Source organism: Pelophylax lessonae, assembly GCF_965119305.1.
Source record: "Pelophylax lessonae genome assembly, chromosome: 2".
Classification (NCBI taxonomy): Eukaryota; Metazoa; Chordata; class Amphibia; order Anura; family Ranidae; genus Pelophylax; species Pelophylax lessonae.
The window spans coordinates 212,012,471-212,291,049 of NC_138769.1; the positions used below are offsets into that span (position 1 = coordinate 212,012,471).

Genomic DNA, 278,579 nt, shown 5'->3' on the forward strand with positions numbered 1-278,579 from the left:
TTTTTTACACTTATTTATTCCACTGTTTTGCACTTTATAGATCAAGCAGCGGCAATACCCCAATTTTTATGCAGTGCTGTATCTTGGCCTAGGCCGACAAGGCCCAGGCCTAGGGCGGCACCTTGCAGGGGGGCAGCAAAAAAGCTGCACCCCGAATGAAAAAAAAAAAAGCCTTCTCCCGGCTCCCGCATTTAAAGGGTCCCCATTGGCTTGTGCTACACTTTTAGTATAGTGCCAGTCTTATGGGGTGAATTGGGTTGGAGGGCAGGGTCCAGGAGGAGAATCAGTCTGGCAGCCCTATAAAGCGGTCACACTGCTACCTGCCGGTATGATAATACCGGCCGGTGAGGACATTCAAACAGACCGCAGGCCGCCGACCACACCCAATACAACTGGTCTGACTGCCGCCAATGCTAATAAGTGTAGCACTGCAGCCTAATGCTCCACCTACCCTCCTCCGCCCCCAGGCATGGCAGGCATCATGTCAATAATATCATTTAATTTCTTTAAACATCCTTATCTTTGAGCGAGCATACTGAATTGCATCATATACAATTAAGACGTTTAATTGTATATGAAGGCAATAATATTTTGGACCTGCTCACCTCCATATGTGCTATCGCAATATGTCACTGGGTTAGTAAGATTACTCCTTTTTTTGTGGGATATTTGGACTTGTGTTTGCTACCACTGATTATTTCATGTATTTGTATGACTCTCGACTTCCTAGTCATTATACAAATAAGTAAAATAATCCTATGATTACAATCAGTGGCAGCAAACACAAGTCCAAATATCCTAAAAGAAAGGAGTAATCTTACTAATCCCCTGAAAGGATGCTGTACTAATGGGCACTGATAAGGCTGCACTGATGGCCACTGATGAGATGGCACTGATAAGCTGCACTGATGGGGCTGCACTAATAAGGCATCACTGATATGTTGCACTGATCGGCACTGATGTGCTGCACTAATGGGCGCTAATAGCTGCACTGATTTCACTGATATGCTGCACTAATGGGCGCTGATAGGCTGCACTGATGGGCATGAATACGCTGCACTGATAAGGCAGCACTGATGGGAATGAGGCGGCACTGATATGCTGCCCTGATGGGCACTGATAGGCTACACTGGTAGCCACTAATGGGGCTGTACTGATGGCCACTGATGAGGCCACACTGATATGCTGCCCTGATGGGCAGTAATGAGGCTGCACTGATGAGCACTAATGAGGCTGCACTGATGAGGCTGAACTTATGGGAACTGATGAGGCTGCACTGATGGGCACTGATATACTGTGGTTGTGACCTGTGGTTTGCAGATGACAGGGCGGGCCATAAACAGGAAAGGGTGTGTCCTTTACAGGAAGGCGTGGCTCATATTTAAATTAGGGGGTCCCCAAGTTTAGTCAGGCCTAGGGCAGCACAAAACCTAAATACACCACTGTGTAAACGTATGCATGTCCATTAAACCCCAAGAATGAATGTACATAGATGTCACAAAAGAAGGGGATCTGTTCACAGATTCTCTGCTGATCAGAACAGACGTGGTCGCCGCAGTGTATGGGTTATAAAAATAAACAAGTACATTTTTGAACATGTGCTATACATAAAAACACACAGTCACTAATGCTGAATTGTCACTTTTTATTTTGAAATTATAATTTGTTCATGTCTCAGATTTATACACAAGCTTTTCCAACAGCTGCTTTTTTAACAATCAATGTTATAACACTGCCACAGAGGCACTTAAACACACAATCTATTTAAGGCACAAATTACTGTAATACTATAATATGTCAAGTAGTAATCAAATACAAAGGGTACTTTCATTTAGACAAACATAACATGAATTTAACACCAAATGTGTTTTGCATCGAATGTGGTTACTTTGGATAATCTATATAAACTGCTCATTTGATATAGGCCTGACACATGCAGAGTACATAAAAAAATCAATTAGGTATGGGCTCAAATAAATGTTTAGAGGTTTACATTAAGACATTTATATAACCATTCTCCTGAGAATATTCAGTCAATGAGACCCTAGGCTTGTTTAACAAAGAAATACAAAGACAAATGATGTGCTATCATACATAAAAAGTGTATCTAAGCCCAAGAAAGTAAATGTAATATATTAGCTTACCAATTCTTAAATGTGGTGGCTGTATCCGTTATATTTTTTCTGGGATTTTCCCTTTCTTTTTACCTGGTAACTCTGTCAATATCATATTTTAGTGTCTATGTATACATTTTTTCACACAAGATTCATACAACTTTCACCCAGGATTAATATATTTCCTAGTTGAATCCAATTAGAAAAATGTATGAATCTTTGGTGAAAGTTGTATGAATTTAGAAGTAGACCCCTTCGTGTTCTACAGTGAAAGAATCATTGTACTGTACTTTTTGGAGGAGCAGTGTAATAACCCTAAAGCTGCTCATAGATGGATCAAAACTCAGCTGCTTTAGGAAGGACTGGCCAAATTTCAATCCATCTAAGGCCATTCCTGATTGACAGAAGTAAATCTAAAGATCAATTTCTGTCAAATGGGACTGTTAGAAATGTTTTCTTGATTAGCAAGCTGCAGCAAATGATCAGGGTATTCTGACTTCGGAGGAGTCCTGCTGTCAGATTACAATGGCATGGGGGGATTCCTCCATCAACCTTGCATGTGTGCCCTTTGGTTGATTGAAAAAGAACAAGTCATCTATGGCCAGCCTAGTACACAATATCAGGTTTTGTTTTTTGCTCAACCCAGTGGGTTGAGGGAAAGAAAACCGACAGCTCAGGTCAGAGTCACTGTACTAACTATCGCACGTTAGTACAGTGATCTCCCCTGCTGAGCTATTGTGTTCTGACAGAGGGATTTCCCTGTGTTGATGGGGGAACCCATGGTCGCAGGAAAGAAATTTCCACCTGCCTTATTCTTTGTACTTATCTAGCATATATAATACAACACTTTCAATGGTATATTTACAAGACCAAAGGGAAGTCAATAAGAGACGCTCATTGTTATCTCCCTTATCCTCTTGATTGCATTGGGATACTGCCCACCGCTGTGTTTTGCACTATAATTAAATAAAGGTCATGTTATCCTTTCCTGAAAAACGAATTATACCTTATTTTAGTACATTTGTTTCCTTTTATATTGTATTATAAAGGCTACAGTAAACGTTAAAGCTGTAAAAAATGACCACTGTTTACCAATGATTTACTTGTACAGGCTAGGCAAAAGGATACACCTGACGTTTGCTTTACATCAAGTTAAGCAAGGGAATAATCAAATGTGAAAAAGACAAAGAAATTGCTCAGAGCTTTTCTTTTTCAACATTGCTTACTGTTTAACCACTTAAGCCCCGGAGGATTTGGCTGCTAAACGACCAGGGGGTATTTTGCGATTCGGCACTGCGTGACTTTAACGGACAATTGCGCGGTCATGCGACGCTGTACCTAAACGAATTTGGCGTCCTTTTTTTCCCACAAACAGAGCTTTCTTTTGGTGGTATTTGATCACCTGTGCGATTTTTTGATCACGCGCTATAAACAAAAAAAGAGCGTCAATTTTGCAAAAATAACAATATTTTTCACATTTTTTTATATGAAATTCCCCCCAAAAAAAATGTAAAAATCAAAATTTTTTAACATTTTCGGCCAATTTGTTTTATGCTATCTATGTTTGGTAAAAAAAAAAACACAAAAAGCGTATTTTTATTGGTTTGCGCAAAAGTTATCGCGTTTACTAACAAAGGGAAAGATTTTTGTCATTTTTGTTGTTTTTTTTTTTAGCACGTAATGGCGGCGATCTGCGATTTTTTTTGCGGTACTGCGACATTGGGGCGGACAGATCGGACCCTTGACTGACATTTTTGACACTTTTGGGGTTACCAGTGACATTTCTACAGTAATCAGTGCTATACATATGCACTGTTACTGTAAAAATACACTGGTAGTGAAGGGGTTAACTTTATTTGGGAGGGAGGGGCTGTGTGTGTCCCTAGGGGCGTGCTTTCTACTGTGATTGGCTGTGGCTTGAGCTGTAAGGACACTGATCAACGGATCTACATACTAGATCCGTGTGATCAGGGTCTTTACACTGAGGAGAATGACAGGCAGCTTGTTTACACAAGCTGCCTGACTTTCTCCCTCTCCCCCGCCGATCGCAGAGTGGCCGGCGGACATCGGGTCCGCCGGTCACACGCGCGGGGGGGTCCTTGACCGCGCGGGAGCGGGAGCGCGCCGGCGGCGGCGCGCGCTCGCTCCCCAGACCCTCCCAGGCTAGTGACGTACCGCTACGTCACTCTGCCTGTGAGGGGCTGACCGCCGCAGTATATAGTCGTGCGGCGGTCGGCAAGCGGTTAAGGGTCATTCCCTTAATCACACAATATCAGGCTACGTGATATACATTTTTACACCTGTGTTTATCTGTTAAATATGAAGCAGGCAGCAGGTGCACCCAGCAGGACTTCCAAATATATTTATGACTTTAACCACTTTACCACGGGAGGATTTTGCTGTCTTACGTCCAGGCCACTTTTTGCGATTCGGCACTGTGCGATTTTAACTGAGAATTGCGTGGTTGTGCGGCGCTGTACCCAAACGAAATTTACATCCTTTTCTTCCCACAAACAGAATTTTCTTTTGGTGGTATTTGATCACCTGTGCGATTTTAATTTTTTGCGATATTAATAAAAAAATGCGACAATTTTGAAAAAATAACAATATTTTTCTACTTTGACAGTTAAAAAATATCCAATATATTATACAATATATAGGCCAAAATGTATTTAGCTACATGTCTTTGACAAAAAAAATCTCAATGAGTGTATTTTTAACCGCTTTAAGACCGGAAGATTTTACCCCTTTCCTGACCAGGCCATATTTTGCGATTCGGCACTGCGTGACTTTAACGGACAATTGCGCGGTCGTACAACGCTGTACCCAAATGCAATTGACGTCATTTTTTTCCCCACAAACAGAGCTTTCTTTTCTATTTGATCACCTGTGTGATTTTTTGATCATGCGCTATAAACAAAAAAAGAGCGACAATTTTGCAAAAATAACAATATTTTTCAAATTTTTTCACATGAAATTCCCCCCCCAAAAAAATGTAAAAATAATTTTTTTTTAACATTTTAGGCCAATTTGTTTTCTGCTACATATGTTTGGTAAAAAAGAAATCGCAAAAAGCGTTTTTTGATTTGTTTGCGCAAAAGTTATTGCGTTTACTAACTAAGGGAAAGATTTTTTTCATTTTTATTTTTATTTTTTTTAACGAGTAATGGCGGCGATCTGCGATTATTTTTTGCGGGACTGCGACATTGCGGCGGACAGATCGGACCCTTGACTGACATTTTTGACACTTTTGGGGGTACCAGTGACATTACTAAAGTAATCAGTGCTATACATATGCACTGTTACTGTAAAAATGACACTGGCAGGGAAGGGGTTAACTTTATTGGAGAAGGAGGGGTTAAGTGTGTCCCTAGGGGCGTGCTTCTAACTGTGCAGGGATGTGGCTGCTTGTGTAACTACAGAGATATACGATCCTGCATAGCAGGACCGTATGATCTCTGCACTTACACAGGGGAGAATGACAGGTGGCTTTGTTTACATTAGCCGCCTGCCTTTCTCCCGCTGTAACCGACGATCGCGAGTGACCGGCGGACATCGGGTCCGCCAGTCACATGCGCGGGGATTCCAGTGAGCGAGCGGTGGCGGGAGCGCGCCTCCGGCGGCACGCGCTCGCTCCATATTGGCTCGCAGGCGAGTAACGTACCCATACGTCACTTTGCCTGCACGGGGCTGACCGCCGCAGTATATGTACTTGCAGCGGTCAGCAAGCGGTTAAGCAAATATTTGATGCTGACTTGGTATCATGAAAGCATGAAAAGCATGACGATATCAGCAAAATAGTATGCATGTCCAACATTTTTTTTTGTTTGGATAGAGTAAGGAAGGGTTAAAACCAATCAGTTTTTTTTTTTTTTCCTGTCTGGGGGGGGGAGGGAGGGATTTCTCTCCATTACCTACTCTGGAGAAGCAGCAGGAAGTAAACAAAATCTTGATTAAGTTGGGGGAACTCTTTTTTTAGTTGTCACTGGCGCAGGTATCCTCATAGAAAGATTTAGCCTCATCTCTTCTTCTGGTGACAACTCTAAAATTCTAAATTTCCAGTCACTTTTTGTCTCAGTGACACTGGTCACCAAGACAGGAGAAGGTACTTCTACCTAGCGTGAACACAACTGATGGGTTCTAATCCTTCCCTACACTATTCAAAACTAAAAAAAGGTTTTGGCTAAACATACACTTTAAGCTCTTTTTTAAACATCTAATGCCCCATACACACGTGCAGATTATCTGCAGACTTTTGTCTGCAGACTTACCTTTTCTATGTAGTGCAAGGGCCTGCCGGATTGCATACAAATTTAAAGTGTTTAGGTTTGACCTCATATTATATGGTTTTGGTAAGTCTGCAGACAAAAGTCTGCAGATAATCTGCATGTGTGTACGGGGCATAACATTAAAAGAGATGTATGCAAATGTAGATGTAGCCCCCTACAAGGTAGGTGCTAGGCAAAAGTATAGTGGGCCTTGGCTGCCTAACAGCAGGACCCTGATTTTCAGCTGGGCTGTCATGCCTCCCAGATGTTGCCATTGAGAGGGGAGTCTCCCCACTGGCTCCATGAGAGGGTTCTCATTGGGCAGTGGAGGAAACCCAATCAGGGGCACATTCAGGCTTGTATCTACCCCAGAAAGGCAGATTCTGCCGCACAGCATTCTGGGAGTGGGTATAAGTTTGGGGGGAGCACATGACGCAGTGTCTTTGGCAGGAAGCAGAGTCCCAGGAGGGAGAGTATGGCTGTCTCTCCTCCTGTCAGAAGGATCGAGCGTCTTGGGCGGCTTGCCTGAGGGTACAGAGAGAGCTGAGCTGAGCTGCAGAGAGGATGCAGTGTGCCGAGGACCAGCGGAGTTGAGGGGGCCCAGTTTCAGGAAAGCATTCCCCGTTCGTGAGTACTGTAATTGCCCCTGGGAGTCTGCCTAGCTCAGAGGGGACCGCTCCGGTAAAGGTCCAAGGGATCCAGGAGCTAGCTAGCGGTAAAGGGGGTGCCTAGTGAGAGGACCCTGAAGTGTCAGAGGGGGTGCCTAGTGAGAGGACCCTGAAGTGTCAGAGGGGGTGCCTAGTGAGAGGACCCTGAAAGGGTAAGGGGGGCGCCAGTGGTTGGGCCCTGAAGAGTTAATGTGTACAGCGTGCAGTGTGCAGTGTACAGTGTTGAGAGTTGCAGCAGCACAAGCAGTTACAAGGAGCTACCTAAGTCAGTGAAGGACTGGAGGGAGCTGTTCACAGGACTTTTGAGCTTAACAGAGTGTCAAGAGTCAAGTCTCACTACAGTCCAGGATCTTTTGAGTTAACCAGAGGGTTGCAAGTCAAGTTCTAGCACATTTCAGTAATAAAGCATTTTTCAAGCGTCAGTAAGCATTGGTCGGCATCCAGCTGGCATCAAGACAGTGCTAACCGAAATTTTTCTGCAAAGTGTCCCAGTTGTACCTAGTTGAGCAAGAGGAGTATCCAACTCATTCCCATCTCCCATCCCCATTTTCAGATAAACAAAACAAACCAAAGATGCCGGAATGGTCATTGTCTCAAGTCTCACACTTGGGTATTCAGCTTAAATGGGCTGAAGGTGTCACTGGTAATAATGGCAGACCCGTATCAGGCCCAATGCCTGGAAAACTTGCTACATACAGTATATATTATATATTAATTATTAATTATAAATTTTTTTTAGACCGCGGTCTAAACACGTTTTTTTCCTCTTTCAGGATCTTCTCTCCTGCACACATAGATTGTGCAATCTCGTGCACCAGACAAAGTTCATCAAACATATGCACTTCCTTGCAGGGATCTCGGCTTCTGCCCACTGCATACCTCCACCATATGTAAGGGATTAGCTCGGTGGTAGGCGTAGATGACCCCTTGGGGGGTGCGTTTTCCCAGAGAGATAGCCGACAAGTGCTTGCAAACAACAGTGTGGTTTATTAATGGTGTTTTCTTCACCAGACTGTATGCAGCAAAAACATCCAAAATAAAATAAAACAGAAAATAAATCCTTGCCTCTGTGGGCGGCTACCTTCTCACAGCTGGAACCTGCCTAAGAGTCTGTCTCCAACCTACTGTTGGGCAGACTTTCTTGTCCTACAGCGGACACTCTATAGTCCATTTATAATACCTTCACAGGGCAACACAGTCCTTTATTTCTTTCACACAAACAGTTCATCTTCTCACCTTTGAGACGTCTTAACACTTGGTTACCCTCCCGGGCACACATCACTCCGGGGGTCTTCTCCCAGGCCCACACATCCTGTCGGGAGGCACACGCTTGACTGTCCTCCTTCTCCCAGCCCACATGGCTTCAGGAGACAGCTTCCGGAGGCAGCAATCCTCAGACTTCCTTTGGACAATTATAGAAGCCTTAACTCCCTCATTCTGAACAGCTGAACTCTGTTCAGCGTCTTCAGACATTTCTTCTGGCTTCTGCAGCCGACACCCTATAATAATTGGTGAATTGTATCTCCGATCTGTGACAACACTCACAGATTTAGCTGACTTCCTGTTACACTGTGCACAAATAGTCCCAGCACATGGACAATGTCATAACAGAAGTATTGCAATTGAAAAAGTTGCCCTAAATTTTTTTTTTTTTTTTACAGCAAAAAATACATATATTTGTTTCATAAATCAGCCAGAACTGACAGCAGCCAGTAAATACATTGTCTAATACATATAGGGTCCATTCGCACATCTGTAAAATGGGTCCGCATCCCTTCCACAATTTGGGGGAACCTTTACAGATCCATTGTTTTTAATTTCCAGTCTGAAAAAGAATGTAGTATTCTGTGGCTGAAGGTACATTAGGCATTCACAGGATACAGAAGTAAGTGTTGGCCTGTATAGGCCCCAAAAATTAGCCCACATGGGTTTACCTAACAGCTAAGTACGTAGTATTCTGCGGCTGAAGGTACATTAGGCATTCACACAGTATACAGAAGTAAGTGTCGGCCTGTATAGGCTGCAAAAATTAGCTCACATGGTTTGAACTGACAGCAAAAAACTTAGTTTTTGATGTCTAGAGGTATGGTAGGTGTTCACAGTACACAGAACTGTAAGTGACGGCCTGTATAGGCTCCAAAAATTAGCTCACATGGTTTGAACTGACAGCAAAAAACTTAGTTTTTGATGGCTAGAGGTACGGTAGGCATTCACAGTACACAGAACCGTAAGTGTCGGCCTGTATAGGCTCCAAAAATTAGCTCACATGGTTTGAACTGACAGCAAAAAATTTCATTTTTAATGGCTAGAGGTACGGTAGGCGTTCACAGTACACAGAACCGTAAGTGTCGGCCTGTATAGGCTCCAAAAATTTGCTCACATGGTTTGAACTGACAGCAAAAAATGTAGTTTTTGATGGCTAGAGGTATGGTAAGCGTTCACAGTACACAGAACCGTAAGCGTCAGCCTGTATAGGCTCCAAAAATTAGCTCACATGGTTTGAAATAACAGCAAAAAAATTTGTTTTTGATGGCTAGAGGTATGGTAGGCGTTCACAGTACACAGAACCGTAAGTATCGGCCTGTATAGGCTCCAAAAATTAGCTCACATGGTTTGAACTGACAGCAAAAAAAGTAGTATTTGGTGGCTGGAGGTACATTAGGCATTCACAGACAAAAATAATTGTCAGCCCTGAAAGGCCCCAAAAATTTGCCATTCAATGGACATGATTATGCCGCTGTATGTAGCGAAGCCAAGGACCAGGAATTGTTGTGGGTGGAGGAATTTCGATGAAACCTGGTCTACTGGTCACATGTGTTGAATTCCTCAGAGATCCATGCCTCATTCATTTTTATAAATGTGAGGTTGTCTACACTGTCATGAGCTAGGCAAGTGCGTTTATCGGTCACGATCCCCCCTGCTGCGCTGAACGTCCTTTCGGACAGGACACTGGATGGGGGGCAAGCCAACATTTCCATTGCAAATTGTGCAAGCTCTGGCCAGAGGTCAAGCCTGCCCACCCAGTAGTCCAGGGGTTCATCACTCCTCAGAGCATCCACATCAGCCGTTAACCCGATGTAGTCGGACACCTGCCGGTCTAGGCATTCCCTCATGCTGGATACGGAGTACAGCTGTCGATGGTTCTGCTGAAAGAAGGATCTCATATCTGAAGTGACCAAGACATCTTCTAACCGCCCTCTTCTTGCAGGCGCTGTTGAAATGCTACCCACAACTGTCTCTCTGTGACTGGAAATTCCTCTGCCAGCGCACGGAAAAGCAGAATGCAGCATTTCCCACAGCAAGGCCTGGAAGTGCTGCATTCTGACTGCCCTCTGTGATTGTGATAACATTTCCACCATTTTGTGTTTGTACCGGGGGTCTAAGTACGTTGCCACTACTGGTCCTTGGCCTTTATGCGTTTTATACGGGAGTCCCCCTTAAAACACTGCAGCATGTAGGCCCCCATTCCCACTAAACTGGAAGTGGTATTGTGGCCTGCTTCCAGCTCATCATCCAGGATAATGTTGTCCTCGTTCTCCTCCCCCCATCCACGGATAACACAAGGGATCCCAGAAAGGTTTAAAGCATGCTCTTCTTGCTCCTCCTCATCCCCCCCAGCACCATCCTCCTCCTCTGACTCCTCTTCAGACTCCTGCTGTTGATTTGTCTCAGATGGAGTAGCACCCCCTGGGAATTCATTCAACATTGCGACTTCCTGATCTTCCTGCTCCTGCTCCTCGACGGCTTGATCAATGACACAACGCAATGCACGCTCCAGAAAGAAGGCGTAAGGTATGATGTCACTTATGGCGCCCTGGCCTTGACTGACCAGTTTGGTGATCTCATCGAATGGCTGCAGAAGTCTGTATGCATCCCGCATGAGCAGCCACTGGTGAGGTGAAAAAAAACCCAAGCTCCCCAGAACCTGTCCTGCTTCTGAGTTCGAACAGGTAGTCATTACCTGCACGTTTCTGCTGGAGCAGCCTATCGAGCATATGCAACGTTGAGTTCTATTGTGTCGGGCAGTCACAAATAAGACGCCTGAGGGGCAGGTTGTGTTGCCGCTGAATCTCAGTAAGATCTTAAGAAATGGCCCAAGATTTTCCTGGCCTGCCGCAAGACGTCCTGGACCCCCGGGTATTTGGCAAAGAATCGCTGCACCACCAAGTTCAGGACGTGTGCCATGCATGGCACCTGTGTTATTTTGCCCTGTTTCAGCAGATTGGCACCGTTGTCGCACACCACTTTACCAACGGACAAATTCAGCGGTGTCAGCCACTGATCTGCCTGTGAACGCAAAGCTGAAAGGAGTGCAGGACCAGTGTGGCTCTTGGCTTCCAGGCACAACAGACACAGCACAGCATGGCAAGCAACGTCTCACCTGGCATGTGGAATAGGTTCTGGGGATCTTGGGCGGTGCAGGAGAAGAGACGGTAGCAGTGGAAGAGGATGAGTCAGCCGAGGAGGAGAGGGAGGATGGAGGAGGAGGAGAAGAAGTGGCAGGCCTGCTTGCAATCAGTGGCGGTACAACTAAATCTACACGGGTGCCACGGGTTGCATGCTTAACGGCCATCAGAAGGTTCACCCAGTGGGCAGTAAAAGTGATATACCTTCCCTGCCCGTGTTTGCTAGACCATGTGTCTGTGTAGATAACACCCCGCTTCAATCTGCGGTATTGGGGGGCCACAGGTTTATCACACCAGTTCTACAAATAATTGGCCAGTATCTGTTGTCAATTTGTGTAGCACAGTTAACACAGCAAAAGAGGCCACATTTTTGCAGGACTAAAATACAATCTTAGAAAAGTATACTGTTAAATAACACCTCGCTTCAATATGTGCTATTAGGGGGCCACTGGTCTATCACACCAGTTGTTCAAAAAATTAGCCAGTGAGTTTGGCACTGTGTGTATCAGCCTTCACTCAGCAAAAGAGGCAATATTTTGCAGGACACAAATACACTTGTAAAAGTATACTCAGATAGGCTCCAAAAATTAGCTCACATGGTTTGAACTGACAGCAAAAAACTTAGTTTTTGATGGCTATAGGTACAGTAGGCGTTCACAGTATACACAAGTTGGTTGTGGGCTGTTTAGTCCGCAAACATGAGCTCACATGGGTTGAACTGACAATAAAGAACGTAGTATATGATTGCTAGAGGTACAGTAGGCGTTCACAGTATACACAAGTTGGTGGCGGGCTGTTTAGGCTGCAAACATGAGCTCACATGGGTTAAACTGACAGTAAAGAAGATAGTATATGATGGCTAGAGGTACAGTAGGCGTTCACAGTATACACAAGTTGGTGGCGGGCTATTTAGGCCGCAAACATGAGCTCACATGGGTTAAACTGACAGTAAAGAACATAGTATATGATTGCTATAGGTACAGTAGGCGTTCACAGTATACACAAGTAGGTGGCGGGCTGTTTAGGCCGCAAACATGAGCTCACATGGGTTGAACTGACAGCAAAGAACGTAGTATATGATTGCTAGACGTACAGTAGGCGTTCACTCACAGTATACACAAGTTGGTGGCGGGCTGTTTAGGCCGCAAACATGACCTCACATGGGTTGAACTGACTGCAAAGAATGTAGTATATGATTGCTAGAGGTACAGTAGGCATTCACAGTATACACAAGTTGGTGGCAGGCTGTTTAGGCCGCAAACATGAGCTCACATTGGTTAAACTGACAGTAAAGAACATAGTATATGATGGCTAGAGGTACAGTAGGCGTTCACAGTATACACAAGTCGTGGCAGGCTGTTTAGGCCGCAAACATGAGCTCACATGGGTTAAACTGACAGTAAAGAACGTAGTATATGATTGCTATACTGTAGGTACAGTAGGCATTCACAGTATACACAAGTAGGTGGCGGGCTGTTTAGGCCGAAAACATGAGCTCACATGGGTTGAACTGACAGTAAAGAACGTAGTATATGATTGCTAGAGGTACAGTAGGCGTTCACAGCATACACAAGTTGGTGGCGGGCTGTTTAGGCTGCAAACATGAGCTCACATGGGTTAAACTGACAGTAAAGAAGATAGTATATGATGGCTAGAGGTACAGTAGGCGTTCACAGTATACACAAGTTGTTGCGGACTATTTAGGCCGCAAACATGAGCTCACGTGGGTTAAACTGACAGTAAAGAACAAAGTATATGATTGCTATAGGTACAGTAGGCGTTCACAGTATACACAAGTAGGTGGCGGGCTGTTTAGGCCGCAAACATGAGCTCACATGGGTTGAATTGACAGCAAAGAACGTAGTATATGATTGCTAGAGGTACAGTAGGTGTTCACTCACAGTATACACAAGTTGGTGGCGGCCTGTTTAGGCCGCAAACATGACCTCACATGGGTTGAACTGACTGCAAAGAATGTAGTATATGATTGCTAGAGGTACAGTAGGCGTTCACAGTATACACAAGTTGGTGGCGGGCTGTTTAGGCCGCAAACATGAGCTCACATTGGTTAAACTGACAGTAAAGAACATAGTATATGATGGCTAGAGGTACAGTAGGCGTTCACAGTATACACAAGTTGGTGGCGGGCTGTTTAGGCCGCAAACATGAGCTCACGTGGGTTAAACTGACAGTAAAGAACGTAGTATATGATTGCTAGAGGTACAGTAGGCATTCACAGTATACACAAGTTGGTGGCGGGCTGTTTAGGCCGCAAACATGAACTCACATGGGTTGAACTGACACCTTTTTTTACGCTCCAGCATTTGAGCCACAGAAGCCTGCCTTTTTCCAGAAAAACGTGACAACGGCATCATGGAAGGTGGAGTGTTGGATAACTGTGAGGAGACAGGAGAAGGAGAAGGGGGAGGAGAAGGAGAAGAGGCTGGACGGTGAAAGCATGGAGTGTGGCTTTGTGGGTTCTGACAGTTTTGCTCCAACTGGGCTTGGTGATGGGATTTCAGGTGCCTTCTTAAGGCGGTTGTCCCTAGGTGAGTGTTGGGCTTACCGCCACTTATGAGTTGACTGTAAAGGCTGCAGATGGCAACACTGGTGTCAGCAAAGGACACATTAATAAAAGCCCACACTGCAGAGCCATGTGCCGGCATCCTGGGAGCGCCAGATGTGACTGTACATGGTTGATGGCTCGCTCCTGATACATTCGCAGTCTGCTTTCTACCTCTTCTGCAATGCAAGTTCTGCCTGCCTCTCCTCCCTACCTGCCGGTCCGTCAGTCCGCCAGTTCTACAAATAATTGGACAGTAACTGTTGTCACTGTGTGTAGCAGAGTTAAAACAGCAAAAGAGGTCAAATGTTTGCAGGACCAAAATACACTTTTAGAAATGTATACTGTTAAATAACACCCCACTTCAATATGTGGCATTGGGGGGAGCATTGGTATAGCACACCAGTTCAAAAAATTGGCCGGTGAGTTTGGCGCAGTGTGTACCAGACTTCACTCAGCAAACTAGGCAATATTGTTGCATGGCACAAATACACTTGAAAAAGCTTATACAGAGAACACCCCACTGCAATATGTGGCATTGGGGGGCGCACAGGTTTATTACACCAGTTCTACAAATAATTGGCCAGAGTAAACACAGCAAAAGAGGCCAAATGTTTGCAGGACTAAAATACACTCTTAGAAAATGATACTGTTAAATAACACCCCACTTCAATATGTGGCATTGGGGGGGGGGGGGGGGCAATTGGTCTATCACACCAGTTATAATACATTATAAGTGCTTTTGTCATTGTGTGTAGTGTTGCTGCAGAAACACTCAGTCTCAGCACCACACCTGTCACAATGCTGCACAGTACACAATAATAGTACTAATCCACTATAATATGCTTTCTACAAACTCTCCTTGGAACATCCTTTTATATGGACTTTTTATGGACTATTTAAGGATGTGCTTGTCATATGGATTTTAATGTTTTAACATTTTAACAGGTTATTTATGTTATTTGTTATGCTTTTTAATAGTGATTATTAAGGATATATCCTGTGATCCTATTTTTCACACTGCTGTTATCTATCAGGGTATCAGTATTGTGTGTTTGCAGAGTGGCAGGAGGGTGCCACCACTATTGCGCTACTGGATTTTTTGCTTTTTTTTTTGGCAGAGGATCCCCCCTTTCTTATAGATAGAAGCTATCAGCCACAAATCTTTAAAGTAAGCTTATAGAAATGCCCTGGACAACCCACATGAATTGCTACTCTTGCAAATGAAACAGCAACATCGGAACAAATGAACATATGCCCTATTACAAAATGTAACAATTAACATACCCAACTTAAACATATTTCGGGCACTGATTGGCAACTATTAAGAAATGATCCTAGACTTAAACTGTTTGTGGACTCAGAGCCATGTATTACTTTTAGACGTAACCAGTTGTTCAAAGACCTCCTGGTTTCTAGAAATTTTTCAAAAGAGGGCGAAAGAGATCCGTGTGCTTCACTACCTTGATGTACCTACAGATGTGATCTGTGCACCTTTTATAAATATGTAAAACAAGGCAGATCAGTGACACTCCCCACAAGAGAAATTCTTGAAGTAAACCCCTTTGTTAACCGTAAAACCTTAGTCTACCTACTCACATGCGGATGTGGGAGATTTTATGCAGGAAGAAAGAAATGTAATTTTTGGAAGAGAATCAGGGACCATGTGCATATTTATTTTATCAGATGTATTTTTTGGACCATCATCAGATGAGTTGTAAACCATTGGTTAAAGTCTGCCATGTCCGTGTCTTCCTGCTGACCGGCGAGTCTGGCAGAAGCTCCACTATGCCACACTCTGGACACAGATAGAGCCTGTGTTACTGACTCTTCCTGCTCCCGGTCTATGCGTTCCATGCATGGAACGCATTACTCAGCCCATGGCAACATCATATCCAGGAGGTAATCCCTCATCCTTCGACATCTAAAGCCTTCAAATGTGACGTCACATCACTTCCAGAGACCTCTGGCCTAACCCCCGTCACACAGGTGTTCTGCTGAATGCTCCAACTTGCTGAGAACTCCAACCAAGTTACTTACCGTGACAATACACCAGGAAAAATTAGAGATGTTGACCACTTGGTGTTTTCACAGAACACCGGATGCATTTTCACTCCGGCACATGCTATAATGAGTGGACATTGTTAGTCCGCCCAGTAGTTGTCGCCGCATTAGAGGCAGTCATTTTGTTGGTGGGCTAAAAATGAACACTCATTATAGCGTGTACAGGAGTGTATATGCTGCCACCACCAAGTGGTCCAAATCTCCAGTAATTCATGATGTACAGTCACCGGAAGTAACGTTATTGGAGTTCTTGGCAAGTTGGAGTTTTCGGCAGAACATCCGCTGCGACTGGACCACAGGGCCTGCTGGATCGGAAAAGCATGCCCCTGCATGCACTCTCGTATAAACAGAGGGGCCACAGCAGAAAGAGGAGCCCTTCCCCATCCCCTGGGCCTCAGAGGCCATTTTTGGCATTTGGCCCAGGGGCTGTGGATAATCTCAGGATACACACCCATCCTCCCTCCAATTAGTCCCATCTGTTAACCATATACATACTGTATGTATACCCACCTGGATGGGGTGGTAAACTGATGCCTATTACCACGTGTTAGTAGAGTTTAGGAAGTAGACCTCCACGAGAAAGGTAAATAATCCACTAAGGAGCCTCCTTTTTCTGGGAATATATTCTCTGTAAAGATTCTATATTCGGGATACCTGCATTTTCCTTGAAACTTTTTGTTTTAGAATTTTAGCCTACTATCCTCTTAGGTAACCAGAGACATATTTATCCAGCCCCTACAATACACTACCTACCTGACCCAGAATTATAGATCACAGATGGATTGAAAACATGACAGTGAAGACTAACCTACTCCTTGCATTGTTAGTTTGGCTGAGATTTCTCCCGCTCCCATGTATTCACTTGTCACCCCTCTTCCCATCCCCTTACTCTCCACTCCCTTTTTTCTCTGTTCCCTTCCCCTTAGTCCCCCCCCCCCTCTGTTTTCCTCCTTCCTTCCCCCTCCTTCTTTCCTTTCATCTTCCCCCACCCGTTTTCTGTGGTCCCCCCTTCCGTTTTGATCCTTCCACCTCTTCCCTTCTCCTTTTCCCCTTTTCCCATCCTCCCTTTCTTTCCCTCCCCTCCTTCCCCCCTTTTTCTTTTATTTTTTCTCCCCTTCTCCTTTTCCTACTCTTTCTCTCCTTCTTCCCCCTCCTTCCTTTCCTCCTCTGTTTCCTTTCCCTCCCTCTCCCCCACCTTTTGCTTTTCCTTATTTCCTCGCCCTTCCCTTTCCTCCTTCCCCCCCCCTCCTTCCTTCCCCTAGCCTCCCCTTTCCTCTTTGCCCCCTCCCCCCCTACTTTATCCCCTGACTCTCCCCTTCTGTTTTCTTTTCTCCCCTTTGCATTTCTGCTATCCTTTATTTTCTGGCACACCAACCCCCCCTCCCCCTACCTTCCCCCACCTTCCCATTCCTTTTCCTCTACCTTTCCTCTTATGCGCTAGGCCTACGCGCCTTCTTTGTTTCCTATACTTACATGCAGATTTATACATCTGACAATATCTGCAAACACTGATGGACTCTGGAGGATTAAGTTGTGTCTCCCATGGACCTGGCAGATTAGGAGATACCAGTGTTGCACATATTGATCATAGAGGTAACTATATTATTTACAAATATATAGATTATTATAATACAGTTTTGTGATCCATTCCTCTTTTTATGATGCCCTTGGTGGATATAACATCTGTACATGTTAATTCTATAAACGAAAGTAAAATATTATAGGACCAAATTAGAATAATACTGTAACATGTTTCTCTAATCACAAGGTAGCACTGTGATAATGGCATGTTTAAATTACCTAGTTAGGGATGAGCTTCAAGTTTGAGTCAAACATTGCCTGTTCGCTTGTTCATCGAATGAGGAACAAATGTGCTTCTTTGTGGGAAATTCGAGCGCCGCATCCATAATGCACTACACACCCTCAACGCATGCAGTGCATTATGTGATTGGTCAAAGCATGCACCCTGACTTCCTTGCTTTGGCCAATCAAATCATCTCTGCCAGCATGCTGCCTTTAGCCAATCATGGCTCAGGGGCAAAGTACATGCCCCGCACTAAATAAAGGCTGCTAGCACAGCCGCAGCATGTAGTGTGACTGTGTGGGCGAGATAGCAAGTGATTGAGACAGGGAGAGGAACGGGATTGAGGCAGGGAGAGGACAGTCATTTGCAGTTTATTAGACAGTGCAGTGTAGTCTAATTCCAGACATTGCTAGCAGTGAGTTAGACAGGGAGAGAATCGTGTTTTTCAGGCAGGGAGAGGAAAGTGATTTGCAGTTTAATAGACAGTGCAGTGTAGTCTAATTAGAGACATTGCTAGCAGTGAGTTAGGCAGGGAGAGAGATTTGTGCTTTTTACAAGTTAAGAGATCAGATAGTGAAGTATATTCAGTAGTGTAACATATACTATTGACCATATACCAGCCCTCAAATTATCCACTCGCCTGCTTGCATTTTACGAGTGGAAAATTATTGCGGAAGAGGAAAGGCGGCCGGATAATCAGAGCGGGGATCGCTGCACTGTAACATCTTTCATTTGAATTGCCGGGCGCTAAGCTTCACACGTAGTCCCGCCTCCTGGCTCGGCTCCTTTGATAGACAGAACACCGCCGGTACGTGTGACGTCTATCATAGGTGCCGAGCCAGGAGGCAGGACTACGTGTGAAGGTGAGCGCCTGTCAATTCAAATGAAAGATGTTACAGTGCAGCGATCCCCACTCTGTTTATCCGACCACCTTTCCTCTTCCTCTCTCTTCTCCTGCACTGGTGAGGCTGCAATCCATATTTATGGTCACATGGTTGGGGGGGGGGGGTCTAATATAGGATTACAAGACTCAGCATGTCTTATTTATGGTCATATGGTTGGGGAAGGGGCTTCTCCTATAGGACTACAAGGCTCAGCATTCCATATTTCTATTCACATGCCTAAGGGGGGTCTCATATGGGACTAAAAGGCGCAGCATGTCTTATTTATGGTCACATGATGGGGAGGGGCGTCTCCTATAGGATTACAAGGCTCAGCATTCCATATTTCTAGTCACATGGCTAAGGGGGGTCTCATATAGGACTACAAGGCACAGCATGTCCTATGGTCACATGATGGGGGGGGGTCTCATATAGGACTACAAGGCACAGTATGCCTTATTTATGGTCACATGATGGGGGGGGTCTCATATAGGACTGCAAGGTACAGCATGTCTTATTTATGGTCACATGATGGGGGGGGGGGTCTCATATAGGACTAAAAGGCACAGCATGTCTTATTTATGGTCACATGATGGGGGGGGCGTATCCTATAGGTGGGGCAACTGGTGGCGAGTAACCCTTAAGGCCTGGCTAGTAGCTGAGGACTTGAAATTTTGAGCCCTGCCATATACCATATATTGATCTCTATCTATCTATATATAGGACAATTGATTAGATAGCAGGCCATTCAATATCTATCGGTCAGTTCAGTATACCCTATATTGATCTGTATCTATATATAGGACAATTAATTAGATATCAGGCCATTAAGTGTCTATCGGTCAGTTCAGGATACCCTATATTGATCTCCATCTATATATAGGACAATTGATTAGGTATCAGGCCATTGAGTATCTATCAGTCAGTTCAGTATACCCTATATTGATCTCTATCTAAATATAGGACAATTGATTAGATATCAGGCCATTCAGTATTTATCGGCCAGTTCAGTATACCCTATATTGATCTCCATCTATATATAGGACAATTGAATAGATAGCAGGCCATACAGTATCTATCGGTCAATCAGTTCAGTACATTTTTAGCAGTGCAGTATATATATATATTATATATTGATCAACCAGTAATAAACCCCCCCCCCCCCCCAAAATCCACATCATGTCCGAAAGGCCGACAAGGAGAGGCAGTTGCTCACAGGCCACCAAAACAGTGGCAAGCAGCCTATGTCTCCACAGTGAAAAGTGGTGGTCACAGTTGACATGGTGCATCCTCTGCAGGCGGGGCATGCCCATCCTTTTTTTCCGGTGCTGGCCGTGTTATTCAGCCACAACATGTAGAAGAGTTGGTGGAGTGGATAAATAAGCCGTCCTCATCCTCCTCGTCCTCTGACACCCACGCTCACACTAGTATGCCTTCCACCGCATCTGCCAAAGCGGCTTGTTTCATAGGCTCCTTCTCCACAGCTACTACTTCTGTCACCCCACCATCATGCACAGAGTCCCCTGAACTATTCCATCATAGGGTCAGGATGCGTAGCAATTTGAAAGCTGTGATGTTGGTTCGCAGGTTGGTGAAGGGAATAACATTAGCCTAGAAAGAGGAGGTGACAATGACGGACAAGAACCTAGCATGTCATGTTCCCACAGCTGTAGCATACTGCCAAGCATGCTCCAGTGACGAGGATGATGGGGTCACTGACTGTACTTGGGTTCCTGACAGGATAGAGGAGGAAAGTGAGGGGGAGGAGGAGGAGGAGGCACAACTCCAATGAGGCAGAATGGGCTCTATAGGAGTAGCCAACCTATTGCATCACAGCACAGAGCTCTACAGGTGCAGGGTGCTGCAAACCCCCCTCAGACTTCCAAAAGTTCATTAGTGTGGGCTTTTCTCAGCACATGTGCAGGAGACCACAGTGTTGCTGTTTGCAACATCTGTCTGAAGAGGATGAAGAGTGGCCAGAACACCAGCCGATTGGGCATACCTTATGCCTTCTCAAATACCAGCATTGAGAGGGATGATGGTATAGCAATGAGTGGCACAGAGACTTGCACCCAATCTGCAAATATTACACCACCACTTGATTTGAGCAGCAGGCAAATTTTACTACCCCAGTTGCTGAACCGTAGAAAGAAATACTGTCCCGGCCATCCACATTCTCAGCGTCTTAATGCTAGCTTGGCCAAATTGCTAGCATTAAAATTGCTGCCTTTTCATCTGGTAAACTCGGCTCCCTTTCACAAATTTGTGGAATGTGCTGCACCACAGTGGCAGGTACCAAAAAGGCATTTCTTTTCATGTAAGGCCATTCCAGCTCTCTATCGTAATGTGGAAGGTAGTGTTTTGGCCCCGTTGGACAGTACAGTCAGCAGGAAGGCGCACATTACTGCTGACTATTGGTCCAGCAGGCATGGACAGGGACGTTACATTTCCTTCACGGCACAAGGGGTAACTCTGCTGGCAGCTGGGAAGGATGCGGACAGGGTTCAGTGTTGCAGCTTGTTTTGCCCCCATGCCTCCAAAAAGCTGGTGCTGATTCTGCCACATCTAGCTACTCCACCACCTCCTCCTCCTCCTCTTCTTTTTCCTCCATGTCCTCTTCTGCTCAATTGTCCTTTGAAGCAGCAGTGCTCCCTAAGCGTTCAAGGGGCTATGCAAGCAGTCAGGCTAAAAGATGCCATGCCGTGCTTCAGCTGGTCTGTCTAGGGGATAGGAGTCACACCAGGGCAGAGATTCTGTCAGCTTTGCAGGGGCAGGCTCAGATGATTGATGCCACAACAGCTTGAGCCAGGAATGGTTGAATGCGTCAATGGCACCAACCTTCTCTCCGCCCTCTGACAGGCACACTTGACACATGTCCTGAATCTGGTGGTGCAGCATTTCTTGACCAGATACCCGGGCTTCCAAGATCTCCTGAGGCAGGGTAGAAAAGTCTGGGGCCATTTCCGGCCATTCATACAATGCCAGTGCTCACTTATCTGACATTCAAGTGGAATTCAACCTTCCCACCAACCGCCTCATTTGTGACATGCCCACCAGGTGGAACTCAAGGTTGGCAATGCTGCAGCGGCTGTACATGCAGCAGAGGGCCATCAAAGAGTACCTGTGTGAGTATGGCACAAGGACAGGGTCAGGGGAGCTTGACTTTTTTTGCCACGCCAGTGGTTTTTGATAAAGGATGCATGCGCCGTCCTATCACCGTTTGAGGAGGCCACAAGGATGGCGAGCCGGGACGATGCATGCATCAGTGACACTATCCCTCTAGTCTACCTTCTGGAACACATGCTTCGTGGAATCATGGACAGGGCACTTGAGGCAGAACAGTAGGAGGAAGAGTAGGACTTCCTTTCCTCACAATGCCCCCTTTATGCAGATATCATTCCTGAAGGGCCACAAAACACACAGGAGGAGGAGGAGGAAGATTGCAGCAGCATGGATGTAGAGGATAGCATACAGCAGTCTTCAATTAATTCCCCAGAAACCCCAGGAGTTGTACGTGGTTGGAGAGAGGTTGCTCCTGACAATGTCATTCTTAGTGACCCAGAGGACTCAGAAGCTCATGCCTTCTCCAACTTACATTGCATGGGCTCCCTAATTCTGCAAAGCCTGCAAAAGGACCTGAGGATTCGTGCTATCAAGGAGAGGGATAATTACTGGTTGGCAACCCTTCTTGATCAATGTTACAAGGGTAAATTTGCAGAGCTCATCCTGCCTTCACAGAGGGAGCAGAGGATGAAACATCTTGAGGAGGCCTTGAAAATAAATTTGTGTACCACCTTTCCAGACACTGGAAGGTTAACATTCTCTGGACGTGTTTCTGAGGCATTGTTCAGCCAAAGGAGGAGCGGTGGAGAAGGCGGCCGACTGACTAATGCCTTTAAACAGTTCTTTAGTCCTCAGCAGCACCCAGGGCTGTTAATTTTAAGCAACCATCGGCAGTCTCTCCATCATATGGTGCATTATTATCTAGTCTCAAGAGCAGACTTGGAGACTTTTCAAGCTGAGCATCCACTGGGTTACTGGGTCTTGAGAATGGACCACTGGCCAAAACTTGCTCAATATGCAATGGAGCTACTGGCCTGTCCTGCTTACAGCGTGCTTTCTGAATGGACATTCAGTGCTGCTGGAGGTTATGTGATGGACAAAAGAGTGCGTCTGTCCACAGACTCTGTTGACCAGCTGACTTTTATCAAAATGAATCAGTCCTGGATCAACAAGAGCTATCAAGCCCCTGATGCTGATGTAACTGATTGAATTTGCTAGTTGTCTGCCATCCCTTGAAGACTGCATATGCTGCCTATCCTATTCCTCAACCTTGACCCTGCTAGCTTCCAACAATGTTTTTGGTTTAGGTCATCACCAAGCCCCAATGCCTAATTTGTCTGCACTTGTATGACAGGTGCATACAATTTAAATGTTGTATATAATTTTTAACAGCAGGCCCTGTCTCTGTGCCCTGCACCAAGCAAGAGTAACTGTGGGGGGTTATGGTGCTCAGGCACCACCAACACCAAAGGCCCAATTTTTTGCATCTGTATGACAAGTACATGCAATTTCAAATTTGTATGGAATTCTTACCAGCAGGTCCTGTTCCTGCACCCAGCAAGAGTAACTGTGAGGGGTTATGGTGTTCAGGCACCACCAACAACCAAGGCCCAAATTTTCTGCACCTGTATGACAAGTACATGTGATTTCAAAATTTGTATGGAATTTTTAGCAGCAGGGCCTGTCCTTGTGCCCAGCAAAGGTAACTGTGAGGGGTTGCGGTGTTTAGGCACCAACAACAACCAAGGCCCAATTTTTCTGCACCTGTATGACAAGTTCATGCGATTTCAATTTCGTATCTAATTTCTAATGGCAGGGCCTGTCCCTGTCCCCAACAAGAGTAACTGTGAGGGGTTGCAGTGTTCAGGCACCACCAACAACCAAGGCGCAATTTTTGTGCACCTGTATGACAAGTACATGCGATTTGAAATTTATGTGTATATTTGTATATGACATTTTTTCCTTTAGAAATGTCAGCATTGCTGCAGCAGGCTACATACATCATTGAGATGCGCTACTTTACAGGCACATTAAGGGGACCCCCCAGGCATGATATTTGAAGGAATTTTTATGCTTTCACTTTAAGCCTCATTAAAATCAGTTAATCACTGCTCCTTTAACAACAATCCTTTTTTTTTTAAATTTTGCATTGATACATGTTCCCCAGGTCAGTACCCAGACCCCCATACACTTTTTTTGGGCAATAACTTGCATTTAAGCCTTCAAAATGAGGCTGTTTGATTTTTGACGTTTGAGTCCCATAAACTTCAATGGAGTTTTTTTATTCAAATTAACTTTTCCCCTTTTCGCGGTGTTCTGGTGCGAACCGAACAGGGGGATGTTCGACTCATCTTTTAGAGGATTCAAGGCCCTGATGGGTAGCCCACGAAACGTGTCGGAAAACACAATGCATTCTAAAGCTTAAATATATACTACCATAATCATCATATTTGTTGATAATATATGTTTTTAACATATATGTTTTAATTAATTTTTGATTTGAAATAAACATTTATGTAATTTTATATTTGATGAGTTGGTGATTAATATACCCTGGAAGGCACACACAAGTCCCATTCAATCCTATGGTTTTTGCTATGTTTTTACGGAGCTTATAGAATTCCATGCCCAAAGAAAAAAGACTTGGGTTTTCCTCAACGTCTGACAGAATATAGACTCCTATATACTCCTATATAGAATCCTATTCCAGTATGTAGGGACATCAACTAGAAATGGACTCTGTTACAGTCTGCTATGGGCAAAAGGATATTTATAGTGATTGATTTAGGAGGTTAATACAATGTATAACCACTAGCAATGAGAATTTTTACAGCATGTGAAAGTGTAATAACTAACTACTGATTGCAAAGGACTCTGATTGTTTGAATAATTGAGTGAACCTTAGACAGCTATTATTATAGTTACTTAGTAAAATGTATTTACCATACTTTAAGTAGTACTTAAGGTGACCATGACAAAAATTCTTCTCTTCATCTTGATTACAATGTTCAGTAAATTCATGGGTGAAAGTAGGAGGAAAAGGAGAGATTTCAAATGCATATATAGGTCTAATCCCTGGTTCACACTAAATGTGGCTTTGAAATTGTGCGACTTCACTTGAAATCACACGATTTCAAAGCTGCATGTCAGTGCGACTTCAAGTACAACTTGGCTGACATCTGTGTGACTCCATGCACAGATGTCTATGCAAGTTGCACCTGAAGTCACCAAAAATAGTGTAGAAACTACTTTTTCATATCAGTGTGGCACAGCAAAGACAGCGTTGCACCGATTTGAACGTTGCCCACAATAGGGTGCCACTTCCCATGCAACTTGGGCCTGTCAAATTAGATGATAAATCGCACTGGTGTGAACAGGGGCTTAATGAAGAGCTTAACACTAGTTGTCAATCCTTTAAGGCTCCATTCAAATCCATGCATAATACTTTTGAGCGTTTCTGCAGTGCCTTTTGCTGTGCTTTCCACAGTTTTTTACCACTATTTTGCCGCAATTTCACCACAATTTTCGTTTTGCGTTTTTTATGCTTTTTTTTTGGGGGGGGGGGGGATTTGTTGTTGGGCAGATTTATAAACGCAAATCGCAGAAGAAAATTGCGGTAAAAACGGGGTAAAAACACACTACATGCTTTTCTGCAACTTCTCCATTAAAGTCAATTGAACACAAAAAGCAAAAAAAAAAAAAAGCACAGTTTTTCATTTAAAAAAGGCCCTGACCCTTTCCAAAAACGAAGAGGCACAAAAATACAGTGCGTACGGAAAGTATTCAGACCCCCTTAAATTTTTCACTCTTTGTTATATTGCAGCCATTTGCTAAAATCATTTAAGTTCATTCTTCTTCCTCATGAATGTACACATAGCACCCCATACTGACAGAAAAACACAGAATTGTTGACATTGTTGCAGATTTATTAAAAAAGAAAAACTGAAATATCACATGGTCCTAAGTATTCAGACCCTTTGCTCAGTATTTAGTAGAAGCCCCCTTTTGATCTAATACAGCCAGGAGTCTTTTTGGGAAAGATGCAACAAGTCTTTCACACCTGGATTTGGGGATCCTCTGCCATTCCTCCTTGCAGATCCTCTCCAGTTCTGTCAGGTTGGATGGTAAACGTTGGTGGACAGCCATTTTTAGGTCTCTCCAGAGATGCTCAATTGGGTTTAAGTCAGGGCTCTGGCTGGGCCATTCAAGAACAGTCACAGAGTTGTTGTGAAGCCACTCCTTTGTTATTTTAGCTGTGTGCTTAGGGTCATTGTCTTGTTGGAAGGTAAACCTTCGGCCCAGTCTGAGGTCCAGAGCACTCTGGAGAAGGTTTTTGTCCAGGATATCCCTGTACTTGGCCGCATTCATCTTTCCCTCGATTGCAAACAGTCGTCCTGTCCCTGCAGCTGAAAAACACCCCCACAGCATGATGCTGCCACCACCATGCTCCACTGTTGGGACTGTATTGGACAGGTGATGAGCAGTGCCTGGTTTTCTCCACACATACCGCTTAGAATTAAGGCCAAAAAGTTCTATTTTGGTCTCATCAGACCAGAGAATCTTATTTCTCACCATCTTGGAGTCCTTCAGGTGTTTTTTTAGCAAACTCCATGCGGGCTTTCATGTGTCTTACACTGAGGAGAGGCTTCCGTCGGGCCACTCTGCCATAAAGCCCCGACTGGTGGAGGGCTGCAGTGATGGTTGACTTTCTACAGCTTTCTCCCATCTCCTGACTGCATCTCTGGAGCTTAGCCACAGTGATCTTTGGGTTCTTCTTTACCTCTCTCACCAAGGCTCTTCTCCCCCGATAGCTCAGTTTGGCCAGACGGCCAGCTCTAGGAAGGGTTCTGGTCGTCCCAAACGTCTTCCATTTGAGGATTATGGAGGTCACTGTGCTCTTAGGAACCTTAAGTGCAGCAGAAATCTTTTTGTAACCTTGGCCAGATCTGTGCCTTGCCACAATTCTGTCACTGAGCTCTTCAGGCAGTTCCTTTGACCTCATGATTCTCATTTGCTCTGACATGCATTGTGATCTGGAAGGTCTTATATAGACAGGTGTGTGGCTTTCCTAATCAAGTCCAATCAGTATAATCAAACACAGCTGGACTCAAATGAAGGTGTAGAACCATCTCAAGGATGATCAGAAGAAATGGAAAGCACCTGAGTTAAATATATGAGTGTCACAGCAAAGGGTCTGAATACTTAGGACCATGTGATATTTCAGTTTTTCTTTTTTAATAAATCTGCAACAATGTCAACAATTATGTGTTTTTCTGTCAGAATGGGGTGCTATGTGTACATTCATGAGGAAGAAGAATGAACTTAAATGATTTTAGCAAATGGCTGCAATATAACAAAGAGTGAAAAATTTAAGGGGGTCTGAATACTTTCCGTACCCACTGTACATTAATGAGAACGTGTTCCATAGGAACCCATGTTTTAAAAAAAAAAAAAAACCTGAATTCCTGCAAAAAACATGAAAAACGCATTGATGTAAATGGAGCCCAATGCCAAAAGCTCCATTCACATCTATGCATGTTGCTTTTGAGCGTTTCAGCAGTGCTTTTTGCTGTGCTTTCTGCATTTTCAGACACGCATTTTTGATGTGTTTTGAGTTTTTTATTCTTTTTTTCTTTTTATTTGGCCAATTTTTGGTTGGGCAGATTGAATAATGCAAAACATAAAAAAGCATAAGAAATAACAAGGTGTGATTATATAAATCCCGTGACTGCGCCTAGGAAATTGGTGCTAATTTGTTGTGGGTATACAAGTGAAAATAAATAAACAAATTATATTGTTAGTGGGCTGCTAGTCCTAAAACAACACGTGTTTAATGTTGGTAAAAATGAAGAAAAAGGAGGGGGACAGCGCTCACAAATTAAATAATCCAAATCTCATAAATGTGCAAATAAATATGTTTAAAAGAATGCACTGTGCAAAGATATACGAGATGAATTCATTACTTCAATGCTATGTATCACATTCCAATAAAGTGACCGTGCATTGTGCTAAATATCACATGAATAATTCAAACCTCCTGGGGTGTATATATATATAAATACCTCAAAAGTACTGTGCAAAGAGCAAAAAATGAATTCAATACATCAATGTATCACATTCCAATAAAGTGACCGTGCATTCTGCTAAATATCATATAAACAAAGTGACATCGCATAAATCCTGGAATAAATATGCAAAAAAAAAAATATATAGTCTTTATGTGCAAAAAAGCAAGTGCAGGTAAAAGTGCATAAGGGTGCTCAAAAAAGTCCTATTAGGAGTGCTTCCTTAGATCGTGATGAAACAGGGGAAAGAAGGGAAATCCACCACCGGATGAATAACTCACTTACCAGATGGCCCCTTGGGGTCTAGCATTGGTAAGTGGTATGCTGAATCTCAGTAAAGATGGAATACCGGCTTCAACTTGCATATGGATCTCTCCACTTAATTCGATAGATGGATATCCTCCAAACCTCTAAAAACACACTACATGCTTTTCTGCTGCTTCTCCACTGAAGTCTATAAAAAAAAAAAGCAGCGTTCTGCGTTTAAAAGTCCCTGACCCTTTTCAAAGACACAGAGGGCCTAATTCACTATAAGTTTGGAGTAGAGCTTCTCACTTCTCCAAAACTAACTCCAGCCTAAACTCATTAGCATCCTAATTAGGTGAAGTTGCTGGAGTTAAACCTTCAACTAGTTGCTATAGTGAATTCGGGTTTGGAGTTAACCAAATAGTGAATTTGGGTTTGGAGTTAATGAAATTCCATTTGTGTTTTTCATAAAAGGAAATTTGTTTATTCTGAATCACTATTACACAGAAATGTCATCTATTATGGTTTATTTTATTTTTAAGGTATAGTTATGTATCTTATGTGTTTTAACCTTTAGATTTACTAATAACAGACTACACAGCTGTCTAATTATCAATCTTCATTCTTTATTCGTCTGAAACTTTCAGGCATGTCTGATTGTATTCAGCACTTTGGTGTAGTGGTCTATGCTCATAGACAAAGATTGCTAGGTTATGAGTTCAAGGCCCAACCATGATAACACCCTGTGTGCTCACAGTTATGTGTCATTATTTTTTTTGCCACATAGTAATACATTGGCTACATCACCTAAAATTGCATGTCAATGGCCATGTATATTCAAGAAACAGACATGCATATGTGCAGGGTGCAATTATGCATTTGCCAAGTTTCAGTATTTATTTACAGCTGTCTAAAATTTAAGGAGGTGACGGCATACTTGGGATTTGAACTCATGCTCTCAGTATTTATAGATAGGAGCACTAACCACTAAACCATTGAGCTGAGCATGATTACCCATGGAATATTTAGTCCCATGTTTCAATAGTTAACCACTTCCTTACAGGGCAGTTACACCCCCTTCCTGCCCAGGCCAATTTTCAGCTTTTTATGCTGTTGCATTTTGAAGCACAATTGTGCGGTCATGCAACCCTGTCTCTAACACAAATTTATGACATTATTTTCACACAAATAGTGCTTTCTTTTGGTGGTATTTGATCACTGCAAGGTTTTTTTTAATTGGCAAAAAGAAGACTTAAATGTTTGACCCCTAAAAAAATATGTTTTTGTTTATGTAATAAAATTTGGTAAATCAATATGTTTTTTGTTGCACTGACGAGCATTGATGAGGCTGCACTGGCAGGCACTGATGAGACACTAATATGCAGCACTGATGTACACTGATAGGCGGCACTGACATGCAGCATTGATGGGCATTGATAGGTGGCACTGATGGGCAATGATTGGCACTGGTGGGTAGCACTGATAGATGGTAATGATGGGCAGCACTGATGAGGAGGGCACTAACAGGCTCCCTGAGCACTGATTGGCATCAATGGTGGCATGGGTGGGCATCCCTGGTGGCCATGGGTCAGCAATCCCTGGTGGCTTTAATGGCATCCCCCAAGGGTCTGCACTGGTAATCAATGCTCTGATTACAAGCACAGACCCCCCCCCCCACACACACACACACACACACACACACACACACACACACACTCACACACTTATTTTGCAAATGAATGCCATTTCTTCATGGCTGAAAGTGGCCCTCACCATGATTAGCCAGTTGATTGTGAGTGACCACTTTCTGGAATGTGTGCAACCCAATTTGGTGTCATTTCTGATCCAAGGTGAACGTCTATGTGCCATTTGCAATTTATTTTAAAGGGATTTTGCTTTATTTTAAAAATGGTGCACACAGACAACAAAAATGTATTGGAAATGTTTTACCTAGGCCAGTGATGGTAATCCTTAACCCCCCCTTAATATATGCAAAAACCAATATATTGTTACTTTCTATATCTAACCAACCCAAAAATATATTAATTTCACACATATACAATGTTTTATCTTTGGGGAGGAGCCATAGATATATATATATATATATATATATATATATATATATATATATATATATATATATATAATAGGCAAAACAATAAAAAAAACATATACTGTGTATATATATATATATATATATATATATATATATAATTATTTGTTTTGCCATCTATATATATTTATATATACATATACATATATATATATATATATATATATACATAAATAGAAATGTGCATTTCTCTCATTAGCGCCTGAATGACGCCTTTTGACCGCGGTATTTGCGGCAGTATTTGTCGCAATTCATTATACCTCCCACTAATATTTTCTAAATAGTTTTTTTTAGCCTACTTTTTGGTATGGAGCATGCGCACATGGGCTATCTGCCAGAAATAGACTCCGGAGCTATTTTTGCGTTTTACACTTTTATTAAAATCTTTTTTTCTACTTAACTTTTTCACACAGTTTAAAAGCAGTTTATCTCAAGATCATATAACACATCTTTCCCAAGCATTTTTTATTTTTTCCTGCCATATATTGTGATTTTGAACAAAACAGTCCAGCTTTTAGCTGGACTATTTTTACCTCCAGCCCTGACGTTATTTGATCTTAGTAAATTTGACATTGCTTCTGATGGAGGTATAGTGAATTGTAGTTGCACCTTAAAATAGTCAAAATGGAGGTAAAAAGTAGAACAAAATCAGTGTTGGAGGTATAGTAAATTAGACCCAGAGGCACAAAAATGCATTGATGTGAACTTGTTCCATAGGAACCAATGTTAAAAAATGTCCTGCGTTTCTGCAAAAAGCATGAAAAAACGCATTTGTGTAAACCGAGCCTTAATCTGTCCATACTCAGCTGATTTTTGGGTACTTCTGATGACCACACCAGTTGTCTCTTGTGGTAACTAATCTGCTTGTTTGGTAATGCAAGATGCATAAAAGCAAATCACAAAATTCTCCAGCACGCTGGAAAGTTTTTGATGGGTGCGCCAGACATGTGAAGCTTGTGCGGGGTTGTTGCCATACTAAAGCAGTGTGCTTGATTGTCATAAGTGCTGTCTTAAAGTTGGATGACACATGGTTGCACAGCTTTGCAAGTTCCAGTGCAAAAAACAATAGGGGCCAGTTCACACTGGTGTAATACTAGACATTGCATGTGATTCGCACTGCATTGCTGTGCAGATCACATGCGAAGTGTGTGCGATGCAAATTCAGCCATACAAACTGTGAATTTGCATCACATTCGGACCAAACTTGCGCAGGACCCTTTTTTTTTTTGTCCACACCAGATTCGGATCTCATGGCTGTTCACACCCATGCGATCCGATTAATGTCCGAATTCACAGTTTGCACTGCCATATGCGAACCAATCTGGGGAGTCTCATTAACTTTGTATTGACAACCTCAGCGGTTCGCAGAAGGCAGTGTGAACTGCCGGCAATTCAGGTGCGATGCGGGAACCCGTGCTGGATTTGCAGGGTTTCCCCCATCGCACCAGTGTGAACTGGCCCTAAATGCACATTTTTCGAATTTTGCAATATGAGTGCATTTATTTAATTGGTTAACAGAAGGTGTGGTGTTATTTGTCCTCTGGTGTAAAATCCTTCTCATACTATCAGAGCAATATTCCATCAATTATACTGTATATAAAGTATCTCACAAAAGTGAGTACACCCCTCACATTTTTGTAAATATTTTATTATATCTTTTCATGTGACAACACCGAAGAAATTATACTTTGCTACAAGGTAGAGTAGTGAGTGTACAGCTTGTATAACAGTGTAAATTTGCTGTCCCCTCAAAATAAGTCAACACACAGCTATTAATTTCTAAACCGCTGGCAACAAAAGTGAGTACACCCCTACATGAAAATGTCCGAATTGGGCCCAATTAGCCATTTTCCCTCCCCGGTGTCACGTGGCTTGTTAGTGTTACAAGGTCTCAGGTATGAATGGGAAGCAGGTGTGTTAAATTTGGTGTGCACGTGCTCAGTGTCAAATCCAGAGGTTGTCTTTGGGAAATAGACGTATGAGTGCTGCCAGCATTGCTGCAGAGGTTGAAGGGGTGGGGGGTCAGCCTGTCAGTGCTCAGACCATACGCTGTACACTGCACCAAATTGGTCTGCATGGCTGTTGTCCCAGAAGGAAGCCTCTTCTAAAGAGGATGCACAAGAAAGTCTGCAAACAGTTTGCTGAAAACAAGATAAACGTATTTGCTTCAGATGGTGTCAAGCGTGTGGGGCGGCAACCAGGTGAGGAGTACAAAAACAAGTGTGTCTTGCCTACAGCAAAGCATGGTGATGGGAGTGTCATGGTTTTGGGCTGCATGAGTGCTGCCGTCACTGGGGAGCTACAGTTCATTGAGGGAACCATGAATGTCAACATGTACTGTGACATACGGAAGCAGAGCATGATCCCCTCCCTTCAGAGACTGGACCGCAGGGCAGTATTCCAACATGATAATGACCCCAAAAACACCTCTTCTATACCACAGGGTAAAGGTGATGGACTGGCCAACCATGTCTCCAGACCTAAACCCTTTTGAGCATCTGGGGGCATCCTCATACGTAAGGTAGAGGAGCGCAAGGTCTCTAACATCCACCAGCTCTGTGATGTCCTCATGGAGGAGTGGAAGAGGACTCCAGTGGCAACCTGTAAAGCTCTGGTGAACTCCATGTCCAAGAGGGTTAAGGCAGTGCTAGAACATAATGCTGGCCACACAAAATATTGACACTTTGGGCCCAATTTGGATATTTTCACTTAGGGTTGTACTCACTTTTGTTGCTAGCAATTTAGACATTACAGTGATTGTAAAGTCTCATTTAACAAACATGTTATACTTACCTGTGCAGCTGGTTTTGCACAGGGCAGCCCAGATCCTCCTCTCCTTGGGTCCCTTGTTCCTGCTCCTGGCCCTTCCCTCCTATCGATTGCCCCTACAGCAAGCAGTTTGCTATGGAGGGCACCTGAGCCGAGCTGCAGCTCCGTGTGTCCATTCAGACATTGATTGACAGTCACGGGAGCCAATACAGCCGATCTTGGCTATATCTCAGCCAATCAGGAGGGAGAGTCCCAGGATGGCCAAGGGACTGGTGGAAATCGCTAGACAGAGAGTGGGAACAGGTAAGCATTAGGAGGTACTGGGGAGGCTGCTACACACAGAAGGCTTTTTATATAAATGCATAGAATGTTGAGCTTTCTGCTTTAACCCATGAATAAGATTTTTTTTTATTGTATTTTACCAGTCTAGTTATTTCTAATTTCTAAATTGTACAGTATCCACATTTTAGGGTCAAACAAACCAATTTAAAGTTGAATTCACATTATTTTATGAGAATAAAGTCCAACATTAATCTGTTGTGCAATCCAAAAAAATAAAAAAGTAGAAAAGATAAAACGTTAATAATTTACAAGAATTTCCAGGAGGGCTCATTGGGTAAAATGTTATTTAATATATAACCGGTTTCAGCAAACTAAGCATTTCCAAAAGAAATGAAATGTTGCACTGGAGGAGATAAAATATACTCCACACTGTTTATATAGGCCAGCTTCCAATTCCAGGCTCTCTCATTACACCCACTCCACCAGCAGCCAATCCCATAGCACTCAGTTCCTTCTGTTGTAAGCAACTGCAGGCTGTGCGAGAACAATAACGGGGACATCGCTCACCTCTGACAGTCTCAGCCTGGACAGGACACTCTTGCATACTAACCAGGAGTCCTGGGAAGAGAAAAGCAGAACAATGAGGGACACTTATGATGTGATTGTCATTGGTGGAGGCATTTCAGGTCTGTTATTGCAGAATGTGTGCTTTGTAAGAGACAGTGTGGAATGGTAAGGTATTCAGTGAAAATGACAAAATGAGTATAATGACATGCATAAATAGAAGCACCTCTATGAATATGCGAATGTTAGAATGTTTAGATGAAGGATGGTGTTGGTTTTATTGAGTTTTTTTGGGAAAGGTGGGTGTGTCTGGTACTGAAGAATACAACAAAGAACATTTCCATTTATGTACATTTAAGCATTGTATTTGTACTAGGAATAGAAAGAGTGTACAGCATTTTTTTCTATGCATTGATGGCTATCACCGTATATCTGAAGTTTAACTATTGCCTACGCAAATTGGGTGAAAGCGCCAGAGGTCAGGATGCCTAATCTGGCTCGTTAGCTCCCTATCAACTCAAGACATTCTTTACAGGATAAAGCAGGATTTTTTTTCCCTTTCTATTAATTTTCTGCTATATTATCAGCTATTTGAAACTCTTACAGGTTTTATAGGATATACAAGGGTGAGATTTTTTTACATTATATTTTTACATTTAGATATTTTACAATTTATTGTTAACAAAAATATTAGGGATGCACCATTTAAAAAAAAAAAAAAAAACGAGTATAGATACTTTTTCTCAAGTACTTGCCCATACCGATTAGTGATACTTATTTTTTGACAGTGGGATTTCAGCCACCTCGGGTGCGACTTTGTTCAGAGGTTCAGGTGCGATTTGTCGGTGTATAACAATGGAAATTGCACCTAAACCATGCTCAATTTATGTTAACTTTAGATACCTTAGAACTTTAGATATATTTAATGATATATCTATAGATCTTAACCAGGGTTTCCACCTCATCCATTTAAAACCAAACACATATGAATTTCACAGGTTCTGTGGCTGATTAAGGTGGTAATTAACCTCCCTGGTGGTCTGATTAGGTCAGAATTTTTGATCTCAAAGCAGTACATTGTTTTTCATGGAAATCTGTTGTTTTATAATTTTAGGCCTGTAATTCTTAGAATTATCTCACTTAAATCTGTCCAAACAAGAGTCTAGTAGACATCCCGGGTACGATAAAGTTTGAAACACAAAATCATAAATTATAATATTGTAGCGCCCTCCTAGGTAGGTGCTAGGAAAAGTATATGTGTGGCCCTGCCTGCTTATCAGGGGAGCCTGATCAATTAGTTAGGCTGTCATGTGTTTCCAGGTGTAGTCTGTTGAGTCTGGGGAGTCTCCCCACTGTATCCAATGAGGGCTCTTGTTGGACGGTGGAGGAAACCTGGCCAATAGCGCACCAGGGTTTATAGCTGTCCCAGTGGGTGGAGTTCACCCCAATGCACCATGGGATTGGGTATAAACCTGGTGGGAGCATGTGACAGAGCGTATTTGGCGAGAAGCAGAGTCCCAGGAGGAGGCTGACGGTTGTCTCTCCTCCAGTCAGAGCGAGGGAAGGTGTCCTGGGCAGTCGGCCTGAAGGACCGGACGTTGAGCTGGGCTGCAGAAAGGGATCCAGAGTGTTGCTAACCAAGTGGAGCTGCTGGGCAGCAGTGTCCAGGAAAAACAGTGTTGTGAGTACTCAAAATCTGCCCAGGGGTCTGCCTAAGAGAGGGGGCCACTCCAGAAGGTCAAAGGGATCCAGGAGCCAGCTAACCGGTAGTTGTGGCATAGAAAGGGGGTGCCAAGTATTAAACCCTGAAGATAAGGGAGTGAAAAAGGGCATCGGTGTGGGCCCTGAAGCATTCAGCAGTGCAGTAAAAGTGTACAAGTAGCTACCTCAGGAAGGAGTACCTAAGGTAGCTAAGAGAGGATTTCTTTAGTTGAAGCTCAGTTACAAGAATAGTTCAGCGTTTACCGGCATCCAGCCAGCGTTAACCATCGTCAAGTCAGCCTTGGCGGGCATTCAGCCAGCGTCAAACAGTACTTCTTAAGTGTCTCCGCCAAATTGTGCATAGTTGAGTTAAAGGAGTATCCCACTCATCCCTTCTTCCATCCAAGTTCCTAAATAAAACTAAAAACCCAAAGATACTGGATTGGTTCTTGTCTCAGTGCTCACACTTAGAGAAACATGCTCAAGGGTACTTTTTTTGCACCCGGTGACCCAGGGGGACCCATAGCCTGCACCTATGCTGGGAAATCTGCTACAATATAATAATAATACATTTTATTCAAATGTCATCTTTGGTCACTGGTTCCCACTTTCTGCATCTTGAAAGCTTCTGATGCGTAGACAATTGTTGCCCTTTGTACCGGTTGGTCTCCTTAACTATTTTTTCAATAACCTCATGGGTCAGAAATAATTGTTGGTAAGCCAAGGGATTGTCATGGTCAACATCAACTTTCATACCAGGTGCTCCAGTACTGTAAATGGGAATCTTGGGGCGCTGCCTGATCCATCCCGCAGTCAATAGAGCACCAAGTTCTCAAATCGCTGAGCTCAGTCGCAGAATCGTCGCTGTCGTCATTCAGTACCTGATTACAAATTTTCCCACGAATCACTATGGCTCAGTTCTTCAAATAATTCCGATTCATTGTCGCTGTTTTCCAGTTCATCTAAAAGCGCTTTTGAGCTTAAAGAACACTTTTTGGACGCCATGGACGTTCTCAATTTTCCAGGCACAAAGAACCACAAAAGTACAGGCAGGGCACTGGAAAAGTCACTAGGTGAAAAGCCGAGGTAAAATGGCTTGATACAAAGTTGTAATCCTAACAGATTACACTGTATCATGTAATTTTTTAAATGTATTTTTTGAATTTCCCACCGGTTCTACCCCACTGCGTCGCGGTGCTCGTAGAGAAGGGAACCGAAAGGAGGACAGCGAGAGGATGGCTGGTGGACGGTGATGGAGGACAGCGGAGGATTGTAGCGGAAGGTAAGTGTGATTGTGGGGTAATCCAAGGAGGACAGCGAGAGGATGGCTGGTGGACGGTGATGGAGGACAGCGGAGGATCGTAGCGGAAGGTAAGTGTGATTGGGGGGTAATCCCGTGTGTGGCTCGGGGTTACCACTTTTGGCACTGTATGTTAACCCTGAGCCACACTCGGGAATACCGCCAGGGAGGTTAAACTCACTTGGTGCCTTACCTACAAAAAATTAGCCTCAGAAAGCCTGTGTAATTCATATGTGTTTGGGTTTAAAAAGATGAGGCGGCAACCCTAGGTAAGATCTATATGTATATATTGTGACAGGAAGTCAGCTAAATCTGGGAATGTAGTCACAGGAAGGAGATACATTTCCACCTGATTTAGAAAGTCCATTAATTAATTTAGGGTGTTGGCTACAGAGCTAGCCAGCAGGAAGTTGAAAGGCCTTCACCTGTTCAGAATGAGGGAGTTAAGGCTCTATAATTTGTTCAGAGAAAGTCCTATTGTTTGCTGCCTCCTGTCGCTGTGTGAGCTGGGAAGAGGAGGACAGACATACGTGTACCTCCCGACGCCGTGTGGGCATGGGAGAAGGACTGCTGCCGCCTGTCGCCGTGTGGGCTGGGAGAGGGGGACAGTCGGATGTGTGCCTCCCGACAAGCTGGTGAGCATGGGAGAAGACCCCCTAAAGCGATGTGAAGCTAAGGAGGGTAACCAAGTGTGAAGACGTCTCAAAGGTGAGGACATGGACTGTTTTGCTACGTGGAAAGAAAACAAAGGGACATGTTCCATGTGAAGAGTGTGAAAAGTAAAGGGATCTGTTAAATGAACTGTGTTCAATGTGAAGAGTCTGAAGAGTAAAGGGACCTGTTATAGGTAAAACATGGACTGTTGAGTATCCGCTGTAGGATAAGAAAGTTTGCTCCAACAGTAGGTTGGAGACAGACTCTTAGGTAGGTTCCAGTTGTGAGAAGGTAGCCGCCCACAGAGGCAAGGATTTATTTTGTCTTTTATTTTATTTTGGCTGTTTTGACGCTTGCAATTGTGTGAAGTAAATTGCATGAATAAATCAGTCTTGTTTTCAACCTCTGCTCGGCTATCTCTCTGTGAAAACGCACCCCCAAAGGGGTCATCCACGCCTACCACCGAGCTAATCCCTTACAATATCAATAAATATATCTAAGGTTCTTCTAAGCCCCACTGTATATTTTTAGTTTGTTGATTATATTGTTTTGTTTTTTTTTTGTATTTTTTTTTCTATTTTCCTTATTTTTTGTAAATTTCTACAAATTTTTATGATGACAATTTTAACCACTTAAGCCCCGGAGGATTTGGCTGTTCAAAGACCAGGCCCTATTTTGCGATTCGGCACTGCGTGACTTTAAGGCTCCATGTACACGGGACATTGTAAATGGCCGTTTAGGAGCAGTTGGGCGTTTTTTTTAGAAGCCTCTGAACCCATCTACATTTTATCTTATCTGTCCATGTACACAGGGTCATGTACAGTCATTTGCAGGCAGTTGAGTTCAGGGACGTTTTTTGGAACGCAATTATTTGCGTTCAAACGTGTGTTTCCCGGCGTTTCAAACGCAGAAATGCGGCCAAACGTGACCGAACATACGTTCAGCCACGTTATACGTTTTTTTTCTTCCATTCAAAATCAATGGTTCCCTATGGGAGCCTATTGATTTGAATGAAAGTTGCACCACAAGTCGGATCAAGATGATCCGACTTGTGGCGCGACTTGCACTGTGAGAATCTTGAGGGGGAACTCCACACCAAAAATGGAAAAAAAACGGTGTGGGGGTCTCCCCCAGGTTCCAAACCAGGCCCTTCGGATCCGGTATGGAATTTGAGGGTAGCCCCATGCCGAAAAAATGGAGTGGGGTCCCCCCAAAATCCATACCAGATGCTTATCCGAGCATGCAGCCCAGTAGGGCAGGAAGGGGGAGGGGATGTGCAAGCGGCCCCACCCCCCCCCCACCATACCAGGCCACCTGCCCTCAACATGGGGGGGTGTTGGTGCTTTGGGGCAGGGGGAGCTCTGCACCCCCCACCTCAAAGCACCTTGCCCCCCTGTTGATGGGGACAAGAGCCTCATCCCCACAACCCTGGCCGGTGGTTGTGGGGGTCTGCGGGTAGGGGGCTCATCGGAATCTGGAAGCCCCCTTTAACAAGGGGGCCCCCCAGATCCCAGACCCCCTCCCTATGTGAATGGGTATGGGGCAGTGGTGTACCAATAGGGGGGGCGGGGGGGCGGTCCACCCCGGGTGCCACACATTAGGGGGGGTGTCAGGGGAGACCAGGGTGACACCCGGGGCCGGCCGCCAGACTGCTTCCGCCGCGGAGGTAGAGGAACTGTTTAAAGCAGAGGATGTGAGAGAGACTCACTGTCACTCCCGAGCCCTGAATACACAGCGGTCGGCGCCGGAGTTAACTGTGCTAGTTAATGAGAAGGTGATTGGTTGCTAGGACCGCCTATCAACCAATCACCTGCTCATTAACTAGCACAGTTAACTTCTGCAGTTCCCGCCGACCGCTGTGCATTCAGGGCTCGGGAGTGACAGTGAGTCTCTCTCACATCCTCTGCTTTAAACAGTTCCTCCTCCTCTGCTCTCCTCCTAAAAAGGTAGGGGGGGTTGTATTGTAAAAGGGTTATTTGGAGGGGGGGCTTTGTATTGTAAAGGGGTTATTTGGAGGGGAGGGGGCTTTGTATTGTAAAGGGGTTATTTGGAAGGGGGGCTTTGTATTGTAAAGGGGTTATTTGGAGGGTGGGCTTTGTATTGTAAAGGGTTTCTTTGGGGGGGTGGCTTTGTATTGTAAAGGGGTTCTATGGGGGGGGGGTTGTATTGTACAGGGGTTCTATGGGGGGGATTTATTGTAGAGGGGTTCTATTGGTGGGGGCTTTGTATTGTAAAGGGGTTATATTGGGGGGGCTGTGTAATGTAAAGGGGTTCTATTGGGGGGGGGGGCTGTATAATGTAAAGGGTTCTATGGGGGATGGGGGCTGTGTAATGTAAAGGGTTCTATTGGGGGGCTGTGTAATGTAAAGGGTTCCATGGGGGGGTGGGAGCTGTGTAATGTAAAGGGTTCCATGGGGGGATGGGGGCTGTGTAATGTAAAGGGTTCCAATGGGGGGGCTGTGTAATGTAAAGGGGTCCAGAGGTAAGGGGCTGTGTAATGAAAAGGCGTCCAGGGGTACGGGGGCTGTGTAATATAAAGGGGTCCAGGGGTACGGGGGCTTTGTAATGTAAAAGGGGGTCTCCATACATTTTACACGTGACATGTCAATGGACAGTTCGTCGCCTGGGGGGGCGGGTGCCAGATATAGGATCCGCCCCGAGTGCCAAATGCTCTAGGTACGCCCCTAATATGGGGTACACTGTACTCCTACCCATTCACCCCATAAAAGGCAGTGTATGTAAATAACAACAGGAGACGTTTTGGAAAGTTTATTAAAAATCTTCATCTGTTCTTCTCTGCTTTTCTCCTCTCTTCTGGTCTTCTCCCTCTCCTGGTCTTCTGCTCTTTTGCTGTCCGCTCTTCTGCTCTTTTGCTGTCCGCTCTTCTCTTCTTCTTCTTCCTCCGGTCCTCCTCCGACGATGTCTCCGGTGATTATGCCGGTCTCCGGTCTCACCTTTGAAGGACGTATATGCACATGTCACTTTGATTTACGGTTTACCACACATATTTTTTATATACAATATTTATATATCATATTTATTATTGTCAACCAAACATTTATTCACTTGGCACTCTATCATTCATCTAAGTCAGCAAACAGCGCCACCCCCTACACTTTACCTCATTACATTATATATAGTCTTCTGACTATATTATAGGGAGGCTGCAGTCTATATTGCCAAATATATCCATAACTCCATAAGAGCGGAGCTTACCCCCTCTTACACATTTAAGATGGTTCCTAAGAGTAATTGGCCAGCGTTTGCAGAAGGTGTATACTATCCTTAACATAGAAAGGAAGGTTTTGCGCTAATGGCTGTAAAAAATAGTCGATACAAATGGAGAAGTAACTAGTTACAATTTCCATTGCAGCCACAATAGGTCTGCTTGGTGGATTGGCCTAGTCTTTATGCACTTTCAGTAAGTGGTAAAAATATGTTGTATGATAAGTCACATTTTAGAAAGGGAGTTTACATTTTGTTGATGATTCCTTCCGATGAGGCTCTATCTATAATTGAATGCGCTTCTGTGATAAATTGTGGTAATGGGTCCTTGATCAGTTTTGTATATGTGTTGATGTCTGATAATAGGCGAAGAGATTCCTGAAGGTAATCAGATTTATTTTGAACGACAATGCCACCGCCCTTGTCAGCGGACATGATAATAGGGTTGCTATTTTTAGTAAGCTCTTGCAGAGCTATGTGTTCTTGACTCGAGAGATTGGATTGGAAAAGCTGAGTGCTAGAGTTTTGCTGACACAGATGACGAATGTCAGCATAAACTACCTGATAAAAGGTCTGTATGTAGGAACCTTTAGACGAAGTGGGATTGAAGATAAATGGGGACGGAATGATGATAAATGGGGACGGAATGATGTATGTGATACTGGTGGAGAGGTGGGCATATGTTGACCAAGAAGATTAAGATAAAGATCTTCATCATCCCTGAATAATTTCTCTAGGTGAATTAGGGCTTTAAGATCTGAAGGGGTGGAGTCTAAATCATCATCTGTGACACAATCTGTATCAGGGGTATCCTCTATTATATCAGATTGGCGAGCCTTCATGTTTAAAAAAAACGTCCGACTGAGAGATTCCTAATGAAATGGTTTATATCTACAAACAGCTGGAAAGGATTCGGATTTGCTGTGGGGGCAAAGGTGAGGCCCCTGCTTAGTAGCGATTAATTCTGAGGATGGTAGGGAATGATTGGACAGATTGAATATTTTGATGGTCATTGTGTTTTTCTTTTTTTGGCTTTTACGCCCCCCCCCCCCCCCCCTTGTTTACCTCTGCGGTGTGTTTTCTTTTTGGAGGTGGCCGGGGGGGTCAGGACTGAAAAATAATCTGAGTCTAGATTCACAGGAACAGTTGGATTTGAGGGCAATGGGGTGTCACAGCCTTCAATAGGGATGGAATCAGATGTGGATAAGGACTGAACTGCAGTCGGAGACCTGACCTGACCTGAATGCCTGCTTCCGCCTCCCAGCTTTTAGAACCCTTAAAGGGCCGGGAGGCGGTCGGCGGGAGGGGGTTAAAGAGGAGCTCCAGCTCCCCCCTTCCTCCACAAATATTGTAGCTTCTGACTTTTAATATTAGGACAATTACCTGTCTAGGGATCCCGCAATGTCGGCACCACAGGATTTTTTTAATGGGTCTTGGGTGCTGCCGCCATCATTCCTTGTAAGGTAAACTGGCAACAGTGAATCCTTGCGGCTTCATAGCTGGTTCCCTATTGTGCATGTGTGAAACTCAGCAGGGGAGGAGGGAGGAGGGGGTCGAACTTCCGGGGGACCTAGTCGCGGCGAGTTTACCCAGAAGTGGGAACGAGTACCTGTCAAAAACAGGTACCCACTCCTCCACAAAAGGTGAAAATGTGGCACCAGAGCGGGGAAAGAAGTAAACAAGTGGAGCTTCCCCTTTTGGGTGGAGCTCCACTTTAAAGTACAAATGGAGCTCCAGTTTGTAAATGTTGAACACAGATCCTAATAGGAGTGTGGATTGTCACTTCAAACAAGCTGCTAGCAGGCTTCAAAACTTCTTGAATCTTGTTGAAAGCTTGCTAAAGCCTGCTAGCAGCTTGTTTAAAGTGCCATTTTACAGTACATTCCCATTAGGATCTGTGATTAAAATTTACGAACTGGAATTCAATTTCACTTTAAGGCTCGGTTCACACCTATGCATGTTACTTTTGAGCATTTCTGTAGTGCTTTTTGCTGTGCTTGCCACGTTTTTACAGCAATTTTGAAGCGATTTTTCAACATTTTTTTTTTTTGGGGGGGGAGGGATTTGTTGTTGGGCAAATTTAAAAATGCAAAATCGCTGTAAAAATGCACAACATGCTTTCCTACAGCTTCTCCATTAAAGTCTATTGAACCAAAAAAGCAAAAAAGGTACCGTTTTGCATTTAAAAAAAAAAAAAGTCCCTGGCCCTTTCCAAAAATGCAGAGGCACAAAAAATGCATTGATGTGAACGTGTTCTATAGGAACCCATGTTAAAAGAAAATGTCCTGCATTTCTGCAAAAACCATGAAAAAAACTCATTGGTGTGAATGGAGCCTAAAAGCTTCAACAAAACTTGCTGAAAGCTCTGCAAATGCTTTACCAAAGCTTGCTGTTCACACTGCTCTTATACAAGCTGAAGCCCGTGTGAAACAGGCCTAATGCTTTTTTACAAAAACAGTTGCATGGCATTTCCCTGGTGGGTTTTTCCTGAAGATGGCAACAGTGGAACATATCTGCTAAGGCCTGGGTTCACATACTGTATGAGCAGCTGCGGTTTGCAGTCCGGGGTCCGTTAAATTTCTGTTCCCTGGCTCAGGTGCAATTCAGAGGCAAATTTTTGCTTGAATTCACATCTGAGCTGGACCCAAAAACACAAAGGACTCTTTTTGAAACTGCACATGACATGACATGCGAATTGGAGGCGGTGTAAAACGCATATATGTGAACCCGGCCTAAATGTGTGTTGAAACAGCCACATGCAGTCTCCAACAGAAACCTGTGTGATAGGATGGCAACACTGGAACACAACTGGGAGATGGGCAGAGTAAAACAAGAATGGTGCCTGGGGACACACCTTCCTCTCAGGGTCACCAGGTATTGCTTAATGACAGATGCCGATTTAAAAATATTGAAAGGGAGTTCAGACAAAACCTAAAATCTAACTCTAAACCTAAAAACAATAATACAATTTCTGCACTGTGTGTTAGAATTAGACAGCTAACACTAAAGTGGCGTACCCAACCAACAAAAAGTAATACATGAATAAAAACAGTGTAGCGCACTAGATAAGTACAAATAAATGCTCATACAAAAGTCCAAGCAATCATTTGTCCAAAGGGAAGATCATAAATGTGATAATTATCACTTCAAGGTGCAGTAATATATGCGACCATAATCACTTCAAGGAGCAGTAATATATATCATTCGTGGGTCACCACCCTCACCAGATAAGTTGGACACTCACCAGATGGTATGGCTACCATTACAGTAGCTGGAATGCCTTAAATGTACATGACCCAGATATCAGATGGAAGAGAGACCTCCGCTGAATCACGACACAAGTATCCAACTGGGAAATGAAGTTGCTCAGCCAGAGCCAGAAGGTACAATCATAGTGTAGTACACGTATTAAAAACAACCATAAAACCACTACAAAAGCAAGTCACATATCCCTGTGACCATGTCCATTGGGATGAAATGCGTCAGAGTGACTATTTGGCACTGATGTCCCCGATGCTGTGCGATCCGGGTCGCCAGCAGAAATTCATGTGAGTGTTTTGTGACTTGCTTTTGTTTTGTACTGGTTTTATGGTAAACGGATGTAATTGGATGATCGTCCATTTAGGGTCCTTTCACACAGGCTTTCCGTCTGGCGGACTCCATTTTACTCAGCAGGGATCAATCCGTCGATCCCCACTGAGCAGGTGGATGACAGGTCCGTCTCCAATTATTGTGCTGAGACAGACCTGTCAGACCCCCGCTCTCCTCTATGGGGAGATTAGATGAAAACGGACCGCCAGTCCATTTTCATCCAATCCTATCCCATCCTCCAGAGGGATGGAAAATAGGGTTTCCATCCGTCTGGATTTCACGGATCGGATCGGATAGCGGCGGGTGTCAGCGGATATGTCACCATTGGGCTGCATGGAGCATCTGATTAGGTCCAAATATAAAAAGTTGTGCTAAAAATTACGTAATACATTATACAAATATATTCACATGTGAACGTGACTAAAAGAGTGTATAAATCCAATACAAAAATTGAAATATATGAAATGCTAATTAATACAAAAAACCCTTTGCATAAATAAATGACCATACAAAATTAACAAATTATATTAGTGCAAAAAGTGCATGAGAATAAATAAATGAATAGTTCAGTGCAGGTGGTAAGGAATTCAAAGTGACAATGGTGACAATTGTCCCAAAAATTGTGATGTGATCACAGAAATATCAAGTGATGAATAAATACATCCACCGCTGGTGTGACAATCCCCCACCGCATGCTTACCAAAAAGCAGGGTTATTAGAGCCAAACGCCAAGCAGCAGGGCTTCCGACCAGCAATATGGAGATATTCTGAGGGTGAGGGGGAGTCCAGCGCCAGGGAGGAAAGGCAGCAACTGGCTAATGATCCTATCACACTTTCAATCAACCGGAGTTACCATGGGACCGCCATGTAAGAAACAGTAAAGGCTCCATCGTGTTAAACAATATAAGGAATAAAACACTGTATAGAGCATCACTGGCCCATTCTCAGAAATGATAGGGTCCTTAATAAGATTTTACCCGATAGGCCTCGGGTTATCTTTAGGGGAACCTCGACTTTTCGTGATAGCCTTGCTCCTAACATTTTGGAGCCTCCTGTTGCTAGACAGAGTTTTTTTCATGAATATAAATGGTTATTATAAATGTAATAGATGCCAGGTATGCTCACTTAACAACATTAGACAGAAACATTCTAAAAGTTTAATTTCTACTAGTAAGGGCATATCGCATGCGATTAAGCCCTTTATATCCTGCTCTAGCACAGGTGTCGTATATCTTATACAGTGCTCCTGTGGGTACCAATATATCGGTAGGACTAAGCGCCCCTTTTAGGGGTGCTTAAATGAGCACATAGCTAACATCAGAAAGGGTTTTAAACAACATTCGGTTTCAAAGCAATATCTTCTGGCTCACAATAGGGATCCTAAAAATACCTTGTTCCTAGCCATAGATAAATTCAGCCCCCATTGGCGAGGTGAACCTTTGGTGAGGGGATTATCTAGGCTGGAAATGGCCTGGATTCAACGAGTTAAGAGTTATACACCTTTTGGCCTGAATATTGACCTGGATGTCAATGCCTTTATTGACAATTCATGATAAGAATTGATTTCCACAAAGTGTTTTTATCATTTATTTTTCATAATTTATTCTCATGGCTGGATGTGAACTCATTCTGAGCGACAGAACTCCTGTTTAAATTCAGGCTACAAGAGTTTTTTTTGGCATTTCTTCATTTTTTGTTTAATTATTAATGAATCAATTAATTAATTAGTTTATGATCAATATTATTTATTTTTATATTTTTTATATATAATTTTTTGTCATACTTTTTATATTTTTTTGTTTCATCACAAATACATATATTAATATTTTTTATTTAATTAATTTTCCATTTACTTTTTCTTAACATTTTTGCCGGTCATTATTCAGATATTGGTTGCTGGCTATATTTGTTTTTATATATATTTTAAATGTCTTTCTTTTTATTTATTTTTTATCTTGCATCGCTGTGCAATTTTGACTGTCCATTGATTCTGATTCAGTTAGGTTTATAGGACTGGCATCTTTCCCTTTTCTAATATGGCAGTTTGGAAAGTTTCTGCGGCTCAGGATGGGGCGGAGTTTTTGTATTATGTCTGTATTTATACGGTGGAGTCAACACCCTGCCCGCACCCCAGATAGATGCCATATATGATGAAATGTGTCGGGTCACGGTGTGCCGACGTCACCTAGTGGAACCTGGAAGGACGGGCGGAACGTGGAGCCGGCCGGCTTGCTTGTTATTACGCTTACTGTGTCTGCGATTTTGTAAGTTTTACTCTTTATTTTAATAAATGGTCAAGATTGTTTTACACTATGGAGTTTTTACTGTTTCTTACATGGCAGTCCCATGGTAACTCCGGTTGATTGAAAGTGTGATACGATCACTGGCCAGTTGCTGCCTTTCCTCCCTCGTGGTGGACCCCCCCCCCTCAGAATATCTCCATATTGCTGGTCGGAAGCCCTGCTGCTTGGTGTTTGGCTCTAATACCCCTTTTTGGTAAGCAGACCTGCATGCGGTGGGGGATTGTCACACCAGCGATGGATGTATTCAACACTTGATATTTCTGTGATCACCTCACAATTTTTGGAAAAATTGTCACCATTGTCACTTTTAATTCCTTACTAGTGTTGAGCGAACACGGACTGTATTAGTCGTGTTCATACCGAATAATTGGATTTTTGTTACCCGAACACGGACCCGAAAACTTTACTGTATGTTCGGGTTTAAAATCCGTGTTCAGTCATTTTACTTCCTGTTTTGTATGTAATGGCGTGCTTTTAATGGCGGGCTTTCAACAGCCAATCAACAAGCGTTTAACTGGTGTGCCTTAAGCCATCCCAGCCATGCCTATTAATGTATTAGTAGCCATGATTGGCCATCTGAAGCATGTGACCATGTCTTTATAAGTTCGAGACCCACCGCGCTGCGTCATTCTGCTGTAGTATTAGGGAGAGAGCACACCTCATACGTGCTGGCTGCTGATTAGGGACAGACAGTGAAAAATTGTATTGTGTCCACAAAGAATTCAGGGTCAGGTCGGAGTGCAGACAGGGCGAGTTATTAGGGCATCTTAGGGCGAGACTGGAGAATAGGGAGGGTCAGTGTTCTACATCGATTTTGCTGTGTGGGGGGTTGGTTGTGCAGTGCCAGTGAATGATCTTATCGAGATTGAATATTAGGGCGAGGCTGGAGAATAGGCAGGGTCAGTGTTCTACATCGATTTTGCTGTGTGGGGGTTGGTGCAGTGAACACAATCGTTTTGCCCTCAGTTAAGCCCGCTGAGGAGGAGGAGGAGGAGGGAGAAATTTTTTTTTATCAGTCAGTTGTGTGCAGCGTTTTTGCTTCAGTGCTGTCTGTGATAAGACACTGCTGTGTTTACATGTGCTATTGAGTGATTTTCAATTTTATACACTTTTTTCTATTCCGCTATTTAATAAACACCCTTTTGGGGTAAAAAAAATTAAATTGCGGCATAGTATGCATATTTGACTGTGAGATACACCCCTGCGATACTGTTGTTGTTTTGTTCCGCTATTCAATAAACACCTTTCTAGGGCAAGATCATAAATTACAGAAATATGAGGAGACCGTCAAATAGGGGCCATGGCCTGGGTCGTGGTGCTGCTGGTAGAGCTCCTGTTACAAGGAGAGGACGTGGTCGATCTGTGCCAGCTACACGCACAAGTGAAACACCTTCCTCAAGTGTGAGTAGGCGATAGAACCTGCAGCAGCATTTGGTAGGGCATCATGCGCCTCTAGAAGTGATGAGGCCAGAAGAAGTACAGGCGATAGTAGATTGGGTTGCTGACAGTGCCTCCAGTTCCTTCACATTGTCTCCCACCCAGTCTATTGGAGTTGGCACCTGCAGCCAATGTCCAACCGTCTTTCACTTCACCCCCTTGCAAATCAGGCAAGCAGTCTGAGCCCCAAGTCATGCAGCAGTCTCTTCTTATTTTTGATGACTGTCAGCAGGGTTTCCCAGGGCCATCCACCTAGCCCTGCCCCAGAAGTGGAAGAGATTGAGTGCAGCGATGCCCAACCACTTATTTCTCAAGATGAGTACATGGAAGGACCATCGCAGCACGTCTCCGATGATGACGAAACGCAGGTGCCAACTGCTGCGGCGTTCAGAATTGTGGAGACCGACAAGGAGGGCAGGGGTGAAGACTGGGTGGAAGATGATGTGGAGGACGATGAGGTCCTCGACCCCACATGGAATGAAGGTCATGCAGGTGACCTGAGTAGTTTGGAGGAAGAGGCGGTGGTCGCACAGAGCCACCAGCACAGCAGAAGAGGGAGCAGGGTGCAGAAGCGGAGCGGCCATGCCCTAGACACTACGCCTGCTACTGCCCAACGCAGCAAGGGACCGAGCGCACCAAAGCCAGCTCAAAGGAGTTCTCTAGCGTGGAAGTTCTTCAGAAAATGTGCTGATGACAGGACACGAGTGGTTTGCACCCTGTGCAATCAGAGCCTGAAGCGAGGCATAAACCTTCTCAACCTGAGCACAACCTGCATGATCAGGCATCTAAGTGCAAAGCATGAGCCGCAGTGGAGTAGACACCTTCAAAACCAAGAAAGGTCTCTGGCTCCTCCTGCTTCCTCTTCTGCTGCAGTCTCGGCCTCTCCATCCACCTCTGTAGTGATACCGGCACCTGCCACCCCGCAAACAGACGATCTGTCAGCAACACCACCACCTGGGTCACCAACCATCTCCACAATGTCCTGTGGAAGCGTTCAGCTTTCCATCTCCCAAACACTTCAGAGGAAGAGGAAGTACCCCCCTACCCACCCGCGATCCCTGGCCCTGAATGCCAGCATTTCAAAATTCTTGGCCTTTGAAATGCTGTCATTCTGTCTGGTGTAGACGCACACTTTTAAAAGCCTTATGTCGGTGGCTGTCCCACAGTACGTCGTGCCCAGCCGCCACTACTTTTCCAGGCAAGCCATCCCTTCCCTGCACAACCAAGTGGGGGAAAAAATCAGGTGTGCACTGCGAAACGACATCTGTGCCAAGGTCCACCTAACTACCGATACGTGGACCAGTAAGCACGGTCAGGGGCATTATATCTCCCTAACGGCACACTGGGTAAATGCAGTGGCGGATGGGCCTGAGGCGGATAGCAATTTGGCGCATGTCCTTCCACCACCGAGGATTGCAGGGCGCTTCAGTTTGCCTCCTGTTCCTAACTCCTCCTACTCCGCTTCCTCATCCTCTACCGCCTCCTCATCCGGTCAGCGTAACACCTTCACCACCAATTTCAGCACGGCCAGGGGTAAACGACAGCAGGCAGTTTTAAAAAGTGCCTGTTTGGGGGAAATCCACACACCGCGCAGGAGTTATGGAGGAGCATGGAACAGCAGACAAATGAGTGGTTGCTGCCAGCGAGCCTCAAGCCCGGCCTGGTGGTGTGCGATAATGGGCGAAATCTCATAGCAGCTCTGGGTCTAGCCGGTTTGACGCACATCCCTTGCCTGGCGCATGTGCTGAATTTGGTGGTGCAGAGCTTCCTTAAAAATTACCCCGATATGTCAGAGCTGCTGCAGAAAGTGTGGGCCGTCTGTGCGCACTTTCAGCGTTCTCGCCCTTCTGCTGCTCGCCTGTCAGCGCTTCAGCGTAACTTCGGCCTTCCCGCTCACCGCCTCATATGTGACGTGCCCACAAGGTGGAACGCCACCTTGCACATGCTGGAAAGACTGTGCGAGCAGCAGCAGGCCATAGTGGAGTTTCAGCTGCAGCACGCACGCGTGAGTCGCTCTGCGGAACAGCACCACTTCACCACCAATAACTGGGCCTCCATGCGAGACCTGTGTGCCTTGTTGCGCTGTTTTGAGTACTCCACCAACATGGCCAGTGCCGATGACGCCGTTGTCAGCTTAACTATCCCACTTCTATGCCTCCTTCAAAAAACGATTCGGGCGATGATGGAAGAGGATGTGGCACAGGATGAGGAGGAGGAGGAGGAGAAGGAAGAGGTAACATTTCCAAGGCTTTCAGGGCAGTCATTCGCAAGTGGCTCCGAGGGTGGGTTCCTGCACCCACAAACGCCAGGGACACAATTGTCCAGCAGGGGCACAGTTCTGGAGGATGAGGAGGATGAGGAGGAGGAGATGGAGGAGGAGATGGAACCATGTTCACAGCAGGGTGGCACCCAGGCCAGCTCATGGCCATCACTGGTGCGTGGCTGCGGGGATACAGAGGACACAGACGATACACCTCCCACAGAGGACAGCCTTTGGTTGCCTCTGGGCAGCCTGGCACACATGAGCGATTACATGCTGCAGTGTCTCCACAACGACCGCCGAGTTGCCCACATTCTAACTGGTGCTGATTACTGGGTGGCCACGCTACTGGATCCCTGTTACAAGGACAACGTACTGTCCTTAATTCACTCACTGGAGCGCGATCGCAAGATGCGCGAGTACAAGCGCATGCTGGTAGACGCGATGCTGCTGGCATTCCCACCTGACAGCGGGGCCACAGTGGAAGCACAAGGCCAAGGCAGAGGAGGAGGAGGAAGAGGTCGCCAATGCAACCAGGGCACCGCCAGCACCTCAGAAGGCAGGGTTAGCATGGCCGAAATGTGGAAAAGCTTTGTCAGCACGCCACAACAAACAGCAGCACCAGCAGCTCATATGGAACGTCTTAGCAGAAGGCAGCATTTCACCAACATGGTGGAGCAGTATGTGTGCACACGCCTACATGTAGTGAATGACGGGTCTGCCCCCTTCAACTTCTGGGTCTCCAAATTGGTCACATGGCCTGAGCTTGCCCTTTACGCCTTGGAATAGAGATGGATACCGACCTTACCCAGCCATTGTTCTACTTTTGATCTTTCTCACTCTTTTGGGGTGTACCCTCAATTAAAATGACTGAAAAAAAGCAGTGTTGGCTACCTCGTCCTCCTCCACCGCCGCTTCCACCTACACCGCCACATCAACCACCACCTCAACCTCCTTCCTACTCCATATGGGCCTCGTCCTTCACAGATGAAGAAAATTGTTTTATTTTTCTGTTTTTTTTTTGTTGTTTTAAGTTATTTCCCTATCCACATTTGTTTGCAGAGCACTTGCCATGCTCTTAACTACGTTTTGTTGCCATTTGCAGCACTCTAGCCCTTTCCATTGGTGTTTTAGAGCCATTTTAGTGCCTGAAAGTTCGGGTCCCCATTGACTTCAATGGGGTTTGGTGTCCGGGTCAAGTTCGGAAAAAGTCCGGGACACGGACCCGGACTTTTTTTTCAAGTTCGGCCGAACCCGCCGAACACGGACATCCAGGTGTCTGCTCAACTCTATTCCTTACCACCTGCACTGGACTATTCATTTATTTATTCTCATGCACTTTTTGCACTTAGATTATTTGTTAGATTTTGCATGGTCATTTATTTATGCAAAAAGTTTTTTTGTATTAATTAGCATTTCATATATTTAAATTTTTGTATAGGATTTATGCATTCTTTTAGTCACTTTCACAAATGAATATATTTGTATAATTGATTACGTCATTTTTAGCACAATTTATTTAAATTTATACTGTTTGTCTCACTGGAAGTTGCTGCTTTAACATTCCACTAGCGCGGTTATTAAATTTTTGTATCTGATAAGGTCCACCTTAAAAACTGACAGGCAAACCTGATCGGAAAGCCCGTTTGAAAAGGATTTTAAAAAACTGATGAAAAACTGATGAATACTTCATCCATTTTGACGTGACTGAAGATGAAATGAACGGTCCGCATGTGTAAAAGGGGCATGAATGAGAAAACTCCAACATGCTGTCCGTTTTTTTGGAAGACTGGAACTGAACTCACTGGTGTGAACTAGGGTCATTGGAACACAGGACATTAACTTTACATGCTTCTGTGTGTGTTTTAAAATGAACTGGAAAGCATCTAGTGTGAACCAGTCATTTAAAACATTTTATTTTAACAGGAAAAAAGTTATTTTAGCAATAAAATGTCCGTGCCTCTGTGTGCTATCCTGCTCCCTACCCTACATAATGATGCATCCAGCTGTACTTTTATAGCAATATTCATTTGTGAAACAGTACATGAATTTAGTCCAATTAAATCACAGTGGATCTAAAGAAAACAAGCTTGCTAATCCCTAAAGGTTTAAAAGCATTTTTGGTAACCGACTAAAGGCAACCATACATGGATCAAAATTTGTCTGGTTCAACAAGGACTGGATTAATTTTGATCCATGTATGGGCAGGGTGGTTGTACACAGGTCAGTCTATTGATTGACTTCTGTACAACCAGCCTGTTGGGTTTTTCCCGATCAATCAGTGCCACCAGCTATAGCCGGCAACAGTAATCACTCCCTTCTGTCAAAATACAAAGGTTTAGCGGGAAGCATTCCTTTCCCCCATCCACATTGAGTGTGTGAATAGGGGATTTGGCTCTTTTTTTTTTTGTTTTTTGTTTTTTTTGTTCAGCCAAAATGAATAATGTATGGTCAGCCTAACAGACAACAGTGACCAATTATAAGAATGAGCACATTTTTCACATAGCTCCCATGAGGCTCTAAATTGTGGTGGTTTCCAGACCTTCGTCTACTGTGTCCAGAGCTATGCTAAAACCTCTGGCGTGTTGGTTAGGCTGATGCACTGGGAGTTACCTCACTCTTTTGAAGTTTTGCACCTTTTTAAAATGTTCACACCACTGCTGGTTTCAGGCTGTGGTGAGGGCTAAGACCAGAGGGCTTGAGCACTTACATCATCACTTTGGAGGAGTGCTGTGCACAAATGCACTGCTCTCTTGCCATTCAGCCTAGAGGAAGCACCATCCCACTGCTGCTCCAGCTTCTGAAGCACCATTTGGACTAGGCTCATTCTACTGCCAGCCTTCAGTGGCTTGGTCACCTCTGGCTACCTTTGACCCTCATCAGCTCCAGTTGCTTGGGTTTGTTAGTACATGAGGCCTTGCTTTACTTTGGACATAGTTGTTTTTTACTATGTAATGCAACATGTCTTCTCAAAGATAGAGGGCAGTCCCACAGATCATACTCCCTTACTGGTTTGAGGGGTTGTCACAACTTGTCAGTATTCCCAGAAAGAAAAAAACTCCTGTAATTAAGATCGAGAGATTAAGGGTTATCTTTATCTGAGTCTTTTTCAGCTCCATCAGGTGAGACTAAGGCTCCTCCATGTCCACTGTGGATTTTTTTGTCTGTTTGTTCAAAATAACTGGATTAATCTGTTTGAAGAGGCTCTAACTTTGCTCTGCCACAATCCTTGGGAGAGTGTGATTCTGACTTTCCTGGACCTCTAAAGTGTGCCTGAGACCCCTTATTATCATATCTGATTTATATTCACAGTACTCACAGTCTACTCTTGAAGAGGCTGTTTTTTTAAGAAACTACATATGACCCAGGTTTGCAAGAGGCTGTTTCTAACATGGTTGATGCAATACACACAACTCTGCATTTAGAGGATCAGCCTGCTGTTCTAGGCCTCGGGTCTTTTAAAGCTTCTACAGCTGTAAAAGAGAGTGCCCCCTGTTCTGTGTTGGCATTGACCTTGATTTGTCACAACCGTGTCACAATGAGATCAATCCATTAAAGATGATCTCACCATCTGAAGGACCAGCCCTTGTGTTACGGAATGTTTGAATCTAATGTCTGGAGCTCTGTGTTTTAGCTGTGATGCCCCTTGCAAGCATCTAAGCATATGTCTTATGTGGGAATTATATCCATTCACAGGAGTAGGGTACTTCGGCTACATGCCCTGATTGCTGATGGTACATCCAAGAAGAATATCTTCTTTTTGGACCTGCTCTTGACATTGTCATTAGTGATACTGCAGGTCTGGAAGCCATAGGTCTCCTATACCCTCTGCCCAGCCTTTTGCATGAAGGTGCGCCACACTTCTGCAATTTGGGGGGCTGTTTATTTATCCTGCTGAGTCTTTTGGTAGTTTGCCTCCTCAGCATTTGGGTTCTCAGGTCTTCTACATTGGGACAAGGTGCTTTGGGTGGGGTGGCAGAGACCCCTTGCCCCAAAGCACCCACCCCCCCATGTGGCCTGGTATGGTTCACAAGGGGGTGGTGCTTGCTTGTCCCCCCTTTCCTGGCCTGCCGGGCTGCACCGGGACAATTTTGGTGTGGGGTTCCCCTTAAAATCCATACCAGACCCAAAGGGTTTATTTTTTTGTATTGCCGGCAATCATTTTTAAAATTCTTTTAACTGTCAGCAGGGAAGCGTGCTGATAGCTGAAGACTCAGTTGTTAAGGATGTGGCAGCCAGCTTCCTGGCCCCGCTCCTTAACAACATATTGACTGTGGGCTCGGCAGGAAAACATCCCGCTGAATGCACAGGAAATTCGGGTGTTCGTCGAACACCCGAACGGGAGGTATATGCTGTTTGGGCTCTCACATCTATACCTGCCTTTTCAAGAGATAGTTTGTTTAATCAGGTTTCCATATTATGGACCTCCATGCCCCAGTAGCAAGCTTCTTGCTATGGGGGGAACTCGGCTGGAGGGAGGGGCCAGGAACTCCAGCAAGGGGACCAGAGAAGAGGAGAATTGGGGCTGTTCTGTGCAAAACTATTGCACAAAGCAGGTAAGTATGACATGTTTTTTATTTAAAAAAATAAAAAAGCTGCCTTAAATATCATTTTAAGCTTTGGAGGAAAAAAAATGGAAGCCAGAGCTGCACCAGATTTTGCTCTCCCCAGCTTTAGTAAATCAACCAAATTACATCTGTCTGAACTTTGCTAGCCTTTAGATACTGTTCTGCAGAATCATGTCATCTGTAGGGATGATCGAACGGTTCGGGTCCACCATTCAGGAAATGGGCTTTAAAAGCCCGTGATTGGACCAGAACCATTAGCAAAAGCAAATTGAGGGGGCAGGAGAATGCTAGGAATGTGATTGGAGTGACTAGGGGGTCCCTAGACCAATCATTAGTGAATACGCCCCCCAGTATATAAGATCGCCCCCGCCATATTCCTAGCATTGTTATACTGGACATAGAAGAGAATGGAAGCAGTTCTGTTCATTTTACTTTAAAAGTGTCATTTAGCATTTATTAGTGTCAGGAAAGGGATATCTAGTGTAGTTAGAGTGCTCCTTTACACTTTAGTTAGCTTCAAAAATTTAGTTTCTGTAGGGAAAGTGTTAAGTGTCAGGGGACCGTAGTGTAGTGTAGGGTTAACTGGCAGTGACTGCTATGGCAGGGTGACAAAACCCTTCCATAGCAGGGTGACCGCTATAGAGAAATGATCATTTCTCTGAATTGCTTCGGCACACCCATATGGCTTCTCACCAGCCAAGCATTTTTTATGCTGCAGGGGCTGCCACTGCCAGTGCTTTTTTGAGGACATGTTTGATGTCAGACATGACATCTGAACATGTGTATAGGGGGTATATATACACATATATGTCTGTATATATATATATATATATATACCCCTAGACATATATAGGTGTGATAGTAGCAGAAATATATGCTTGCGCTAATGAAATCATTTACAGTAATATATTTCTGCTACTATCACACCTATATATGGCTAGGTGTCTATACACATATAATTATGTGTGTATATATACCACTATACACAAGTCCAGATGTTTTGCCTGCCTCAAAAGAACCCAAAAAAATGCCAAAAAAACGCTAGCGTCAAAAAAAAAATGCCCAGGTGTGTTTTTGCTGGCATTTTTTGGGGGGTTTTGGAGGCAGGCAAAATATCTGAACTTGTGCACAGTACCACTATACACAAGTTCAGATGTTTTTCCTGACTGCAAAGAACCCAAAAAAATGCCTTCTTTTAAACCGGCAAGGTGTTACAGCAGCGAAGCCAACCTCCTGTGCTGAAAGTTTTCTAATACAAACAATCCTTTTTTTTCTGGTTCTGAACATGCTACAGAGCTGAAACTTCACATGTACACCTTTTAGACCCCCCAGATACTAAATCCAAAGTAAAAATCAAAAAATCTCTTTTTTATTTTTTTTTTATTTTTTCAATAATTGGCTTTTTTATCAAAAATGACAATTTTTAAGAACTTTTTTTGTGTGATTTTGTGTCTGGGGGGTCTAAAAGGTGTACCTGTGAAGTTACAGCTCTGTAGCATGTCCAGAACCAGAAAAAAAAAGGATTGTATGTATTAGAAAACTTTCAGCTCAGGGGGTTAGCTTCCCTCCTCGGTTTTCACACCTTGCCGGTTTCAAAGCAGGCATTTTTTTGGGTTCTTTGCAGTCAGGAAAAACATCTGAACTTGTGTATAGTGGTACTGTGCACACGTTTCAGATGTTTTGCCTGCCTCCAAAACCCCCCAAAAAATGCCAGCAAAAACACACCTGGGCATTTTTTTTTGACGCTAGCGTTTTTTTTGGCATTTTTTGGGGTTCTTTTGAGGCAGGCAAAACATCTGAACTTGTGTATAGTGGTGTATGTACACACATCCATATATTTATATACACACCTAGACATATATAGGTGTGATAGTAGCAGAAATATATTACTGTAAATGATTTCATTAGCGCAAGCATATATTTCTGCTACTATCACACCTATATATGTCTAGGTGTGTATATAAATATATGGATGTGTGTATATACACCACTATACACAAGTTCAGATGTTTTGCCTGCCTCAAAAGAACCCCAAAAAATGCCAAAAAAAACGCTAGCGTCAAAAAAAAAAATGCCCAGGTGTGTTTTTGCTGGTATTTTTTGGGGGTTTTTGGAGGCAGGCAAAACATCAGAACTTGTGCACAGTACCACTATACACAAGTTCAGATGTTTTTCCTGACTGCAAAGAACCCAAAAAAATGCCTTCTATTAAACCGGCAAGGTGTTACAGCAGCGAAGCCAACCTCCTGTGCTGAAAGTTTTCTAATACAAACGATCTTTTTTTTCTGGTTCTGGACATGCTACAGAGCTGAAACTTCACATGTACACTTTTTAGACCCCCCAGATACTAAATCAAAAAATCTTTTTTTTTTTTTTTTAATTTTTCAATAATTGGCTTTTTTATAAAAAATGACAATTTTTAAGAACTTTTTTTGTGTGATTTTGTGTCTGGGGGGTCTAAAAGGTGTACCTGTGAAGTTTCAGCTCTGTAGCATGTCCAGAACCAGAAAAAAAGATCATATAGGTGTTAAAGGAGGGTCCCACATCCCTGTTCTATTGAAAAATTATCTTTTTTTTTTCATGGTTCTGGACATGCTACAGAGCTGAAACTTCACATGCACACCGTTTAGACCCCCCAGATACTAAATCCAAAGTCAAAATAAAAAAAATCTCTTTTTTTTTTTTTTTTATAATTTTTTCAATAATTGGCTTTTTTATCAAAAATGACAATTTTTAAGAACTTTTTTTTGTGTGATTAATAGTTAATGGGGCATGACCCAGAACCCTAGGCACTTTTTAGGGGCATTTATTGGGTTTTAGGGCTTAAAAATTGTGTTTTTTGATTACCGAAGTTCAGGTCCCATTGATTTCAATGGGGTTCTGAAATCCGGGCCGAAGTCGGGAAGTTCGGATGTTCTGGCCGAACCGAACTTTTCAAAAGTTCGATCATCCTTAGTCATCTGTAGGAAGATTTAGTGACTCTTACACACTCCTCAGTTGGACTTCTTTTGAATGTCCTGACAGTTTAAGAACTCCTGAATATCTGTGTCTCTCAACTGATGATACAGAAAATAAGATTTTGTGCTTACTGTAAATCTTCTTTTTGAAGTTAACACATATTCTTCCCCTATTTGTTATCGGCCTGTTGTGCCCCTTGCTCACAAAACTGAGTCATGATGGCTGGAGGCCTTACTATAGGGGGTTTTGGTTATCACCAGATACTAGAAAACAGAAGAGGCAGAAGATCACTTCTTCATGTCGGTTGGTAGACCTCAGTGCTATATCCTGTATGTATTAAAAAAAAAGTCCTCAACTGTGAAATACGATGTTTTGTTTCTATATGAACTATGAAAGGACAGCATAGTTCAAAGAGAGGCATGCTTGCATTTTTTTCATGCCCTGAAAAAACTGTGTTAACATCATTCCCACGCATGTGAAACATGACAGGGGGGTTGCCCATACCGCTGCTGCCATGGCGTCCTCTTTTTAAACCCAACACCTCCCTGTATACTTTACCCCCCAATGCAGTAAATAAACACCACACCTTTGTTTGGGTTTAAATGGCCATAGCAGCCTTTTATTAAACAACAACCATAATTATCAATAACATTTTCAGTTTTTCATAACATAATTTTCACATAATATTCACTTAACAGAACCTAACAGCCTGATGTAACTATCTGCCTTCCACCAGCTCTTAAGATTTTGAAGGCACCCCTTGAATGACTAACTGGCTGTATCTGGCACCCACTCACATTTCCATGGCCCCCAGCCGCAACTACATCGGCTCGGGGACAATTGTTAATAAATACTCCAGCCGATACAGCCAACCAATCCAAAACACATCACTTGTGACACTTAACAGGGCAGGTACACCCATACCGAAGATGGACCCAACCCATCGTTCTCCAAAGAACGTAACCATTCCCTGCCTTCAAAACCCATCGACCTCTGCCACCTACGCCCAGCGTGACACCTTATGCTTGGGCGGCCCTCCACACTCTCAAAGCTCGTTGAATGCCTTCCTGTAAACTTAGGTACCAAAGGTCAATCCCCACAGCATTGAGGTGGACCCCATCCCCCCTTAGAAACAGCCAACAGTCCTTCTCTAACTCCAAATGGCGGATCGCCAACCCTCCATTCAGAACAAAAAAACCGGGCCACCTCCTTGTTCACCTTAATTCTAGACTTGTTGACCCTCTCCACAGATCGAGCCATGCGCCAAGACATCCTAGCCACCATATCCGACCAGACTATCAACATCTCAGGAAAAAACAATCTCAGGCGTAAAAAATCAAACTTAATGTACCTTATGAGATTGCGCATGGAATGGAGACCCTGGTCATTGCCCCCCCCCCCTATGTAGTAGCAGAATGTCAGGAGGTCAATCTAGTCTAGCATAGTGATGTATCTCCGGTAAAACCCTTGACCACAACATACCCAGGACCCCTATCCACCTAACCCTGACCTCCCCCCTGGGAAACCCCAACTGCTTGTCCTCCAGTCTATCGCCCAACCAATTCTGTACTGCCTGCACAGGACACGTAACAGAGTTGGGGACACCACCCAGCTCCACCCTAGCCCCTTTTCCCCATTGATCCGCTTTGGACCTACGAATGAATAACACCACACCGTCGCCCCTAATTCAACATCCTCAAAATCCAACCCCCCTCCCCCATTTCTGGACTGACACACCAAATCACTCACCCTCAACGCACAAAAAAAGGCCAACACAAAGACTGTCTTAAAGAGCGCAAGGAACAAACAGCCCCCAAGCATCCCAAAAGAGTACCCAGCATCCCAAAGGAGACTGGACGGCATAAATCCACATTGACCCCACCCTGCCTGAAACCCCTTAAGTGGGGTACACACTAGTAGAAAATCTGCCAAAAATTCCTGTGCGAGGTAAAATCGTTCGACTTTCAGCAGCCGATGCCAACATTTTCAACGAAAAAACAGAGGGACAAACACCAAAATTTTTATTGTCCGTCCCCAGACGACCAATTTTCGTTTAATGTATACACATTAAATGAAAATTGGTCGTTTAGTATGTCCGTGAAAAATCGGATACGAAAGACCGCGCATGATCTGAAGTTGCTGACAACCCGGAAGTTTGGGAACAAATGTCCCAAAAAAAAAAAAAATCGGACGAGTAATTTTGTGAACATTTATGCACTGCCAACTAAAAACGGTAATGAATGCTGAGCAAGAGATAGAAAAATCAGAGGATATTTCGTCCGATTTCCATCAAGTGTGTACGGGCCTTTAGGGCCTTACGAGCCACAAACTCTTTGGTGACATCTTTGAAACCGGAAAGCTGAAACAAAAAAGCCAAACCCGCCATCTTTCAATTTAGCAGGGAAATCGATACTCTGTCCTCCACGTTCCTGCCAATGACGTACAACAATGCACACAGCTGATCCTCATTCCCGAAACGACCACTCACCTCGCTTACCAGTACATGCCATTCCCTCCAAACCTTCTCATAGGCAGCCCAGGCGGACAGACAGAGACTTACGAACAAGGCCGACTACCGTTCGAAGGCGACCTCCAACAGGTAATCCGAACATGGGATTCGACGTTGCTCCACAGCCAGTGCCAACAGACTGAAAGCAAGACAGCGCATCAGCCACCACGTTATGCACCCCCGGCACATGTACAGCAAAGATGTAACAATTCAAACAGAGACATCGCAAAACGAAATGCCTAAGGAAACTAACCACTGGCGGAGAGGAAGCTGAACTATTATTAATGGCCTGCAATACCCCCATTTTGTCGTAATGAAACAAACCCTCTTGTTTCGGAATTACGCTTCCAACAATTCCACCGCCAAAACAATGAGAAACAATTCCAACAACACCAAATTACCCAGTAACATCCCAGCCCCCCAAGAATCCGGCCATCGCCCAGCGATCCATCATCCCTGAAAAAATGTTGCGTACCCCCCGACCCCACCACACCAGTAAACAACTCCAAGTCGTAATCCAACACAGTCGCATCCATCCACAAGGACCGTCCATTGTAGGCCTGAAGAAACAAATGCCAAACCTTCAGATCCTCCCTATGCTCCTTGTGTAACCGGACATAATGATGTGGCGCTCTGATCCCAGACGCCAGTCTCCTGGAAAAGATCCTCCGCATGGGCATGGTCCGGCATGCAAAATTTAGTTTGCCCAAAAGCGACTGGAGCGAACACAATGTAATCTTTTTGTTACCCAGGGCAAGGCCTTCCTAAGATCATGAACATTTCCAACTTGCAGACAGCATTCCATCTTTACTGTATCCAGAATAATACCCAGAAATTGTAACTCCGTGGTGGGACCTTCCTTTTTGTCTGCGGCCAAGGGCACGCTGAATAACTCGAAAACATGCTGCAGCATGGCCAACAACGTATAGCACACTCCAGAACCAGAAGGGCCCTTTACCAGAAAGTCGTCCAGGTAATGAATAATGGAATGCAAGCCCGACACATCCTTCACCACCCATTCCAGGAAGGAACTGAACGTTTAGAACAATGAACATGAAATGGAATACCCCATGGGCAAGCAAAAATCCACAAAATATTGACCCTCCCAAGTACATCCCAGAAGACGCTTCGTGGAAGAAACGGCAACAATCTGAACGCCAACTCAATGTCAGCCTTAGCCAACAATGCCCCTGTACCAAACTTGCGATCCCAATCCACAGCCCTATCAAATGAAGTGAGGGCACGGCACAAAGCTCCCTGTCTATGGCAACATTAACCAAGTCACCCTTGGGGTACGAGAGAGGGTGGATGAGGCAAAATTTGTTGGTCTCCTTCTTAGGAGCGACTCCCAAAGGAGAGACCACCAAATCTCACACCGGCGGAGAAAAGAAAGGTCCCACCATCCTGCCCAAGGAAACCTCTTTGTCCAGTTTCTCAGAGACTACATTAGAGTAAGCAGTCGCAGACTTCAAATTGCGTGCGACCAGGGGAACACTGGACAAAGTTCTAGAAATCACAAAACCCTCCGAAAAACCCAGACACAAAAGGCTCGCCACCTCGCGCTTAGGGTACCTACTTAGATACGGTGCTAGGTTTTCCACCCTCACGGAGACCTCCCTCCTACCAGGCTTGGGCGACTTACCTTTTCCTTGCTTGAAGCACTTAACCAAGGAATGGGAACCTCTGCATCCATGACGGAAGTGACAGGACCCCCCACATTTGCAAGCTCCCTCGTTAAACTGCCACCGCGCCTGAGTCATGAGCTTCATCCACAAGCTAATAACCTTGTGGTCCCATCTCAGAGAGGACCGAACTGCCTTCCGCTGTCTGAACTGTTCGTCGTACCTTAACCAAGCGATGCCCCCATAAACCCGCTGAGCCTCACTAATATAATCAAGGTAACAAAAGCGCCGAACAATGCTCTGGAAACTTCTCCCCGATCACAGGAACTTGCACAGAGTCCTGACCTCAACCCGATAGAACACCTTTGGGATGAATTAGAGCGGAAGCTGCAAGCCAGGCCTTCTCATCAACATCAGTGCCTGACCTCACAAATGCTTCTGAAATAATGGTCAAAGATTCCCATAGACACACTTTTAAACCTTGTGGACAGCCTTCTCTGAAGAGTTGAAGCTGGTATAGCTGCAAAGGGTGGGCCAACTAAATATTGAACCCTATGGGCTAAAACTGGGATGCCATTAAAGTTAATGTGTGTGTAAAGGCAGGCATCCCAATACTTATAGTTTTATACACTATATTATTAATGAGGACCCAGAAATCCATAGTGAAGTATAATATCATATAGCATAATCTCAAGATGATATACTACGTTATTAATTTCTGTATCCTCATTAAGGCCATTGTGAGCATTGTGGCTTAATACCAGCCTTTTGCTGTGAAGTTATTGGGATCTTGTTGGAATCTGCTGTACAACCTCTCCACACTGAACATCATCTCTCCAGCTGATTCTGGCCTCTTGGCCTTGGATTCACCTGTTTATCCAGTGATTATCACTGTGCCTAAGGCTGGTATGCTATTACTGTCATCTTTACAGTGTCACAGAGAGCATTTTACTACAGCATCATTTATTTTAAAGAGCCATTTCATCTGTTCTAATGTGCTCAATAAACCTTTTTTTATGAACCCTGTGGATACATGCCTTGTTTCATGAACTACAGTAAAACCATGGATTGAGAGTAACTTGGTTTGAGAGCGTTTTGCAAGACAAGCAATTTTTTTTTTTATAAATTTTGACTTGATAAACAAGGGATGTCTTGAGATACAGTATCCCACAAAAGTGAGTACACCCCTTACATTTTTGTAAATATTTTATTATATCTTTTCATTTGACAACACTGAAGAAATGACACTTTGCTACAATGTAAAGTAGTAAGTGTACAGCTTGTATAACAGTGTAAATTTGCTGTCTCCTCAAAATAACTCAACACACAGCCTGTGACGTGAGTCACTTTGGTTGGGGGGGCTTGTGGAACCCCAATTGCTTTAGGGAGGTTGGGAGACTCCTTGTCACGCATCCCCAGTCCCTCTTATGTGTAAGTCACCCTGTGTCTATAAGGGGCACAGGGTGACCAAAAACCCCAGTCAGGCCGGCTCTGCACTAATCAGACTCTTGCTAGTGGGGGTTTGTTGTTGTTGAATACCTGCATTCCATTGTTGTATTGTTATTATGGCATGTGTATGTTGTGTGGATTGACTAAGGGGGAGGGGTTGTCCCAGAAGTGTTCATCTCCTTGTGCTTTGTGTTTGAATAAACAGTTTGATTCTGGATGACTCCAAAGCTTGTACTGTCGAGTTCTTGGGGTAACTATAGCCAGAATCACGGATCCCGTGTTCCAGAGCTTAGGAAGCAGGTTACTGGCGGAGATACCCAGTCGCGGTGTCCGGATTCCGTCACACAGCCATTAATGTTTAAACCGCTAGCAACAAAAGTGAGTACGCCCCTAAGTGAAAATGTCCAAATTGGGCCCAAAGTGTCAATATTCTGTGTGGCGACCATTATTTTCCAGCACTGTCATGACCTCTTGGACGTGGAGTTCACCAGAGCTTCACAGGTTGCCACTGGAGTTCCCTTCCAATCATTCATGACAACATCACGGAGCTGGTAATTGTAAGAAACCTTGCGCTCCTCCACCTTCCGTTTGAGGATGCCCTACAAATGCTCAATAGGGTTTAGGTCTAGAGACATGCTTGGCAAGTCCATCACCTTTACCCTCAGCTTCTTCAGCAAGGCAGTGGTCATCTTGGAGGTGTGTTTGGGGTCGTTATCATGTAGGAATACTGCCCTGCGGCCCAGTTTCTGAAGGGAGTGGATCATGCTCTGCTTCAGTATGTCACAGTACATGTTGACATTCATGGTTCCCTCAATAAACTATAGCTCCCCAGTCCAGTGCCAGCAGCACTCATGCAGCCCCAGACCATGACACTCCCACCACCATGCTTGAATGTGGGCAAGACACACTTGTCTTTGTACTCCTCGCCTGGTTGTCTCCACAGATGTTTGACACCATCCGAACCAAATAGGTTTATCTTGGTCTCATCAGACCACATGACATGGTTCCAGTAATCCTTAGTCTGCTTGTTTTCAGCAAACTGTTTTCAGGCTTTCTTGTGCATCATCTTTAGAAGAGACTTCCTTCTGGGACAACAGCCATGCACACCAATTTCTATGCAGTGTGCAGCATATGGTCTGAGCACTGACAGGCTTACCCCCCACCCCTTCAACCTCTGCAGCAATGCTGGCAGCACTCATACGTCTATTTCCCAAAGACAACCTCTTGATATGATGCTGAGCACATGCACTTAACTTCTTTGGTCGACCATGGTGGAGCCTGTTCTGGGTGGAACCTGTTCTTTTAAACCACTGTATGGTCTTGGCCACTGTCCTGCAACTCAGTTTCAGGGTCTTGGTAATTTTCTTAAAGCCTAGGCCATCTTTATGTAGAGCAACAATTCTTTTTTTCAGATCCTCAGAGAGTTCTTTGCCATGAGGTGCCATGTTAAACTTCCAATGACCAGTATGAGAGAGTGAGAGCGATAACACCAAATTTAACCCATTCACACCTAAGACCTTGTAACACTAACAAGTGTAACACTAACCTTGTAACACTAACAAGTCACATGACATTGGGGAGGGAAAATGGCTAATTGGGCCCAATTTGGACATTTTCCCTTAAGGGTGTACTCACTTTTGTTGCCAGCAGTTTAGACATTAATGGTGTGTCGAGTTATTTTGAGGTAGACAGTAAATTTACACTGTTATACAAGCTGTACACTCACTACTTTACATTGTAGCAAAGTGTCATTTCTTCAGTGTTGTCACATGAAAAGATATAATACAATATTTACAAAAATGTGAGAGGTGCACTCACTTTTCTGAGATACTCTACAAGTAGCATCACGTCATGTCACAACTGGGTAAAAAAGAGAAGAGAGGCACCTCTAAGTGTAGCACTATGGTTACATTTAATGAAGGTACAGCATTTAGCAACTCGTATGGTTGATGATTAAAACAGGCATTTCTAAGTATGCAGGCATTTGGGGTAAAGATTTCTACATAGACAATCCTCCGCACCGCCATCGATGTCATCCCTTCCAAACTGCACTCCAAAAGAGCTTCAAGCCTCGCTTTCAGCTTGCTTTATTGCAGAGTAGTCTTCCCAGTCACGATTGCGGACTGACAATGGTGGGAGCGGGCGGTGAGGAGGATAGTTTAACCCAGATGCCTGCATACTTAGATGTGCCTCTTTTAACCATCAACCATGTGAGTTGCTAAATGTTGAACCTTCATTAAATTTAACCATATTGCTACACTTAGAGGCGCCTCTCTTCTCTTTTATGCACTGTAGCTCCTGCTGTATTTTGCTTCTAACCCCCTTATGGAGGCTGCCATTTGTGGATGTGCATTTTATGGTGACACAGCCTATCACATTGCTATAATCTTTTTATATGGACTATAAACTGAAGGACTTATGAATAAATGGTTGGAACGAATCATCTAAGTTTCCATTATTTCTTATGGGGAAATTTGCTTTGATATAAGAGTGCTTTGGATTACAAGCATGTTTCTGGAACAAATTATGCTCGCAATCCTAGGTTTTACTGTATTTATGTAGAAACGTATATCAGCCCATCCAGCTGAGCTCATTAAGGCCAGCCATACACTGAAATTTCTTTTTTTACAATCAGCGGGTGCAGAAAAGAAATTTGCTTGATTCCCCATCAACATAGACAATGTTGATGCAGGAATCCCTCAATCAATCAAATTGGTACATTCAGCCTGCCCATACACAGTTCGAATGTTGGCTGGTTCCTGCTGCCATGTATGGCCTGCCTTACTGTACTCTAGCACCATTTAGTGACCACCTACCAACAGCGCTCTTGTTGGTGTTTTTCTAAATAGGATTGTGCAGTCCAGCAGGCAAAGGATATATACACTGATCAGACCATTCAACAGAAGTTGGTCCTGCTCAGTTGACTAACTTTTGTTTCATGTGTACCAGACTGTAGACCTAGTGATTTTCTGTGTATGATGAGGGGTGGGGCTGCTACTCAGCTCTGCCAGCACAGAGCACTTAGGTGGGACCCCAGAAAGCAGTATTTTTACTGAGTGAACAGGGTATTTCAAGGAATATCTAAACAAAGGTCAGTCACAAATAACAACATGTGGTGACCAAGGACTATAAAGGGATTAAAGGGTGAGACTTTAATTGTGAGTTATGTATAATAACGATTGTAAGGAAAAAAAAAAAACTATGGCCCTTCCTCAACACAATTTGAACTATTTGCAGTGTTGTTGTGTTGTTGTGCAGCCAAATAATCTGATAATTTAGCAGAAACCGTTCAGATTTGTAAATACCATAGATAATATACAAACGTTTGGAAAGAATGTATTTTAAGTTTTTGGGTATTGAAGTAAATGGCACATTTTTTAGATGGTAATAGCTAATTTATGGCAATTGTTGATTTAGGACTTTCTGCTGCTAAACTGCTCAAAGAGTCGGGAATTAACGTGGTGCTATTGGAAGCTCAGAACAGAGTTGGTGGACGAATACACACAATTCGAGTAAGTGAAAAAGTCATGTCTCCATTATATTTTATATATTGGGGTTGATGATTTACGAAAGCTGGAGAGTGCAAAATCTGGTGCAGCTGTGCATGATAGCCAATCAGCTTTTAACTTCAGCTTGTTCAATTATGCTTTGACAAAAAACCTGGAAGCTGATTTGTTTCTATGCAGATCTGCACCAGATTTTGTACTTTCCAGTTTTAGTAAATTAACCCCAGAATGTTTTGGTTTAGCTTTATTCCATAATTTTTTTTGCTTAAAAATGTTTTCTCTGCTTGACCTATTTGATATTTGGAATTACTGATCTGTCCATTAAGAGTACACTATATTACCAAAAGTATTGGGACGCCTGCCTTTACACACACACATGAACTTTAATGGCATCCCAGTCATAGGGCCTGTTCACACGATAAAGTCTGAAGGGGAATTCCATCCAACGACCGATCTGCCGATTTTCGGATTGTTAGTATGGTGCTTTCGACAGCTGACTCCGACTTTTCGGCCTAAAAAAATCCTGATGTGCAGGCTATAAAATTTTTATCGTCCATCAACACAACGTCCAATTTTCGTCTCATTAGTACAGTTTTCGACTGAATAAATCTTGAGAGCAAGACTAGGCATGCTCAGAGACGAAAGAACACATACAAAACAATCCAACACATGACATCACTTCTGAATTAGAATTCTGTCGTACGGGAAAATTTGTATGAAAATAACCTCTTCCACATCAGACTAGCATGCCACAAAAACAAACGACAGATCGTTCGATAATCTGATCGTGTGTACGGGGCTTTAGTCCATAGGGTTCAATATTGAGTTGGCCCACTTTTTGCAGCTCTAACAGTTTCAACTTTTCTGGGAAGGCTATCCAAAAAGATTAGGAGTGTTTGACCATTCTTCCAGAAGAGCATTCGTGAGGTCAGGCACTGATGTTGACGAGAAGGCCTGGCTTGCAGTCCCTGCTCTAATTCAAAGTTGTTCTTTCGGGTTGAGGTCTGGACTCTGTGCAGGCCAGTCAAGTTCTTCAACCCCAAACTCACTCATCCATGTCTTTATGGACCTTGCTTTGTGCACTGGTCTAAATCATTTGGTGGAGGGGGGATTATTGCATTGGGTTGTTTTTCAGGGGTTGGGCTTGGTTCCTTAGTTCCAGTGAAGAGAACTCTTAATGCATTAGCATACCATGACATTTTGGACAATTTCATGCTCCCAAATTTGTGAGAACAGTTTGGGGTTGGCCCTTCCTGTTCCAACATTAATGCGATGCGTACCAGTGCACAAATCAAGGTCCATAAAAACATGGATGAGCGAGTTTGGGGTGGAGGAACTTCACTGACCTGCTTAGAGTCCTGACCTCAACCTGATAGAGCACCTTTGGGATGAATTAGACCACAGACTGCAAGCCAAGTCTTCTCTTCAACATCAGTGCCTAAACTCACCAATGCCCTTCTGTAAGAATGGCCAAACCTTGTGGACATCCTTCCCAGAAGAGTTGAAGCTGTTATAGCTGAAAAGGGTAGGCCAACTCAATACTAAACCCTATAGACTAAGACTGGAATGCCACTAAAGTTCATGTGCTTGTAAAGGCAGGCATTCCAATACTTTTGGTAATATAGATTATATGGAAACCCCAAATATATTTACAAGCATGTTTTGTATCATCCCTTGAAGTTTAACATTTTCTTAAGCAAATATTTATTTTTCAATCTGTGGCAAGGTTTTTTCAATGGAAATCCTGCCATTTACTTTACTTCCTGTTGCAGTATGACTGCCTTATAATTATTAGCAGTGTTGTCATCTTGCCATGCAAGCACCTTCTGTTGACCATCAGTCTGCCTATAATGTCTATTGGACAGGCAGCCCAATAGCCAACTGAAAGACCTTACATGACAGGTTGACAAATTTGCTGGTAATTATGAGGCATGGTCTTAAATTCTGGTTCCCCACAAAACCAAAATTCCAGCCAAACTCCAGACAAAAATGTTTATTTCATTGTTTTGATATAATGGGGAAGGGTTAAGTCCTTTGTCAGGATATTCTTGTCATCTGTGTTCCCACAGGGGATATTTTCTTCACTTCCTGTCAGGTCTGGGAGTGATGTGAAATGTCTTTTCTCTAAAATGACTTTTATATATTTATGCTGCCATTTTTGAGTAAGCAGCTGAAAAGCAAAAATGGGATTCTCCTAACTTACCATAAAATCCATTTCTCTGATGTTCATTGACGGACACAGCTCCTGATCTTCTTAACCGTTGGGTTATACTGCCCCCTACAGGAGTAGGACACTAGGCAGAAAAAAAGTCTGGCTTTGCTTATGGGCAGTCCCAGGGGGTATACTCCTTCTCTCTGCTATAGGTACTCAGTTGTGTTACAAGCAGTGTCAGAAGGATTACAACTCCACATAGGGGTGGGTGCTGTGTCCGTCAATGAACATCAGAGAAATGTATTTTACTGTAAGTCAAAAATCCAATTTTCTCTTTCGTTCATTGACGGACACAGCTCCCGATCTTCTTAGTCATTGGGACGTCACAAAGCAATGTTAAACATAAGGGGTGGGAACAGCAAAAAAGAAACTCCCAAGGTTAACTATAGCCAACCAGGTAAACAGGAGCTCAACCAAAACAACTGGAGATCACCTGAAAAAAAAATACACCCTCAAAGAGGACCAGGTCCCCTAAACTGCAGCCTGCAAAAACCTTGCGGCCAAAGGAAGCATCCGCAGATGCCAACACATCCACTTTATAGAACTTTGTGAAAGTGTGCACCGATGACCAGGAGGCCCGCCTTGCAATCCTGCGTTACTGACGCCTGATGACGGAAGGCCCAGGAGGCACTGAGCGCCCAAGTAGAATGAGCCTTGACAGGGAAAGGAGGAACCTGACCCTGGATGGAATAGACCTGAACAACCGTCTGTCTGATCCATCTGGAAATGGTCACAGAGGAAGCAGACAACCCCTTCTGAGGCCCATCCATGAGCACAAAAAAAGACTCCTAAAAGACTCCGTAGCTGCCAGGTACACCCTAATTGCCGACCACATCCAAGGCATACAAAGTAATTTCCTTCGGATGTTTTGGCCTGGGACACAGGGAAGACAACACAATGTATTTATTCAAATTAAAATCAGAGACAACCTGAGGGAGGAATGACAGAGGTGAAAAATCACCTTATCTCTGTGAAACACCTAGTAAGGTGAACGACAGGATAGTGCCGGCAATTACGACACCCTGCACGCAGAAAAGATAGCCACCAAAAAGGGCACCTTCTGGGAAAGTGTAAGCAGGGGAATCTCCCACTGATTCTCAAAAGGAGGCTTCTAGAAGACTGAGAGGACCAAACTGAGGTCCCAAGGTGGCAACAGAGACCATCAAATCCAGCGACTGTAAAGCAGGATGGAAGATTGGCCCTTGGGACAGAAGATCCTCCCTGAGAGGAGGCTTCCAAGGAACGTCCGTGACCAGCCACACCAGATTAGCGTACCAAGCCAAGCATGGCCAGTCCGGGGCAACTAGGATGACTGGAATCCCTTCTGCCTCGATCCTGCCTAGTGTAAGAGAGCCTATTGACGAACCGGAGAGTGACTCCAAAAATTATTGGTCCATTAGCAGAAAATCAATGCGAGTGTAGACATCGTGAGTAGCCGAATAATAGATAGTCTTTTTCTCTGCTGTGAGATGAAGGACTCCCTAGCAGTTAACCAGGCGATAAGCATACAAGGATTTCTGTAGTATATTAGAAAAGCAAAGGAATGTACACACTGGCCACTGGAAGTGTCTAGACGAGGGTACTGGCACATGTTAAAATCCCCCCCCCCCCCCAGAAATAGTTGCCCTTCATGGAAAGAGGAGAGGGATTCCAGCACTGAGTCTATAAAAGTTGGCTGTTTAGTGTTCGAGGCGTACAAAGCTGCAAAAGTAAATTTACGATCAAAAATAGTGCCTTTAAGAAACACAAACATCCTGTAGGGATCAGCATAGTGATCTACTTGAAAAAAAAGGAACAGTTTTTATGAATGGCGATAGCCACTCCTCCTGACTTAGCGTGAGGAGAGTTGCTAAGGAACCACTGACTATATAGGTGAGTGGGCAGTAGGGGGACCAAGTCCTGAAAGAAATGTGTTTCCAGCCTGGAAATTGGAGGTCTTCCAGGGGAGCAGTAGATCACATCTCAGGTGTAGTGTATGGCTATTCAAGTAGTCATAGGGAGATGAAGGACAATGTGAGGCCTGGCCTGACCTGATGATCCAGATCTTAAACAGTTCTGTCTTCATCTATGGGGTGGTTGCCAAGGTTGTAGATTAGTAGGTACAGGAATATCCAGAGAGGAATGTCCATCTGGTATATCAACAGAAGGCAGATTACGTTGTGTCAAAAAGCGGGGCAGATCATCCTTATCTCTCAGGGTAATCTGCCGTCCTCATAAACAGAAAGGCTCAATGGGAATCCCCAAAGATAAGTGAGCTTCACATCTCAGAGGGATTCAAGCAATGATTTATGCACCTTGCGTTGCATTTGTGTGTGGTGAGAAAAGTCTGGGTACAAGGACAGCTTGGCTCCATAAAAGTCCACATAGGAGACGCCAGGCATATGAAACATAATAATCTCCTTCAAGAATATTTGTGTAGCTTTGAAATAATGTCCCTAGGTTTGGCCATATCATTCGATGATGGCCTCAAAGCCCTATGGGCACGATCAATCTCAATGTGGCCTGGGGCGTCCCAGCCCAGAATCTTTCAAGAGGCCTTGTAAAGTGGGGACTATGTCCCTGGAAGAGGTAGCTTCCGGTAGGCCTCTAATTGGAATGTTAGCTCTGTGGCTCCTATTTTTATAATCATCCAGCTGGTCGGAGAGGGCATCTATCCAATTATTATGTGCCAGGCTATGGTCCTTTAACGCATGTAAAGTGGGGACCATATGCTAAATACCAGTTCCCAATATTTCAACTCTACCCCCAAGATGTGTAGTCATCATGACTGTCTAGAGGAATACAGGGAGGTGGGGGGAGGAATCAATGTGGGTACTAACCTCAAAAATAGGATAGGAGAAGCCACGTGTAAGTTGGCGAAGTCTAGTGTCAACGCCATCTTGGTAGACTCGGGGAGTCCCCGGTGGCTTTAAGAAAAATAGGCATCTATGAAGCTGGAGCGGTTCAGAGGGGTTCATTGAGGCTGCTGCGGAGACTGTCATAACTTGGGAGGCATCCTGAGATGGGGAGAACACTCCTGTAAGACCCCTGCGGGTGGTAAAGATTAAGCAGTTTTCCCGGAGCTCAAAGTCCACACATTCTCAAGCTCTGATGTCTAAGCCACGCCCCCAGGAAACCATGTTAAATGGATAGTGGTGCGTTTCTGCAAAAGCATTAAAAAACACATAGGTGTAAACCTAGCCTTACTAAGTGAATAGTCTATATTCATTAAGCTAATCAATCCCTATGAGTTTTTGAAACCAATGCATTTAATAGGTGACTGATATCTTTTCTCAACACATTTTAAAAGACAAACAGAGTAATTGCACTGTGCAATTGGAAGCTCTATCCAGTAGTTATTTAGAAATTGATATATTTCATACAATAGCTAAAACTGGAAGAGCTAGCTTCTAAAATTGTAAACCTCATATATTGTAAAATGTTAATGTAGAGAATCATTGCAAAAAATGCTCTATACATTCCATTTAATACAAACACTGGGGCGTCAACCTATGACGAAACGTGTCGGGCGTTACCAGACGTGACGTCACCACGCCACCTGAATGCCGGCTCTGTATATGATCGCGGGACGCTGCGGCTTTTACCTGGACATTTCTGACATGCCTGTCTCTGCTTTTATTATGTAAGTGCAACCTTTAATAAATGTTTTTTTTAAAGACAATATTACACTATCCGTGTCTCTCCTATTTTACCCTTGCAACCATGGTCTCTTTCTGATGGTGCCGATATATTATGAGAACCTGCGGCCTGGTGATCTTATATCAGTTGGCTTGTTTTCTCCTAAAGTGTATATGGCCAACCCATTAGGTTGGGAGGCCCTGCTTTTCTGGTGAGGAGCCATCCTTATATTGTTTGCTCACGGGTGATACTGCTTCTGTTACAGCTGGGAAGAGACCTCCTTTGAATCCTCTGCTGGGACCTGTGGTTCCTTTTCAATGCTGTGGTGGTTAGGGTGTTTCACAGACTTTTTTTCTTTATTGTTATTTTTTTCACTCATTGTTTTTGTTTGGAGTGTTGGACTATATTATCACTTCACCGAATCACAGTTATTATGGTGTATTTGTTTGCACTGTGTTCATCTGTGTTTATTTCACATTGATATTCTATAAAATTAGGGCTAGCACTACACATTATAGCTAATTGATAATGGTACAGCGCCAAATTATATCAAGCACAAATGATAGGCAATACTGATTAATGTATAGTCCAACAAAAATGCAGATATACTCCAAAAGGTCAGATATCAAGAAGTCCAACACCAGGAGATGGTATCAAGGTAGAAGAAGGAGATCACCCCGTGCATCAAACAACAAAGGTGTCCTCTTACCGGAACCAATTGACCACCGGTTAGGGTAGGTCAAAGTGGGCATGTGTCCAAATGATTCCCTGGGACAGGCAAATCTCCGCAAAGCAAATAGATCAATGCAGGTCTCTCAGTCCACTCAGGTGTTCAGCCTTACATGACCCATATACCTGCCAGGAGCCCTCCTGGCAGCGCTGCACATTTTATGTATATTTGTTGATTGTTTTTTTTTCCATAGACCAGTGTATTGCAGCTTTCCCCTATATATAATTTTTTGCACATTCATTTTTTTCACCATTTTTAGCACAGAAAACCCTAGTTTTTTAACCACTTGCCTACAGTGCACTTTCACCCCCTTCCAGCCCAGACCAATTTTCAGCTTTCAGCGCTCTCACATTTTGAATGATAATTACTCAGTCATGCAACACTGTACCCAAAAAAAATGTGTCCTTTTTTTCACCCAAATAGAGCTTTCTTTTGGTGGTATTTAATCACTACTGGGTTTTTTATTTTTTGTGCTATTAATAAAAAAAGACTGAAAATATTGTGAAAAAACACATTTTTCTTTGTTTCTGTCATAAAACTTTGCAAATTAGTAATTTTTCTTCACAAATTTTGGCCAAAATGTATACTGCTACTTATTTTTGGTAAAAATAACCCAAATAAGTGTATATTATTTGGTCTTTGTGAAAGGTATTGCACTAATCATTGAAAATTGATCACACCTGATCACACCTGATGTACTGAAGGCCTATCTCATTTCTTGAGACTCTAACAAGCCAGGAAAGTACAAATACCCCCCAAATTACCCCTTTTTGGAAAGTAGACATTCCAAGGTATTTAATAAGAGGCATGGTGAGTTTTTTGAAGTTGTAATTTTTTCCCACGATTCTTTGCAACATGAATTTTTTTTAACAAATTGTCGTATTAACAGGTTATTTCTCTCACACACCATATGTATACTTGCAACTACACCCCAAAACACATTCTACTACTCCTCCTGAGTATGTCGATACCACATGTGTGAGACTTTTTCACAGCCTGGCCACATACAGAGGCCCAACATCCAAGTGGCACCGTCCGGCATTCTAGAAGCATATATTACACATAAAATTTCCTGACAACCTGTCACACTTTTGAACGCCCTGGAGCACCAGGACAATGGAAACCCCCATAAAATGACCCCATTTTAGAATGCAAACACCCCATTGTATAATTTTTTAGGCATAATGAGTCTTTTGAACATGTCATTTTTTTTCCACAAGTTTTTGGAAAATGTGGAAAGAAAATGAAAATGCATTTTTTTTTACACAAAGTTGTCAATTTATGCAATATTTCTAACACATAGCATGTACATAGCAAAAACTGCACCCCAAAATACATTCTGCTATTCCTTCTATGTCAATACCACATGTGTGAGACTTTTACACAGCCTAGCCACATACAGAGGCCCAACATCCAAGTAGCACTTTATACAAAGTTGTCCATTTATCCACTTTAAGACTGGGACTATTTTTGACACTTGGTGTTTACAAGCTAAAAAATTTTTTTTTTTTGCTAGAAAACTACTTAGAACCCCCAAACATTATATATGTTTTTTTTTTTAGCAGAGACCCTAGAGAATAAAATGGAGATCATTGCAATATTTTTTATCACACCGTATTTGCACAGAAGTCTTTCAAACGCAATTTTTTTGGGAAAAAAATTCCCTTTTTTTTAATTAAAAAATAAGAAAACAGTAAGGTTAGCCCAATTTTTTTCCATAATGTGAAAGATAATGTTATGAACAGTGAATGAATAGTGAGTGAATAGATACCCAACATGTTGATGCTTCAAAATTGCGCACGCTCGCGGAATAGCGACAAACATTGGTACTTAAAAATCCCCATAGGCGACATTTTAAAAATTTCTACAGGTTACCAGCTTAGAGTTACAGAGGAGGTCTAAGACTCCAAATTATTGCTCTCTCTCTCTAACGATCGAGGCGATACCTCACATGTGTGGTTTGAACTCCCATTTACATATGTGGGCGGGACTTGCATATGCGTTCGCTTCTGCGCGCGAGCTAATGGGGACAGGGCAATTTCAATTTCCTATTTATTTTATTTATTATTTTTTATTTTTACACAGTTTTAAAAAAAATGTTTTGATCATTTTTATTGCAATTACAAGGAATATAAACATTCCTTGTAATAGAAATAGACATGACAGGTCCTCTTTATTGTGAAATCTGGGGTCAAAAAGACCTCACAACTCACAACTACACTAAAAAAGAAAAAACGGAAAATTTATATCAATACTTACCGTAATTTTCCTTTCCTGATGGACTCCATGGCAGCACACGTATGGTAGGCTCCGCCTCCTCTCCTACCCTATAGGACCCCACTCCCATAAATTTTTGCTCCAAGCCAGGAGCCGTGTTCCATAAATAGACTACTCCAGCAGATGGGAGGGAACTCCTGCTGCCATGGAGTCCATCAGGAAAGGAAAATTACGGTAAGTATTGATATAAATTTTCCGTTTTCCTGACAGACTCCATGGCAGCACACATATGGGAAATAACTAGCCATACACACCCGTGTGGGCAACTGCTGGTCAAACAGAAATAGGTTTAATTTGCACCGTCAACAGACAATATTTTTAAACCAAAATCAACTGAGGATAAAGAAGCAGTTTCAACACAACAGTGTGACATGAAAGTATTAATCGAGGACCATGAGGCCGCTCTGCAAATGACATCCGGTGCAACGTGAAGGGAAGCCGCCCATGACGTAGAAATCCCTCTGGTGGAATGATCCGTCACCACTTCCGGAGGAGCCAGTCCCTTGGCTCTGGATGCCCACTGGATGGTCTGAACTATCCAACTAGAAATAGTTCTGGAGGAAGCCCTCTTGCCTCTGTTCTTTCCATAAAAAAGAACAAATAGATAGTCTGACTTGCGGAAAGAAGCTGTGAACTTCAAGTACAACTGTAAGACTTCGCCCACATCCAACTGATGGGTACTCTGGTCATCTTGAGATTTGAATGTAGGTAAAACAATTTCTTGGTTGACATGAAAAACTGAGTTTACCTTCGGATTGGGCCCTAGCATAGGGACCAGGACGACCCGGTCAGGAAAAAATGTCAGAAAAGGTTCTTTACAACCCAAATCACTAATTTCGGAGACACGTTTAGCGGATGTGATGGCTATCAAAAAGGCCGTCTTCATAGAAAGATTCTTAAGGAAGAGCGAATCTCCGTGCTCCAAGACTGTTGATGAGAGAAACTCAAGGACTAGTGGAAGGTCCCATTTGGGGAACCTGGGTTTCCTGGGAGGTCTCATTCTAGACGCACCTCTGAAAAACTGTCGAACCAGAGGATGTTTCGCCCATGCAGTCCCCGTGAAGGCAGAGATGGCTGAGATCTGGACTCGGAGAGAGCCGACAGCCAGGGATAGGTCTAAGCCTGTCTGGAGGAACCCCAGAACATGATGAATCTTAGGATTAGTGATGGAACCAGACTCATTAGTCATGTAATCCTCAAATTTAGACCAGATCCTCTCGTAGACTTTATTGGTGCCCGGTCTCCTGGCACTCAACATTGTGGACATTGCCGCACTTGGACAGCCAAGAGCTTTTAGCCTTTCCCTCTCAAGGACCATGCCATGAGATGTAGTTGCGCTGGGCAGGGATGCAGCACTGGACCCTGAGACAGAAGGTCCGGTCTGAATGGCAGGGGAACAGGATCCCGGAAACTTAGTTGAAACAACAGGGGAAACCAAGGTCTCCGTGGCCAGAACGGAAGGATTGCTATGACCTCTACTCTCTCTCTCCTGAGTCTCTGCAGGAATTTGAATATTACTGGAACCGGGGGAAAAGCATATTCTTTGTGGAACTTCCAGTGGTTCGTCAGAGCATCTATCCCGTAGGCTTGGGGATAACGCCATCTCGAGTAGAACTTCGTCAGTTTGGCATTGTTTGGAGAGGCAAACAGGTCTACCCCTGGAAGAATCCCCAGAGAGGTGACCCACTTGAAGGTTTCCGGATGAAGGGACCATTCGTTGTTGTCTAGAACGGTTCTTGACAGAAAATCTGCCTGAATGTTCTGGACTCCTGGAAGGTAGGCAGCTGACAGGTCGAAAAGATTCCGTTGGGCCCATGCTATGATCGGTCTCACTTCCTCCAGAAGGGAGGAACTGCGGGTGCCCCCTTGTCTCTTGATATATGCGACTGCCATCGTATTGTCTAGCCGCAGGAGAACCGAGGACCCTGTCACCAAGTGACGGAAAGCCTGGATGGCACGAAAAGCCGCCCGAAGCTCCAGGACATTTGAGACCAACCCGAGAGTGGGAAAGTCCCACGTTCCCTGGGCCACCTCTGACAGGCAGTGCGCGCTCCAGCCCGTCCGGCTGGCATCTGACGTTACAACGATCCAAGGACGATTGAATGGCAATTTAGGAGATTTTCCCGTTGAAGCCACCAAGAAAGACTCGCCCTCATGGAGGATGTTATCCGAATAGGAGTGTCTGGGTTCCCGGAGCTCCATTGATGGAGGAATCCGGTTTGAAAAGGCCTCATCCTCCACTGTGCCCATTTGACCATGGGAGCCATGGGGACCATAGTCCCTATTATTCTTAGACACTGAGAGGCCCGAAGATAAGAGGTTGACATTGCCGGTTGTATTCTGCTGCGGATCACTGGAATCTTCTCCACTGGTAGAGAGATGGTGCCTCTGGAGGTGTTGAAGAGTGCCCCCAGGAAGATCAAGTATTTTGTAGGATCCAGATGACTTTTTTCCAGGTTCAAGAGCCACCCGAATTCTTGAATGTTGGAGATCACCTGAGACCTGTGTTGCAGAATCTGAACTTGGTCTTGTGAAAGAAGTAGCAGATCTTCTAAATAGTGAAACAATCGGATCCCTTTTGATCTGATCAGGGCTACAATAGCCAGTAAGATCTTTGAAAAGACCTGAGGTGAGGTGGTAAGCCCGAAAGGGAGACAGGTAAACTGGAGATGCACTTAACCCACGGCAAAGCGAAGACATTTTTGAAGCTCTGCTGCTACTGGGACATGGAAGTAGGCATCTTTCAGATCTATTGAGATCATCCAATCCTCTGGTTGCACCACTTGACGGATAGTGAAGAGCGTTTCCATCCTGAACCTCTCTTTCCTTATGAAGGAGTTTAGATGAGTCAGATCTATGACCGGCCTCCAGGTGCCGCTTTTCTTTAGCACCATGAACAGAGGTGAATAAAGGCCTTGAAACCTTTCTTCAGCCGGAACTGGAATGACAGCGCCTTGGGAGATCAGGGAATCTACGTATGACAGAAGAATTTACTTATTTTCTTCCACACGAGGTAGACCGTAGGGATAAACCGCAGAACTGGAGTTTCTTCGAAAAACCAAACGTGACCATGAGACACGGTCTTGACGGTCCACTGGTCTGTGATCTAGGCTGCCCAAACGTGCGCAAACTGACGCAGGCGAGCGCCTACCCGCAACGCCTGGGCAGGCTTGATATCAAAAGGACTTCGTGGCCTCCCGGCCACCTGAAGATGTCCCCTTGTTGAATTTCTGACCCGTAGGTTGAGAACGTTTCCAGTTCTTCCTGAACTCACGACCAGGCCTGTAAGAGCGGGCTTCTCTGGATCGATCCGAGCTCTGTTTGTGCTGAAATCTTCTGCGGTCTAGAAAACGGCGATCCTGAGGGAGGAACCCCCCGATTTACCACCAGTGGCACGGGTAATGGCACTGTCCAGCTTATTGCCAAAAAGGGACGTACCCTCAAAAGGAATCCTGCACCAGGCTTGCTTAGAAGCAGGGTCGGCCAGCCAGGGACGTAACCACAAAGCACATTTGGCCGTGACAGAGGAGAGCATGACCCATGCCACCAGGCGAATGATATCAATGGAAGCCTCCCCTAAAAAAGCCGTTGCCAACCTTAACTCTTGAACAGCCGAGTTTCTGTCTACTTCCTCTGAGACACTTTGCAGTGTGGCCTCCACATTGTCTACCCAAGCCTTCATAGCTTTAGACGTGGCTGCTAGAGCCAGGGCTGGTTTGCAGGTCATGCCAGCTGACAGATAGATCTTTTTGAGATCTGTATCAATTCGTCTATCCAGACCATCTTTAAATGAGACGGAATCTTCTAAAGGCAGGGCAACGTGTTTAACCAGCCTCATTAAGGCTGCGTCTATTGTAGGTGCTGAATCAAGGTGCTTTACCTTTTCGGTTTTAAAAGGATACAACCTAGAGAACTTGGACGATAAGGAATTCTTTCTTTCAACTCCTTGCCATTCGTCTGTGATGATTTCTTCCAGTTCACCTTTTTTGAGGTGTTTAAAATATTTCTTCTGTTTTGCTGGGGAATCCGCTGGCTCTTCCCATTTTAATGCCTCTTTTACCGCTTTCACTAGCGGTGGGACCATGGCAAAATCAAAGCCTGTATTTTGGTCTTCTAGGTCATCCTCACTTTCAGAGGAATCCTCCTAGAAGCGACTCGGCTGGGAAGTGCCTGGCTCTAAGTCTTCCCTCTGAGGGGGAACTGGTGTATCAGATGCCTGACTAGACAGCCGGCTAGGATCCCAATCCCTTAGGGATTCTTGAACGATCCGCCTGACCAGAGTTTCCACTGGTTGATCTGGGACCTGTTTTTCCTTAATCACCCGAGAATAGCAGGCGTCACACAAGGATCTATCTTCAGGGACTACAGCCCTACAGCCCCAGCAGGATTTGCGTGTGGGGTGGTCAGCATGGCGGGAAGACCAAAGGCTGACTGAGCTTGGATGATCTTCATGGCGCCTAGATCTAGACCTGGATCTACGGTGCCTGGACTTGGATGATGCATGATGATGACCTGAAGGTGACCTATCCTTAGAACCAGATGCAGGACGTTGGTCAGACCTAAATGGGCTGAAAAGAAAACATAGGAAAGAAAGCTCAGGCTACAGTAAGCCAGCTAGCAGACAAGCGAGAGTTTAAAAACAAAACTCACCTGTTGCGCAGGGACTGGCCACCGGGGGGCGGTGAGACATCCATTGCAGATCACAGCGAAATAACCTGCAATAGGAAGAGTGTAAGAACTCAATCTTACCTTCCCATAGCCGCCCTTCCCCTCCCCCATTCGTGCAGGACTGACTCAGCACAGGACTTACCCAACACAGGCAGAGACACAGCGTGGGGAGGCCGCCGCACAAGCCCACAGACATCCCAAGAATGACAGCTCAAACCGCTGTTTAAATTTCCCGGGAGCAGTAAAGCCACGCCCCCCCATAACGCCGCCGCGTCATCGAGGACCGGAAACAGAGTGTGCCCATGCGCATACCACTGCGTGGAACCAAGCCTCACCCTGAACACCCAATCGGGAACCAGGGATGCAGGGGGAGGAGCCGAGAGCGGCGGTCTGGAACGCAGGAGCGCTCCAGCCGCCATACTGACCAGGAAAAGCAAAAAACACAAGATATTGAAAATGAGTAATACATTACCACCGATACCATCAGAAGACCCTGGAACGCTCCTCAACCGGAGACTGGCGTGTGCATCAGGGCATAAGGGCCTCCCGCTAGTAGCAAGGACGTTTGGCCAAGCGATGCAGCCCACCTCTCATTCAGGATTTACGGCATCTTCCGGCATCATTTCAAATTGCCCGGGTCCACCCAGATAATACTGAGATTGCTGGACTAAGGTAGCATCATCCAGAAAAGCCACACGCCACCAGGTATGTAAGAAAAACGCATCCTATAAGGTAACACTTCTCTTGCAGGAGGAGGACAAAAAAGGAACACGGCTCCTGGCTTGGAGCAAAAATTTATGGGAGTGGGGTCCTATAGGGTAGGAGAGGAGGCGGAGCCTACCATACGTGTGCTGCCATGGAGTCTGTCAGGAAAAATAAATTGTTAAAAAAATAAATAATAATAATAAAAAAACGGCCCTTTAAACCGGTTGCTAGGCAACGACGTAGCTTCGGTCCTCCAAGACCATAGAGTCGAGTGAGGGCCATCTTGCCCTCACTCGACTTCCTGTCTCTGAGGATCCAGGACTAGTTAGTTTTCCCTGCTGCTGGCGGGTCCAGTAAGCTGGGAAAATGTCCGGGACGTGGCAGGGGCACCTCTTCCCCTGCACCGTAAGGGTGATCCCGCAGCAAATACGCTGCTGGGACCACCCTTATCTGAAAGCCCACCGCCCACCGTTTTAAAAAAATACCGGGGTTATGGCAGCTATCTGCTGCCATAAACCCAGTATTTAGCTTGAAATGGCCGACGTATATAGTCGTTAGGCGGTCGGAAAGTGGTTGCATGTATATGCACCCCAAAATACATTCTGCTACTCCTCTTAAGTATGGCAATACCATATGTGTGAGACTTTCACATAGCCTGACCACATACAGAGGCCCAACATTAGCACTGTCAGGCATTCTGAGAACATAAAATACACATCTAATTTCCTGACAACCTATCATTTTTGAAGGCCCCTCATATTTCTAACACATAGCATGTACATACCAAGAATTACACTCCAAAATACATTCTAATAAGGAAAGTGTAAAAAAAAAGTATTACCTGTGGTTTTAGTAGTGCAGTTTTCCACAGAGGAGAGCATTGGTCCAGGCAGCAGGCAGGGACATGCTTAGCGACTACAATAGCAATTTTCCAGGAGGCAGGCAGGAATATAGTCTATAGTCAATACTGGGATATTGTCAGCACAGCCACAGCATTTGTCCAAAGGAATTTTCCAGGCAGAGACATGGTCAGCACAGCTATAATATTGGTCTCGGTACACTGTTACTTGCAGACAATCATTGTACCGCTCTCCAGCCCTTCATTAACATACTGCTTCTTGCTACAGTTAATTTCATGCGGCAGGCAGAGGCATGATGGTAGTAAGTCAGCTGAGAGCCTCGGTTAGGTAAGACCTGGGAACAGGGGTAGAGGCTTCTCCCACCCAAATCTCTTTGAAGCCTCCGGATTCCAGACCCTAATCCGGAATTTACGAAACCCGGAGAGAACCAAAAAATTGTTTTTCTCCATTCGGAAAAACAATTCTGGAGCCCCTCACATATGTGAGACCCCTGTGTACTACAGTAGCAGAGCAACAGATCAGTTCAAGCGGTAGGCAGAAGCATAGTCGGTAAAACAGGCCAGGGTCAGTTCACGTGCAAGCAGTCCAAGCGGCAGGCAGAAGCGTAGTTGATAAAACAGGCCAGGGTCAGTTCACAGGGAAGCAATCCAAACAGTAGGAAGAAGCATAGTTGATCAAACAGGCCAGGGTCAATTCATGGGGAAGCAGTCCAAATGGTAGGCAGAAGCGTAACCGGTAAAACAGGCCAGGGTCAGTTCACATGAAATTTATTTTTATTTTATTTATTTACATCAGTTTATGTGGAAGGCAATGGCTTGGTTATATGAGGAAACATGGAAAATGGTCAGCACAGATGAAAACAGGGTCCTTGTTGGTAGATGAGGGACGTGACAGTTTCTTCAATTAATTTTAGGAAGGAGATGGGGCTTTCAGTGGATTTGGCATAGATAACATAAACATTATAAAAGGTCAATTGAAATAAATAAATTGCAACTTTCTGGTACCAGAAACGGGACTTCCTTGTTGCTAAGTAGGGATGATCGAACGGTTCGGGTCGACCTCCGGTTCGACCCGAACATTGACTGTTCGAAATTCGGCCGAATTACGAACTTTTTGCGGTAAAAGTTTGGAATTCGGCACCAGAACCGCCCAAAATGCAATGGGACAGGAACTGGGCTTTAAAAGCCCGTGATTGGACCAGAAACGTGAGTAAAAGCCAATTGAGGGGGCAGGAGGATGCTAGGAATGTGATTGGAGTGACTAGGGGGTCCAGAGGCCAATCAGTATTGAATACGCCCCCCAGTATATAACATAGCCCCGCCAAATCTCTAGCACTGTAATACAGGGGCTGTGGAAGAGAGTGGAAGCAGTTCTGTTACTCCTGCTGCAAAAATGTCATTTAGCAATTATTAGTGTGAGGAAAGGGATATGCAGTGTAGTTAGGGTACTATATACCACTATAGTTAGATTCAATAATCTAGTTTCTGTAGGGAAAGTGTTAAGTGTCAGGGTGACCGTAGTGTAGTTTAGGGTGAACTGACTCTGACTGCCATGTCAGGGTGACCGCCAGAGAAAAAAGATAATTTTTCTTAGAATTTTGAGTAGAGCAGATATGGGGCTCCGCTCCTTTCACACCTGGGCGTTTTTGTTTCAGGCGTTTATTGGGCTTTTTTGTGGACGTCTTTGGAGGCAGGCATGACATCTGAACTTCTGTGTAGGGGTATATATACACACACACATATATGTATATATACACATACACACATATAGGTGTGAAAGGAGCGGAACCCCATCCCTGCACTAATGAAATTATTTGCAGGGATGGGGCTCCGCTCCTTTCACACCTATATGTGTGTATGTGTATATATATATATATATATGTGTGTATATATACCCCTATACAGAAGTTCAGATGTCATGCCTGCCTCCAAAGACGCCCAAAAAATGCCCAATAAACGCCTGAAACAAAAACGCCCAGGTGTAAAAGGAGCATAGCCCTATCCCTGCTCTATTGAAATTCTAAGAAAAATTATCTTTTTTTTCTGGTTCTGGACATGCTACAGAGCTGAAACTTCACAGGTACACTTTTTAGACCCCCCAGACACTAAATCCAAAGAAATATCATTTTTTTTATTTCAATAATTTTTTCAATAATTGTCTCTCTATCAAAAACGACAATTTTTAAGAACTTTTTTTTGTGTGATTAATAGTCCCTGGGGCATGACCCAGAACCCTAGGCCCTTTTTAGGGGCATTTATTGGGTTTTAAGGCTTCAAAATTGTGTTTTTTGATTACCGAAGTTCGGGTCCCATTGATTTCAATGGGGTTCTGGAATCCGGACCCGAACTTTCGGGAAGTTCGGGTGTTCTGGCCGAACCAAACTTTTCAAAAGTTCGATCATCCCTATAAATGCTTAGTAGGGCTGAAGCATTTGGTCATTAAAATCCACCCCCCGCCCCCCCATGTAAAGATTGTAATCCTGGACACACGTTGGCTTTTCAATGAGACCTCTTCTTCGAACCTCAACTGTGGTGTCGTTATGGATGGTGGACATCATATAAACATTTCTACTATCCTTCTATCTCAAGGCCAGCACTTTGTTGTTTCTCAAGGCTGCTCTCTTTCCCCCTTTTTTCTTTTAATTCACCAAGGATTGTGGGAAGCCCTTCCTGTTCTTCCTGGTGGTCTGCAGGCCAGGGTTTTTTCAAGTTAGAGATGTTTGAAAAGGGGCAGGCTGGTATAATAGTTATCCAGGTATATGTAACCTTTCCTCAGCAGTGGGTACGCCAGATCCCATACAACCTTTCCGTTTGTGCCCATGTTGGCCGGGCAGTCAGGGGGATCGAGCTGAGAATCTCTTCCTTCGTATATGCGGAACGCATACAGACATCCCGTGGATCTTTTGCATAGTTATATAATTTGACCCCATATTTGGCCCTTTTGCTAGGAATGTATTGCTTTATTCCTAGCCGGCCTGTAAAGTGTAGCAGGGACTCATCCACACATGTTTTGGTCAGGGACGTAAAGTTCTGCAAACGTTGGGAAAAAAAAATTATGAGGGGGCGAATTTTATATAACTTGTCAGAATTTGGATGATTTGGGGGGGGGCACTGGCTGTTGTCACTGAAATGAAGGGAGCGCATAATCATTTCATACCTGGACCTGGACATTAGAGAAGAATATATGGGCATGTGGTGTATGGGGTGGGTGGACCAATAGGCATGTCCTTCATTTTTTTTTTTTTTTTGTAACCCCCATGTTTATCGATTCGTGAGGCCCAAAAACCTTTTAAATTCCTCCAAAGTCAAATCTCTCCACTTAAACGGACAGGAATAGGATGATTGGATGTTGTTTACAATAAACTGCTAGGCATAAAGATTAGTTTGGTCCACGATGAATTGCAGAAAATTGTTGGGCAAAAATAAATGGAGAAAATCAATTAATGCGAAATTCTCGGTATTGGCCTGCACACCTGGCTGTGTTGGTGTGTTGAAAGGGGGAATACTTGCTGATCCCGAGTTGGAGGGCTGCCATCTTGGGTTGGCAAGAGCATCTGGGAGGTGGGTAGTGGCCCTGGCTCTTGGGGGATGTGACACTACAGTGCTGGTAGTAGGGGGGATTAGAAATTGGGAGTGCGCTGGTGCTGGGCCTGGGCATTCGCTCCTGGGGTGTACTGCTGGTAGCAGTGCTGGTACTGGGCCTGGGCATAGGATCCTGGGGTGTATCCCTTGTGGCTGCCTGGTTTCCAGAGCACCGTGCCCTTTTAGGAGGGATCCATTCTTCCTCCGAGTCCATCTCCGATCCACTACTATTAGCGATTTCAAATTCCGAATTGGATTCGGATTCTGATGAAAGCTCCCCAGTGCTCTCATCGGTCATGGAGAGGATCTTAAGCGCCTCCTCACTGCTGTACATCCGTTTTGACATGGTGGCTGTGATGGGCTGTGCGACAGGTGACGGTTGACTTCGGATGATCACTGATGGGCGGCAGGTGACTCATAGGTGGCAGCAGTGGCGGCCGGTGTGTCGGGGGCGCAGGGGCGTCCCCCCCCCATCCATGCGTCTGGCCCCCTAATCTACATGCCGGGTGCCGGACGCATGGAGTTCAATGGGCTTTTTTTTTTTTTTTGCATCACCTAATTAGAGCCAGAGGCTCTAATAGGCTTCAGCAAAGGGAGGACCCGGGGCGCAGAGCAGTGCGCCCCGAGCCCACCCATTGTGTGACAATTGCAAATTAAAATTCGCTATTGTCATACGGATCCTTCTCCTGGCCAATCAGGAAGGGGGTCCGATACGCGCTTCCTGATTGGCCGAAAGGCAAACCCCATGCCATTGGCTGGGGAGGAGGCGGGAGGACTGAGGACTCGAGGAGACACCGGGGACTGAAGAAGCCGCGAGCGGCCGCTGCCCCATTCCCCACCTGCACTCAGCCCAGGAGGACTAAGGGGGGGGGAAGCCTGCCTTGCGCAAGCCAGGATTGACTTGCTGTCTGGACAGCCAGCTCTCACCTTCACCTCGCTGATTTGCACTGGCAGGCTTTGGAGAAGCAGCTGAGAGCCATGAATCCGGACTTCAGGAGCTGGGTACTTGCCACTCTCACCCTGCTAGTGGTCTTCCTCATCCTGGCTGACATCTCAGAGCTGGAGCAGGAGATGAGGTAAATATCTTTTCCCTTGTCATGTTGGAATGGCTAGAGGGGCACAGAGAGGTCGCTCATTATGAAGTTTTCTTTGTCTTCATACTTCAGCTTGCTTCTTGTTTAACTCTATCCTGCCTTTTCTGATTCCAGTACAACCACACAGCAGTGATCAGATTGCACAGTGTTTATGTTTTTTTGGGTTGATAGGCAATACTGTTTGCATCCAATGAATCAATACTTTTGATGGCGATCAGCACGCTTCTTGTTGCCTACAGCTTGATATGTGCTATTTCTAGAAGCTTTGATTATTTCTATTAGCAGAGATCACATCAACAAAGTGGAAGTAGAGGTGAGCTAGGCTAGGACTGGTAATGATAGGTTTGCTTATTGTCAGATCCTATTGTCGGGTCCTATTGTCGGAAAGCAACGTGCCTAATGCAGAAGCAAGAGAGCAGAGAGCTCCCAAGGTAAAGCAGTTGTGTATACGGGAAAAAAAAAAGCAACAATGCTGATAATAATGCAAAGCTATACTCATGTCACAGCATGAGGCTGGAGGATACACTACCAGGCTACCGTGCCAATAATTCACACCCTTACCTATCAGAAGAAGGTTAGAGACTTGTCTTTGCTACAGGCATGCATGTAGATCTGGAGTCCTCATCCATTCTACTGTCAAGGAAGAAACTGTCTTTAGGAACCCTTATTAGTTTTTTCTTTTAGTGCCTCTTAGATAGAAGTCAGTGGCTGTGAAGAGCAGGGCTAATATTTGAACTTTCACTAGACTGATGATGCTTAGCTTGCTGCTTTTTAACCTGGGGGTAGAGGGATCTGAGGGGGCTTGGGGATCATGCTTAGAATACTGATCTGTCACCTGGACATCTGAAGGTTTTGAATGGGGCTTGGGGATGATGCTCTGTCACCTGAAGGCGGAGGGATCTGAAGGAGCTTAGGGATGATGCCTAGCATGCTACTGCTGAGATAAGTGCACTGGTCTCGCGCGGGGGGGGGGGGGGGACACGCTTACGCTGGTCACGCTGCATTGAAAGGGGGCACGCTGGCATCTCTGCATTGAAAGGGGGCACACTGGCATCTCTGCATTGAAAGGGGGCATGATGATCTCTGCATTAAAGGGGGCACGCTATACCTTAATTACTGAAGGCCCCTTTCACACTTTTGTGACCTCAAAGTCACGCAATTTTTTACAGCGTTTTTTGCCCCAAAGCAATGCCTATTACATTTTTCTGTTTGCGCCCCCCCCCCCAAAAAAAATTTTGAGCACCAGCCGCCACTGGGTGGCAGGTGACGGTCACTGATGGGGTGACAGGTAACGATGACTGATGGGGTGACAGCTGACGATGACTGATGGGGTGACAGCGGACGATGACTGATGGGGTGACAGCTGACGATGACTGATGGGGTGACAGGTGACGATGACTGATGGGGTGACTGGTGATGATCACTGATGGGGTGACAAGTGACGATGATTGATGGGGTGACTGGTGATGATCACTGATGGGGTGACAAGTGACGATGATTGATGGGGTGACTGGTGATGATCACGGATGGGGTGACAGATGACCATGACTGATGGGGTGACAGCTGACGATGACTGATGGGGTGACATGTGACAATGATTGATAGGGTGACAGGTGACGATCACTGATGGGGTGACAAGTGACGATGATTGATGGGGTGACTGGTGATGATTACTGATGGGGTGACAGATGATGATGACGATAAATGACTGATGGGGTGACAGGTGACGGTAAATGATGGGGTGACAGGTGACGGGCGATGGTCACCGATGGGTGACAGGTGCACCGCTGGCGGTACTGATGGCAGTCTCTGGTGACAGGTGCATTTTATGGGTGGCAATTTCTGGACACTGATGAGGTGACTTTTGGGTGACAGGTGCAATTGGGGGGGGGCTGAGGACTGTGTGGGGACAAGTTTATTTTGTGCTTTTTACACTCACAAGACAGATCAGTAACTCACTGTTTCTGGCTCTGCTCTCCTCCCACTGGAAACGGTGTGTGAGGGGAGAAGAGCTAGCAACAGTATGTTACTGCTCTTGTGTTTACATTTGTGAACGGCTGTGAATGGATTCACAGCCAATCGCGTGGTAAACAGCCACTGTCATTGGCTGTTTACCACTGTCAGTGACTAGTTGTGTTCCACTGACATGACCGCGCTCCCGATCGCGCATGCGCGGTCTTCTTCTGGGCTGTGATTAGATCACAGCCGATCACGTGGGAAACAGCCATGCCCATTGGCTGTTTCCCCCCTGCCGGTGACGCGCTGTGTCTCAGGGACACACCGCCACCGACAGTGCAAGGCGGCATGCACACGATCGCGCGCCTGTCCTGCCTGAATGGGCCGCCGCCGTCATGACGTCGGCCCAGAACAATTGCTGCACCGCTCCGTCATCATTTGACGGTGGGCGGGCGGCAAGTGGTTAATATAAAATTCTAGTAGCTCAAAAATAATGGTCCCTAATGACCACACTTATGTAATTAGTCACTGCAACTAAACACTAATGCACTGACCAGAAATGAACTTTAAAATAATACTAGACAATCCGTCTTAAAATCCTTATAAAAAGTCCATAAAAACTTTATCCAGGAGGAAAGTACTTTTATAGGTACACCGTCACACTCCGCCATCAGTGTGTCATGAACAATGCAGGTAAATGGGAGATTCACCAGATGAATATGCCTACTCACTCTCATGGATCAGACAAATGAGCGTGTCAACCAATCATATGCTCCTTCCAGTGCAATACAGCTCCTCTATACCGGTACCTCTTCTTACACGTGTATGCAGGAATGTAAAACAAGCCTCATCATTTTAACTGAAGTTGTATTATATAAAAACAACATACATTGCACTCATTTGTTTAGGGAGTATTACTCGCATATAAGCTGTCATAACATGAGAAGTGGCCACCTTCAGTCCCCCACCAGCTCCACACTGGTATAAAGGACTTCCGGAGACACTCACCACTCTATGGTAGACAGGATGATTTGATTCCCCAGAAATAGAGACCTCTCGGGTCTCGCTGGTGGAACTGTCTAAAATGCTCAGACACGCTATGTTTTTTAAAACCTTTCAAAATATTATTAATGTGTTCCCCTACCCTCTGCTTATCTGTACGCTTGGTGCGCCCAATATAAATCAGGCTACAGGGGCACATTAGTGCATACACAACATTGTGTCACATGTTGTTAGATGTTTTATTTTGAAAAGATTTACTTATTGATGGAACATTAAATTCATCACATTTCCTAGGATTTGTCCTTGCGAAATAACATGCTCTGCCTTTTCCACATGTGTGGAAACCTCTTCTTCCTGGAAAAAACGAGGTGTTGGGTGGATACAGGATCTTTTTAACCACCTTGTCCCCGAAGTTAGGGGCTTTCCTATAGATGAATGATGGGGTGTTAGGCAATACAGGCCCCAATGTCCTGTCCATCTGCAGGATATGCCAATGCCTCCTGAAGATGGTCTCAACTCTTCTAAAATCCTCCGAGCAGTAAGAAAGGAGACTCCACTCTTTCACCTTTCCTTCTATTTTTCAAGCATATGGTCCTCAGTACCTCCAGTACTTTTTTGATCTCACTGTCCAGAGTTTCTTCTCTGTATCCCTAGCATATGAACTTATCTTTTATCACTTTAGATTGTGACAGGAACTCATCATCAAGCGTACAATTCGATTTTATCAGCTGCCACGTGGAATGTTTTTTAACCATGTGGGATGATGTTCACTCTGAATGGACAAGTAGCTATTTCTATCTGTAGGTTTGAAATATACTTTTGTGGTAAAACCCTTGCCTTGTCTGTGAATAAGAACATCCAGAAAATGAATTGCATCTTTACTCCATTGGAAGTCCAATTTGATGTTATTGTGGTTAGTGTTTAGATGAGTCATGAACTCCAACAACAGAGACTCTGATCCCTCCTATATAAAGATAATATCATTGATAAATCTTCTGTAGTACCTCAATTCGGGTCTATTGGTGTTAAATACAAACTTGTCCTCCCACTCAGCCATGAAAATGTTTGCAAGACTTAGAGCAAATTTTGCGCCCATTGCAACTCCCGTTTTCTGACTATAGAAGGTGTTTTGGTAGCAAAAATAATTATGTCCCAAACAGAAGTCTAAAGTCTTCTGAATAAAGACTTTTTGTGCAAATGGTACCTTGTCTCTTTTGCTCAACGCCCAATTAAGGGCCAACAAGGCATCATCATGTTGGATGATGGTGTAGACAGGCGGACAAGTTGTCTCTCAACAACACATCACCCAAGGAACACAACATTTCCTTTGTATCCTTCATATAGGTGGAAGAAAGCATCTGTGAACCTTCTGGAATTCTCTGGATTTCTGCTTGAATGGTTACTAAAATGTAGGCTTATCTTTATCAAAAGTACAATAATAAAAACAGACATTCTTATTTAGCAACCAACACACAAAAGCTTTTTTATTGTCAAACCTTGGCTGACTTACTAAAGAATTGAGAATCTTCACACAGAAAATTGTGTGAATATTTACTTTAAAGGGTTAGTTCACCATTACCAAAAATGCTGATGTATGTAAGAGTAGCCTGCAGATAAAAACAAACTGTGCAGCTTTCCCTAAGTTTAGTTAATGCCTTAGCTATAGGTGTAGGCCATTTAAGTACCTCCCAAAGCCTGGCTAAAAAAAACCCCCAGAAATGGCATCATCCCACCATGCCTTGTTGTTATAACATTGCTAAGACAATCCCAGCCCTTACTGCTCACTCCCACCATCATAGGAGTGAGATTTCAAACCCCTGCACATGCGTGGTCCACTATCTCCTCCGTCACAGCATTGCTGAGCTCAGAGCTACTGTGACAAGGGAGAGAGAGTGCATGTTTGAATAAGCTGGGGGTGTCTTAGCAATGTCCTAGCAGCAAGAAAGGATGAGATGATGTAATCTCTGGGAGTTTTTCAGGTTAGGCTTCGGGAGGTACAGTATATAAATAGCCTACACCTATAGAAAGGGCATTATTCAACTTTGGTTAAAGCTGCACAGTTTGTTTTTATTTGCAGACGCCTCTAACCAGCATAGGCAGTTTTTTTGGTAACCGTTTAACATGACTGCCTTATTGTGGCTAAACACCATAAAAATGTGCAGTGGCATTCCCATTTCCTATAAAATGTGTAGTAAAATCAACACCGTTACTGCTAGTCAAAGAATACCACTTACTTAAAAAGGAAGTACATTTCCTTCTCTTGCTTTACCTATAGGCAAGCCTATAATAAGACTTACCTGTAGCTAGTGTAAATATCTCCTAAACAGGCACCATTTAGGAGATATTTGCATTATGCATTCAGTGATATCACTGGTGCATGCACTCTGAAGTAAGTGCCGTTTCTTCAGAACCCTGTGCTATGAACGGCTGCTCCCACGCATATGTGTAGTATTGACATCACTGCGGCTTTGGCCAGTCACAGAGCCGGAGTCCACTAACCCAGAAGCAAGATGGGTGAAGATGGAGGTGCCTGCAGCACTGACGTGGGAGGGCTTTGTTTTCAGGTAAACGTACCTAATGTGCTAGTATGCAATGAACACTAGTGCATTATGGCTTTACCCCACTGGTTCCCCCCCCCCCCCCCCCAAACAAAAAAAAATCTCTAGCGGTTACAACCGCTTTATTGGTCATTTGTGTTGCCAAACTGTGGCAAAACAGTGCAGTCACAGAGGGGATACATTGCATTTTATTTATGCCTTTGTTGGACTTTTCTCCTTCCTTGATCACCACAAAATCGGAAATAGAAATAAAAAAGCAGAAGTGGTATACTGGACTTTTTATTAAAGAGGAAGTAAACCCTCCTCTGACACTTTTACCCAGTGGCGTACCTAGAGCATTTGGCACCCGGGGCGGATCCTATATCTGGCACCCCCCCCCCCCCCGACTTTAAAATGTAAAAACACCCACAAAAAAATGTAATGTTTTCAAGAATATTTTTTGCACAAATTTCACAGCCCCCCATCACAGTGCCCCTTGCAGTCTGCCCTCCGTCTCTCTAATCACAGTTCCCCCTTTTGCACTCTCTGCCTCCCCTGCACAGTCCTACCTTCAGCATAGATAGATAGCTAATATTAGCAATGTGTTTAAGTTTGAGTAAGAGATTGGAGACTTGCTAAAGGAGATATTCAGAGACTACAGACATGACACAGGAGATGGTCAGAGACTGCAGACGTGATACAGGAGATGGTCAGAGACTACAGACATGACACAGGAGATGGTCAGAGACTGCAGACATGATACAGGAGATGGTCAGAGCCTGCAGACATGATACAGGAGATGGTCAGAGACTGCAGACATGATACAGTAGATGGTCAGAGACTACAGACATGATACAGGAGATGGTCAGAGACTGTAGACATGGTACAGGAGATGGTCAGAGACTGAGGACATGATACAGTAGATGGTCAGAGACTACAGACATGATACAGGAGATGGTCAGAGACTGCAGACATGATACAGGAGATGGTCAGAGACTGCAGACATGATACAGGAGATGGTCGGAGACTACAGACATGATACAGTAGATGGTCAGAGACTGCAGACATGATACAGGAGATGGTCAGAGACTGCAGACATGATACAGTAGATGGTCAGAGACTACAGACATGATACAGGAGATGGTCAGAGACTGCAGACATGATACAGGAGATGGTCGGAGACTACAGACATGATACAGGAGATGCTCAGAGGCTGAGGACATGATAGAAGATAGAAGAGCACTAGGGGGGCCGGAGAGCACAGACGAAGCAGAGAGCACTGGAGGTGCTGAAGGGCACGGTGGGGGAACTGGAGAGAATTAAGAGAGGGTTTGGAAAGCATTGTAGGGGGGTTGGAAGGTGCAGGGGGTGGATTGCACTGGGGGGGACAGGGAGCACTTGGGGGGGGGCGAGCAGGGAAAACCAGGGGGGTGGAGAGCACTGGAGGGACAGGGAGCACTTAGGGGGGTGGGCAAGGAAAATCAGGGGGGTGGAGAGCACTGGGGGGACAGGGAACACTTGGGGGGCGAGCAGGGAAAATCAGGGGGGTGGAGAGCACTGGGGGGACAGGGAGCACTTAGGGGGGTGGGCAAGGAAAATCAGGGGGGTGGAGAGCACTGGGGGGGGACGGGGAGCACTTAGGGGGGAGGGAGAAAGCACTGTGGGGAGTTGAAGAGCATGGGGGGGGGGGGCTAAAGAACAGGGGGGGTCTAGTGCACTGGGGGGAGAGGGGCTAAAAGCACTGAGGGAGGGATTAGGAGCACTGGAGGAGGTTAAGAACTTTGGGGGGCCAGCAAAAGAAGTTGTATAGGAGGGGGATGGGGCAGCTGCATATAGATGAATTGATCTTTCCCTATTCTTCCTGCAGGAGGGAGAGGAGGAGAATCAGTTATTCAGCAGGCAGCTGCAGGAAGAATAGAGAAAGATGAATTCCTCTATATGTAGCAGCCCCATCCCCCTCCTATCCAGCACACACTTTTGCAATGGGCACTCACCTTCTTCCCGCCGAGGCTCCGCCCCTTATTCCCGCCGCGGCTCCGCCCCCTTATTCCCGCCGTGGCTCCGCCCCCCACTAGCAGCACGGACTGAAGGAGCTGCCAGCCACTGCAGCTGCCTTCGCACTGCGGGATCTGTCTGACTCTGAACACACCGGGCAGGACACCCCCCAGTGAGTGGCACCCGGGGCGGGCCGCACCCCCGCCCCCCCCATTGGTACGCCACTGCTTTTACCTATAGGTAAGCCTATGATAAGGCTTACCTATAGTTACTGTAAATATCTCCTAAACATGTACCATTTAGGAGATATTTACCTTACATGCAGCCAGTGACATCACTGGCGCATGCGCTCTGAAGGAACGGCTGCTGGTGCCGTTCCTTCAGAGCCCCGTGCCGTGACCGTCGGCTCCCGCGCGCGTGCTCGGGAGTGACGTCACCACGGCTCCGGCCAATTGGATGGCCGGATGCTGCGATCCTGGAAGACGGGCGAATGAACATGTCGGCCGTCATAGAGGTAAGCGGGCGGCACGGCGGGGCTCGTTCTAAGGTAAGTATTTCATAATGAGCTAGTATGCGATGCATACTAGCTCATTATGGGTTTCTCTTTCAGGTTGAAAAAAAAAGAATTGGGCTTACAACCTCTTTAACTATTAATTACAATATACATTATAATTTTTAATTGCTGTATGTCAAAAACTTATGAGGTAGATTTCCTTTCTAACAGAACAAGGAAGTTCAATATGTGGATGTTGGAGGAGCATATGTGGGACCCACTCAGAATCGTATATTACTAATGGCTAAAGAACTGGGTGTGCAGACTTATAAGGTATATTCAGATGGCCACCTTATACAACGTGCAAAGGTAAGACTGCTATATTTGAAACCTTTTAGCCATTAAAGTGATACTAAACATGCAATGTTTAATTGCCATCATTCCTTCTATTTATATATAAAGATAATGCCACTGTATTTAATGTAAAATAAAAAAAAATCATCCTATTCGCTTATTTAATAATTTCTGTTCAGAGGTCACATGATGTTTTCCAGGTCTTTCCTTTCCTCGGGGAAAGTTCTAAGGGAGGAGTTTCTAATACTCTGCTGATATATAAATCTGTGTTTGCATAGCACTGATTGGGGTTGTGCTGGTCACATGATATTAAGCTTTCAGAATAGAGAATTAAAATTTTTTAAATTAAAAATGTATTTAATTATTTTAATTTATTTAAAGATCAATTAATAACAACAAAGGCTTTTAAAATTAAATTAAAAAAAAAGTATATTTCAAAATGTTTATTTTTTTGCAATAACATGGTGTAGGTGGAGTTTAGTTTGAATGATAATAGTTTTCACTTTCTTCACACTGTAAAGAGACCTGGAAGAGGTTGTGCCAATTACAGGCTGTGTTACACCCCTCCAGCCTATGTCTATGGCATGCATGTGCTGGGGCTAACAGGGGGTGAAGCCTCTATCAATCACCATTCTAGATCCCACCCCCATAGTGTTTAGCAATATCAGGACATTGATCAGGGAGGGGGAGTGTCATTTACCACTGTGTATACAGTACACATACGTGTGTGACTCTATAGTCACATTGGTTTTACAGATAACAAAAAGGTGGAAATTAACAGCTTAAAAGGGAACTGAAAATGGTACATGCTCAGTAGATGTCAATGGCTAGTTTACAAAATCTCTGGCTACATCGGGGACACAGACAAGGAGAGGGGGACAGTGGACAACAGGATCAACCAGTATGTTTGCAGCTTACAGAAAAACATAATGTAATATAGCATGTTTTGACAGTTTTTGACGATTTGGGCTTATTGGTACATTAAAGTGATTGTAAAGTTTCAGGTTGTTTTCTAATAAATAAACAAACATGTTATACTTACCTCCTCTGTGCAGTTGGTTTTGTACAGGGCAGTCCAGATCCTCCTTTTCTCGGGTCCCTCTTCAGCTCTTCTGGCCCCTCCCTCCTGCCGAGTGCCCCCACAGAAAACAGTTTGCTACTGGGGCACCCGAGCCGAGTTGCAGCTCCGTGTATCCATTCAGACACTGAGCTGCCATTTTGCCCGCCCCCTCTCTCTCTCTCCTAAATTGGCTAACTGAGTTTGATTGACAATAGCACTGCTGCTGTGTCTCTATTTTCACGGGTCCCTCTTCAGCTCTCCTTGCCCCCCCTCCTGCCGAGTGCCCCCACAAACAGCTTGCTATGGGGGCACCTGAGCCGAGCTGCAGCTTTGTGTATCCATTCAGACACTGAGCTGCTCTTCGGCCCCCTCTCTCTCCTGATTGGCTAACTTAGTTTGATTGACAGCAGCGGAAGCCAATGACTGTATCTCAGCCAATCAGGACAGAAAGTCCAGGACGGCCGAGGCATTTGTGGACATTTCTGGATAGAGAGGGAGCTTAGGTAAGTATTGGGGGGGGGCTGGTGCGCACAAAAGGCTTTTTAATTTGAATGCACAGAATGCATTAGGATAAAAAACCTTCTGACCGAACAACCACTTTAAGTTTAAAATACATAGCCCACAGTTAGAATATTTGTTATTTAAGGCCCCTTTCACACATGCTGTCCGTTTGTCCGTTTTTCATCCATCCTTTGACGGATGAAAAACGGACATCAATGTATCTCTATGTAAAAACGGATGACAACGGATGATCATCAGTTAACATCTATTTTCATCCGCTTCCGTCAATGTCCGTTTTTTTTGAATGGATGAATGCCCTATTTCAGGGGTGGCGAACAAGTTCGACAAAAGGAGCCAAAATTTTAAACTGTGAGAGTCAGAGAGCCACACCACGCAGTGACCTGCCAAAACAGACAAACACACATAAATGTCCCCCATCAGAGACCCCCACACACATAAATGTCCCCCATCAGAGACCCCCACACACATAAATGTCCTCCATCAGAGACCCCCAAAACATAAATGTCCCCCATCAGAGACCCCCCCTCCTCACCTGCTGCTGTTGATATGCGCAGGGGAAGATGTCAGCGGGCGGCTGTCTCGGCTGAGCTGAGCTCTCGTCAGTCACTCAGACACGTGACAGGCAGCTGAGGCGGGAGGGAGACACACGGGTCCCCACGCTCTCTGGCCCGTGCAGTGTTGGGAGATGGGAGACGTGATGTCGCAGCCTGGGGGCGGGACTACGCGCTTGGAGATCTCTCCTCAGAGGTCCCGCAGCATCCAAACTTGGCAAAGACTACTAGAGCCACAGTATACCAAATAATAATGATAACCAAAGAGCCGCATTCAGTTTGGCCGGGAGCCGCATGCGGCTCGAGAGCCGCTTGTTCGCCACCCCTGCCCTATTTGATGACAACGGATGAAAAACGGATGAAAAACGGATGGAAAACTGATACATTTTGACATAATTGAACTGATGAACTGAACAGACCTTATGTGTGAAAGGGGCCTTAGAAGTCAAATTATATATTTTACAGAAAAATCCTGTAGCTTACAACAAATACAGTAATCTACCTACTTTTATCTTTGTTGTGTAGAAATTCTCTACCGTGTACTCTTCTGGTTTACTTTGCAACTAAAGGTAAACTTCCTCAACTTTGGTGTAAAACTTCACCCTTTGCTGACAGCGGTTCAGTGCCTGGACAAGATTTAGCTCAAAAAAGTTTATATGTATACTTTAAGCTTGTTTTATACATTTCTTTTGTTCACTATTTTTATTTTGTAGGGAAAATCATACAAATTTCTTGGTGCTTTCCCACCTGCATACAACCCATTGGTCTACTTGGATTATAACAATTTTATGAGAACTATGGATCAGTGGGGAAGTCAGGTAATTTTTTTATATTTTCCCTTAATCTTGCTTTTTTATTTTTTGAAAAGTATAATATAACTAATTGTAATAGTATTTATATACTTAGTTGAAAAAAAAAGCAGTATATTCACTTTTACACCCAAAAAGGTATTATTTTTGCAGCTTTACCAATTTTTAGGGCTCATTACACAACCTGCCAGGCAGTGGTACATTGACATGCAGCCGCTCAGGGCTGTACACATGCTGCCATCAAACATGACCCATGAATGTTCATGGGATGGCATTTACAGGGATAAATCAGGTGGTGAGGAGATGACATATAATTTCCTCATTTCTGGCCAAACAGTGGGTCTTTTTTCAGAGGGGTGGTATAGGCTGGGATTGAGCCCTTAGATGTGGTGGCTACATTTTTTTTTTTAATAGGCTTTTTCCCCTGTTCACCTTTTTACCACTGTCTAGGGTGTTTACAATGGTCAGCTTTTATTCATTTTTTATTCATTTATGTGATTTATCTCTATCCTGAAAAACAAAACAAAACAAAACTGTTGCTGTATCTGCTTAAAAGTGTTAGCGGGAGGAAATCTGCATCTAACACGACCCCCTCCCCAGATTCACAGTTCTGCTATCCAAAGTTACCTCCATTGCTCCTCCATCCAGACTGGAGGCACCCTACAACTGGTAATGTTTTACTGGACTAATCACAGAGTGAATACAGTATAAGATAAAATAAGGAAAAAAAAAAAAAACTGTTGCAGCCACCATATTTAAAGTAGGGTGGGTTATAGATCTTGTCAGGTTTTTTTTTTTTAATTATATTTAAAAGGAGGGTTATAAATCTTGTCAGTTTTTTGTTATTTGGATAGAGCAAGGGAGAGTTATAAACCTTGTCAGTTTTATGCCCTATGTGTCCTTCACTTCCTGTCCCATAGCCAAAACAGGGAATGAGAGAAAATTTCTTCAAAGTGATGGAATTCTTTCACCAGAGCTATTTTCCCCATTGAAACATTTTCCCCTTATTCCTGTTTTGGTGACAACCTAAATTATGTTTTTATTGTTCACTTTCGGTGGTAACAGTAAATGGGATGACTAGAGAGGGGGCACCGACTGCAATAAAAACCTGAAAGGTTTTCTAATCTCTCTCCACTTTAAACCCCCCCAAAAAGTTTTGCCTTTAGTTATACTTTAAGGATTGGTAAGCTGCAATATATTAAATGATTGCATTTTGATTTATTTATAGAGTACTGCTATTCGCTTGTAGAAAAAAAGATATATACACAAAATGTTATAAATAAAATCATATTATTGGAATAAAATAGAATGTATAGTGTTTCACATATATTTTCTTTATGAACTATGTATGTTTAACCTTAAGGAAGATGAATATGAGATTTAGAATATGGATATTTTATATTTACATTTCTAGCCAGACAGTGGAGCGTTCGGGTCCTTTTTGCAGGATTACCTCTATTTTATTTTTGTAGTATCAGAGTAGTAACCTGACCTGACCCATCGCCCCCCCAGTCTGCTCTGTGTGGACATAAATTTTTGACATTTCAGAAAGAGAGGGCAACTTTAAAATGAGCCATAGATGTTTTTGCCTTTAATAGACAGTACGTTTTTTTCAGGTCCAGCTCAACCCTTAATGACCAAACTCACATTGTGTACTGTATATGAAAGCAAACAAAAACCATTGCACGAAATCTTGGATAATGAAATAATTAATCAAAAGATTATACTGAGAGAACGGTGTTGGAGTAGTGCATTTTAAATATTTTGTCTGACTTTGTGTAATTCTTCTCTGCAAATAACAGATATAACTAGGCATGCCTCTTTCCTGCCTTTAGGGTATGATGGGAAGACCATCTATCATACATGGAAAAGTGCAATTGGTGTACAAAATGGGTGAACACAAGTTCTTTGGGGGTTATATTGTTTGGCTTCAAATTAGAGGATTCAATTGAAGTCAGCTTTATGCAAACTCACCGAATGTCCACACAGGTGCGCTTCCTGCACTTCTAGGGTGCAAAAAATATGCTTGTTCCCAATAGCATTATCATTGAAGACTTCATTACATTTACCTATAGTCATTTTCATATGATGTTTGGAAGCTACACTGTGCATTATTCTCAGTATGCTGCAATGAACAGCAGTACAACCATACAGCCCTATACTATAGAGATATGATTTGTTGGGGTCTTAGATTGCTTATAAGAAGAATGGCAAGACTGCTAAATGGGCCAACTAGTTTGTAGTCGTAGCCTTTTCTAATTATTGCAAGATTATGTTCCTTTTTAAAAAAAAAAAACTCTGCTTGTTTGTAGACAACTAAATACATATACACCAATAATAATTATAATAATAATAATAATAATTATTAGTTCAATGAATTTTAGTGCATATAACACAATATAATACCCATTTTTTTGTGAAACATAAAAGAGGATGGTATGCTAAGTAAATAGATACCCAACATGTCATGCATTAAAATTGTGCACACCTGTGGAATGGTGACAAACTAAAGTATAATAAATTATCCATAGGTGACGCTTTAAAAGCTTTTACAGGTTACTAGTTTAGAGTTAAAGGTCTGGTTCTAGAATTATTGCTCTTACTCTGATGTTCATGGCAATACCTCACATGTGTGGTGCATTTACCGTTTACATATTCATGTAGGACCTACGTGTGCGTTTGCATTTGCCCATTTTTTTAAATTATTTGTTTGTTCATTTTATTTACATTTATTTTTGACACTTTTTCTTTATTTTCTTAATCTTTTTTGTTAGCATAAGGGAGGAACAACATTGGCATGGGCTGTGACGGATCCTTTTTTACAGAGAGATCTCAGGTCTATTAGACCCTAGATCGCTCTTCTGCCCTCCAAAGCAGCCAGTCAAACCAGAATTGGTTTATTCGGCTGCTTTACAAGCTGGTAATGGCTTGTAAGCAACACAATGAAACTGGAAGTCACTAAATCTTTCATGCTTCCAGGTTCTGACATCACAGAGGAGGAGGAACAAAGTTTCTCTCACTCTGTCTTGTGCATCCAATGCGACTGGATGCATCAGTACCAGGCTTCCCAGTAGGGGAGGGAACCTCCTTCTGTCACCTGTAAAAAGTGATCTGGGGGCTGTATAGCCAATCCGATCTCTTTTACACTGTGCAGAATCATTGGCTAAAGAAAATATCAGGATCATGGATGATATCGCCCCTCCCATCAGGGGACTGGCAGTACCTCCTTACTGGCAGCCCTGAGTAGCATTAGAAATATTGCTGCCATATATGACTTTCGGCTCTCCGTGAACGAGCAGAAATTCTGACATTCAGACAAACATCCAAACTGCTAAAGTTTAGTCCGAACTTGTGTTCAGACCAAAACCTTGAGAAGATCGCTAGTTATTAAAGGAAATATAATTGTCCTGAAAATGGGTGTCATATTTACAAAATTGCCCATATTACTTTTAAAGTAACTTTATATCTCAACAAAAAAAAAAGTGATTGTAGAGAATAAGTAACTCATACTGTGTTTTTGATACCACAGCAATTATTTGGCGTGATATTTTATTTGCAGTGTAAACTTTATTGGTTTAACGTTGTCAACAAATGATATAGTGGTCGATATACTAAAAGCAAAGGGTATAGAGTGCAAAATCTGGTGCAGCTGTGCATTGTAGCCAATCAGCTTCTAACTTCAGCTTGTTGAATTAGGCCCCTTTCACACTATCCATCCGTCGGACGGATTCCGTTTTTCTCAGCGGGGGATCGAGTCGCCGATCCCCCGCTGAGCAGCAGGATGACAGCTGTGTCTCCGTGCTGTGTGCGGAGACACAGCTGTCAGTTCCCCATGCATCTCTATGGGGGAAATCGGATGGGAACGGACCATCGGTCTGTTCTCATCCGATCCGATCTGCTGGACGGATGGAAAATAGGGTTTCCATCCGTCCAGATTTGACGGATCGGATTGGATCAGATGTCAGCGGACATGTCTCCGCTGACATCCAATCCCCCATAGAGATGCATGGGGGGACTGTTCAGATCCGCCAAAAAAACGGACAGGCGGATCTGAACGGTCCGCCTGTGTGAAAGAGGCCTTAAGCTTTGACAAAAAATCCTGGAAGCTGATTGGATTCTATACAGAGCTGCACCAGATTTTGCACTCTCCAGTTTTAGTAAATCAACCCCATCGTGTTTCTTTATAGGTACTTATTGTATTTCAAACGAATATTGAACACTAACCGCTTTTCATAGATTCCTGCTGATTCTCCGTGGAAAGCACCACATGCCAAAGAGTGGGATAAAATGACAATGAGAGAATTTATAGAAAAAGTGTGCTGGACAAGGTATGTTGTTACACATTACATATTTAAGTTGAAAAAAGACAAATGTGCATTGGATTAAACTTTACACAAACATCTTCAGTTTTATTTCAGAGAAAGGCAAACACATCCCATGAATATAAAGGTGCATATCAAAAAAATAGAATATCATCAAAAGGTTAACTTATTTCAGTAATTTGATTCTAAAAGTAAAACTCATATTTTATATAGATGCATAACACAGAGTGATATATTTCAAGCATTTTTTTTCTTTTACTTTTGATTATTTTGGCTAACAGCTAGTGAAAACCCAAAATTATGCATAGCACCCTACAGGTAGGTGCTAGGTAAATGTATATTGGCCTGGTCTGCCTAACAGCAGGGCTGTGATTTGTTTAGTCAGGTTGTCATGGTTTCCAGATGTGCCTGCAGAGAGGGAAGTCTCCTCACTGGCTCTTATGAGAGACTTCTCATAGGGCAGTGGAGGAAGCCCAATCAGGGAGCATATCCAAGCTTGTAACTACCCCAGAAGGCAGATTATGTCGCAAAGGATTCTGGGAGTGGGTATAAGTTTGGGGGAAGTGCGTGACACAGTGTCTTTGGCGGGAGCAGAATCCCAGGAAGGAGAGTGCGGCTGTCTCTCCTCCTGTCTGAGGAAGCGGATGTCTCGGGTGTCGCCTGAGTATCCAGAGAGTGCTGAGGAGATCCAGAGTGCCGAGAACCTGCGTAGAGCAAGAGGGGTCCAGTTCCAGGAAAGCCTACACAGGTTGTGAGTACTGATGATTGCCCCTGGGGGTCTGCCTAGAGTCAGAGGGGACCACTCCGGAAGAGGTTCTGGGATCCAGTGTCAGCTAGCTGTAAAGTGGGTACCTACAGTCAGGTCCATAAATATTGGGACATTAACACAATTCTAATCTTTTTGGCTCTATATACCACCACAATGGATTTGAAATGAAACAAACAAGATGTGCTTTAACTGAAGACTTTCAGCTTTAATTTGAGGGTATTTACATCCAAATCAGGTGAAAGGTGTAGGAATTATAACAGTTTGTATATGTGCCTCCCACTTTTTAAGGGACCAAAAGTAATGGGACAATTGGCTGCTCAGCTGTTCCGTGGCCAGGTGTGTGTTATTCCCTCATTATCCCATTTACAAGGAGCAGATAAAAGGTCCAGAGTTAATTTCAAGTGTGCTATTTGCATTTGGAATCTGTTGCTGTCAACTCTCAATATGAGATCCAAAGAGCTGTCACTATCAGTGAAGCAAGCCATCGTTAGGCTGAAAAAACAAAACAAACCCATTAGAGAGATAGCAAAATATTAGGTGTGGCCAAATCAACTGTTTGGAACATCCTTAAAAAGAAAGAACGCATCAGTGAGCTCAACAACACCAAAAGACCTGGAAAACCACGGAAAACAACTGTGGTGGATGACCGAAGAATTCTTTCCCTGGTGAAGAAAACACCCTTCACAACAGTTGGCCAGATCAAGAACACTCTCCAGGAGGTAGGTGTATGTGTGTCAAACTCAAAAATTAAGAGAAGACTTCACCAGAGTGAATACAGAGGGTTCACCACAAGATGTAAAAAATTGGTGAGCCTCAAAAACAGGAAGGCCAGATTAGAGTTTGCCAAACAACATCTAAAAAAGCCTTCACAGTTCTGGAACAACATCCTATGGACAGATGAGACCAAGATCAACTTGTACCAGAGTGATGGGAAGAGAAGAGTATGGAGAAGGAAAGGAACTGCTCATGATCCAAAGCATACCACCTCATCAGTGAAGCATGGTGGTGGTAGTGTCATGACATGGGCATGTATGGCTGCCAATGGAACTGGTTCTCTTGTATTTATTGATGATGTGACTGCTGACAAAAGCAGCAGGATGAATTCTAAAGTGTTTCGGGCAATATTATCTGCTCATATTCAGCCAAATGCTTCAGAACTCATTGTACGGCGCTTCACAGTGCAGATGGACAATGACCCGAAGCATACTGCGAAAGCAACCAAAGAGTTTTTTTCAGGAAAAGAAGTGGAATGCTATGCAATGGCCAAGTCAATCACCTGACCTGAATCCGATTGAGCATGCATTTCACTTGCTGAAGACAAAACTGAAGGGAAAATGCTCCAAGAACAAGCAGGAACTGAAGACAGTTGCAGTAGAGGCATGGCAGAGCATCACCAGGGATGAAACCCAGCGTCTGGTGATGTCTATGTGTTCCAGACTTCAGGCTGTAATTGACTATAAGGATTTGCAACGAAGTATTAAAAAGTGAAAGTTTGATTTATGATTGTTAATCTGTCCCATTACTTTTGGTCCCTTAAAAAGTGGGAGGCACGTATACAAACTGTTGTAATTCCTACACCTTTCACCTGATTTGGATGGAAATACCCTCAAATTAAAGCTGAAAGTTTGCAGTTAAAGAACATCTTGTTTGTTTCATTTCAAATCCATTGTGGTGGTGTATAGAGCCAAAAAGATTAGAACTGTGTTGATGTCCCAATATTTATGGACCTGACTGTATATTTCAAGCATTTCTTTCTTTTAATTGTGATGATTGTGGCTTACAGCTAGTGAAAACCCAAAATTCAGTATCTCAGAAAATTAGAATATTACATAAGACCAATAAAAAAAAAAAAAAAAAAAGTTTTTTTACTCCAGAAATGTAGGCATACTGAAAAGTATGTCCATGTACAGTATGGTATGCACTCAATACTTGGTTGGGGCTCCTTTTGCATGAATTACTGCATCAATGCAGTGTGGCATGAAGGCGATCAGCCTTTGGCACTGCTGTGTTATGGAAGCCCAGGTTGCTTTGATAGCAGCCTTCAGCTCATCTGCAATGTTGGGTCTGGAGTCTCATCTTCTTCTTGACCCCACAGATTCTCTATGGGGTTTAGGTCAGGCGAGTTTGCTGGCCAATCAAGCACAGTGATACCATGATCATTAAACCAGGTATTGGTACTTTTGGCAGTGTCCGCAGGTGTCAAGTCCTGCTGAAAAACGAAATCAGCATCTCCATAAAGCTGGTCAGCAGAGGGAAGCATAAAGTGTTCTAGAATTTTCTGGTAGAGGGCTGCACTGGCTTTGGACTTGATAAAATACAGTGGACCAACACCAGCAGATGACATGGCTCCCCAAATCACCACTGACTGTGGAAAATGTTGCATTTCTTTTGGAAATCAGGGTCCCAGAGTTTGGAGGAAGAGTGGAGAGGCACAGATACCAAGTTGCATGAGGTCCGGTGTGAAGTTTCCACAGTCAGTGATGATTTGGGGAGCCATGCCATCTGCTGGTGTTGGTCCACTGTGTTTTAACAAGTCCAATGTCAGTGCAGCCCTCTACTAGGAAATTCTAGAGCAATTCATGCTTCCCTCTATTAAAAAAGAATAGCGCAACCATGCAAAAGAAATGACTATCAAATATGGAGACAATCCATAAATAAAAATGGGGATTTAGTTCCACCATATGGCCATATCGTGCTCAAGCCCACCACTGCGTCAAAGTATCCCATTATCAGTGGGTCCTACACTATCCATAAAAAAGGGGTGAATCCAGCCTCTCTTACCCTTGGAGACAACACTCCTTGCTGGGAAGGTGTGCTAATGCACTGCAGGGGACTCCTCCTATATCTACTTGATAGAGGACACCAATAGAGTACAGGTGTGTGTGGGGGATGGGATGCTCAACCTCAGAAGTCTGGTCAGACTGAATACATAATAAACAAGCAAAAAATTGGGGGAGCAAACCCTGAACATGTATATCTAAAGCCGGTGCAGCTATGGACCAAGCAACATGTATATTAAAAAAGAATAGCGCAACCATGCAAAAGAAATGACTATCAAATATGGAGACAATCCATAAATAAAAATGGGGATTTAGTTCCACCATATGGCCATATCGTGCTCAAGCCCACCACTGCGTCAAAGTACCCCATGATCAGTGGGTCCTACACTATCCATAAAAAAGGGGTGAATCCAGCCTCTCTTACCCTTGGAGACAACACTCCTTGATGGGAAGGTGTGCTAATGCACTGCAGGGGACTCCTCCTATATCTACTTGATAGAGGACACCAATAGAGTACAGGTGTGTGTGGGGGATGGGATGCTCAACCTCAGAAGTCCGGTCAGACTGAATACATAATAAACAAGCAAAAAATTGGGGGAGCAAACCCTGAACATGTATATCTAAAGCCGGTGCAGCTATGGACCAAGCAACATGTATATTAAAAAAGAATAGCGCAACCATGCAAAAGAAATGACTATCAAATATGGAGACAATCCATAAATAAAAATGGGGATTTAGTTCCACCATATGGCCATATCGTGCTCAAGCCCACCACTGCGTCAAAGTACCCCATGATCAGTGGGTCCTACACTATCCATAAAAAAGGGGTGAATCCAGCCTCTCTTACCCTTGGAGACAACACTCCTTGCTGGGAAGGTGTGCTAATGCACTGCAGGGGACTCCTCCTATATCTACTTGATAGAGGACACCAATAGAGTACAGGTGGAACTAAATCCCCATTTTTATTTATGGATTGTCTCCATATTTGATAGTCATTTCTTTTGCATGGTTGCGCTATTCTTTTTTAATATACATGTTGCTTGGTCCATAGCTGCACCGGCTTTAGATATACATATTCAGGGTTTGCTCCCCCAATTTCATGCTTCCCTGCTTTATGGAGATGCTGATTTCATTTTCCAGCAGGACTTGGTACTTGCAGTAATTCATGCAAAAGGAGCCCCTACCAAATAATGAGTGCAAACTATACTTTATATGAACATACTTTTCAGTAAGTCAACATTTCCGTATTAAAAATCCTTTCTTTTTCTTTTTTATTGTTCTTATGTAATATTCCAATTTTCTGAGATACATATGTAGCAAGGTTTCCAGGCCTGTGGCCTGATGTGGGTCTGCCATTAGTACCGGCACTCTCTCCAGCCCTTGTGAGCTGTGACCCTGGGTGTGATTACTGAAGCAGCTACAACTCCGGCATCTTTGTTTGTGGTTTTTATTTGATTTAAAGGGGAACGGGGAAGGGAATGAGTGGGATACTCCTTTAGGCTTGAACTAATTACACGTGGTACTTTACTCCTTATTATTTATTGAAAATTTGGGATAGGAGAAAGGAATAGTGGGATACTTCAATTTAACTATTCACATTGTTTGAGAACTTCTATCTTCAGAGTTCTGCTTAAAAATATGAAACAGCCAGGCTGTTAATCCACACTGCCACTAGTGTGGATGGGGTTAAGTCTCTTGATCTCTCTGCTCTCTAACAAGAGGATTTGATGGACAATAATCTATCTTCAGGACACTCTCACTAGCATCCTCTTCCTGCTGACACCTCTCCACTGACTATCCTAGGAGCAGGGGTGGCCCCCCTCAGGTCAGGCCCCTTGACACGAGTTCCTGTACTCACGATACTGCAGAAACAGGACCTCCAGTGTCTCCCCTCTCAGTCAGCTTCCCTGGACCTCTGGGTTCAGCTCCCGTCGAGCACTCCTCCGGTCCTCAGAACGACCTCCTGAGTAGTGATGGACGAACATCGGCCGGGGCGGTTCACGAACGTCAGCCGCAAATTTTCTCAAATGTCTGCAAACCGCAAGTTCGCGGCAGGCCCCATTGACTTTAATGGGAGGCAAACTTTAAAAACATTTAGGTCATATTTGCAGCCACAAAATACTTACTAGCTGTTCACAAATAGCCCCACCACATGGACAATGCCATAACAGAAGTATTGCAGTTGTAAAAGTTGCCCTAAATTTTTTTTTTTAACAGCAAAAAAAAGTTTTTTTTTTTTTTTTTTTTTTCATAAATCAGCCAGAACTGACAGCTGCCGGTAAATACATGTCAAATACATATAGGGTCCATTCACACATCTGTAAAATGGGTCCGCAGTCATTCAACAATTTGGCGGAACGTTTACAGACCCATTGATTTTCAATTCCAGTCTGAAAAATTAGGCATTCACAGGATAAAGAAGTAAGGGTCGGCCAGTACAGGCCCCAAAAATTAGCCTACATGGGTTTACCTGACAGCTAAGAATTTTGAATTCTGTGGCTGGAGGTACATTAGGCATTCGCAGGATACAGAAGTATGTGTCGCCCATTCCAGGCCCCAAAAATTTGCCCACATGCGTTTACCTGACAGCTAAGAACGTAGTATTCTGTGGCTGAAGGTACATTAGGCATTCACAGGATATAGAAGTTAGTGTCGGCCAGTATAGGCCCCAAAAATTAGCCCACATGGGTTTACCTGACAGTTAAGAACATAGTATTCTGTGGCTGAAGGTACATTAGACATTGACAGGATACAGAAGTAAGTGTCGGCCAGTATAGGCCCCAAAAATTAGCCCACATGGGTTTACCTGACAGCTAAGAACGTAGTATTCTGTGGCTTGAGGTACATTAGGCATTGACAGAAAAAATAATTGTCGGCCATGAAAGGCCCCAAAAATTAGGCACTCAATGGACATGAAATGCCTTTTATGCCGCTGCATTTACCAAAGACAAGGACCATGAATTGTTGTGGGTGGATGGCGGTCTGGCAGATATTTGTGGCCTGTCATGAGGAATTTCAATGAAACATGGTCTACTGGTCATATGTGTTGAATTCCTCAGAGATCCATGCCTCATTCATTTTTATAAATGTGAGGTAGTCTACACTGTCATGCGCTAGGCGAGTGTGCTTATAGGTCATGATCCCCCCTGCTGCGCTGAACGTCCTTTTGGACAGGACACTGGACGGGGGGCAAGCCAACAGTTCCATTGCAAATTGTGCAAAATCTGGCCAGAGGTCAAGCCTGCCCACCCAGTAGTCCAGGAGTTCATCACTCCTCAGAGCATCCACATCGGCCGTTAACCCGATGTAGTTGGACACCTGTCGGTCTAGGCGTTCCCTGATGCTGGATCCGGAGTACAGCTGTCAATGGGTCAGCTGAAAGAAGGATCTCATATCCGAAGTGACCAACACATCTTCAAACCGCCCTCTTCTTGCAGGCGCTGTTGGATTGCTACCCGCAACTGTCTCTCTGTGACTGGAAATTCCTCTGCCAGTGCACGCAAAAGCAGAATGCAGCATTTCTCGCAGCAAGGCCTGGAAGTGCTGCATTCTGACCGCCCTCTGTGATGGTGGTAACATTTCTGCCATTTTTTGTTTGTACCGGGGGTCTAAGTACGTTGCCACCCAGTACTGGTCCTTGCCCTTAATGCTTTTTATATGGAGGTCACCCTTAAAACACTGGAGCATGAAGGCCCCCATTCGCACTAAACTGGAAGTGGTGTAGTGGCCTGGCTCCAGCTAATCATCCAGGATAATGTCATCCTCATTCTCCTCCCCCCATCCACGGATAACACCAGGGATCCCAGAAAGGTTTAAAACATGCTCCTCTTGCTCCTCCTCATCCGCCCGGGCACCATCCTCCTCTGACTCCTCTTCAGACTCCTGTTGTTGACTTGTCTCAGATGGAGTAGCACCCCCTGGGAATTCATCCAACATTTTGACTTCCTCATCTTCCTGCTCCTCGATGGCTTGATCAATGACACGACGCAATGCACGCTCCAGAAAGAAGGCGTGAAGTCTGCATGCGTCGCGCCACTGGCGAGGTGAAAAAAACCCAAGCTCCCCAGAACCTGTCCTGCCGCAGAGTTCGTACAGGTAGTCATCAACTGCACGTTTCTGCTGGAGCAGCCTATCAAGCATATGCAACATTGAGTTCCATCTTAGACGCCTGGCGGGCAGGTTGTGTCGCCGCTGAATGTAAGCAAGGTGAGCCATGGCTGTGTAAGATCTTCTGAAATGGCCCAAAATTTTCCTGGCCTGCCGCAAGGTGTCCTGGACCCCCAGGGTATTTGGCAACGAATCGCTGCACGACCAAGTTCAGGACGTGTGCCATGCATGGCACGTGTGTTATTTTGCCCTGTTTCAGTGCGCTCAGCAGATTGACACCATTGTCGCACACCACTTTACCAACTGTCAAATTCAGCGGTGTCAGCCACTGATCTGCCTGTGAACGCAAAGCTGAAAGGAGTGCAGGACCAGTGTGACTCTTGGCTTCCAGGCACAACAGAGGCAGCATAGCATGGCAACGTCTCACCTGGCATGTGGAATAGGTTCTAGGGATCTTGGGCGTCTCAGCGGAAGAGACGGTAGCAGTGGAAAAGGAGGAGTCAGCCGAGGAGGAGAGGGAGGATGGAGGAGGTGGAGGAGAAGAAGAGGCAGGCCTGCATGCAATCCGTGGCGGTACAACCAAATTTAACAGGGGTGCCACGGGTTACATGCTTGACGGCCGTCAGAAGGTTCACCCAGTAGGCAGTAAAAGTGATATACCTTCCCTGCCTGTGTTTGCTAGACCATGTGTCTGTGGTCAGATGTATCTTGGCACCGACACTATGTGCCAGAGATATATTCACTTGCCACTGAACATGGCCATACAGCTCTGGAATGCCCTTCTGCGAGAAATATTTCCTGCCTGGGACCTTCCATTGTGGTGTTACAATGGCCACAAATTTACGAAAGGCCTCCGAGTCCACCAGTTGATATGGCAATAGTTGGCCGGCTATCAGTTCTGACAAGCCAGCAGTCAAACGTTGCTCAAGAGGGTTATCCGGCATCATCATTTTTTTAAGCTCCAACATTTGGGCCACGGAAGCCTGCCTTTTTCCAGAACAAAGTGGAAGGTGGAGTGGAGGACAATTGTGAGGAGAGAGGAGAAGGAGAAGAAGAAGAAGCTGGACGGTGAGAGCCTGGAGTGTGGCTTTGTGTGTGGGTTCTGACGGTGTTGCTCCCACTGGGCTCGGTGATGGGAGTTCAGGTGCCTTCTTAAAGCGATCGTCCCTAGGTGAGTGTTGGGTTTACCGCGACTTATGCGTTGACTGCAAAGGCTGCAGATGGCAACACTGTTGTCAGCAGTGGACACATTTAAAAAAGCCCACACTGCGGAGCCATGTGCCGGTGTCCTGGGAGCGCCAGATGTGACTGTACATGGTTGATGGCTCGCTCCAGATACATTTGCAGTCTGCTTTGTCCCTCCTGTGCAATGCAAGTTCCGCCTGCTTCTCCTCCCTATCTGCTGGTCCGTCTCTCCCTCTGAACTCCCCTCCTCTTCCTCTCTTGTGGCCACCCATGTGACATCCATAGACATGTCATCATCCACGTCACCTTCCCCACCACTAACATTCGAGATCTCGGAGTAGGCAGCAACAGCAGGGACCAACCTCCTTGGGCTGATCTGGGTACTGTCGTCAGACTGCTGAGTGGCGGCTGTTGCTACCTTCTCTTCCTGATCTGATGCCAACAATGGCTGCGCGTCGCAAATGTCTTGTGATGGATTGGAAAATAATTCCAGTGACTCAAGCGGAGGGTATATGGTGGTGGTGGTGTTGTTGTTGGTGGTGTCTTTGGGGGTGCACACAGCCGAGAGTGAAGAGGGTGCAGATAGAGAGGATGAGGAGGGTGCAGAAGATTAAGGCTGAGTGAGCCACTCAACCAAGTCTGGTGTGTCCTCTAACGTAATCGAACGCACCTTCTGAAACTTCACACTTTGGCTCCGGCCTACTGCTCCTGCCCTACCCCTACCACCCCTGCATAAGGGCCTGCCTCTTCCTCTGCCTGTCATTTTTTAAAATTACCCTGTGACAAAAGTCTCTAGAGAAGCGCAGTATATGTGGACCAAGGTATATAAAACCCTGCTTCAATCTGTGGTATTGGGGGGCCACAGGTTTATCACAACAGTTCTACTAATAATTAGCCAGTAATTGTTGTCACTGTGTGTAGCACAGTTAACGCAGCAAAAGAGGCCAAATTTTTGCAGGACTAAAATACACTCTTAGAAAAGTATACAAACAAAAAGAGCACCAATGCGCTACCTGAGGGGAATGACTAAGAGTAATGACCGAAAATAAATAAATTAGAATAGAGCAGAAAAAGCAGCCAATTCTATTCGGTGTCTCCGCCGTGTATATCAAATTGCAAAAGATCAAAGAAAATCGGCGCTAATTCATATAATGTGAAAACATCCAACAAATATGTATATAAGATGTGAAAAAAATATATTTATGATGAAGATCCAAAAAACGTGCATAAAGAATAAATATATATACTGATTACATTGGATTTCAGTGAATGCATTTGTGCACATATCACGTATAACACCGGATTGAACACCATTATTATCAGTATATTTATATATATATTTATTCTTTATGCACATGTTTTTTGGATCTTCATCATAAATATATTTTTTTCACATCTTATATACACATATTTGTTGGATATTTTCACATTATATGAATTAGCGCCAATTTTCTTCGATATTTTGCTCTTAGGAAAGTATACTGTTAAATAACACCCCACTTCAATATGTGGTATTGGGGGGCCACTGGTCTATCCCACCAGTTGTACAAAAAATTGGCCAGAGAGTTTTGCACTGTGTGTAGCAGAGTTAATGCAGCAAAAGAGGCAATATTGTTGCAGGACACAAATTCACTTATACAAGTATACTCAGATAACACCCCACTTCAATATGTGGTATTGGGGGCCACTGGTTTATCACACCAGTTGTAAAAAAAATTGGCCAGTAAGTTTTGCACTGTGTGTAGCAGAGTTAATGCAGCAAAATAGGCAATATTGTTGCAGGACACAAATACACTTATAAAAGCATACTCAGATAACACCCCACTTCAATATGCGGTATTGGGGGGCCACTGGTCTATCGCACCAGTTGTACAAAAAATTGGCCAGTACGTTTGGCACTGTGTGTTGCAGAGTAAACGCAGCAAAAGAGGCAATATGTTGCAGGACACAAATACACTTATAAAAGTATACTCAGATAACACCCCACTTCGATATGTGGTATTGGGGGGCCACTGGTCTATCACACCAGTTATAATACTTTAAAAGTGCTTTTGTCACTGTTTGTAGTATTGCTGCAGAAACGCTCAACACACCAGTCACAATGCTGCACAGTGCACCATACAAATCCACTATAATATGCTTTCTATACTAAAAAGTATATTATCAGTGGATTACACCCCTATATAGTGCACTGCACACCTATAACAAATACCAGCCCTTAAAATGACTTTTGTGGACCTTAACAGAGCAATTTGTGTCACTGACGATCTGTCCCTGGTGCACACAGCAGACCTCTCCCTACACTGACAAAAGAGACTGTACATCTATACAACATAACAGCCCTTAAAAACACTTTTGTGGACCTTAACAGAGCGATTTGTGTCACTGACGAATCTGTCCCTGGTACACACAGCAGACCTCTCCCTACAATGACAAAAATGAGACAGTACACCTATACCAAATACCAGCCCTTAAAAGGACTTTTGTGGATCTTAACAGAGCGATTTGTGTCACTGACAATCTGTCCCTGGTGCACACAGCAGACCTCTCCCTACACTGACAAAAAGCAGAATGTGAAATGGCCGCCAGCTCATGTCTATTTATAAGGTAGGGGGTATGTCCATGTGCTGCAATGTTTTAATTGGCTGTCCCATTCCACCTGATGGCTGTGTCATGGGTCAAAGTTCTCCCCAATGTAAACTAATATGGCCACCGCTAACAATGGCATGTGTTCGCAAAATCGGCGGGCTGCGAACAAGCAAAGTTTGCCGCGAACCGACCGCCGGGCAAACCGCAATGCCATCCCTACTCCTGTGACCGCATGGCACCTCTAGGGAGGAGGAGTCAGCCGCCCCCTCCCTCCTGGACTCCGCTCTCCAACAATAGACCCCGACCACATGTGCTCCAGGCACATACAGTATCCCAACATGCACCGAGGCAGCCTGCCCTCTGCCAATCATCAGGACTGTATCAAAGCCTATGCACTTATTCCTCAGGTTTCCTCCCACTGAACAACATGCCTCCCTTTTGGATCAACTTGAAACACTCTCTAGACTGAATTAATCACATACTGAGCACAATGAGCAGACCTCACTAACAGATCCTGCTCTCTGGTAGGCAGAGAACAACATACATCAAGAAAAATGAAGAGATTTCCAGTCACAACTTACCAACCAGCCAGCGACCAACCGAATTGCACTGTCTAACAGTATGCGTTAAAAACAGGGGTTTGGTTGCACACATTTGCAAATACATGTGTAAGCTGCAGGCCGCGACAAGGCACCCTGTAATCTGCAGTCCCTAACTCTACAATTTAAAGAGTCTCTACAATGAGAGCACATGCATTTAATGGGATAGAGGGAGGACAGGTGACTAGAGGGAGCCCACCCCTCCGTAAAGGCACAGGATCTGCGTCCGCCCTTCCAGTGCTCCTTACCATTAAGACCAGTTATAGGTGGAGGGGGGTGACCACTTTTTGCATTATCGTTGATATCTATATTGAGCCAGGCAATGCACTGACACCTTTGCCGCTATTGTGCGATGTGCTGGGTGTTCAGTGTGACCCTGTGCCTTTAAGGAGGGGTGGGCTCCTTCTAGTCACCTGTCCTCCATCTATCCCATTAAATACATGTGCTCTCATTGTAGAGACTCTTTAAATTGTAGAGTTAGGGACTGCAGATTACAGGGTGCCTTGCCGCGGCCTGCAGCTTACGCATGTATTTGCAAATGTGTGCAACCAAACCCCTGTTTTTAACGCATACTGTTAGACAGTGCAATTCGGTTGGCCGCTGGCTGGTTGGTAAGTTGTGACTGGAAATCTCTTCATTTTTCTTGATCTGCGTCCGCCCTTCCAGTGCTCCTTACCATTTAGACCAGTTATAGGTGGAGGGGGGTGACCACTTTTTGCAACAACATAGATTTACCTGCAGCCCCTCTCGTAAGTCGACAGAGCTCAAAACTATACTTTGTCACTGGCACCTACCTAGGAGGGTGCTACAGGTAAAACAAATCTTAATGCCTAAGCACAATTTTGCAACTTTGACATTTGTTAGTAAAACCTTACATATTATCACAACTTCTTTGTGCATCCAGGTGGATTATACTGTGTTTTTTTCAGGACAAATTGGAGGTAAATGGTAATCGATTTCTCCTGTTTTTTTATTATCAAATATTTTAAATATTTTTTTTAATTTAGCATTACATTTCTTGCCACTACCATAACCTTCCACCAAAGAACAACCCAAATTAAAGGTTCCTGCTCCTGACGATTGCATTGATACCACATAAGTGTATGGTGTTTGTTGTTTATACCCACTATGGGTAATAGAGCACATTTTGCTTTTTTTATCCTAACTTAAACAAACTGACACTAACTCCATCTGACACTGATACTAATTAAAAAAATAAATAAAAAATCATGTCCAAAAAAAGTACTGACCAAAACACTAACCCTGGCACTGGCCTAGATCAAACCTTGATCTAGGTATTTTTATTTTATGTTTTTATTATTAATTGTTTTTTTACACCTTTTTTTATTTTATTTCTTCTTCTTATTTTTTTTTTTATACACATTTTTTTTTCCTTTGCAAGGAGAGAGAGAGAGAGAGAGAAATATGATGTATGTATCTCTCTCCTCCATTCACAGAGAAAGAAAACACGGGCTGGGCTTCACATTGACTGATGGCTGTGATAGCTATCACAGCGTTCAGGTGACCCAGAATCGGGAGTGTTGGGTTCCAATCGTTTGCGGTGCATGGGGCTCTAGGTGAGACCTGGTCTATGTGCTGGGAGATATGCAAACACGCAGCCCCACTGAAAAAAGCCCAGTGCAGTGGGGCCGCAGCTTTGTGTTCGGTCGAAGTAAAAGGGTTAAGTAAATCCTATGCATGAATTTTACTTGGAACACTTTTTACATTTATTAATATACCATTTGAATACTTTTACTTCCACATTGTATTTATTTTTTTGGTAGCTAATGTAGTTTTAATCATTACATACTTCATACTTTATATATTCCCCTAGCTTCCTATCTAAAGAACTTTTTTTACATTTCTATTCTTTCCCTTCCTACCAGATAATACTTTAACTCCTCCTCCAGACTTAAAGATTGTGTGGAGAGAAATCGCCCATCTATCAATTAACTGCCACCGTCCCCTTAAATAAAGTGTAAAGTAAATGAAGTAACCAGGTTGGTAGACGACTAGTAGGGAAAGGGACGGAAAAGGACAGCAAGGGGAATAAATCTACCAAACCTGGATATGGGGGTTTGAATGTGCCTATATATCAGCAACACACCCAGTAAAAATAAAAAAAGGGATATTCCATATTTATTGGGAATTACAATAGATGGACTATTTCTCTCCACACAATGTTCATAAATTACTTTGGGATAATTGTTCCAGTCCCCCCCCCATTGGAGAGCACCATATGGATATTATTTATATTGGATGCTATTTATTTAGTTTGTACGATGGAGGGATAAATATACTTGTGTAAAGTGTATATACCATACACGTGTATTTGAGATGCGCACATTTTTTCTGCATATCTTTCCTTCCCAACCCCCCACCCCCTCTTCTTTTTTTTGGGGGGATATGTAAGGCATTGGCTTTTTTTGACCATTGTCCTCTCTCTTTGGTCATCTGGGACTTCTATATGTCCTTAGATGTTGAATTATGGCACACCTGGTGGACTAGCTGTTTCTGCAGCACTCCACATGTTTTGAGGGTGCTGATGTTTATGAGGTGCCTATTTGCCTGGCCATGGGTTGTTGTTCTCTGATTTTTCCCAGTGGTGGGGCCCTCTTCTTTGCAATTCACTTAAGACTGTTCTGGGGTATGGCTTTCTTTGGAACCCTGTCGGACAACTCTCCGGCCCTAACTAGTTCTTACTTAGCCGCCGGAAGTTTTTTTTTATCCGGCTGAGCTAAGTGTATGCTAGCTGGAACTAACATCAAAGAGAAGAGGAACATCCCCCGCAGGTACGCCCTTTCTGGCGGCCTTTTGCGGGCGGATGTGGGGAGCGGGTGGTGTGCGTAACAGGAGGTCCCTTTCCCCTATTTTTCGCAATTTTCTCCTATCCTTGCTTCCCTCTATATGGTTTTTTGGTTTTTATATTCCAACTTTGGGTATATGATCATTTGTCTGTCTAGTAATCTCGATTTAGTTGGTGAGTTTCTTTATCATAAAATTTTCTATTTGGATATTTTCCTTTTTTTTTTCTCTCCTTTTTTTCACTGGAGTTCAACTCCTCACCTTGGGACTTGGTCATCTCATTTTTTCTTTTTTGATATTTTGCACGTTTAATTGTGGGCACTTTTAATGCTTTTATATTTATTGTTCACTCACTTCACCATCTCCCTATTTATATTATGTTTTTGGTTGTTTTAATCCCCACTGGGCATGTGCACCTTTTACTGTAACTTCTGTATATTGATACAGTCATATTTGGACTTCTACTTAGTATTTTTTCTTGACATATCTTTCACACCCTCATAAGTTTTTTATCACTCACAGTACATACAATGTTGATTTTTGTTGTTTCTTTTTCCATTATTTTTTATTGTCCGCTTTTTTTTTTTTTTTTTTCATACATTTCGTAGCCACATTCCACACAGGTACCAGGATGTTGTCACATACCATTAAATTCTGTAGGAGATCCATCGTTTGACTTTTAAATAAAGGGAAAGGATATACATTTATGGCTGGTTATTTGAGACCCTCCCCTCCGCCTTCCAATTTTTTGGGATCCTTTGGCCAATCACATAACGAGTGTGATGCTTGTTATGTGATTGGCCAAAGCATGCACATTGACCTCAAATGGATGGCGGGTGGTGTCACCGGCCCCTTCCCCCTTCGCTTTTTGGACCTGTGATCTGTTACCTTATTTTCTGATGAAGAGGAATACTGATCTGATCTATATTGGTGATATTCTTGGAGAAAGTTTTTATGTCTTACTAGCCCGTCTGGTGACACAGGGGCTAAGTGTGAGGTGAGAGGCTAATGAGACTGGGTGGCGGATTACCAGCACATTGAAGAGAACTGAATGTTTATATCTTGTGCATGCTTCACCATAATTTGCACCTGTGGACTGCTCTCCTTGATATCATCTTCATAATCCATTTTTGACAGCGCTGCACTTTTTGTTATATATTTGTTATTGGGACTTTTGGTTTATTGATCCTTTAGTGCATAGCAGCTTTCTATTATTATTTTATACAGTTGCGCTGAATTTTTTAATTATTATTTAGTGCAGAGACATTGCTAGCAGTGTAGGGAGGGCCAGGTACTTGTGTGAGGTAGGGAGAGATTTCTTTCTTTACATCATATCAGACAGTGCAGCGCCAGTGAGTGAGTAGCAGTGTAGGGAGGGCCAGGTACGTGTGTGAGGTAGGAAGAGATTTCTTTCTTTACATTGGATACCAGTCAGAGTATTGTTCATCGGTAAGTTGTGGAACATTCTATAATCATCCCAGACCTATAGGATTATAGATCCCTTCAGATATCAGCCAGAGCATTCATTGCTCAGTTGTGGAACATTCTATAGTTATCACAGACCTATAGGATTATAGATCACTTTACATCATATCAGACAGTGCAGCGCCAGTGAGTGAGTAGCAGTGTAGGGAGGGCCAGGTACGTGTGTGAGGTAGGGAGAGATTTCTTTCTTTACATTGGATACCAGTCAGAGTATTGTTCATCGGTAAGTTGTGGAACATTCTATAATCATCTCAGACCTATAGGACTATAGATCCCTTCAGATATCAGCCAGAGCATTCATTGCTCAGTTGTGGAACATTCTATAGTTATCACAGACCTATAGGATTATAGATCACTTCAGATATCAGCCAGAGTATTCATTGGTCAGTTGTGGAACATTCTATAATCATCGCAGACCTATAGGATTATAGCTCACTTCAGATATCAGCCAGAGTAATCATTGGTCAGTTGTGGAACATTCTATAATCATCACAGACCTATAGAATTATAGATCACTTCAGATATCAGCCAGAATATTTATTGCTCAATTGTGGAACATTCTATAATCATCACAGACCTATAGGATTATAGATCACTTCAGATATCAGCCAGAATATTTATTGCTCAGTTGTGGAACATTCTATAATCATCACAGACCTATAGGATTATAAATCACTTTAGATATCAGTCAGAGTATTCATTGGTCAGTTGAGGAACATTTTATAATCATCACAGACCTATAGGATTATAGATCACTTCAGATATCAGCCAGAGTATTCATTGATCAGTTGTGGAACATTCTAGAATCATCACAGACCTATAGGATTATAGATCACTTCAGATATCAGCCAGAGTATTCATTGATCAGTTGTGGAACATTCTAGAATCATCCCAGACCTATAGGATTATAGATCACTTCAGATATCAGTAAGAGTATTCATTGGTCAGTTGTGGAACATTTTATAATCATCACAGACCTATAGGATTATAGATCACTTCAGATATCAGTCAGAGTATTCATTGGTCAGTTGTGGAACATTCTATAATCATCACAGACCTATAGGATTATATATCACTTCAAGTATCAGAGAGAGTGTTGCTAATCGGTCACTTGCGTACATCTATAACCCCCACAGCTCATCTATAGGGCTATCAATTATATCATATCAGCGTAGGGATGATCGAACGGTTCGGGTCGACCATCGGTTCGGCCCGAACATTGGGTGTTCGAGGTTCGGCCGAATTTAGAACTTTTTGCCCAAAAAGTTCGGAATTCGGCAACCAGAACCGACCAAAATGCAATGGTTCAGGAAATGGGCTTTAAAAGCCTGTGATTGGACCAGAACCATTGGCAAAAGCCAATTGAGGGGGCAGGAGAATGCTAGGAAGGGGATTGGAGTGACTAGGGGGTCCTTAGGCCAATCATTAGTGAATACGCCCCCCGGTATATAAGATAGCCCACGCCAAATTCCTAGCATTGTTATACAGGACATGGAAGAGAGTGGAAGCAGTTCTGTTAATTTTACTTTAAAAGTGTTATTTAGCATTTATTAGTGTGAGGAAAGAAATATCTAGTGTAGTTAGAGTTCTCCTTTACACTTTAGTTAGCTTCAAAAATTTAGTTTCTGTAGGGAAAGTGTGAAGTGTCAGGGTGACCGTAATGTAGTGTAGGGTTAACTGACTGCTATGGCAGGGTGACCGAACCCTTCAATATCAGGGTGACCGTAATGTAGAGTAGGGTGAACTGATAGTGACTGCTATGGCAGAGAAAGATAGTTTCTCTCAAGTCACTTTCGCTGCAGTAATATGGCTTCGCCGCCGTCAGCATTATTTTTGGCTGCAGGCGTCTATAGTGATTTTTTGAGCACATGTTTGGAGTCAGGCATGACATCTGAACATGTGTATAGGGGGTATATATACACACCCATGTCTGTATATATACACCTCCACAGGTGTGAAAGGAGCAGAAAAAACTACTTGCGCTAATGAAATAATTAACACCAATATAGTTACGCTCCTATCACACCTATATATGTCTAGGTGTGTATATACATATAAGTATGTGTGTATATACACCACTATACACAAGTTCAGATGTTTTGCCTGCCTCCAAAGAACCCAAAAAAATGCCCAAAAAAAAAAATGCCCAGGTGTGTTGTTGCAGGCATTTTTTGGGGGGTTTTGGAGGCAGGCAAAACATCTGAACTTGTGTATATGGGTATATACAGTGGGTACGGAAAGTATTCAGACCCCCTTAAATTTTTCACTCTTTGTTATATTGCAGCCATTTGCTAAAATCATTTAAATTCATTCTTCTTCCTCATGAATATACACATAGCACCCCATACTGACAGAAAAACACAGAATTGTTGACATTGTTGCAGATTTATTAAAAAAGAAAAACTGAAATATCACATGGTCCTAAGTATTCAGACCCTTTGCTGTGACACTCATATATTTAACTCAGGTGCTTTCCATTTCTTCTGATCATCCTTGAGATGGTTCTACACCTTCATTTGAGTCCAGCTGTGTTTGATTATACTGATTGGACTTGATTAGGAAAGCCACACACCTGTCTATATAAGACCTTCCAGATCACAATGCATGTCAGAGCAAATGAGAATCATGAGGTCAAAGGAACTGCCTGAAGAGCTCAGAGACAGAATTGTGGCAAGGCACAGATCTGGCCAAGGTTACAAAAAGATTTCTGCTGCACTTAAGGTTCCTAAGAGCACAGTGGCCTCCATAATCCTCAAATGGAAGACGTTTGGGACGACCAGAACCCTTCCTAGAGCTGGCCGTCCGGCCAAACTGAGCTATCGGGGGAGAAGAGCCTTGGTGAGAGAGGTAAAGAAGAACCCAAAGATCACTGTGGCTGAGCTCCAGAGATGCAGTCCGTAGATGGGAGAAAGTTGTAGAAAGTCAACCATCACTGCAGCCCTCCACCAGTCGGGGCTTTATGGCAGAGTGGCCCGACGGAAGCCTCTCCTCAGTGTAAGACACATGAAAGCCTGCATGGAGTTTGCTAAAAAACACCTAAAGGACTCCAAGATGGTGAGAAATAAGATTCTCTGGTCTGATGAGACCAAAATAGAACTTTTGGGCCTTAATTCTAAGCGGTATGTGTGGAGAAAACCAGGCACTGCTCATCACCTGTCCAATACAGTCCCAACAGTGAAACATGGTGGTGGCAGCATCATGCTGTGGGGGTGTTTTTCAGCTGCAGGGACAGGACGACTGGTTGCAATCGAGGGAAAGATGAATGCGGCCAAGTACAGGGATATCCTGGACAAAAACCTTCTCCAGAGTGCTCTGGACCTCAGACTGGGCCGAAGGTTTACCTTCCAACAAGACAATGACCCAAAGCACACAGCTAAAATAACGAAGGAGTGGCTTCACAACAACTCCGTGACTGTTCTTGAATGGCCCAGCCAGAGCCCTGACTTAAACCCAATTGAGCATCTCTGGAGAGACCTAAAAATGGCTGTCCACCAACGTTTACCATCCAACCTGACAGAACTGGAGAGGATCTGCAAGGAGGAATGGCAGAGGATCCCCAAATCCAGGTGTGAAAAACTTGTTGCATCTTTCCCAAAAAGACTTCTGGCTGTATTAGATCAAAAGGGGGCTTCTACTAAATACTGAGCAAAGGGTCTGAATACTTAGGACCATGTGATATTTCAGTTTTTCTTTTTTAATAAATCTGCAACAATGTCAACAATTCTGTGTTTTTCTGTCAGTATGGGGTGCTATGTGTACATTCATGAGGAAGAAGAATGAACTTAAATGATTTTAGCAAATGGTTGCAATATAACAAAGAGTGAAACATTTAAGGGGGTCTGAATACTTTCCGTACCCACTGTATACCACTATACACAAGTTCAGATGTTTTTCCTGACTCCTAAGAACCCAAAAAAATGCCCAAAAAACGCTTGCTACTAAACCAGCAAGGTGTGAAAAGAGCAAAGCCATATTACAGATCTTTAATTGCACTAATACAAATGATCTTTTTTTTATGGTTCTGTACATGCTACAGAGCTGAAACTTCACAGGTACACCTTTTAGATTGTTTGTATTAGAACACTTATTAGAACACTTATAGCACAGGATAGTGGCTTCTCGCTTTTCACACCTTGCCGGTTTAGTAGCAAGCGTTTTTTTTTGGGCATTTTTTGGGTTCTTTGGAGTCAGGAAAAACATCTGAACTTGTGTATAGTGGTATATATACCACTATACACAAGTTCAGATGTTTTGCCTGCCTCCAAAGAACCCAAAAAAATGCCCAAAAAAACGCTAGCGTAAAAAAAGAAAAAAACGCCCAGGTGTGTTGTTGCAGGGATTTTTTGGGGTTTTTTGGAGGCAGGCAAAACATCTGAACTTGTGTACACACACATACTTATATGTATTTTACACTTAGACATATATAGGTGTTATAGGAGCATAACCATATTAGTGTAAATGATTTCATTAGCGCAAGCATATATTTCTGCTACTATCACACCTATATATGTCTAGGTGTGTATACACATATAAGTATGTAAGTATGTGTGTATATATACCAGTATACAGAAGTTCAGATGTTTTGCCTGCCTCCAAAGAACCCAAAAAAATGCTAGCGCCAAAAAAAAAAACGCCCAGGTGTGTTGTTGCAGGCATTTTTTGGGGGTTTTTGGAGGCAGGCAAAACATCTGAACTTGTGTATAGTGGTATATATACCACTATACACAAGTTCAGATGTTTTTCCTGACTCCAAAGAACCCAAAAAATGCCCAAAAAAACGCTTGCTACTAAACCGGCAAGGTGTGAAAAGAGCGAAGCCATATTACAGATCTATAATTGCACTAATACAAATGATCTTTTTTTTAATGGTTCTGGACATGCTACAGGTGGGACAGGTGGGACCCTCCTTTTATACCTATATGATCTTTTTTTTGGGGTTCTGGACATGCTACGGAGCTGAAACTTCACAGTTACACTTTTTAGACCCCCCCCCAGACACTAAATCCATTTTTTTTTTTAATTCTTTTAATTTTTTTATTTTTTTCAATAATTGTCTCTCTATCAAAAATCTATCAAAAATGGCAATTTTTAAGAACTTTTTTTTGTGTGATTTTGTGTCTGGGGGGTCTAAAAGGTCCCACCATCCCTGCTCTACTGAAAAATTATCTTTTTTTCTGGTTCTGGACATGCTACAGTGCTGAAACTTCACAGGTACACTTTTTAGACCCCCCAGATACTAAATCCAAAGAATTTTTATTTTTATTTTTTTTTCCAATAATTGGCTCTCTATCAAAAATGACAAGAACTTTTTTGTGTGATTTTGTGTCTGGGGGGTCTAAAATGTGTACCTGTGAAGTTTCAGCTCTGTAGCATGTCCAGAACCATAAAAAAAAGATCATTTGTATTAGTGCAATTATAGATCTGTAATATGGCTTTGCTCTTTTCACACCTTGCCGGTTTAGTAGCAGGCGTTTTTTTGGGCATTTTTTTGGGTTTTTTAGAGCCAGGCAAAACATCTGAACTTGTGTATAGTGGTATATATACCCGTATACACAAGTTCAAATGTTTTTCCTGCCTCAAAAGAACCCAAAAAATGCCTGTTATTAAACCGGCAAGGTGTGAAAAGCGAGAAGCCACTAACCTGTTCTGTAAGTGTTCTAATACAAACAATCTTTTTTTTTTTATGGTTCTGGACATGCTACAGAGCTGAAACTTCACAGGTACACTTTTTAGACACCCCAGATACTAAATCCAAAGAATTTTTTTTTTTTTTTTTTTTTTAATTTTTCCAATAATTGGCTCTCTATCAAAAATGACAATTTTTAAGAACTTTTTTGTGTGATTTTGTGTCTGGGGGGTCTAAAAGGTGTACCTGTGAAGTTTCAGCTCTGTATCATGTCCAGAACCATAAAAAAAGATCATTTGTATTAGTGCAATTATAGATCTGTAATATGGCTTTGCTCTTTTCACACCTTGCTGGTTTAGTAGCAGGTGTTTTTTTGGGAATTTTTTGGGTTCTTTAGAGGCAGGCAAAACATCTGAACTTGTGTATAGTGGTATATATACCCGTATACACAAGTTCAGATGCTTTTCCTGCCTCAAAAGAACCCCAAAAATGCCCAAAAAAATGCCTGTTATTAAACCGGCAAGGTGTGAAAAGCGAGAAGCCACTAACCTGTTCTGTAAGTGTTCTAATACAAACAATCTTTTTTTTTTATGGTTCTGGACATGCTACAGAGCTGAAACTTCACAGGTACACTTTTTTAGACACCCCAGATACTAAATCCAAAGAAATTTTTTTATTTTTTTTATTTTTATTTTTTTTTAATTTTATCAATAATTGGCTCTCTATCAAAAATGACAATTTTTAAGAACTTGTTTTTGTGTGATTAATAGTCCCTGGGGTATGACCCAGAACCCTAGGCACTTTTTAGGGGCATTTATTGGGTTTTAGGGCTTCAAAATGGTGTTTTTTGATTACCGAAGTTCAGGTCCCATTGATTTCAATGGGTCCCATTGATTTCAATGGGGTTCTGAAATCCAGGCCGAACTTTCGGCAAGTTCGGATGTTCTGGCCTAACCGAACTTTTGAAAAGTTTGATCATCCCTAATATCAGGTCATTGAGTATCTATTGGTCAGTTGCGTATACCCTACATATACATTCTATAAGCATCACAGATCATCAATCTATAGGATTATAGATTACATCAGATATCAGTGAGAGTATTGTTAATCGGTCACTTGCGTACATCTATAACCACCACAGCTTATCTACAGGGCTATCAATTACATCATATCAGGTCATTGAGTATCTATTGGTCAATTGCGTATACCCTATATTGATCTGTATCAACATCATGTCCGAAAGGCCGACAAGGAGAGGCCGACACTCACAGGCCATGAAAAGAGGGCAAGCAGCCTCTGTGTTCATTGTGAAAAGTGGTGGTCACAGTCGACATAGTGCATCCTCTGCAGGCGAGGCATGCCTGTCCTTTATTTCCAGTGCTGCCCATGCTATTCAGCCACAACATGTGGAAGAGTTGGTGGAGTGGATCAATAAGCCGTCCTCATCCTCCTCTTTCTCTGACACCCACACTCCCAGTAGTTTGCCTTCCACCACAGCTGCCAAAGCGGCCCGTTCCACAGGCTCCTTCTCCACAGCTACTCCTTTAGTCGCCCCACCTCATACATGGAGGAGTCACCTGAATTATTAGATCATACTGTCAGTGACATGCTCCTGGAGGATGCGCAGCAATTGAAAGCTGTGATGTTGGTTCCCAGGTTGATGAAGGGAATAACATGAGCCTAGAGAGAGGGGGTGACAATGATGGACAAGAAACCAGCACATGAAGTTGCCACAGCTGAAGCATATTGCCAAGTTTGCTCCAGTGACGAGGAGGGAGGGGATGATGAGGTCACTGACTGTACTTGGGTTCCTGACAGGATAGAGGAGGAGAAAGAGGAGGAGGGGGAGGATGAGGAGTACGCACAACTCCAACGAGGCAGGATGTACTCCAGGGGCTGCCATAGCAGGAGCCAACCTATTTCCACAGCACAGAGCTCCACAGGTGCAGGGTGCTGCAAAATCCCAGCGGAATCCAAAAAGTTTATTAGTGTGGGCCTTTTTCAGAATCTGTGCAGTCGACCACAGCGTTGCTATTTGCAACATATGTCTAAAGCAGATCAAGCGTGGCCAGAACTCCAGCCGCTTAGGCACCACATGCTTGACAAGGCATATGACAACCTGCCATGCAGTCCGTTGGCAACAGCACCTGAAAGAAGCACCAGATCAAAACAAGCATACATCACCTTGCTCCTCATCTGAGATCTCTAACCCTAATATACCTCATGCCTTCTCAAATACCAGCATTGAGAGGGATGATGGTATATCAATGAGTGGCACAGAGACTTGCACCCAATCTTCTAGCAGTACACCACCGCTTGATTTGAGCAGCAGGCAAATTTCACAACCCCAGTATTTTAACCGTATGTAGCACCCTACAAGGTAGGTGCTAGGTAAAGTATAGTGGGCCTTGGCTGCCTAACAGCAAGGCCATGATTTTTCACTGGGCTGTCATGTCTCCCAGGTGTGGCTGTTGAGACTGGGGAGTCTCCGCACTGTGATCCATGAGAGGGTTCTCATTCGGCAACGAAGTAAACCCAGCCAATGGTACACTCAGGCCTTTATCTACCCCAGAAAGGCAGATCCTGCTGCACAGCATTCTGGGAGTGGGTATAAGTTTGAGGGGAGCGCATGACGCAAGGTCTTTGGCGGGGAGCAGAGTCCCAGGAGGGAGAGTACAGCTGTCTCTCCTCCTGTCAGAGGAATCGGGTGTCCCAGGCAGCTTGCCTGAGGTGACAGAGGGCTGAGCTGAGCTGCAGAGAGGACTGCCAAGGACCAGTGGAGCTGAGAGGGGTCCAGTTTCAGGAAAGCATTCCCAGTTCATGAGTACTGCAAACTGCCTCTGGGGGTCTGCCTAGTGAGAGGGGACCACTCCGGAGAAGGTGAAAGGGATTCAGGAGCTAGCTAGCCAGTGCAGGAGCAAGTGTAAAGGGGGTGCCAGTGTTGACCCTGAAGTGTAAAGGGGGAGACTAGTGAGAGAACCCTAAAGTGTAGAGGGGGTGCCTAGTGAGAGGACCCTGAAGTGTAGAGGGGGTGCCTAGTGAGAGGACCCTGAAGTGTAGAGAGGGTGCCTAGTGAGAGGACCCTGAAGTACAAAGAGGGTGCCAGCGGTTGTGCCCTGAAGTGTTAAAGTGTATAGCGTGCAGTGTGCAGTGTACAGTGTTGAGAGTTGCAGCAGCACAAGCAGTTACAGAAGCTACCTCAGTCAGGAAGGACTTGAGGGAGCAGGTGTTCAGGACTTTTGAGCTAACCAGAGTGTCAGAAGTCAGTCCACAGTACAGTCCAGGACTTTTGAGCTAACCAGAGTGTCAGAGGTCAAGTTCAAGTGTCCCATTTTTACCTAGTTGAGCCAGAGGAGTATTCCACTCATTCCCTTCTCCCATCCCCAATATCAGATAAACAAAACAAACCAAAGATGCTGGATTGGTCATTGTCTCAAATCTCACACTTGGGTACTCAGCCTAAATGGGCTGAAGGTGTCACCGGTAACCATGGCAGACCCACATCAGGCCCAATGCCTGGAAATCCTGCTACATATAGAAATAAATACTGTCCCAGCTATCCACATGCTTAGCGTCTTAATGCTATCTTGGCCAAATTGCTAGCATTACAGTTGCTGCCTTTTCATCTGGTAGACTCTGCTCCCTTTCGCAAATTTATGAAATGTGCTGCACCGCAGTGGCAGGTCCCAAAAAGGCATTTCTTTTCTCCTAATGCCATTCCGGCTCTCTACCGTCATGTGAAAGGTAGTGTTTTGGCCTCATTGAACAAAGCGGTCAGCAGGAAGGTGCACATTACTGCTGACTCTTGGTCCAGCAAGCATAGACAGGGACGTTACATTTCTTTCACGGCGCACTGGGTAACTCTGCTGGCAGCTGGGAAAGATGCAGGACAGAGTTCGGTGTTGCAGCTTGTTTTGCCACCACGCCTATAAAAAAGCTGGTGCTGCTTCTGCCACATCTGGCTACTCCACCACCTCCTCCATGTCCTCTTCTGCTCAATTCTCCTCTGCAGCTGCAGTGGTCCCTAAGCGTTCAAGGGGCTACGCAAGCAGTCAGGCTAAAAGATGTCATAATGTGCTTCAGATGGACTGTCTAGGGGATAGGAGTCACACCGGTGCAGAGATTCCATCAGCTCTGCAGGGGCAGGCTCAGAGATGGTTGATGCCACGACAGCTTGAGCCAGGAATGGTTGTATGCGATAATGGCACCAATGTGTCAAGTGTCCGACACGGACACTTGACACATGTTCCATGCATGAATCTGGTGGTACAGCGTTTCTTGAGCAGATACGCGGGCTTCGAAGATCTCCTGAGGCAGGCCAGAAAAGTCTGTGGCCATTTCCACCGTTCTTTCAATGCCAGTGCTCGCTTATCTGACATTCAACTGGAATTCAAGCTGCACATCAACCGCCTCATTTGTGACATGCCCACCAGGTGGAACTCAACGTTGGCAATGCTGCAGTGGCTGCACACACAGCAGAGGGACATCAATCAGTACCTGTGTGAGTATGGTACAAGGACAGGGTCAGGGGAGCTTGGCTTTTTATTTCACCACACTAGTGGCTTTTGATTAAGGATGCATGCATCGTTCTGTCACCATTTGAGGAGGCCACAAGATCAGTGACACTATCTCGCTAGTCTACCTGCTGGAGCACACGCTGCGTGGAATCATGGACAGGGCACTTGAGGCAGAACAGCGGCAGGAAGAGGAGGACTTCCTTTCCTCACAAGGCCCCCTTTATGCAGATATCATTCCTGCAGGGCCACAAAACACACAGGAGGAAGAGGAGGAGGAGGATGAGGATTTCGGTAGCATGGATGTAGAGGAAGAGGATAGCATACAGCAGTCTTCAAGGGATGGTTTTGATTCCCCCAGAAACCCCAGGAGTTGTACGTAGTTGGGGAGAGGTTGCCCCTGCTGACAATGTCATCCTTAGTGACCCAGAGGACTCAGAAGCTCATGCCTCCTCCAACTTACGTTGCAATGGCTCCCTGATTCTGCAAAGCCTGCGAAAGGACCCGAGGATTCATGCTATCAAGGAGGTCTTGAGGATGGACCACTGGCCAGAACTTGCTCAATATGCAATGGGGCTACTGGCCTGTCCTGCTTCCAGCATGCTTTCTGAATGGATGTTCAGTGCTGATGGAGGTTTTGTGACGGACAAAAGAGTGCGTCTGTCCACAGATACTGTTGACCAGCTGACTTTTATCAAAATGAACCAGTCCTGGATCAACAAGAGCTATCAGGCCCCTGATGCTGATGTAACTTATGGAATTGCTAGGGTTCTGCCATCCCTTGAAGACTGCATATGCTGCCTATCCTATTCTTCTACCTTTTATTCTGCTAGCTTCCAACAATGTTTTTGGTTTAGGTCATTACCAACCCCCAAGGCCTAATTTTTGCTGCACTTGCATTACAGGTGCATTCAATTTAAATGTTGTATGTTATTTTTAACAGCAGGCCCTCTCCCTGTGCCCTGCTAACTGTGAGGGGTTACGGTGTTCAGGCACCACCAACAGCAAAGGCCCGATTTTTGGCACATGTGTAGCACATGCACTTTCAAATTTGTATAGAATTCTTACCAGCAGGTCCCGTTCCTGCTCCCAGCAAGAGTAACTGTGAGGCCTTGGTTACAGTGTTCAGGCATCACCAACGGCAAAGGCCCAATTTTTGGCACCTGTATGACAACTACATGCGATTTCAAATTTGTATGGATTTTTTAGCAGCAGGGCCCATTCCTGCACCCAGCAAGAGTAACTGCAAGGGGTTACGGTGCTCTGGCACCACCAACAAACAAGACCCAATTTTTCTGTACCCATATGACAAGTACATGCGATTTGAAATTTGTATGTATATTTGTATATGACATTTTTTTGCTTTAAATTGTCAGTATTGCTGCAGCAGACTACATACATCATAGAGATGCACTACTTTACAGGCACATGCAGGGGACCCCCAGGCACGATATTTGAAGGAATTTTTCAATTTTATAGTTTCACTTTAAGCCTCATTAAAATCAGTAAATCAGTGCTCCCTTAAAAATGATCGTTTTTAAAAACTTTTTTTTATTGCTACATGTTCCCCAAGTCAGGATCCGGGCCACCATACACTTTTTTGGGTCAATAACTTGCATTCAAGCCTTCAAAATTAGGCCGTTTGATTTTTGAGGTTCGAGTCCCATAGACTTCAATGGGGTTTTTTTGTTCAAAGAAACCTTTCCTCTGTTCCTGGTATTCTGGTGCGAACCGAACCGGGGGGTGTTCGGCTCATCACTAATTATGATATTACAAGAGTGTGTTTGATAATAATGTACCCTTGGATCCTGAAGAAGCTCCGTAAATGGAGCGAAACACGTAGATCCACAAGCATATCATATGACCCAATTTTAGTTTTTGTGATGTATTTTAGACATGATTGTAAGAAAATGATCCTTGTGTGAAATATTCATTGCATGTAATTCCCAATACATATGGAATATCCCCTTTTTATTTTTATTGGTTGTGTTGCTGATATATAGGCACATTCAAATCCCCATATCCAGGTTTGGTAGATTTATTCCCCTTGCTGTCCCTTTCCATCCCTTTCCCTACTAGTTGCCTACCAACTTGGTTACTTAATTCATTTTTCACCTCCTCCAGACTTAGATGAGATGTGATATCTGAATTAAGAGGCAGCTTGTCTCTGTCAAAAATCCTGTACTGGCCTAAGGTAGTTCACATCTTCAAAACCTTCCTTTCTGTATGACAGTATTTTAGAAAATCCTAACTTGGAGGTCTTAGATTAGCAATTTATGTATAGCATGCACTTGGATGACAACATATTCTTCAATAGGTATGATTTTGGCAACAGATAACTCTATCTATCTTAAAATAGGGAGTCTGGTCACTTGCTAGGTATACACGGAACTCATTTTTCTATCCTTGCTATAGCAGTCATTTATATTAATGATAGGGCCCCTATGGGCAGTATCAGTGAATTGGGTATAATTATTATATCATACTATAACAGTTATGGATTACCCTACCTTTCTCATTGCAATTCAAAAAAGCATAACACATGTAACTGATCCTATACAGCTTAACTTAGTAACGCATACTCCTCTTGTGTGTATTTAGGCAAGCATACACTTTTCCTTTAGTATAATTTATATATTTATCCCAACAGTGCAGCCAGGAAGTTTGCAGAGCACTTTGTAAATTTGGCTGTGACAGCCGAGACTCAACAGATTTCCACACTTTGGTTTCTATGGTATATAAACATCTCTGGTGGAACAACAAGCATTTTCTCAACAGACAATGGAGGGCAGGTAAGTGTTAAATAAAAATTTAAGAAAATTTTGATATTTATAGTCACAGCTGGCCAACGCTTGCAAAAAAAAAAAAAAAAAGAATAGAATTGGTTTTACAAAACAGAGATCCTAGTAAATGTATTTGGATCTGAAGGCATGGACCTTATGAATTAGTAGTGGTGTTGATGGTGGGGTTGAAGCCCTCCCATTATTCTTCTCGGTCCCAAGTCCAAAATAATTATTTGCTATCATACACACATAGTAAATTATTTGCAGCCATTAACATTTAATATAATTTGTGGCTTCAGTTTCTTACTCATACTCAACAAATATTAACTTTCTCCTCCCCTTATTTAGAATGTGAGGATGCACCAGAGGCTTGTGCACCAGAAGCATACAACAGATTTCAGTCATTAGCCCTGACCAACAGCTTGAAACACAAGTGAAGTTGTGTACAAACATTAGGCAACATGCTCCTATTCAGGCTATTTTTCCCCAAATCAAGGAATGCTTTAAAATCTATGAGGCACAGTATGCAAATATGCATTCTCCAGGAACAAAAAAAGGAGAAAACTTTGTCTTACTGACATTATTTTCTATGCCAAATTCCCTCTCTATTTCCCTAAATGGGAAATCATAACCTGAGCAATACTTTTGTAGATAAAAATATAACCCAGGACACAACAGGAAACAGGCAAACCCAAGGAAACACTTTTGTTTGATCTTTTTGAATTCCAGAACAATAACTATAACATTTAGTAACAAAGTCAGGTCTAAGATTGCATATTTCTTAAAGCAAACACATTAAAAGAAAAAATTCACTAGCTTGGCACAAAATATTTTCATATTTCAGTAATCCATTATGAAAACCTTCAAACTTGCTTTGAAAAAAGCTTTTTCTTTAACTTAAAAAAAAATAAGCATTTACATTTTTTTTAATCCATCACTAGATAAAACTCAGATCCAAACTACGGTAGATAAAATCCATGTGGAATTAGCTCACACAGATGCCTACGCCTTCAAATAACCATTATCATGAGATTTTTATGAAAGGTACATCTGTGTGAAAATAAATAAGTTAGATAGACAGGGGTATACAAGTACATTTTGACTAATAGGAATGACACTTTAAATTCTTTTGACTAATAGCAACCTGTCTGTCAAATTATATTTCTGTAGAACATACAAAAATAAGTTAAAGCCCAATTGTAGATTTGCTAAAAGCTATATAAATGAGGCCATGCTGGATCATAAAGCTAAGTACTAATTGTTCTTCTATGTACAGATCTGTCCTCTCTGTGCAGCAGTCTAACGCACCCCCTGTCTTGCCACCACTGCTGCGCTGCAATCAGGTGGCATGTCCCACCACTGTTTGGAGACCACTGTCTTCACACAGAGCACAGCAGTCTTCAGCTGCACACTCCTGCCAGATGCCTGCAGAGTTTTCTGTTGGGGACTGGAGAACAAAAAAATATAGTAAGACATTTAGTACCTTGCTTTTTGATCCAGTCTGGCTTAATTTTTATACTTTATGGGGAAAATAAAATTGGGCCTTTCAGACTTTACTTTCTAAAGTGAATTTTACATATTTTTATTGATTGAGCCAGATGGACTTGTGTCTTTTTTCAACCTGACTAACTACGTAACTATATTATTTTTATTTATTTTCATTAGAGAAAGTTTGTTGGAGGCGCTGGACAGATCACTGAGAAGATAATGGATCTCCTTCAGGATCGAGTGAAATTAGAGAGACCAGTAATTAGACTTGATCAGTCTGGAGAAAGCGTCATTGTGGAAACCTTAAACCATGAAATCTATCAGGTAAAGTTTATATACATATACTTAAATATTAGATAAATTATTGACCAGGAAAAAGTATATACAACGTAGATCAGAATTTTCAAGCTCAACTCCAGTCACAAGAAAAAAAATGACTCTTGCAGTGGGGCTCCCATACTGCAAGGTTTAAATGCTTGTTAAGTCTAGGGGTAGAATAAAAAGGCATAATCCTGTGGTCATACCAGGTACAATTTAAAAATAGTGCGATTTAAAGTCAGACTTCAACACTACTTCAGCACTACTTCTGTGAGGTTTGTAATAATTTGATAAGACTTCAGTGCTGTCCATGTCACACTGAGGAACAGTGATGTTATTAACAAAAGTTTAAAGTGATTGTAAAGGTTTGGTTTTATTTGCAAAATAAAAAGCATGTTATACTTACCTGCTCTGTGCTAAGGTTTTGCACAGATCAGCCCCGATCCTCCTCTTCTGGGGTGCCCCATCGGCACTCCTGGCTCCTCCTCTTCATTGAGTGACCCCACAGAGAGCCGCTTTCTATGGGGGGGGCACCTGTGCGGGCACGCTCACGAGTCCCGCTGCTGCATCTAATGACACAGTCCGCAGGACTCAGCCCCACCCCCGCTTCCGTGTCACTGGATTTGATTGACAGCAGCGGGAGCCAATGGTTCCTGCCGCTATTAAGCTATCCAATGAGGACCCGAGACAGCAACTGGAGCCACTGAGCTCGTGCTAGTCGCTGGAACAATCGGGTTCAGGTAAGTATAGGGGGGGGGTCTAGGGGGCAAGTGCAGCACCAAAGGTTTTTCGCCTTAATGCATAGAATACATTAAGGTAAAAAGCCTTGAGACTTTACAACTCCTTTAACTAGCAAAGGGTTAATATCTAACTTATTTCAGTAGTGCTGATATAGACACAGGTACAAAAAGGTACCATTTGCAGCACGATTTACATTATAGTCTATGGCAGTGAAATCGTGCTGAAGTCCTGAAAAAGTAATACATGAACAACTTCTCAAATCGCACTACTAGAAATCATATCTTTTAAGCCACTGCCATAGAAACACATTTGATGCTGCTTCAGGTGCGATTTGTAAATGTGGTGCCTGAAGTCGTACTGGTGTGACCGAGGGCTTATACTTACCTCACTTATCGCTCTGGCAGGTTCTCTCCATCTGTGCAACCAGTCCCCCAAAGTCTCTTCTCTAAGGTGATCCTGGCCACAGCCATGTGCTTACCTCCTTACATACAACTCACAGCTAATAGTGCTGCATTGTTGATGATGTAGGAGGACTGCCCTTAATCCAGAGCATCAGGGAGAAGAGGAGCGCACCAGAGCAGGAGGGGACTATATGAGTATATATATATTTTTTTTTCATGCAGGAGATGGGCTTCATCGCTGAAGTCCAGCCTTACCTTGACTCTTGCAGAGTTGTACAGGCTCCTAACTTGTACTGAAAATGCTTAATCTGATTTAACTGCAAATTGTGAGCTTCTCAGCCTGTGCATTGGAAGTTGCAGCGAGTCAGACAGAACCTGCCTAATTTCCTGGTTGAAATATGTCCAGGGTCATCTAGCCCTTTCCACTCCAACTTGACTGTTTCTGGCCTGCCCCTTTCAATCACTGTTTTTTTCAACATGAAGGCTCAGCATCACATATAGGTGTTACCTAGGGCAGTCTGCATGCAGAAATGTCCACTCCTCCAGACTCCCATCCAGTCTTCTTTGCATTTTGGTATTTGCATAACTACTCTTGAGTCAGTCTACTGCTGGTATCAGGCCTGAGAGTTCTAAAGAGGAGTACTGAGGTGGAGTGCTATGATATTTTTGGGAATTTATGTATAGCACCCCACTGGCCTCTTGCAACAGCCATGATCTTCCGGCATTCCGTAGAGACACACAAAGACAATAAGGGATGTAATAACATTTAATTAGCATCTTGTTGATGGAGGGGGAGAAGAAACCAAAGAAGGCAAAAATTTTATGAAGATTAAACTTCGGCTTTAAATGTTTTGTATAAATAATACAAATTTAAATAAAACATCACTTTAAAAGCTTGTAAACATAAAAAATATAATGGGTTTGATTTACTAAAGGCAAATAGACTGTGCACTTTGAAAGTGCAGTTGTATACATGTTCGGTATCCTAGAAATCAAAATGAACAGAGTTGTATCTAGGTAATAAATATTTTTGACAAAAATGTATGGGAAAAATTGAAAAAAAGAAAAAAAAATATTTTTCCCTCAGCTTTGCCCTAAAAAATTAAAAACGAATACAAATATTATTATTATTATTTATGATTCTGAAAGAAAGCTATACCTGTCCCCAAAATTCCAATATAACTTGTCTTAATGCACTTAAGTATTAGCAGTTGGAACATTGCAAAAATGGCTTTATTTGCTTTGCTCACAAAGTTATTAAATTGCCCCAGCCAAAAAGGGGTTAAAATCTCCTGTGTTTTTCTTTTTCTTTTTTGAAAAGAATATACCATTTAGAATAATACGTTCTTATTGTTTAGGTGTCCTTACACCTAAAAGAGCTAGGGGAGGCTGCTGTATCTAGTGCTTGTTGTCTAGGCTTATGCTAATTAAATAAAAAAATAAAATTAAAAAAGCATTAGAGCCGGTTCACACTACCACGACCAGAAAGTCGCCCCGTGACTTGAAGAGACTTGTTTAGAGACTTGGAAGAGACTTGGAAGAGACTTGTGCACTACTTTGAAGAGACAAGCTACTTTGTCTGTGGGGAATGCCTGGCTAATCTCTTTCTTCTTCCTGGAAAGTCTGATAACAAGTCATGTCAATTAAGATAAGGAGGCGACTCCCATTGAAGTATATGGGACAGTCGGATCACAGGTCGCCTCAAAGTAGTACAGGACCCTTTTCTGAAGTCGGAGCGACTTCAGTAGTGCCAATTAAGACGGCACTGATTGATTAATATTGCTTTTGTTATGTCAAGCGACCTGGGGCTACACAAGTCGCCTCACAAGTCGTGCTAGTGTGAATGGGCTCTTAAAGGCACTATTGACATTATTTGAGGTTAGCTATAACTGACCATCTACATTCTGCTCAGAGAAAAAAAAATGTAGGAATGTCAATGGTCCTTGCTGATGATTTCTGGTTAACCTGTTTGTGAGAGTTTATTATCCAGAAAAGATTTTTGCAATTTTGTCCCTGAGACAGCCAGCTTCGTAATCCCTACTTCCCCTAAAAGACCAGAGCTGTTAGTGCAAAGGGTGATGACTTTAAGTCAGTGGTCTCCAAACTGTGGCTTGGGGACCAGATGTGGCCCTTTTCTTGCTTTTATCTGGCCCTTGGGGCAATATTCTTTCCACTGATACCAGGCACTATTCCTCAGATTGTCACCAACAGTGGGGCATAATTCCTGCCACTGACACCAATGATGGGTCACTATTCTTTTCCCTGATACCAATGATGGAACACTATTTATGCATACTGATGCCAGGGTATTTTCTACTCACACTAGCCACAGTCCAGCCCCCCGAAAGTCTGAAGGACAGTAAACTGGCCCTTTGTTTAGAAAGATTGACGACCCCTGCTTTAAGTGCCTTTTAAAGCCAAATTATTTTCTTCAGTTTTGTTTAGAGTGGTGAGGGGTTAAAACATGTGTCTGGTGCTGTCTGTGTTCTAGCTAAGGGAGATTTACTCCTTTTTTTTTCCTTGGTGACTACTGTCATGGGGGCTAAAAAAAAAAACTGTAATAGAAGAGAAATCTTTAAATTGGCCCACTTCTTGCAGGGACAACTGTGACAAGGGACAAGTGAAATGTATTTCCCTTTGGAAAGATCTCCTCTCACAAGTGAAATTTCCCCAATGGTGCACAAATTACAAAAAGACAGAGATTTTGCCCATTCCCTACAGTACGTAAGAAGAACAAAGGTTACCTTTGGCCTTAGATATTGGTCAATGGACCTGCTGAGAGATGTAGACTTATTTATGTCATAGTTTTTTTTTTTTTTTTTTTATTATTTACTATAAATTACCTTCTTTTTTCATATTCAGAGTAAATATGTCATTAGCGCTATACCACCAGCGTTGAGTACAAAGATTCATTTCACTCCAGAGCTGCCACCAGTCAGAAACCAGTTAATACACCGCCTTCCAATGGGATCTGTTATCAAATGCGTGGTTTTTTATAAGGAAGCTTTCTGGAGGAAAAAGGGTAAGTGATTTATTAGGCAAAATATTATTAATACTACCGTAGCAGGTTTTCCAGGCCTGTGGCCTGATGTGGGTCTGCCATCAGTACCGGTTACCTCTCCAGTCCATGTGAGCTGTGACCCTGGGTGTGAGAACTGTAGCAGCGACAACTCCGTCATCTTTGTTTGTGGTTTTTATTGTATTTTAAGGGGATGGGAGAAGGGAATGAGTGGGATACTCCTTTAGGCTTTAACCGCTTCCATACAGAGCAGTTAGACCCCCTTCCTGCCCAGACCAATTTTCAGCTTTCAGCACTCTCACACTTTGAATGACAATTGCTCAGTCATGCTACACTGTAACCAAACAAAATTTTTATCATTTTTTTCACACAAATAGAGCTTTCTTTTGGTGGTATTTGATCACAACTGGGGTTTTTTTTTTTTCGTGATATAAGCAAAAAAAGAGCAAAAATTTTGCAAAAAAAACACTTTTTTTTAGTTTCTATTATAAAATTTTGCAAAAAATTAATTTTTCTTCATACATTTGGGCCAAAATTTATACTGCTACATATCTCTGGTAAAATTAACCCAAATTAGTGTATATTATTTAGTCTGTGTGAAAGTTATTGAGTCTAGAAGCTATGGTACCAATTACTGAAAATTTATCACACCAGATGTACTGATGGCCTATCTCCTTTCTTGAGGCCCTGAAATGTCAGGACAGTACAAATACCCCCCAAATGACCCCTTTTTGTAAAGTAGACAGTCCAAGGTATTTAGTAAGAGGCATGGTGAGTTTTTTGAAGTTATAATTTTTTCCCACAATTCTTGGGAAAATGAAGAAAACATTTTTTTTTCTTTTTTTTTCCCAAAACGTTGTCAATTTATAAGCTATTTCTAACACATAGCATGTACACAGCAAAAATGACACCCCAAAATTCATTCTGCTACTCCTTCTGAGTATGGTGATACCACATGTGTGAGACTTTTACACAGCCTGGCCACAAAAAGAGACTCCACGTCCAAGTAGCACCATAAGGCGTTTTAGGAGCATAAATACACATAAAACTTTCTTACTACCTATCACACTTTTCAAGGCCCTAGAGCACCAATACAATGGAAAAGTCCACAAAATGACCCCATTTTGGAAAGCAAACACTCCAACGTATATTCTATGAGGCATTATGGGTCCTTTGAACATGTCATTTTTTTCCACAAGTTTTTGGAAAATGTGGGAAAAAAATAAAAACTTTTTTTTTTACACAAAGTTGTAAATTTATAGAATATTCCTAACACATAGCATGTACATAGCAAAAATGACACCCCAAAATACATTCTGCCACTCCTCCTGAGTATGGCAATACCACATGTGTGAGACTTTTTCACAGCCTAGCCATATAGAGGGGCCTAAAAATCCAAGGAGCATCATCATGCATCCTAGCCACTTGCCTAGGCCTATTTTTGACATTTGGTGTTTACAAGCTAAAATCAGTTGTTTTTGCTAGAAAACTACTTAGAACCCCAAAACATTATATATTTTTTTTTTTAGCAGAGACCCTAGAGAATAAAATGGAGATTATTGCAATATTTTTTATCACACCGTATTTGCGCAGCGGTCTTCCAAACGCAATTTTTTGGGAAAAAATCACTTTTTTTAATTAAAAAATAAGAAAACAGTAAAGTTAGCCCAATTGTTTTCCATAATGTGAAAGATAATGTTACGCCGAGTAAATAGATACCCAACATGTCATGTTTCAAAATTGTGCACGCTCACAGAATGGTGACAAACTTTGGTACTTAAAAATCCCCATAGGCGACATTTTAAAAATTTCTACAGGTTGCTATCTTAGAGTTACAGAGGAGGTCTAGGGCTCAAATTATTGCTCTTGCTCTAACGATCGCGACGATACCTCACATGTGTAGTTTGAACACTGTTTACATATGTGGGCGGGGTTTCCGTATGCGTTCGCTTCTGCGCGCGAGCTCGCGGGGACAGGGCGCTTTAATTTTTTTTTTTTTACTATTTATTTTATTTATTATTTTTTATTTTTACACTGTTTTTTTAAAAAAAAAAAAAATTGATCATTTTTATTTCTATTACAAGAAATGTAAACATTACTTGTAATAGAAAAAGGCACGACAGGACCTCTTTTTTGTGAGATCTGGGGTCAAAAAGTCCTCAGATCTCACAAGTACACTAAAAGATAGAAAAAATTAAAAAAAAAAATTAAAAAAAAATTAAATAAAATGAAAAAAAAAAAGGGTGAACCCGCGGCGAATCCGCCGCTGGGACCACCCTTATCGGAAAGCCAACTGTCCACCGTTTAAAAAAATACCAGGGTTATGGCAGCTATCTGCTGCCATAACACCGGTATTTAGGTTTAAACGGACGACGTATATAAACCTTTTTGGACTTGGACATGGTGGCTGTATGAAGGGTGACAGGTACTCGGGTACTTTGCTGGGCAGGTGACAGGTACTCTGGTACTGATGAGCAAGTGGCAGGTACTCGAGTACTCTGATAGGCAGGTGACAGGTACTCGGGTACTCTTATGGGCAGGTGACAGGCAGGTGATAGGTACTGATGAGTAGTACTGATACTGATAGGTGATACTGATACTGTACTGATGATGGGTACGGATGATCAGTACTGATACTAATAGGTGATAGGTACTGATGAGTAGTGATGGGTAATGATGAGCAGGTGGCAAGTACTCGGGTACTTCAGGTGTCAGGTACTCTGATGAGCAGGTGGAAGGTACTTGGGTACTCTGTTGGGTAGGTGACAGGTACTTGGGTACTCTGATGGGTAGGTGACAGGTACTCGGGTACTCCGATGACGGGTACTCAAAGTACCAGAGTACCTGTCGTCAGAGTACCCGAGTACCTGTCATCAGAGTACCCGAGTACCTGTCATCAGAGTACCCGAGTACCCATCATCAGAGTATCCGAGTACCCGTCATCAGCGTACCCGAGTACCTGTCATCAGAGTACCCGAGTACCCGTCATCAGCGTACCCGAGTACCTGTCATCAGAGTACCCGAGTACCCGTCATCAGCGTACCCGAGTACCTGTCATCAGAGTACCCGAGTACCTGTCATCAGAGTACCCGAGTACCCATCATCAGAGTACCCGAGTACCTGTCACCAGCCCATCAGAGTACCTGTCATCAGAGTACCCGAGTACCTGTCATCAGAGTACCCGAGTACCTGTCATCAGAGTACCCGAGTACCTGTCATCAGCCCATCAGAGTACCCGAGTACCTGTCATCAGAGTACCTGATGGGCTGGTGACAGGTACTCGGGTACTTTGATGGGCTAGTGACAGGTGCTCTTTATTGGGGGGGGCCAATCAGTGTGTTTGGGGTGCACTGTAGTTGGTAACTAGCTGTTACCACAATCTCCTCCTCACACAGGATCAGTGTGTGAGGAGGAGAACACGGTGACAGCTAGTTACCGTGTTCTCTGATGACATTTGTGACCGGCTGTGATTGGACACAGCCGGTCACGTGGTAAAGAGCCAATTTCATTGCCTCTTTACCTAGATCGGGGATCGACTCTGTCCGAGGGACGAGCCTCGTCCCCGATCGCCGCACTGCGCGTCCCCGAGGGCGCGCATTAAGGAAGGAACGAGCGGCTCGCGCTGGAGCCGCTCATGTGATCGGCTGTGATTGACACAGCCGATCACGTGGTAAACAGCCAATTTCATTGGCTGTTTACCTTGATCGGGGTTGGGCTCAGTCCGAGGGACGAGGCTCACCCCCCATCGCCGCGCTGCGCGCCCCCGGGGGCGCGCAGTAGCGGGGAGATCCGGGCGCCGTCATATGACGTCCGCCCGGATCGAGAAAGGATTTGTGCCGACGTCATTTGACATGACGCGGTACGGAAGGGGTTAAATATATACACTTGGGACTTTGTTCCTGGAAAATACCCGTTGGCGATTCCTTGAAGCCAGCCGGCGCCAGCCAACGCTCACTAACACTGAGTACACACTGCAACTTAATGGAAGTGCTAAATCCTCAACTGGAAGTTCAGAAGATCCAGGACTGTGAACTGTAGAACTTCTTACACTACTGTACTGCAAAGGGTCACTGAACACTTCTCTCCCGCCTTGCTCTGGCTTGAGGTAGTATATTGCAGAATTCTGTATAGCTGTAACTTTGAACTGGCACACTCTGTACAATTCAGGGCCCAACTGCAGGTGCCCCCTTTAACTTGAACTCTTCAGGGTCCATAACTATGTACCCCCTCTGTAACTTCAGGGTCCTTAACCTAGGTACCCCCTTTACAGCTAGCTGACACTGGATCCCAGAACCTCTTCCGGAGTGGTCCCCTCTAACTTCAGGCAGACCCACAGGGGCAATCCTCAGTACTCACGACCTGTGTAGGCTTTCCTGGGACTGGACCCCTCTCGCTCTCCGCAGGCTCTCGGCACACCGGATCCCCTAAGCTTAGCTCAGCACTCTCTGGATACTCAGGCGACACCCCGAGATTTCCGCTTCCTCAGACAGGAGGAAAGACAGCCGTACTCTACTTCCTTGGTCTCTGCTCCCGCCAAAGACACCGTGCCATGCACTTCCCCCAAACCTATGCTCACTCCCATAATCCTTTGCAGCATAATCTGCCTTCTGGGGTAGTTACAAGCTTCGATGTGTCCCCTGATTGGGCTTCCTCCACTGCCCTATGAGAAGCCTCTCACAGGAGCCAGTGGGGAGACTTCCCTCTCAGCAGGCACATCTGGAAACCATGACACCCTATCTGAATGAATCACAGCCCTGCTGTTAGGCAGACGAGGCCCACTATACATTTACCTAGCACCTACCTGTAGGGTGCTACACCACTATTATTATTCAAAAAATGTACAATATTCAATATTTTTTTTTCTGAGGAAGGAAATTATAAGTATTAATTATAAGTATTTAAAAGTATTTTTCAATAGTAACATTTTCTGTGTTCTAACACTATAAATTACCTTTTTTGTTATAATATCAGATGTATTTTTTTTTTTTATCAATGTCTGGCTTCTGTCAACAATCAACAAACATTATTACAGTTGCTGGCTTTCCTTCTCCATCATGTCAACAGTTTCATACTGGTTATAGTCATAGTCATTTCATGGTGGTAAATCTAACACCTTTGTATTACATGTCAGTAGCAAATTAGATAAACTACTTACAGATCCTTTTACTGCCAAATAAATGTATCCAGTGACAGAAACTGAAAGGTTATTGACCTGAAATAATATGAAGTATGATTAGAAATGTCTGCAAAAAAAAACCTCTTATCTGCATTTGTGTTGTGGGTCAGTGGCTCTAAGACAGTGGTTCTTAACCTGGGTTCGATCGAACCCCAGGGGTTCGGTGGGTCAGTCTCGAGGGTTCGGCACACCCTCCGCTAGTACCACTTAGCTCTCAGGGACTATTTCTCAAGTTTCGGGCATGTCCTTCCGCTCCCGCTCCGCACCGTCATCATGAAAATACATAACATCCAGTGGCATAGCGTGCGGGGTTCAGGGGGGGCCGGCCGCACCGGGCGCAACATCTGGGGGGGTGCATTTGCTCAGCAGTGTCATGTCACTCACTCTGCCATGATAGGCTGGCCGCCCCTGCCCGCTGAGTCTGCTCGCACTCGCAGCTCTCTCTGCCCCTGGCTCACTTTCACTGCTGGCTGTGCAGCTCGGCTCTCGAATCCGATCCAGCCGGAGCCGGCGTCGCCCACTGTGGAGTGGTGGGGGGGGGAGAAAGGCCAGGCGTGCGGTGCGGAGAGGGACTGTCTGGGGGAGGGACTAACCCGTGCAGCGGCCGCCCAGCGCAGAGAGGGAGAGAACCACCAGACCAGGCAGCAGCAGAAGAAGCCGGCAGGAGAGAGGCCAGAGAGCCAGTGGTGACAGTGGTGCTGCAGCCTGCAGGAGGAAAACCTAGCCTGTGATCGGGAGTCGGGACACCGGTGAAAAAAAGGTAGGACTGGAGTAGTATTGGCTGTACTAGTCTAGTGACTGACTGTGTGAGAACACTGAGAAGACTATGTAAAGGGTATCTATTTTATGGGGAACCTGGCCTGCTGTATGGGGGAGATCTAAATGGGGGACGGGACCTCACCTCACCCTGGCCTGCTGTAAGGGGGGATCTATATGGGGGACATGATCCCCCATATAGATCCCCCCTTACAGTAGGCCAGGGTGAGGTGAGGTCCCCCATATAGATTCCCCCCCCCCCCAAAGCAGGCCAGGGTGAGGTTAGGTCACTCTGGGGTCCCCCATATAGATCCTCCCTTACAGCAGGCCAGGGTGAGGTTAGGTCACTTTGGGGTCCCCCATATAGACCCCCCCCCCCTACAGCAGGCCAGGGTCCGGACCTCACCTCACCCTGTCCTGCTGTAAGGGGGGAGATCTATATGGGGGACGGGACCTCAACTCACCCTGACCTGCTGTAAGGGGGGATCTATATGGGGGACCTGGGATCTATATGGGGGACCTCACCCTGGCCTGCTGTAAGGGGGGACCAGGTCCCCCATATAGATCCCAGGTCCCCCATATAGATCCCCCCTTACAGCAGGACAGGGTGAGGTGACATGAGACATGATAATGACATGAGAGTGGCACTTGCCAAGATAAAGCCGCGCATTTCTGAACTGGTCTCTGAAAGACAACAGCAGAAGTCACACTAATTTGCAGTAAATATTCATTATTATGTTTTTGTTTTTGTGTGAAAATCATGTTTTAATGGTTTTGTTCTTTGTTCTTAATGGTTTTGTTCATTTTGTGCACCTATGTATAAATATATACCTAAAATAATATATACCTATGTTTTGAATTTGAAAAACTCATATATTATTTTTCCAATTAAGAAGGGTTTGGTGAATGCGCATATGAAACTGGTGGGGTTCAGTACCTCCAACAAGGTTAAGAACCACTGCTCTAAGAACTAAAGCAAAAGCATCAGCATAACGGATGGGCCACTAGGATTTTTCGAAGGAAAGATCAACAATGGTTGGTCAACAATGGACTCCATATGTTTGTCATGACAGGTTTCCTTTAAACTTACTAAATTTTAAGGGAACTGTGCATAGAAACCTGGATACTTTATGCAACAGCTTATTTTACCTTTTTTTTTTCAAATGCTCCCCTTACCCTCGTTTCTGGACTGTAAAAGAGATAACAGATTAAGTAAAGTAGTTACTAGAACTACTAGAAATAAGCATAGCACCAACATACCTCACAGTCAGGTCTGCTGTTAGAAATCATGGGGCCCCACACTGCCTACCTGACATGTACCGAAGGGCTGGCTGTACTGCTTTATCAGTGGCCTTGTCCACAGTATTATTTTGTTTTCCAAGAAACAAAAATATTCTGCTTCACTCCCAAAAAATTCAGTGTATTGTCCATAGTGCAAACATAAGTACACATAATGGCTGGTTTTTGCGTATTAACCATGTAGATGGATATGCATGAGCACAAAGAGGAAACCCACACGTGTTCAGGGTGAACCTACAACATCTATGCAACTTGTGTGCTTTGTGAAAACAAAAATCAGAACCTGACCTCTGCATATTGCCTTCCTATAATTTTCTAAACGTTACCTGTAAAAAATGGAATATAGCAGAAATGCATGGCACTCATAGGTGCTGTGTTCCATTTGGTGATAAGAGCCAAGCAATGAGTTTTCGTTGGTAGAAAATATCTGGCTTGTTCAGGCATCCATAATTCATTTAGAAGAAAGAAACTGCTCTCTACAGTGTGATGGGTCTTATCTCACTTTCTGACTCTTGGCTCACTTTGCAGTGTAATCAGAAAGTAACAGTAGTTGACACTACATCCCCTCAATCACATTTGTAGCTATCCCAATATACTGTATATATGACATGTTTTTTTTCGGCAATTAACGCTTTTTACTGAATGTCAAGTCAACTGATGCAACTATCACAGAAGATCTGATAAGGCTTTACCTAAACCCTCCAAAACAGAATATTAATAACAGCGCTTGCTTTAGTATAAAGCAAAATATTAGTGACCACCAATTATATACAATCAAACCAAAAGTGCAAATCAACCAGAATATAATGCAATCCAGTGACTTAAGTAATAGTGTACATATATTTAATAAATAAACGTCCAAAAGTGTAATGTCTATCTAAACTGCCTATTTCTGACACATACTGTATTGTTTACAAGTTAAATTCAGTATTTTTTGCTAGAATCCCCCAAACATTATATATATAAATATATATATATAAATATATATATATATATATATATATATAATATCTCACAAAAGTGAGTACACCCCTCACATTTTTGTAAATATATTGTTATATCTTTTCATGATTTAACTAACATGCTAATTAACTCAGCACTTAAACCAGCCAGGGTGACCAGACTGGCCGGCAACAAGGCTAAAACAAAACACATTACACATTATCCTAAGTATAAACACACCCCCACAGTAGACAATAAGTGTGTTAATTATCACAATTAACAATGGGTGGAAGACAGGTGACTTAAGCTGATGAGATTACTAGAGATGGCCTTGCGGTTCGCCCGGCGGTCGGTTCGCGGCAAATTTTGCTTGTTCGCTACCCGCCAAATTTGCGAAAACATGGCGTCATTCACGGTGGCCATATTTGTTTACATTGGGGAGAACCTTGACCCATGACACAGCCGTCAGGTGGAACGGGACAGCCAATTGAAACATTCCAGCACATGGACAGTCCCCCTACCCTATAAATAGACCTGACCTGGCGGCCATTTCACATTCCGCTTTCTGCCAGTGTAGGGAGAGGTCTGCTGTGCTCATCAGGGAGAGTTTGCTAGACACATATAGCGCTGTGAAGATCCACAAAAGTCCTTTTCAGGGCTGGTATTCTTCGGTATAGGTCTACTAGTATCTTTTGAGCTTAGGGAGAGGTATCCAGTGGTTGCTTTAGGGACAGTTAGAGATCAGCTGCAGTCACACACAAATCGCTCTGTCAATGTCCACAAAAGTCATTTAAAATGCTCCAATGTCGTTATAGGGTCTATTACAGTCTCTTTACTATAGAGAGAGGTATCCAGTGGTTGCTTTAGGGGCAGTTAGAGATCGGCTGCAGTCACACACAAATCGCTCTGTCAATGTCCACAAAAGTCATTTAAAATGCTCCAATGTTATAGGGTCTATTACAGTCTCTTTACTATAGGGGCAGGTATCCAGTGGTTGCTGTAGGGGCAGTTAGAGATCGGCTGCAGTCATACACAAATCGATCTGTCAATGTCCACAAAAGTCATTTAAAGTGCTCCAATGTCGTTTTAGGGTCAATTACAGTCTCTTTACTATAGGGAGAGGTATCCAGTGGTTGCTTTAGGGGCAGTTAGAGATCGGCTGCAGTCACACACAAATCGCTCTGTCAATGTCCACAAAAGTCATTTAAAATGCTCCAATGTTGTTATAGGGTCTATTACAGTCTCTTTACTATAGGGAGAGGTATCCAGTGGTTGCTTTAGGGGCAGTTAGAGATCGGCTGCAGTCACACACAAATTGCTCTGTTAATGTCCACAAAAGTCATTTAAAGGGCTGCAAAATTTTTGGTATTGCTGTGCAGTGCACTAAAAAAAAGGGGGGGGGGGTAATCCACAGTATAATATACTTTGTAGAAAGCATATTATAGTGGATTAGTACTATTATTGTGTGCACTGTGCATTATTGACAAGTGTGGCGGTGAGACTGAGCGTTTCTGCAGCAACAGATACTGGCCAATTATTTGTAGAACTGGTGTAATAAACCTGTGCACCCCCCCCCCCCCAATGCCACATATTGAAGTGGGGTGTTCTCGGAGTAAACTTTTTCAAGTGTATTTGTGATGCAACAATATTGCCTAGTTTGCTGAGTGAAGTCTGGTACACACAGCGCCAAACTCACTGGCCAATTTTTTGAACTGGTGTGCTACACCAATGCCCCCCCCCCCCATGCCACATATTGAAGTGGGGTGTTATTTAACAGTATAATTTTCTAAGAGTGTATTTTAGTCCTGCAAAAATGTGGCCTCTTGCTGTTTAAACAGTGCTACACACAGTGACAACAGTTACTGGCCAATTATTTGTAGAACTGGTGTAATAAACCTGTGCCCCCCCCCCCCCCCCCCAATGCCACATATTGAATTGAGGTGTTATTTAACAGTATACTTTTCTAAGATTGTATTTTAGTCCTGCAAAAATTTGGCCTCTCACTGTGTAAACAGTGCTACACACAGTGTCAACAGTTACTGGCCAATTATTTGTAGAACTGGCGGACTGACGGATCGGCAGATAGGGAGGAGAGGCAGGCAGAACTTGCATTGCACAAGAGGTAGAAAGCAGACTGCAAATGTATCAGGAGCGAGCCATCAACCATGTACAGTCACATCTGTCGCTCCCAGGACGCCGGCACATGGCTCCACAGTGTGGGCTTTTTTTAATGTGTCCGTTGCTGACATCAGTGTTGCCATCTGCAGCCTTTGCAGTCAACGCATAAGTGGCGGTAAGCCCAACACTCACCTAGGGACAACCGCCTTAAGAAGGCACCTGAAATCCCATCACCAAGCCCAGTGGGAGCAACACTGTCAGAACCCACAAAGCCACACTCCATGCTCTCACCGTCCATCCTCTTCTCCTTCTCCTGTCTCCTCACAGTTGTCCAACACTCCACCTTCCATGATGCCATCGTCACGTTGTTCTGGAAAAAGGCAGGCTTCTGTGGCTCAAATGTTGGAGCGTAAAAAAAGGTGTCCGACAGGTGTCCGACTACATAGGGTTAATGGCCGATGTGGACGCTCTGACGAGTGATGAACCCCTGGACTACTGGGTGGGCAGGCTTGACCTCTGACCAGAGCTTGCACAATTTGCAATGGAACTATTGGCTTGCCCCGTCCAGTCCTGTCCGAAAGGACGTTCAGCACAGCAGGGGGGATCGTGACCGATGAGCGCACTCGCCTAACTCATGACAGTGTAGACTACCTCACATTTATAAAAATGAATGAGGCATGGATCTCTGAGGAATTCAACACATGTAACCAGTAGACAAGCTTTCATCGAAAATTCCTCATGCCAGGCCAAAAATATCCGAAAGACCGCCATCCACTCACAACAATTCCTGGTCCTTGGCTTCGCTAAATACAGCGGCATAAAAGGCATTTCATGTCCATTGAATGGCTATATAGGCCGACACTTACTGTTCTGTGTACTGTGAATGCCTACTGTACCTCTAGCCATCATATACTAAGTTCTTTGCTGTCAGTTCAACACATGTGAGCTAATTTTTGCGGCCTATACAGGCCGCCACCTACTTCTGTATACTGTGAACGTCTACTGTACCTCTAGCCATCATATACTATGTTCTTTGCTGTCAGTTCAACCCATGTGAGCTAATTTTTGCGGCCTATACAGGCCGCCACCTACTTCTGTATACTGTGAACGCCTACTGTACCTCTAGCCATCATATACTACGTTCTTTGCTGTCAGTTCAACTCATGTGAGCTAATTTTTGCAGCCTGTACAGGCCGACACTTACTGTTCTGTGTACTGTGAATGCCTACTGTACCTCTAGCCATCATATACTACGTTCTTTGCTGTCAGTTCAACACATGTGAGCTAATTTTTGCGGCCTATACAGGCCGCCACCTACTTCTGTATACTGTGAACGTCTACTGTACCTCTAGCCATCATATACTACGTTCTTTGCTGTCAGTTCAACCCATGTGAGCTAATTTTTGCAGCCTATACAGGCCGACACTTACCGTTCTGTGTACTGTGAACGCCTACCGTACCTCTAGCCATCAAAAATGAAGTTCTTTGCTGTCAGTTAAACCCATGTGGGCTAATTTTCTGGGCCTTTTATGGCCGACACTTACTTCTGTATCATGTGAATATCTAATGTACCTTCAGCCACAGAAAACTACGTTCTTAGCTGTCAGGTAAACGCATGTGGGCTCATTTTTGGGGCCTGGAATGGCCTACACTTACTTCTTTATCCTGTGAATGCCTAATTTTTCAGACTGGAAATGAAAAACAATGGGTCTGTAAAGGTTCCGCAAAATTGTTGAATGGATGTGGACCCATTTTACAGATGTGTGAATGGACCCTATATGTATTAGACAATGTATTTACCGGCTGCTGTCAGTTCTGGCTGATTTATGGAAAAAAAAAATATATTTTTTGCTGTAAAAAAAAAATTTAGGGCAACTTTTTCAATTGCAATACTTCTGTTATGACATTGTCCATGTGCTGGGACTATTTGTGCACAGCTAGTATGTCTTTTGTGGCTGCAAATATGACCTAAAGCTTTTTAAAGTTTGCCTCCCATTAAAGTCAATGGGGCCGGCCGCAAACTCCCGGTTCGTGGACTTTTGAGAAAATTTGCGGCTGGCGTTCGCGAACCACCCCGGCCGATGTTCGTCCATCACTAGAGATTACCTTCTGCCTTGAGTTTCTCAGTGTTGAGCAGTCATAGCTAGTAATCTGCCATCTTCCAGACTGGATCTGCCGCTGGGGGGTGACCATTTCCTCTGCTCTGGCTGATTATTGGGGAGGTAGGATGACAACCTCCTCAGCCTTCTCCCCCCTGGATCCTGATTTGCTGCTGGGTGTGTCTGCCACCTTCTTACCCTGGGCCTCCAGAACCGCTGCAGATGTGGAGCAGAGGTCTTGGACCCTTTGTCCAGTTGTCAGAGCTTCAGCTGGAGAAGTTTCTTGTAACTACACAGATGCTGCTGGCAGAAAATCTCATTTCCCTGTCAGTGGTGTAGGAGAAAAGCTGGCTGCCTCTTCTGTCAGGGAGGCTGTAGCTGCTGTTGGGCAGAGCCTAGTGATGTTTGGCCCTGATGCCAGGTCTTCTGCTGGAGGCTCACCAGGTTGTTCTTCCTCAGCAGAAAAGTCTATTTAATCCTCAGTCTCTAGAATTGCTGAAAGTCCAGGGCATGGGCTGGTAGCAATTGGGCCAAGTGCCCAAACTTTGGCGGGTGATTCATCATCCATAACATCTTCTGATAAAAAATAAATTAAATCCATACTTTCTGTGATCAGTGGCTGGGGAATGACGATGGCTTCCTTTTTCCTTAGCCCTTGAACTGCAGCTTCGTGATGAGCAGGCTGCTCCATCTCCTGTAGCTTTATTCAGCTGCTGGACAGACGCATTCCTCCATCCAAACTCATCCTGTGAAAAACAGGTTCGTCAAGGTCAGTCAACACTTGATAGAGGTATATACCTGTGGATGGCCTATTGGAGGGGGGGGGGGGTGTGAATATATATAAATAAGGGAATGGGGGTGGTGATAGCAGCTGCTATAGAATAGGTATTGAATGAGTAAAAAGAAACCCCAAAGTAGTTGGGATTTAATATAGCGTTTGCTATTACTAGCCAGGGATGGACAATTGCTTGTCAGTTGCCTGGGTAGAGATGTGTGAGGCAAATATAAAGTGATAGGAATAAATTAGATAAATAAATAAAATGATGAATTGTTGAACTCAATAAATATGTATATCATAGACTAGATGGTGATGTATCACAATAAATTACAGTGTAAAATCAATAAATGGTCATAATAAATTAGGTCACAAAAAAGTCAATCAAATCACGTATGTGCCTTAAAGTGCTAATAAGTGCCAAATGAGTCCAAATAAAAGTTCATAGGTGACTTTAGTGCATAAAAAATAACTTTGGTGCCAAGAGGGGAGAAAGTGCAAGTGCTTGTGCTAAGTCCTCCAGTAGTCCAACTGCTGGTACTTGTGGTGTTGGCTTTAAGGAATAATGGGGGTATGCACTCACCAGAAGTTGTGGGTCTTAATTACCGTACGGTAGAAAAACCTTTGGAGCCTTGTGGCCTCCTGTGCCAGAGAGATGACTGCTGGGCTTTGTAGTCCCCTACGGTCCGGGGTCCCCCTCCTGGATAAGCTGGATCCTCAGGGTCCAGTTAGGGTAAAAAATAAATGCTCCAGATAGTGCAGTACCGTTAAAAAAATATACTTTAATGTGTAAAGCTGATTGCACAGTACAAAAAAAGTTAAAATTCTAGGGATCACGCCTGCTAAAATGGTGCCTGTGAGTGGAGAGCAGTAGCTACCGGTTTGCGCTCCTCCAGGCTCCCAGGACATGCAGCGTGCGTTCCACCTGACGCGCGTTTCGTCAGAGCGTATGACGTCTTCAGAGGTGGAGTCGTACGCTAGCTCGGGACCTTAAATGTGGTAGTCGCTGCCCTTCACTCCTCCCAACCAGGAAGTTTGCCTGTGAAGCGTCCTCTGTTGCGGAGCAATGTATTATTGAGGGATGACAATGCAGAACTTCCGTGGTGGGATATTTCTAATTGAAAGCGGCTGTCTACATGGCTACATGTTACATTACGGACAATATTACCAGTAAATGATCACGATACACATATATACTTAAATACAAATCAGTGTGAATACATAAATGCTATAATTAGTGCCGATATGGGATATAATCTGACAAAATGTCCTTTACTAAAAAACGGCTTTAAACGTGGTTGTATTAACATCTATGTGTATTAAGGGCAATTTATCGGTGTGTGTTCATATTCATAAACGAAATGAGTGTAGACAATTATAAATACAATATATTCAATAAATTATAATGCCAATAGTTAAAATAATTTTTAGTGACAAAAATTTATATGATAGTGGTGGTGGACTTAATAAAACGTGCTGGTATTAGTAAATGGACTGACTATTTATTAAGTTGAGTGACTAAAGTAGACTAAAGTTTAATAAAATTACATTAGATATCATGATAAAATATAGGAGACTCGCCCAATAATAATGATGCAATATAGTCTCATTAAAATTTATAATAAATATTTATTTATTATTTTTAATATTATTTTTAATGTTTTAAAATTTTAAAATATTTTAAATAGAAGAATAAAAGAAGAATGGCAACATGAGGATAGTTATGGGTCTGAAATAATGCAGTTTAGGTCCATATCTATATTTATTCCTAGCGGCTGTAATGTGGATAGCTCATATATCCACCTGGACTCGTTTTGGGATACGGCCAGCCTCATGTTTTTTCCTCGCCAGTTGTATTCTATTTTGTCAATCCCACATACTGATAGGAGAGTGGGGTCTTGGTTGTGTACTATTCTAAAATGGTTGGAAACACTATGATTTTTAAAACCCTTTCTGATATTATCAAGTGTTCACCTAACCGTACTCTAAGTTTTCTGGTTGTGCGTCCCACATACTGGAGCCCACATGGGCACGTGAGCAGGTAGGTCACATGAGTACTCTCACAGGTAATACGTTTCTTGATGTTATAAGTTTTATTTGTAATGTAGGATTTAAAATTAACAGTTTTGCATTTCCGATTTCTTATCGTTTTGCACGTTTTGCATCTGCCACAAGAAAAAAATCCTTTTTGGTCAAAGAAGGTGATAAGTTTTTTTGGGGGGTCAGGTACATTTTTGACTACAAGGTCCCTCAAATTCTGTCCTTTTTTGTAGATAAATTTGGGGCGAGTCGGTAGCACATCCTTGAGTTTGTCATCCCTCAGTAAGATGTGCCAATGTTTGTGTATGATGTGTTCGACCTCTTTGTATCTGGTATTGTATTGGGATATGAATGTGAGGGTGTAGTGTTCTGTTTCTTTCATCTTCTTTTCTAATAGTTTCGCTCTGTCCATGTTCTTTACCTCTTCCTTAATTTTGTTTAGTGTGCTTTGTTTATAACCCTTTTCTCTTAATCTCTTGTTTAGAATGTCACTTTGGAATTCAAAGTCTTCCTGTGTTTTGCAGTTCCTCCTCATGCGCATAATCTGTCCTTTAGGAATACCTTTTATCCAATTAGGATGATGACAGCTGTGGGTAGGGATGTAGCCATTCCTGTCGGTGGGCTTGAAGTATGTTTTTGTGTAAAGACCATCTTCTTTTTGGGATATAGTGAGGTCCAGGAAATGTATTTCCTGTTTGCTCCAGGTGCCTGTGAATTTATTGTAGAAATATTTTCAGACATTCCTCAGTTCCTTTCCAGACAATGAAAATGTTGTCTATGAATCTTCTGTATATTTTTAGCTCTTCTATCTGTTTCCCAAATATTTCCTCACTTTCCCATTTTCTGAGGAATAGATTGGCTACATTCGGTGACTATCGTGCGCCCATGGCTACTCCTTTGTGCTGTCGATAGTAGGATCCTTGGTGCCAGAAGTAGTTTTTCTTCATTGCCATTTTTAGCATTTTGAGGATAAAGGTTTTCTGTTCTTGTTCCACCTGGGATTTATTTATTCATGGCCCATTCAATAGCTGATAATGTGTCCTCCTGTACAATATTAGTGTAGAGGGATTCCACATCAATGGTGGCGAGGATTACCTCCCCATTCCCATTGTGTGGAATCCAAAATGCTGATTAAGTGCCTACTGTCCTTCAGATGTGATGGGTAGGTTTCCACCATTGGTTGTAGATAGGTGTCAAGATACTCGCCCAACCGGGAGAAAAGGGAGTTTATTCCACTGATTATTGGTCGTCCGGTTGGCTTTTCAGCATTTTTATGTATCTTGGGAAGTTGGTATATGATTGGCAACCTTGGTGCCTCTGGAAGAAGGTATTTAAATTCTTTATTATTTAGTATGCTCTTTTTGTGTGCTTTCTTAAGGTGCTTTTTTAGTCTATTTCTGTATCTGGTCAGAGGGTTATCCTTTAATTTTACATAAGTTTCTTCGTCTTGTACCAGTTTATTTAATTCTTCATAATAGTTGTCCTTTTTAAAAATCACAATACCGCCCCCCTTATCTGCTGGGCGGATGACTACGTTTTTTCTTTCTTCAAGCTCTTTCATTCCTGTAATTATATTTTGTTTTGGTTTATGCCATTTCTTCTTCATTTTCTTCAAATCCTGTTCTACTAATGATTTAAAAGTTTCAGTAAAATTATTATTGGTACACTTAGGGTTAAAAGTGGACTTATTCCTGAGTCCACTATGTACAAATATCTCCTGTTCTTTCTCTTTTTCTTTTTTCCACAGGGGTATCCTTTTTCCCAATATAGTGTTTTTTTATATTTATCTTCCTAACAAGTTTTTGGATATCCACATAAACATTAAAAGGGTCTAGTTTTTGATCTGGGGCATACTTTAGACCCATATCAAGTACTGCAATTTCTTGTTCTGTAAAGGTGAGTCCACTTAGGTTAAAGATTCCTTGTCCTGTTGGTTTCTTTTCCTTTTTGCCCCTACTTCCTCTGCAACCTCTTTGTTTCTTGCCCCCTCTCTTCCGTTTGTGTGGGCTGGTATTGAGGGCGATGGTGTTGGGGAGGTGGAGGTGGGGGCTGCCAATAGTTTTCCCTTTCTCTGCATCCCCTTCCATTGTGAGGGCGATTCCACCCTTTGTTCCCTCTGTGTGGGCGGTAGTAGTAGGGTTCCCAGTTCCTTGGTGGGTTCCAAGCTGGGGGTTCCCTGTTCTCCCATCTGGCAAAATCCCATATGTAGGGTCGATCCGGTGTGTAGTATTGATCTTGGGTATGCTCCAAAGGTTGGTAGGAATTATGTGTTGTCACATTATACTTATATGTAGAGTGTCTACTTCGACCGGGTTCTTTATGGTTTAGGTTCACCTCTGGGTCTGGTTATTGGCGGTCTCATTTCTGTTTCTTCTAAGGGTGTAGATGGTGGTAGCAGTTGTTGAATGGGGTTTTCCCTTTCAATTTAAGAGGATCTAGATTGTAGGTTGCTATCTACTTTTATTTCTTGCCATTTGTAGACTAGATTTCTATTGTAGTCCTCTATGTCTCTTTGGTACTTTTTGATTTTTTTATATTGTGTGTCTCTATCCAATTTATCTAGGAATTCTTTCAGATGTTTGTATTTATCTTTGTATTCATTTGTACTGGAAAAAGGCTCTAGTTGTTCTTTTAGACCATTAATCATTTCATTCAATCTAGTCACTTTTCCTCCTTTTCACTATTAATTCTAGTAGGTTCTTCTCGCAGGTTCTAAAGAAGGTGTACCATTCCTCCTCTAGGCCTGTGCCCTCCATCCCGTCATTGGGTGCTAGATCCCATCTCAATCTTCTGGGCATGTTATCTTTAATATATTTTTCTAGCGTAAGAAGGTCCCACCATGTACGGATTTGTTTGTCCATGGTATTTTTTAGGGATCTGAATAATTGATCCAAGTCCCTATTGGGATTTTGTTGTATTTCTGCTGTAAAAATGCTATCGGCATCCACTTTCTTATTGCCTACATAATTCAAAATATCATAAATTTCCATGGCTGCGTAGGTGATAAAGAAGTTAGTGATAGAGGTATATACTTCAATTGGTGTATATCCTTCGCGCCTGTGGATGGCCTATTGGAGGGGGAGATACTCAAATAACACCCCTCTTCAATATGTTGTATTGGGGGGCCACAGGTTTATTACACCAGTTCTACAAATAATTGGCCACTAACTGTTGTCACTGTGTGTATCACAGTTAACACAACAAGAGAGGCCACATTTTTGCAGGACTAAAATACACTCTTAGAAAAGTATACTGTTAAATAACACCCCACTTCAATATGTGGTATTGGGGGGCCACTGGCTTATCATGCCAGTTGTTCAAAAAATTGGCCAGGGAGTTTGGCACTGTGTGTATCAGACTTAACTCCGCAAAAGAGGCAATATTGTTGCAGGACACAAATACACTTGTAAAAGTATACTCAGATAACACCCCACTTTAATATGTGGTATTGGGGGGCCACTGGTCTATCACACTAGTTGTTCAAAAAATTGGCCAGGGAGTTTGGCACTGTGTGTATCAGACTTAACTCAGCAAAAGAGGCAATATTGTTGCAGGACACAAATTCACTTGTAAAAGTATACTCAGATAACACCCCACTTCAATATGTGGTATTGGGGGGGCCACTGGTCTATCACACCAGTTGTTCAAAAAATTGGCCAGGGAGTTTGGCACTGTGTGTATCAGACTTAACTCCGCAAAAGAGGCAATATTGTTGCAGGACACAAATTCACTTTAAAAGTATACTCAGATAACACCCCACTTTAATATGTGGTATTGGGGGGCCACTGGTCTATCACACCAGTTGTTAAAAAAATTGGACAGGGAGTTTGGCACTGTGTGTATCAGACTTAACTCAGCAAAAGAGGCAATATTGTTGCAGGACACAAATACACTTGTAAAAGTATACTCAGATAACACCCCACTTCAATATGTGGTATTGGGGGGGCCACAGGTTTATTACACCAGTTCTACAAATAATTGGCCAGTAACTATTGTCACTGTGTGTGTAGCACAGTTAACACAGCAAGAGAGCCACATTTTTGCAGGACTAAAATACACTCTTAGAAAAGTATACTGTTAAATAACACCCCACTTCAATATGTGGTATTGGGGGGCCACTGGTCTATCACACCAGTTGTTCAAAAAATTGGCCAGGGAGTTTGGCACTGTGTGTATCAGACTTAACTCAGCAAAAGAGGCAATATTGTTGCAGGACACAAATACACTTGTAAAAGTTTACTCAGATAACACCCCACTTCAATATGTGGTATGGGGGGGGCACTGGTCTGTTACACCAGTTGTTCAAAAAATTGGCCAGGGAGTTTGGCACTGTTTGTAGTATTGCTGCAGCAACGCTCAGTCACCACTCCTGTCACAATGCTGCACAGTGCACAATAATACTACTAATCCACTATAATATGCTTTCTACAAAGTATATTATACTGTGGATTACCCCCTCCCCCTATATAGTGCACTGCACAGCAATACCAAAATTGCAGCCCTTCAAATGACTTTTGTGGACATTAACAGAGCGATTTGTGTGACTGCTGCTGATCTCTACCTGCCCCTAAAGCACAGACTGGATAACTGTCCCTAACCTGAAAAGAGACTGGACCTATACCGAAATACCAGCCCTGAAAAGGACTTTTGTGGACATTAACAGAGCGATTTGTGTGACTGCTGCCGATCTCTAAGTGCCCCTAAAGCACCGACTGGATACCTGCCCCTAACCTGAAAAGATACTAGTAGACCTATACCAAAATACCAGCCCTGAAAAGGACTTTTGTGGATCTTAACAGAGCTATTTGTGTCTGGCAATCTCTCCCTCATGAGCACAGCCAACCTCTCCCTACGCTGACAAAAAGCAGAATGTAAAATGGCCCACAGCTCAGGTCTATTTATAGGATAGGGGGCATGTCCATGTGCTGAAATGTTTCAATTGGCTGTCCCGTACCACCTGACGGCTGTGTCATGGGTCAAAGTTCTTCTGAATGAAAAAGAAAATGGCGGCATGGACATCTTCGCGAACATCGGCAAAAGTCTGACATTTCGCGAATTTGCGAACAAGCAAAATTCGCCGCAAACCAACCGCCGGGTGAACCACAAGGCCATCTCTACTCTTTTTACGGTTTGTTGAGATCGGATAGTGCAGTGCATACCACAAGGTTATATATATATATATATATATATATACATATAAAGGCACTTCACTTTATATCAGTTTATGTCAGTATTGCTGGGGGCCCCTAGGATCTGGTATGAATTTTAAGGGGAACCCTGTGCCAAAATTAATAAAAAAAACAGCGTGGGGTACCGCCTAAAATCCATACCAGACCCTTATCTGAGCACACAGCCTGGCTGGCCAGGATGGGGTTGAGCGAGCACCCCCCCTCATGAACCATACCAGGCCACATGCCCTCAACATCTCTCGCCCCCCCACCCCAAAACACCTTGCCCCCATGTTGATGGGGACAGGGGTCTCTTCCCAACAACCGTGGGCTGTGGGGGTCTGCGGGGGAGGCTTATCAGAATCTGGAAGCCCCCTTTAACAAGGGGCCCCCAGATCCCGGCCCCTCCCTACTATGTGAATGGATATCGGGTACATCATACTCCTACCCATTCACCAAAAAAGTGTACAAATAAAATAAAGACAAAAGCCAGTTTTGGAAAAGTCCTTTATTAAAAAATAAAAAAATAGTATCCCCCACCTGCCCGCCTGAAAAAAGAAAAAAAGAAGCTCTTCCTTCTACGGACCCTTCCCGCGCTATGAACTGTTTTGAGTTTGACAGCTCTTTTATAGGGATCTGACATCACAAGCTGCCCCACAATGCACTGCTCAGGTGCAGTGAACAAATTACTGATGTCATGTAATCTATAAACTGCACCTGAGCAGTGCATTGTGACATCAGATCCCTATCTAAGAGCTGTCAAACTCAAAATAGCTCATAACGCGGAAAGCGTCCGAAGAAGCAGGAGTGTCTTTTTTTTTTTTCTTTCTATTTTTCGGGCGACTGATCATCAGGGGACACTATTTTTTTAAAGGACTTTTCCAAAACCAGCTTTTGTCTTTATTTTTTTGTACACTTTTTTGGTTAATGGGTAGGGGTACGATGTACCCGATATCCATTCACATGGGGCAGGCCAGGATCTTTCAGATCCTGATAAGCCTCCCCCCCACAGATCCCCACAACCACAGCTCGCGGTTGTCGGGAAGAGACCCCTGTCCCAAAGCACCCACCCCCCATTTTGAGGGCATGTGGACTGGTATGGTTCAGGAGAGGGGTGCTCGCTCGCCCCCACCCCCGTCCTGGCCAGCCAGGCTGTGTGCTCGGATAAGGGTCTGGTATGGATTTTAGGGGGAACCCCACGCCATTTTTTTTCCTTTTTTTTATCTGTATTGGAGTCAACAATACATTACAGCCGCGAGCAAGTTTAAATTACATTTTTTCCTTTAGAAATGTCAGTATTGCTGCAGCAGGCTACAAACATCGCACAAATTCGCTACTTTACAGACACATTAAGGGGGCCCCCAGGGCACGATATTTAAAGGAATTTTTTTATTTTTATTGTTTCACTTTAAGCATTTTTAAAATCACTGCTCCTGTAAAAATGATCATTTTAAAAAAAAATGTTTGCATTGATTCATGTCCCCCAGGGCAGTACCCAGGTCGCCATACACTTGTTTGGGCCAATAACTTGCATTTAAGCCTTTAAAATTAAAACTTTTGATTTTTCATGTTCATGTCCTATAGACTTTAAAGGAGTTTGCATGTTCGCTAGAACATTTCCCCTGTTCGAGATGTTCTGGTGCGAACCGAACAGGGGGGTGTTCGGCTCATTACTACTGTTGGTGTGTGGGTAGTTTTCACTATAAATAAATATCACTTTAAAGATATACATACATGGTGTCTGGTCCCAGTTTTTGTGTGTAGCTACATATATATATATATGATCTCACAACTGATGAATTCTGACAAAAGATGTACATTACACTTTTGAAAGTTTATTCATTCAATAAATGTAAACTATTACTTGTTACTTATTACTTAAGTCACTGGATTACCATATGAATGGAAAAGCTTGTCAACCAACACAGGGGATGCTACATAAAGTATGATAGGCTATGGGCTTGCTGGTTGAGTGTCCCCGGATTAGCACCAGCGGACTTGGTCATGGACCGCTGCTAGGTCTGAATGCTGAATAATACCCTATTTATCATAAATCATTGGAATAAGCCTTACATGTACTTAAATTGCAGGGCAAACAGCAATTAGACAGTGTAATAATTGCCTTTAAAGAGAATATTGATGCAGTACATACCACCTGAAGTATAGTCTTCCCTGCTACTCCTACACTCAATCTTATACAGTTCTGCTGCTGTATGTACCCAACTGTCTAAGTTCTGTTACTGCACCAATTTTAGGTGACTTTATATCAAAGTTTCATATGTGTTTAGAATTATTAGTAATAATATGTACTACTCAATTTATTAGGATTCTGTGGATGTATTATGAATGAAGAAGAAGAAACGCCAATTGGATTCACCTTGGATGACACCAAACCTGATGGTTCTGCACCAGCCATCATAGGGTAATATAAAAAGAGGTGATAAATGCCTAATTTCACTTAATTTTATTACTGTTGAACACTAGTCACAAAAAAATTTCATTTAAATATATAAAATATATTTAAAAGGGGTGCCGCACTCCTAAATGTTAATATGCTAGTATCCCTTTAAATCTGCTTTCATAGCAATTTTCAGAATCAGCATATCCTATCAAACCATATATAACATTAACAAAACAAAACAAACAATGCATTAGTCCATAAAGTGTCCTTTGGTATGAATTTTCTTGCATATGCTCTATCTTTCACAAAAAAACGTCTTGCGTTCACTGTCAGTGGATCTATGGAAGTGAGCTCTTGTAGATCCCCAGCTCAGGATTCCCCAGGGCGCGGAGTCTATGCCCCAGGCTGATTCTTCACCAGAGCCCTGATGGTGGGGATGGACTTGCAGCAAGCTGGAACCAGGTCGCGGCCCCCAGGTAGGCCAAGCTGAAGATGCGGAGACCACTGGCGTGTGCAGAGTAGCAGCAGGCCAAAGGATATCCAAGAGACAAGCCAAGGGCAGGCCGCAAACAAACACAGACAGGAAGACGAAGCCGAGGTCGGTACACAGTAAATCAGATACAATAGCCTATGGGTATACAGATGGGAGCTCCGAAAATAGCGAAGTTGCTCAGGCAAGGAGCACTGCACTGAGCAAGTGTATATATAGGGAAGCAGGCAGGGAGGTGACCCAAGAAGTAATAGAAAGGAAAAGGATATAAACCCACAGTGGAGCAGGCGATGCCCATAGGTGAACAGAGAAGCCAAACACCACATGTGAAAAGAAGCAAGGTTGAAGCACTGCAGCAAGGAGGTAAGAGTATACAAACAAAAACTACGGGCAAACTTGTGACATTCACATATCCATATGTCTGCTTCCTTAATTAGTGTTCACCACTATGTGCTCCAATCATCCACATACATTGGTGATGATCCCCTCATCCGATGTGCCCTCACCTGGGGGACAAGACCAACCAGTGGTCTATATGCACTTTTGTCCCTCTCTGTGGATCTGTTTTATGCTGTTTCACTCCTTTGCTGGCAATCTGAGATTAGAATCCTCCTTCTCTTACACTTATCTCCATATGCCCAAATCATAAAAAGAGAAAGCTTTATCTTTTAAAACAACCATTTAATAAACACTAAGTATAAAAACACTCACATTTCCTGGTGCTTAGGGGCACCAAACTGTAAGCATTCAGTCCTCACAATGCAAGTATAAGCCAATCAGACAGTATTACCGCAGTATGCTCACACTGCGCGCCTCAGCGTGACGACAAATTGGCCCTTGCTCTACACGTTACGCCACAGAGTCACATGGTTTTCCCAGGGGGATATGGATATATATGTTTAGAGAGTGTCTATAGGTGTGAGTGACCTGCTTAGTAAGATTTGCAGTCTTATAGCTCTCAACAGCACAACATAGCAGTGCGCAAGTACACACATTTTTAATTGTCATTGAAATCTATACCTCAATAGCTGTAAAGGCTATAAAATACACTTTGTGGGACTAAATGCCTTTGTAAACCCAGATACTTTTTAAAGGTATTTTTTTTTTCACTTACCTTGTTTTTAATAAAAAATAAACGTACCTTCCTTCGTCTTCCACCTTGTGCGGTCGCGGCCCCCGATGTCACTTCCTCCTTTGCATTGCGTCCTGGGAGATGAGCGTCATCAATCCCAGGATGCAATGGGAATGGCCGGCCGCTACTCTGATTGCCGATCGCAATCTACAGCACATGCGTGAGATTGCAATCGGCTTTCTGGGTAGCCAGGAACCAGGAAGAGGGACGTAGCGGAGGACACCACGGCTTCAGATGCCCACACCGGAGGTGGCCACGCTCTGCAATCAATTTTAAAGGTAAGAATTTATTTTTATTCTAAAACTGTAATGTTTTGCTATGCCAATAAGGTAAATATATTTTTATATTCTGATTTGGAACTTGCACTGTGAACAAGGAGTGTCACACTTGCCTGTGCTTGCTTCAGTACTTTTCCTCTGTATGAGGTCACCAGCCTGTTGCCAATTTTTTTGGCAACTGGTATCACAGTAAATCCACAGCAAGGTACTGTCTTAAAGGATTATCATGTGTTGCTTGGCATTCAAGTTAAAAGTCAGTACGCTAGATGCCACTCCCCCTTATGTCTTCAAAGACCATCTTTTGATAATCCTTGTGTATCTACTGTATGTGACTTTCTGCATTTACACACAGAATGCCTCTGTGTTTACCCTGAGAGCTCCAGCATTCCTGCACTTAGTGCCCCCTTAGGAGTCCTGTGTACTCCAGAAGAGCTTCCAGTGTTCTTGTACCTGTGAGCCCTATGTACTCCAAAAGAGCTTTCAGCATTTCAATACCTGTGTGCCAAGTGCACTACAAGAGAGCATCGTGGGGCCTTTCTGTGATCCCAGCACCTTTGCTCCTGGAGAGCATATTTCTTGTGTTCCTGTGATCCCAACAACTCAGTGATCCCAGAATGTCTTTCTCTTTTATTCCTGGGATGCCAGCACCCCAGTGCTCCCAGAGACTCTCACTTCTGTGTTCTTGTGATCCTAGCACCACAGTGCTTTCAGGGACACCCAGTTCTGTGTTTCCTTGATACCAGCCCCCAGTGATTCTAGGGACTCTCTATCCTATATTCCTGTGATCTCAGCACCCCAGAGATTCTTAGTCATGGGTTTCTATGATCCTGGAACCTTAGCTCTCCCAGAAACTCTTGCTCCAGTTTTCTTGTGATCCCAGCCCCCCAGGGCTCCCAGAGACACTTTCTCTTGTGTTCCTGTGATCCCAGAGACTCCAGCGGGTGGGTTTATGCCTATACATGTGCATGGGTGTAAATTACTGCATTCAAACAGACCTAGAAGGACATATGCAGGAAAAACACTATTTCATGTATTCATCCCCATCCGCCATCATTCTTTGAGGTATTTTAGACTATGGAAGAAAAAATGTAGTGCAAATGCTGCTTTATCCCCTACTTTTTTCTTCCATGGTCTAAAATACCTCAAAGAATGATGGCAGATGAGCAGCAGTGAAACAATAACACTCTGCTGAGCAGCTTAAAAAGTCAGACCTAGTCTGCTGTGATCCCTATGCCCCAGTGCTCCTAGATACTCTCATTTCTCTGTTCCCATAATCCCAGTACTCCCAGGAATTCTCATTTTGGTGTTCCTGTATTCTAGCACCCCATAGACCCTTACTAGTGTGTTCCTGTGATCCTGGAGCTCCAGTATATTCAGTTGATTGCAAAACCCCAGTGTTTTCATAGACTTTTTTGCTTGTGTATCAGTTCTTCTTGCTCAGTTGCTGACTGCTCAGGTTAGTCAGTGAGCTGCAACCTGGAAACCATCCTGAAGCAAAGCTCATCCTCCATTGTGGGGTGCTCTGTTGAATATCAGGTGACTCATTAGACTCTGCAACTTGACCTTTTTTAGGGCTCTTAGCTCAGATGGATGTGCAAGAACTCTGAGTCCTGTTTTTCCCAAATTTCTTGGAATCCCATCTTACCAGTATCCAGTGTCATCATGTGTAACATTTTTGATTGACACCCTTGACTGTTCATTGACCCTCTTCAATCTGCTGCTAAATGTAAACAAAAAGACGGGGTATACCCAATGATGTCCATGACCCAATATGACCATGGCCAGATACAGAGGCTATGATTTGAAATGTATAATTACCGGTTGCCATCTATTTTCTGTTGACATTCTTACTCTCCTGGACAGAAAATCAATAGATATTTGACCCTATAAACTTTGCTCTTTTCCTGTAGCTTTAACATTGTTCTTTCAGGTGTTTAATTCAAAGAACCTGTGTCCTTTCAAGAGGAGCAGAGCAGTTGTACCTTTGGTGCTTGCTTTGTATTTTTACTTGAGATTTGGTTCAACACCTGTTCTGAATGTCTTTTAGAAAAGTTTGTTCATTTGACTAGAGCGATTCATTGCTACGGAGAACTATCTGAATTAACCATTGGTCAAATTTACTGTATATCATGCTTGAAATTATCACCCTTGAAATATCTTGCCTTGATAGTGATTGTATGAAATGTTTTATCTGTTGTTCAATGAACTTCTGAAAATTCCAAATACTAGTCTATAATTGGGAACAATTATATCCTTAAAAATCAAAGCTATCCAGAGCTAGTTTGTTCCACTGTAGATCAAGTAGATATTCTACCGTTTGGAAATGTCAGGTCAACACACTGTTATTCGCACTATTACTTTGGGCACCAACACATGTGAAAAAATGCCTCTAAAATACTTTTTGAGTAGATCAGCCTTTGTATGCATTTAAGAAAGCTGTAATGGTTTTTGGTAAATGTTTATTGTAATTTAACATTTTCTACTTCCTAATAATTTGTATAAAATCTTTAATTTTCAATAAATATTTTATTACATAGTGCATTTATGTTAATCTGTTTGAAAACTATGCTGGGCATTTTAATAATAATTGTATGAACAATTCTTTCAATGGGTATATATTTAAAGTAGAACTATAGGCAAAACTTTTTTTTTTTTTTTCCTTTGGATAGAATAAAGGAAGGATATAACCCCTGGGAGATTTTTTTTCACCATCTGTGTCCCATTTTGGAGTTTTCCCTTCACTCCCTGTCCAATAGCCAAACAGATAGAGAAAGGAAATCCCTGCAAATGAATGGAATTCCTTGGGGACCCCCAGGTCACCAGAACTAGTGTCCTCCTTGGAAGATTTCCCTCGACTACTTTTCTGCGGACAACCTAAAATTTGGAATTTTCATTTGCATTCACTTTCAATGATAATGGTAAACAGGATAATTAGAGAGGGTGAATCTATTTAACTGGGTCACTGACAGCAATACAAACTGACAGGTGTTCTAATTCCTCTGTACTCAATCCAAAAAAAAGAAAAGGGTTTCCTTTAAATATACTTTAAAGCATTAAAGGCCTATGCGGAGATAAACCTTTTTTTGAACTCCTACAGTATAGTGTCATTTGTTTTGATCCAATTTGCTCCAGCAGGGGGAAAAAAATTCCTTCCTGATCCCCCAAGAGGCAATCAAATATTCCCTGGATCCGCTTTACCTATAAATATTAGTATCCAGTTATATTATGTGTATCTAGGAAAGAATCCAGACCTTTCTAAAAACAATCTACTGAGCTGGCCAGAACCAGCTCTTGAGGGAGTCTATTCCACATTCTCACAACTCTTACTGTGAAGAAGCCTTTCTGTATTCAGTGATGAAATCTCTTTTACTCGAGACATAAAGAGAGCCCCCTTGAATAACTCAACACAAAGTTCACTAGATGAACCACTTATGTATTTATACATAGCAAACAAGGGATAAAACAATAGAAATTCCAATTAATGTATCCACCCAGCGCCAAAATTATGTGTAGAAAATGAACGTGTTCTAAAATAAACACCAAAATCAGCCACTATAAATAAAAACAATAAAACAATAATATGTATGATAAAATAAATCACACACTAGCAGCGCTTGAACACATACATAGACTCTGACACGGCAATGTCAGAGTGACCGTAGTGTACGAGGCCGCGTGGTCACGCCATGACGCGTATCGTCATTTGACTTCATCAGAAGGCCCTATGATGAAGTCAAATGACAATACGCGTCAGGGCGTGACCACTCTGTGATGATAATTGCACTTTGGCCCCAATTATTTATGCCTGTGGTGAGTTCTTTACAGGTTGTTTCTGACCACACTGATCTCTCCTTTCCTTACACCACGGCTACTGGGATTGATGTGAAAGACTTTATTTTCAATTTCAGTGGACTTTTTATTACAGTGAAACTTTTTATTACAGTGAAATTTTTCTTTGTATTTTATTAAAACAGTTCAAGCGCTGCTAGAGTGTGATTTATTTTATCATACATATTATTGTTTTAATGTATTTATACATGTTGATCATATCCCCCCTTAATACAGTATGTACTTATAGTACTTTATTAGGTTAGGTTCACATCTATGTATGTGTGGTTGATACGTTTCTGTGGTTGGCACAACATTTTTGGGAAATGTTGATGTTGCTAGGAGGAAGTGTCTATTGTCATGCAGGAAAACACACCAAAATTGCATGTACATGTGGTATTAAAGAGTTTTTCACACAATCCCATTGAAGTCTTTGGAGCCAAAAACACTGTGGTGCATGTAAAAAAAAAAAAGGCCCTGCACGTTTCCAAAAAAAACATTACAGGAAACTGCATATATGTGAATGGGATCCATATGAAATAAGGTTAAATGGATTGTAGTGCATTTATATGTAGCTGCAAATGCATTGATGTGGACCTAGGCTTAGTCTGTGGTTGAACTAGTGCTTGTACAGTAGATGCAGTGGACAGTGCTTCTCTGAAAAAGGGATGTTAAATGTACAGTGGTAACTCATGACATACAGTACAGTACATTAACTTTGTTTTTTAAGCAAGCTAGCTCTGTGACGAAAGCTTCTTCTAAAGGGAGCTTTTTTTTTTTTTTGTAAATCAATTTTTATTGAAAAGATAGGAAAGTAGTAACATTACATGCAAACACGGTAAACAATGGTACATTCTTATACGAGTATGAACGATACCAACAAGTAATGATTAGCAGAAGAAGAAAAATAAAAAAAAATAAAAAAATATCGGATTGTAGAAATGCCGGTTTCATACACAATCAGAGAAATACAGTGCAAAGAGCACACTACGTGCACTCAATCAAAACCAAAACCAAACTTGAAATAGGGATTGGCGCAGAATGTTGTGGAAGACGAGCTCCCACCCCCATTGGGTACACACTGTGGGAGCGCCATCTCCATTCTCTTATTTTCTCAGACACAGGGTCGCCACTACCTGTGTATGACTCCCTACCACATTTGCTGTGGAAGTGCCAATATCTTGTAGTTACCAAGAATGACCAAACAAACTATGAACATGGTATGGGGTAAAAGGAGGGAAGGGGCAGAGGGGGGAGGGGAATGTGCCACCAGTGCTATGAACATACAACTGATAAAAGTATGCTAGCGTGTCATATCATGAGAGGAGATTACACAATTAGTCAGGAGGTTGATCAGTCCAAGATTTCCACTGTTTCTTGAAAACATCTGCCTTCCTAAGTTTGAAGGCGAGCATTTTTTCCATTTCATACTGGAGGGTTACTCTATTCTTAATCTCTGCCAGGCATGGAGGGCTAGTAGTCCTCCATTTGGCTGCTATAGCTATTCTGGCAGCAAACAATATATGCGCCAATACCTTCCTGGGACCCGGGGGAAAGGAATCCAAACCAAGCCCCAGCAAGGCCAGCTCAGGTGTAGGGTTACAAGTCATTCCCAACAATTGGGAAGCCCACTTGAAAACTACCTTCCACATGGGTTGAACCACCGGACAGCTCCAGAATATATGTAATATATTACCTTGCATTTGACAATCCCGCCAGCAGAGGGAGGAGAGCTTCTTATCCATAGCGTGGAGTCTAGCTGGGGTCATGTAGTAACGATGAAACAGTTTCTGGGAGTTGTCCCAGTGGTCCACACATGCCGAAGACGAGCGGCTGTACTGGAATGCCCTCACCCACTGAGAAATATGGAAGGATTGGCCCAACTCTGTTTCCCATTTTAGAATGGTAGAGGTTTTGCTTAAAGGGGGTTGGAAATTAAAATATCTATAGCAAAGTGAGATACCCTTAATATTGGAACGGGATTTAGCAATAAGGAATTCCCAAAGTCTTTTAGGTATAAGGTTAATTTTTGAGGTGTGGACCTTATTGTATGCTGAGATCTGGAACTTCGTTAACATGTCGAGGGCCGATTGGGGTTGGATTAAATGCTCGGAGAAGTGAAAACCCCTCCTTCTCCACTGCAGAGTCGAAACTCCCGGGACGAGTAAGTCATACGCCGCTAGGGGGGTACTGAGTTGAACACATTCCTCGTCACAGAAGTTTAGACCAAGCAGATGGGTCCACGCCTGTAAAGTAGCTTGGATGGTAGGGTAAGATGAAAGACTAATTTTATGCAGGAGGCTAGCTGCAACAGTTAGAGCATGTAGGTTTTTACCTGGTGAAACTTGCCTTTCAATCTGATTCCATAGGTTATCCTCTTGGTGTACAAACCAATAGCGGGCTTGTGCCAATACTGCTGCTCTATAATACGCTTGTGCATTGGGGAGACCAACTCCCCCTAGTTTGTGGGGTTTGTAAAGAGTGGTCAAGGCTATCCTAGGTGGTCTCCCATCCCAAATGAATTTCCGTAGCAGTGACGCTAGTTTATCGAAAAATAAGTGGGGGATGGGGATGGGAAGTGTCCTGAAAAAATAAAGTAATTTCGGAAGTACCTGCATTCTATAAGCAGCGATTCTGCCCAGCCAGGAGAGATGGACCTTCCTGATTTGGGAGAATTCGTCCGCAATGCTATTCAATAATGGCAGGAAGTTATAATCATACAATTTAGCTACCGGAGAGGTAAGTCGGACACCCAAATATGTTATTGAAGGAGCCTCCCAGTTACATGGGAACACAGATTTAAGATCGGAAATGTCAGCAGACGGGATGGAGATCGGAAGAGCATAGCATTTGGTAGTATTAATCTTATAATATGAAATTTGACCAAATAGTCGAACAATAGATTGTAGGGCAGGTAAAGATACACTGGGGTCAGTCAGGGTCAAAATAATATCGTCGGCAAACAGTCCCAATTTGTGTTCAGTACGTCCCACTTTTATACCTTTGATGGTGGAATTGGACCTAATAGCTTCTGCCAACGGTTCTATGGCTAAAGAAAATACAATTGGAGAAAGGGGGCAACCCTGCCTCGTGCCATTTGTCAGGGTGAATGCATCTGACAGGATACCATCTGTGAGGACTCTTGCCGAAGGTGTAGTATAAAGGGCCATAATAGCCGAATGAATAAATCCACAAAACCCAAACTTAATGAGAGTTTTGGACAAATAGCCCCAGTGGACCCTATCAAAGGCCTTTTCGGCGTCCAGCGCCAAAAAGACCGTTGGAGTAGGGTGTTCTTCAACAAACTTTAAAAGATTAATCATACGACGGGTACCATCTGTAGCTTGCCTGCCCTTCACAAAACCTACTTGATCCAGACCCAGCAGATACGGCGTGCATAGTAATAGTCTGTTAGCTATCACCTTCGCATAGATCTTCAGGTCCACATTTAACAGTGATATGGGCCTGAAGTTGAGGGGGGAGTCCGTCGTCTTCCCCGGCTTGGGGATGGTAACTACCGTGGCTTGGAGCATTTCCGGAGGGAATCTACCAGTTGTAGAGGCTGAGTTAAAAAGCGGGACAAGATGGGGGATAATTGTGGGGGCCATCAATTTGTAGTATTCTACAGAAAAACCGTCTGTTCCTGGGGATTTGTGAAGTGGAAGGGAATCAATTACGGTTTGAATTTCGTCTTGGGAGAAGGGTTTGTTCAGTGTTTCCAGGGAGGCTTCATCTAATTTTGGTAGAGAGAGTGAGGATAAAAACTTGTCAATGTCAAGGGCCTTGGGGTCATGAGTGTTGGGGTCGTCTTTGAGATTGTACAACGAACTGTAGTAGTCCCTAAAGACGTTGGCTACATCCTTAGGGTTCGTAAACACTGTACCTGAGCTATGGTGCTTAATCATGGGAATATGAGATTTAACCCTTTTTTTCTTAAGTTGGGAAGCTAGAAGTTTACTCGCTTTATTACTCTGAGAGTACCAGGTCATTTTTAATCTTTTAAAAAATACATCATGGTCACGAAGCAGGGTAGTCCGAAGGTCGTTTCTTAGGTCATTAAGTTCCTTCACAACATTAGGAGAGCTAACTTTACTCGTTTTGTGGATTTGTTCCAAACCTGCAATTTTAGACTGTAAATCAGTTATGTGTGCCGCTCTTTTCTTCCGATCCCTAGCCGTCTGCTGAATAAGGAGACCCCTGGCAACCGCTTTATGGGCGCACCATACCACTTCAGGGGAGGTTGTACCATTAGCATTAATGCAAAAATATTCATCAACCTTAGCCTTGAGCTCCACACTGTACTCCGGATGGGCTAACACAAAAGTGTCATTCCGCCAGATAGGAGCGTGGTGTCTGCTAGAGCCACCCATTATATCTATAGTGACTGGAGCATGGTCCGACCATGTGATAGAATGGATGCCTGCCCGGACAACGCTTTGTAGGAGATACTTATCAGTCAAAAAAAAATCAATTCTAGAATAGCTGCTATGGACAGATGAAAAAAAAGAGTAATCTCTTTCAGTGGTTCGAAGACACCGCCACGGATCAAACAATGCCTCCTCTATACAAAGGGAGCCTAAACTTGGCCTGCGTCTCCGCCCCACTGATGAGCAATCCAAGTCCGCAGTCATAACAACATTAAAATCACCGCCCAACAACAAGCGTCCCTTGGCCTGTTTTTTTACCCAAAGGAATGTTTTCCGCAGGAATCTCATAGGATGCCTGTTGGGGGCATATATGTTTACAATGGTATACACAACGTCATTAAGTTCCACTATTAGCAGGAGGGTCCTGCCATGAGAGTCTTCCGCTCTGTGCAGCAGTTTGAAGGTCAGAGTATCTCTGAAAGCTACCAGTACCCCGTTCTTCTTGGAAGAGTCATTGGCCGTGAAAACGTGCGGGAATCTAGGGTGTGAGCATTTAGGTGCTTTGTTACCTGCAAAATGAGTTTCCTGGATGCAGAGAATGTCACTTCGGTGCTGCAGCGCTGTTTTCCATAGGCTCCTCCACTTGTAAGGACTGTTCAGACCCCTGGCATTAAGGGACATCACTCTAATGACCATCGCGGTGCGAGAAAGCGCAGGTGTAGCTCCTGGTGGCAGAGAAGGAAAAGAGGAAGGGGAAGAAAACCAAACAAAGAGGGACAGCACAAATCATCCAGAACCAGAAATCTCTGGTATGCTTGAAGAAGATCCGTATGATCCTGAGTACATGGTAAAATGCACAGAAAGTCAGAAAAAACAAGATAGGCGGGTAGGTAAAACAAAAATGTGCAAAAAGGGTGCAGGCAATCCCGCACAAAAACATAGGGGGAAACAAAGTCAGGTGAACCGCACAACGGGTGGGCTGGGTTCCGATCGGGTCATATGGGTGACCTTATAAGCATTCCAGTAGTGCATACATATAACTCATGTGGCTGCATCATGGGGCTTGGTGGTACGCCGTGTTTGATCCTGATGTGAGGCAGTGCCTCTGACGTCATCATGCGGGAGATAACCCCATTGCCGTAGTAGCTCTAGTCCCTTGGCCAGTGAGGAGATGGTGTGGGACGAGTTATTTACTGTGACAGTAATTTTTGCAGGAAAACCCCATTTATACAGGATTTTGTGGTTCCTGAGGATTTTGGTAATTGGGACCAAGTTGTGTCTAGCTGAGAGAGTGGCTTGAGACAGATCTGTAAACAGGGAGATTCCAGCATATGGATCTGGGAGCGCAGGGTTTTGTCTTGAGAAGCGCATCAACTGATCTTTCACATGGAAGAAATGTATACGTGCTATAACGTCCCTGGGGACTGACTCAGGGATATGAGACGGCTTCGGCAGCCTGTGAGCCCTGTCGATAAGGAGATCTGCAGGGGTGAGCGTGGGCAGGGCAGCATGCATAAGCTGTTGAAGAAAAGAGGAGAGCTCCACTGGCTTCACAGATTCCGGGATCCCCCGGAACTTAATGTTATTCCTCCGCGCTCTGTCCTCCAAATCTGCCACTTTTAGCTTAAGGTGCTTAAGCTCTTCCTCTAATTCAAAGTGAGCATCTACCAGCTCGTTATGCGCCCCTGTGAATTCACTCAGTTTGTTCTCAGTGTAGTCCACTCTGTCTCCCAGCGAGGCTAGTTCTTTCTTAGTGTTTCTCATGAAAGCAGCCGTATCCTGCTGTAAAGCCCCCCTCAGTGTCCTCATCATGTCCTTCATTGCAGTATCTGTAATAGCTTGACCAGTTGTGGGGTAATCATCTAGCTTCTGGCCGTATGAAACTGTCTGCTCCATGGATTCCCCCTCCTCCATGTCCTGGCCACCCAGCTCCGTGTCCTCACATTCCCCTGTCAGCCTTCTCTTTTGTTTAATGGGGCTAGAGAATGGGGAGGTTCTCTGTGCGGTCTGATCTGCAGGAGACTCACCGGGGTCCAGGAGAGGAGTTCTGGCGTGGCTCGATCCTCCACAGCGCGAGGCAGGAGAGCGGGACCTCGCACGGGCGCCATCTTGGCTGACTCGGCTCGGCACAGGGCAGAAGAACTCTGATAGTTTTTTGGGCTTGTCCCGCTGTTTTCTTTTTCCCACCGCAGCCATTTCGTGTCCTGGCAGCTTTAGGAGTTGACCCGATCGGGTGGTATAGCTGGGTGATCGCTTGGGAAGGCTTACTGTGACCCGTTGTGGCAGAGCGGCGTGATCAGTCGTCCATCCGCTCCAGCTGCCGGCTCCGCCCCTCTAAAGGGAGCTTTTGATTAACCACTTCTGGGCCCCGGAAGGTTTTACCCCCTAATGACCAGGCCATTTTTTATGGCACTGCGCTGCTTTAACTGACAATTGCACGGTTGTGCAACGCTGTACCCAAATAAAAGTGATGTCCTTTTTTTCCCCATAAATAAAGCTTCTTTTGGTGGTATTTGATCACCTCTGCGATTTTATTTTTTGCGCTATAAACAAAAAAAAGGGCAAATATTCTGAAATATATATATATATATATATATATATATATATATATATTTTACTTTCTGTTATACAATATTCCCAATAAAAAATAAAAAAATCAAATGTTTTTCATCATTTTAGGCCAATATGTATTCTGCTACATATTTCTGGTAAAAAATCCCAATAAGTGTATATTGATTGGTTTGCGCAAAAGTTATCGACAAACTAGGGGAAAGATTAATGTAATTTTTATTTATTTTTAGTTTTTTTTACTAGTAATGGCAATGATCAGCGATTTTTAGCAGGACTGCAACATTGCGGCAGACAGATCGGACACCTAACTGACATTTTTGACACTTTTGGGGGGACCAGTGACATTACTCCAGTAATCAGTGCTAAAAATATGCACTGTTACTATACTAATGACACTGGCAGGGAAGGGGTTAACACCAGGGGCGATCAAAGGGTTAAATGTGTCCCTAGGGAGTGCTTTCTAACTGTGTAGGGGGTGGGCTTGCTGAATGAACACAGAGACCTGTGTTCCTAAATAAGAGGAACACAGGATTTCTGTGTTCATTACTGACAGAACAGCGGTCTGCAGTAATTACAATGGCAGACCGCCGTCCTGTCTCCCCGGGGGGGGGGGGAGATCGCGGGTTCGGACATCATGGCCACTGGACCCACTGATTGGCTCCCCCTTGTATCCAATCGGTGGTCCAGCAAAGCGATGTACAGGTACGTTGTTTCGTGGGACAGAGCCGACCTGCCGCTGTATACGTACGGCGACTGGTCGGCAAGTAGTTAGGATCTCTAGATTCAAATCCACCTTCTAAAGATATATAAACTATTACTACGCTAAAGGAAAGCTTGTAAAAAATAAATTGCAGTTTGTTTAAAGCAGGGGGTCTCCAAAATTTCTCAACAAAAGGACAGTTTACTGTCGTTCAGACGGGGGCAGACTGTACCCAGTGGGAATAAACAATGCCCCATTTTTGGTATTAGAGGAAGGAATACTGCCTCATCAATGGTGTCAGTTGGAGGAATAGTGCCCCATCGTTGGTGTCAGTGGGAGAAATAGGGCACTGTTATTGGTGTCATCGTCAAGAATTATGCCTCATTGTTGGTGTCAGTGGCAGGAATAATGCCTCAAGGGCTGGATAAAGGCAAGCAAAGGGCCCCACTGGCACCCGGGCCGCAGTTTCGGAGACCACTGATCTAAAGCGAGGACAGCCTTCCTTCTGCCAACCTACTTTATGACCTTTTTAACAAAAAAGGACTTGCAAAGTGTGCATTCATTGTGCTTCCTACACATACATACATTGTAGATAAAGTTGTTGTAACCCAAAAAAAAAAATAAAATTTGAGCCTTTAAAACAGGATACACAGCATAGTGCTTGTGTTGTATCATTTGTCCTTCTCAATGTTCTAAAAAACAACAGGTTGATCCTGCCTGTTCCTGTGTCCCCCTTAGTGTACTGACCACGGTAATCATGGCTGTTGATCCCTAAATACAATGGTCAGTTTACGTGCCTTCCTCATCATGAAGTCTCTCTCCTCTCTCCACCTCTCACCCTTCCTGCCTAACAGCTTGGGAGTCTGTGTGTGATCCATCTCCTCCCCGCCCACCCCTCCCCTCCCGCCGCTATAGCTGTAAAATTACTACTGAGAGGTCATATAATCCCCTCACTTACAGGAAGATATAATGTGCAGTATCTGTGTTTTTAAAAATGTATTTAGCAAAATACCTTGTTTACAGTGCCGTTGGGTGCTCACGTGACCTCCCGTCGCTCTCCTCCTGGCTGATGTCTGCGGGGAATCTCAGCCCCTCCAGCTGTAGTGATTGGATGAGGGAAGGAGAGCGCTGGCAAGTCATGTGAGCACCCAGTTGCACTGTAATATAAGGTATTTTGCAGAATAATTTTTAAAAAACACAGATGATGCATACTATACCTTCCTGTAAGAGACTTTACAACCACTTTAACTTTCTGTTCAAGCATTGTGTAATGTAGCAAACTACTCTACATTTTTGTGTGGGGTAGCTCTGGAAAGTGCCTTGATGAAAAAAATATAGAAGAAGAAACTGTCAAGTAAATTAGTGAGAACAAGACAACCCTCAACAAAATTCACCTGACATCTTTTTATATTAGCAAAAAAAAGGCAGGTAGAGGATAGTAAATGTTAGTTAGCACCCCTTTTTTGAATCAGTATTGTCCACTCCATATCACTGTCATTTTAATAATACTAGTAAAAAAAAAGTCTTATAGCGGAACAAAGTAAAGTTTATGGGAAGCCAAAACACTTTTTATTATTAGCACATAAAATAAAGTAGAACTATAGGCAAAATGTTTTCTTTCACTTTGGATAGAGTAAGGGAGGGTTAAAAACCCTTTCAGATTTGTTTTCGCCATCTTTGTCCCATTGCAGAGATTTCCCTTCACTTCCTGCCCCATAGCCAAAAAGAAAGTGGAAGGAAATGTCTGCAAATTAGGAAATTCCTTGGGGACCCCCAGAAAACAAGAACTAGTGTCTTCATTGGAAGATTTCCCCTTTTCTGGGGACAACTCAAAATTTGGGATTTTCTTTCAATGATAATGGTAAACAGGACAAATAGAGAGAGGGAATCTCCCTAATGTGGGCATAGACTGTAATACAAATTGATAGGTGTTCTAATCCCTCTCCCCTCTATCCAAAACTAAAACAAAAGTTTTGCCTTTATTTATACTTTAAGTAAGGTTTAACCACATAACGACTGCCCATCGCAGTTTTACTGCGGCAGGCAGCCGCTCCTGGGCAAAGCAACGTTATTTTTTCGTCATTCGCCCAGGAGACTCTAGGGGGCGAGCACACGCCATCAGTGCCGTGCCCCCGCTCGTTAGCTGGGGAGCCAGCGCGTGTGACCGGCGGCCTTGATGGCCGCTGGCCACTCGCAATCTCCCGCAGCAGAGAGAGGACAGATGGCTGATGTAAACTCAGCCGTCTGTCATTCTCCATGAAGTAATCACAGAGGCAATGTGATCCTGCTATATAGGATCGCATGTCTCTGTGATTACTTCACAAGCCACGCCCCCTGACAGTTAGAAACACACCCCTAGGGACACATTTAACCCACTGATCACCAGTAATGTTAACCCCTTCCCTGCCAGTGTCATTTTTACATTAACAGTGCATATTTTTAGCACTGATTACTGTAGTAATGTCACTGGTACCCCCAAAAGTGTAAAAAATATCAGCTAGGGGTTCGATCTTTCCGCCGCAATGTCGCAGTCCCGCAAAAAAAATCTCAGATCGCCCCCATTACTAGTAAAAAAAATAAACAATAAAAAGGACATTCATCTTTCCCGTAGTTAGTAAACGCAATAACTTTTGCGCAAACCAATCAAAATACGCTTATTGCTATTTTTTTTTACCAAAAATATGTAGTAGAAAACAAATTGGCCTAAAATGTTAAAAAATTTTGATTTTGAATTTTTTTTTTGAGAATTTCATATAAAAGAATGTGAAAAAAATTGTAATTTTTTCAAAATTGTCGCTCTTTTTTTGTTTATAGCGCAAAAAATGAAAATCGCACAGGGGATCAAATACCACCAAAAGAAAGCTCTATTTGTGGGAAAAAAAGGGACGTGAATTTCGTTTAGGTACAGTGTCACATGACCACGCAATTGTCCGTTAAAATAATGCAGCGCCGAATCGCAAAATAGGGCCTGGTCACTGAGCAGCCAAATCCTCCGGTCCTTAAGTGGTTAAAACACCAGTCCAGTTTTTATTTTGCTATCGTGCCCTAATGGGGAGATTTACCTTTACTCCCTGCCCTGCCCTTCTTAGAGAGTTATTACCATAACAAGCATACCTAGTGGCTAATTTCCTCTCTATTCTTGTTCTGGTAACAATTCAAACTTTTTGATTTCCCATCACTTTCAGTCACAGTGTCATTGGTTACCAGGATAAACTGAGAGGATGAATCTCCCCAACCAGGGACACAACCGTCAATAAAAACCTAACAGGCTCTAACCGTTCCCTACTCTATCCAAAACGAAAAGAAACACATTTTTGGTTTGCATACACTTTAAAAAAGGTTTATACATTGATTACCCAATTTTAAATTGAACGCCGCGCTACAGGAGCTAAAATCATTCCCACCATAAAGATAGTGACAGAGGAAGCAAAGCTTTCATTTAAGCAGCATTTGTCATAGCTGTACTGTATCAAGGTAAAATCTCCCTGCAAGGGTCTTTGAGAACTACAGTCTTAAAAAGCTTTGGTAGGAGTTCTATTAATCATTTTGTTGAGTACACTGTTTTCTGAATAATTTATTTTCACAAATGTGTTAGTTAGTTTGTTTAAGAATCCCTTTTATGGTGCAATGCCTGTAGAGCTGCATATATTCTACAAGCTTTGTCTGTCTGAAATACTAAAACCCCTAGGAAGTAAGCTTTGTTCCCTATATGTGCTCCACAGTTTAATTACTTATTTTATTTCCTTCAGATTCATCCTCTCCAGAAAAGCATCTCTGCTGGCAAATCTGAGCAAGGAAGAAAGGTAATAGAGTTTGCATTTAATATGTCTTTCCTCCTAGGTACAGTACTTTAATACTATAAGCATCCTGCTAGGACAGTAGCAAAATTGACAACCTTTATTACATCCCATTGAAAGAAAAAATAAGACTTATCTCTAGTCAATATGGACTTTTAAAGGACATTTAAATCTGAAATGGTGTTTTTTAAGTAAAAGCATTTTAAAGACGGATTTCACTTTTGTTAAAAAAAAAAATATATATATATATATATATATATATATATATATATATATACACAGTATATATATATATATATATATATATATATATATATATATATTTATTTATTTATTTATTTATTTATATCATATAAAATTGCCACACAAGCCTTTTTGTAATTCATTGTTATTAAAAATGACTTTTCCATTTCAAACTAAAGCTGCTGAAATGCTCTAGAATTGTCAAAAGATGTAATGAAATATGGCAGCCTGGAGGCGTTCTGTACACAGAACACCCACAAAAATGTAATTTCCTGCTTGAGTGATGGGCTCTATGACTCTGATTCCTGCACTAAGATGCAAGAACAATTTTAGGTGTCTTCTACAAAAGGGATTTAATTTTTGGGGAGATACTTCTTAAGGATTATTTACTTATAAGGCCTGGTTCACACCTATAGTATGCATTTTTTTTTTTTTAGAATGTTCCATTTTGCAGAAACACACTACAGTCCATTTAACATGGTTTCTTATGGGTTCTATAGACTTCAATGGATCAAAAACGTGTATTGAAAAATGCGAAATACACCTGGAATATGCAAACTGAAACCTGCATAGGTGGGAACCAGGCCTAATGGGATGCAGACACCGCAAAGCTCCTTGTTAGAATGCTGAAAGTGCACCAGGTGGTTCTAAGAATCCAGGCCATCCTTTTCAAGCAATATATGTATTATGCTGCACTGGATTCAGATTGTATCTATCACCTTATAAATTGAACAGCAGCCAACACAAAATCTTGAGTATAGTAAAAGATCATCCAGATAGTAAACACAGGTGCAGTGCTAATCAAAAACAAACTATAATCAATGTCCATATCCAAGAGGAAAAGTACCAAAAGGGTGTCCACTCTAGTTAAGGAAATCTTCTGTAAGTGTTAAGAGAACCGTCACCAGCACCCAATCACACAGCCTCTTACCGAATCGCATTGACCCTCATCACAAAGGTCAATGCCAGCAAAAAATCTCAGATGAATCAGATGTGGCTGTAAGATCCTCCTGGCGTTCACCCTATGGTTCCTCTGTCTTACTCCCCAAAATGTCCTCCGATCATGTGGGAACAAGTAGGACACCTCTCATAGTGCAGTAGGAGTCAAATAGATTTATTGATAAAATAATACCAACTTACATTTACGCAAAGTATCATCAGTACATCATTGTCATCCTAGGCAATCATGTTGAAACCGCAGATATAGGTTTCCAACCAACATTATGGCCGCCATGTCCCCCATCTGCATGTACGTCACACGCTGTTGGCTCCTCCCTAGTGACGGCTCCTCCCTAGTGACGGCTCCTCATCACTAAATTACATCACCCACTCCTGATGACCTGACAACGTCCCCAGAGGGGATTGATTTTTTTCTCAACAAAAGTGGAAAAATCCATCTGTTGATTGTATTTTTGTTTAAAGTCATGGCACTTGTATTTTTATTTATTTATGTTCATGTTTGCTATGGATTTAACAAAGGAGGACATCATTTGTATTACCTGGATATGTTCTAGAAGCAAACTACAAAAAAACCTTCACTGTTAACATGTGAATAAAAAAAAAAAAAAAAAAAAACAGAGGGAGGTCCCTCATTTTCCATCCCTTGCCATAATTGTAGGCAGGGATTTAAGCAGGATTAGCAGAGTGAGATTGTATTGTTACTTAGCCATAATGTTTATGTACTTATATTAGATAGGCTGGCACTGGTGTGGGATTTGCTAAAAACACCCAGTGCTTCTGCCTGAAATGTCATTCCTTAGGAACCATATAAACAGTATATACTTAGGTATAGCTTTATTGCAAGGAAGTAGATAGGTTGTTGTATCTGTTTGATTGAAAGCTGGTTAAAAAACGTTGACATTACTAGAAAGTTGTGATGTGGTGGAGTGAAACCCTTCAAAAATCTACAGGGAATGGTTGAAAGCAAATCAATTTTTACACTAACATATATCCTATAAAGACCCATTTTTGTGTTTACAATTTAATTACAACAGTTTGGACAAAGACTTGAAATTATGAATATGCTTAGACAAATACTTGGAATTATGAATAATATTGGCTATTTATATGGAAATAAAGAGTTTGTATACAAGATCACTTTTCTGTTTCCATATTACGTCAATTCTTACTCATATCCTTTTCTGTGGAGATAATAGTTTGTAGTATGGACAGGACTACAGCAGGATTGAATACACTGCCAGTATGTATGAGTTCTTGATATAACCTTAAGTAAATGCAAATTAAGCTTGTCCTGCTTCATTTGACAAAGAAAGAATCTACCTTTCCTGCGTATGTATTCAGAGGATTTAGTGAAACCCTAGAACTCTTCAACCTGAGTGGGAGTGGGTCAGACCCCCCCCCCTCCCCCGAGTCTCTCAGGCTAGTGTTCTGCAGGTGAAAACAGAATAGTAATTCGATCTTACACAGCCACAAGCAGGCAGAGCAATGAAAGGAAAAGACGTGTTTCATTACATTAGCACTCCAAAATTGGCGATGTGATGCAACACAGAGAAATGGCAAGGCATGGACATTGTAATCTGGAACAAGAAATGACCTGTCCCTGTAGCAAATAGGAACAATCTATGTGAATAAATACACTGAACGAAATAATAAATGCAACACTTTTGTTTTTGCCCCCATTTTTCATGAGCTGAACTCAAAGATCTAAGACTTTTTCTATGTACAAAAAAAAGGCCTATTTCTCTCAAATATTGTTCACAAATCTGTCTATATCTGTGTTAGTGAGCACTTCTCCTTTGCCGAAATAATACATCCACCTCACAGGTTTGGCATATCAAGATGCTGATTAGACAGAATGATTATTGCACAGGTGTACCTTAGGCTGGCCATAATAAAAGGCCACTCTAAAATGTGCAGTTTTATCACACAGAACATTGCTACAGATGTCGCAAATATTGAGGGAACGTGCAATTGGCATGCTGACTGCAGGAATGCAGTGAATTGAATGTTCATTTCTCTACCATAAGCTGTCTCCAAAGGCATTTCAAAGAAGTTGGCAGTACATCCAACTGGCCTTACAACCGCAGACCACATGTAACCACACCAGCCCAGGACTTCCACATCCAGCATTTTCACCTCCAAGATCGTCTGAGACCAGCCACTCGGACAGCCACTGCAACAATCGGTTTGCATAACCAAAGAATTTCTGTACAAACTGTCAGAAACCATCTCAGGGAAGCTCATCGACATGCTCGTCTTTCTCATTGGGATCTCGACCTGACCTGGTTCGTTGTTGTAACCGACTTAAGTGGGCAAATGCTCACATTCTATGGCTTCTGGCACTGTAGAGAGGTGTTCTCTTCACGGATGAATCCCGGTTTTCTTAGATCTTTCAGTTCAGTTCATGAAAAATGGGGACAAAAACAAATGTTGCGTTTATAATTTTGTTCAGTATACCTGGACATAGGGAAATTGATCATGACACTGCAGCCACAAACTGTGATCCCTTCATTACAAGGTAACGCAAACAAATAACACATGGAATATAACTAAACTAATACCAAGTTAAAAGAACAAAAATGTTTGAAAGTATACAATGCCTTCAAATTTACTATGTTCTGGCAAATCTTTTATGAACAGGAAAATAAAAATATGTGAATACTACGCCAAGGCCATGGGAACAGAAGAAGCACTCCATGTAAGTAATGCCCTGTGTAACATAAGATGTTTAATTTTTAATTTCCTTGCTGTTTTGCATCATGCCTGGGGTATATACCATACTGTTATCAGCCACAGCCATTATTTCTCATCCCTTCAATTATGCTAAGACATTTTTTTACATGGATACTTATGGTCCAAGAATACAGATAACAGGCAATAAGAGAACAATTTTGAACATATCTGAAGATACAAAAAAAGCCATTGGGGTAGGTCTGATTTCTAAACTGCCTAAAACATGTTAGCATATGGCTGCCACAAAAGGTGAAGGATCCCTACTCCCTTAAACTATATAAAGTACAGTCTGTGCTTCTAGGCAATGGCAAATGTTTGGAAGAGACAAAATGTTGCTACTTTTGAATGCTCAGGAACTTCTGGAGTCTCAGTAGAAAATGTATATATGATTCACTATGAAGAATAGATATTATACTTTTTTTAAAAGTAGAATACAAAAAATAGCCCCTCCCCCAGTTCTAGCCTGATCTAGATACCAGTTCGGAAGAGGCAATGCTGGAGCAGACTACCCCCCAGCTTAAATTTCCCCAAAGGTAGTTTTCTCAGAAATACTGCCTGTACCTTGAGCCACACCGGAAAGGCAGCAGGAGCTTAGAGAGCTATGAAGTGGCTGGGAAACTGGTGTAAGAAGGCGTGTTTTGGGGTTATGGAGAACTGGGCTTTATGGTTGGTTGCAGACTCTATAACAGAGGTGGACTGCACCTAAATGTAAAGGGTGCATCTCTGTTGAGGGAGAAGATGGTCAGAAGTGTGAAGGAAGTTTTAAACTAAGATGTGGAGAGAGGAAGGTATACAGTGCAGTGAGCAAAGATCAGAGTGTACAGATGGGGTAAAAATCAAACCAGATGATAGAGAAACTAAAGTCTTCAAGGCTAGCAGGCATGCTGAACCTAAAGGGAATCAAAAGGTTTGCAGGGATAAATGTGCACATGTACAAACTTAAAAGGCATGTATTCTTTTGCTAGTAGTCTGATTAATAAAATGGAAGAACTAGAACTTCTGACATACTAGGGGGAGTTTGACTTTGTCATAAACCCTTTTTGACAGCTCACATGACTTCCTTGCGACTGTCCAGTGGTACTCCCTGCATCAGAAGAATCAGAGGGATAGGGTGGGTAGAAGAGGTGGAGGGGTATGTGAAGATCGATTTGATAGAGAATAGAGGGATGATGAAAAGGTGAAGCTTTGTGGCCAAAACTTCAAAGAGACAAAACAAATAGTAAATTGTGATTAAAAGTGGTTCTAAAAACAAAAGGTTTTTACCTTAATGCATTACCTTCCATTAGCTGTTCTCCCATCCCCTTACTTAATACTCACGAGTCCTGTGTCGATCCAGCGCTTTGTCCATTTGCAGCAGTTCTTGTCTACCTTCCTGCACTCACAGGCAACAGTGGGAGTCATTGGCTTCTGCTTCTGTCAATCAAATACTGTGAGCAGGAAATAGGGCAGTGGCAAGCTGCACTGTGTGTGTCTATGGATGGAGCGCACCCACATGTATGCCCTCACTGCAATCAGCTTGGGGTTCAGAGTTCTGAGGCAGGGAGGTTCATAGTTGAGGGTGGAGTGGTAGGGCTTCTGGGTGGCATGAAAATGCATTCTCAGGGTGCCGTGGGCGGGGGGTACTAGGTTCCTGGGTCCAAATGCAAAAGCTGCCTATTTTTAAGCCTGTAGAGATGTTTCTATGACTGAGCACCACCTAATATATTGAAGGCTCTTAGACCATATCACCCACCGATCTAAGGTAAGTGCAAAGGGGTTTTGTTAGCAGGGGGAGGGAGGTTATTAGGATTAAAATATTTGAAAGTAGTTAGCCTTGGACTGATTTGTCTCCCGGACTCATAGAAGTCTATGGGGTTGTACTGAAAATTAAAAGGCCAAACTCGGTCCCTTAATAAATGAGAACTCTCATATATGAAACATGCCCATGGGACTTTTAAAGAGTTACGCCAAATAAAAAAAATTAGTGTTAAAAAATTTAAATTTGTATTCACATTCCATATCAATCTTAAAAGCTGCTTAATGAAAATACAATAGCATTTTTTTTTAGTTGCTGTACACTTCATATACAAAAATTTCTGATTTCCGCATTCCAAGCACATAAAGATTAGCAGGCAATGTCAAAAATCTTCACGTTTCGTGAAGCAATGTTCACTTCTTCAGGAGATGATGATATTCATATTAATAAAAATATCTGCAGAGAAACCATGTCATTAGTGTATTATCAATAGCATACCCTTCAAAACCTATGCAATTAACCACTTTCCATTTAATAAAAAAAAAATCAAACAATTGATGACTATACTTACACACCAACCAATCAACATCAAATAACCGCAGAACCATCTCTGACTAAAATTGGAATGCAATGGAAAGGCACCATCAGGCGTCAGGTCAGTTTTGTCTGAGAGCTGTATGTAAAAAGTATATCTCTGTTCCTGCTCTGATAGCAGCAATGCTGGATAATAGAAGCGCAAAAATGTGATCCAAAGCAACAAACTTTGCATCAAGCCAAATGATGATCAATTAGCAGATACATATTAAACATGAGAAAGTCCATAAAATCAATGCAGTGTTGAGTCCCAAATTGTGAAAATAATGCTTGGAGCCAAAGATGGTCAATGGTCTTTAAAGGGGGACACCGTCACACATGACCCTCCACCGTGTGCAAAAATAGAGAAAGTGGCCACTCACCAGCTTTCCATGCCTGTCCACTTACATGGATCAGACTCACCCAGCTCTTCACAAATGATGATAATCAATCGCTATGCATCGCAGCACTCTCCTATATCCTCAGCTCCTCAAATGCTCATAGGGATAGAGAAAGAAAAGTTGCCCATAGCGTGATACCGCCTCAAACACAATGTTTATTAAAGTAAAAAGTGCACTCAGATGTAATAAAATCAAATCAGCATATCGTAACAGCAGCTCGAGGTAGCCCAGCACTCCACAGGTAGCTCCATGCCGACCAGATGGACACTTCCGGGTCACTCCTCGCTGTCTATAGTCTGCAGTGGACGCCGTCTAGCCACGCCCCGACGCGTTTCGTCACTTCCAGACTTCTTCACTGAGAGCTGTTGATGGGGCAGGAGGCCATACAAATAGGGGTATTGGATGGAAATCACAGAATAGGGCCAACTTAACACAGTGGGTGGCTAGAAAGATGTAAAAAAAATTGTGGAGTTTTACTGCACATGATTAGGAAGCAGGACCTAGACCCAGCATTTAGTGACAGTGCTGCTGATCTTCTCTAAACTCAAGTATTTCACACACATACCAGCAATCTGCTCCCAGCACAGGAAGTCTCCCATTGCTAATAACTTATATGCATCTCTCAGCAAGTCATGTTATATGCAGAAGTCACAAATATGTTATTGGTAGGGGCGATTTCCTGTGCTGGGATCTCCGATGAGCACTGCAAATTAGAGAATATATTCAGCGCTATCACTAACTGTCAGGTCTGTTCTGAGGTTAGTGTAGAGCAGGGTTTCTCAACCAGGGTTCTGTAGAACCCTAGGATTCCTCTGCCTCTCAGATAGTTTTCCAATGACACCATTGTTCCTTTTAGCTATCTGTAAGGGGGTAATCCTTTCCAATGATGACAAGAGTAAGGAGCATTCTTCCCACTGACTGTCACGCTAATGTGTCATGAGTTGTAGATTTTTCATTTTAAGCAGAGGTTCCCCGAGACCAGAAATTTATTTCAAGGGTTCCTCTGTGTTGAAAAGGTTGAGAAAGGCTGGTGTAGAGTCTTTGGGATAGCCCAAAGTGGTGCCAATGTCTGGCAAATGCACAAAAACAGAAGGTGAGTAATTGTGTTGCTGCTACTATATGCAGTAGCGTCAGCATTTACAGTAAATGTAGAACCTCGCCAACCACAGCAGCCATACCCAACAGAGTAGTCACTGCAGCAGGTGTATCTGGGCTTGATGCCTTGATGCCACACCACTGGTGCATGCCGCAGAATTTGTTATCAGTTTACCAATGTGCATTACTTGCTCTCCACCACTACAGTGACACACCCTTCTGTATTCTGTATTTCTGCCTCCTTCCCCATGTGGAAGTATTCCTATTACTTTCAGTCTACTTTGACTAAACAGTAGGCAAAGGAAAATTCCTCCACATCCCATCTTTTTGACCGGTATTAGGTAGAAAAAGAAGTGAGGAAAAATATACTTAAAAAAAAAACAGCATTTTCTAGCAGAGCGAGTAAGGTTTAGAACATCTTGCAGTGTTTTAGCTGTCTGTGCCCCATGAGGAAAATGTTCCCTCAATTCCTGTTCAAGTAATGGTGGTCAGACAAGACAGGAAGTGAAGGAAGATCTCCTCTATTGAGACAAAGACATTAGTCACACCAGCATTCTTAGTTTGTTGAAGATGTTTGACAGCTTACTGTAATTGAATGCATTATATGGTTTTATTCTCTCTTGAAGCCTGTGCATTATGAAGAAAAGGACTGGTGTAAAGAACAGTACTCAGGTGGATGTTACACGGCATATTTCCCTCCAGGAATCATGACCCAGTTTGGAAGGTAAGACTGTACAATCAGGCTGAAAAAGTACATAGTGTCCTGTAAATAGCAAATGCAGCCCCTGTATCTCCCATGACAGGGGGTGGTTTAACTGGTTGGTTTGGAACCATGTCTATCTGAAAAATTGAGATATTTTCTTTGTGAAATGAGCAACCACGATTGGAGCTAATTAATGGATGATTTTATCCCCTAAGGTGTATATTGACCACTTGAACGGGGTCAAACATTTCTGGTAAGCCTCCCTTCTGTCACACTAGAGTGCTGTGACCCCTCTTTGGGTGTCTGGGCATCTTCTGTTTTTCCTTTCTCTGGTAACACCCCTTCATGCATTTATTGATCTATTTTTTCATGTTTGGAATCCATTTTTACTTGGAATCACCCTTCAAAGTTTGTGATAAGAACTTCTTGTTATATATATCATCCAGCTCACTCTTCATGCACTAGCACGTTATTGGATACTATTGCCATTTAATGATTTTGAAGAATGTTTTTTATTTATTTATGCAAATATGTCCATTAATGTCGATTTATGTCATGCATTTGGTTTATTTTTATGCACAGGCACTTTAATGAATTTCACAATCATTTGTTTTTGAGTGAATGTTTACCTTGTTTTGGTTGGTCACATCATAACTAAATCATTGTTATGCATATATTGAGTACACATTTAGCCCTGGTATACATATTGTTTGGCTTGGTTTACACATGGTCTAAATAGAACAAGCATTGCACTTTTTTGTTTCCATATCTCTCCTGACATGTTTGGTTTAATGCATGTTTTTACATAAAACTAACGTAAGCACTTTAATCTAAATTTATATTAGGGCAGGGTGAACCTATTAGGGCCCACTAGAGCTTGTTTGCTATTTGTGTGAATGTTCTTACATGAGGGGGATACCATAGAGACAGGGGTGTAAATACAGGGGTTGCAGGGGTTTCAATTGCAACTGGGCCCCATGCTCCAGGGGCCTGTGCTGCTCCCCTGTACACCTGGATAGGAGGGGCAGCGGGGGCAGCATGTAGAGAAATCCCTGTCCTCCTTCTTCATCCTGTAGTAGCAGGAGGAAAATGGAGGAGATTGGTTCCTCTGTATGCTGCCCCCGCCACTCCTCCTATCCAGTTCACGTGTGCTCCCCTGGACCCCCCCCCACTGTGCTCCCTTCCCTCTCCTGCCAGCTGCTGCAGGTAATGTGTCACAATAGAGAACCAGGAAGGGGTGGGTAAATATGTAATTTACCAGCTACTACCTTTTCTGAATGGACATAGTTATAGTCAGTGACATTGTAAAAAAAATAAAATAAGATGATAATGATAAAAAATAATACAATTATAATGGTTTCTTGCACTGGGACCCTGAAGGTTCTAGTTACGCCTCTGCAGAGAGATGAATCTTGTATTATTCATACTTCAAAAATGAAAACTTCAGGGAAACAAAGACCCTTCTTAAGACCAGACAGATGCACAGGCCTGGGATCTCAAGCAGAGGAAATGTTAAGACTATGTCAGCCCGGCTCAGTTGTCTGTTGGTAAACTGCTGAATCCTGTTTATTCTCTTTATCTGTACAGCAAGGGACTAGCTGCTCTGTAGTGCAGGATAAGAGTTGGGAGGTCTATTATGAGAACACAGGAAGTGTGCTCAAGACACTGAACAATGCAGATGTCCTGACATGATCAATACGTTTTTTTTTTTTGCAGTTATGGAGCAGATGTCATAAAATGATTTTAACTATATTTAACAGCGAATAGAGAAAACCTTGCAACTGTGCTAAAAGTGAACATGTAACAAGAATATAGCAGCAAGCCCACCAACAGATATAAATTGGTCCCAACAACTAATATATAAAAGTGCTGTGCATATAAAATATAGTGCAGAGGGGGGGGGAGTGGCGACCGCCTAACAGCATGGCCGCATAGTACCTGAGCTCCGCTCCACACCAGGGAACCAGAGAGGAATCTCCTCTCCTTACCCCGCCGGAGACTTGCAGCCAATCCGCCCGACATCTACTCTTCCCGCTGACCCTTCAGGTATGCGGAGAAGACGCACTGACCCGCTGCCGTCCTGAAGCTGATGGACTTCTTTCCCACTATGCAGCACACATCCAGCAAAGATGGCAGCCAGACCTCCTGCTCCGTGGCACAAGTGAGTACACCCCCTACCCCAGTGTCACTAGGCTCTCCATCTGCCGCTCAAATCCCCCCCGGACCGAGATATCCACCAGCCTCCTCACAAATCCAGCCCACCTTCTCCAGCATCGCGGAGCCCTGTAAAATCCAGGCGGCGGATGGATCACCCCCCACAGGAGGCCTCTGACCTCTCTATGGACGTTAACCCTCCACCCTCCAGCAAACCACTGATATCAGCTCAGGTTTAGAGTTGAGCGAACACCTGGATGTCGCGAGTAGGCGACAGAACCTGCAGCAGTATTTGGCAGGGCCTAATAAGCCTCCTCCTTGTTCCATGGTCCTCGAACGCCCTACCTACCTCTACCGGTTTCTTCCAACCCTTGCTCACGCCACTTACATTGTCCCCATTGCTATATTTTTGCCGATTCACATTACAGCTCCATAAGATGTTCTTTCTACAACCCCATATCGTTTGGAAACGCCCCCATGACTATTACGTTTTTGACTATCAACACCAGGGGCCTCAATCACCTGGCCAAAAGACGCTCTCTCTGGCAGACGGTTCTACAGTAAAAGGCCGACGTTGTTGCGGTCCAGGAGATGCACTTCCACAGCCGAGCTTCCCCTAACTGTTCCCACCCGAATTTCCCCACCATCTTCACTGCCTCGGCTGAAGCAAAAAAGAGAGGCGTCCTTAACGCTATTCGTGACTCTGTCTTGTTTGCACTCCAGGAATCCATCATCGATACGGATGGCTGGTACTTAATTCTTGTCTGTACTGGTAATAATATGCCTATGACATTGGTTTCTGTATATGCACCTAACACGTACCAGAGGAAATTCCTGCGCAAACTCCTACAGAAAGTTTCTCTGATACGTCCAGGTACTTTGTTGATGTGTGGTGATTTTAATACAGTGGTGAACCAGGGCCTCGACACGTCTTTCCCCATGGGAGCTTGCTCCCCTTTTTTGGGTGACCTTCTTAGGGAGGAGGACTTATACGACGCCTGGCGCTGCCTTCATGCTTCTGAACGTTCGTATACTTACCATTCCCCATGCCACAACTCTTACTCTCGCCTTGACCTGTTCTTAGTCAGTAAAGAGCTGCTGCGGAGAACATCCGACTACTCCATTCACGATATTACTTGGTCAGACCATGCGCCAGTGACTCTACAATTGGAGGAGGGGTTGTCCTGGGCACCAGCTAGGTTGTCGAGATGCAATAATGCGGTGATACAAAACCCCCAACGCCAAACGGAGATATTCAATCTTTTTAAGGAATTTTTTTCCCTTAATCGCCCTGAAGACACAAATCCGTTTAACAACTGAAATCCTCACAAAGCCTTTATCAGGTGTATCATTCTCAAATACAGTGCCCAACTGCGGAAATCCTACACAGCTAAACTAGACTCCCTGCTCTCTGAGATCCGAACTCTTGACAAACAAAATCAAAATACCCCCTCACATCACCTGGCGAGTAAAATTTCCACCCTACGGTATGACCTAAGAGTACTACTCTGTGCCCAACATGACCGTTACATGACCAAACTTAAATTAAACTATTATGCTAATAACAATAGAGCTAGCAAATTTCTAGCTAACAGGCTCAAAACCCATAGATCCAAAACCAAAATCCCCTTCATCATCCACCCTAAAACCCAGGCCACTCATTATGACTCCCAATCCATTGCCGACTCCTTTGCCGACTGTCAGGGTCCGGACTGGTAGCAGGAGCGGTGCAGGGAGTGGATCCGCTGTGTCAGTGAGGGATTGGCGTGGACCGTTCCGGAGGATCGGTTCTAAGTAGTTACTGGTTTTCACCAGAGCCCGCCGGCGGGATGGGCTTGATGCAGCGGTAACTACCAGGTCGTGTCCTCTGGTAGCGGCTCAACCTCACCGACTGCTGATATAGGCGTAGTACAAAAGGGACAGGCAGAGGCGTAGTCAGACGTAGCAAAGTTCAGGGCAGGCAGCACAGGTTCAGAGGCGATAGTCGTTAGCAAAGGGTTCGGCAACAGGCAAAGGATTACACAAATAACGCTTTCACTAAGGCAACAAGGCAACAAAGATCCGGCAAGGGCTGGAAGGGGCAGGTCACTTATATAAGAAACAGGAAACAGGTCACAGGAAACAGGAAACAGGTCACAGGAAACAGAAAACAGGAAACAGGAAGGGAGGTTTGGACCAGGCACCAATTACTGGTGCACAGGCCCCTTAAATTTCAAACAACTGGCGCGTGCGCGCCCTATGGTGCAGGGGCGCGCGCGCCGGGAACCATGTGAGCGGGGAGCGGAGGAGGGAGACGGAGCGGGCACAGGTGAGTGGATCTGGAACGAACGCCGCGAGCGCTCCGGTCCAGAAGCAGGGACCGGAGCGATCAGCGTTACACTGACTACCCCCCAATCCTCAGAACATGACATTGCAGACTTCCTGTCTAAAATATAGTGAAAATTATAAATAACAAAGAAAGCTAGTGAATTTAATTATATCAATAAATAAAATCCAGTAAAAGTGAAAAAGTCAAATAAAGTGCCAAATGTGAACATTGTGAAATCTTCAGCAAGTGTCCATTTATTCATACAGCAATGTGTACCTCTACCAAACATTAAATAGCTTTTAATTACCAGAACTCTTTGACTCCCTATTACAGAGCAGTCAAAACAAGCTTGTTATATGGACAGGCTTCCACCACAGAGCCGCTCACAATCTCCACTTCAGGTAACGACTCATAAATCACCCTCCAGTTCAACAGTGTATGATTAAAAGAGAAACCAGAGGAACCGCATAATGTAAAACCGATAAAAAAAAAAATGTTTCTCATTTATTTAAATCATGTAACATAGTTAAAAAAAAAGTCGAAAAAAACAGCACATACCTGAATTGCGACTGGTCCCAATTTAGGGGCGGGCCACTTCCAGGTTCACAGGGCATGATGACGTCACAAACTTAGACTCCACCCTATGCGTTTTGCTACAAATAGCATCTTCTAGGGGAAGACCAAAAGGAAGAAAATAAGAAACGTTCATTGTTGGGATGTACATACAGTACACTTTAGGAAACAAGGAAATTGAACAAAAGTAAACAGTGAGCTGTGATGTGGCTAAGCATGGGCTATGGGAATGTACTATGACAACTGAAATTAATGTTCTGCGTAGCCCAGGAATGGGCAACTACGACTCTACAGCTGTTGTGGAACTACATGTCCCATGCGGCATTGCAAGACTGATAGTTACAAGCATGACTCCCAGAGGAAGAGGCACGATGAGAAGACCTACAGTTACAAGCATGACTTCCTAAGGCAGAGGCATGATGAGACGTGTAGTTCCCCAACAGCTGTGCGTAGTCCCAGGGGTGGTCAACTGAGACCCTATTTCTGTTGTGGGACTGCATGTCCTATGAGGCATAGCAGGATTGACAGTTAAAAGAATGACTCCTAGAGGCAGAGGCATGATGAGACTTGTAGTTTTACAACAGCTGGAAGGCTGCAGTAGTCCACCCCTGGTGTAGCCCATGGCAAACTTTAATAGGAATTCTACAGCTACAGCTCATAGCAACCCTTAAAATCGCTCTGACAAATACCAGACAAATATAATAATTATCTGTAATCCAGCCACAATTAGACAGTAGATGAACACCCTGCACAGCAGCCAGAATTGCAAAATATCCCGGCTGAGACACTTGCCTACAAAAGCTTCAACTACTATGACAGCCTGCTTGAAAATACTACTAGAGTATATATCTCAGGCTCCTACAAAACATTTATGCAGCTTAGCCAGAAATGGCTCTCTAGGTGGGAATACTATTTCAACATGTGTGGAGCCATGGAGCATGATCAGAAAACTGCATATGTTCCCAGGCAGAGAAAGAGGGCAAAATAAGCAAGCAACATCTGTTCCAGCAAAGCGAAGAGACAAGATCTTAACCCATTCTACATGTTGCTGTCTCTTCTTCGAACAGCGTGCACACACTTAGACTGATGTGTCAGCTCTCAGGGCTGGAGATTGCAGCTGGCAAACTGGAGGTATATCAGTCATGTTATATATTAAAAGACTCTGGCCAAACATTGGGAAGATCCAAGCTCTGATCATAGCCACCAGTGGCACAGTGTCACCATAAGCCTATGTTTATATGGGGCCTAGGTTATCCAACCTACTTTCCATGGTGAGGTATCCAGGAGCTTAGCATTGGACCCCTTGCCATGCACAGGGATATGTATAGGTCTATATTATAAATATATTATTATCATTATTATTATTATTAATAAAAATAATAATAATACATTTTTTTGTGTGTTTTGATTGCTTAAGTTATTCAGTAATAGTTATTTGCTACATACTATAGCTAATCTTTGTTAATATGCTTGGCTATGTGCCATCTGTCTCCATAGATTGACATACTCATCAGTTTAAATGTTCTAGCGAGACATTATCCTTTGTTAATATACTTACATATAGAATACCACCTGTTATTTAACCATTAGCAGGAAAGGTGCAATGTATTTGACATGACATGCACATGAAAAAATATGACCATGTTTTGAATTTAGTTGTCTTCTATAGACATTATAATTTATATATAAAAATAACATTGGCTACAAACCTTGATTAAGAAGCCTACCATCTGATCATTTCCACAGATGTAACAGTGCTTGTTTGTCATTATTTATGATGCCAAGAAAAATAAATCAGTTTAGAAAAATGTCCATAATTGTAGAGAAAATAAAAAGTAGGTAATATCCTTGTTCTAAATTCGCTGATATTGGGGGGCGTGGCCAGCGGCCGTTATGTGAGCAGCACAGAGAGGGAGCTCCGGCGGCATTCACAGATCCTTCACTGATTGCAGCACAGATCCTTAGCCTACTCACCTCTCCTGGGTCCCGGCTTCCATCCCAGCCTCCAGTATTTCCGCCAGTATGGTGAAAATTGGCTCCCAGGGGCCAAAATTCTCGAGGTCTTCCAAGTCCAGTCCGGGCCGCGAGGCCTGCCAAGATGGCGCCGGTGCTTCTTCCTAGCAAGCACTCCCGCCCAGGGAGAGCAACGGGCACTCGCCGCAGTTAACTCCTGGATCTCTACGCCATCCAACAGGTCAGGTGTCGCCTCTCCCAACCCCGACCCCCCACCACTATTAAGGAACATTTTGCGGACCCCCCCCCCCTGCATCCTCTCGCATACCCCCCGCGGCTCTGCTAGGCCTCGGGGTGGACCCGGATCCTTCGGAGGCTGAGGGGACGTGGGACGAAGGGAGTGCCCCCTATTCCTGATACTTTTGAGGGGGTGCCGGGTGATGAGGTATCTATGGGGGGTGACCTTACGCTCTAGCACATCATGGAGGCTATTCACACCTGCCAGGCTGCTTTAACATCTCAAATAGAGACTGTCAGGCTTGATCTCTCTATTGTAAAACATGACATGCAAAAGATCTTGTTTAATGTTTCCCTGTCTTCCCTTGCTTGTCTTCTACAGTATTCATCTAAGCAATGATGTCCTCCTTTATTTACATCCAGGTCGCAGCGGTCATGCGGTCCAGGTGTGTTCTCCTGGGATATTCCTTGCTCACACGCTTCTCCTACATTGGTATGTATACATTTGGTGGGGGTGGTGGGGATCTGCTGGGGGATACTAGCAAACAATGTTATCCTGTTTTTTCCTTATGTATCCTCTAAGGTCATGTCTTTAAAATTGCTAACCTGGAACGTTAGGGGCCTGAACTCCAAAATCAAACGTTCTCTGGTTTTTGATTATGTTAAACGCACGAAGGCCAACATCCTCCTTCTGCATTTGATGGACCCCAGAACGAGGGCGTTGAAAAGGCCCCGTATTGCTCATGCTTTTCATGCCACGTATTCTTCCTACTCTAGGGGGGTCTCTACCCTGATTACTAGAGACTGCCGCGTACAAATTGTGCAGGTCAAGACTGATCGCTCTGACTGTTACGTTATAGTGGTCCTCTCCTATTTGAACCAATTGTGAATGTATTTCTCCCTCCGCCTGTTGAAGCTCAGTGCCTGGACGCTTGTATGATGGATGTCCTTTCAATGGCCCAGGGACACGTGGTTGTGGGGGGGGGGGGATTTAATGCTGTGTTGGACCCCTCCCTTGACCGGCTGCATGGTTCTGTGCGCCCTTGCTGTCCCTTGTGGACTGGACATCTGCATACGGCCTCCTTGACGCTTGGCGTTGGAAATATCCCACACGGAGGGAATACTCTTGTTATTCTAGTTCGCATGGTACCTTTTCTAGGCTCGACATGTTCTTTGTCGCTCCGGATTTCTTACCCAAGGTGGCCACTGTGTGTTACTTGCCTAGGGCGATCTCTGATCACTCCCCCCTGGAGCTTTTGGTGGCCAGGCAGCAGCAGCAGGCTGTCTGGTGCATGAGTGCCTATTGGTTGGTGAAACCGGCAGTGTCGGCTGAGTGCACGTCTGCTGTATCCCACTTCTGGGGGGAGAATGTCGGGGAAACTTCGGAATTAGTCCACTGGGATGCCTTTAAGGCTGTACTGCGAGGGGCCTATATGAAAGGTGTCACGACCTTTCAGAAAGCCGTTGCGGCGAATGTTGGGGAAGCGGCAGATGCTCTTAGTAGTTCCGAACGGGCCTATGTGTTGGACCCTACCCCTGCGAATTACCGCCTATGGAATTCTGCACGTAGAAACTATGAACTTGCCCTTACGGAAAAGACCCAGAAGAGGCTTCTGTACCACTCCCAGCGCATTTTTGAATTGGGCGACAGGAATGGACATCTTCTTGCCTTTTTGGCAAGACCCATTCTGGACCCCGTTACTATACCCATGGTATATGATGGACTTGGTCGGACGTGCTCCTCTACGGAGGAGATACTCCGAGCATTTCTATCATATTACACCAACCTTTATACATCCAGAGCCCACTATACCCTTCCTAAACTGTATGAATATGTGGATTCGATATCCTACGCGGGCCTAAAGCGCCACTTTAGATGAGCCAATCACGGTGGAGGAGATAGAGCTAGCGATTAAATCCTTTCCCAAGCACAAAACTCCGGGTCCTGACGGTGTTCCGGTGGAGTTGTACCTGCACCACGGGGAACTGCTGTTGCCTCGCCTATTGGCCCTGTATAAAGCTATCTATGATGCGGGTCACCTGCCTGATTCGTTGCGCGAAGCCCAATGAATTCCTACTGCCCGCTTTCTTTAATTAATGTGGAACTCAAAATTCTATCCAAAATTCTTGCTCTGAGACTTAACAAGGTGGTTACAACCATAGTGGGGGTGGATCAAACGGGCTTTGTCCCAGGCCACTCTGTGTATACTAATCTTATTTATTAGTATATTAGCTTATTTACCAATCTGCAGGTCCCGTCCTCTTCTCCACTGCCTAGGGTAGTGCTCTCGCTCGATACGCAAAAAGCGTTTGACTCGGTGGAATGGCCGTACTTGTTTTACGTACTGGAGAAATTTGGTTTTGGAAAGGTATTCCTCACTTGGGTGAGGATTCTTTACGACCAGCCCTTGGCGCGTATTCGGGTAAATGGTTCAGTGTCACGGTCCCTGCACATACGTAGGGGTACCCGGCAGGGCTATCCCCAGGGCTATCCCCACTCCTTTTTGCGATTGCTATAGAACCCCTGGCACAGCTCCTCTGCGACTCCACAGAGATTCAAGGCATGCGTATAGGAACCCTGGAGGAACGTGTGTCACTTTGTGCTGACGACATGTTGCTTTACTTATCGGATCCATATACCACGCTGATGAAGGTTCTGAGTCTTATTCAAGACTTCGGGGCCTTCTCAGGCTTTAAGGTCAACTGGTCTAAGTCCAGTCTGTTCCCGGTGGACCCAGGCCTTCTCCTTTCCCTACCCTCAGGGTGTTCCTTAAGACTTACCATGTCCTTCCGATATCTGGGCGTCATGGTGCAGCAGCCTCTTTCCATGTATGTTCCTAATAATCTTCTCCCTTGCCTGACCCTGTTTAAATCTAAAATGGAGCATTGGAAGCATCTGCCGCTGACTCTAACAGGTAGAGGGAACTTGTTTAAAATGGTCATGCTTCCTAAGTTCTTATATATCCTGGCGAATTGTCCTCTCTTTATCCCGAATCACTTCTTCAAGGAGGTGGATTCCCTCATCTCTGCATTTCTTTGGTACCCTAAGACGCCAAGGCTTTCGATTAGCACGCTTCAACAACCGGTCTCCCTGGGTGGCCTGGCTCTCCCGAACCTGCGCCTTTATTATTATGCGGCACAATATATGCACTTCCATGGGTGGCTCTTCCCTCAGAGGGGGCAACGCAGCCACGGCTACCGAGGCGGCAGTGTCTCCTCTTTTGAGACCTTGACAAATCTTATCTACCGCTGCTTCATTGCTCCCTTTGAGGGTACGGCCCTCCTGGAGTCTTCTCTTAAAATAAATGTTAGATGTGCTTCCTTGCTGCAGGATTCTGAAGAGCGGTTCTCGCCTAATCAGCCTCTATGGTGCAATCCCAGTCTTCCTCACTTACAGGACTTACAAGATGCTACTGCTTGGGCGGGGAAGGGGCTCAAATATGCTCACCAGTTGTTTTCCAATGGAGTCTTTAAGACTTTCCGGCAGTTTCAGCTGGACTTTCAGGCACCTGGCTCTTGGCACTACCATTACTTACAACTAGGACACGCCGCTGCGGCCCAGTTCGGTACAGCCCCAGTGTCTCTTGCTCATTCCCCGTTGGAAAAAGAATTGCTGGGTGATATTCACACCAAATTGACTAGCTCTTATTATAGTGCTCTGATTCGTAGTGTGCTGTCTAGACTGGATGCCATTAGAGCCGGGTGGGTGAGAGATATTCCGGACTAGTCGGATGATGACTGGGAAGAGCTGCTCCATACCTACTTTACAACTGCTATTTCCACCAGAGATAGGCTGATACAATTGAGGATCTTTCATCGGACATACTATACCCCTCATAGACTGTTCCTTATGAAACACAGGCCCATGGCAGAGTGCCATAAGTGCAGTAAGATGACGGGTGATCTGCTTCACATGCTTTGGGGATGCGATAAAATTAGGCCTTTCTGGTATCAGGTTACTGGCTTTTTGTCTGCTCACTTTGATCTCCCTAATGTATGTAACCCCAAATGGTGCATTTTAGGAATCTTGGAAGAAGTGGGTTTGTGCTCTAGTCAAAAGCAATTCCGAAGACTATTACTGTTTTATGCCAAGAAAACGGTTGTGATGCAGTGGACCGGTACTTCCTGCATTTCACTGAATCTGTGGAAGAATATGGTGAATCAGGTTCTTCCCTTGTACAAATTGACGTATGAGGCCAGGGGTTGCCCTGATAAGTTTATCAAAATATGGGGAGCTTGGGTTGATATGAATGAGACCTGTGTCGCAGAAGAGGTTTAACCTCCCACAGTGTATAAGACGGAGGGGCGTGTGAGCATGGAGAGCCTGTCCCTGGAGCTGTGTACCGCCTGCGAGACCTGATAGGTATAGTATCTGTTTTTCGCTGCTTATACTTTTCTTTTGAATTATACTGAATGCTGACGATAACTTTGCATAATTTGCCTTGATTACTTGACTTCCTTTGGTTCCCCCCCCCCTCCTTTTTGCATTCCCTGTCAATGTGTATTGCAATGATCTCTGTAACACTCACTTGCTTCTCCTTCTTGTTTATACTTGTTTTGGGTGCAGTGACTGGGTTTGAAACCCTTTCCAGCAAGAGTGATGTGTTTTACTTTTGTATGTTTGCTACTTTAATAAAGTTGAAGTTTCAAAAAAAAAAAAAAAAATTGCTGATATTTTATCTAAAAGGGGCCTGGTTGGCTGGATTCCCCCTGATCTTCTGTGGGATTATTAGAAAGTCATACCTTTTCAATAAAGAAAAATAAGCTGATCTCAATCATAAAGGCCTCTTATAAAGATCTATTAGTATTCTCCTTTTCCAGTACAGAGGTTGTTCCACCTGCTCCTCTGCCCACTAACGCATGCCACTCTGTTAAGCCCTTAACCACTTAAGCCCCGGAAGATTTTACCCCCTTCCTGACCAGGGGGTTTTTTGCGATTTTTTACTGCGTGACTTTAACGGACAATTGCGCAGTCGTGCGACGCTGTACCTAAACGAATTTCACGTCCTTTTTTTCCCACAAACAGAGCTTTCTTTTGGTGGTATTTGATCACCTGTGCGATTTTTTGATCATGCGCTATAAAAAAAAGAGCGTAAATTTTGCAAAAATAACAATATTTTTCACTTTTTTATATGAAATTCCCCCCCCAAAAAAATGTAAAAATCTAAATTTTTTAACATTTTCGGCCAATTTGTTTTATGCTACATATGTTTGGTAAAAAAAAATCGCAAAAAGCATATTTTGATTGGTTTGCGCAAAAGTTATCTCGTTTACTAACAAAGGGAAAGATTTTTGTCATTTTTGGTGGGTTTTTTTTAACGAGTAATGGCGGCGATCTGCGATTTTTTTTTGCGGTACTGCGACATTGCGGTGGACAGATTGGACCCTTGACTGAAATTTTTGACACTTTTGGGGGTGCCAGTGACATTAGTGCAGTAATCGGTGCTATACATATGCACTGTTACTGTAAAAATTACACTGGCAGGGAAGGGGTTAACTGTATTGGACAGGGAGGGGTTAAGTGTGTCCTAGGGGCGTGATTCTAACTGTAGTGGGACATGGCTACTAGTGTACATAGTAGAACCGTCTGATCTCCATTTTTACACAGGGGAGAATGACAGGCGGCTTGTTTACATAAGCCGCTCCGCCTTTCTCCCGCTATACCGACATCGGGTCCGCCGGTCACACGCCCGCACTCCTCCGTGAACGAGCCTCAGCGGGCGTGCGCCTCAGTGGGCGCGCGCTCGCCCGCTATTGCCTCAAAACCCAGTGACAGGCGAGCGACGTAGACCTACGTCACTCTGCCTGGCCGGGGCTGACTGCCGCAGTAAATATACTGTGCGCAGTCGGCAACTGGTTAATAGTAGATTCGTAGAGTTTCACACTTGTAGTGTGAAATGCGTTAAAGGGCAGAGTAGACTATAAATAAATCTTCATAGCAGATTTTTATGATGGAGAGCGGCTTCTTTTTCTTTGTTGAAATATTATGACTATGAGGCGGGTAGCAAGCTGCTTGAAGCCAGCATTTATCGACCGGTGGAGCAGGGGGTAAAGTGCTTTGAGTGGAACAATATACGGTAGTTTGTTAGAGAGTCAATTGTACATTGGAAAATATTTCCTCCTACTATACGAAACAAGCCATTTTTTCAACTATATTATTACCACAAATGCTTTTAGCAATGTAGGTTCTTGTATAAGGCTTCATGGGGGCATAATATTTTTTTTTAAGACTAAAACTAGGCTTTAAAATGATACACAACACATATGATATATAGATATTTTTAACCACTTTAGAACCGCTCACAGTAATACTACTGCGGCAGAGTGGCTCGTTATCGTCTGACGACGTAGTATTAACGTCGTCAGACACTCCCCCTTCTGGGCGGCGCTTGCGCGCCGCCGGAGGCTCGCTCCCGCTGTTTTCATTCACAGCGGGAGTCGGGCCAGGGGAGGAGCAGCGGCGATCGCCGCTGCTCTTACCCGATCGTCGGGGATCGAGTCTGGAGATCCGCCCGCTGTGTGTAAACACAGCGGGCGGATCTCCATAGTGACAGGGAGTGACAGATCGGACTGTTCAGCATAGCTGGACATCCGATCTGTCCATGACTCACACAGTCACCTCCCCCCCTACACGTCAGTAAGCACCAGGCATACATTAACCCCTCCCTCTCCAATAAAATTAACCCCTTCCCTGCCAGTGTCATTTTTACAGTAACAGTGCATATATATAGCACTGATTACTGCAGTAATGTCACTGGTACCCCCAAAAGTGTCAAAAATGTCAGTCAAGGGTCCGATCTGTCCGCCGCAATGTCGCAGATCGCAGATCGCCGCCATTACGCGTTAAAAAAAAAAACACCAAAAATGACAGAAATCTTTCCCTTTGTTAGTAAACGCAATAACTTTTGCGCAAACCAATCAAAATACGCTTATTGCGATTTTTATTACCAAACATATGTAGCATAAAACAAATTGGCCAAAAAATTTTAAAAAAATTGGTTTTTACATCTTTTTTGGGGGGAATTTCATATAAAAAAATGTTAAAAATATTGTTATTTTTTCAAAATAAACGCTCTTTTTTTGTTTATAGCGCAAAAAGTAAAAATCACACAGGTGATCAAATACCACCAAAAGAAAGCTCTGTTTGTGGGAAAAAAAGGACGTAAATTTCGTTTGGGTACGGCGTCGCACGACCGCGCAATTGTCAGTTGAAGTCGCACAGCGCCGAATCGCAAAAAGTGGCCTGGACGGAAGACAGCAAAATCCTCCGGTGGTAAAGTGGTTAAGGCAAATTGCTTTTATTTTCACCTAATTTGATTAATTGGCATATATCAACCATGTTTGTTTTATATACTGAGTCATTGTGGCTAACCAATGAAATGAGGGATCTGACCAGAGAAATTTTATATTTAACAAATTTAAATGCACATTACAGTATTGTTACCTCTAGCAAATATTCACACTTACTACTGCTAGTAGCATTACAGCCAATTAAAAACAAATCTCAGCACACAATATTTCTAACAATATTATGTTCTAGATGTATACTGTATGGTCAAAAAACAGCATCTTCCACAAAATATGCAATATTTTTAATATTGTATTGTATTCAATACTAATTATCCGGGTAGATTAAAGTGGTTGTAAAGACAGAAGTTTTTTTTTTAAATCTTAATAGATAAAAAGCCTTCTGTGTGCACCAGCCCTCCTCAGCCCCCTAATACGTACCTGAGCCCCATCTCAATCCAGCGATGTTGCATGGGAGGCTCGGCTGTCCAGGACTCCCCTCCTTATTGGCTGAGATCGCAGCGCGGCGCCATTGGCTCTCGCTGTTGTCAATGAAAGTCAGTGAGCTAATGAGAAAAGAAAGTGGGCAGGGCCGGGCTGCAGCTCCGTGTCTAAATGGGCACACAAAGCAGCGGCTTGGCTTGAGTGCCCCATAGCAAGCTACTTGCTGTGGGACCACTCAGCAGGAGGGAGGGGCCAGGATCACTGAAGAGAGACATGAGAAGAGGAGGATCGGGGCTGCTCTGTGCAAAACCAACCGCACAAAACCGGTAACTATAACATGTTTGTTATTTTTAACAACAAAAAAAAAACAAGACTTTAGTATCACTTTAAGGGTCCATGTACACGGGACGCTGGAAATGGCCGTTTAGGAGCAGTTGGGCGTTTTTTTTAGAAGCCCCTGAACCCATCTACATTTTATCTTATCTGTCCATGTACACCAGGTCGTTTGCGGTCGTTTGCGGGCAGTTGCGTTCAGGGACTTTTTTTAGAACGCAATTATTTGCGTTCGAACGTGTGTTTCCCGGCGTTTCAAACGCAAAAAACGCGACCGAACGCGTCCGACCGCGACTGAACGCGATGACCCGCGTTTGGCGTTCAGGTTTTTCCATTTTAAAGGGGAATCATTTTTTTGACCTCAAGGAACGGTTCTAAACGTAAACGCCCGCAGACGCCCGCTAAACGCGGGTACAAACGCGACCGAACGGACATTTCAAACGTCCTAAAAATTGCAGCATTCAAAGGGACTTTTAACAACGTCCCGTGTACATGGACCCTAAGTCCTTTGAACATCCATTCTCCAAAAAGATCTTCCTATCTCCATAAAGTACAATAGGAACCCTTTACACAAAGTTTACTAGTTGAGAAATATTGCTCAAGTGGTTTTTAGAAGGATCTGTTGGATGGGGTCCAGTGCACCTTAGATATAGGATCAGGACACTACTGACCTGCAGAGATGTAGTGCTGAGCTGGAGCTGATCTAAAGAGCCCTCTGCAGAGCTGAACTGCTAGTGTGAACAGTGAGGACACTTAAGAGCAGACAGAGAAACCTTGATCCCTTGATCCTTGCCTAGCATGTCCCATGGCTTGGTTTAGAGCAGACCCTTGGCCTATGGTGGATATCCCTTGTGTGCGAGGAAGAACACTCTGAGTGAATAACTCCCTTGCTCAATAGTCTGTAGATGACTGTATCAAGTGGAAGTGTTCTGCATTTGTATGCTCAATGAATGAAAAGGTATTAGAAGAAGGAGAGCTTTCTGCACTGTGAACTTCTGTCAGTGAGACAAGTACTGTGCACTTTACTGCAAAGTGCTTGTAAGCTAAGAATTGGGTCGGAGTGACGTTTTTGCAGGAAAGCAGTTAAAATTAAACTGGATTGGACTTTTATTTATTACGGGTAACAGGCTTCAGGTCTGGAATACGTGTGTGGTCTCAGGCTGGCAGAAGTGTGATACAAAAATAGTTTCTTTGAAACAACAGGTTGGTGACTGGCTCGTGCAAAAAGAAGAGGGACGGGTTCAGGGTAAACATGGTGCCAGCAGTCAACCAATGTGGACCCCTCTTACATACTCAACAGATTTAATATTCCCAGTCAATAATTAGTCTGTATGTACTATCATTAGAAACTGTTTTCACATATTCCTGAGGAACATCTATTTCACTCTAAAGTTTAGACATCAATCAATTATCTGGTCAGTGTGGTGCATGTTGGGAGTTGTAATTTGACAATTTGATTTAGATGTAGCACTGTCCCTGTAGTGCTTGCTGTGTGATGACATATTGGGCCTCCTCTGATTACCTGCAGACAGTCACTTAGGGACAGTTCACTCATCCATCCTTACTCCCAGTTGCTCGTTACTCAATAAACAGTCCAGGGGTTTTGTTTTTTTGATATTTATTGTGGAACTTGGATGGGAGAAGGGAATAGTGGGATACTCCAACTTGAACTATTTAGAGTTGATAAGGACAACTCTCACTTGGCCTCACCAGGTTACTTTGTGGAAGCAGTCACACTGCTTTAACCATACTGCTTCTTGTATGGAAGGGTTAAGTCTTCTTGCTCTCTCTAGCAGCAGACTTGATTCAACTACATTATCTTCAGGATACTCTCTAGCATCTCCTTGACTGACACCCGTCCACTGACTGTTCTAGCTAAAGAAATTGCCCTCTCAGTCAGGACAGGCTCCATGACACAAATCTGTACTTAATATGTGCAGAATCATATGCAGGATCCTTTCCAGTGCCTCCCTTCCAGTCAGCTCTGCAGGACCCCCGGGTTCAGCTCCTCTCTGACTCTCAGATCCTCAGGTCAACCATCTGAGGCCACATGGAAACTTCTACAGAGGAGGGGAAGCCGCCTCCTCCCTCCAGGACCCCTCCCTCCAGCTGAAAGACCCTGAGCACATGTGCCCTTGGCAGTTATACAGTATCCCAGCATGCACTGAGGAATTTTCCTCTGCCAATCACCAGGGCTGCACTAAATGCCTGTGCCCTCATTTGTCAGATTTCCTCCCACTGTCCAATATGCCTCCCTATTGAACCAATGTGAAACAGTTCAGACAAGCTGAGCTGCACCTGAGCACCATGAGCAGACCTCACTAGCAGATCCTGCTCTCCGGTAGGCAGAGAACAATATAAATGTACCTGGTAATCTTTCTGATAAGCAGAAAAGATCCAAAACAATACTCTCTCTCTAGCATCTACCTAGGAGGGTGTTACATAGACACAGACTAAATATCCCATTGACTTATTTTATCTTATACAGGGATTTCTTTATCCATGTTCTCATGCAGGATTCGCAAATGTCTCTAATTGAAACAAATATTAAAAATGCATCTTTGGAGAAAGATATTTGAATGGTGGGTTGAAAACACTGATAAATGGACCTGTTGGAGTTTCAAGCATAGCGATTACTCCTCCTAAATATCTTTTTCTACTTGTTCTGTCAAGGACAGGTCAAGTATATTATATAGTTACATAGTTTGTGAGGTTGAAAAAAGATATCAGTCCATCCAGTTCAACCTATGATGTGTGTGTTTGCTGTTAACCGTACATTGTATACCCCTTCATGTTGTGGTCTTTAAGGTGCCCATCTAATAGTTTTTTGAAACTATCGATGCTCCCTGCTGATACCACTGCTTGTGGAAGAGAATTCCACATCCTTACTGCTCTGACAGTAAAGAACCCCCTACGTATTTTAAGGTTAAACCATTGTTCCTCTAGTTTTAGTGAGTGGCCATGTGTCTTATTGTATTGCCTTTCCCTAAAAAGTTTGTTCCTTATGCTAGGGTCATCACCAGTACAGTATTTGTACATTCATTTGATATCAAATCCCCTCTCAAGCGTCTCTTCTCCAGAGAGAATAAGTTCAGTGCTTGTAGTCTTTCCAGTTCCAGCACATCCTTCCTGAGGACCGGTGCCCAGAACTGGAAGGAATACTCCAGATGTGGCCGATCCATGTCTTGTAGACATGCATGTATAAATTCATCATACTTTTCATGTTTCTTTTTATCTTAATTTAAAGTGCGCAAACTGAGACAAAGGTTTTTTTTTTTACTAAAGCTAAAGGAGGCAATATGAATCAAAATTCTGCAGGGAAACCAATCAGCTTCTAACCTCAGCTAATTTAATTAGACTTTAGCAATAAAACCTGGAAGCTGATTGGTTTCTATGTAGAAATTAGACTAATTTTGCCCTCTCTAGCTTTAGTAAATAAACCCCAAAATGGCATATGAGCACGGTGTGTTGGGTTGCTGTGCAGTGACTGCACTGTGCTTCATGCCTGCATTTTACTGCAGCTTACTGCACCGCACCTCTGGGTTGCATTGCACTGTGAAGAGGGTTAATAGAAAATTATTGTTTTCTATGTGCCCTAGCGATGATTGGTGTGGAAAAACATTATTGAACACACTATTTATGAACAAGCTCTTTCTGATTATGTTGTTTAATAATATTTATTTACATTATCACCCAAGAGAACATTCCCAGATGACATATTATGCCTTTTTATCTTCAGTGTGATTCGAAAACCTGTTGGAAAAATTTACTTTGCTGGCTCTGAGACTGCAACTCAATGGAGTGGATGCATGGAAGGTGCTATAGAAGCTGGAGAACGGGCAGCCAGAGAGGTACTAAGAAAAACAAATTAAATTGATGATATAATACAGGTTGGAAAAAAAAAGCTTGTATACGCTTTACGCAACTACTACAGAAAAATAAAAAAATTGCTATATATATTCCAAAATAAACTACTATGTATATCATCCACAAGGAAAGCTGCAAAACAAATCACTTTATTTGTATACATGTATAAAAACACCTAAAATCATTTAAGAGCAAAAGATATGCCATGCAAACATCCATGATAGTGATATTATGTTAAAGAGGTGTACCCATCCCTTACTGGCATATACGTACATCTATAGATAAGTATCACAGAGTTTTTTATTAACTCACGTGCAACATATGCATCCTTTAAATTAAGCAAATTATAAAGTTTAGATGCAATCAATAATCTTTGTGACTGTGTAATTGTCCACTGGACTGAAATCCACTGATTGCACAAAGGTGTGTTCACATGGAGTATCACTCAAAAATAGTCATTGCACATCTAGGCCTCATTCACATAGGCATATCTATGCACACACCTGTGCGAAGGGCTTTCACAAGTATTCTGTGCATCCGCCGGTTAACATTGCCGCGACTTGTCATGCAACTTGAGAGTCCAAAGTCGCAGGTCAAGCCACCCCATTAGCGACAATGGAACCATTCTAATCTGTGTGACTCAAGTCGCTCTGACTTAGAAAAAGGTTCCTGTACTACTTTGGGGTGACTTCAATGTGACTTGCATTGACTTCTGCTAAAAAAGTCATATGCAAGCCGCGGTGAAGTCGCGCAGGCATGTCACATTTAAAGTCGCATGACTTTAAAGCAGCTGCAGTGTGAACAAGGGCTAACAGTCACAGCCACTGATCTCAGTTTGACAGCTGTGCAGGTGCAGGTGGGGGTGTGGGTACTTGTCTCGGAGTGCATAGCATCTGCATTCGGAAAAACACACCTGCACCCACACAGCGGTCAAATTGGGACCAGAAGCTGTATCTGTACAGTCTCTGCGTCCCAATAGACTTATGTAGCAATGTCCCCATAGGGCTTGTTGTGTCATGACTTCTTGGGCCTCCTCTGATTACCTGCAGACAGTCACTAAGGGACAGTTCACTCATCCATCATTACTCCCAGTTTCTCGTTACTCAATAAACTGTCCAGGGGTTTTGGTTTTATATTTATTGTGGAACTTGGATGGGAGAAGGGAATAATGGGATACTCCAACTTTAACTATTCACAGTTGATAAGGGCAACTCTAATTTAGCCTCACCAGGTTTTTTGTGGAAGCAGACACACTGTTTTAACCATACTGCCACTTGTATGGAAGAATTAAAGCGGAGTTCCGGCCTCAAAATCGAAAAAATTAATTTTGCCCAGAAGCTGTGCAGGGATGCCATGCCTGCACCGGAAGTGACGAGCGGGGCCAGAGCAGGACATTCTGGGACTCCGACGTCACCAAAGAGGACGTAGAAGAGGATGCGTTGGCTTCAGCTGCCCACACCTGATATGGCAGCGCTGGAGAAGAAATTTTCAAGGTAAGCATTTCTTCTAAAAGGTAAGTGCGACCCGGGACAGTTCAGAGGCTATCCATTGTGGAATGCACTAGCCCTGACTGTCCCAGGGGTATTTTTATCTAAATTTGCCCCCTGAGGCCGGAACTCCGCTTTAAGTCCTCTTGCTTCCTCTAGCAGCAGACGTGATTAGCGCGTGCGCAGTCCGTCGGGGGCACTATCCGACGAGAGACAGAGCAGGAAGAATCTAATGACAGATTCTGACTCGCTCTGTAGCGCGTGCGCAGTCCGTCGGAGGCATTTCGGGGGCACTATCCAACGAGAGACAGAGCAGAAAGAATCTAATGACAGATTCTGACTCGCTCTGTAGCAAGTGCACAGTCCGTCGGAGGCATTTCTCGACGAGAGACAGAGCGGGAAGAATCTGTCAGATTCTGACTCGCTCTGTACGATCAGTACATATAGAACACAGTCACACAGCTCGTAGCGGGACACATTAAAGGGGCACTCTTGAATACTAAAGGGGCACTCTTGAATACTAAAGGGGCACTCTGGAATACTATAAAGGGGCACTCTATTATAAAGGGGCACCCTGGAATACTATGAAGGGGCACTATACTATAAAGGGGCACTCTGGAATACTATAAAGGGGCACTCCGGCATACTATAAAGGGGCACTATACTATAAAGGGGCACTCTGGAATACTATAAAGGGGCACTCCAGAATACTATAAAGGGGCACTCTGGAATACTATAAAGGGGCACTCTGGAATACTATAAAGGGGCACTCTGGAATACTATAAAGGGGCACTATACTATAAAGGGGCACTCTGGAATACTATAAAGGGGCACTACGGAATACTATAAAGGGGCACTCTGGAATACTATAAAGGGGCACTCTGGAATACTATAAAGGGGCACTATACTATAAAGGGGCACTCCGGAATACTATAAAGGGGCACTCTGGAATACTATAAAGGGGCACTATACTATAAAGGGGCACTCTGGAATACTATAAAGGGGCACTCTGGAATACTATAAAGGGGCACTCTGACTGCAATAAAGGGGCACGCCGACTGCAATAAAGGGGCACGCCGACTACATTAAAGGGGCACGCCGACTGCAATAATAAAGGGGCACTCTGGAATACTAAAGAGGCACGCTGACTGCAATAATAAAGGGGCACTCTGAATGCAATAATAAAGGGGCACTCTAACCGTGGGTCATAAAGGAGCTATGTGACCGGGACACATAAAGGGGCACTCTGATAGGGACACTGATGTAAAGGAGGACTCTAACGGGGACACTGGATGTAAAGGAGGACTCTGACGGAGGCACAGACACAGGCCGAATTACGGCGGGGGGACACGAACTGCATGACGGCGGGGACACAGGGTGGATGACAGCAGGGACAGGGGCTGAATGACAGCGGGGACAGAGGTTGAATGACAGGGGTAAACAGGCTGCATGATGAGGGACACACTGATGATGAGGCACAAATGAGGAGGCACTCATGGGCATGATTAATGCACAGATAGGCATGAATGAGGTACAGGTGGGCATGAATAGGGCAGAGATGGGCATGAATGAGGCAGAGATGGGCATGGAGGAGGCAGAGATGGGCATGGATGAGGTAGGGGTGGTGCCCATCGGTGTGTACAGCGTGCGAGGAGAGAGCTAAACCCGACATGCAGCGATCTGTTGACAAATGATCACTCTGTCATTGGATGGAGCGATCACATGGTAAATGGCCCCTGTCATTGGCCCTTTAACACAATCCGTGGGGAGCGCGATTTGGGGAGGTTGTATCTGTACGCTCTCCCAGAATAGGCCGACCACGCTGTAGCCATCATTGGGCTATGCCCTGGTCGAAAAGTAGTTAATCCCCATAGTCTTAGCTATCCGATATTACCGATATATCCGATATAAAGTGGGGCTTTGCATTACTTATGTTCTGCAATATTTGTCCAAATTCAATCACCATGCCAATCTCTGTGAAAATTAGGCGTTGCCCCCAAAAAATGTGTGTGGCTACTGGAGGTCCTCTAGTATAAGTTTGCCAAGTATGGTGCCCTGAACCCCCGTGGTTTGGGCTCTACATTTATAGTAGCTTGGCCTGCTATGTTAATCTATGGCAGAGTCTTAGTCTGGAAATTTGAGGGGCTACAGCTAGGACCCCAAATGAGTCTGGGGGGCATATTTGGCACAGAGGTAGGGGGGTCCTTCCTTTACCACCCCAAACATTTTGGGGTTTGTTAGCTCAAAATTTCCTGATCAACTTTTTCTAGGGCCCCTTGAGAGTATGTGGCCCCTGGGCCATACGGCACAGCAGGGAGTGCTGGATACCGTAGGACTATTCTGCGGTGGTCAGCTAAAGTCTACCCCAATGCAGGTCCCTGTGAAAATAAAGCATTGGCCCCAAACAAATGTATGTGGCCCCTGGGGATCATATAGTATCCCTCTGCCAAATTTGGTGCCCCTGAGCACCGTGGTTTGGCTACCACAGGGCCCTACATTTAGGCTAGCCTGGCCCGTTATGTTAATCTATGGTGCAGCCACGATCGGGAATTTGAGGGGCCACAGATCGGGCCCCGAATTAGTCCAGAGGCCCAAATTTGGCACAGAGGTCTGGTCTTCCTTTACCACCTCTACATTTTTGAGGTCGCTAGCCTGAAGTTTTATGGTCAGCTTTTTAGGGGGCCCCTTGGGAGTGTGTGGCCCTCGGGCTCTAATGCGGAGTGGGGATTGGTGAGTACTGCAGGAATCTCTGGACTCTTAGCTATTTAACAATATTTGCAGAGCCTGGCTCTGCAGTTCCTATGTCCTGCGGTGGTTGGGCAAATTCCACCCCCATGAAGGTCCTCATGAAAATTAAGCATTGGCCCCAAAAAAATGTTGTGGCCCCCGGGGGTCCTCTAGTAACCCTATACCAAGTTTGGTGCCCCTGGGCAACATCGTTCCGCTACCGTGGGGCCCTAGATTTAGGCTAGTTTGGCCTAGTCTATGATAACATATGGCACATTAGGGAATTTTGGAGGGGCCACAGCTTGGGCCCCAAACATGTTCAGGGGCTTAAGCTGTGGGAACCTGGACTCTTTCAGGGCCTGGGCTGTGGCCCATCAAATTCCCACCCGCAACCGAGTCATGGATTAACATAGCGGGCCAATATACCATAAATTTAGTGCCCTGTGGTACCCAAATCACTGGGGGATATGGTCACCAAACTTGGTACAGGGATACTAGCTGACCCCTAGGGTCACACACATTTTTTGTGTGGACGATGCCTAATTTTCACGAGGACTAGCATGGGCGTCAAATTTGCACAAATACTGTAGAACATAGGTACCAGTGAGCCCTGCTCCGCAGGTAACATTGGATAGCTAAGAATATTGAGATTAATATGGTACCCAGCAGTCCCTTCTTCACGGTACTGCCCCAGGGCCACACACTCCCAAGAGGCCCCTGAAAAAGTTGACCAGAAAATTTCAGGCTAGCTACTCCAACATTTTCAGAGTGGTAAAGGAAGATCTCCCCTACCACTGTGCCAAATATGGTCCCCTGGACTTGTTTGGTGCCCGAGCTGGGGCCCTGCAACTTTGCCCACTCGAAGATTGCCATACAGCACCAAGCTGACCTAAATTATGGGCCTAGTGGTACCTGAACCCTGATGGCTAGGGTCCTCAAACGTGGCAGGGGCCACATGCTTTTTTCAGGACCAATGCTTAATTGTTTCAGGGACCTGCATAGGGGTCGATTTGGCTAACCACTATGGAATACAAGAACTGCAGAGCAACGCTATACAGATACTGCTAAATAGCTAAGAGTCCAGGGATTCCTGCGATACCCAGCACTCCCTGCTGCATGGTAAGGGCCGAGGACCGCAAACTCTCAAGTGGCCCTGGAAATAGTTGACCAGGACATTTTGGGCTAGCGACTCCAAAATGCTTGGTAAAGGGAGACCTCCCCTACCTCCGTGCCAAATATGGCCCCCCAGACTCATTCAGGGCCCGAGCTGCAGTCCCTCAAATGTCCAGACTATGACAGTGCCAAAGTTTAACTTAGCGGGCAAGCTACTATAAATATAGGGCGCTTAACCACGGGGGTTAAGGGCACCATACTTGGCAAACTTATACTAAAGGAAATCTAGGAGCCACGCAAATTTTTTTGTGGCCAATGCTTCATTTTTACATGGGCTTGTATGGGGATTGACTTTAGCCAAATACTGCAGAACATAGGTAATGCAAAGCCCCACTTCACGGATAACTAAGACTATGGTGGTTAATATGGTACCCAGCACTCCCCGCTTTGTGGTATTGACTGGCAGCCATATGCTTCTAAGTGACCCCATAAATATTTGACAAAGATATCTTGGTCTAATGACTTTTTGGGATGGTAATGGTAAACCTCCCCTACCTCCCTGCAAACTTTGGACCCCCTGGACTTGTTCAGGGCCCAAGCTTTGGCCTTGCAAATGTGCCCACTCCAAGCTTGCCATACTACACCAAGCTGACCTAACCCCAGGGGCTAGGGGCACCAAATTTGGCACAGGGATACTAGAGACCCCCAGAGATAGACCTCCCCTATCTCTGTGGCAAATGTGGGACCCTGACCCCTCAAAGTTCGCCTACTGTGACTTCACCTACAGTAACATGATGGGCCCCCCACTCCTTTAACCGCTTATTCTACCACCCCCCCCCACCCCCACTGACAGATGCCCCACTTCACAGCCACTGTGAAATCCCCAAGAAAAAGCACTGACTGTATCCCCCATCATTCAGCCTGTGTCCGTGTCCCCGTCAGAGTCCTCCTTTACATCCGTGTCCCCATCAGAGTGCCACTTTACATCCAGTGTGTCCCCATCAGAGTCCTCCTTTACATCCAGTGTGTCCCCATCAGAGTCCTCCTTTACATCCAGTGTTTCCCTATCAGAGTCCTATTTTACATCCGTGTCCCCATCAGAGTGCCCCTTTACATCCAGTGTCCCCATCAGAGTCCCACTTTATATCAGTGTCCCCCCCAGAGTCCCCCTTTACATCTAGTGTCCCCGTTAGAGTCTTCCTTTACATCAGTGTCCCTATCATAGTGCCCCTTTATGTGTCCCGGTCACAGAGCTCCTTTATGACCCACGGTCAGAGTGCCCCTTTATTATTGCAGTCAGAGTGCCCCTTTATTATTGCAGTCGGCGTGCCTCTTTAGTATTCCAGAGTGCCCCTTTATTATTGCAGTCAGCGTGCCTCTTTAGTATTCCAGAGTGCCCCTTTATTATGGCAGTCGGCGTGCCTCTTTAGTATTCCAGAGTGCCCCTTTATTATTGCAGTCAGAGTGCCCCTTTATTGCAGTCAGAGTGCCCCTTTATTGCAGTCAGAGTACCCCTTTAGTATTCCAGAGTGCCCCATCGGAGTGCCTCCTTACATCAGTGTCCCCATCGGAGTGCCCCCTCACATCAGTGTCCCCCATCGGAGTACCTCCTTACATCAGTGTCCCCCATCGTAGTGCCTCCTTACATCAGTGTCCCCCATCGGAGTTCCCCCTTACATCAGTGTCCCCCATCAGAGTTCTCCCTTACATCAGTGTCCCCCATCGGAGTTCCCCCTTACATCAGTGTCCCCTATCAGAGTTCCTCCTTACATCAGTGTCCCCTATCGGAGTGCTCCCTTACATCAGTGTCCCCTATCGGAGTTCCCCCTTACATCAGTGTCCCCTATCAGAGTTCCCCCTTACATCAGTGTCCCCTATCAGAGTTCCCCTTACATCAGTGTCCCCCATCGGAGTTCCCCCTTACATCAGTGTCCCCCATCGGAGTGCCTCCTTACATCAGTGTCCCCCATCGTAGTGCCTCCTTACATCAGTGTCCCCCATCGGAGTTCCCCCTTACATCAGTGTCCCCCATCAGAGTTCTCCCTTACATCAGTGTCCCCCATCGGAGTTCCCCCTTACATCAGTGTCCCCTATTAGAGTTCCTCCTTACATCAGTGTCCCCTATCGGAGTGCTCCCTTACATCAGTGTCCCCTATCGGAGTTCCCCCTTACATCAGTGTCCCCTATCAGAGTTCCCCCTTACATCAGCGTCCCCCATCGGAGTTCCCCCTTACATCAGTGTCCCCCATCGGAGTGCCTCCTAACATCAGTGTCCCCTATCGGAGTTCCTCCTAACATCAGTGTCCCCTATCGGAGTTCCTCCTTACATCAGCCATCGGAGTTCACCCTTACATTAGTGTGGTTGCCAATATGAATCGCAAATATGAGTGTCGGATTGTGCCCCCCAATATGAGTACTGTACTGTAATTCGTTTGGTCAGAGTTCCCCTTTAATGTGTCCCGATCAGAGCTGTGTTTTTGTGTTCCTCACATAAGCACAGGCTGCACTGTAATCCGATCCGTCCCCATAGTGCAGAGAGCGAGGCAGAATCTGACAATAGATTCTCTCCCTCCTCCGCTCTCGCACTACCGTCGGATAGTGCCTTCGACGGACTGCGCATGTCAGTGTCGTCACCTCCAGCACAGCTGATCTGAGCAGTCAGCTGCGGTGACGTCAGTCCGTCGGGGGCACTATCCGACGGAGGGCACATTTCGACACGACACCGGCCAAAAAAAATGAGATGGGAAGCGAAGGGGTTGTTTTGCCATATGTTTTGCTGTTCCCAATGGCCCAGCGTAACTGGGGGAAAAAATTGTCTCTCATGGCGGTGCCTTTGATTTGGGTATAGAAGTCACCATTGAACTCAAATTGAGTGTTGCTTCATTATTCAGGAAGAATCGTACGGCCTGGAGTCCGATATGATGTGGTATTGATGTGTATAGTACGACTACGTCCAAGGATAGCCATGGGTAAGATGATAATAAATCCAGTAGATATATGCTGTCTTTTATGTAGGATGAAAGCTGTTGGACTACCAGTTGCAGAAAGTGATCAATGTAAATGGAGAAGTAGCTGGTGACATTCTCCATGGCCGCAATGATAGGTCTTCCTGGGGGATGAAGGGGGTCCTTGTGTATCTTGGAGAGGTGATAGAAGTAGGGTCTATGGTAGAAGTCATGTTTGAGGAATGAAACCTCCGTAGGAGTGATGATATTATCCTTTGTGGCTTTATCGATGATGGAATGGCCTCCCTCTTTGAAATTAGGCAGGGGGTCACTGTTGAGTTTCAGGTAGGTGGATCTGTGCGAGAGCAGCCTAGGGGATTATTTTATGTAGTCAGCTCGATTCTGGATGATGAGACTACCACCTTTGTCAGCAGATTTGATAATGATGTTGGGGTTCTTGGTGAGCTCCTTGAGAGTGAGTTTTTCCGTAGGTGTTAGATTGGAGGCGGGGTGTATTTGATCCAGAGATGATTGGCACATGCAGTGTATATCTGCGTGGATCACTTCGTAAAAACTCTGGATGTAGGGACCTTTCGCAAATGTGGGATAAAATACTGATTTTGGCCGAAACGTGATATGCTGTATGGGTGGGGAGCCAGGTAGATGTTGGGAGAGGAGGGAGGCATAGTCATCATGGTCACAAATGTATAGATCTTCAAGATTTTCCAGTGCCAGTGCTTCCTGCGTGTAGAACGGGAAGTTTTGCTCAGTAGGAGAAGAGTTTATTCGGTGATGGCAGTCCTTTTTTGGGGATGTTTTTGTTGGCTTGAATGTGAAAGAACCATTGCACTGTAAGGTTCCTGATTAATCTATTCAGATCTAAAAAAAAGTGAGTGCTCGGGCTAAGATGGATTCTTCAGATGTGGAGAGAGAGTGATTGGATAGGTTGAAGATTTTGATAGTCTGCGTGACTTTTCCCATCTGTCCATGTCTGTGTTTTCCCTCTCTTCTGCCTCTGCGGTGACTTTCTTTTTGAGCAGGGCAGGGGGGTGTGGACTAAAAAGTGTGTGTATGTATGGGAGTGTTGGGACAAACACGCAAACACACCCGTGTGAGAGGCAGTGTAAGGTGGAGGGGAGTGGCAAATGAAAAATGTGACACTGGAATGAACTCAAACAATTAAAAGTTAAAAAATGATGACGATGCCATATTAATAGAACCACGATAAAGCAAATAGCAATAGAAAGATATATAAAGATACTGCACATCGTACAGTACACATCAAGAGAAAACGTCAAGAAAAAAGATGTAAGGCATGAAGTCACTTTAGGATGCAGGCAGCAATAATGTCCATAAATGAATCCATAAAATAATTCATAAACCAATGTGGTAAAATGTCATAAATATGTTAAAAAAGCCAAAATCCTTTCTGCAACAGTACTCCCCTTCTCCGCTTTCGGCTGAGGATCTGGAATCTATGGACACCCCTATAACCGCTGATGATGTCTCCCTGGCCCTTAAGCAACTCAAGCCGGGCAAGTGCCCGGGCCCCGATGGGCTCACAGTGGGATACTACAAATCCTTTCCAGAGCTCCTTTCGTCGCCTCTGACTCGCTTTTTTAATGCCTTCCCAGACTCTCCGACCCTATGCCCCGACCTTCTGGAAGCCCACATTGTCGTAATACCCAAGCCCGATAAGGACCCTTCCTTGGTGACCAACTATAGGCCCATCTCGTTACTCAACGTGGATATTAAAATCTACGCAAAAATTTTGGCAAACCGCTTCCTACATCTCATCCCCGACATCATCTCCCTAGACCAGGTGGGGTTTGTCCCTGGGCGCGAGGCAAGGGACAACACCATTAAGGCCCTCAATATCCACCATTGGCTCACCTCTTCTCAAACACCGGGCTTCCTCCTGTCGCTCGACGCAGAGAAGGCGTTCGACAGGGTGGCGTGGGACTATATGATTGCAACATTGGAGGCCATAGGTATCTCTGGCAGGATGCTGGACTTTATTCGGGCCCTTTACTCTGGTCCCACGGCAAGAGTGCGAGTTAATGACCACCTGTCGGATGCCTTCTCTGTGTCGAATGGCACGCGTCAGGGTTGCCCCTTATCCCCCCTCATTTTTATCCTTACCCTTGAACCCCTACTTCGTAAACTCAACTCAAACCCAGACATTAGTGGTGTGACTGTCGGAGCCAAATCTTACAAACTCGCGGCCTACGCCGACGATATCCTTCTTTTTCTCACACGACCAACTACCACTCTGCCGAACCTCCTGAGGGACCTGGACACGTTCCAAGCTCTTTCAAACCTCAAGATAAACTACACGAAATCTGAGGCCCTGAATGTCTCCTTACCGGCGCACCTTTTATCTCTCTGCCAACGCAACTTGCTTTCCGGTGGGAGTCTCAGGCCATCACCTATTTGGGTATCCAGATCCCTGCCAAGCTTTCAGACCTATACGCAAAGAACTTCACCCCCATACTTGCATCCGTTAAGTCTGATTTGACTAAATGGGAGCGTGGGTCCTACTCGTGGTTCGGTAGAGTGGCCATCATGAAAATGAATATCCTCCCCAGGCTGCTATATGTCCTTCAAACGATTCCCATCAAGATCCCCCCTGTGTTTTTTAAAAAACCTATCGACGGATATGCTCCGCCTTTATTTGGCGCTCTAAGCGCCCTAGGTTGTCTTGGGACCTCCTAACCGCGCCAAAATCGTCCGGGGGGCTGGGCCTACCTCACATACAAAGATACTACTGGGCCTGTCACTTGTCTAGGATTGTAGACTGGCACAATGGTCGCCTTACGAAGGACTGGGTGAACCTTGAAGTCTCTATGTCCCCTTACCCCATTCACTTCCTACCGTGGTCTAGCCCCGACTCCACTCCGGCGAAGTGCGCGAAATACCCTCTCACGCACCCTACTCTACTCATTTTTCGCCAGCTCTGTAAGACTCTGGACATATCTTCAAGACCGGGCCCGATGGTCCCCCTTTGCCACAACCCGGACTTTATTCCGGGTGTGGTTCGCCTTGACCCGCTTGTACCCTTGTCGGACGTCCCGCATAGGGCGACTCACTTTTTTCGGGGTGGCTCCCTGCTTACACACTCGGCTCTTTCCAGGAGATTTCCCAAATGCAAAATCCCCTTCTTCAACTACTTGCAGATTAGAGACTTCCTACTACACACCGAGGACCTCAATGCCTGGCATAGGGACGCTACCCCCCTAGAGGACCTTTGCACCCGTACGTCGCCCCAGCGACATTTGATTTCTTGCTTATACACCCTCCTATCGCCAAGGCTTCCCCCTAGGATCGCTCGTATCTGCGAACGTTGGGAAACGGACCTTGATATCTCTCTTAGTGGCGAAGACTGGGATAGAATCTTCACACACATGCATAAGGGCTCCAGAAATGTATTTGTGCAAGAAAGTGGCTTTAAACTCTTCTCCAACTGGTACAGGACCCCCGATACCCTACACAAGTTTTCGCTTACAAACAATCGTTGACCCTACACCTTATTAATGCTGCGAGAATGTGCGTCCCTTGTCGCTGGCTCTCTCCCTCCCCCCCCACTGTTGCGGACTGGCTCCATAGAGTGAAGAGGGTGGAGGAGATGGAAGACCTGACCCACCAAGCCCACGACTCCCCTGACAAATTTTACACCACGTGGGCCACGTGGCTTCATTTTTCCCTTTCCTCCAAATATGGCGAATTAATGGGAGCTTCAGGCTAAATAGGCTAATTGGCTGCGTCCCCTTCTTTCCGACATGGACGTGGCGGGCCGTCAATGTTCTCCCCCCCCCCTTTTTTATTTTTTTCTTCTCTTTCCTCTTCTTCCTTTCCCTTTTCCTCTTCCCCCCCCCCTTTTTTTTTTTTTTTCTCTTCTCTTTCTCCCCCTTTCCCAGTGTATTGTCCTTGTTTCGTCACCCTTATCCTGACGTCCTCCCCTTCTGCCTCTCCCCTACCTCCTGTAACATCGTAGTACCCTGGTAAGAGGAGATACCAGTTTACCATTTGCCCTTACCTGTGTGCACGCTCTCCCCAGCTTAATTATCGGCATAACCCCCCCTCCCCGCTCATAGTGCCCCTAATCTGGTCCTCATCCAACCCCCTCTGGTGCATGCTCGGGGGTCTTGGGCACAGTGTGCTCCCCTTGGGGGTGCCCGACCCCCCGATCATGTGCCTGGGGGGCCCCCCTGGTTTCATTTGCAGGATCCGCTTCTCGACCGTGACCCGGCCGAGGGGGTTCACTTTTCTAATGGGAGAACTATAGCATTCAGTTCAGACACTTACTGGTACTGGAGCGCTGCTTTCCATGCACAAATTGCCCTATTCCTGGGTCTCTTCTCGCTGTTCGCTTTTGTGTTTTCCCCGACAGACCTTCACCTGTTTACTAGCCATATATTACATGTCATTCGGTACCTGTTATTGTCCTAACTAAGGTTGTTTGTTACCACTTGGTCTTGGATTTTTGTACACTTTTTGTGACCTTACTTGTATGCTTATAAAACTTTCAATAAAGTGTTTTAAAAAAAAAAAAAATATATGTTAAAAAAGCCATAAACCAATATGGTAAAATTATATAAATATGATAAAAAACAACAATCTAAGTATCATCGTCAGGACACTCTCTAGCATCCTCTGACTCTTCTAGCAGAAGTGGGGGCCCTCTCAGAACAGGCCCCTCAACACAGGTCTGTACTCACTGTAGGCAGAATCAGATCCTTTTCAGTGTCTCCCTTCCAGTCAGCTCTGCAGGACATCTGGGTTTAGCTCCTCTATGACTCTCAGGTCTTTAGGTCGACCACCTGAGGCCGCATGGCAGCTTCTACAGAGGAGGGACAGCCGCCCCCTCCCTCCAGGACCTTGCTCTCCAGCTGAAAGACCCCAAGCACATGTGCCCTTGGCATTTATACAGTATCCCAGCATGCACGAGGTACTTTCCTTTGCCGTTTACCAGGGCTGTACTAAATGCCTGTGCACTCATTTGTCAAGTTTCCTCCCACTGTCCAATATGCCTCCCTTTTGGACCAGTGTGAAACACTTTAGACAAACTGAGCTGCACCTGAGCACCATGAGCAGACCCCACTAGCACACCCTGCTCTCTAGTAGGCAGAGAGGAATATAAATGTACCTGGCAATCTCTCTGGTTAGCAGTAAAGATTCAAAAACAATATTCTCTCTTCTAGCACCTACCTAGGTGTGTGCTATAAATGGGAGTGCCTGCACGTGGATGTACGGAACACTTTTACACCCTGCGTGGGCAAAGATGGCCCTCTGCATAGGTTTATGTATATGTATGCCCGTGTGAATGAAGCTAAATAATACAATAAAAGAGCCAGTACTGTTTTATTTTAATAACAATGCTGCATTTTTATTCAAAAATTGCAGAGAGATATATTTGTAATCCACTGCTTACAGAAAGACATTGATCTTAATTCCACCTATTCACAGGTTGTATGATTAAAACACAATCTGTGGCAGCCTGTGGGGATGTAAGCATGGTGCAGCCATAGTAATTAAACTCTGGTTGCAGAGAACAGATCCTGTATTAATGCAAAATCCAGAAATTCACAAAAAAACCTGGCGGGAAGGCACCTGACCGGAAACACTCATGACAAGCAACAGCAATGTGTAGCAGAGCAGATCTTAGTTGTGCCGACAGCATCTGTCTTAATGGGCAGAATGCTGTCTGGACAGCCCAGACCCCAATGGGGAGGTCTCCAGGTAGGGTGGCTTGTCCTTATTCCTTTCCCTACTTATCTGGAACCTCCTCCTATTCACTGACCTTGTCAGATCGGTGACTGTCCTCACACTACCCACATGCAAAATGCTTGCCAAACCCATGAGCCAGGACCTTAAATAGGCTCTGCCTGACTCAGAATGGCCACCAGAGTCACACGGGGCAGCAGCCTCCAATCGGATAGCTTCCCCAGTGACCCAGGAAACCATAGGGGAACCATGTTCCTCTTGAATTCTTCTCCCTCTGCAGTGCTGCTATACTCAAGCCCCAGCTGCAGCGGAGAAAGTAGACTACCCCTACAAGTATTGAAAGGCTGTACCTGAAGCATACGCAAGTAAACAGTTTACCATACTTTCATAAGCTAGCACATGGCTGTAAATCCCTTGATACACAAAAGCTACATTTAGAGATTTAGACCCATGCATGTGGGCATGTTTAGGAAAGCACTGCATATGCCCTCGTACTGCTTGCATACAGCAGAGAATAAAGCACTGCCATTTTAAAAACATGGACCCTGCACATTCTCCTGCAGTGAATTTTTGCTGAATGATAGATTCTCTGCTTTGTATTGTAAACATGCCCCTTAAATAATCAATGCACTTTTATACAAAGTGCTATTATTTTTTTATCTCCCCCTTCACTCACCTAATATACCCTCCCCCTCTGGAAAAGCATACATACTGAGATCAGGCTGCTGGACTTGTCATAGGGACTTGACTATGCTCACCCTTCCCACTTTCTCTATTTCTAAAAGCTGTACTATAACTTCCATCAGCGAAAAGCACTCTGACTGGAGGAGGTGAACTTTTAATTTATCCAACACCCTCTCATTCATAGAGCTCTTAGGCTTTTATTCCTATTCTGCTTCATATTCACCTGTTGAGTCCTACACTGATGAAGTCCCAGTGCCACAAGATATTGATTTATTCCAAGGTCTCAAACAAAAGTAAAGATTCAGAAGGCGTTCCAATTCTGCACCACTTCACTTAAAGTGAAGTGTTTTTGGTGGAGTCATCCTTTAGACAAATAAATGGGTTGGTGTAATAGATATAGCCAGAAAAAATACAGCAGATATAGCTAACAATGACTCTTATTTTAGCTTGATATATAATGTCTGGCTTTGATATGCATTTACAGGTTATGTGCAAAATGGGACTTATTCGTGAGGATCAAATATGGGTGCCTGAGCCGGAGTCTGTGGTATGAAAACAACATTTACTATTTTTGCCAATTCATATAGTATATCATGAAAGAAGGAGAAAAAATAGAGAGAGAGTGAGAGTGAGAGAAAAAACAATGAAACAATGGAGCATTACTACATAGGAAAATTCAGTTGTAATAAGCCATTTAATTGGACTTGGAAATGTTACAAAGTCAGATCTACCCCTATCCCCAAATACCTGTAAATGAAAACATAAGAAAGGGTTTCATTTAGATGTTTTGTATTCAAAAAATGCTATTCTGGGACATTAATGAAATACATATTGCCAGTCCTGGATGTCAGTGAGAAACGGTTTCAGTCTTGAAGATCACTGAAATACATATTGCAAATCCAGGGTATCAGTAAAATATTGCCATTACTGGGTATCAGTGAAATACATATTGTCAATCCTGGGTATCAACAAAATAAATGTAAAAACACTGTAAAGCCAAATCCCACACACCCTCTCCCCAGTTGCACCACAACCCTCTGACGCATCCCATATACATGTGGTGCTCACCCTCAAAAGGGCCGCTGATTTGCCCCAGAGTTCCTTCTTCAGTTCAGGGAGCAGCAGCAGCCAGGCAAACAGCAACAGTCACTCTGAAGGCTCGATAAACAGTCTAGGGGTTGCTTTTAAATTTATTGATAAATAACTGGTATAGGGCATAAGGAGCTGTAGGATACTCCGCAAGCCTGAGAAGTAGCAATAAAGGGGACTCTTTACTCTGTGGCTACTCCTTGGAACATTTTTAAATGATCAGCTCAGCTATGGATAGGCTGGATTCACTATATGCAGTGTCCCAGGCCAAGCAAACTTTAGCCTTAATACACACAATGTTGCAGCAGCAGCAGTAGACACCAGGGCCCTGCATACAGGTTGGCACTCAGTGTCCCTGGGTATTTGTATGCCACCTTCCAATATCTGAACACTTTCCTTAGTAAATCTTCCAGACCAGATCCTCATAAGAAAATTCCTTGTATAACTGCAGCAAACCTCAGCAAGTAGACCCTCCCCTATGGCCTTATTTTTTCTGCTGCTTGTCCTTCTCCTTGGCCATAGAATTTGCTTTCTTCATTTGTTGCTGCATGCCCTTACCCCTGCCCAATGGAAGGACAGACAGCCTATGACCATAGGTTTTCCCTTTGCAGCAAGGCCTCAGTGCCCTGACTATAAAAAAACACAGTACAACTGACTGCTGAAATGGTTGAAATGTTATGCTGGTAAAGCCGAACTATAGTTGTGCCTAGCTTGTACTGTTTGAAGCCCATCCAGTGCATGAATACAAAAAATACTAAAACTTAACTATAACAACATTAAAATAAAAAAAATTTAAAAAAAAATTAAAAGAACAAATTGTGGGTTTGAATCTACCACTCTGGAAGAACCCAGGTCAGAAAATTTCCACTATAGTATATAAGAAAGGTATTGCAATGAAAAGAGATTAGACAAAGTCGGGCTCAGACCCCTGGGGTAGGTATAGCATAGCATTTTGCAGCTTCAGATGGCAGCTGATGCTTGCTGCCATCTAGAGCTGCACTGTCCAGCCACTGTACAATATTTGTGGCTATGGTCTCTCAAATAATACACTCTAGATTCTAGATCTAGAAAATACCTAAAAAAGCCTTTTTTTCAAATGTACTGTATATGTAAAGGCATGTCCCTTGCATATATTTTAAGGAACTTTTTTCCTGTGTGTTTTTCCCATGTTGCCCTTGAAGACACATTAAAAGGACTCTCTTCCCACTGTACAGTATTTTAAAAATGTGTGTGTATTTTTTAAAATGTTTTTCCAGAGGTACCCCAGGTCTTGCAGAATCCTAGTATAGTCCCAAGTGTTACTCAACAATAAACACACAGACACACTGTAAAAATAGTCCAAGAAAATATTCACTGTTATTCAGAATGTGTATGTTAAATATAAGCTATAATCCTGGGTAATTTCATCTTCTCCCTTTCTACTTAAAATACCTATAATCAGATTTTTAGATGTTACTATTCAGAACCAATCCTCTCTGACTACTAAATATCTCTACAAACAATGTTATTTCCTACTGGAAATAAACACGCTTAGGTTAGTATATGATCCCATTATCCATTTTTAGAGTTCTTGGAAGTATTAGCCTTTGAAATGAGTCTATTTATATAAAATATATCAAGGCAGAATACTCATAATGGGTTGCGCATGATCAATAAGCTTTCTAAAATACTGCTACCCTACTTTTTGGTGCATCCGTCAATTTATTGTAAGGTAATTGTTTAAAAGCTTAATTCTCTTTCTGTTTCCAAGTCAATGCTTGTCTCTCCTATTAAGTCACTTAGTAATAATTAAGACGGGAAATACAAATTAAACATAACACTTGTAAGATCAAGAGATATAAATGAAATTAATTATTCAGCTATTGCAAAGCAGCAGACAAGCTAACAGGATTTCAAAGCATATATCCATTAAGCATATATCCATAAGTAAATATCGTGCTAGCCATCACCTGATCACAGGTGACAGTGATTTCTTTAAAGACACTCTCATTAAAGAGATCCTGTTGCTAGACTTTTTATTACAACTATTATTTACCTGTAAAATCTCCCCTTGTGTAGGCATCCAAAAAGGCCTGGTACCGCCATCGTGGTAGTGCTGTTAGCAGCCCCAGCAGACTCAGAACTGTCACTCAAATAACATACTATTGACATCCTCTTCCCTCCTCCATAGTAATTACATAGAAAGTTATGTAGAGAGGTGAAAGGAAGGGCAGAGGAGCTGGATTAGCACAGAGAGTAATTAGACTCTACCAGAGGAGGAAGGGTTATGACATGAAAGGAGGGTGGGGACTGTACTCAGGAATTGACTGTTCCTGAATTATTCAAATGTTCTAGCAAGTTCAATGGCAGATTGCTGGTAAATACACATCATTTATGGAAAGGAAAAAATAATACAGTGAAGCATTAGAAATTGAATGTTTTTAGTGGTCTATAAGATCTTGTTAATATACCTACCAGTAAGGCAGGCCATACACAGAGCAAATTTCTTTCTTGCAGCCAATGGTGGATTCCCTCATCAACACAAAGTGTTTACAGGGGAATCCCTCCCACCAAGCTATTGTATTCTCTGGGCAGAGAGAAGCCATTCCCACCGGGAGAAGATTGGGTACTGCTCTCAGGGTACCAGGAAAGCAGACCACATAGAGATGCAGGTAAAATAAGGCAGTTTATTAGAGCAAACAACCAAAAACGCACAGTAAGGGAAAGGAGCGAGATCAGGAACAGCCGGGGTCAAGTCCAGAAGAGGGTAGTCATCCAAGCTGGGGTCGAGTCCAGAAGCGGATAGTCATCCAACCTGGGGTCGAGTCCAGCAGTGGATAGTCTGCCGATGCTGGGTCGTCTGCTGATGCCGGGTCAAGAGCCAGGAGAGTCGTCAGCCAAGCCTGGTCAGACACGGAGGAACACGGAGAACAGATGACTGCTAGCATTGATGCACCTTGGAGCACAAATGCAAGGGCAAGGACTGCAACCCATCAGGTGATTAATTTAGTCAGGTGTGCAGCATCATCACTGTGTGACACCCAAGCAGCAGACAAGTGATGATGCAATCAGAGTTTTTAGGAGGCAGCAGTCTGCACATGTCCAAGATGGCTGCCAACAGGAGGGCAAGGTAAGACCTCAACGACCCCTCTGAGGAAAGCAAGCATGGAAAGTGCAGAGAATGATGGGAGCATGAACATCAGCGAAGGGAGCCCAGGAGCGCTCCTCAGGACCATAACCCTTCCAGTGCACCAGGTATTGAGCCTGACCTCAGAGCAGAGGAGAATCCAAGATGCTGCTAACTTCATACTCCCCATGATTTCCCACAGAAATGGAACGCTTCAAAAGTGACACATAAAGACATTGGAGATACGCATGCCAGGGAGAAGACCAAGGGCATAGGTCACCGGGTTCACCTTACGAAGGATGCAAAAAGGCCCAACAAAATGGGGTGCTAGTTTTGGAGTGGTTTTGGAGAGGTTAAGATTACGGGTCGACAACCACACCCTCTCCCCGACCTGGTACGAAGGAGCAGATAAATGTCTTTGGTCTGCCTGGAGCTTCTGAAGCTGTGCAGAGACCCCCTAAAGACTCTTGAATCTGCACCCAAGAAGAACGGAGGGCACGAAGATGATTATCCTTCACCCTAACCATACATGGTTAAAATCCCAGCTGGTTCCTTAACTGTCTATGGCCGGCTTAAGTCTTTTATTGAATGGAATCTTTGCTGTCTTGTAGAACTAGATACTCTGAAATGTCTGTTTCCCCACTGCTCACTGTGGTTCCATCCTTTAGCTACCATATTACTGATGTGTCCCTTTGGAGGAACACACAAATATGTAGCTCTGAAGGGATACACTATTGATGTAGCAACTGGCAGGTATAAAAACAGGATGCAGAAAGAAAACACAGGAATCCAACTCTTCCCCCAAGGACGTACTAGTACCTTTCATTCTGCAAGACAGCAAAGATTGAGGTACACTATATTACCAAAAGTATTGGGACGCTTGCCCTTACAAGCACATGAACTTTAACAGCATCCCAGTCTTAGTCCGTAGGGTTCAATATTGAGTTGGTGCACCCTTTGCAGTTATAACAGCTTCAACTCTTCTGGGAAAGCTGTCCACAAGGTTTATGAGTGTGTCTATGGGAATGTTTGACCATTCTTCCAGAAGCACATTTGTGAGGTCAGGCACTGATGTGGACAAGAAGGTCTGGCTCGTAGTCTGTGCTCTAATTCAACCCAAAGATGTTTTGTCAGGTTGAGGTCAGGACTCTGTGCAGTCAAGTTCTTTCACCCTAAACTCGCTCATCCATGTCTTTCAATCAATATTGCACTCACATGGGATACGAAGATAACAGCATATAGATAATAATACCCAAGGAATCCCGCTGCTCCTCCTGCCACATAGGATGCCACCATCTCACAGCAAGGACCAGACCGGACACCTACACTCCGAACATCCTGATTCCAGGTCGTGTCGACGGCGTGACGTAGAATGCTTAGCAGGGTTGCCAAGGTAGCTGCGTGCCCTGACGTGTTTCGTCATCACGGACTTCAACTGAGGGCGTGAGCACGCAGCCCGGACACTTCGCTTAAATACACCTCAAATGGGCTGAGACACAGTATCCAACTACAACCGTGACCCCGGAAGTCAGGCGCAAAGCCATCCTCACAACCAGCCCTTGCAGGCAAACTAGTCACCGTACAACTATGTCCCACCAAGCCCAAAGCAATGAAATTCAGCATGCACCCCTCAAAAATACCGGCGGTATTACCCATTACGGGCCCACATATGTCACACATATCAGTAACCGCCAATTTTTTTTGTGTGACATATGTGGGCCCATAATGGGTAATACCGCCGGTATTTTTGAGGGGTGTATGCTGAATTTCATTGCTTTGGCCTTGGTGGGACATGGTTGTACGATGACTACTTTGCCTGCAAGGGCTGGTTGTGAGGACGGCTTTGCGCCTGACTTCCGGGGTCACGGTCGTAGTTGGATACTGTGTCTCCGCCCAATTGAGGTGTATTTAAGTGAGGTGTCCGGGCTGCGTGCTCACGCCCTCAGTTGAAGTCCATGATGACGAAACACGTCAGGGCGTGAGCACGCGGCTACCTTGGCAACCCTGCTGAGCATTCTACGTCACGCTGTCTACACGACCTGGAACCAGGAAGTCCGGAGTGTAGGTGTCCGGTCCGGTCCTTGCTGTGAGATGGTGGCATCCTATGTGGCGGGAGGAGCAGCGGAATTCCTTGGGTATTATTATCTATATGCTGTTATCTTCGTATCCCATGTGAGTGCAATATTGATTGGAATTAATAAATGATTTGTGTGTGACAATGTTACGCTATGGGTCCCCTTGTTTTATTGCATGTAACCCTGATTATGAGGATATTGGTGATCCTAATAGACAAGCCCATTCCAGGACCTGGGTGAGAATTGCCATTTCGAGGTGGATGTTTAAGGATGTTTAAGGATGTTCGAGGTGTAGTTGTTCTAAGGTGCTTGACTCTTTCAATAATTCAAAGAAGGTTGCCTGTGTTGGGTACTAATAATGGTGCCACATCCCAATCTAAATCTGAAGAAGGAAATTCCCCTATTGGTGGGACTTTTTGGGCACTCACGTATACACAAAAATTGTAAAAATTTTGTAATTTTATTGAAGAAAATTGTTACAAAATATAAAAGGCAAGTAGAATAGAATACATCACATGTGCAATAAAGAATGACCACACCAGTTCAGGGTGAAGACTCAAATCCCGACTAGTTTCGGAGTTTACAACAGATACTCCTTCTTCAGGGGGAGAGAGGAAACCCTGTGTGGTGGTCTGTAGATTATTGATCAAAAATAGATCAGTCAATAAACAGCATGTCACAATCATTTTTACATCATATCAATCTGAACAACAGATTCAAAAAGACAAAACAGCGTTATAACTTACATTCTATGCAGTGATGAAGAGCACTATATACTTGCGCACATAATGTTAAAATCAAGTGGTCTGCATGCTCCGCTGAATACAAACATTGGCTGTATCAAAGATGTAATTAAAGTGGCGGTGCCTCTCAATTATATATTGTATCAGAGAGGGATTGTTATGGTATGTAGTGGATGGCCCCCGGAGAGCACCAGATAAAGACAACTGGATCCCAAGTATGGCTGATCAGCTGGAGGGGAGAGACATGAAAATATCAGATAGGAGCCTTTAATTAAAGGTAAGTTAAAAATGGCTCTATTAGAAAGGAGGAGAGAGCAAACAAGGGGGTTAATTGCCAGTATTATACCGTGCAATAGTATATTAAAATCAGGTTCAGTTTTATTTTGCAACAGGGGACAGGAAAAGCCCTTTATTCTAGAGTGTTGGTGGTAAAAGCCACCAATACTTCCAATTCAATATTCTATTCCTCCTATTAATAATAGTAGCCATTGAAGAGAGAGATAAACTCTAAAAAAATATAGGATAAATGAATGAAAGAGAGGGGTGTGGAGTTACCTTGTTCAGATGGCAATTGGCTTGGATACTGCTGAACAGTCCTCAATGTTCTCAGCGAGCGAGCAATGTAGCTCCCCGCTGAGAATCCGAGGGTTTAAATAGGTAAATCAATTAATATTACAGCTGTATTCACTTATCTGATTGCGCTCCTGTTTCAGCTGGTCGCCTGGTGGGGTCCCTGGTGCGGAGGGGCCGAGCGTTCCCCCATCCCCGTATGTCCGGAAGTCCGGCGGGGCGGAAGTGCGGTCGGCTCCTGCGTTCCACCGGCATGTCACACGCCCCGTCAGCGTGAATTGCAGGCGGGGCGTTGTGTGAGTTAGCGTCTGCACGTCTCGTAGAGGAACAAGACTATTGCAGACAGCTTGACTCATGTTGCGGCTCGCCACTAGGTGGCAGCCGCCTCCCGTGCCGGGTTGTTTTACCTGGTAAGCAACAGAGGGCCAATGTCTCCACTTGAGTATCATCTGTAAGAGGCGCACGATAGTGGACAAACTCGATATTGCACCTTCTTTGGGTAACATTTTGTAAAATGACATGGGGAAGACGATGGAATTATATAAATGAAGCCTCTCATGAATTAGTTCTAATGTCCTCAATCTATAAGGTTTTTATACCATAAAAATAAAAAATATACAGCCTCAATGTGGCCCAGACGAGCATGCGATAACACTTGTAGGGAGATTAGGAGCCAAGTAATGTGCATTTGCCTAGTAACAGCGATCCTGAATTTGAAATTGTACATCTGCTTGCGATTATCCCCTGCTGTTGAAAATATAATAGCAGGGTTGTTGGGTCCACCATAAAATATGATGGAATAATCCAGAGGAAAGAGATGTTATTTCTCCATACCCCCTGAGGTGAAGCCCTCCAAAAAGGGTTTGAAGGATATCATCTCATTGAGTCCTGGGGGTTCGGTGGCCCTGAGGAGATATATCCACCGTAGCTCCATTTGCAGGAGAACCTTGTTCCAGTCTCCTCCTCTGGAGCTAGGGTGGATCCTGTCAAGAATTAAAAATTTGATTTTTGGAAATTTCCCTGGATGAACAAGTCCTGCATGCCGACCAAGGGGCAGGTCCGGATCACAGGTCTTGATGCTTTTGATATGCCTGCATTCTCCTGCAAATGGAGCTACGGTGGATATATCTCCTCAGGGCCACCGAACCCCCAGGACTCAATGAGATGATATCCTTCAAACCCTTTTTGGAGGGCTTCACCTCAGGGGGTATGGAGAAATAACATCTCTTTCCTCTGGATTATTCCATCATATTTTATGGTGGACCCAACAACCCTGCTATTATATTTTCAACAGCAGGGGATAATCGCAAGCAGATGTACAATTTCAAATTCAGGATCGCTGTTACTAGGCAAATGCACATTACTTGGCTCCTAATCTCCCTACAAGTGTTATCGCATGCTCGTCTGGGCCACATTGAGGCTGTATATTTTTTATTTTTATGGTATAAAAACCTTATAGATTGAGGACATTAGAACTAATTCATGAGGGGCTTCATTTATATAATTCCATCGTCTTCCCCATGTCATTTTACAAAATGTTACCCAAAGAAGGTGCAATATCGAGTTTGTCCACTATCATGCGCCTCTTACAGATGATACTCAAGTGGAGACATTGGCCCTCTGTTGCTTACCAGGTAAAACAACCCGGCACGGGAGGCGGCCGCCACCTAGTGGCGAGCCGCAACATGAGTCAAGCTGTCTGCAATAGTCTTGTTCCTCTACGAGACGTGCAGACGCTAACTCACACAACGCCCCGCCTGCAATTCACGCTGACGGGGCGTGTGACGTGCCGGTGGAACGCAGGAGCCGACCGCACTTCCGCCCCGCCGGACTTCCGGACATACGGGGATGGGGGAACGCTCGGCCCCTCCGCACCAGGGACCCCACCAGGCGACCAGCTGAAACAGGAGCGCAATCAGATAAGTGAATACAGCTGTAATATTAATTGATTTACCTATTTAAACCCTCGGATTCTCAGCGGTGAGCTACATTGCTCGCTCGCTGAGAACATTGAGGACTGTTCAGCAGTATCCAAGCCAATTGCCATCTGAACAAGGTAACTCCACACCCCTCTCTTTCATTCATTTATCCTATATTTTTTTAGAGTTTATCTCTCTCTTCAATGGCTACTATTATGAATAGGAGGAATAGAATATTGAATTGGAAGTATTGGTGGCTTTTACCACCAACACTCTAGAATAAAGGGCTTTTCCTGTCCCCTGTTGCAAAATAAAACTGAACCTGATTTTAATATACTATTGCACGGTATAATACTGGCAATTAACCCCCTTGTTTGCTCTCTCCTCCTTTCTAATAGAGCCATTTTTAACTTACCTTTAATTAAAGGCTCCTATCTGATATTTTCATGTCTCTCCCCTCCAGCTGATCAGCCATACTTGGGATCCAGTTGTCTTTATCTGGTGCTCTCCGGGGGCCATCCACTACATACCATAACAATCCCTCTCTGATACAATATATAATTGAGAGGCACCGCCACTTTAATTACATCTTTGATACAGCCAATGTTTGTATTCAGCGGAGCATGCAGACCACTTGATTTTAACATTATGTGCGCAAGTATATAGTGCTCTTCATCACTGCATAGAATGTAAGTTATAACGCTGTTTTGTCTTTTTGAATCTGTTGTTCAGATTGATATGATGTAAAAATGATTGTGACATGCTGTTTATTGACTGATCTATTTTTGATCAATTATCTACAGACCACCACACAGGGTTTCCTCTCTCCCCCTGAAGAAGGAGTATCTGTTGTAAACTCCGAAACTAGTCAGGATTTGAGTCTTCACCCTGAACTGGTGTGGTCATTCTTTATTGCACATGTGATGTATTCTATTCTACTTGCCTTTTATATTTTGTAACAATTTTCTTCAATAAAATTACAAAATTTTTACAATTTTTGTGTATACGTGAGTGCCCTAAAAGTCCCACCAATAGGGGAATTTCCTTCTTCAGACTCTTTCAATAAGGGTACGTTTCCATTACCTAGTGGATGCATGGTGGTGTGGTGAAGGTTGCTGTGTTGGGGTTTTGAAGAGGACCTGTCTTGGGACTTTCTTGCACTATTCACCATTTCCCATCGTTTATATACCAACTAGAGACTGTTATAATCACATTTCTCATATTGTGTAACAAACAGGACGATCATACTTATGTCGATTGATTGTTATGTATATTTGAGGCTCTTGGAAACAGGAGTTTATTAACGCTGGTAGTGCACGTATGGGGCTTCGTTTCATTTATGCACCTTATTGAGTTTGATTTATGTGATAGCAGCAGGTTATCCAAATACTGTTTGTAATCAAATAAATTTTTTATCCTTAAGTGGTGACTGACATTTTTAGGGTCGCATATCACTTTAGCGCTGTGGGTGGGACAGGGCTTGCGTCTTGGTTTTGCTCGTTTCTTTGCATCCATGTCTTTATGGATCAATTGGTGGAGGGGGGATTAAAGTGTGAATTTGTTTTTCAACAGTTGGGTCTGGCCCCTTAGTTCCAGTGAAGGGAACTTTTATGGCGTCAGCATACCAAGACATTTTGGACAATTTCATGCTCCCAACTTTGTGGGAAAATTTTGGGGTTTGCCTTTCCTGTTCCTTGACTGCGCACCAGTGCACAAAGCAAGGTCCATAAAGACATGGATGAGCGGGTTTGGGGTGGAGGAACTTGACTGTCTTGTACAGAGTCCTGACCTCAACCCGATAGAACACCTTTGGGATGAATTAAGAGAGGAGACTGCGAGCCAGGCCTTCTCTTCAACATCAGTGCCTGACCTCACAAATGCGCATCTGGAAGAATGGTCAAACATTCCTATAGACACACTTGTGGACAGCCTTCTCAGAAGAGTTGAAGCTGCTATAGCTGCAAAGTGAGGACCAACTCAATATTGAACCCTACGGACTAAGACTGGGATGCAGTTAATGTATGTGCGTGTAAAGGCAGATGTCCTAATACTTTTGGTAATACAGTGTATCTATAGTACATCTATAATAAAGAGACACTGTTCTAAGGATACATATCTTTTTTAAAGTGCCCCCGCTCCAGGTAGATTTTGCTTTCATTTGATCAATAAGAGCATCAAACATCAGCAATACCTATGTGTCTGTGTACTTTGACAGCCTAGCTGATAACTAAAGTATACATTGAATAGATGATTTAGGAAGGTCACTCATGCTACAGTGGTTACAAATACAATTTAAACTTATACATGTTTTTCTTTAGGATGTTCCTGCCCTGCCAATCACAACAACATTTTTGGAAAGAAACTTGCCCTCTGCTCAAGGCTTACTTAGATTCTTGGGATGTTCTGCCTTCTTCGCAACAGCAGCTGCCGGTGTTATAGCCTTTAAGAAGGGTTATGTCACATTTAATAGCAACTTTAACATTAAATAGATCTTATAAAGTGGTTGTAAACCCCAGTCTTGAAATGTGAACTAAGCACATACAGTATCTCACAAAAGTGAGTACACCCCTCACATTTTTGTAAATATTTTATTCTATCTTTTCATGTGACAACACTGAAGAAATTACATTTTGCTACAATGTAAAGTAGTGTGTACAGCTTGTATAACAGTGTAAATTTGCTGTCCCCTCAAAGTAACTCAACACAGCCATTTAATGTCTAAACTGCTGGCAACAAAAGTGAGTACATCCCTAAGTTAAAAAAAAAAAATGTCCAAATTGGTCCCAAAGTGTCAATATTTTGTGTAGCCACCATTATTTTCTAGCACTGCCTTAGCCCTCTTTGGCATGGAGTTCACCAGAGCTTCACAGGTTGCCACTAGGGTCTTCTTCCACTCCTCCATGACGACATCATGGAGCTGGTGGATGTTAAGAGATTTTGCGCTCCTCCACCTTTGAGGATGCCTCACAGATGCTCAATAGGGTTTAGATCTGGAGACATGCTTGGCCAGTCCATCGCCTCTACCCTTAGCTTCTTTAGCAAAGCAGTGGTCGCCTTGGAGGTGTGTTTGGGGTCAAAATCATTTTGGAATTCTGCCCTGTGGCCCAGTCTCCGAAGGGAGGGGCTCATGCTCTATTTCAGAATGTCACAGTACATGTTGGCATTGTTATACAAGCACACTAAACAAATTTACTACTTTACATTGTAGCAAAGTGTCATTTCTTCAGTGTTGTCACATGAAAAGATATAATAAAATATTTACAAAAATTTTACGGGAGAGTACTTACTTTTGTGAGATACTGTATATATGTAGTGTTTACTTGTCTCTCCAATAGCTCTAAGTAATGTTTCTTTCTGGTGCTTTGTTCCTCTGTTATCAGCAGGAGTCACTTCTGAGAAGATTTCAGACACACGAGATAACATGAGCTAAAATTTGTGTCGGGAGGGTGTCTAGAGGGGGATAAGTACTGAGCTGATCTATTCAGAATACAGCTCTGCATGTTCCTTTATTCATCTGCCTATGTGGAGGGGGTGTCTCTTTCCTCCAATCAGCTCTAACACAGTGTAACTGCAGCCTCTCCACCCTCTTTTCTGTTGCTGATAGATGAAGAAAGATTTTTAACATTAGCTGCACATTTGAAAGGGTGTAGAAAGGGGAAGACTGTGGTTAAACAAGTAAAACGTGTGTAGGAGGATTTGTTTAATTTCTGTGTGTCTTCTCAGGCTATTCACTTCACTAGGTATATGTGAGGGTTTACATCCACTTACATACATAGTATCACTTTTTTAGAAGGTTTTAGGAAAGTAGACCCTCTCCAATATGGAAGATGTCAGTGATCTCTGTGTGTTCTCTGATAGAATGTGAAGTTAAATACATTGATTAAAAGTCTAGAATAAAGAATGTCTTCAATAGAAAACTTGTTTTGCATTTATTATTCATGTGTTTAACATGTCAGTCAAATCACTTTAATTTATCGTACCTGTTGTGAAATATGTGCGATAAGAAAATCTGGAACTAATGAGAAAAGAACACAAAAGGAAATCAAACCTGTAGTTATGTCAGACCTGTGCATATCTGTCTAATATGATTTCATTTAAATGGTGATATTGCATTTTGTTTGATCTAAGAGTCAGAAACACCAATTAAAGTGGAATTCGTGCTTAACAGTAACTATTTTTAAAAATGTCTCCTGCTCCATTCTGCTTCCTATCCTGTCTAACCTGTGTAAAAAAAAAAAAAAAAGGTTACTTTTTATATCTGTTAATTTCTGGTCATGTAATCCCACAGCTCCAGCTCCCCTGTGATCCCCTGTATAAGAAAGCTCTTGACAATAACTGGGAGCAGTGTCTTTACTCATTCCATGTCCCAGCCATTGTCTACGCTACCTCCTCTTGCCTGCAGCAGGCGCTCCCAGATACAGGGTAGGATCACATGAACGGACTGGAGTGGACTAAAAAAAGGTAAAAACACACATCCTTTTACACAAGCTAGGCAGGATAGGTACCAGGAAGGGGGAGGGACATTTTTAATCAAAGTTAGTGTTAGGCAGGAATTTTACTTTAACCCAATCCATATGTTAAAAGTAATCAAAATTAAAAAAAATGCAACAAAATAAGTAAATAAAGGTACACCAGAAAAATGTGTTGATTTGCCAAAAAAGGATCTGGCTCCTAGATCCTGTTATTGTTGCTAACAAACACAGCATTTTGCAATTGATTGGTGTCAGCCCTGCCAAGTTGTCTTTTGTTAGACGACTAATGCAGGCCATACACGATGCGAATATCGCTCGAAAATGCCAGTGTTATAGAGCGATTTTTGTATCGTTAGTGTGGTATGTAAAACATGCGTTTTTCGTACGACTGCAAAAATTCACATATCCAACATGTTGGGTTTTTCTGCGAAATTAGTCCAATTTTCGTATCATTAGTGGTTGAGTCGTTCGATTCCACAGAACAAGACACAACTGCGCATGACTCCGAAAAGAACGACCCGGAACGTAAATAAAAAGAATATCAACACGGACGACTGTTCGTCAGAAAAACCGCAATACATCAAATATTATAGGTTCAAGCAAACTCTATATGTGTGCATTAAAAGTGTAAACACAAACGTATGTGTATTGCAAATTGACTTTTAACACCTTTTTTTTCAACAAACGGACCCACTGCATTGTTGTACAGTTGCAGAATAAATGGTAGAGCAAGTTTTCTTTCTGCAGGATGTATATGTTCCAATATTGTTTGTCATTAATAACATATGGTTATCCTAATTGTCATTTTAACAGTAGATTATTTTTATGAGAATGTCTTTGTCTATACTACCATAAAGCTCAATAGCTGTGTATACAGTTGATATCACATAATGCATGAAATAAAGACACTTGAAACCAATTTTTAAATAACCATCAATTTATTGATGAACAAGTAGCAAAAAGTGTAGTTGAGCATGTCCAGCACACAAACATTTCCCTATTTAGGATCGTAAAAGCTTGTACAGATGTACATCAATATACTTAGTCAATATGTACATACATCCAAAATTTAACAGTACAAAAGTACATAAACAGTCACATAGTGCAATTGTATTTATAATAAAGTGCAAGTCAGAGCAAGGGCCCTTTCACACAATCCAATGAGATTTGCCTGTCATGTTGTCAGGCGGACCTCATTGGAATGTTCCATGCATCCCCATAGGGCAGCGAATGTCAGTGAAACATGTCCACTGACATCCGCTGCTATCCGACTCGATCAAAGCCTGACGGATGGAAATTATCATTTCCATCTGTCAGGCGGATCAGATGGATATGATGAAAATGGACAGGTGGTCCATTATCATCAGATTCCCCAAAAGAGAACGGTGGGATTCTGACAGCTATGTCTCCGCACACAGAGCAGAGAAAGAGCTGTCATACATCTGCTCATAAGGGATTTGGGGGTGGACCCCCCTTTCAGCAGAACGGAGTACGTGGGTGCATGCGGACAGTGTGAATGGGCCCCTACTTTATAACAACCAGTTTTCATTTTTAAAGTGCCATAACGAAACATGGTATAACAAATAAAACGTTTTTTTTAATACTATTTAAACCTTTGCTAATTGGTCTATCACATCAGAAATCCTGCCTTGAAACGATTTAATTTTAGTGCAAACTTTCTCAATATCTGAATTTATTTGCATTAAATCAGCAATCATGCAGTTTGCAGATGCAGATGTGAATGAAGAACTGCCAGCAGTAGACATTGTAAAGCCTATAAGAAAACATAAAAATTACAGTAGAAACCTGTTCTAATGAGCATACGTTTATGGGACATTTGGTTATGTACCTGAACTGGTGGCAATGCTGCTCCAATCACTGCCTTCAACTGGTGCGAGACATATCAGTGTTGTGTCAGTCGTCATCTCAGACTGTGCACTTGTCTGCTGTTCATTTCCCGCCTCTGCATGTGCCTTTCTATAATGTCCTTTGAAAATTAATAAATACATGTATTTAAATTCAAATACTATACATATATTTAAATGCAAACACACTATGCATATTATTTCTGTATAGAAGTCAAAAATACACTATAGATATGCATAGAAAATTCAAATGATGCAAGCTGTGTGTAGTATGCACTCTCTGCATGCACATGTCACATGGCATATACAGAACATACACTCACACAGAAAAACACAAGAACATCATACATTCTTGTTAAAAAGTTTATACTTACTTTTTTGAATAATTTTATTGATTTTGCTGAGCTGATGGGATTCTCTGGATTTTAAGTCAGACCAGCGTTTTCTCACTTGATCTTTAGTGCGTTCAACACCATGGTTTTTCTGTAGGACACGCATAACTTTCTCCAGAATTTCATCTTTTCTGACATTTTTTTTTAGGGTAGACTTGCTTGCGACAATCATAATCCTTCTTTTGAAGAATGTTCACCATGTCCACCATCTCCTCCAAAGACATGTTGGTGGCTTTCTTCTTCCTGGGGCTTGTCACTATGGTTGTCTGGTGAACTTCTTCCACCTCCACAATTTGCTGCTCCTCATCTGTCCCAGATCTTTCGCTCTGAGAAGCTGCCATGGCTTGCTCCTCTGCCATGAGTTCTCCAACAAGGCCCCGAAAGAAAGAAGAGGCGGGGCCTGTACATGGTATATGACGCACGTGCGCATTGCACGAATATGCAGCAACTTTTTGGGACGTAGGAAAGTATATTTGTGCAGAGAACGCGGAACACACATCCCTGAGGTAAGTTCAAACTGCTGACTCTCCATTGCATATTTTACTTTTTTCGAATGAAATAATGTGTTTTAATGTTAATATATGCAATTTTATGACTGATAATAGAAGTCCTTTTGCAGTATAGGAGCTGTTAGAAAAGGATAAAAAATAGACCTCACTCCTGTGAAAACTTTTATGAGTCACTATTCATGGCACATGGCTCATCCATTATATGAACAGGCTGCATGAAACTTTCATATATTGTTAGTTCTAGTGTCTTCAGTAATATTTATTGTTCTTATTTAGTCATTATTAATGTGCAAAATCATTATGTGTTCTATTTTACACATGTATAACAAGGCTTTGCAATGTAACTTATTAAAAAATATATATATTTTTTTAAAGGAAAATGCCTCTCACATTCACATCTACTGAGTTCCTTCCCCAATTCGTTGATAAATACAGAGAATTTTCTTGCTTATGGGATGTGAAATCCAGGGATTATTCAAATAGATATAAGTGTGATGAGGCCATCAAAGAACTAAAGGAGCTATGTAAAGAGGTTTGCAAAGATCCAACTGACCTATATGTTAAGCACAAGATTGCTAACTTGCGCACCGTTTTTAAAAAGGAGTTTAAAAAAATACAAGCGTCCAAGAAATCTGGAGCAGGGGCTGATGATGTCTATGTCCCACGTTTGTGGTACTTCAAAGACCTGATGTTTCTCGCTGACACAGATGATCCAAGAGAGTCCCATTGCACTCTGCCAGCAAGTGCTGCATCAGACTCCAGTTTAATATCTGACCCAGAAGCAGAGGAAATGTCACAGGCACAGACTCAGACACAGACTCAGACACTGACTCAGACACTGACTCAGACACAGGTATATGCAAAATTTCGTTTAATTCACAATGTTTTTTCTTTGGGGGGAGGGGGTTGGAGGGCCCAATGAAACAACTATAGGGTCAGGGGTCCTTCTGCCTCATGGGACAGTCATAGTAGAATGTAACAAAAACTAGAATAAAGAACACTCATATATTGTATATGATTTATTAAGCTGTCTTTATTTAGAGCAAGTAATTTCTTACAAAATATCATACATATCATTATATGCGATCCTGCCATACAACTGCACAACTACCCATAAAATAATCTGTGTAACGAATGCGATTTTGGCGTGCATTTGCAGTTGGTAGCCTAGGCCTTGCAGGAGCTAAATTTACCATGCCGCTGCTGTCATTTCGCCAATCACCTGGCACAATTGTCCCACTGGTAAGGTCTTCAATATCAACTGCAGTTGATGGCATATATGACACAGTTGTGATTCTTAAATAATTGTGTAACATACAGCAGCACTCCACTATTATGTCAACTTTTTCCACTGTTACATTAATGGCGGTGTGGAAAATTCTGAATCTGCTGGCCATGATCCCAAATGCATTTTCTACCACCCTTCTCGCCCTAGACAATCTATAATTGATATAAAAGATTTTCTGGGGAGCAGTTAAATTGCGCAAGGGATAGGGTTTCAAAAGGTGTTCATGTAAGGCAAATGCATCGTCCCCAATGAACACAAAATTAAGGCCCTCAACTGTCTCACTGGAAGATGGAAGATGCAACATTCCTTCTTTTAATCGATGCATAAATGGACTGCGCTCTATCACACCTCCATCGGAGTTTCTTCCATTTTTTCCTATATCCAAGTACATAAATTCATATTTGGCATTCACAATTGCCATTAGAATTATGCTGAAGAACCCTTTATAGTTATAAAAATAGGATCCTGAATGTGCTGGTGATGTAATCCTCACATGTTTCCCATCAATTGCGCCACCACAATTGGGGAAATTCCACATGTCCTGGAATTCTTTGGCAACTTCTTTCCATTCTTCAGATTTAGAAGGAAACTGTTGGCAAGATAGAAAAAAAATTAAAAATGTTATAATGATAATTCTTTATCATATTTTAATATAAATTTTTTTCATTTTATATAGGATACACCAAGCTCAGTATCAGAGCAGCCAGGAACATCAACACAGAGAACTCAAAGAGGAAAGAAGAGAAATCTCGACTACGATACTGCCAGTTTGCTGAAGGATGCATCATCTATCATGAAGCAGAAAGATGATGAATGTGATGCTGTGGGGCATCTTGTTGCACACAAATTACGTAGAATGTCCATGGAGCAACGAGACATTTTTGAAGCTTTAATGCATAAAATGATTGCCATTGGACTAAAGGGCAATCTTACACATAACACAGATATAATAGGGTATCAGGGATGTACATCTACACCTGTAACAGCTGCTACACCTGTAACATCTGCTACACCTGTAACATCTGGCCAATATTGGCACCCAACTATGTCTCAATCACAGGGAAACCCAAGCTGGTCAGTGCGTCATGAACCACATCAAGGTTCTTGGTTTCATGGCCCCCAATACACCAATCTGTAAAAAAAAAATCTATATATGTTGCTCAATATTATTGCATTTATTTCGTGTATTTGTTCCTTTTTTATTGGTTATTGTTTAATAATGTTATATTTTCATAATGATGATTTGGAAATGGGTATGTATTGATTTAAGAAACTACCAACTTTTTCAGACAACCGTGTACAGGAAGTTAAAAATTTTTTTAATAACATTGATGTTCTCACAAAATTAGACTTATGTTTGCAGTAATATTATTACAAATTAAAGTTTAACTTTTTATAATTACCTTTAACCACTTGCCGACCACCGCACGACTATCTACGTCGGCGGTCAGCCCCTCACAGGCAAACTGACGTAGGTCTACGTCGCTTGCTTGTGAGGGTCTAGGGAGCGAGCGCGTGCCCCCGGAGGCGCGCTCCCGCGTGGTCACGGACCCCCCGCGCGTGTGACCGGCGGACCCGATGTCCGCCGGCCACTCTGCGATCGGCGGGGGAGAGGGAGAAAGTCAGGCAGCTTGTGTAAACAGGCTGCCTGTCATTCTCCTCGGTGTAAAGACACTGATCACACGGATCTACTATGTAGATCCGTTGATCAGTGTCCTTACAGCTCAAGCCACAGCCAATCACAGTAGAAAGCGCGCCCCTAGGGACACACACAGCCCCTCCCTCCCAAATAAAGTTAACCCCTTCACTACCAGTGTATTTTTTACAGTAACAGTGCATATGTATAGCACTGATTACTGTAGAAATGTCACTGGTAACCCCAAAAGTGTCAAAAATGTCAGTCAAGGGTCCGATCTGTCCGCCCCAATGTCGCAGTACCGCAAAAAAAATCGCAGATCGCAGCCATTACGCGTTAAAAAAAAAAACAACAGAAATGACAAAAATCTTTCCCTTAGTTAGTAAACGCGATAACTTTTGCGCAAACCAATCAAAATACGCTTTTTGCGATTTTTTTTACCAAACATAGGTAGCATAAAACAACTTGGCCGAAAATGTTAAAAAATTTAGATTTTTACATTTTTTTGGGGGGGAATTTCATATAAAAAAATGTGAAAAATATTGCTATTTTTGCAAAATTGACGCTCTTTTTTTGTTTATAGCACAGGTGATCAAATACCACCAAAAGAAAGCTCTGTTTGTGGGAAAAAAGGACGCCAAATTCGTACAGCGTCGCACGACCGCGCAATTGTCCGTTAAAGTCACGCAGTGCCGAATCGCAAAATACCCCCTGGTCGTTTAGCAGCCAAATCCTCCGGGGCTTAAGTGGTTAGATACTGTGGCTGGAGCACCTTCACTATGGCCTCACATGTCTCAGATATGATTCTTCCCAATGATTGTGCAGAGATTCCAGTGGTGAACTTCAGGTCTTCATAAGACCTGCCTGTTGCCAAAAAACGCAGGGTTGCCATGAGCCTCTCCTCTGCACTAATAGATTTTCTCATGCAGGTGTCCTTTTTGGTGATATGTGGCTGCACAAGAGCTAATAGCATGTCAAAGGACTGCTGGGTCATCCGCAAATAATTACGGTAATCCTCAGGATTATTTTCTCTGAGGTTTGTTAGCAGGTTTACATGGGAAAATTGCTCTCGTTGCATGAGCCAGTCTTTGGCCCACACTCTGCTCTTCCTTCTATTTTTCTTCTTTTTCTTCTCCTCCTCCAAAGCAATCAATGCAATAACCATTGCTGCCATTTTCTGATTCCTATTATACCTCTTGAATGGCATTTTATTTCTGAGAATAGTCGTATGCTGTGGCGAATGATTGCTCTGTTCGCAAATGACACGATCCGACTTTTAACTGTAGGGGGAGTGCCCAGTGGAGGTGTGGCTAAAAGGTCAAGACAACATTGCATCACTTCCTATACTGGCAGAAGAAACTAGTGTTTTGTCGTACGATTTTCGCATCACATTGATGGTACACTCGATGATGTGCACGAGTGCCGCTTGCGTTTATCGCACGATAAATCGTACGGAATTCGAAACGTGTATGGCCTGCTTAAGTCTCATTCCCTTGTCTATACGACATAAACACTAGTCGATCTTTAGTCTCAAAACAGTGCTGAGAGGGTTAACCAGGATCCCTGGGATAACACAGGAACTGTGGACAGGACACAGAACATCTCTGATGTGATAAGACTGTTGGGTATTTTGTTGCACTTATTATACAGATACTGTATAACATAATTCTTCCAATTGTATATTTTAAAGACCAACAGTGAGAAAGTAAGAGAAGTTGTGATTTGCATAGAGTTTAATAGCAACGATTATCTGAAGTTTGAAAGACCAGCTGGTTTCTAAATCGTCATTGGTGGAGGGGAGGGTGAGAACTAGTGGTATAGCAAAAAAAAAAAATAGTTCCTTTCACACTACAAAGGCACATCATTTTTTTTTATTTATTTTTTTTAAACAGCCTAGTATATATAGTAGGAAGTGATATACGTAGGTAGTGAATGTTTCTGGGGTATCTGGGGTAGATTTTCTAAAGGAATAATAGTCTGTTCAATTACCAAGGGAATTTTTCCCTTAACTTAGTGAATGTGGTTAAAATTTACTTTGCAAAAAATGCCCAATAGCATGCAAAAACCCCCCCCAAAAATATAGATTTACTTGCACATGATTAGATGTAAGTCAGCAGAGCTTCACCTTATTCACTAATAGTGATGGACGAACATCGGCCGGGGGGTTCGCGAACGTGAGCCGCAAATTTTCTCAAAAGTCTGCGAACCGCAAGTTGGCGGCGGGCCCCATTGACTTTAATGGGAGGCAAACTTTAAAAACATTTAGGTCATATTTGCAGCCACAAAAGACGTACTAGCTGTGCAAAAATAGTCCCAGCACATGGACAATGTCATAACAGAAGTATTGCAATTGGAAAAGTTGCTCAAAAAATTTTTTTTTACAGAAAAAGTTATTATTATTTTTTTTCATAAATCAGCCAGAACTGGCAACAGCCAGTAAATACATGTCAAATACATATAGGGTCCATTCACACATCTGTAAAATGGGTCCACATCCATTCCACAATTTGGCGGAACCTCTACAGACCCATTGATTTTCAATTCCAGTCTGAAAAATTAGGCATTCACAGGATAAAGAAGTAAGTGTCGGCCATTCCAGGCCCCAAAAATTAGCCCACATGCGTTTACCTGACAGCTAAGAACGTTGTATTCTGTGGCTGAAGCTACATTAGGCATTCGCAGGATACAGAATTAAGTGTCGGCCATTCCAGGCCCCATAAATTAGCCCACATGGGTTTACCTGACAGCTAAGAACGTAGTATTTGATGACTGGAGGTACATTAGGCATTCACAGGATACAGAAGTAAGTGTCGGCCTGTATAGGCCCCAAAAAATATCCCACATGGGTTTACCTGACAGCTAAGAACGTAGTATTTGCTGGCTGGAGGTACATTAGGCATTCACAGGATACAGAAGTAAGTGTCGGCCAGTATAGGCCCCAAAAATTAGCCCACATGGGTTTACCTGACAGCTAAGAACGTAGTATTTGATGGCTGGAGGTAAATTAGGCATTCACAGGTAACAGAAGTAAGCGTCGGCCAGTATAGGCCCCAAAAATTAGCCCACATGGGTTTACCTGACAGCTAAGAACATAGTATTTGATGGCTGGAGGTTCATTAGGCATTCACAGGATCGGAAAATGATGGAAAATGGATCGGAAAATAATTCCAGTGACTAAAGCGGAGGGTATGTGGTGGTGGTGGTGTTTGTGGTGGTGTCTTTGTGGGTGCACACAGTAGAGAGTGAAGAGGGAACAGAGAGAGAGGGGATGAGGAGGGTGCAGAAGAGGAAGGCTGAGTGAGCCACTCAACCAAGTCTGGTGCGTCCTTTGACGTAATTGTACGCGCCTTCTGAAACTTGACACTTTGGCTCCGGCCTACTGCTCTTGCCCTACCCCTACCACCCCTGCATAAGTGTCTGCCTCTTCCTCTGCCTGTCATGTTTTTAAATTACCCTGTGACAAAAGTCTCTAGAGAATCGCAGTATATCTGGAAAAAGGTAGATAACACCCCGCTTCAATCTGTGGTATTGGGAGGCCACAGGTTTATCACACCAGTTCTACAAATAATTGGCCAGTAACTGTTGTCACTGTGTGTAGCACAGTTAACACAGCAAAAGAGGCCAAAGTTTTGCAGGACTTAAATACAATCTTAGAAAAGTATACTGTTAAATAATAACACCCCACTTCAATATGTGATATTGGGGGGCCACAGTTTTATCACACCAGTTCTACAAATAATTGGCCAGTAACTGTTGTCACTGTGTGTAGCACAGTTAACACAGCAAAAGAGGCAACATTTTTGCAGGACTAAAATACACTCTTAGAAAAGTATAATGTTAAATAACTCCCCACTTCAATATGTGGTATTGGGGGGCCACTGGTTTATCACATCAGTTGTTCAAAAAATTGGCCAGGGAGTTTGGCACTGTGTGTATCAGAGTTAACGCAGCAAAAGAGGCAATATTGTTGCAGGACACAAATACACTTGTAAAAGTATACTCAGGTAACACCCTACTTCAATATGTGGTATTGGGGGGGCCACTAGATATCACACCAGTTGTTCAAAAAATTGGCCAGGGCGATTGTCGCTGTGTGTATCAGACTTAACGCAGCAAAAGAGGCCACATTTTTGCAGGACTAAAATACACTTTTAGAAAAGTATACTGTTAAATAACACCCCACTTCAATATGTAGTATTGGGGGGGCACTGGTCTATCACACCAGTTGTTCAAAACATTGGCCAGGGAGTTTGGCATTGTGTGTATCAGACTTAACACATCAAAAGAGGCAATATTGTTGCAGGACACAAATACTCCCATAAAAGTATATTCAGATAACACCCCGCTTCAATCTGTGGTATTGGGGGGCCACAGGTTTATTACACCAGTTCTACAAATAATTGGCCAATAACTGTTGTCACTGTGTGTGGCAGAGTTAACACAGCAAAAGAGGCCAAATTTTTGCAGAACTAAAATACACTTTTAGAAAAGTATACTGTTAAATAACACCCCACTTCTATATGTGGTATTGGGGGCCACTGGTCTATCACACCAGTTGTTCGAAAAATTGGCCAGTGAATTTGGCACTGTGTGTAGCAGACTTAACTCAGCAAAAGAGGCAATATTGTTGCAGGACACAAATACACTTGTAAAAGTATACTCAGATAACACCCCACTTCAATATGTGGTATTGGGGGGGGGGGGGCACTGGTCTATCACACTAGTCATAATACATTAAAAGTGCTTTTTTCACTGTTTGTAGTATTGCTGCAGCAATGCTCAGTCACCACACCAGTCACAATGCTGCACAGTGCACAATACAAATCCACTATAATATGCTTTCTATATTGCACTGCACACCAATACCAAAAAAATTGCAGCCCTTTAAATGACTTTTGTGGACATTAACAGAGCGATTTGTGTCACTGCCCATCTCTAACTGTCCCTAAAGCACAGACTGGATACCTGTCCCTAAACCCAAAAGAGCCTGTAGTAGACCCATACCGAAATACCAGCCCTGAAAAGGACCTTTGTGGATCTTAACAGAGCTATTTGTGTCTGGCAATCTCTCCCTCATGAACAGAGCAGACCTTTCCCTATGCTGACAAAAAGCAGAATGTGAAATGGCCGCCTGCTCTGGTCTATTTATAAGGTAGGGGGAATGTCCATGTGCTGAAATGTTTCAATTGGCTGTCCCGTTCCACCTGACGGCTGTGTCATTGGTCAAAGTTCTCCCCAATGTAAACAAATATGGCCGCCGCGAACAACACTATGTGTTCGCAAAATTGGCGGGTAGCGAACAAGCAAAATTCGCCGCGAACCGACCGCCAGGCGAACCGCAAGACCATCTCTATTCACTAAGCTAAGGGAAAATTTCCTTTCAAAGTAAAAAATTCCCTTGCAAAGTATGTAGCCTTTATGTCTTTAGTAAATCAAACCCTAGAACAGAAGACCAAGATCTGTGGGGTTGATTTTCTAAAACTGGAGAGTGCAGCCCTGCATAGAAACCAATCAGCTTCCAGGTTTTTTGTCAAAGCGTACTTGAACAAGCTGAAGTTAGAAGCTGATTGGCTATTATGCACAGCTGCACCAGATTTTGCACTTTCCAGTTTTATTAAATTTAGCCCCTGCATGTTTTAATATGCACATATAACTGTCTTTTTTGCTTGCATGTTCTAGATCAGGGATATGAAAACTGTGGCCCTCCAGCTGTTGTAAAACTACAAGTCCCATCATGCCTCTGCCTCTTGGTGTCATGCTTGTGGCTGTCAGAGTCTTGCTATGCCTCATAGGACTTGTAGTTCTGCAACATCTGGAGGGCCACAGTTTGCATATCCCTGCTCTAGATCCTCAATCTCAATAAAGTCTATCTGTCTAGAAAAAAAAACTGAGGATTGCTTGTCCTGAGTTACTTGATGTTGATATATCTGGACCATGGGCGTAGGAACCGGGGGGGACGGGGGGGACGCATCCCCCCCAGGAAATAATGCGGGGGGGGACGGGTATGCTGAAATCCCCCCCAGTTTAGCCGTGGCGCATCCGAGCGCGGTACAATTGAATGTACCGCGCTCGGACCGCGCAGCCGCAGACGTGGCGGCCAGGGAGCAGCAGTGCGCCCGACCCGCCCATTCTGTGACAATAGCGAATGAGAATTCGCTATTGTCACACGGATCCTCCTCCCGGCCAATCAGGGAGCGGGTCCTCCCGCTTCCTGATTGGCCGAAAGGCAAACACCGTGCCATTGGACGAGGAGGAGGCGCCGCGGGAGGACTGAAGACTCGGAGACGCATGGAGCCGGGGACTGAAGAGAAGCTGCGAGAGAGGTAAGTGCAGGGGGGATCGCTGGCACTCTGCAATTGGGGGCAATGTGTGGCTGGCACTCTGCAATTGGGGGCAATGTGTGGCTGGCACTCTGCAATTGGGGGCAATGTGTGGCTGGCACTATGAAATCATTGGGGGCAATGTGTGGCTGGCACTCTGCAATCATTGGGGGCAATGCTGTGTTCTGGCACTATGAAATCATTGGGGGCAATGTGTGGCTGGCACTCTGAAATCATTGGGGGCAATGTGTGGCTGGCACTCTGAAATCATTGGGGGCAATGTGTGGCTGGCACTCTGCAATTGGGGGCAATGTGTGGCTGGCACTCTACAATTGGGGGCAATGTGTGGCTGGCACTCTGCAATCATTGGGGGCAATGTGTGGCTGGCACTCTGCAATCATTGGGGGCAATGTGTGGCTGGCACTCTGCAATTGGGGGCAATGTGTGGCTGGCACTCTGCAATTGGGGGCAATGTGTGGCTGGCACTCTGAAATCATTGGGGGCAATGTGTGGCTGGCACTCTGAAATCATTGGGGGCAATGTGTGGCTGGCACTCTGAAATCATTGGGGGCAATGTGTGGCTGGCACTCTGAAATCATTGGGGGCAATGTGTGGCTGGCACTCTGCAATTGGGGGCAATGTGTGGCTGGCACTCTGCAATTGGGGGCAATGTGTGGCTGGCACTCTGCAATCATTGGGGGCAATGTGTGGCTGGCACTCTGCAATTGGGGGCAATGTGTGGCTGGCACTCTGCAATTGGGGGCAATGTGTGGCTGGCACTCTGCAATTGGGGGCAATGTGTGGCTGGCACTCTGAAATCATTGGGGGCAATGTGTGGCTGGCACTCTGAAATCATTGGGGGCAATGTGTGGCTGGCACTCTGAAATCATTGGGGGCAATGTGTGGCTGGCACTCTGCAATTGGGGGCAATGTGTGGCTGGCACTCTGCAATTGGGGGTAATGTGTGGCTGGCACTCTGCAATCATTGGGGGCAATGTGTGGCTGGCACTCTGCAATCATTGGGGGCAATGTGTGGCTGGCACTCTGCAATCATTGGGGGCAATGTGTGGCTGGCACTCTGCAATCATTGGGGGCAATGTGTGGCTGGCACTCTGCAATTGGGGGCAATGTGTGGCTGGCACTCTGCAATTGGGGGCAATGTGTGGCTGGCACTCTGAAATCATTGGGGGCAATGTGTGGCTGGCACTCTGCAATTGGGGGCAATGTGTGGCTGGCACTCTGCAATCATTGGGGGCAATGTGTGGCTGGCACTCTGCAATTGGGGGCAATGTGTGGCTGGCACTCTGCAATCATTGGGGGCAATGCTGTGTTCTGGCACTCTGCAATTGGGGGCAATGTGTGGCTGGCACTCTGCAATCATTGGGGGCAATGTGTGGCTGGCACTCTGCAATTGGGGGCATTGTGTGGCTGGCACTCTGCAATCATTGGGGGCAATGTGTGGCTGGCACTCTGCAATCATTGGGGGCAATGTGTGGCTGGCACTCTGCAATCATTGGGGGCAATGTGTGGCTGGCACTCTCCAATCATTGGGGGCAATGTGTGGCTGTAACTCTGCAATCATTGGGGGCAATGTGTGGCTGGCACTCTGCAATCATTGGGGGCAATGTGTGGCTGGCACTCTGCAATTGGGGGCAATGTGTGGCTGGCACTCTGCAATCATTGGGGGCAATGCTGTGTTCTGGCACTCTGCAATCATTGGGGGCAATGCTGTGTTCTGGCACTCTGCAATCATTGGGGGCAATGTGTGGCTGGCACTCTGCAATCATTGGGGGCAATGTGTGGCTGGCACTCTGCAATCATTGGGGGCATTGTGTGGCTGGCACTCTGCAATCATTGGGGGCATTGTGTGGCTGGCACTCTGCAATCATTGGGGGCAATGTGTGGCTGGCACTCTGCAATCATTGGGGGCAATGCTGTGGCTGGCACTCTGCAATCATTGGGGGTCCTTTCCTGTTCCTTGGGGGGTCCTTTCCTGTTCCTTGGGGGGTCCTGTCCTGTCCTTGGGGGTCCTGTTCCTTTGGGGGGTCCTGTCTTATCCTGAGGGGTCCTTTCCTGTCTTTGGGGGGTCCTGTCTTGCCCTGGGGGGTCCTGTTCTGTCCTACAAACACAGGCTGGCAGGCGGGTGGAGGGGGGCGTGCACAGCGGAGTGGCATCATGCAAGACGTCTAACCAGCATAGGGAGAGTGCGCGGCGCGCACCAAGCACCCAGCCTAGGCGGCCAGACCTAAAGCGCATGCGGGAGTGGCGTCACATGGACAGTACTGACTGACTACCTAGCAGTCTGTCCACTGTGTGTCGGGGACCGGGACCGGACAGTGAGGAGGTTCCGGCGGCAGCGCAAGGCAAGGCACTGGCAGCAAGCATATGCCAGCCCAGCCAGCAAGCCAAGCAGCAGCGCCAGCACTAATTTTTATTAATGCCATGGGATTAATTTGGGGGTTCATTTTTATTAATGCCAGGTGGGTTAATTTTTATTAATGCTATGTGGGTTAATTTTTATTAATGCTATGTGGGTTATGTGGGATATAATAAACAAATTCGATGAATTAATTGTATTGCACACACACACACTCTCTCTCTCTCGCAGTTTACTGAAAAAGCATATACCTGGCGAGTAAAAATGCTGATCCCCCCAGATTTGTGTGGGTTCCTACACCCTTGATCTGGACCTACTAATCAATTATATACTGTGTAATATTATATATATTTTACTAAAACCACATATCAACTGTATGGAATAATTAAAGTAGATATGTCTCAGATGCCTATGATGTAAATACTGGAAGTCTCAAAGTAGGCCACAAGGTAATTGCAGAGAAGTGTCTTCTATTGACATGAATTTGATGAGGCGCCCTACTCAAAAACTACAAAATTGCTTGTTAGTTGAAGAATAGCCACTTCCATAGGAAGCTTCATTAGATTTAAGGGCAAAAAAAAAATAGAAAATCACAGTTATTTTATCCTTTAAATTATATATTTTTAAGTCCCCATATGCCTTTAATAATTACATTGATATCTCAGCTATAGGTAAAAAATATTTTGGCTCTAGTGACAAACTCTTCCTGAAAAATGTCCTTACAGTGCTGCACAGAGAAACAATTACATGATTTTCATCATGCTTGAGATAGTAGTCAGCACTCATTCTTTCCTGTTGCAGAATTTAGAAATTTGGAAAAGTGGGAAAAATAGCACTAAACCCATAGGGTTATCTCAATTGTACTGCTGTTAAGGTAAATGAGGGGTCTCCAAAATTTTCAAACAGAGGGACCATTTTATTGTCCTTCAGATTTTAGGTGGGCCAGGTTGTGGCAAGCAGGGGCAGAAAATATCCTGGGCCCGGCATCAGGGAGAATAAATCAGGCCTCAGTTGGTGGTCAGTAGGAGGAGAAGTAGTGCCCCTACTGGTAGGAGGGATAGTATCCCATCATTGGTATCGGAGGAAGAAATAGTGCCCCATTGTTGGCTTCAGTGGGAGGAATAGTTCCTCATATCAGTGGGAGGAATAGTGCCCCTTGGGTCACAGTTTGGAGACTCCTGATAAAAATTATATGGATCCTAAAGCAGGCAGCTTTTACACCCCAGAGAATTCCCATGGTTTTCTTTGCTTTTCGAGTAATGTAACAAACATTAAAATAGAAGTGCCACACCACTGCTAAAAGGTCCAGATACAGTTTTACCCTGGTAAAGTTAGTGAGACAACCCAAAAAGTAGCCAACATGTTTTGGAGTCCAAGAGCCCCCCCTTCATCAGGACTTGTTTGGCAACAGTGTGAATTGACTAGAAGTGAACTGGGCCTTTTTTTTCTTTTCAAGTGTTATTACAAGCACAGGCCTTGCCAGGCCTTGTCAGCACCTGGACATGCAATCCTCGGTTATTTTCTTGAAAGAGATAGGCTTTATTGAGATTCAAGACTCAGAGCATGCAAGCAAAGATGGCAGCTATACATGTGTATTAAGACAGACAGGTCTTAGTTTCCTGTTCTAAAACCTTCATCAATCAGCCACATACAGATGCAAATAGGCTATTCAAGGGCATTTTTTACTTTGAAAGGACATTTTCCCTTAGTTTGGTGAATAATGTGAAGCTCTGCTGACTCCCCCCTGACTGCGCTGTAATGTGTGTATGGTGTACGCTGTCCACAGCTGAGCATGAAACTGGCCCGGGCAACAAGTCCAATAATAGTATGTTTGTTTGAAAGCCTTCACTCTTGCCCAGAGAATACCTTTAGATTTACACTCACTGGCCTTTTTTTTTTTTAGGTAGACCATGCTAGTACCGGTTGGACCCCTTCAGAACTGCCTTTATTCTTTGTGGCATAGATTAAACAAAGTGTTGGAAACATTTTTCAGATATTTTGGTCCATATTGACATGATAGAATCATGCAGTTGCTGCAGATTTGTTGGCTGCACATCCATGATGAGAATCTCTCGTTTCACCACATCCCAAAGGTGCTCTACTGGATTGAGATCTGGTGAATGTGGAGGCCATTGGAGTACAGTGAACTCATTGTCATGTTCAAGACACCAGTTTGAGAGGATTTGAGCTTTGTGACAAGGTGCATCTCCTGCTGGAAGTAGCCATCAGAAGATGGGTACACTGTAGTCATAAAGGGATGGACATGGTCAGCAACAATACCCAGGTAGGCCGCAGCATTGAAACAATGCTCAATTGGTACTAAGAGGCCGAAAGTGTGCCAAGAAAATACCCCCCACACCATTACACCACCAACAGCCTGAACCGTTGATACAAGGCAGGATAGATCAATGCTTTGAAGCTGTTTTTGCCAAATTCTGACCCTACCATCGGAATACTTCAGCTGAAATCAAGACTAGTGTTGAGCGAACACGGACTGTATTATTCGTGTTCGTACCGAATAATTGGATTTTTTTTACCCGAACACGGACACGGACACTTTACTGTATGTTCGGGTAAAAATCCGTGTTCGGTCGTTTTATTTCCGGGTTTTGCATGCTTTGGCGCTCTTTTCATGGCGGGCTTTCAACAGCCAATCAACAATCGTTTAACTGGTGTGCCTTAAGCCATCCCAGCCATGCCTGCAAATGTCTTAGTAGCTGTGATTGGCCGTCTGAAGCATGTGACCAAGTCTTTATAAGTTCGAGGCAGCCGCCGCAGCAGCGTCATTCTGCTGCTTAGCTAAGGGACAGAGCACACATCAATGTGCTGGCTGCTGATTAGGGAAAGATAGGCAGGAAAAAACCATTTGTGTCCGGATAGAATTGAGGGACAGGTCGGAGTGTTTAGGCAGGGCGAGTTGTAGGCATTTTAGGGATAGAGTCTGCTGAATTATAGGGTCAGTGTCTTCTACAAACTACAATCGATATTGCTGTGTGGGGGGTGGGGTGAATCTGCACTCAATCCTGATCTACGATCTCTTCTCAATCCTGTTAGGGACAGAGTCTGCTGAATTTTAGGGAAACTGTGTTCTACAAACTACAATCGATATTGCTGTGTGGTGTGGGATTGGAGATAGGCAGGTGTCAGTGATCCACATCCATTTTTCTGTGTGTGAGCTGCAGTGAACACAATCTTTTTGGGCTGCAGTGAACACAATCTTTTTGGGCTGCAGTGAACACAATCTTTTTGGGCTGCAGTGAACACAATCTTTTTGGGGTGCAGTGAACAAAATCTTTTTGGGGTGCAGTGAACACAATCCTTTTTGGTGTGCAGTGAACACAATCTTTGTGGGGTGCAGTGAACAAAATCCTTTGTGGGGTGCAGTGAACACAATCTTTTTGGGGTGCAGTGAACAAAATCCTTTTTGGGGTGCAGTGAACAACATCCTTTTTGGGGTGCAGTGAACACAATCTTTTTGGGGTGCAGTGAACAAAATCCTTTGTGGGGTGCAGTGAACACAATCTTTTTGGGGTGCAGTGAACACAATCTTTTTGGGGTGGAGTGAACAACATCCTTTTTGGGGTGCAGTGAACAAAATCCTTTTTGGGGTGCAGTGAACAAAATCATTTTTGGGGTGCAGTGAACACAATCTTTGTGGGGTGCAGTGAACACAATCTTTTTGGGGTGGAGTGAACAACATCCTTTTTGGGGTGCAGTGAACAACATCCTTTTTGGGGTGCAGTGAACACAATCTTTTTGGGGTGCAGTGAACACAATCTTTGTGGGGTACAGTGAACAGAATCTTTGTGGGGTGCAGTGAACACAATCTTTGGGGGGTACAGTGAACACAATCTTTTTGGAGTGCAGTGAACACAATCTTTGTGGGGTGCAGTGAACACAATCTTTTTGGGGTGGAGTGAACAAAATCATTTTTGGGGTGCAGTGAACAACATCCTTTTTGGGGTGCAGTGATCAAAATCCTTTTTGGGGTGCAGTGAACACAATCTTTTTGGGGTGCAGTGAACAAAATCCTTTGTGGGGTGCAGTGAACAGAATCTTTGTGGGGTGCAGTGAACACAATCTTTGGGGGGGTACAGTGAACACAATCTTTTTGGGGTGCAGTGAACACAATCTTTGTGGGGTACAGTGAACAGAATCTTTGTGGGGTGCAGTGAACACAATCTTTGGGGGGTACAGTGAACACAATCTTTTTGGGGTGCAGTGAACACAATCTTTGGGGGGTACAGTGAACACAATCTTTTTGGGGTGCAGTGAACACAATCTTTGTGGGGTGCAGTGAACACAATCTTTGGGGGGGTACAGTGAACACAATCTTTTTGGGGTGCAGTGAACAACATCCTTTTAGGGTGCAGTGAACACAATCTTTGTGGGGTGCAGTGAACAACATCCTTTTAGGGTGCAGTGAACACAATCTTTGTGGGGTACAGTGAACAGAATCTTTGTGGGGTGCAGTGAACACAATCTTTGGGGGGTACAGTGAACACAATCTTTGTGAGGTGCAGTGAACACAATCTTTGTGGGGTGCAGTGAACACAATCATTGTGGGGTGCAGTGAACTCAATCTTTGTGGGGTACAGTGAACACAATCTCATACTTCTGAAGATTTGAGGGTGCTGCCTGTTCCATACTCCCCCTACTACTCATCTAGCCTTTTAGGGGTACAAACAATAGTAATTGGGGCCTAGTGTGGTTGTGTACGTGTGATATACATACACTTTTTTTGGATCATATTTTCTATTCCGCTATTTAATCAAAAACCTTTGGGGATCAGTTAAATTGGGGGATAGTCTGTGTTGGTACGTGTGAGAGAGATCCACCTTTCCAAGTTGTTGGGGTTCATCTCATACTTCTGAAGGTTTGAGGGTGCTGCCTGTTCCATACTCCCCCTACTCCTAGCCTTTTAGGGGTACAAACAATAGTAATTGGGGCCTAGTGTGGTTGTGTACGTGTGATATACATACACTTTTTTTGGATCATATTTTCTATTCCGCTATTTAATCAAAAACCTTTGGGGATCAGTTAAATTGGGGGATAGTCTGTGTTGGTACGTGTGAGAGAGATCCACCTTTCCAAGTTGTTGGGGTTCATCTCATACTTCTGAAGGTTTGAGGGTGCTGCCTGTTCCATACCCCCCCTACTCCTCATCTAGCCTTTTAGGGGTACAAACAATAGTAATTGGGGCCTAGTGTGGTTGTGTACGTGTGATATACATACACTTTTTTTGGATCATATTTTCTATTCCGCTATTTAATCAAAAACCTTTGGGGATCAGTTAAATTGGGGGATAGTCTGTGTTGGTACGTGTGAGAGAGATCCACCTTTCCAAGTTTTTGGGGTTCATCTCATACTTCTGAAGATTTGAGGGTGCTGCCTGTTCCATACCCCCCCTACTCCTCATCTAGCCTTTTAGGGGTACAAACAATAGTAATTGGGGCCTAGTGTGGTTGTGTACGTGTGATATACATACACTTTTTTTGGATCATATTTTCTATTCCGCTATTTAATCAAAAACCTTTGGGGATCAGTTAAATTGGGGGATAGTCTGTGTTGGTACGTGTGAGAGAGATCCACCTTTCCAAGTTGTTGGGGTTCATCTCATACTTCTGAAGGTTTGAGGGTGCTGCCTGTTCCATACTCCCCCTACTCCTAGCCTTTTAGGGGTACAAACAATAGTAATTGGGGCCTAGTGTGGTTGTGTACGTGTGATATACATACACTTTTTTTGGATCATATTTTCTATTCCGCTATTTAATCAAAAACCTTTGGGGATCAGTTAAATTGGGGGATAGTCTGTGTTGGTACGTGTGAGAGAGATCCACCTTTCCAAGTTGTTGGGGTTCATCTCATACTTCTGAAGGTTTGAGGGTGCTGCCTGTTCCATACCCCCCCTACTCCTCATCTAGCCTTTTAGGGGTACAAACAATAGTAATTGGGGCCTAGTGTGGTTGTGTACGTGTGATATACATACACTTTTTTTGGATCATATTTTCTATTCCGCTATTTAATCAAAAACCTTTGGGGATCAGTTAAATTGGGGGATAGTCTGTGTTGGTACGTGTGAGAGAGATCCACCTTTCCAAGTTGTTGGGGTTCATCTCATACTTCTGAAGGTTTGAGGGTGCTGCCTGTTCCATACCCCCCCTACTCCTCATCTAGCCTTTTAGGGGTACAAACAATAGTAATTGGGGCCTAGTGTGGTTGTGTACGTGTGATATACATACACTTTTTTTGGATCATATTTTCTATTCCGCTATTTAATCAAAAACCTTTGGGGATCAGTTAAATTGGGGGATAGTCTGTGTTGGTACGTGTGAGAGAGATCCACCTTTCCAAGTTGTTGGGGTTCATCTCATACTTCTGAAGGTTTGAGGGTGCTGCCTGTTCCATACTCCCCCTACTCCTCATCTAGCCTTTTAGGGGTACAAACAATAGTAATTGGGGCCCAGTGTGGTTGTGTACGTGTGATATACATACACTTTTTTTGGATCATATTTTCTATTCCGCTATTTAATCAAAAACCTTTGGGGATCAGTTAAATTGGGGGATAGTCTGTGTTGGTACGTGTGAGAGAGATCCACCTTTCCAAGTTGTTGGGGTTCATCTCATACTTCTGAAGGTTTGAGGGTGCTGCCTGTTCCATACTCCCCCTACTCCTAGCCTTTTAGGGGTACAAACAATAGTAATTGGGGCCTAGTGTGGTTGTGTACGTGTGATATACATACACTTTTTTTGGATCATATTTTCTATTCCGCTATTTAATCAAAAACCTTTGGGGATCAGTTAAATTGGGGGATAGTCTGTGTTGGTACGTGTGAGAGAGATCCACCTTTCCAAGTTGTTGGGGTTCATCTCATACTTCTGAAGGTTTGAGGGTGCTGCCTGTTCCATACCCCCCCTACTCCTCATCTAGCCTTTTAGGGGTACAAACAATAGTAATTGGGGCCTAGTGTGGTTGTGTACGTGTGATATACATACACTTTTTTTGGATCATATTTTCTATTCCGCTATTTAATCAAAAACCTTTGGGGATCAGTTAAATTGGGGGATAGTCTGTGTTGGTACGTGTGAGAGAGATCCACCTTTCCAAGTTTTTGGGGTTCATCTCATACTTCTGAAGATTTGAGGGTGCTGCCTGTTCCATACTCCTCCTCCTACTGCTCAACCATCCTTTTAGGGGTACAAACAATAGTAGTTGGGGCCTAGTGTGGTGGTGTACGTGCGAGATACATACACTTTCTTTTTGATCATATTTTCTATTCCGCTATTCAATTAAAACCTTTGGGGATCAATTCAATTGCGAGATAGTCTGTGTCGGTACGTGTGAGATCCACCTTTCCAAGTTGTTGGGGTTCATCTCATACTTCTGAAGATTTGAGGGTGCTGCCTGTTCCATACTCCTGCTCCTACTCCTCATCCATCCTTTTAGGGGTACAAACAATAGTAATTGGGGCCTAGTGTGGTTGTGTACGTGCGAGATACATACACTTTTTTTGATCATATTTCCTATTCCGCTATTCAATAAAAACCTTTGAGGATCAATTGAATTGCGGGATAGTCTGTGTCGGTACGTGTGAGATCCACCTTTCCAAGTTTTTGGGGTTCATCTCATACTTCTGAAGATTTGAGGGTGCTGTCTGTTCCATACTCCTCCTACTCCTCATCCATCCTTTTAGGGGTAGAAACAATAGTAATTGGGGCCTAGTGTGGTTTTGTACGTGCGAGATACATACACTTTTTTGGATCATATTTCCTATTCCGCTATTCAATAAAAACCTTTCTAGGGCAAGATCTTAAATTACAGAAATATGAGGAGACCGTCAAATAAGGGCCGTGGCCTGGGTCGTGGTGCTGCTGGTAGAGCTCCTGTTGCAAGGAGAGGACGTGGTCGATCTGTGCCAGCTACACGCACAAGTGAAACACCTTCCTCAAGTGTGAGTAGGCGACAGAACCTGCATCAGTATTTGGTAGGGCATCAAACGCCCCTAGAAGTGATGAGGCCAGAACAAGTTGAGGCGATAGTAGATTGGTTTGCTGCTGACAGTGCCTCCAGTTCCTTCACATTGTCTCCCACCCAGTCTACTGCAGAAAGGTCAGAGTTGGCACCTGCAGCCAATGTCCAACCGTCTTTCACCTCACCCCCTTGCAAATCAGGCCAGCAGTCTGAGCCCCAAGCCATACAGCAGTCTCTTATTCTTTTTGAGGACTCTGTCAGCAGGGTTTCCCAGGGCCATCCACCTAGCCCTGCCCCAGAAGTGGAAGAGATTGAGTGCAGCGATGCCCAACCACTTATTTCTCAAGATGAGTACATGCAAGGATCATCGCAGCACGTCTCCGATGATGACGAAACGCAGGTGCCAACTGCTGCGGCGTTCAGCATTGTGGAGACCGACAAGGAGGGCAGGGGTGAAGACTGGGTGGAAGATGATGTGGAGGACGATGAGGTCCTCGACCCCACATGGAATGAACGTCATGCAGGTGACCTGAGTAGTTTGGAGGAAGAGGCGGTGGTCGCACAGAGCCACCAGCACAGCAGAAGAGGGAGCAGGGTGCAGAAGCGGAGCGGCCGTGCCCTAGACACTACGCCCGCTACTGCCCAACGCAGCAAGGGAACGAGCGCACCAAAGTCAGCTCAAAGGAGTTCTCTAGCGTGGAAGTTCTTTAGAAAATGTGCTGATGACAGGACACGAGTGGTTTGCACCCTGTGCAATCAGAGCTTGAAGCGAGGCATAAACCTTCTCAACCTGAGCACAACCTGCATGATCAGGCATCTAAGTGCAAAGCACGAGCTGCAGTGGAGTACACACCTTCAAAACCAAGAAACGTCTCTGGCTCATCCTGCTTCCTCTTCTGCTGCAGTCTCGGCCGCTCCAGCCACATCTGTAGTGATACCGGCACCTGCCACCCCGCAAACAGACGATCTGTCAGCAACACCACCACCTGGGTCACCAACAACCATCTCCACAATGTCCCGTGGAAGCGTTCAGCTTTCCATCTCCCAAACACTTGAGAGGAAGAGGAAGTACCCCCCTACCCACCCGCGATCCCTGGCCCTGAATGCCAGCATTTCAAAATTATTGGCCTTTGAAATGCTGTCATTCCGTCTGGTGGAGACGCACAGTTTTAAAAACCTTATGTCGGTGGCTGTCCCACAGTACGTCGTGCCCAGCCGCCACTACTTTTCCAGGCAAGCCATCCCTTCCCTGCACAACCAAGTGGGGGAAAATATCAGGTGTGCACTGCGCAACGCCATCTGTGCCAAGGTCCACCTAACTACGGATACGTGGACCAGTAAGCACGGTCAGGGGCGTTATATCTCCCTAACGGCACACTGGGTAAATGCAGTGGCGGATGGGCCTGAGGCGGATAGCAATTTGGCGCATGTCCTTCCACCACCGAGGATTGCAGGGCGCTTCAGTTTGCCTCCTGTTCCTAACTCCTCCTACTCCGCTTCCTCATCCTCTACCGCCTCCTCATCCGGACAGCGTAACACCTTCACCACCAACTTCAGCACGGCCAGGGGTAAACGACAGCAGGCAGTTTTGCAACTTGCCTGTTTGGGGGACAAACCACACACCGCGCAGGAGTTGTGGAGGAGCATGGAACAGCAGACAAATGAGTGGTTGCTGCCAGCGAGCCTCAAGCCCGGCCTGGTGGTGTGCGATAACGGGCGAAATCTCATAGCAGCTCTGGGCCTAGCCGGTTTGACGCACATCCCTTGCCTGGCGCATGTGCTGAATTTGGTGGTGCAGAGGTTCCTTAAAAACTACCCCGATATGTCAGAGCTGCTGCAGAAAGTGCGGGCCGTTTGTGCGCACTTTCGGCGTTCTCACCCTGCTGCTGCTCGCCTGGCAGCGCTGCAGCGTAACTTCGGCCTTACCGCTCACCGCCTCATATGTGACGTGCCCACAAGGTGGAACTCCACCTTGCACATGCTGGAAAGACTGTGCGAGCAGCAGCAGGCCATAGTGGAGTTTCAGCTGCAGCACGCACGCGTGAGTCGCTCTGCGGAACAGCACCACTTCACCACCAATAACTGGGCCTCCATGCGAGACCTGTGTGCCTTGTTGCGCTGTTTTGAGTACTCCACCAACATGGCCAGTGGCAATGACGCCGTTCTCAGCTTAACTATCCCACTTCTATGCCTCCTTGAAAAAACAATTCGGGCGATGATGGAAGAGGATGTGGCACAGGATGAGGAGGAGGAGGAGGATGAAGAGGTAACATTTCCAAGGCTTTCAGGGCAGTCATTCGCAAGGGGCTCCGAGGGTGGGTTCCTGCACACGCAAACGCCAGGGACGCAATTGTCCAGCAGGGGCACAGTTCTGGAGGATGAGGAGGATGAGGAGGAGGAGGAGCTGGAGGAGGAGATGGAACCATGTTCACAGCAGGGTGGCACCCAGGCCAGCTCATGGCCATCACTGGTGCGTGGCTGGGGGGATACAGAGGACACGGACGATACACCTCCCACAGAGGACAGCCTTTCGTTGCCTCTGGGCAGCCTGGCACACATGAGCGATTACATGCTGCAGTGTCTCCACAACGACCGCCGAGTTGCCCACATTCTAACTTGTGCTGATTACTGGGTGGCCACGCTGCTGGATCCCCGTTACAAGGACAACGTACCGTCCTTAATTCACTCACTGGAGCGCGATCGCAAGATGCGCGAGTACAAGCGCACGCTGGTAGACGCCATGCTGCTGGCATTCCCATCTGACAGCGGGGCCACAGTGGAAGCACAAGGCAGAGGAGGAGGAGGAGGAGGTCGCCAACGCAACCAGGGCACCGCCAGCACCTCAGAAGGCAGGGTTAGCATGGCCGAAATGTGGAAAAGCTTTGTCAGCACGCCACAACAAACAGCAGCACCAGCAGCTCAGATGGAACGTCTTAGCAGGAGGCAGCATTTTACCAACATGGTGGAGCAGTATGTGTGCACACGCCTACATGTAGTGAATGACGGGTCTGCCCCCTTCAACTTCTGGGTCTCCAAATTGGGCACATGGCCTGAGCTTGCCCTTTACGCCTTGGAGGTGCTGGCGTGCCCTGCAGCCAGTGTATTATCTGAACGGGTATTTAGCACGGCTGGGGGCGTTATAACAGACAAGCGCAGCCGCCTGTCCAGAGACAATGTGGACAAGCTCACGATCATTAAAATGAACCAGGCATGGATCCCACGGGACTTTTCCGTACCTTATGCAGAATAGCAATGGATACCGACCTTACCCACCCATTGTTCCATTTTTGCTCTTTCTCACTCTTTTGGGGTGTACCCTCATTTAAAATTTTTGAAAAGAAGCAGTGTTGGCTACCTCGTCCTCCTCCTCAGGGCCAGATTAATGTAGGGGCTATTGGAGCTGCAGCTCCAGGCCCCTACCTTTTATATAGGCCCCGGGTTGGCCATATTCACTGTTACCGCTCTTCTGTCACTTGTAAACACAGAAGTCTGGCTTCTATGCTCGCTTCCCCAGGCAGCACCCTCAGAACCTCCCCACACAGCGTGAAGGCCAGACAAGGAGGGACAGTTGGCGATGCATGGATGTGTTTATGGGCTTCAGAGACAGCATCCCATGTTGAATTAGGCATGCATGGCTGCACCCTTCCTCCTCTGGGTGCATGGCAAGGCACGGCCCTTAAGGCCCTTCAAAATCCTCAGCACCAAGCCCATGATGCTGTTAATCCGGCCCTGGTCCTCCTCCACCGCCGCTTCCACCTACACCGCCCATAGGTGTGCGCAGCCTATTGCATTAAGGTGTGCACCCCAAAGTTGAAATACACATGCATGTGTTTGCCAGCAGGGAGAGTAATGTATCGGGGCCATGTACCTGTAGGCAAGGAGAAATAGAGCAGAGCAGGTCCCAGGGAGATCTTTCCCATCTCCTCACTGGCAATGCTATGTGCCCTAGGTGATTAGGGTGTGCCCAGGCACACCCAGCACACCCTGTGCGCACGCCTATGTCACCGCCACATCCACCACCACCTCAACCTCCCTCCTACTCCATATGGGCCTCGTCCTTCAGAGATGAAGAAGAACATTGTTTTATTTTTCTGGTTTTTTTTGTTGTTTTAAGTTATTTCCCTATCCACATTTGTTTGCAGAGCACTTGCCATGCTCTTAATTACGTTTTGCTGCCATTTGCAGCACTCTAGCCCTTTCCTTTGGTGTTTTAGAGCCATTTTAGTGCCTTAAAGTTCGGGTCCCCATTGACTTCAATGGGGTTCGGTGTCCGGGAAAAGTTCGGTAAAAGTCCGGGACACGGACCCGGACTTTTTTTTAAAGTTCGGCCGAACCCGTCGAACACGGACATCTAGGTGTCCGCTCAACCCTAATCAAGACTCATCTTCTATTGTTGAATTTTGGTGAGCCTGTGCAAATTGTAGCCTCAGTTTCCTGTTCCTAGCTGACAGGTGTGGCACCCGGTGTGGTCTTCTGCTGCTGTAGCCCTTCTGATTAAAGGTTCAATGTGTTGTGCATTCAGAGATGGTAATATTCATACCTTGGTTGTAACAAGTGGTTATTTGAGTTACTGTTGCCTTTCTATCATCTCGAACCCTCTGCCAATACTCCTATGACCTCTTATATCAACAAGGCATTTTCGTCCACGCAACTTCCGCTCACTGGATATTTTCTCTTTTTCGGACCATTCTCTGTAAACCCTAGAGATGGTTGTGCTTGAAAATCCCTGTAGATCAGCAGTTTTTAAAATACTCAGGCCAGCCCGTCTGGCACCAACAACCATGCCACGTTCAAAGTCACTTAAATCCCCTTTCTTCTCCATTCTGATGCTTGGTTTGAACTTAAGCAAGGCATCTTTATCATGTCTAGATGCCTAAATGTGTTGAGTTGCTGCAATTTTATTGGCTGATTAGCAATTTGTGAATTTCTAATACCAAGCAATTGAACAGGTGGCTGGTGAGTGTATTTAACAGGTCCATTTCCTTTACGGTAAATAGAGCATTATCTATGCTGTCAATAAGCACAACAAATGCAGCCATTAAAAAGTGCATAAAAAAGTATAAGCTGGCCTTTGGACAGTAAAATACTATCTTTAATAAATCTTCACTGTACAAAAAAAATATATAGAAAATGTACCGGAAAACTCTTCACCACATATACTATATATCTGAACTGCACCCTATATGCTCATGAATAATAGTAAGTGGAATAGATGGTGGAAGAGCTGATTATTGTGCCTTAATGTGACTGCTTTGTGCAGGATAAAAAGTACCAAAAGTATTAGCCCTTCTAGAAATGATGATAATTAAGTCTCCTCTTAAACACAAATAACTCAGGTGTCTCCATTAAGCAAGTAAGTGGACAAGAAAGTGTTCAAGTTCACTTTGTTGCCAGAAAGATAACACAATACTGGCAGACATGTTATAGGTCCTCCTGACACAGTGAGATTGATTTTCGAAAGAAGTTGAGAATTTTCAAACAATATATTATGTGAATAATCACTTTAATTACCCAGTCATGTGAAAAATGAATTCTTCTTCACTTACAGTATTTCATCTGCACGATCATATAACAGGAGCAAATATGTACACATTTTATTTTGTAAAGATACTCAATTCCTTTAGTAAATCAGCCCCAGCATGCAGAGCTCTGCTAGACATCTAATGTAGTATAGTCTTCAAAAGCCACTAAAGACCATTTGAATCTTTGGCTCTTTGTTTAGCACAACTTTATAAATACAGAGGAAAAAGAAACGCTTCTTCATGAAAAGCATATATATATATATATATATATATATATATATATATATATATATATATATTACCACCTACTACGTTATTGTGCCAATACACAGTGCCTGGACAAAGTCATCAAGTGGCCAGGGCAAAGTTTCTAAACTGTAATCCCTCCCCCTTCCCCCATGTGTGTGCCCAATGATCCTCTGCAGCTAGAATCCCATTTCAAGTTGCCACCACACTTGTCTCAGCACCACTGCCCAGCTTTGGGTCTACCAATCTAGTTAATAATTGATCTGGAAGTACACAGTGACATGGTGGGACCTTCCTGCAGTGTGTTGTCTGTCCCTGACGGTCTTCTTGTGCTGATTGTGAAGAGCACCAGACTGGCCAAAAGCCACACAAAAAGCAAGAATTCCAGCAAAGTTCAGGACTTAAGTTAGTGAGTAACAAGTTGTATATAACAAACAACCAGGTGTCTTCCTTCCCAAGAAACAAGGAACTGATCAGTTGCCATGTGGCACTTTTCCAAGTAGCCTGTACCTGACACCTCCTGCTGCCATCTTGTGCCATTCCTACTGTCTCCTGGCTTGACACTTCTGATTGGTGTGCACTGATCCCCGACTCCACCTACTCCTTTACTTGCTACAAGAAAAGCACATTGAGGCCAGAGGCATGAAGAAGGGGGTGTGTTCAGAGGGTGGAGCCAGAAGGAGTGGCATGGAGCCAAGCATGAGATTCAGAGGTAGGTGGATACCTAAGATGAGGTCTGGGATACTTATGGCGCTTTTCCACTGCATAGAACCGTACCGGCTCGGCACGCTTTTGTGCTTTTCCACTGCGGTACCGCATGGTATAGGGTCGGAACGGTTCGGTACGGTACGGTATAGGTTTGCTTTTCCACTGCATGGAACCGAACGGTACGGTACGGCTCTGAAAAAACAGTATATAGTTGATAGAAAGGCAAGGGTGACCAGCGCTATGGAAGTGTATAGATAATATATAACAGACAGGTGTAAGCTGCCAGCAACAAAACCCCGAGGGGTTAAGATAATAGAAAGTGCAAAAGAAGTTGCCCCGGCGCTACCTCTAAGTGACACCTTGTCACTTAAAATATATGTGCCATAGTGTGAGTGATTGGGAAAACAGTGAGTAAAAATAAATATAAATAAATAGTGCACATATAAAATTAAATAATCCTTTTGTGAACAAGGATATTTCTTTGTGACCACTGTGAGAAGGTGCTCGTGTGCAGGTTGCAAATAAATAAATAGGTTGAAAAGATGAAATTTTTTTTATTCCAATCAATAAATAGATTAAATGAATCCAGAGCAATAAATAAACAAATTAATCAATTCAGTGCAATAAAAAACAAATGAATAGTGCCACTGGATAGTGTGCCAGTGTGAAATTATAATATTGCTTGTAGAAGGTGCCAGTGAGGCAAGTGAAAGGAAGAAATTCCCACTGTGAGAGAAAACAGTGAATGAAGGTTGCATACACTAGCGTGGCCGCTAGATGTCGCAACTACAATACGACCTGTTTGGTAGTATTTGCTGGATTAGGTGAGCACAATCATGAGGGTTCCTTCTCCACGGCGAACAAGTATTGCCAGTTGATGTCATGTAACATAAGAAAAAGGGGACCCCATTTGTGCAGTAAAATAAACGGCAATTGGAAAGAATATAGACACACTCACGGTGTAGGCTGATAGCGATCGGTTGCGGTCTCCCGGGAAGCTTCCGCGTTCCACGGTCAGATGCTGTTGAAACCGGAAGTGACGTATGACGCAATGGACCCGCCTTACGCGTTTCGTCAGAGGACGTCTGCTGAGGCGGCGTCACCATAGCGCACTCCCGGTTCTTAAATAGCCCGCCCATTTTCATAGCGACCAATCGGCTGGGGCCGCCGCCATATTGGTGCTCGCTATATGATGCCTAACGGAGGCCATCTTTTTCCTCCCTGTTTTGTCGGCTAATAACATTTAAGAGCGGTTACTATTTTCATCATTTCACATCAGCCTCACCGATAGCAAAGAACAAAAACAAAAAACACCAAAAAAACTTTATTTACTTGTCAATAAAGTAGCTAAAAAGAGTTAAAAAGGTAAAGAAAAAATTAAAATTTAAAAATTTAAAAGACGTCTTGCTCCAAAAGGAAAAAGAAAGGGAAAAAAAGGGGATAAAAAACTTCTTGTTTTGGAAGGTGGGAAAGGCTTCCATTGTAAGTATATATAGGCATTCTTCCACTATGAGCAGACTTTTTAGTTATTTGCGGTTAATTACAAAAAATGCAAAAAAAATGCCAAAAATTATGAAAAAAATAATATAAAAAAAATTAACACCGTACTGTCGTGTGGATACACTGAAGATTTTAAAGCCTTTCCATTGTATAAAATAGAGGAAAGGAAGATAAGCCCATAGGCAATAAATATAATGCATAAAAAGATTTTTTTCTTTCTGATGTTGGATGAGAAGGCTTCTATGAAGAAATGTGATTTTTGGAAAAAAAGGTGTATTTCTTTTGAAATTTGAGAGGAAAAAAGTATTAATACATAATAGACGTCATATCTGATGTTGGATGAGAACGTTCAAAGGTTTAATTTTTTTATTTTTAACAGGAGATATTAATAAAATGATAAAAAATATTATTAAAAAATTAAAAATATATATATGTAAAAGAGGAGGTTTTTCTTGGGACACCATAATATATAAATTATATATAGATAGAATATTAATCATGTAAAATTGTGCGAAAAAATATGTGTAAAAATTAAAAAATTAATTAATTTATTTTTTGAGTATAAAATGGAGGAGATTTTTGGGAACTGTGATTATCGTGCCATGAATAAATTATATATAAAAGATATATAAAAAGGAGGATATATAAACCATGGAAAAGCCACATAAAAAACTTTGTAAGAGCTTATAGATTTATATAATTATGTTGGAAGGATGGGTAGGGACCAGTTATAAGTGGTAAAAATTATTTAACACCGTTTAAACATTAGGGAACGCCTAAAAAAAGTTAAAAGTACACTGGAAGAGATACATTAAAAAATTCACTAGAAAAATATATATTAAAATATTAAAAAATATATATAAAATGCACCAAAAAATATATATATATATATAAAAATGCACCAAAAAAAAGGAGAGAGAAGAGAGGTGGTACCGTGGGTTAAACGTCTGTAATAAAACAATTCAAATCTATGTCGGCGTTTAAGCCATCGGGTCGCAGTGATTTCATTAAAAATATCCACTTTGTTTCGTTTTTTGAAATCATTCTCTTTTTGTTTCCTCCTCTCCAGTCCCCTTTGATTTTGTCTATTCCGCAAAAAGTTAAGCCGGAGGGGTCTTTTGAGTGCACTTCTTTAAAATGTCGAGAGAGACTGTGCTTGTCAAAGCCCTTTTTTATTATCTGAAAAAACAGTACCTACTCGATTGTGGTTCCAACAGGTACCAAACTGGTACCATATCCCACAATCCTTTGCATGCAGTCACTACTAGCCACTGATTGGTCAGAGAATCACACCCACCCCGTTGTTATCCCACCCACTTAACTTTAGTACTACTTTAGTGGAAAAGCAAACCTATACCGTACCGTACCGAACCGTTCCGACACTATACCATGCGGTACCGCAGTGGAAAAGCAAACCGGGCCAAGCAGGGCCGAGTAGAGCCGAGCCGGTACTAGCCGGTACTTGCAGTGGAAAAGTGCCATTAGTGAATGTGATGAAGAGGGTGCAGCTTGCCAAATGGTACCCTTTTCCCCATATGAAAACATTTAACTTGGGGCAGCTGCTCCTACCTCCCTCCCAGCTCTGATGTTGCATACTGGTTATCCAAGCTAGACAGGACATCAGGTAAGACTGCATTCATCTAGCATGAACTTGGCATTCACCTTGATCCTCAAACTGCAGTGACACAGGGATCCCAGAGCTGGTGAGTGAACAAGCCAACTCATTCCATCCACACTGATATATTTCACTGAAGACATGGCCAAAATGCGTTGCTCTTGCTGCCTCTGTTGTATAAGAATTTAATTGTAGTTACTCTATTATATTTTACAAACACACGTTATCAATTCATACTGGCAAAACCTTCCAATGGAGATTTTATGCATTTTATAATATAAGGCCATTTCACACTGGTGGTCTGATCAGTTTTTCAAGTAGATCTGATCACAAGTTCCATGTTAGTCCGGTGCACGTGGATATAAATGGATGTATGTCCATTAACATCCAAATACTTCCCGGGTCATTCAGGTCTGAAAAAAAAAGCAATAGGTTTGCGTCCTTTTCCTGTTTTGTGAACATACCTGCCTGGGGTAGTTGAACGTAAATGTATGCATGTCCATTTTACTGCCTATCCACAGACCTAACATGGATCCATTAAACCCCAAGAACGAATGTACATAGATGTCACAAAAGAAGGGGATCTGTTCACAGATTCTCTGCTGATCAGAACAGATGTGGTCACAGTGTATGGATTCTAAAGATAAACAAGTATATTTTTGAACATGTGCTATACATAAAAACACACAGTCACTAATGCTGAATTGTCACTTTTTATTTTGAAATTATAATTTGTTCATGTCTCAGATTTATACACAAGCTGTACCAACAGCTGCTTTTTTAACAATCAATGTTATAACACTGCCACAGAGGCACTTAAACACACAATCTATTTAAGGCACAAACTACTGTAATACTATAATATGTCAAGTAGTAATCAAATACAAAGGATACTTTCATTTAGACAAACATAATATGATTTTAACACCAAATGTGTTTTGCATCTAATGTGGTTACTTTGGATAATCTATATAAACTGCTCACTTCATATAGGACTGACACATGCAGATTACATGAATTAATCAATTAGGTATGGGCTCAAATAAATGTTTAGCAGTTTACATTAAGATATTTATATAACCATTCTCCTGAGAATATTCAATCAATGAGACCCTAGGCTTGTTTAACAAAGAAATGCAAAGACAAATGATGTGCTATCATACCTAAAAAAGTGTATTTAAGCCCAAGAAAGTAAATGTAATATATTAGCTTACCAATTCTTAAATGTGGTGGCTGTATTAGTTATATTTTTTTCTGGGATTTTTGCTTTCTTTTTACCTGGTAACTCTGTCAATATCATATTTTGGGGTCAATGTATAAATGTTTTCACACAAGATTCATACATCTTTCACCCAGGATTAATATATTTCCTAATTGAATCCAATTAGAAAAGTGTATGAATCTTTGGTGAAAGTTGTATGAATTTATAAGTAGACCTCTTCGTGTTCTACGGTGAAAGAGTCATTGTACTGTATTTTTTTTGGAGGAGCAGTGTAGCTGCTCATAGATGGATCAAAACTCAACTGGTATAGGAAGGACTGGCCAAATTTCAATTCATCTAAGGCCATTCCTGATTGACAGAAGTCGATCTAAAGATCGACTTCTGCTGTCAAATGGGACTGTTAGAAATGTTTTTAAAACAGCAAGCTGCAGCAAATGATCAGGGTATTCTGACTTTGGAGGAGTCCCAATGTCAGAATACAATGGCATGGGAGGGGGGATTCCTCCATCAACCTTGCATGTATGCCCTTTGGTTGATTGATAAAAACTATCCAACGTTAGTGCAGTGATCTCCCCTGCTGAGCTATTGTGTTCTGACAGGGGGGTGCCCCCCAGAACACTCTGGTCAGTGCTCCCAGCCATTGACTAAGAGCACCGGTTGGGACCGGTCAGCTGCTGGTTTTCCAGCATGCTCGGCCAGCTTCCATACACACAGGCAGAATGTAGGCTAGTTTTTGTTGAACTGGCCAATGTTGCCCGACATTTTGCCCATGTGTACTAGGCTTAAAGCCGAACTAACTGAATTTTGATCCATTTATGGCTGTTTCCATTCCAGAGAAATTGATTTAATGATCAACTTCTCTCAAACTGGCTTGCTTTTTCATTGAAAACAAAACATAGCCATGTATGGCCAGCCTAAGCCAATGGTAATGAGTCAGCTTTTTTGGCTAAACAAAAAAAAAAAAACTGACTTGATTTCCCTATCCACTCATTCCAGGTGGATGGGGGAATCCTCCTGCGTGTCTTTGTATTCTGAAAGTGGGAAGACAGTGGAAACTTTCTAGCAGGGGAGTTGAATAAGAGTCGATCAGTAAATAGATTTCTGTTCAACTACAGTGCCCATACATGGATCGAAATTCAGCCGTTTCCCGCTGATCCGGACAAATTTTGATCCATGTATGACCAGCTTTAGACAGGACTATGTAAACCACATAAATACCTGTAAATTATAAGAGTGCAGAAAAGGCAGAGAGCACAGGAATTTGTAAGCCTACAAAATTTCTGACAGGATCAAGAGTTAGGTAGGCCATACACGGTTCGCATCTCGACCAGTTCAGCAGGAACCAGTGTGTGTGGGCAGGCTGAATGTACCAAGTTGATCAATCTATCAACTTGGGTACAACCAGCCTGCTGGTTCAGTTGGGATTATCGCTAGTGGCTGCTATAGCCGCTAGCAATAATCACTGACTTCTCCCGCCAACCCATCTGTTTTTTTTTTTTTGTTGTCTGTGTGCCATTGGGGGGATTTCTCTCCATTACCTATTCTGGAGAAGCAGCAGAAAGTAAACAAAATCTTGATTAAGTTGGGGGTACTCTTTTCTCAGTTGTCACCGGAGCAGGTATCCTCATAGAAAGATTTAGCCTCAACTCTTCTTCTGGTGACAACTCTAAAATTCTAGATTTCCAGTCACTTTTTGTATCAGTGACGCTGATCACCAGGACAGGAGAGGGTACATTCACCTAGTGTGAACACAACTGATGGGTTCTAATCCTTCCTCACACTATTCAAAACTAAGAAAAAAAAGGTTTTGGCTAAACATACACTTTAGGGTATTTTTGAAACATCTAACATTAAAAGAGTATGGGAATATATATATATATTTTTAAATCAAACTTATCTAGGTGGATGTAGCATCGGTCCCCTGCCGGCATTAACACTTAGAATCAAGCGATCAAATGCCAGTCTGTCAGTCAGCAGGTCTCTGCTCTGCCCGGCTCACTGAGAGGCTGAGCCAGGTGTCAGTCCAGGGCATGCGGATCATTGTCGTGATCTTTTCCCTGCCTGGACCGGCTCTGTGATGTCTTCATGTTCAGCCCGCTGTCTGCTGAACATGGGTCACAGGAGTACAGAAAGTGCAGAAAGAACTGCACTTCTGTGATCCACAGGAGAAATACAGCCAAACAAGCTTTGGATGTACCTCTCCTTTAAGGGTATTAGGATTCTTTTATATTTTTTTGTATATTCACTATTTATTCCCACCTCATGTAAGTAAATATGTAATCAGAATACAAGGAATGCAAAAGAAACCTTATATTAGTCTGAAGAGTAGTTTGCCCTAAACTGAAAGGTTGACATATGAACTAATTGCTTATGTATTCCAATTATACTGAAACAGCAACCATCCAAATAGTGTATGGATTTTTAAATGAATACTGAAATAAACTTAAAGTGTACCCAAACATTGGTCATAAAAATATTTACATATTCTTAAAAAGCTGTAAAAACAAAAAACTTAAAACAAGCCATCACTGACCGCTCTAGCTGCTTGCATGGTGAAGTATTTCTTTCTTAAAGATCCTCAAAGATCACAGCAAAGACTCTAAAGTCTGTTTTAGTTGGTTTGTAGCAGCTTTTAAACACCTACTGTGTGTTTGTTTTAGAGAGTTGGCAGGCTACCGAGATTCTGCTACAATAGAAAGTATGTAATAGCCATTAAAAGGGGAAAAACTGTGTACAGGTGCCAAGTACACCCAGGGCAGGGCATTTATTCTATTAAATTTCCATGATTTTACGTACCCTCGAAAAAAGGAGAATAGTTTGCCAATGAGAAAAACCTATTATACAATCTTGTTTATCCAATTATCACATTTTATTAAGACAATCAAAATGAGTTAAAACAATAGGAAACTATAGACCGGAGAATACTTGCCATAAACATTCTATTTTTTATATATAAGTAGCACAAGGCTACTCTGTTTTTTTTTTTAACTGTATGACTTATACACCATGCATCTCAACATATTTTTTGATTCAATGTTTTCTCAATAGGATACATGGTAAGTAAGACTGTGTTATAAGTTCACGTTGCATCAAGTCCAAAAAGAAAATAGCAAAGAGCTGAGCATTCCACTATCAGTTTACATAATTCACAAGTGCAATCCTGAGAATCATAACTTGTTGTGTTTCAAATTTCTCTGTTCATACATTAAAAAAAAGGACAAAATACACAAAGAAAGCTGCACTTGGATCAGTCCGAACAAACAGAAATAACAAGGTAAAAAAATAACCAGTTTAAAAAGATCAGCTGCTGCACATATGTAGGATAAAACATAAACATAAATATTAAAAAGGGAAGTGCAGCACTAAAATCAAAGGTGTGTCAGTCCAACACAGTCCATCTATGAGGTCCAGCAGATTAGGCCAAAAAGTGCCACCACCACCAAATGTCACCAACCATACTGCCTCTTAAGCGCCGTACACACGTACGGATCGTCGTCATACAAACTTCGGCGGACGAAAGATCTGCCGATTGTACGCGTGTTAGTATGGTGCCTCCGACAGCTGTCTGCGCACAATCCGCGGACAAGAGTCTTTCTTGCAAACATGAAAATTTTTGTCTGCGGACACCAGAACGGACGATTGTTCACCTGTCAGTACAGAAATCAGCCGACAGACCGCAGATTTGCAAGACTGGGCATGCTCAGAAAATAAAAAACACAGGGAAAGTTAACCATTACATGACATCACTTCTGCAGTCAGCTGAAGTCTGCGGACAAAATTCTTGTGCTGTCCTTGTGCTGTCTTTGCACTTTTCAACAGACACCGACATCCCGGGGAGAAAAGACGAACGTTTGTATGACGACGATCCGTACGTGTGTACGGGGCTTTACTGTCTGGCTGGCAACAATCGAGCATTCATATATCCAAGCACAGGCTCATCCAGGTCTCCTCAGCACCAACCGACACTCATATGGACCAGGTGGATAAATCCAAATAGTCAGGTTGCCAAAAGAGTATAATCAAAGAATGGTCCCAAGGATAAAAGAAAGGCTCATAGTGCAGTATATTAATTCCAAGATGAAATTTATTATAAGTAAAGCAAATACACTCACATAATGATAAGACAGCGTCAGCGTGTGTGTACAAACGGCTTACAACCAGAAAGATGGCCACTGCGTCCTTTGGCGCGATGACGTCACATGTCCCAGTACCCACCTGACGATGTCATTTGTTGACGAAAGGCCGCATCGGGCGGGTACTGGGACGTGTGACATGATTGAGCGAAGGACACATCAGCCATCTTTCTGGTTGAAAGCCTTTTGTACATACACGCTGACGCTGTCTTTTCATTATGTGAGTGTATTTGCTTTACTTATAATAAATTTAATCTTGGAATTAATATACTGCACTATAAGCCTTTCTTTTATCCTTGGGGCCATTCTTTGATTATCCTCTTTTGGCAACCTGACTATTTGGATTTATCCACCTGGTCCATATGAGTGTCGGTTGGTGCTGAGGAGACCTGGATGAGCCTGTGCTTGGATATATGAATGCTCGATTGTTGCCAGCCGGAATGTAAGAGGCAGTGTGGTTGGTGACATTTGGTGGTGGTGGCACTTTTTGGCCCAATCAGCTGGACCTCATAGATGGACTGTTTTGGACTGACACACCTTTGATTTTAGTGCTGCACTTCCCTTTTTAATAAAAAAAGGACAGCCTTGCCCAACCACAGGTAATCAGAGTATGTGGAGCAAGTAATATATATGGGGCAACTTAACCTGTGGGCCAGCATACCCATGCTCTGAAATTTACATTTCACAAACAATTCTGCCTTGATGATTGGTAATGGACCATTGTTTTGACAGTCCATAGTCACCTGTACACCTTTAGCATTTGTTCTTCGGTGGATTTTTAACTACTACTTTTTAATGCTACTATTTGAATCCACTGGAACAAAAACCCTGATTTTACAGCTTTCTTGCATGAATACCGTTTAATTTTTACAAGGAAAAGCTGTGTACATGATATGAAACTTTGCTTGGTCAAAGCTGGATAATGTTGATACAGACTTGTATCAACTTTGTAGACTTCAGGTCTACAAAGACAACAACTTGAGGAAGGTTATTTTGGTTGCACTGGGAATTCACTTGTACCAGTGGCTAAGCCATGGGGTCCAAAAAAAATGTAGTGGCTGGGTGTTAAGTATAGCAGCTGTGGTTAAATATATGAATTCCAGTGCAGTAGTCTTTGTTTTAGGAGTCCATAATACCCACTTGAAGACCAAGCCTTTTCTGGCACTTTTTAAAAGTTTAAATTAGTATTTGTTTCTAGAAAATTACTTATAACCCCCAAACAATGTATATTTTTTTATACCCTAGGGAAAAAAATGGCGATCATTGCAACTTTTTATGTCACACAGTATTTGCGCAGCAAATTTTCTGCACTTATTTTTTAAATTCCGCAAGCTCGTGGAATGGCGACAAACTATGGTACTTAAAATTCTTCATAGGCAATGCTTCAAATGCCTTTACATGCTACTGGTTTAGAGCCATAGAAGAGATCTAGCATTATATAGATCTAGAATTATTGCTCTTGCTCTAACATTTGTAGTGATACCTCACATGTGTGGTGCGAACACCACATAAATATGCATGCATGACATGTATGCGTTGACTTCTGCGCACAAGCACGGAGGAATGGAGACTCTTTAACAAATGTTTTTCTAATTTATTTATTTTTTTATTTTTACACTACCCCTTTAATATTTTTTTTTTATCACTTTTATGTGTAAACATCCCTAGTAATAGAAATAATGACAACAGGTCCTCTTTATGGAGAGATCTAAGGTCAAAAAGACCCCAAATCTCTCCTTTGCCTTTAAAAGCAAAAGATCAAAAAAAAAAAAAAATTTGATCTTTTGCTCGCTCCGGTCCGCCAAGCCATAGAGGCAATCAGAGATGATCTTGTCTCTCACTTCCTCTGTGACCAGCTGGATCGATTCTCAGGTGTGCCAGTGGAAACAGTAATCCTGGGCAACCCAGGTGAAGGGGGGGGAGGGGGGTGGGGTGTCCCCTCTCGCTGCTTTGAAAAGCGATCCAGTGGCTAATGAGCTACTTTGATCATCGCCTTCAAGAGAAAGCCAGGCACCAAAAAAAAAAATGACTGGGATTATGGCTGATTGCTTTAGCAATAACCATAATAAAGCATTTGCAAACTGCAACATATATATATATATATATATATATATATATATATATATATACGTATTGCGGTTGGAAAGTGGATGCCATGTATGATGGGCTGAGTATGTATGTATGTATGAGGTTTATAGGACTGTACACAGATTTACAAATATATACTGTACATAGAAAAAAAAAGTTTATGGCGAGTCCAGTTTTTTCTATAGTTTTTAAGTTATTTTTTTTATTTTTTTTTTGGGAAATCCTAATAAAGTGTGATCTTAGAATAAATACAGCAGTATAATATGTATTTTTGATTGGTAGAATAATTTCCTTTTTGGGATATACACTATATTACCAAAAGTATTGGGATGCCTGCTTTTACACACACATGTTCAACATTGAATTGGCCCACCCCTTGCAACTATAATAGCTTCAACTCTTCTGGGAAGGCTGTCCACAAGGTTTAGGAGTGTGTCTATGGGAATATTTGACCATTCTTCCAGAAGCGCATTTATGAGGTCAGGCACTGATATCGGAGAGAAGGCCTGGCTAGCTGTCTGTGCTCTAATTTATTCCAAAGGTGTTCTTTCGGGTTGAGATCAGGGCTCTCTGTGGGCCAATCAAGTTCCTCCACCCCAAACTTGTTAATCCATAACTTTATGGACCTTGATTTATGCACTGGTCCAAATCATTTGTCAGTGGGGGGGATTATGGTATGGGGTTGTTTCTCAGGGGTTAGGCTTGGCCCCTTAGTTCCAGTGAAGGGAACTCTTAAGGCGTTAGCATACCAAGACATTTTGGACAATTTCACGCTCCTAAATTTGTGGGACAGTTTGGGGTTGGCCCTTCCTTTTCCAACATGACTGCGTACTAGTGCACAAATCAAGGTCCATAAAAACATGAATGAGCAAGTTTGGGGTGGAGGAACCTGATTGGAGTAGGAGAGCGGTGGGGAGTCACGTGACCGGCCTAAATATATATTGAGAAAAGGTATTTACAGGTTTTGTAAAAACAGGCTTTACAGGCTTTGTAAAAACACTTACAGAATGTGTTATGTCTTGATAAATTAGAGGGACTGGCAGTGTGTTTCTTTTTAAAGGTAACAATCACTTTAGGTTTACAAAATGAACAGTCACTACTGCTTTAGTACATCAACCTCCTTTTCTACATACCTAAATATACTGATTATTTTGACATGATGTATTCAGTAATGGTGACCTCTTTACAATTTATCCTCTATTAATATGCTCAGTTTGAGTTGCCCTGGTTCAGTTTAAGATGTCCTAAAGTCTACAAGTGACTTTAAATTTACTTGCCCTCCATACTGCCTGCTGTTAAGAAAACCTAAAAACTACCTTCACAATACCCGCTTGTCACCTACAATGCACTCCTTCTATGTGCAGAAGGCTAGTGATTCCTCATGACGTTATCCCCATGACTACACCCAAAAGACTGGATGAGAGAGAGAGAGAGAGGGAGACATAAGGACTGATTGAATGTTAAGGTAGAGGCAGTCTATCAGTGTCTCTAGTTCACATGTATAGTCCTCATTCATAAAAGCAAAAAGTAACGTTAAATCACTGGCCTGTGGGGCTTATGGGGAGGACGATATAGATGACAAGTAAGTATTTGGAGGATATTTTTGGGTTTTCCTGACTTTCAGTCTGCTTTAATTATACAACAGGTAATATTAATGTTAGGCCCCTTTCACAAGATGGGACTGATCTGGTCCGCCTGTCCATTTTTCAAGCGGACCCGATTGTGTCACCCATCCTCCTCTATGGGGAGGCAGAACCGATCAAAAAAGATCAGCTGAAAACAAAAACAGACAGTCTGTCTGTCTATTGCCATCTGTCCAGTGGGTCGGATGAAAACAGACAGGCTGTCCCTTTTCATCCGATCTCCCCATAGAGGAGAGCGGGTCTCTTGATAGGTCTGTATCTGCACAGTGAACAGAGATGGACCTGTCATCCACCTGCTCAGCGGAGATCAGCGAAGCAAAACATCAGCGAACCCTGCTGAGCAAATAAAGTCCATCAAAACGGATCAGCGCCATGTGAAAGGGGCCTTATCTCTGTGTTGCTTTATGCATTTTGTATCTATTGTTCTTGCTTTATCATTTTATCATATGCTTTGCAGGAATGGTTTCCACATTTACAGTATGTAAGCCACAGTTCTTATATTTGGACAAATATTATAATTCACATTTACAATCAATATTTGTACATTTTGTTACATGGTTAGTTAACATTTTCCATGTGTTTATTCATTTATCAGCCCATATCTTGAACTATCTAAAAATAAAAAACATTGTGCATTTTAGAATTCTAAAAATCCATATCAAAATATCACACAATGTTCCCAAGTAAGCTTAGTTTATTAGAATCTACAAATCAAAGTTCTTTGAAGAATATGGTCAAAGCTATTATTATGCAATAATACCTCAAAATTTAAATTCTATTTAGGTTTCCACACACATATTTTATAAGCTCACATACAAATTTGATAACCCTACATAAAATTTCAACAAGTGATATCGGTCACTGGTACTTACACATAGGATGGTATACACATTACAGACACTAAAAAGCTTAATTCAGATTCCATTAAATATTTCTATTTTAAATATGAGTAGGACAGTTTAAATCTTCTCCAAGCTTCCCCTTAAATGTCCTAACACAAAGTTCCACTTAAAGCCATTTGCACTAGCAAGAAATAATTTATAACAAGTGGAAATAGAGAATAGTGCACCTTTTTTATTTTTCCAATCAAAAATATTAGCTATATTCAGGGCTTTTTGAAAAAAGGTGCAGGAACTCAACCACGACCCGCCCAAAACTCCCTTCCAAAACTGGTCAAAATTTCACTAACAGTGTGAGGGTCTTAAAGGGGCATCAAATACCAGGAGTGCAGAGTTCAGTGGGGTTACACACAGAGTGCAGAGTTCAGGAATGTGCTACGTGCTGAGTTTGGGAGTGTGCTACGTATATAATGCAGAGTTCAGGGGTGTGCTACATATACAGTGCAGAGTTCAGGGGCGATCTACGTTTACAGTGCAGAGTTCAGGGTTGTGCAGCGTGCAGAGTTCGGGAGTAATCTACATATACAGTGCAGGGTTCAGGGGTGCACTACACACAGAGTACAGAGTTCAGCCTTCTTCCACAGCTACTTAGTTCTGCATCCCCCATCCACATCTTACTTTTACCCCTCTTCTTCTTTAGTACCTTCCCTCACACTGTAGAAGGCTTCACCTCTCTCACTTGCAGGGAGATCATCCAGTGGGGGTGTCTGCATTCCCACTGCACCCCAGGCACCAGCGTCTCCTTTGTCCCCATACTGCCCTTGGAAAACACAGGAAGTCAGACCTCTGTGTTTATTAGTGATAGTGGTGAGCAGGGAGCAGAGGGCCTGAGCCAAAGGTGGTGGAACTGAGTTCCACCAAGTTCCAGCTGAAAAAAAAGCCCTGGGTATATTACACATGATTTAAAGAATGACTCTACTTTTGTTGAGAAAAAAACATTTCCCTCTGGGTGATCTCTGTACATTGCAAGAATTTTAACAAACTTTGTTGCAGATTCCTACCGTTTGGTTATTCTGAAGAAATCTCTGTGTGTGTTCTCTGTGCCCATGTTCTGACTTAGTCTAATGGGAGTTATTTCATAATTATCAACCAGCTGCTGCACCTGCAAAGCTCTGAGGAAAGTGTCTGGGTCTGCATCCCTTTAGACATGATTTCCTATTGGGTGTATCTCACCAAAAATGACATTTGTGTTGCAGGGGATGCCTAAAATCTGACTTGTATCTTAGGCAGACTTCTGGGAAAATCAGTGAGCCAATCACACAAGCAGGAAATTACATATCTGGGGGGCGTTCTGTACACATTCTGTGTACAGAACACCTCCATGTTGTCATATTGCATTGCATATTTCAGAAAATTACAGCACTGTAGATTGAAAAGAAAAGGTAATTTTAATCACATTCAATCACAATATGACTTGTGTCGCAATTGTATACACTAAATTATTATTTTTTTATTTGCTATTTTTTTCCCCACGAGAGTGGAGTTAACCTTTAGCCATTTACCTGCTGAAGTTATGTACCTAAATTGTTTTTTGGAAGGCCCCAGAATTTTTTTCCCTTTTTCTTTCAGCTGTGGATATTTTTTCTTTTATTTCTCTATAAAATATATTTTGAAAAACGTTATGTTAATTTACACATTAACATTTGTGTCTGTGTTCTTCATTTTGTAAATTACCAATATAATAAAATCATATTTGGTATTAGGTTTCAAGGACTGCTGTTAACCCACTAGTATGTTCATTTTTTATTTAATGAAGGGAATAAAGATACCAATATGGGTATCCTATCCTACAGCTCCATTTTTTTGGGAGGGGGGATTAATGACTATTTGATATAGCAAATAATTGCTGGGTTGATTTATACATTAATTAAAATAATATTTAAAACTACAACAGTACAACAGCTAAATTGCTTTACGATACAAGTAACAGTAACGGGGTCTGTGAAAAATATACCTTTCTTTGGGTAAAAGGGACTCCAGACTCACTTCATTGGCTAGACCTGTGACTAATACTGAGCAACAGGTCACTGCTAGGAAGGATCAGTGACAAACAAACAGAAAGGGGGTATGTGAGACTGGTTCTGTTACTGAATGTTCATTTCTGAGTGCACTAGGTCTAATTATGATGCCTATTGGCCTGTACAGTCATATTTAGACACCCTGTCCAACTACTGTACCAGGTATATGGAGGTAAAACTATGAATATGGAAGTTGTTAGCATAATGCTTATCTGACTGCATATCTATATCTATGACTTCACTTTAGCTTACTTGGACAAACCTATATGACTTTTTAAGTATTAAACCACTTGATGACATTCTTTTGAACGAAACTCATCGGGAGGAGCTACAGTGCTGATATCATCACGCCCGCTGGGGTTTTGCACGCATTTTTTTACACTATGTGATTTACTCCTGCCTTGTTGTAAGTAGTTTTAACCTTTATTAAAAACTTGCACCTCAAATTACTACACTTTTGGTTCCTCCTTTGTTTCTCCTCCTCACTAAGTGCACCGTGGATTATCTTGGCTGGATGGAAATCCACTCTTGAATCCCAGCTCTTGACATCTATCCATTCCATGGGGATACTGTGATAAAGTGCAGCCAGACCTTCATCTTGGGGTTATATTAGCTGGTAAGTGGCTTATGAGTGGCGTGTGCTCATTTGGATGTGAAGAATGATCTTACTCTCATTGGAGCATGGGATCCTGATAACATTTAAGAGTTTACATGAAGATTTTTGCACAAGTGCACTTTCTTTTCTTTTTTTTTTCTGAGGGACTTTATTAGACTATTTGCGCTTTATATTGAAAGCACAACAACATTTTGGTTTAATTGGTTTATGTATTGTATATGTGGATGCAACAAGAGTGCAGCTATAACTGAGATAATCCCATTTGTTTACATATTTGCTTTATTTGGTTGGTGACACTTTTGCGCAACATAT

At 43.6% G+C, this 278,579-nt stretch overlaps 1 protein-coding gene across 1 annotated transcript; it reads left to right on the forward strand.

The window, feature by feature from the left end:
- Positions 1-33,666: 33,666 nt before the first annotated feature.
- Positions 33,667-231,761, forward strand: LOC309547668 (amine oxidase [flavin-containing] B-like). The gene is made up of 13 exons (XM_082247563.1): positions 33,667-33,992; positions 66,865-66,959; positions 94,913-95,050; positions 97,882-97,986; positions 133,207-133,353; positions 137,352-137,511; positions 160,207-160,303; positions 177,398-177,451; positions 181,289-181,346; positions 185,812-185,909; positions 204,917-205,028; positions 220,209-220,271; positions 231,545-231,761. Exons 1-13 carry the CDS (start codon positions 33,947-33,949, stop codon positions 231,713-231,715), a joined length of 1,344 nt encoding a protein of 447 aa, XP_082103689.1. The 5' UTR covers positions 33,667-33,946; the 3' UTR covers positions 231,716-231,761.
- Positions 231,762-278,579: the final 46,818 nt, after the last annotated feature.

What these genes read in the sequence shown, in the direction of transcription:
- LOC309547668 (XM_082247563.1), top strand. Translation starts at nt 33,947, where the DNA reads ATGAGGGACACTTATGATGTGATTGTCATTGGTGGAGGCATTTCAG. An exon ending in TAAACCATGAAATCTATCAG is followed by an intron (nt 133,354 to 137,351) that starts GTAAAGTTTATA and finishes TTTCATATTCAG; the next exon opens with AGTAAATATGTCATTAGCGC. An exon ending in TGCCTGAGCCGGAGTCTGTG is followed by an intron (nt 220,272 to 231,544) that starts GTATGAAAACAA and finishes GTTTTTCTTTAG; the next exon opens with GATGTTCCTGCCCTGCCAAT.